The following is a 288,358-nucleotide window of genomic DNA, read 5'->3' on the forward strand; positions in this document are numbered from 1 at the left end:
GCAACAATGTACCCAAAATGCAGCACTTAATTCTTTCGGATATGAGTAAAAGGCAACTCACAACTAAAGTAGGAAGTAAAGTGGAATCACTTTCCAAAACAAAATGGTAAATCTGGGGTGGCATTTTGATGAGGACAATGTTATGTTGATGGTGCAATGAACTTGCATGTATGAGCAGTGCAAGTCCATCATAAATTGATATATGTGCATCAGCTCTGCCCTCTGTCTAAAGACCCCAGACATAAAAAATCAAATTGTGTTCTTAACTGCATAGCCCTGTTCTGGACAGCTTCTTGTTCATTGCTTTGGGAGAGTGGAGCAGGATGGAGAGAACTCATTTTTATATATTCAAATACTCAAAAGTCCGTGAAATTTCATGGGAAAGAGGGTCTGTTGAAACTAGGGGTGTCCTTGCCTTGTCTTACACCTCCCCAGATCTTCTACTCTCTATGCACCCCCTCCCAAACATTGTCACGACCCGCTATTATATTCCTCTTGCTTACCACTGAAATGTAAGGTGTCCCCCTCAAAATATCCTCTGCCATATTACATCATGCTCCTAGGAATGAATGCAAACATTCATTTATGGAGGAGAAAGTACAGTGGTACCTCAGGTTACATATGCTTTAGGTTACATACGCTTCAGGTTAAAGACTCCGCTAACCCAGAAATAGGTTAAGAACTTTGCTTCAGGATGAGAACAGAAATCGTGCAGCAGCGGCACAGTGGCAGCGGGAGGCCCCATTAGCTAAAATGGTGCTTCAGGTTAAGAACAGTTTCAGGTTAAGTACGGACCTCCGGAACGAATTAAGTACTTAACCTGAGGTACCACTGTAAAGGGATTCAAAGTGCAGGGGGATATTATGAGGGCAGCAACTAAATCTGTTCTTTCCCTTGGGGATCTCAACCATTAAAAAGTTAGTTTACTCCTAGCCGTCTAATCATAAACTGTTCTTTACGCCAGGTGACTCTAGTAATTAAGTATCAATTCAAAGTGCTGGTGTTGACCTTTAAAGCCCTAAACGGCCTCGGCCCAGTATACCTGAAGGAGTGTCTCCACCCCCATCGTTCTGCCCGGACACTGAGGTCCAGCGCTGAGGGCCTTCTGGCAGTTCCCTCATTACGAGAAGCAAAGCTACAGGGAACCAGGCAGAGGGCCTTCTCGGTAGTGGCGCCCGCCCTGTGGAACGCGCTCCCATCAGATGTCAAAACGATAAACAACTACCTGACATTCAGAAGACATCTTATTTTTTTTTTTATATAATATTTTTATTTTTTCCATATAAACACAACACAACAAACATAAACATACAAAGACAAAAACAGAACAAAAAACATGTATCATTTCATATCCTAATTTCATATACCTTTCTTCCCCGACTTCCTCATGCCTCCCCTTTCTGTATTCCAAATTCTTATCGATTGTTCAGCAAATCTTCCCTTATTTTAATTTAAATTTAGACTATTCTTCCTTATTCTCCTTGTCTTAACCATTGCTAATAGTAACCATTTACTTTCCAGTCCAACATCATTCTAACTTTCATTAACTTTGTAATATTTCTTTAAATAGTCCTTGATTTTTTCCATTCTTCTTGCGCTGCCTCTCTTCCCTGGTTTCGGATTCTGCTCGTCATTTCTGCCAAGCCCATGTAGTCCATTCAGAAGACATCTTAAGGCAGCCCTGTTCAGGGAAGTTTTTAATGTATGATATTTTAGTGTTTTTTGGTTTCTATGGAAGCCGCCCAAAGTGGCTGGGGAAACCCAGCCAGATGGGCGGGGTACAAATAATAAATTATTATTATTATTATTATTATTATTATTATTATTATTATTATTATTATCAGCACTGCTACTAGCTGCATAATGCTGAATTGTTTCTTGATCGCAGAACAGTGTTATGCCCCTAACAGACAGATGTGTGCATCTGTTGCAACTGGTACTTCCGTTAGACATGAAGAATTACAAACACTACCAAGACCTTCTAAAAAGAGTACCAAGAGCTCTCCTGCAAGGTAGAAAAGCTCAGCAAAATGGGGTGAAGAGTTCCAAAATGGAAAACAAGTGTTTTTGTCACAAATACTACAGAGAGCTATCCTAAAGAGGAAAGTTTCTTACAATCTCTTATAGGTTGTTGTGGTTTTGACATTATGCTGAAACCATAAGCTTCCCCCATAAGCAAGCCTCTCTATAGAACCGAGATACATGCCAGGTTGCAACCCATCACTTAAAAAGTACACCTGTGATGTGAAGTTTCTTTAGCTTCATGTCTGAAAAGCAATTTATTCAGGCAAATTGCTCCCTCTGCTGGATCAATGAAGCAAGCTATCAGACTAGTTTTGTATGTTGCGTGATACAATCCTCTACATTAAAATTAGTAATTCCTTCCTTCCTTCCTTCCATCTTTCCTTCGGTTCCCAGAATATATGTAAATCATAGATTAAAGGTAAAGGGACCCCTGACCGTTAGGTCCAGTCACAGACGACTCTGGGGTTGTGGCGCTCATCTTGCTTTATTGGCCGAGGGAGCCGGCGTACAGCTTCCGGGTCATGTGGCCAGCATGACTAATCCACTTCTGGTGAACCAGAGCAGCGCACAGAAATGCCATTTACCTTCCCACCTATTTATCTACTTGCATTGTGTGTTTTCGAACTGCTAGGTTGGCAGGAGCTGGGACCGAGCAACGGGAGCTCACCCCGTTGCGGGGATTTGAACCACCGACCTTCTGATCGGCAAGCCCTAGGCTCTGTGGTTTAACCCACAGCACCGACTGTGCTTACACCTCCTCAATTTAAGATGCATGTTGTTTACCAAACAACCTTGTATTTTTAAGCATACTACTTTGCAATTCCTATTAAAAGGCAATTTTTGTATGAGAAAAAGGAGAAAGCAACTATTACCAGTTCTAGAGACCTTACTTCCCAGTCTATCTTGTGTTCATGCAGAAAAATGATACATTTCTTATAGTTTTAGACTGGTTTTTGTCATAAGAGAATTAAAACTTCAATGCAACAACAACCAGAACCCTGATCTGTTCTTTCCCCTCAGACTCTTGACACTTTTTTAATCAGCCTGAGTTCCAAAAACAACAAGGAAATATAACTAAAGGGGCAAAGGCAAATTCTCAATATATGTAAAGCACTGACCAAGCACCACAGCTTGTCAGCAACAAACTATTAACTACCATAACAATAAGAACAAAAATAGTATTCATATGTAGCTGTAAATGAGTTTCAGTGCTACTCTCTAAAAATGGAATGTAGTGCCTTAATTTATCTAGAATGTCCATCTTTAGTGTTAACAAAATATATGAACTTCATTGGTTGCATTCCAAACTTCATTACAGATCCCAATCATTTCAAGGACTGGTTCATTAAAAAAACCAGGGTTCATCACCAATGGCTTATCCAGATGAGAAAACTGGAAGCTTCAAGCTAGTGAAAGGGAAACACGTCACATTTTGCAATCTCTTAAAAGTTTTCCAAAGGCCTTTTTCTTATGGTATATGCAACAAAATATTTTATCCTACTTGAAGCTAATAAATGAAACCGACATCTCAATTTGCAAAATACCATATCCAAAATAAGAACAGAAAATTACACAAGGAGCTCATGCAGCTGTTAATTTTATATGAACATAAATTGCAATCCAGTGTTGAACCTTGATAGAATTGAGTTCACATTGTGGTGTTCCTGGGGCAAATAACTCTCACAACCTTATCAACATCACAGGATTGTTGTGATGATGCAGCAATATAACCCTGTTTATCTTTTACTTTGATCAATCTTAGCAGGAACTTTCCTATATATTTCAATATCGGTCAGATAAATGTAATACATTCATATTTTGTTTCCCAGTTATGCTGTCTGAGCCAAAACAATGATTTGAAAGTTCAGCTGAATATGAGTGGAAAATATTTTATTTGGCTGGATTATAGATTCATTGCTGGTATCTAAGGACTGAACACATTTCTTGTAGCTTCTGCAGTACATTTAAAAAGTGGTGAGAGAAGTCAAATTCTGTAAATGGACGAAGGCAAATGGATGCTTAGAAAGAGGAAGACTCTGCAGGAGCTAAGATTTAGGCTTATTAAAAAGTAATGGTTATTTTATTTTTCCTTATTACATCTTTTCTTCTGAAGAACGTACTTTTAAATTCTTGATGTGCAATGCTAAATATTTATTTGTAAAAGACCTTTAACATTTTTTCTCTCAAGGTTTGGTACATACTCAATTCAGGCACATGATGTCAATGCAAGAGAGAATGGGTTCTAAAGGATTAATGGAACTCCAGAACTAATGGCTTCTACAAATACTGATTTGTAATTTGCTCTCTCAAACTCACCTCATGAGTAATAATCAAAGAACAGCAATTTTGTAAAATGTATTGCATCAAATTACCATGATGTAGATAAAAACCCTATTGATAATTAAGTAGCACATATACTTTGGCAAAGAAAAGTCTCCTGCTCCCCAATTGCATATTCCTAAAGAGAACTAAAACCTATTCCATAAATTCAAATTCTGCTCTTGAAAACATAATCAAGATAAGTTCACACTTTCTCCTTGACATATATCACATTAATACTGAAACCATTTATGTTGATGCCACAGTTAAAAAACATTCCAACAAGGGCCACCCGATTTTATTGTCATTTTTACAATGCATTCCTATTCTTCACAGAATGACATAGAAAATATATGCAAAGTCCAAGCAGTTTCCACATGATCGTATTATGCTATTTTACAGTTAGCATGTTCTTTACTTTAGGTATAAATTTCTTCTTCCAATTATTGTGGTTCTGTAGTTGCAGCCAAATTCTTGTTTCAGGTAGTGTTTTCTGTTTTTATCAGTTCTTTGATGATGTTCAAAATCTTATCATCTGGGGAACAGAATGACAGTAAGTACCGAAGAATGGAAAATTCAGCCATATTTCCCAACCCCATCAAGAATTATAATCATGTGTATTGTAGATTGCCACGCTGCACCCTGCCTGCTTAAAGCAGCACAAAATATCATGAGGGCTGAAATGATAAGGAAGTGAAGTTCAGCCTCTTCAGATCTGGGATATCAATGTACCTGAGGTAGCTTGAGTTTTCTCAAATTAGAACTGTGCACACAATTAAAGACATGGACCATAGAGTTCTCAGGTTATGGTTTAAAAACCCATAAATGCCCCTTCTTGTGTTTAAAAGAATAGGTTGGAATGTAATCCCGAGAGCTATCATGTTTTTATTTCTAACAGTGAGTTCATCTATTTAATTTTTCTAGCATCAATCACCAAATGCCGCATTTTAAATCCCACCACACACTGATTCACAACTTGATTCCTATGTTGAGGTATTTGCCTAAAGTAGTTGAGAGATAACCATCTGTAGCGACCAGCGCTAACAATTTTGTGCATTCAGATTGTTAAGCTATTGTTGTGGTTATTTAGTGTTTGCAATGATGTCCGATCTCCCTCAGTTTTTGCTCAGAAAGAAAGACATGCATAAAATTTAGAAAGCGTGCCAAGGAATTTGGACACATTAAGCTGTTGAACATGAAAGAAAGTGAACTGATGAGAGGCCTTGATATCTGAAGCCATGCTATGTACACACAATGCATTGTGTGTGTCTCATGCTAAAATAAACTCATTGTGACTAGGGCAAAATCAGAAATGGCACTCGTGTGCTTGTTACACTGGAAATTTGAGCTGCTAAGTCACTATTCTGCGTAATGAAGGTTTCTTTTTTTAAGGTTTATAGTTATCTTGTTTCAGTAAGAGTTTACCTTAATCAGTTTTGTATTTTATTTTGGTAACTTATCCACAGAGGACTACTCTACTCATGTTCAACGAAAGACACAATACCAAATGCAAAAATAGTAAAGGTAAAGGGACCCCTGACCATTAAGGTCCAGTCGTGGCCGACTCTGGGGTTGTAGCGCTCATCTCGCTTTATTGGCCAAGGGAGCCGGCATACAGCTTCCAGGTCATGTGGCCAGCATGACTAAGCTGCTTCTGGCGAAGCAGAGCAGCGCATGGAAACACCGTTTACCTTCCCGCCGGAGCGGTACCTATTTATCTACTTGCACTTTGATGTGCTTTCAAACTGCTAGGTTGGCAGGAGCTGGGACCGAGGAATGGGAGCTCACCCCATGGCAGGGATTCGAACCGCCGACCTTCTGATCGGCAAGTCCTAGGCTCTGTGGTTTAACCCACAGTGCCACCCGCGCCCAATAATGCAAAAATAAGTTCACACTAATGTTTAGCTGCATCTCTGTGGCATACAGGCTGCAACATATTTGTTTCAACAGATGGACCCTTTCTGAGCACACATTCCTTTGTGTGCATGAAAGATAGGTTCCTTTATTGAAATAAATGTAGGAATCCTTAAGTGTGGGAGAATTCCATGGATGTATGGGGACTCCTGTGTCAAACATAACTGAAATATTGCAACACACTAGCTTACACCAAGAAAGTGCTCACAGTTGAAGAAAGCTGTGCGAAATAGTGACCTTCCCACCCCCAGTGGTATATGATATTCATCCATCATACATAAAATCTAAGAGAATGACGCATATGTTTTGCTATTCCACAAATTTTACATATACTGAGTTCAATATTTTTATGGCTGTGCTGGGGTTGGGGAATTACCTTCAAGTGACATTTTAGGGTTTTCAAGTTTTTGCTTTAAAACAGACTCGATGAGTGCTCTCAGTTGCTTGAAAATCACTGCGATTTTGACAGGAGCCTGCAAAAATAGGAATATTCAATCTTACATTTCCCCTTCGGAACAGTTTGTTAATAACATATCAGATCTTAAAAACACATTTCCCACATACAAAAATACAAGTTATGTCAGATGTTGTCAGACATAAAACTGCTGTTCAAAACCAACCATGGTTTTTTGGAGTGAGAACATGTGATGGAACCTTCCCATCCCTCCTTCTTTTGCATGCCTAGCTTGAGAGAAAACTGATTTGCTATATCAATTTCCTGCCATATCCAAAATCAGGTAGATTTTATCTGATTTGTAAAGCAGGTTTACAAGAAACATTTAAACTGGTTTTCTGGTTCAGACGTAATGGGAAACTGTGTTTTAACAAACTGGAAGTCTTCAACCAAGCTGGGTGGATAAAAGGGGAACTAAACATACCTGAAAATGGATCCAGCCATCAACAGACAAAAGCCGTTCACGATGCAATACTTCTATGTCTCCACCGAAAAGTAAAATTGGGAAGGGGGAAATCAAAGTAGTTTCTTTCAAGTACACCTTGGCATATCTTATCTGCATGAAAAACACAAGCACAAATAATTATGTTACTTGACTCAACTGCTGCCTCTGATATAGCAGTATATCATTGTTCTGCCACAGGGAATTGTTACATACTGCCCTTTGAAATCATGTTGAACAATTACAGTGGTACCTTGGGTTACATATGCTTCAGGTTGCATACGCTTCAGGTTACAGACTCCGCTAACCCAGAAATAGTACCTCGGGTTAAGAACTTTGCTTCAGGATGAGAACAGAAATTGTGCTCCAGTGGCGCGGCGGCAGCAGGAGGCCCCATTATCTAAAGTGGTGCTTCAGGTTAAGAACAGTTTCAGGTTAAGAACAGACCTCCGGAACAAATTAAGTACTTAAACCAAGGTACCACTGTACGCCAAATGCCATGGGTCACAATGAAAATTTGACAGTGGCAGTTCCCAAACCTTTTCTCCCACGGATGATGTGAAAGTTGATGAAAGTCATGGGCAGACCACTTAATGATGGATGCTGTATGTTTTTTAATTGGTTTTTTATTGCTTCTTTTACTTCTGATAGTGTATTTTACTGTATTCAATTTGAATTCCATAAAATTCACACTGCAATAAAATAAGCAATAAAATACAAAATAAGCAATAAAAATACATTTAAAAATCAACACGAATATTTAATGCAGACATGCTGTGGACCACCTGAATGAAGCTTGCAGATCTCTAGTGGTCTGTGGACCATAGTTTGGAAACCACTGTTTTACAAAGTACCATAGATCTAAGATGTTGTAGGTCATGCCCACTAAAACCTAGGCTAGAAATCCTGGTCCTAAATAGCATATCGTTTTCCTAGCACTGCAAGACATCTAACTCAAGATTTGTCGCGCCATTCCCTCTGCTTGGCAGAATGTTGTTGATCTTACCTTTTCTTGATATATCAACCACCCATAGGTTTGCAGGTCCCTGTTCACAGAGGAAGGGTGCACTTGGGCTTTACCCTGAGCAGTCTCTGTTATGCATGCCAGCTTCTCGGTGATATCTACAGACTTGGTGTACATTATCTTCCCAACATTGTCATAAAGCCCAGCAGTCAGCACAGCTTTAAGGAGGACCATTTCTTGTAGCGAAAGGGCGTGTGTCCCTTCATGGTGACAGGAGGGCGCGGCAAATCCTGCTGCCCGCACCACCCTGATTAGCTCTTTTTTAACATCCTGAAATAGATGCAAATAGCAACATTTCAACAATTCAATCACTATTCAACAACAGCAGCCTATTTTCTTTTAGTTCATCAGGTAAACTACACTTGATTAATGAAGATACTAAACACATTTACATAAAAGGTGAGAAACTTGATTGCATTGCATTTTAGTTTCTAAATATATTATAAACAGATAATGAGATTTATGATTTCTGCATGCTGTTTCTATTATTAGTTTAGTTATTAGCCTATAAAGTTCAGGGCCCAAATATCACGCATTATGACAGCAATTTAGAGCCTCGATTGCAAAAGGGGTTCCACACCAATCAGAAAGAGACAATGGAGTTTAGCCCCATCTATTTTGCACTATTTGCATGGAAACAGACACCACTTTTTCCAATGACGTTTAGGGTTAACACTTGTTTTAGCTGCTAGATGAGAACATTAAGGCCCCACTCCACTTGAGCATGTGGCTTAAATGAAGATTTATGGGTAGGAAAGAGGCATGAGTGCATGAGCTCTGTCCCCACCCATAACATTTTAGAATACTGGAAACATGAGCAGCCCGAGTACATGCGTTTTCCCCTCTGTCACCCTCTAAGTTCCACAGGGTGAAGAGGAGGAGAAGACCTTGTTCCAACAGGCCTTTGGGAATTGACTGCTTTTAATGAAAGCGCTGGTGTTGTGCTGTTTTGATTTTAATTATTTGTATGTTTTAAACATATTTTTATATGTATATGGTTTTAATTATATTGATTTTTCATTGTTTTTTAATGGTTTTCTTGTCAATGGTTTTAGCAGTTCTAGTTTTCATCTGCAAGCTGCCTCGAGTCCTATCAGGGAAAAGGGCACGATGATAATAATGATAATGATAATGATAATGATAATGATAATGATAATGATAATGATAATGATAATGATAATGATAATTAATAATAATAATAATAATAATAATAATAATGTGTGTGGACATGTGGTGTTCTCCCCACCTTGTGTATTCATTTAAGCTGCTTATAAATCCCTAAATAAGGCTGAGGTGTTTTAAATGGCAAAATTGCTACTGGTACCTCCAGAGTTAATAGCGAAGTTCTGTTGAGGAAATTTCTCCTGCAGTAAGTCATTTCAGCACGGTATCCTCCTTCATGACGAGCTTTCTTCCATCTAGGCAAAAGAACAACAACCAGCTCTCCTAAATATTATAATATAAAAAACTCATGATGTAAGAACACAAAACAGTCACAGTCAAGGAATATGGGAAGTAGTGCTTCAGAACGGAGCATCCTTAGTCCTCGTGAGGCTGTTTTTGGGGTCCCCCCTTTCCCTTCCCCAAATGTTCTTGAAGCTCTGCAAACGTTTGTGCTTCCTTGATACCATCCCTCTTTTGTGGGGGTGTAGTATTATAGCACTGCTGCAGTTCCTTGGCTGGAACACCCCCTTCCCTAGGTTAGCACTATGGCAGCTGCATTTGCAACATAGACCATTTCTGTTGGCACTAAAGGCAGTTTCTTCTGAAACAGAAGACACAGTGAGCAGAGAATACGGCTGCCATAACACTGTATACTTCGTACTTCCCCAGTTTCAAAAGTGTAGCATAACACTATGACAGTAATGGGAGGGCAGACTAGTTAAGTTAACCCTAAGGACGTTGTAAACTACGCGGGTGGTGCTGTGGGTTAAACCACAGAGCCTAGGACTTGCCGATCAGAAGGTCAGCGGTTCGAATCCCCGCGACGGGGTGAGCTCCCATTGCTCGGTCCCTGCTCCTGCCAACCTAGCAGTTCGAAAGCACTTCAAAGTGCAAGTAGATAAATAGGTACCGCTCCGGCGGAAAAGTAAACGGCGTTTCCGTGCGGTGCTCTGGTTCGCCAGAAGCGGCTTAGTCATGCTGGCCACATGACCCGGAAGCTGTACGCCGGTTCCCTCGGCCAGTAAAGCGAGATGAGTGCCGCAACCCCAGAGTCGGTCATGACTGGACCTAATGGTCAGGGGCCCCTTTACCTTTTTAAGCACCTTGTATAGTCTGGATAATAAATAATAACGAAAGGTTTATCACAGAATGCATTCTTTTGATCAAAATGCTTTAGGAAAGAATACTTGAGTTACCCCAGATATGCCTGGTAAATTGTTAAGTGGTCTGAGTTTGCCAAAGCCAGAGATGATTTCGCAAGGTCTGCTTCATCTTTTCTTCCAATTGGTGTAGTAAACGGAGATTTTTCTGTCATTACTGCAGCAAGAGTGGCCTGCAGACCATAGTAAAATATGATACATTAAATCCAATAGCAATTACATCTTTATTCCCACCAGTATCTATTTCAATAAGCTTGCATGAAAACAATAACCAAAGTGATTACACTACCACAGAACTCTACTACACAATTCAAAGAATTCAAAGGGACCCTGAGGATCATCTAGTCCAACTCCTCCCCCCAGCAATGCAGGAATATGCAGCTGTCTCTTATGGGGATCAAGCTTGCAGCCTTGGTGCCATCAGCACCACACTCTAACCAGCTGAGCTATAATTCATCAGGAAAAATGAAAGCAAGGAGTTAGCATTATATGTGATCACAGATTTCTGAAAGATTTGGAAAGTGAAAGAAAATGGCACATAAAAGCTGCCCAGATCCATCTCGTTCAACCTTCTGTTTTTTAAAAAATGCCAAGTTGGAAATTTCTGAAATCTCCTAAGTAAGGCATGATGAAGACAGTTATTTTCTTTATCCTACCAGACTCTTAATTGAGCAATGTTTCAAATATATTATTGAAAAATACATCCTATTTGGGTATTGCTACAATTTTCACTCCAGTTTGCCCTGAAACAGCTAAAGTGGTGTGTACAGACAGGCAGATATAGAGATAGATATATGCCTTAAGACCATAACAGGTCCTCAATATTAACAATTATTTTGCAAGCACGGATACTGTCTAAAGTTTAGAAAATAGTCAATGTAATGGCAGTCAACTTACCACTGGTTCCAAGCAGCCAAAAATAGCACCAAATATCAACATTTTACCAATCTTTACATTGACTGGTAATGCTGCAAGATGTTGGCCTAAAGGAGTCAGTTTTGGCTCACTTAATTCACAAGCCCCAATCTTCCGCAGAACGTTCATGGCATTGCCAACTACTTGAGGCTGAGGTGGGTCTAAGGCCTTGGAGAGGAACTCTTCGGGAGATCCAAGATTACATTTCTGTAGATGACCCAAGAGCAAAGAAGAGATAAATGCATCTAATAGCATCCTATAATGCATTCTATAATAATAAAGTATAACTTTATGGATATATGTCTTCCACCAAAGTACACATTTACTCAAAAATATTCTACTTTACAGTACTTGCATTCATGTGCATGGCAATATTAAACTTTAACATCTGTTCCTGCCCTCTCCCTGCACGGCTCAAATAGGTGCTTAAGACATAAATAAACTTTTCAATTTTCCCCTGCAGCCTTCAGAAATCAAACCCAGCCTCTTATGCTTTCCCGATAAATCAGAAGTATTAATCATTGAAACAGAAAAGCTCATACCATGATGTGAAGGCACAGTTCTTCCAAGGGCACCCGCAATATTTCTGGAACAGAGTAGTCTGCAAAACTTTCAAATCTGCAAAAAACACAAAGGAGAGATGCAGTAAGATGTGGTTCATAATGCCAAATCTGCCATGTGATTATGTACACAGGCTTAACACAGTGTTAACTAAGCTGGCGGCCATTTCATTGAGTGAGGATATAGGAAAACACAACAATAGGGCAAGTTAGTTCTAATCAAGATCTGACTAGTTTGGGCTCTGCTAATTCTATCAAATGCCTGTCAATGTCCATTGTAAAACTCATTGTGGGTGAAAGGACCTTTTTCACTTAAGTACTATGCAGAGAAATATTTTGGGGGCAGAATACATGTAGTCATTTAACAGCCAAGTGAAGAACCATAACAGATTATTTGCAATCATTAGGCTTTAAATATATTTAAGTATTTTTATTATTATTTTTTATTTTCTTTGTAAAGAGCTTCAGGACTTTTGCTGTGGGAAAAGATGCATAAATTCAATAAACCTAAGCCAATCTCAGTGCTGCACTTTAAATAGATGGTACTACTTGCTTAGCGTCTAAATCTTGAAGCCCAAGACAGCCTTACCTATCTCTGGTGTACATTCGGAAGCAAAATCCATCCCTCACGCGACCAGCTCTCCCTTGACGTTGTAGTGCGCTAGCTTTACTGACAAACGTCTCTTCCAATGAGCTCATTTGACTGCTTTCGTGGTATCTGGGTTAAAGGTAATGAAACACAAATTTCCGTTAAAGCTTCTACATTAAAGCCACGTTAAGAACTTTCTCTGCAAGCAGATCTGCAAGCAGATTCTGCAAGGTCTGCTTCACCTTTTATTCTAAGTGGAAGATTTCTAGAGTCACATCAAAATAGTTGCAATTACAGATGCCTATTGAACTTCGTAGAATCTACCTCAAAACGGAGTATGGTGTTTTAAAATGCATGGTGTGATTTAATTTTCTGGGAAATAAACTCACGTTACTGTGAGAAATCAAAGTAGCTTAGAAACTTCTGCTCCTGTGAACAATGAAGATAAGAAGAGCATTGGTCTTTAATTGAAGAGTCCCAAGTGGAAAGATTTGAAACACAATATGATATAGGATGGATAAGCAGAGAGACCAGGCAAGCTGGATGGAGGCGGCAGCAGGGAGAGGAAATGTATTAATATATCTATTTTTAATGGGTCCAACGTAGCAAACTAGAATTTTAAAAATGGTCCTTAGTTCGGAAATACTTGATGATTGTCCTAGACAACCTCACACTATAGCTGCAATTGGGTTCAGAAGTACTGGCTGTGGACTCTAGTGTAGGAACATGGCAACTTGTTCAGAATCCTGCAACTTTTTCTTCTACAACCTTAGCATACAAATACAATACTCAGTATTAAAGAGAATAACTTGAAAAGAATTGAGGGATTGTATATATAAAAAAAATGAGCACATGCAAATATCTGTTATACATACTAGTTGTAGAATCTTGATTTTCTTGCAAAAGAGCTCCATATTTCTTACATACAATGCCATGCCATAGAATATGCAACCAGCAAAACAAAAACCACAGCATACTACTGCATGGTTCTGGTTACAGAAATCAAGTCTTGCCACGAAAATAATCGTGCATTTTCCAAGTTACCAATCACTTTTAATCAGATTTATTTATTTACTAAATTTCTAGACTGCCCTTCATCTAAGGATCACAGGGCATTTTAGAATACAAGAACGCAGAAATATATAACATAACAAGCAATAAAAACAATACCCTCCACAAATTTAAAAGGCCATACATTATTTAATTAGCCAAAGGCCTTGGAGAAGAGGAATGCTTTTGCTTGGTGCCTAAAGATATGCAACAAAGGCACCAAGTGAGTCTTTCTGGGGAGAGCATTCCACAAATGGAGAGCCACTGCAGAAAAGGCCCGTTCTTGTGTTGCCTCTCGAGGAATTAAGAGTTTCTTAGGTTAACTGGCACTTTATACTACTTGCTCACATAGTATTAGAAATTGAGATATGAAAGCTAGGAGCTAAATGGCACCTTTAACCTAGGTTATGGGTGCAACAATGGAATGGCTAGGCACACTTTTTTATAACAAGAATACAAAGCTGAAAATGAATAAACTGCAGCTAAAATATTATGTTCATTTTTCAAATGGTCTAGTCGTTCCCCTGCCCACCCCCCCCCCAATATTCTTAAGAGGGTCTCTTCTCTAGTCTTCAAAGAGTAGCTGGAAGTGGGTAGGCAGAAAAAGTTCCTCCTTTCCTTCCACTCTGTAGTTTTAATCTGAAATCTTAGACGCAGTACTGCACCCAGAGCTCAGAAACTGCTCACGCTAATGAAATTCCCTGTCGCAAAATGTGCCTAGAACAATGGGAGTTTTGAGCACTGCGCTCACATTACAAAAGCACTTCAATACCAATTGTCAACACTGAGTATTACCTATTTTCCTTTGTCCTTCCAGCGTCAATTACAAAAACAACATCAGGTATAGTAATACCTGTTTCAGCAATATTCGTGGCCAAAACAATCTGCAAAAGAAACAAAAAATTGTTACGTGTTTCATTGTTAGTGTGCTGCCAAAGTTTTCCATTGTTACATGTCCTGCTTTTTATATGTTGGATGGAATGTTAATATTTCACATGACTGTTTTGTCAGCACAACAGCTGATGGATTTATTATGATGCTTTCAAACTAGGGTCTAGGGACCAGCAAACCATCATGCTCTAGAATCTAGGTAAAGCCACTCTGTATTTCATCATGAATCAATATAGATCTTCTACATTCTCAGCAATGCAGTTTATTCATTTCTGAAGACTTTACTAAAAGCACTATGAACACCCACTTTCCTAGAGAAACATTACTTTGCCCAGCAACTATCATCCCTTACTTCTGAAAAGTTATGGATGCCAATTGCCATCAAAGTGTATGCATATTTATTCAGAACCAAGCTCCAGTTTGCTAAGAGGGACTTGGTTCCAAATAAAGGTGCAAAAGATTGCCACCTTTGAGAAAGTGATCTTGCTTATTACCCACACATTGTGCACAGGCAGACACGATTCTATAGCATAAAAGGGATGCGGGCAGCATATGTACAGTTTGGCAGCATCAATCATGTTTCAAAAGATGTGAAGTGAAGGCAGTCTGTTACGCCGATAAAGGCGGGAGGAAACATCAAACTGGAACGCAATATGAGACAGACATCACCAGAGTGTAGAGAGTTGTATAAACCATACCTTTCTAACACCAAACGGGGGCAACGTGAAGGCAGCTGCTTGGTCTTGGGTGGACAGAACAGAATGCAGTGCTATTAACTGGTGCCTGAAAGGATTGTGTAAAAAACAACAACACTGAATGACCCATTGTGTTTATTCCTAAGACTGCATGCATGCACATAAAAAGTAAACAGTGGTCATTATGCTGGTTCATATGTGGACCCATTTTAGCATTAAGACTCAAGAAAGGCTCACATGGCTGCATTTTAGAAAACACGGCTTGATTGCTGCCCCCCTCCAAGTGATGGCTTCTTAAAAGTTTGGGAAGGCAAAATCCCATGCACATACAGCTTACCGTATTTTCAGGCTTATATTTCTTTCAGGACCTTCAACCTTCCTCCAACACACAAAGCTAACTTACGAATCATTTCCCCGACTCATCCAGCACGGTCTGCAGCAGGTGGTGGGAACGTTTGGCCCTCCAGATATCGCTGAACCACAGCTCCTGTAAGCCCTAGCAAGCAAGGGCAACGGCCAGGGATGATGGGAGTTGTAGTTCAACAGCTGCAGCTCAATCTGGATGGCCAAGGGTTCCCCACACCAGAGGTGAACAATGGTTACATTAGCAGTTCCTTAAAAGTGTTGCAGAAACATGAATATTTTTGTCCATCAAATAAATGATACCAAAGGGGGCTTCTCTGGAGAGGGGAATTCTGGGTCCTGACTTTAATTTCTCCATTAAACAAGTGAGGCTCATATTTTCAGCTAGCAAATTCGTTTAGCCTTTCCATAATCTATTTAAAATTACAAACATACACACAGCACCTATTTCCCTTGCGAACTGATCAGTGTTTTCCCAAGAATAATTAGTTTACCTCTCCCTTAGATTAAACCTTCTGTCAGTTGAAATGAGGTCATGCAACTGTTGGATATGAGCAAGGCCTGGCAGAAAAATCAAGACAGCTCCTTCTACATTTTTGAACTGGGGAGTTCTGTCTATAGAGGAAACAAAACAGAAAACAATTCACATTCAGATTTGTGGTTTTTTAAAAAAGCCAATACTCCATTGCTAGACACCCACTGTTCTACCATTAAGGAAAGCAAACAATTTAACATCGTATTTATTTTATTTATTAAATTTATACCCCACCCTTCCCCACCAAAGGAGCCCAGGGTGGCCATTCATACACAGAACAATCTTCTGTATGTTAACTCAGAAGTCACATGGAGTTTAATGAGACTTATGTCCAGATGAGTTTACAGCAGGGGTAGGAGGTCCTTGTTTTTATCCTGGGGGCCACATGGCAATGGTGAGTGTGGTCAGAGGCAAACATTCCTTTTTATTTAAGAGAATTTGCATACTGCTAAATTGTCAGGACAGTTTACAAGAACCTCTAAGCAGTTTTATCTCTAAGTAAGTGGAGGGATGGATGTGGCTGTTCCCTTTGCACAGCAAGCTGTGTTCCTGCATTGCAAAGCCAAGGTTTGCACACACCCACACACACTCCTTACATCCAGGCAAAAAAGGCATTATGACAGGCAAGCATCTTCAAGGAGAGCTTGCTGCAGGGACAGTGAGGAAGTGTGACCAAGGTCCAGAGACATCTAGAGTACTGCATTTGACCAACGGGTGTGAGGTTCGCGAATGCTGATATATAGGATTCTGTCTCAAGAGACAATGGAATGCGCCTCAGGGAGTGAAGTCAAACCTGAGAATCGCAGCGCCTGCTGTGGCTGCAGACATCACTAACTTGTAACTGCCATTTTTGCTGCGTTAGCAGCACCTAAGTGACCCTTCTTAAGTACGGTAGTATGGAGGTCCTGGGATGCCCAGAGAACAAGACCTCCAGATTTGTGTAAGGTTTACTCCTTAGTCTCTCCCCGCCCTCAAAAATGTCCCACAAGGACATGTATAAAGGATAGCAGCCTTAATATATGGCATTAAACAAAACATTTTGGTCTGTAACTTTCTAACAGCTTTAAAAAGAATTCCAAAAACACATACCTAGGAATGCAAGCAACTCCAAGATGAGGTCAAAGTTTATCTTGTAGGGATTCATATAAAAAATGGCTTGACGGGTTCGACTGCTAAATTTTTGGTAGTAAGGTCCTAAATCAATACCTGGTGAAGACTGAACTGGAACATGTTCCTAAGAAAGGGAAGGGGGGTGAGAAAGAACACTGGAAATACAAGTTCTGAAATGGGTTAACAAAATGGGTATTTGTTTATAGCTTGTTTTATAATACTGCAACATGGATGGCAAAATCATAAACATAGTAATGAAAAAGCAGCATAATTAATGCTATATTAACTATGATTACAGTGGTACTGTTTTGGAGCCCCGTTCGCATCCTGAGTAGAACGTAACACGCGACTGCGTGGGTCGCGTTTCGCCACTTCCGCGCATGTGCGTGACATTATTTTGAGTGTCTGCGCATGCGGCGAAACCTGGAAGTAACGCGTTCCGTTACTTCTGGGTCGCCGTGGAGCGTAACCTGAAAATGCTAAACCTGAAGCATATTTAACCCGAGGTATGACTGTACTACATAAAACAAATACTTCAGCTAGAAACTGAGGTCAAATGACACTGTTCAAAGACATTATTTAATCTATGCTATATTTTGGAAAGTGGCTTGTCTGTTATCTATGCAATTGGATGCTTAGGATAATGCAACCAATTTTGCACAATGATTCCTAAGATCAGGGAGGTTTTGGTCTATGTTTGGATACAGTTGGATGCCATGTTGAATCACAATGGCAGACTGAATCTTTCAAAACTGCACTAATTTTTTTGGTTTCTTAGAATTCCCGAGCCATGCCAGGTATGATACTTCTGGTTAAAAACATTTGTGGTAAGTCAAAATGCACAACCTCCAAATTACTTTGATATTCAGGGGTCAGCAAGCTTTTTCAGCAGGGGGCTGGTCCACTGTCCCTCAGACCTTGTGGGGGAGGCCGGACTATGTTTTGAAAAAAAATATGAATGAATTCCTATGCCCCACAAATAACCCAGAGATGCTTTTTAAATAAAAGCAAACATTCTGCTCATGTAAAAACACCAGGCAGGACCCACAAATAACCTAGAGACGCATTTTAAATGAAAGGACACATTCTACTCATGTAAAAACATACTGATTCCCGGACCGTCTGCGGGCCGGATTTAGAAGGCGACTGGGCTGGATCCGGCCCCCGGGCCTTAGTTTGCCTACCCATGGTTTAACTCTTCTGATCTGCCTTGGCTTACACAGTGGGTGAAGGACCAACAGGCCATTCCACAGATACAATGTGACTGAAACCATTAGTGGTCCCAAAAGACACTTTATTATAAGGGTTTAGTAAGGGAGCCAGTGAGCCAGTGTTGAACAACTGATAGAATTTTGGACTTGAACTGCTGAAACCTGGATTCAGATCCCTGATGAGTCGTGAATCTCACTGGGTGACTTTGGGCCAATTACTATCCCTCAAATAACCTGCCACACAGGATCCTCATGAAGATAAATAGGGGGCAAACTCATGTATGTTTCCCTTTTAAAAGAATATGGGATGCAAGTGTATCAGTAGCATGGTTATCGTACACTCTCATCCTCTACGTAACAAGTTCAGAGAAGCACATTTTGGGGTTCTTAAAATGCATGTTCAGAATCCACTTTCTAACTGTTCTGCACTGGGTTTTCAGTACGATGTTGAAATACTGTTCATGAAAGGAAATTGAATCCCCTGCGGAGAAAATGTCTCACCTGGTATTTTGTAACTCCTCCTCCTTTGCTAGTAACATTTATTGTTATTTCCTCCTCTTCTTCCAAAAATTTCTGACAGTATTCAGAATCTTTCTCAAGGATAAAACCAGTTTCCTCTATCACATCTTCAACATGGAAAACCTAAAGTCGTGAAAAAATGAATTATGCTTTGAACGTTACTTTAAACAAACTTCAGCAGGGGTTTGAGTATTATGAAAGGAAGGGATCAACTTTTTTTGTTGTTGTTCAAATAGGTACCTATAAAGGCTGATCTGAAAAATGGATAATTTAAACTTTCGCACAAGGCTCCTCTGTCATGTTGTGCTGTGAAACTATACAAGAGCAGCTCATGTTAAACATTTTCTCCCCTCAAAACATGGGTTTAAGCAAAAATAAATCAAAAATACATTACTTGGTTCAGGTATAAGTTTAAAACGTTATATGGCATTTCACTGAAGGAATAAAAGAAATATGGACACATGGCTTCCTAAGAAGATTTCTTAAAGTGTCTTTTCAAATAAGGACTCAGGATTATAGCCTCTTGTTGCAACAATAGGCAAAATTGGATTTTAATAGCACACCCAAGATATGAGTGCAATTGTATATTTACCTCTACAGGATAACTTCTTCCTGAAATTCTTAGTATGGGACAGTGAGTGAAATAGCTGGAGAATTTCTCACTGTCCACCGTGGCACTCATCAAAATTAGATGCAGGTCTGAACGCTTGTGCAAGATCTCTCTTAGGATAATTAGCAAGAAATCTGATTGAACACTTCTTTCGTGGACCTTGAAAAAAACAGAATGGAAAGCGAGTTAATGAATGAGACAAAAGCAAGGGCTTTCTATAAAACATGTTGCTTTGCACTGTTCCAGTCTTCTGCAGGTAACTGTGAAAGTGTTGCTAACCTCATCTACTATAACATGAGACACGTTAGAAAGAAGAACATCTTCTTGCAGCTTTCGAAGAAGAACTCCTGTTGTACAGTAAAGCAATCTAGTGGCCTCGCCTGTTCGGGATTCCATACGGATTTGATAGCCACACATGGAATTCTTAATTTAAAAAGAAAAAAAAAACAGATTAGTATACAAAGGGTAAGCCTGTAGTAACTCATTATGAGCTGGATTTTGAATCAAAAGTCTTACTCCTGGAAAAAATTGTATGGATCTAGTTTTAAAACGATTGCTTTATATAGTCTACCTATCTGACAAAAACACAGCACTCTTGGGCTTAGTCTCCTTAAACAGTAAATAGCCAATGCAAGATGGTTTTTCAGTAGGGTTTGGTTTTTGGTTTACTGTGCAGACTCCCAGCTAGTCTCTCTGCAGTACTAATCATTTTTGCAAAAGAATACCAGAATATGAACAGTACAGTGGTACCTCGGGTTACATACGCTTCAGGTTACAGACTCCGCTAACCCAGAAATAGTGCTTCAGGTTAAGAACTTTGCTTCAGGATAAGAACAGAAATCGGGCTCTGGCGGCCCGGTGGCAGCAGGAGGCCCCATTAGCTAAAGTGGTGCTTCAGGTTAAGAACAGTTTCAGGTTAAGAACGGACCTCTGGAACGAATTAAGTACTTAACCCGAGGTACCACTGTATAGCAGTAGGCCAGTCATTAGGAGAGATGCCTCAAGTGAAATCCACAGCAAGGAGGTGCTCTACTTGAAATCCCTGTGATAAGAGGTCCCATTATAAACTGATAATTTGAAAAGGCCTGAGTCAGAGCACACGGCCACCCTCCCGCAGGCAACTTACTCTTCCTCCAGGTCCACTTTCGCAGCCCAGCTCTTCACATACTCTGGTTGCCAAACTCACTGCTGAGATCCTTCGGGGCTGGGTGCAAACAATATTGCACTTATTCAGATTTCGTTCGTTATGCAGCAAATCCTCCAACAAAAAATGTGGAACTTGGGTACTTTTGCCACTGCCTGTTTCGCCAGCCACAACCACAACTCGGTGCTTTTTAAGAGTCTCTATGAGGGCATGTCGGTACCTGAACACAGGTAACTGCTCCCTCTCCTTTAAAAGCCTCTGGTATCTAGGAGTATTCTGCAGTTTCTTAAAGAGGGTCCTAGCAGGTTCCAGGTCATCTGTAACTGGGCTGTCGAGAGAGAGACCACCAAAGTCCTCTTCAGAAACCAAGTTCTCCCAAGAGTCTTCTGCATCTTCCAATATTTGGGGCTTGCTTTCCAGGGGCTGCTGGGGCTGTTGCTGTTTCAGCTTGTTTAGCAGTTTAGCAATGAACTGGTCACGGGGTTTGTTGGTTTCCATCTTGTTTTCTTCTTCCTTTTTCTTTTCAGTGTCACTCCATTCTAGCCAAACCTCCCTGTATGTGGGAGGAAGTAACTGATGGACTGACTGTGGAAGAGACAAAAACAAAACAAAACAAAAAAAACTTTAACTAGGGAAAATATGCTCTGGACCTGGTAACAGGACGTTTACAGTGTGCATGTTTACTGATCCACCAGCCTCCAAAGGTTACATTGTTCATATACATGAGCTACCAAATGGTGAATTGGCAAGTATGAACCAACTCCTGTAAGGTGTACTTCCCTGGGTTCTTTTGGGAGGAAGGGCAGGATATAAATCTAGTAAATAATAATAAATACAACTGAATGATTTTAAATGTTGTCCGCACTAGGAACAGTTTTCAGAGTTCAATCATATACAAAACCTCACCTGTCCTTTGGTTAACTGGTAAAGTGCTAATGTAGCAGCCAGATGTTGAGCCTGCATGCTGTCCTCCGTAAGGATTGTTGGAATTGCTGTCATTGTTTCATCAGCCGACTTGATAACTCTCACCCTTAAGAAGTTAAATCAAAGTGTATAAATTCATTATAAGTCATGCAGCAATCATATCTGCTTTGAATAAAGGATGGCTTTCAACTGCAAGATTCGAAAAGTTAACCCTTCTACACATTTGGGATTGTAAGTGATACCACAGAGGTACAGTGGTACCTCAGTTTTTGAACGTCTCCATAGTCAAACGTTTTGGAACTTGAACACTGAAAACCTAGAAGTAAATGCCTCGATTTTCAAACATGCCTTGGAAGTCAAACAGGAAACGTGGCTTCCATTTTGAGTTTTCCATATTGAGGCTTCCGTTTTGAAGCTTCCGCCTTCAGTTTTCGGTTTTCAAACGTTATGGAACTCGAACAGACTTCCGGAATGGATTACGTTTGAAAACCGAGGTACCACAGTTACCCCTCATCCCACTTTATACTCCACATAGTCATGTGTTTGTTCTATTGTGTTTCAACAAACATCCTCATTTAAAAAATAATAATGGGGGGGCGGGGTTTCCACTTAGCAACTCCTTCCTAATAAAATCCTATGCTGATGGCTGAAGGTGGTGATGTTTAGAATGGTACACTGTTTGCCTCTTCACCTGCCTCCATCAGCAGAATTTCATGCAACTGTGAGAGGGCATATATGTGTTAATCCAGCCCATACTTAAGAGAGAGAAAACACCTCCATCAAACTACTTAATCTGTACCAAATGCTGACTGGCTGAGGATGGATAGGAATTAAAATTGAAACTGAAGGGAGGGTGGAATGAACATAGTACTTGGAACACTAACAGAAGCATTCTGTGCTATTTGCTAGGGACTGTGAAATGCTGCTCAGGATCACCTTTGTAAAAAAAAAAAAAGCATATGCAAAGACTTTGTTCCACACTATGGATTCACTATAGCCTCAGGCAAACAGTTTTGTCTCTGCCTCAGTTTTTCCAACTGGAAAAAAGCCTTTTCCAAATACTTATTGTATGAATGAGACCAGTGTTAAGTCCATCTGTTTTAAAGATGGGCATTTTAAATGCATTCAGTAGATATATAGCAAGTCATTAAGTATCCATTCATAACGATACTAAAATTAATGGGAAAGGAATTAAAAATTATCAAGCAATGTCAAAAGGAAAGTTAACATCAGTACATACCTACATTTCCAATATCTTCCTGCTGGAACTTTTTCAAAAGATGGGTTTGGGCACTTGGGATAATGTTTTCTGCACCAGTCAATCAAAAACTGTTTGGGAGATTTCCCAGTCCAGCTTCGAGCCGTATAATCAAAATTCCTCACATCCTGAGGTTCTTTCTTTTTCACTAACATCAATCAATAAACCATTCATTATTTTGCATGACAACATTACCAGAAGTAAAGGAAGTAAAGGATGAATGATTTAAACACAGAACTATGCGAGTCAGCATTGATTTATACTGCACAGAATTGATTGATTCTTGTGTTACCTGTTCAATCCTGACCACTAATTCAGTCTCCACACAGCTCTTACTGTGGTACGATTTCTATACAGCCCCCTGCTAAGCCTCTAAACACATGCATATAGAAGGATCTCCCTTAGCCCAAAGGAAAGGGTGTGGAGAAAGCTTGTACTTGCGGGACAATGCACAGTTAATTCTGAACACCAAACACAGTGATTACCTCCAGCACCACTTCTTAATAATCCTATTAACACCAGGATGCCACATTGTGCAAGAATCCAGATGAATATAAATTGTAGAATCCTGTCCTATATCACATTTATGAAAAACCAGGGCAATCAGTTAAATTAAAGCTAGTGACTAGCGTGTATTTAGGGTCTTGTGTGGGAAAGCCAGTGTGGTGTAGTGGTTAAGAGTGGTAGACTCGTAATCTGGTGAACGAGGTTCGCGTCCCTGCTCCTCCATATGCAGCTGCTGGGTGACCTTGGGCTAGTCACACTTCTCTGAAGTCTCTCAGCCTCACTCACCTCACAAAGTGTTTGTTGTGGGGGAGGAAGGGAAAGGAGATTGTTAGTCACTTTGAGACTCCTTAGGGTAGTGATAAAGTGGGATATCAAATCCAAACTCTTATTCTAGTTCCTCCCTTCCCAAAGAGGTCAGGACTTGTCTAACCACGTGGAGCTATTACCTAACCATATTGGCTTTTGCTTTACTTGAATGTGTGAATTCACATGGATTATTATAATGTGAAACCATATGCAACATGCCTTCCCAAGAAAGGTGCAGTTGTTTGAGTCCCATGTTGTTTGTCTTTCAGGAGCATATGAAAAGGCAAAGCAATGATGTGTTTTGAGACTAAGCCACTAGAGAAAGTGCTTCAGAATCTTACTACACACTCAAGATCAGGTCTGGTAATCCTTTGAGCACTTCAGATGCCGCCGAACTACAAGTTCTATCAACCCTGGCCATGGTTTTGAAAAGAGTTGCAGTTCAGCAAAATCTCGAGGCCTAAAAGTTTCCCAGATCTGCTCAAGGTAGTAAACCTACGTCAGACTAAATGACAAGTCTTGCAGATGTTGTAGACTCCTGTCCGAAAACCTGTTACCTAAGAAAATCACATCATACCATTTTAGGCATTCTCTTCCTTGCATTTCTACACAAGGATGGTAATTTATTCTAGATAATTATTGACAAAGGTTTTATATTGTTTTAAATAAACTGCTCCATACCTTTTTGTTCCTCAGGAGGAGCTTGAGGCTTTTCAAGCATGCGCAAATTCAATGCACCACCCATTTCAAGAGGCACAGGAACCTTTTTCTTGTCACTTGGTTGGTTTGTAACTTTTATTGCAGGATTAAACACGGGGTGTTCTTCCAGTCCTGCCATTTCTGCCAAGAAGGAAATGTAAGTTAGGTAAGACCTTGGCTACCATAGTGGGAAGGATAAAGAGAAGGGAGTGGATTGCATATCTTTAAATGGCTTGGGGGAATATCTTTTTGGGTTGAAGATCAGAAAATTCTCATTCTTATGTGTGTTAGTAATGTTTGAGAAGTGCCAAGTGGGCATGAGACACGGGTCTTGCCAGTCACATTCTTAAAACTTCCCTATGTGCCTTTGTGTAACACAGAAAGGCCAGGCTCTGGATTCTGAACCTGCAAGTATGAGGGAACTTATTTAGCTTTCCTTTGTACCAAGTGGAATGGGAGCAATTGCGCTTTTGCACACACAACTTGATCAATCTCATAATGGAAATAAAAAAGTCAATCATGTTTGTATAGCACCAACAATAAACATGCTTCTCCACATTCAGTACCAATAGTGTATTTTTCCCAACGTGCTACAGATAAATGAATTTTGAGTGCTCTTACCTTGTTGAATGCGCCTTATTTTCTCTTGCGCCACCTTCTGTCCTTGCTTGTTTTTGTCTTGCTTGGAAGAACTTGCTTGTTCTTTTGCTTCCACAAGTTTCCCAGCCAAGTGTAAATATCTTTCATTCTGTTCCAGATGAGCTACTTAGTTATTATGCAAGTGCAGATTAAATGGCACACAGTCTACAACAGGAGTGGGGGACAGTTTTGGCTCCATGAGCCAGACTGGCCTCATAGGGCTAAATCTAACAGGTGGTCTACCCATGGTGTCATTATAACAAGACATGATTGACAGCTGGGTGGGGATGCTCACCTGTCAAAATGACTTCCCCTCCAATCTCAAATGGGAAGAGGGAGAAGGCTTACAAAAGCATTTACAATCTCCACCCCCCTCCACAGCACACTAAGATCAGAGTCTCTTCGTGACAATCTCACTCTGATCTTTAATTTCTGCTCATCTCCACAACATCAGCTGAGAAGCGACTTTCCTTTTAGAGCTCTTTTAACTTACAAAGAGTGAAAGATGGTAAGCATATTGTACTGCATCAACTCAAGAAAGTTGCTCTTAAGCACTCACAGTAGAGTTCTAGAACTATGAAAAGCATTTTCAGTTTTCTTAGTCCTCTGATTATGTAAGGTTGCATTGAAATCAAGAAGTATTTAACCTAACATGGTGCCTGTTAAATTTGAAACTGCCCATGCTTTTCAGCGAACAAAGATCTATATAAAATGGCTTATAAACTTACCGGATCAAATTTTTCTTGCTCCGAATTTTTCACAGATTCGCTGTTCTCCTCGTCACTCTGTTGGTCTGCATACTGCAAGATCCATTCCTTCATGCTGATATCCTTGTGTTTTCCTGTGTTTACCTTTGGATAGTGTAAAAATAATTTGATAAGGAGGCTATACATGAATTGTTCACTCTCTATAATTAGCCGTTCTCGATACGAGACAGGTGCTGTCTATAAAGAGATAGTCCTACATTTTTTTATTCCCAATCTATCCATGAATGGAGAGATGTTTTCTTTACAGATCACGTGATACTGATACACCTGTTTCTACCACTTCAGTCAGCGAAAACAGACCATAGATTAGAGTGAAGCGGTGCAATCCTTTGCATATTTAATTAGAATGAAGTTCCACAGTGTCAAACGGGGATTATTTATTAGTGAGTTTAGGATTGCTAGCCTAAGGGTTTATTAAATTAAACTGTAAACAGGAACATGGCCTAGGAAAATATGAGATATCAACAAGTAATAATAAAACCTAAAATATTTTATTAGTTGTAAGGGAACCTCTTGATTTAATTCCTGCAAGATAATTTTTCCCATATATTATTTTAAAATATTCTCACACTACTATATAGGGCAAAAAAATCAACCATACAATAAAAAATGAAAATTGACAAGTAGTTTCCTTACTCATTAATTTTGTATTTTTTAAGGCTTCAAAAAACCCTTCATACGGTTTCTCCATATCCAACAAAGTACCTTTTTTTCATTGTCGTCTTCCTTCTTTTTATTGTTTGGTACCTGGGGAGTTTCACTTCGAGGCAAAGGAGAATGGAATTTTGCTCTAGTTTTCTGTTGTTCTTCCCCAAACTGCTGACTGAAACCTTCAGGCAATGCATCTTTAAAAGAAAAGTTGAAATTTAAATAATGCTTATGCACATGTTCTTTACATGTGCATACAATCACAATCACTTTTTCCCCCCATGATTGGGCAACTACTGCTATGCTCCAGTACAGAGAAAGGAGTTTAAACCCTCCCATTAATTATTTTCATTGAGTTCTACTCCAATAATAATTTCAACACTAATTGTTTGCTCCCAAAGTAAGTGCACTTAGTTCAAATATATATTCACTATTCTCCTCCTGCTCATCTCATGAAAATATAGGGCGTAGGTACAAAGGTTAACTATTTCAACTTAATGAGGGCAAATATATGTTGTCTGAATCTTGAAACTGCCTGTTCTAATATGTGTAACATCCACTTGATTTTTTATTTAGCAGTTAAACTCTGTGCAACCCAGTAAAGCAGGATTTCTCAACCTCGGCCCTCCAGATGTTTTAGGCCTACAACTCCCATGATCCCTAGCTAGCAGGACCAGTGGTCAGGGATGATGGGAATTGTAGTCTAGTCTCAAAACATCTGGAGGGCCGAGGTTGAGGAAGCCTGCAGTAAAGTACGGTAACTCCACATAGTAGTTCCAAGTAGTAAGCAAATTGTAAATTACTAGCATGAATGCAAGCTTCTATAACTTTAACTAATTGTAAAAGGAGTAATACATAAAGACAGGAAAAGGTCAATTTCAGTTTCAAGCAGCACTCTTAAACTTCAAAGCCAGATTTTTCCTTTATATTTACCATCAGAAAGGTTTAAGCACAGCCAGTCTAGTGCAGAATGCAGATCACCACCATACAAAATAGTATTTTTCATAGCTTCTTCAATATCTTCAGTCTTAAAAGAAAATCCTTGCAAAGCCATGTATACATCCTATAAAGAACAGTATGTTAAGGAATCAGAGGTTACTTGCCCCAGACTTTTTATCTTGGAAACACTTGAAAAAGCAATCTCCATTTACTGTTATTACATAGTTGTTTTATCCCATTGGAAGTGTAGAACTGTTCCCAATGCGTAGGGCATGAGGAATCCATACTCACTGGAAGCTACATGTGTCAAGAGTTCCTTGGGATCAGTCCCAAAAGTTTTGTATAATATACTATTAAGTTAACATTTCAAAGTGGTAGTCAGCCGGTATTGATATGTTACAGAGGGACCCAACGCTAGGCTTGCCATATTTCAAAAAGTAAAAATCGGGACACAAAAGTTTTTTTGCGGGGGGGCGGGGTTTGTTGAGCTCTTTTTTTTTAGTTTTGCCCAAAGCTGTTGAGCTTTGAAGTTTTGGGTCTATTTTTAAGGAAGTTCTCCAAAATCTAGACTTCTGTTGCCATGTGTCATGATTTTTCTGGATGTTTCAGCTATTTCCACCCAGAAACTGTTTCCAACTGCCGTATTCTAGCTATGTCTGGGAAATTCCAGATGTACGGAAACGCTACCCAAAGTTTTAATTATGGCATAGCGATTGGAGTGAACTGTGAGACCATGTACTCCTTCCCCCACCCATCTTCCCTCAACCACAAATTACCCATACCAGACTTAAGGGCAATGCCAACACTGAGAAACTATGGTTAACATTAACTGTGTTCCCTTCTCAAGCAAGGCCTGCTAGCCAGCTTCAAATTCTGATTTCAAGAACTGATTTAGAATCTTAGTTTGCATTGAACATGGTTAAGGTTGGTACAGTAAGGAAATGGTTTGGCAATGTATGCTTGAGAAAGAAACTTGAGTTCAACCACAATACGTTCTTTTATATATCTTTCAAAATAAAGCCATAGCTCAGTGCATGTAGGAAGTGCCAGGTTCCATGCTCAGCATCTCCAGGTAGGGCTGGGGGGGGGGGGGAATGTCTACCTAAAACCTGGAGAACTGCTGCCAGTTAATGTACAGAATACTGAACTAGATAGGGCAATGGCTAAGGCTGGTTTCCTTTCTTCCCTGTTTGCTGATGAACAGTAGACTAGTCAACAAAGCAGAATACAACAAATAAGTCTTCACTATCAATGTCAATATTTTTTTTAAAAAACACACACACATGAAATTATAAAAATCAAACTAACTTGAATTAAGATTAAACCTTTTCAGTGACTCCCCCGTTCCCAAACATTTGTTACTATATTTGTTTCTCATAATTCACCTGTAATTTCTTTGCTGTAAGTCTTCTAGAAATCATTCCCTGTTCACCACTTTGTTTCTTATGCTCATTGATTACACCAATAATTCTTTTTTCCAAGTTACTGTTAATCACTACCTGTGAAGGCAAAAAATAGTAACAACCAGAACAAGTTCTTGCAAACTGTTAGCTGCAAGTGCATTAATAGCCAAGCACAAATGCAAGCCCATTGAAACAGAATATACACCGAGGCATGAATTGTTCAGATTACCACATGAAAAGATTGATGCACTAAATATGCATCTATGTAAGGAAATTACTTAATAGCATGTGATGCTTTAAAGGTGAAGGAATGCTCAATATTACTTATGTACAATACTTTCACTTCAGATTAGTCTAACATAACAAAACATGTGTCTTTCCCTCCTAACAGATGCCCTTACCTTAAGAATAGATTTATCTGCATTTGCGGAAGCACCAGAGTCAGATGATGAACCAAAGCTGTAGGTTTTTGGACCTGTGTAGCCAAACAAAAATTATTTGAGTAATATCATACAGAGGCAAAACTGACAGTCAAAACACTGCTTTCCTGATATAAATAACTGGAATACTTGTTTATTATCAGTGTACGCCTTTTACACATACTAGACCATGCTGGAGTTAGAGCGCAAGCAAGCAATGGCATGGGCAGATATATCACTGACATCATGCCAACAACACATGAATAGTCTAGCATACATGAAGCTTAAACATATGGAAAGCTTACACGGGTAATTAATTATTATAATTATTATATATTTCTTTATACTCCAGCTTTTCCACGAATCATTAGAAAACATTAATATAAGTAAAACTAATATATATGATTAAAAACATACAGATAATTATAATAAAAACAGCAAAGCACCAACCCTTTTACTAAAAGCAGTCAGTTCCCCAAAGCCTGTTGGAATAGGAAGGTCTTCACCTGCTGGTGGAAGGATAACAGGGAGGGAGCCAGAATCTGGGAGCATCTACCAAGAAGGCCATCTTCCATTACCCTACCCTGCTTATGTGGGTGGTGGGACAGAGAAAAGGAACTTCCCTAAAGATCTCAAAACGTGGGCAGGTTTGTATGTGGGAATGTGGTATTTCAGATAGCACGGACCTCGGTGCTGTATAGGCACTGTGAACTGCGCCTGGAGTCAGACCCGTAGCTAGTGGTGCTGTTGTTAAGAAGGGAGCCACCTGCTCCCTAGGACCAGCCTGGGTCAACCCCCAACTCCTGTTCTTTGCGCCCTGATGAAGTTTCTGAGCACTTTTCAGTGGCAGCTCCCCCTACAAGCTCCTTGGGGAAGCCCTCAGGCGGAACTCAAGCCCCACAGCAATCTCCCCATTTGTGACTCCCAGCAACCAGCCTTCAGAGGCAGTGGAGGGAGAACAGTAGCCATCGCGGCTCGTCCCAACCTTCCTTGCAGCCTGGGGAGGCAGCAACGGAAAGCGCTTCACCTGTCGGATTTCTGCCTTAAACTAGCAGAGGGGAAGCTTAATGGATGCCCACTGGATTCCTACACGACACGCAACGCGGGAGTAAGTCCTATGGAGGCCGGTGGGGCTGGCTTCCGAGTAGGCGTGCGTGCGGAGATCCCTGCACCCTCTGAAGGCTGTCCCCCCGGCGGTACCTTGCTTCAGGCGCGGGTCCTTGCCAGCGGGGCTCGGGCGGGGCGCCGAGGTTCTTTTGCCGGCAGCTTCGCCGGCGGCTCCGGACTCGGTCGCGCCGGCGCCCACCGCTTTGGCCCGGGCTGCGGCTACGGCGGCAGGATGGACCGCCCCAGCCCCCGCGGCGCCGCTGCCGCCCTTGTGCTTTTTGTTCTTGCCGCCCATGCCCGACGCCCGCGCGCGCCCCTCTCCGCCGCGGAACCCGCACAAAGACCTCGCGCCGGCTCCGCTGGCATCCGGGCTCGGCAAGCCTCCCGCAGGGACAGCCGCTCTGATTGGGCCGCAGGCAGCTACGGGCACGTCCTAAGCTTTTGACTTGTGTTGACGGGCACTTCCGCCCAAAGGCGAACGCTACTTCCTGCCGTTTTCTAAGAGAACTTCCGGTTGCTCTCTTCCCCACCTCCCAGCTCCTCTTCCGCTTAAAAAAACAAAACACCAACAACGCTTTTCTGCCTCTACGCTCGCAGAGATATAAAAAGTGAAGAGTCGTTGAAAAGTGGTTCTCTGGTTCTCAGATGGTTTTTAACTGTTTTGTGCAACGTGTCGCAGTTCTTGTAACGTGGTTCTTATTGGGAGCCGTACCAGGATCCCTTTGGGGAAGAAAGGTGGACGTTAACTTTGACATAAAAAGAAGAAATATTCATAGCTGTCAACTTTCAGATTTGAAAATAAGGGATCAGCAGCCTTGAAAATAAGGGACCAGCAGCCTTGAAAATAAGAGATCAGCAGCCTTGAAAATAAGGGATCAGCAGCCTCACCTGTCCCGGGGACAGTCTACGGGATATCTAACAATCCGGGATAGCAGCGGGAAGCAGTGGGAAACGGCGCTGGAATAAGGGAATTTCCCGCAAAAAAAGGGAAGGTTGACAGCTATGGAAATACTGTAATATTTTTAAATGTCCCACGAGGCGGAATGGGAGAGCTGCTCGTAGAAATAAACGGAGACATTCTAAAGTAGTTGTGATCCTATCCCCACTGGATTTAAAGGTGGTTGTGATGTTAACAGAGAAGTGCAAGGAAAATGAATAAGGCTGAGCAACAACACCATACAATATATTCGAAGCCCGTTCTTTCGCTCAAAAGTATCTGCGTACTGTTGTTTGCTCCTCATAGAGCTGTAATTCTCAGCAACCCTTCACTTAATACAGTTCCCTGCCTCTCAGCTGCAGTGCCCATAATTCTTTCATGGGTTGTGTATAAAATGTACTTTAAAGGTATACTTTAGGCAACCCCAGGCAAGAAGGGCAGACGGTGACAGTTCAGCTAGAGATAAGAATGTGTGCAAATGTAGCCAAATAAAATAATAATAATATTTTTATTATTTATACCCTTTAGGTATAAATTAAAAGGCGTAAAAAAAACCCCTTTCTGTTGCTTTTGGTGTCACAGAATAACTCAGCTCCCTTCAAGTGGCCCTGCGTGTCTTATTTTTTTATCTCTGAGGATCAGAGGGGCCACTTCAACGTCCGCCGGAAGTTCAGCCTAAAAGGCCGCTCTAGGGCGCGCGACGCTATCGTCCTGCGCGCTGTGCGTGGCGGGAGTGTCTCTCGCGTGTGTTTGCCGGGGAGTGGGAAAGATGGCGGACGCCTTTGGGGACGAGCTGTTCAGCGTGTTCGAAGAAGACCCTGCCGCCGCTTCCGGCTCGAAGAAGGCGAAGGGGGCAGCTGAGGCGACTGCCGTTGCCGCTGCCGTAGGCAAGGCCGGGTGAGGACCCAGGGGAGAGCTTGAGAGGGAGAGGCGGAAGGGCGAAGTTCGACCGTCCCTATGGAGACGGCTGCAGTTTCGCGGGTTGTTGGACGCCCTCGAAGTGCCCTGAGAGACAGTTGGAGGAGGAGGCTGTAGTTCCCTGTTCCTGTTAAACGTTTCTCCGTGATAGGGGATCGCTAACTTTCTTTGCAAACTGGATAAAGTTTTGGGAGCACCGCACATCACCCCAAAGCGACTTACAAACAAACCCCACATCGATACATTACTGCTGGGGGGCGGGGGAAGAAATACATTAAAAATATCCCACAAATTTCTAAAAGGCCACAGGCCTGGTTATAGAGAGAAGCTTTTGCCTGGCACCTAAAGATATTATGATGGCGCCAGAGGAGCTTCCCACATGTGGAAGCCTTTCCCTTTCCCCCACAATAATCATCTCTGAAGCCTCAGTTGAAGCTTGACAGCTGCAGGGTTAGCTTCCCTGTCCCCACAGTATTTCAGACTGTGTTGCCTGCAGCAAATAACATCACATTTGGAATGAATTCTGCACATATTTGAAAGGTCCCCTCACCATGGGATAACAGATGAGACATTTCCTTCTGATAGAGATGATAACAGCTGGCCAAGTCCAGGGGAGGGGGGGGAATATGGAAAATTGATAGAGAAATATTGTTAGAGGATGTATACATAGAAAAACAAATAAAAATATTAAAAAACAACAACTGGCCCTGTTGCCTCTAGTAGTGTCAGATAAGTGATCGGCCCACAGCCAACCAACTTTGGAGATGCTGGGTTTTTGCTGCTTGTTCTGGGAGTAGTGCATGTAAACTCCACCAGGTCATGGCCTCACCTGGCAGCTTCCTTCCTTCCACATGATTTTTACCATTTGTGAAAGTCAGTGGTTATTACAGAGAGAAATTCATATCTGAATCTCAGCATGAAGCATCATTTAAAGAAATAGGAATGTTGCATTTCATATCCTGTTGGAAATCTGTTGAGCTTTGTTTAGATTTTGAGAGTTTACTAACGATGACCCTTTTTGTTGATTTGTATTTCAGGAAACAATCAGATGGCAAATCTGCAGCATCCTCTAAATTTCCAACAAAAACTAAACGAGATGCAGAGGTCGATAGCACAGACATTCCAGTTTTTGAAAAGAAGCCAAAGTTGGAAGATACCGCCACAGAAGATCTCAGGTAAGCATGTTAGAGGCTTGAATGGTTGCATGATAACTGGCCAGCAAAGATTACAACAAGCACCATAATTGAGCTTTCATAAGTGTTTTGTAAACATTTGCTTATATAACATTATTCTGCCATAAATAATCATATGAAGGAAAGCATGTTTGAAAACTTTGTGCCATGAATACTTGTCCTCTTGCTTAACCTAAAGGAAAGACACAGCTTGGAATTTTAGGACTTTGGAGTTGAAACTGCTTCTGTTGAGTACTGGGATATACTTTTTCTGTTGTGTTTTGTTGACTAACAAATTGAGATTTTATCTCTTGCATTTATATAATCACTTTCCTTGCAAACTTGTGATGGCATAAGTTCTCTGGTTGGGGCTTCTTTTGTCTTTGTTTAATATTTTGGCTAGGTACTCATGAATTAGTATTTGTTGCTGACACTCAAACGTGTCATTTACCCCACCCCCCCTTAAATGCCAAATAAATATAATTATTTTCTGATAAATTTGAGCTAAGTGAATGAATATATGATGTAGCCTCCTAATTATGAATAAATTGCATTAATAAATATTTAAGCGAGTTCTCCTGTCCTGGCTGATCTAAAGCAGACAAGCTACTTATGGTGCAGTCTTTACCACAACTAAATTTCCAGTCTCCCATGAGCCCCATGAATAATTATTGCATGGGCATTGCCCACTTCCCTTCTTGGATTTCCTCTTCCTCGAAATATCTTAGACTGTTACCCCAGTCCTTTAAAGATGAGAGGAATGTGAGTAAGACTCTGTACTGTTGTTTCCTTGAAGACCAGGACGATTAGTTTGCTTTATTCTGAACATTTTGATCTTCCTGCTGCTTTTAAAGATTTACTGTTTAAGTTTAAATGTTCTTAACATTATGTGATTAGCCTCTCTGATAAAATGCTTGAGGGTCAGGGTGTACATTGGAATAATTAACAAATGTTTACCCATCTTTAAAAGGCTAGGGCAGATAACTGGGATACTAGTATGATGATAGTGGGGGGTGGGAAGAGCAGAGAACATGCAGGCGTGTAGCACAGTTTTTTATGGTGCTTTGAGCCTAGGGCATTCATTACTTGCCCCAGGTGACAAGATGAGTAGCAAATTGTCTTGCAGTTTTTTAAGCTGGCTCCAGAATTGGCATTTTGTGGGAAATATGTAATAATGATTGTACTAGCTAAGGGATTGACAAACATTGTTTTTTCATAGTCCCTAGTCAGGATATCATGATAATTACTTAAACCAACAGCCTTCATAAATGTATGGGATATTTCGTTAATGATTGCTAGTATTAATTTGCCCTTTTCCTTTCAGTTTGGCAGACCTGATGCCAAAAATAAAGGTACAAGCAGTTGAAACTGTTGAAGGTTGTACACATGAGGTGAGTTTAATGTCGGTGGTTGTTATATTTTGTTGCATATGCTACTACTTGTTTGAATTTCCTGGCTCTTATAGTAGATACTTTAAAAACTCTGCTTAGTTACCGTATTTTTCGCTCTATAAGATGCACCAGACCACAAGACGCATCTAGTTTTTGGAGGAGGAAAACAAGAAAAAAAATATTCTAAATCTCAGAAGCCAGAACAGCAAGAGGGATCGCCCTTTTGCTGTTCGGGCTTCTGGGACAGATGTGCAGCCTGCATTCGCTCCATAAGACGCACACACATTTCCCCTTTCCTTTTAGGAGGGAAAAAGTGAGTCTTATAGAGCAAAAAATACGGTAATTATTATTTTTTAAATAGAAGAGGTATTGCACTGGCATTGGATAGAGCCAATTGCTAGTGGTAGCATTTATTGATGAAGAAATTGTTTGAGACAGGTTTGTTTCTGAAACAAAGGGTTGTATGCAACAAAGCTGTCCCATTAGCACAAGGACTTACACCTGCGCACTGGGACTTCATCTCTTCCTGTGCTTCTCCATTCTGTTTGGGAGGGGGGTGGGGAGAGAAGTTGGAGAGGAGTTCTCATTGCACTAAACAACTTTGTTGGATACAACCCAAAGGCATTGGGAGCTTTGTTACTGAGGGAGAATCTAACATACTTTCTGAGCAATGTTTTAGCAGTGTCTTCATTCAGTTCTTTGCTTTTTCTGCTAATTGTAAAATGTCTTAGAATATCGGTGGTGGGAGAGGAGTATAGGTTTGAAAGGTAGCTGCAAATGTGCAGGAAGTTAATAAATTTCATCTACTAGTGTAAATATTTAAAACATTTTTTCCTTAGGTTGCTCTTCCTGCAGATGAAGATTTTATAGCTCTGAAGCCAAGAACTGGAAAAGCTGCAAAGGTTTGTGTTTTGAATGTTACAGCACATGCAGGAGAGATATCTGGCTGGAACTGCTAGGTATATAAGTAGTTCAAGCAGGTTAACATTTAATAACATGACTGCACCCCAGATTTCCTGTGGGGATTACTTGTATGGCCTTAAACATATATTTGGTTTGATACTCTTTGAGTGTTGCAGAAAGATGATGCAATGAATCATTCTGTTTGCTCAAGACACTTTGGACAAAAGCATTATCCAGAGTTCTTTGTAAAGGTCCTTGTTTCAATCTCTGGCATCTGCAAATAGGGCTAAGAAACCCTGGAGAGCTGCTGCCAGTCAGAGTAGACAGTATGGCGTTAGATGGACCAGTGATCTTACTCTGTATAAGGCAGCTTCCTATGACTTTTCACTTGACCAGCCTTTTTGTTAAAATTGGTTGGAAAGCTCAGTTTAACATTGGAATGAGAATAGCAATAATATTAGCTGGGACTCTTGATCTCATTCTAGCATTGGGGTATTTCCTTTGCTTATAGGTTGAGTGAAGGTTTTTATTCACATTCTTGTTGTGTGTTTCTTCATTAACATGAAGTATAGTAAAATCTGTTAATGCAGATTCTTAGAAGAAGGTTAGCAGACAACAGAAGTCTCAGGATGGTGGTTTTTAGGCATCGATAATGAGTTTATTAAAAGTGCTCTATTTTGCAATTTGAGCTAGTCATAAATTCCATGTAGACAAGCTAGATGGCAAAGCTCTCTTCACAATGATCTTTTAAGTGTAATTTCCATCATAAATGGGGATATCAGTTTCCATAGTTTAGCAGATGCATTTCAGTATCCCAAGAGATGTACAGTGTTTATAATGTCAAGAAAGCTTGCAGAAATGTGCCAGATTGTGGGGATTAGTATCAGGGGTGCAGTTTCCTATGTTTTGGAGTTTGAAGTACATACATGAAAAGCCTTTTATAATAATAATAATAATAATAATAATAATAATAATAATAATAATAATAAGGCTCCACTCTGTAATGAATTCAGGAGAAACATTGGAGTGATTTATGATCAATTGTTCTAAAATTTTAATACAAAGTTACATTCCACGAAGATACTTGACAAAAATTAAGGTATATGTGTTGATTCTACCCCCCCCCCCCAGGAATATCCATTCATTCTCGATGCTTTTCAAAGAGAAGCTATTCTGTGTGTGGATAACAATCAGTCGGTGCTGGTGTCTGCTCATACATCAGCAGGGAAAACTGTGTGTGCAGAGTAAGTAATTCTGTGATAGATTTAAAAATAAATGCAAAAAGTATGTTTTTCCAAAATACTCAGTGGTGAAAGTAAAAAATCACTTGCAGGTAACCAGGTGATCTTGGGCTGCTTTTTAAATGTGTATATCACCTCTCCAGTTTTGTTGCTCACGGTATTGACAGTTGCATTCTTTCTCTACATGAACAGGTGTGGGAGAATTGGGATGTAGGAGAGAGTCTAGAGAGGTTGGGTGTTGGCCGTGTCTTGACTCTTTATTTGCATCACTAGTTTTGCTATATCACTTGGAAAAGCTTAATTCGGTTTTCCAAAAGATTTTTTCTTGGAAGGCTGCCAGTAGAAGGGAGGGGAAAGTGATTTTTGCCAGTCCCTAGTATCACCTCCCGGGTGACGCAGGTGGCGCTGTGGGTAAAACCTCAGTGCCTAGGGCTTGCCGATCGCATGGTCGGCAGTTCGAATCCCCGCAGCGGGATGCGCTCCCGTCGTTCAGTCCCAGCTCCTGCCCACCTAGCAGTTCGAAAGCACCCTTAAGTGCAAGTAGATAAATAGGTACCGCTTTATAGCGGGAAGGTAAACGGCGTTTCCGTGTGCTGCTCTGGTGCTGGTTTGCCAGAGCAGCTTCGTCACGCTGGCCACGTGACCCGGAAGTGTCTACAGACAGCGCTAGCCCCCGGCCTCTTAAGTGAGATGGGCGCACAACCCTAGAGTCGGACACGACTGGCCCGTACGGGCAGGGGTACCTTTACCTTTACCTTAGTATCTCCTCCCACACTGTTTTGGAGGGCTGAGGGGTGGCATTGGAGGTTGTAGAGGGAGGGGGAATCACAGAATTCCCCACCAGCACCAGCAGGATCCCTCTACTGGGTCAAAAGCTTTCTGTGGACAGAAGACGGCTTTCTGTTCAGGATGGTAAAGTCTGGATCTGATCCTTTGTGTCTCTTGTTTATTTTTATAGATCTGCAGTTCTTAGGCTGTTAAGTGTTTGGGGCAGATTGCTAGCAGGTTGTAGAAACACCAAAGAGTGTGGCATTGGAATGCTTGAGATTTTCTCATCCATTCTCCTGTTTTACGTTGACTGGACTACTATTTGCATTTATTGGATTTCAGCCTGTAGCTTGTTTCTAAATGTGTCTCCTTTACAAATTTATTGATAGATATAATAACAATGAAAAGTGTTTTGAAGTATCTTTGCTTTTAATGAATGCTCAATCACATATGCCCTGCAGGTATGCCATCGCTTTGGCTTTAAGGGAAAAACAGCGTGTGATATTTACTAGTCCCATCAAAGCTCTCAGTAACCAAAAATATCGTGAGATGTATGAAGAATTTCAAGATGTTGGTCTGATGACAGGGGATGTCACCATCAATCCAACAGCATCTTGTCTTGTAATGACAACGGAGGTAAGTTTGTCTAGGAGTTATCCTGTCCTGACACTGGTTTTCTCTGCTGGAGTGTTGGTGGCTCATATTTATGCTTACGGAGAAGTCAGTCCCACTGTGTTCAATGGGGCTTACTCTTTAGTAAGTGTGTTTAGGATTACTGTGTGCAGTACCCAATTTGTGTTATTGAAGATAAAACAAATAGTTGTCTATAGCAAAAATAACTACGAAAAGTCAGTATACTATGCAGAACCATTTTAACTTCCCTCTGTCATTGCACCTTTCCTTGTCTATAGTCTTAAGTGTTGAATGGTATCTTTAAATGTAAAGGTTCATCATTGTTCCACCCGATGTGTATGTCTTTAAGGGGCCAGAACAAGGGCCAGAGCAAGATAACGAGATCCAGCTTTACAGCTGTGAAACATAGCAGGTGCTGCTGAGTTGTATTGATTAAGCTGTGTCAGCAATTGGGTGTAGTATATAAGGAGCAGCACGTAGTTCTCCCATTACCCTGGGGGATGGGTTGGTGGTTGGGTCTGGTCTGTTGATGTATTTAGTGTAAATGGAGTTTTTGTTTTTCTTATTAAAACCTTATTTTTGAGTCCCTTTTTAATGCATGGTCTCCCCAGCAAGCTCTCTGCAGCGTTACTATACTGCAAATAGCCAACATTAAGTTCCCATATAGCAACTATTTTTTTATTATACAATGGAATCTTGGTTCTCGAACGTAATCTGTGACTCCCAAAATGTTCGAAAACCAAGGTGCAGCTTCCGATTGGCACAGGGACCTTGGAAACAATAGCCGACAGCCGCATCAGACATTCGGCTTCTGAAAAACTTTCAAAAACCGGAACACTTACTTCCAGGTTTTCGATGTTCGGGAGCCGATTTGTTCATCAACTAAGCCATTTGAGAACTAAGGTTCCACTGTAATAATTAATAATATAATTTTTAAAATTTATATCCTGCCCATCCGGCTGGGTTTCCCCAGCCACTCTGGGTGACTTACAACATATATAAAAATTCAACAAAACATAAAAAAGCGACAAACAAATCAGTAGAAACCAATAATAATAATAAAAATTAAATACATTATGAAGAGAGACTTTGTCTGTGTGGGCAACCCTGTGTGGAGGACCTGTGCCACTATTTATTGCAGTGCCTATAATATATAGAGCCAAAAGACTGATGCATAAAACCCCCGTTTCCGAATGGAACTCACTTGAATAGGGTGGTAAGTAAGGGTGAAATGGCTGCTGAGTGATACTGATGACTTTGTAACTTATAAAGTAGCACTTTATGCATTGGCACCTAAGAAGATCAGGAGGAAAGAACTAGATGAAATAGTGGTCAGCTGCAAAGGGGATTCGGATATTTAATTTGGCACATTTTACTGGAGAATATTCTGCTATTCTATTTTATGCAACAAACAATCTTAGTAGCTGTGACCGTAGTTTATATTATATGTGTGGTGCCTGATGATTTTCATGGTTATTGCTGTTTTTCCTTTTGTTATTTTTCTGAATGATGCCATGGCCTATGGCTAGTGCAATAAAAGTCGATGATGATAACAATAATAATAACAGTTTACAGTAATACCCAACTTAAAATAACCGTCAGCCCCAACTAAACATTTAAGCAACCCCAACCTGACAAAAACAAAACATAGGAACCAAAATTAGAACCGTTTAAAACATTGTAAACCTTTTTAGCCGGCTGCCCCAAGCCAAGAGTTGTTTCAGCAATGTCCCAGTGGCTGTGAGTCTGGGACCCGCCTCCTAGACCAGGTGGAAATGGGACTTGCAGGAGGGAGCAGGCTTCCTTCCAGCACTCACAGCAGTTGCAATCCTTTATAAGTAAAGGATTCATGAAATTTCACTTTAGATCCTGGGCCTTAAAGAAATCTTGCATCACAGTGTTATTTGTAAATAGGGCTTAGATTTTGGCCAATGTATTTATTCCTGTTTATAATGCATTATATGCATTGTTCTGTCGGCTGAAGGTGAATTATGGCAGTGGCCTTGTCACAGTCTTCTTTCCTAATTGAAATTTATTTTTCTTTTTAGATTTTGAGAAGTATGCTTTACAGAGGTTCTGAGGTCATGCGTGAAGTTGCTTGGGTTATATTTGATGAAATTCATTACATGAGGGATTCAGGTATTGCATTTTTGCTAATTGTGTATGGATTCATGCATGCAGAAATCAGATGGAAATAATGTGTCTTATAACGTTTCCTGTGGGTTTTCTGTTTCTAGAGCGTGGTGTAGTATGGGAGGAAACCATCATTTTACTCCCAGACAACGTTCACTATGTGTTCCTTTCTGCCACTATTCCAAATGCACGCCAGTTTGCTGAATGGATATGCCATCTTCACAAACAGGTAAAGTTCTATATGTGAAATAACTTTTGGAATCATACTGCATTAGAAGGCAGTGATTTCTAGAGAATGATGCCATAGAAGCTTCTAGTTAATTCAGTGACTTCGTTTGGATGTTAAACTGTGGTTTGGGCTATGTGAGTGAGCCCAACCTCCTCCTGGCTTGCATGCATCACCCCCTGCCCCCTTGGAGGAGTTCAGAAGCTTTTTATTTCACTTTTACTTAATGTCTGAACCAGGAGTTGTCCCTGGTACAAGTAATGGGCAGATCCTGTGACTGAGCTTGCCTTCACAGGAAGGGAGTCATTCATCTTGTTGAGAAGCCTGTATTGGTAACCTAGCTCAGCTGGTTGTAATATAGAAGTTGAACATGTCAAATACACTGTGTACTGCTTATAAAGGCGCTATAAATTTTGTAAATAATGGGTTTCTCTCTTCCAGCCTTGTCATGTGATTTACACAGATTATCGACCCACTCCGCTGCAACATTATATCTTCCCAGCAGGGGGAGATGGACTCCATCTTGTAGTTGATGAAAATGTAAGGAATTGTTCAATTGATTTTGGTGATGCCTGTACTTGTAACGTAAAATACAAAAATGAAAGATGTGGGGTGAAGAATAAGGGCCAGTAGGCACGTCCAAGGGTTTGTGAAAGCCATAAGCATAAACTTGTGCCATATGTGCATCTATGGCACATAAATCTTGTGTCATAGCAAAGTCTGCTTTTGAATACCCCTCCTAGTTTCCAAAATGATTTGCCATGCAGCATAGAAGAACAGAAAGCTGAAAATATTTTTGTGTTTTGAAAATCTTGAGATTCCTCCAGGCTTTCTATTAACTCCCTCTTCTGCCTGGTTGGTAGGGATCAGTGCTAGGAAAAGGACTTCCTCTGTTAGGATATAGAGAGAGTCTTTGGTTTAGTTTGGTGTTTTTTGTATCAAATAATCCTACAGTGTGGGGCTCCTTAAATATTAGATCATATTTTCTTATTTAGTCTAAATTCTTCGTTAAGGTTTTTTTTGTGTGTTTTTTTAAAGATAGTGTTTCAGTCTCTTGAGTGTATGCATTTTCATTGTAACTGCCCTAGGTCTCTGGGGCAACAGTTCCGAACCTTTTCACTATGGTGACCACAAGTCCAAATTTACTTGGAATAGTGACCCGTTGATTTATAATCACATGAATTTTGGAGCTAGGGTCTTTGACAACCATCAGTTTCATGTATTTTAATGACAAGCTTGCCTATTTTATAACCATTACTTGAGTAACACAAGCAAAACTTTACTTAGCACCCATATTAATGTGGAATTTTGTTGAAAGATTGATAGTACTTGCAAAGTCAATCACAGTTTTTATGGGGATGTAGGAACACCAATCATTGATTGTATCAGCTATTAAAATTTTATTCCAAAAACATAGTTTCACAAACAGCGTTAGTTATAACAAACTATGAATGGGCTATTTTGGCATGCATGAGTAGGGTGGCTGAGCTTGCATTTTGCCAATGAGTAGGTCAATACGGGGTTAGATGATTGTCAGACATAGCCTCAGATCATTATTAACACATAGCCTGCTACTGTGTTTCATCCTCATAGCAATCATTGCTAGAAACCCTGCCGTGCAAAGATATGCACTACCAAATGGCAGCATCACAGGTGTTGTTCCATCAGCAAGATCAGGGTATTCAGTAGTTTCGTTAACATGAAGCCAAAATTCAGATAATTCAGCTGCTCAGAGTGGCTGGGGAAACCCAGCCTGATGGCGCAGTATTATTTATTTTTTATTTATTTATTTATTTATTTATTTATTTATTTATTACCTCACATCTAAAAAAAATTAATTGAGGGTCCTATCACATGACAGCTCAATGAGTTGTTCTTTTTATAAAGACAACTTTGTAACATCAGTTGCAAATGGGTTTCACACCCACTCAAGCTTCTCCGCAGAAAAGCATTGGACCAATTTTGACTAAGCAAACTTCAAATCACCCTTGATTAAGCTGTTAACTAACTTGGTTTGCCACAAGGCCCTCGCACAGTGAGCTGTCACTGGATGTGCCGCCAGAGAGCAACTTTACAAGCGTCAACAGCACATTATAATGTGCCATCAAAACCAAGTTGTATCATCATGACATTTAAGGATATTAAGGACTAAAAGCAGTCATTATGTTGGATTTCCTTATAAAGCCTGAATCCTGCTTGCAGTCAATGACTCACAGGTTGGGGAACACTGCTCTAGGGAGCTGTGCTGTTGTGAAAGTTATGCTGTGATTTTTAAAATACAGGGTTTTCTAGTTTCTGTGGGATGAGGTTTTCCACCTTTCTCTCCAACAGCCTCTTGGGATACGGTGGCTACTGCACATGGTCAGTGCTCATTGGGCTGTTTTGGGTTGTTCCCCTGTTCGTGGGCTTTTTTCTGAGGTGGTTTTTTTTTTTTGTACTTCTGCAAACCTTGTGATTTCTCTGAACCTGGTGAAACCTTTCTTGCATTTGGATGGAGGTGTTTACATGTCAATAAAGTTCACTTTCCCTCCCCCAGGGTGATTTTAGAGAAGATAATTTTAACACGGCCATGCAAGTCCTTCGAGATGCAGGTGACTTAGCTAAAGGGGACCAAAAAGGCAGAAAAGGAGGAACAAAAGGTGGGTATTAACATTCCAGTGTAAAATGTGTTGTGAGATAAGCAGCTACTGCACTTACAGCAGTAAAAATTAATATATTCACCTCCCATCCTTCCACAACGCTTATACTTATTTCTGACTGTGCTGTCTTCGTAGGTCCATCAAATGTTTTTAAGATTGTAAAGATGATAATGGAAAGAAACTTTCAACCAGTAATTATATTCAGTTTCAGTAAGAAAGATTGTGAAGCATATGCTCTTCAAATGACAAAACTGGACTTCAATACAGGTGTGTACTAACGTCTTCCTGCATATACTTCTAATAGATGGTTTACTTAACAACGACCAAGATTTAAGCTGCTTATGGTTGTATTCAACTAAATTCCTCTTAGAATGGACTAATTAAAATGAATGTCTATTATAAACGTAAGTCCATTCATTTCAATAGGTCTCTTCTGAGTATAACTTAGTTGCACACAACACTTCGTCTCAAGTCAAGTGTTGTGTGCTAGCCCTTTTTATTTCAAAAACATGGCTTTTGAGACTTCCTCTGATTCAAAAGCAGTTTGCTTTGTAGAATATGGAACTGCTGTTTAAGACAGAAACTAGTCCCCTTGACTCACAGAGTTCAGATCATGTTACTGTGGATTTCGGCACGCAACGTGACAGTGTTTTTTGCAAGAATGCTGTGTCTGTTTTCACAGTAGTACAGTTTGCAAAATAAAATTGTCTTTTTAATTTCTGCACTTTACTCATAAAATTTTATTTAAATAAACTAATTACAGTTTGAATCTCTTTGTGTGCTTGGAGCATTGCAAGAGCACACTGCTGCTGAGCCCATTTTCCACAGTAAGAGTTATATGTGTCATGCTCCCCGGAGAGCTCTTTTGCCACCAAACGCTGGACTGCAGAAGACAAAAGTAATCTGCCAATTCTTTAACGATTTCTCCAACATTTCATTGTTTGACAGATGAAGAAAATAGTCGATCCCAGAATTTTTGTATGTTCTTGTTACGTATAATTAACATTTAATGAATTCTTATATAAACTTATTAAAAGTGCCAGAATCTGTCTTATTTATGTTGCCTGTATTTACAGTTCTATAATGGGTGTGGTGTAGAGGGTTCTTTAAAGAACCTAGAGCAGCCTCTGAGCTGTGTAATATGGCAAGAGAAACATCTTACCAATTTATCCCACATCCCCATTACTATTTATGAGTCAAGTTATTTTGTACATAAGACTTTTTTAGTGGGATTTTTGGTGGTACTTTTGTATCCTTTGGGTTTTTTATATATAGAACAAAAATGTTTATGCAGAGATTTTTCCTTTTTTCAGATGAAGAAAAAAGGATGGTTGAAGAAGTGTTTAATAATGCAATTGACTGTTTGTCTGATGAAGACAAAAAACTTCCTCAAGTGAGTGCTTAAGAATAATTAAGACTTCAGAATTCTCAGACTGTGCATTTTGTTCATTTTGTGCATTTTGAAAGTGAGTTTATGCTACATGGCCACCAAAAAGTAATGTCCAACACCTGTTTCCATCTTAACATTCATAAATGAGTTTAGAAAAATAAAGCGCTCTATCATGTTGAATGGCCTGACTGGAAGCCTAGGCAATGTAGACAAAACTTTGTTGCCTTGGAAAGCAAAGATCTGATGATGTGTTCAACAGATGTAAGAGTTGACTCTTAGATTTCTCTCTTTTAGACTTACAAGGAAATCCATGAATACATTTGCTCACTGAAATTGAATTTCATGTAGCCACACATGCCTAAATTAGTGATCTGTGGACTCAAAAAAATAGCCAGTCTTTGTAAACCCTCCTTTCAGTTAGCCTGGAGAAAATACTTACTTACAACAAGCAGTTAGGCAAGTGACTACTTACAAGCCTGATAAATCTGTGTAATTAGGTTTGATCCCTTCTTTTGTGAGTGAAATATGTGATCCATATTTGTTCTCAGGTTGAGCATGTTCTTCCACTTTTGAAGCGAGGCATTGGGATCCACCATGGGGGGTTGCTTCCTATTCTAAAGGAAACCATAGAAATACTTTTCTCTGAAGGATTGATCAAGGTATGTATTATTAGACATATATTGGTAATTTCCTTCACTTTATGAGTGTCATTACACATTGGATCTTTGTCACCACAGAATGCACCATGAAACACCAGATTATAAATTAAAAACCACAGCAAATTCCTTCATAAAATGCTTCTTAGGAGCTTTATAGCTGTTAATTGCTGGGTTTTGTGATGCAGTCATATGGACAGGGCATTTATCTCTGAACTAAACTAATGTGTGCAATATTGTAAGGTCCTACTCAGCAACAAATATTGCAAAGGGGCCAAAGGCATGAGTTGAGTGACAGCTGAAGGAACATTCTTGCTGACAAACACTGTAAGAATCAAGTGGTTTTTCTACAACTGCCTCCTTGACTTGAGGAGCAAGAGAATTTTTGACAGATCCTTTCACTTAATTTTTGCGACTTTCTCACATTCAAGCCAGCTGCTAACTAACAGACACCTCTACCTTTATTTGTTGCCCATGCTACAGAATAGCTTAAAGAGCCCTCTGCCTGTTACTGTTCTGATACAGAAGGGCATGGCTAATAAAGATATATCCTTGGGATCAGAGGCAGTACGTTGGTCAGATAGTAAACGTCTGGAAGCCAGATGCCCCTGAGCCTTCAGTTGCCTAGCTTTATTCTGAATTTGGGTTTTAGACCATCCAAATGTAGGGAAATTTAGTTCAGTCTTGTTCATCTCATGTTCCAAAACAGAGTTACTTTGTTCTTATTCATTGCTTTGCTTCCCTAGGCCTTATTTGCAACTGAGACTTTTGCTATGGGAATAAACATGCCGGCAAGAACAGTGCTGTTCACAAGTGCCCGAAAGTTTGATGGGAAGGATTTCCGATGGGTAAGCAGATACAACAAGCTGGATAAGCAAGATGCTGCAACACACAGTTGAAGTCACTTAAGTTTATGACCCATCAGTCTGAGTACAGAAAGCTGCCATTAGCATTCTGAGCTTAATTTCAGGGTTTCCTTTGTTGCTGCTTCTAAAGACATTGTCTCCAAACATTTACATATTGTTGCTTGGATTTTGCCTTCTGTTTATTTTTTTATACACACGCTTTGTTTCACCAGTTCTTTGTTACTTCGCAAACCTTAAGACTGCTGCTTCAGTTTTCTGTTGTTTTCTCCCTTCTCTCTGTTAGTAACCTTACTTTTGGAATACTGAAATACTGTTGGCGCAGTCACTTCCTATATGCAAAAAATGCTTAAAAATATAGCTTCTTACTCAGCCTTTGTATCCCCTCCTCCTGCCTCATCCCTCATGTACCTTCCCTCCCATTTGGACTGAGAGCCTTGACTTCTTTTTGCACGTATGCCTATTTGTCTAATTTTGTTATTCTTTCAGATCACCTCAGGTGAATATATTCAGATGTCTGGTCGTGCCGGACGTCGAGGCATGGATGATAGGGGAATAGTTATTCTGATGGTGGATGAAAAGATGAGCCCAACAATTGGAAAACAACTTCTTAAGGTATCTTGATCTCTGACAAGAATATTGCTAAAGATGTATAAAGAGCATAATGTGAAGTACTGCATTTCCCCTGTCCTTTGAATCCATGAGGTGCATTGCTTCTAAAGGCTTCGTGGCAGTGAGCACAGAAGGGGGTGGTTATGGGGGTAATTCCAAATTTGAACTACCGTATTTTTCCATGTATAAGACTAGGTTTTCCCCCTTAAAAATAATGTCCAATATTTGGGGGCATCTTATACATGGGGGCCATCTCCCCCCATTTTCTTAAATCGGAGTCCCCAAAATAGGGGGCATCTTATACATGGGGGCATCTTATAGACTGAAAAATACGGTACATTAAGTAAAATTGAGCAAGTTGTATGTGTATGCTGGTTTAGATAGCAAACTGTATTAAGGGCCAATACTTTATCCTATAGTACAACAAACGTTTATGGTTAATCTTAGTTGTGGCTAATGTATTCCAGATTGGGGGAAACAGAGCAGTATTATCTTACTTCCATTCAATTAACAGACTGTTTCAAGAAAGGTCAGCTGGAAAGCTTAATTTGCAATGCAGGTTTGAGTCCTAAGAAGTTTGGCAAAATGAAAGAAAGCCTGGATCTCTAAATTGCTCATTTTATAGACTGGGATCCCAAGAGGCCTGTGCCCGCCTGCCTGCAAAGCGTTTCCATGAAGGGTGGGAGATCCTGCTTTTCAGAAGGCCATGGTGCTTCGTGCCTCATTGAATAGTTCTCCCAAAAGTCCCCCCTAAGCTTGAGGAGTGATTTTTCAGGGGACACAAGTACGAAGAGCAGTCCTGAAGAGCTCTAGTACACATGCAGATGTCTGTACACTGCCTTGACTCCATGCTGTAATTGGTAAACCTTCCCATGGTTGGTTTTGTTTTTTGCAGGCTTTTCATTTGTAGCAGCTTAGTTTTATAAAATGACAATTAATTTGGAAATACAATTTACCTAGGCTGGAATCCTGAACATGTGTCTTTTTAATCTGTTGAAACCTGTGGGAGTTGAACATGATTCTGTGACCTCTTTGGCTCACAGCTAGTGGCACTTCCCACGCTTCGGTCTGCCAGATGCTCCCTCTTAAATAACTGGCTGCCCTTGTGAAGAACGCTGTGGATACTTCATGACAAAAGCACCTCTCAAACACAGGGTTACTAACCAGTTGTGAAACTACATATCTCACCGCCCTTGCTATTGGCTATTCTGGCAGTGGCTGGAGGGAGTTGGGAGTCCCACATCATCAGGAGGTTCACAGGTTAGCCACCCCTGCTGCTCTGTTGTATTCATTCCCATTCAGTTTTCCTTCATGTTATTTCTTACTGGAGGAGCCTATATTTTACAGTCGACCCCCAAAGCTAATCTCTTGTTGGAAATCGTCTCCTGATCTCTGTGTTTATGACAAGACAGAGACACAAACCTTCAAGCTGCTGCCAGTGGAATCTGTCCAGCTGTGTAGAGCCCATGTGTAAACATCAGCTGAACACACAGACTTAATTGCAGGCTTGTCTGGTTTTGCATCAAGCTCATTCGCATATGTTTCCAAGCATCTCCATGTGTGGGCAGGCTTTGAAAACTTAACTGACCTCAGTTTGCCAAGGGATGTGACCTGCCAGCCCAGAGCCTGGCATGGATGAATAGCCAGGGCAGTTCAGCAGCAGTCAGTATGTTCAATGCTTTGCTACTCAATTCAAACCCATTTTTAAACGTTTGTTCCAGGCAGGCTTATTTTACATTAGGCTTAAATCTACCAGGCAGCATATCACGGACTTGCATTTCAGGAAACTACAGTATCACGTCCTTAAATCTGTATGTACCGGTAGTTCCTCTATCTAGTAGAATTACATGCATTCTGACAATGGTATCTTATAGGTTGTTTTTCTTACCAAATTTTTACAATTATTTGCAATCAGGGTTGCCCCTAAAGAAACACATCAGGCAGTGTTGTTCACCTCAGACAGAAGAAGTTACAGCAGTTATTCAGTCCTTCTAGAACAGTGGTGGCAAAGGGTGGGCTGGATCTGCCATACTCCCCCCCCCCCCAATTTTGCTAATCGCAGTGGAATTGGCTGAGGTGCTAGAACCAGCATTACTAGAGCTGCTACCATTTGCACCTTCTGGGAAACAGCACCGAAAGAGGTTGCATCTGCCTTCTCTTACACACAAGCTGCAGTTAGGTGGTGTTGTGGTGATAACCAGCCGTTCCTGTAAGAGTTTGGAAGTAAAAGAGGGAGGGTGGGTAATAAATGCAGTTCTGGGCTTCAGAACAGTGACAACACTGTGCCCAGAGAACTTACGTCTGAGTAGGCCTGCTTAAGTGCACACATGTCCTTATGTCCTCTTCCACATTGAGGACTAGGACTGGGAGGCGGATGAAGCACATGTTGGCTCCAAGTCTTATAGAGAAGGTGGCTGCAGTGGGAGGAAATGTCTGGAACGCAGCACATGTGAGCAGTGGTGCCAGGGAACTTGAGGGGTGGCTATGCCAGCATCTGGTTTCCTGGGGTTTCTTCAGTATCTTCCCTGTATCCAAGCACTTCACATTACTCTCTTCCTGCTCATCAGATGCTAGGGTTGTGTGTGTTTGGAGTGGGTGATTTTCAGGGTGCAGAGGTTTCGACCATTGCCCAGCATCATGATGAGGACAAAGCAAATGGTCTGCTCATCAGGTCAGTCATGTGGTGAGTGGAGAGGGGGCAATAACCTCTCTGCCTCCATGTCAGAAGCTCTGCCTCCCCACTCAGAGGCAGTACGCTTCTGAATGCTAGTTGCTGGAAGCCACAGAAGGGGGGAGTGCTCTTGTGTTTGGACCCTGGTTGCAGGTTTGCCACAGGCATCTGGTTGGCCATTGTGAGATCTGGATGGCCCATTGGCCTGATCCAGCAGGCTCTTCTCACATGTCCCTGTGTACTATTCATACTCGGTTTTAATTGTATTTTATTGCTTCTTTTATTTATTACTGTATTTGAATTCCATCTGTCTTTTAAAAAGCACTGTAGCTTTTAGCACAGTTCATTACAGTTGCTGAACAACAGGCAGAATTAAGTTCCCTAGCAATTTTCAAGTGGTCAGTGGGGAGGAGGTTTGGTGTTCCTGAGCAATTCACTCTTCCCCTGAAAATTTAAAGCCCAGCAGCGAAATACAGGGATTCCTGTAAAGAAGAAGAAGAAACAGACCATGCAAGATAGACGTTGGTCCACCCTGTGTCATATAGTTTGAAGCCTGCATAGCTATGTTTGATGTGCTTTTCCATCTCTGGAAAATGTTGAGCTGTTAGTATTTCCCCTTTTTCTTTGCCCACTCTGCAGGTGCCAGATTGCTTTATTGCCCAAATTAAGTTACTTGGCAACTGCTTTGTGTTTGCCAAATTGGTCATAGTGCAGTATTTTATGGTGTGCTTTTCAGTTAAAAAAAGGAAAACAAAACTGGGTGGGAAGGATTTTAAAGTAAAAGTGTTAGTTAAATGTTTATTATTTTAGCCATTAAGGCCATAACAACAAGTAGTGTGTGCGAAAATGGGAAACTTCCTAGGAAGCTGTCATCAGGTTGGGGTGTAATGCAGTATGCACACATTGAATAAAACACATCTCACAGCCCTGAATTCAAGTCTTTATTTTTCTTCCTTCACTGACAGGTTCCTTGAAGTCACAAACTACACTTGGCAATCTGATTCTATCCATCTCCTGCAATTTGCAATAACCTTTTGTAATTGGCATCCTACAACCATACAAAGGGGGTGGGACAAGTGTTTTGATATAACTTTGGGCCAGTTCAGTCCTTATGGTAAACCTCCTGGTTTATCATGACAGAAACAAGTTGCAATGAGCCTTTGTGTCACCTGCCCGCAGCACAGTTGTGAGGAGAAGCTTTTGCTTCCATTTTTTATTAACTGCAATTTAGTGTTATATTTCAACCTTGGTTAATCTTGGCTATGGTTTGTTTCAAACAAACCAACTTCATAACCCATGAAATGAAACAAGTTGGACTTGTTTCAAACAAACCATAGTGACGTTTAACCACAGTTTTATGAGGTTGGAATGATTTCCATCTCATATCCACCCCAGAGGGAAGGAGTAAATACACAAACTTGAGGCTTCTTCCACCTCAGTCCCAACACAGCCACCCTTGACTTATGCCGTGAACCAGCTTTGTCTTTTGTTGAGTACCAGCAAATCTTTGACGTATGGTCCAACCTTCGTTGAATAGTTGGAGTATAGGACTGTGGGGATATAGGTTCAGATATCCTTGCTTGGCAATGGTGCTAGGTGACTTTGAGCCAGCCCTATACTCTCATTGTAAAGTACGTCATAGGCCTGCTATGAGGATAGACAGAAGAGAGAACAATGTGAACGTCTTGAGTGCCTTGAGGAAACATGGGATTTAATAAATAAATTGCCTCAAAATAAACACCCTTCTTAGAGCATTACAAAATAACTAGCTGACGGTGATTGGTATTCCATTCTACATCAATGGGAAGGTCTTTCACCCTCAAGGAAGAAAAGAACGACTTTTACCAATATTAAGCTGAGAGCTATCATAGACCCTCATCTTCTCCCCTCTTTCCAATGTGTGCTTAAGTTCATTGTTTCTATCATGGTTTGTTTAAACCACAGTTTCCCGTTAGTTCCAAATGTGTGAACTGTACTGTAATCTTGGTTTCTTAACTAGGATGTGAAACGACCATTTCTGCAGTACCAGACTTACAATTGGGAAGTTACAGATAACACAGAAAGGTCAAACTAGCTTATTGCATGCAAGACAGTGCAAGCAATGATAAAAGACCATTTCAGCAGCTCAGTACCCTGGGGCAGTTGAAGTTTGTAAGGGGATAGCTCTTCCCAGGCCTCTTTTGCTGATCACACCTGAGGAGCAGTGGGTTAAAGAACCCTTTGCCTGTGTCGGGGGTGGAGCCAATATTGCTAGCTCTTCCACACTTGATCCATTTACAATATGTCTCTTGGTAAAAATAATGCTGAGCAGAAGCTCACAATTTCTCCTTGTGACAGCAGCTTTCCATCATAAGGACTGGTTAGCTTCTCTGTACAGCTGCCATTATTGGAAGCAGAAATAAGCTTAATGTTTGCTCCTTCAAATCAAAAGTTGTTCTGAACCGGTCATTCATAATCTATAATAGCTGCTAAATTAGCCTTAACCTAGCTACTCAGATTTTCTTTTTATACTAATATAGCAAGCGTCTGTCATTGGTGGGTTAATTTTTAAATTTGTTTTGTTTTTTAAATCTTCCCTGGTTCGTAATCCTACATTCTTCTATTTTGTTGTCTCCTCCCTGTCTTCAAAAAATGAATACAGTCACTTAAAGTTGAAGCTATACATTCAACCTTTGCATTGTGTGTTTTTTTTAATTTCCTTAGAGATTATCCAGATTATTTATAATGGTTCCTTTCTGTTCTTTTAGTTGGATACATATCAAATATTTAAGTTGATATTTTAAGAGGGTGGAATCATAATTAAATAATGCAAGTGAAAAACTGAGTTCATATGTAGTTTTCTCTTTGTATGAGTTAGGATGACATTCTTACTTTTTGTGAGACTTTTCTCAGCTTTTCTTAGATGGATTGACATGATCTCTCAAGTGCGAAAGGAACACTGCAGCCATAGGCCCTAGTCCAGTAACTTTTCTTTGCACGTGAATTTCTCCCATTTCTGGGAATGGCAGCTGCTCCATAGGCAACACACTCCCTGCCATTCCCAGGTAAGCATTACAGAGATCCACTAGGTTTGTCTGTCTCTCTGTAAGGCTTACCTTGAAATACCATCCTGGAACACTTGCATGATTCTTGCAATATATAAATTGCATGTGAACGTACCATAAAGAATAATTTGGGAATTTGAAATGTCAGGCTTCCATTTGTATTCCCAAGATAAAATGTTTTAAACATGAATGCTGCCTGCTTTTGCTCATCTTATTTCTCTATTTTAGGGATCTGCTGACCCTCTAAACAGTGCTTTCCATTTGACATACAACATGGTATTAAATTTGCTGCGTGTGGAAGAAATTAACCCGGAATACATGTTAGAGAAATCTTTTTACCAATTCCAACATTACAGAGCTATTCCAGGAGTAGTTGAAAGTAAGTTATGTGAAATACTTAATTGTTTCATCAATTTGCCGACCGTGATTTATATTCCATGGGCTTACCTGCACAGTATTCGCCACAGAGCCAGTTGACCTGTTTCTAATGAATATGAACTTAGTTGACAAGAACCATTATTCGCCCCAGTTGCCAGGATCCTAGAAGCTTGGGAATGTTTCGTGGATTTTTCTGTCTTATTTTCTTTTAGTAACAGGTGCCCATGCCAAATCATAAGCTGCTTTTGCGAGTGACCTCCCTTCCAAAAGGAATTTGCCATCTTGCGTCTGGAGTGGGTGGAGGCAGGAGGTTGTTGTTGAAAGAACACAAGCCCAAAGTCTCCTTGGATATACAGGACTCATTGCCTGCTTGTCAGATCCCCAGCCACTGAGTATAGCTGAACGAAGGTTTCAGATGTTCAAATCTTGTAACAAACCAAGTGCTGAATGCTGCCAATGCAGCTTTCTGACAAGCATCCCTATACAGTGCATCTGTTTGCTGGCACAATTCTGTTGCATTCACACTTTGTGTATTATATTTTCTAGCATATCTTGAGTGTGCACTTAAATTGTAAAGAAGTCCTTGGAAGTCAGCATCGAATATTCTCCAACAAAATAATTGTTAATAGTAAGCCAGTGCCCTTCTCTGCATAGGTGCAACACCCAGAGGCAGCCTCATAGAGGATAGAAGAATGCTCTTTCACTGCCCCCCCCCAGTAGCCATGCTGGCACTGCACCAGGTTATTCCCTGTAACACCCTGGGGTGTTGAGCGCCCCTGCCAGGATGAGGAAGGAAATGGAGGGGAAACGAGAGGCTCTGGGGGGGATTCTTCTACATATGGATAGTGTGTTTCCTTGAGGAATACTCTTGCCATGGTTTGCTACAATATTGTGCGCTTCATATAATCTGTTTGTTTTACAATATTTATTTGCAGAGGTCAGTAAGTTGGAACAGCAGTACAATGAGATTGAAATTCCAAATGAGGAAAATGTGGTCATTTACTATAAAATCAGACAACAGCTGGCTAAACTGGGTAAAGAAATAGAAGAGTATATTCACAAGCCAAAGTACTGCTTGCCCTTTTTACAGCCAGGGAGGCTGGTAAAAGTAAGTTGTTTCCCTCCCCCACTTCTATATTTTTTGTAATGTGCATTATTCTGCTAAAGTAGAAACACAAGCATTTTACCATCCAGTTCTTCTACGAGGCTCCTATGCCATCATAATGTTGGGGTTTTGCACCTGTGGGTCTTAACACTCCATTAATGAGATGCACAAGGTACATTTATTAACAGTAAGTAATAGTAATAACTACTATATAATGAAACATTTCAGAAACAGTGCAGCATAATAAAATTATTAATAATATCAAAACATGTCATCATACCGAGAAAAATATCCACAGAAAAGAAGAGGTATCTCCGAAGTTCACATTGTAAATTTTGTATTTATTTGTGTTTTGTTTTGTTCTGTTCTGGTTTTATCTAGAGTTTCCTCCCCCCTCCCTCATTCATATAAATTGTATGTTTTGTTAGGAGTATGTTTCTGAGAGTTTTGCTTTATGTGTGGTATTTGCTTTATCTGTTTGTTTCAGGACATTTAGCATGATTAGGAAAAAAATATTATTTATAAATCTTAGTTCGTCATTTCCCCCCTGAAATTGGAAAAGTCAATTCTAGTCTTGTTTATAAAGAAATACCTTCCTACTGTCACCCATGCACAGCTAGCTCCATTAGGGGTCATATTGCTGCCTCTCTAATACTAGGCATTGCACTACATAGGAGATTAATGTGATATATCTTGAGAAGTGATAATGAAATGATCCCACCCAACTGCGCACTATTTGTGGGATTATCCTACCCCTCCACAGCCAAATGGGTTGTGGGGCAGAGATAAGAAACAGGGAAAGCCCTGTTGCAGTAGCTGACTTGCACTAACAGGACTGGTTACTTGAATCCAGCCCAAATGACCAGCATATTGCTGTTTGGCAGCTGTTTACACATGTAGCTGTTACATTTATTGATTGTTAATTTTCTTGGCTTGGATCCACATTTGCCACCCCACAGACAGAAGGGCTTCTGCTGGAGCGGGGAGAGGGGTGGGCATGTGCAATTTTCACTGGTTTCTCAGCTGTCCTTGAAGTGAACAATATAATTACCAGCTTTCTTTCCAAATTCACTTCTGGACTTGGTGATCGTTTGCAACCGTCTGTATTACAAATGATGTAATTTCCCTTAAGGTCAGAATATGTTATAAATTATTGTTTCAGATGCAGCTTTATATACAAGCTTGATTTTGATTTTAGGTGAAAAATGAAGATGATGACTTTGGCTGGGGCGTGGTGGTGAACTTCTCCAAGAAATCAAATGTGAAGGTAAAACAATATCCGATGGCCTTTTCTTCCACTGGTAGATAAATATATACCTGACTGGAAAAAAGCCATATTTTAAAATGACACTTCAGAGTTCATAACTAATATGCTACCATCTGCTCAAGGAATCCTGTATTTCCCTGTGCTTTTTTTTATTGCCAGTATTAGAACAACTTTTCATATTTAGATGCCATGTAAACTCTTTGTTACTTTAAAATAGGAATAATGTCCTCAGATTTCCCAGCGCTGCCTACTCTCACTTGCTGTTTTGATTAATTTTTAAGATACTGATGGGACCCAGATAATTTGGATATTTTTTTTAAATGGTGACAGGCTAACTTTGTATTGTTATTTTAACTTGCATCTTTCTCTTTTCCCCTGTGTAATGCACGCTGTATGTTACCAGCAGAATTTAAAAAAGACTCCCTTTTGGAGTTTTCTGCATGACATACTTGGCTACCTGTTTTAAAGTGCAGCCAGTACTGATGATGTAACCGGGTATTGGTTGTTTTGTGTGCCCTTAGAGTATTTTATGCATATGTCAGCCTGTTCCAAGTTTGAGTAAACAGCACATGTTTTAACATGTTGGCTTAAAGCTGCTTTTCCACATATGGGTTGCATTTTCAAATGCAGTTCAGATGACACAAGTAAACAGAGCTCTTTAAACCAAAATTAAAACAGCTGCTGTAAATATCTTTTGTACGAACTAGGATGGTATTATCCACAACTGTCTTTATGAATAAATACTTTGATTATTGGGTAATCTAATAGTGGAACAAATCATGTGTTTCTGTTTACAACTGGCCGTTTTAAAGCTATCTGTGATACAGTGTGAAATTCTTCCAATGTCTTCTGATAGTCCTCTTCACATGCTATGCCCTGTCAAGCAAAGCCTCTTTTCTTTTCTCAAAAGGAAGTGAGACGCAAATATCCATAGCATGCCGTGTGATGAGGTGAGGTGTTTCACTTCTTGCCCTCTGATTTGATCCTTTGCCAGCAGGCTTTTGCTGTATCTGTCTTTTATATATAAATACTTGAAACGCAGCCATTGGCAACTAAATTGTGGTCTAGGTGAGCAACAGTAACCACAGATCCCTTTCTGGCAAATACCGGCCCTTGGGTGCCCTCCCAGCATAAAGTGAAATTCCCCGCCTCTTCCAAGTTTTCTTTGCATCTGGGAGAACTCTGAATTGGCTTCACACTGTGCTGGTTGGGACTTGAGAGAGACAACAGTTGCCCATCTCTCAAGTTCTTAGGCTTAGAACTTGGCGGAAGGAGGAGGTCTTCCAAGAACCTCATGAGTGCCTCAAAATCAGTGTGGGAAGAGAGGCCAGGTCCTCTCTTGAGCCTTCTGCACATGCCAGTCAATATGGGGGGGGGGGCGGGGAAGCAAAAATCAGCAATTACCACAAATAATAGTTGGCCCAAATCTACAACTCAGGTCACTTTAGGAGAAGCAGCAATATTGCTACATATTAAGCTTGCTAAAACAATCTGCTTTACTGGATTTTGTCCTTCCTTATCCATAATTTTTGTTAGAAGTTAAGCAGTTTTGTATATTTAGAAACTCCTGGATGGGTAATATTTAGACCTGGTGATTTGTCAGTTTTAGGTTTGTCAATAAGGCTCTAGCTCTAGAACTTTAGCTCTTGTCACAAACTGCTATCCTCATTTCTTCAGATTCCCTTCTTGGGAAAAAACATTTTGGCACTTATATAATTTGCCCTCCATTTCCGCAGTGAAGAAGGATGCAAATAATTCATTAAGCTTTTATATGTTTTATGAAGGAAACCTTCTTGCCTCTAAGAGGTTCTTTGACTCTGTTCTTTAACTATGCTAGTATCCTTTTATACCATTTCATAATCTTCAATATACTAACTGAGCTTCTGTTGTGATTTTGAAAAATCCTCAAGCTTTCTGGAGTTTTGACCCTCTTCAGATTTCCTGTCAAATTATGGCAGAGAGCCATAGACTGAGTGATCTGTGTAGCTATGGATCGAAAGAGGCTCGCAAGCAAAAGCTAATAATTCTTAACGACCTGCCATAACATAGATTGACTTCATTTGATCAAGAACCTTATAGTCCACCTCAGCCAAGGAGTTATTGTGGATTTATATCAATATTCTCAGGTTTATGTAGAATAATAACATCATGTGGAGCTATATAGAACTTAACTAATGGAAACATTCTTGTTTCTCACGCTTCTTTTACTCGTGTTAAAGAATAACTCCTTATTCATACTAACTTGGTTTCTTACTACCACTGTAGCCTAACTCCGGTGAGTTGGACCCACTCTATGTTGCTGAAGTCCTCCTGCACTGCAGCAAAGAAAGCTTAAAAAATTCTGCAACTGAAGCTGCAAAACCAGCAAAACCCGATGAAAAAGGGGAGATGCAGGTGAGATTTCCGCCCATAAAGTAATTAAAACAACAATTGTATGGCTTTTCACTTTTTGAAATATGGCAACCCTAAGTATGGAAGAAAAGGATAGACATACATTGATAATAATAAGTAGGTCCCATGTCACTGCCTGGGGATAAGTGTGGTCTCAAATGTTTGCTGAAGAGTGGTTTGCTTCTCAGTGGAAATCACAGAAGTGGTTTTGATGTAAAAGATGGTGCAGTGGTCTATGGGTTGTGAAAGTCTAACTCGATGAAATTGCATCTTGCAGCATTCCCTGTTGGGTAGATGGGTGATCAAGTTATTCACATAGCTATAAGGAGCATCCCTAAAGTAGGAAGGAATAAATGTGTACAATAAATGCAATAGGTGTACAACCAAATGGAAAAAGATTAAGATAAACCCAGCTATTATCCACGAGGGTTGAGCTGCTCAGCCTGCTCTGAAAATATCCCAGCCGTCTTTCTAAAGAATGGCCCAAGGCCATGTGCAGTAAGTAGTAGACGTTAAAACAATGCTATAAAACAGCACAAAAATGTTGACAGACTCTTCTGATTCCAAATTCAGTCCCCCAACCCTCCAAGAGGCAGTTGGTAACTAGATTTGAGTTGATCATACAGTTCTGCAATGTAATGCATTGGTTTTTGTTTGGGATTTTAAAAACCCCCAAATAACTCCCTCCCCCCCAATCTTATATGCAATTCCTTGCCTGGCTAATAATACATTTAGCCAAGAAGGAATGAAAAACTGTTGCATTTTCATTTATTATTATTTTTCCATCATTTGGGGTTAACTTTCAAATGTACATAGCTATATTCACAAGTGATTTGTAAAAACGGGAAATGGCCTATAATTTATAGTCTGTATATTTTATCCCAAGACTTAGAAATATCGCATGAACTATTAGGTAGCTAGATGGATTCTTTTACATCCTTCCTTTTTCTGTGCCTTAACCATTCTCTGACAGCATAACAGTGAGTTTACATAGAACAGAGGATGCATAACAGTGATTTAGAACTCTTTGGCTAAAGCAACCATAGCAAAGTTACTTCAACCCCCCATCTCCCCCTGCCCTGAAAAAAAAAGATAATTCAAGCTTATAGCAGGCTTCAGTGGTAAATCCCAAGATCTGCCCCTTAATATTCTGTTGACTTTAAAAAAAAAAAAATTAGACGGGCTCTGAGAGTCTGTTAAACTATTTGTTGGCTTGACAGGAGAAAAGTTCCCTTTTTCATGCACCCATTAAACATTAAAGACATTTTCCCTTCACTTCATTCCAACACAGAGTTGACAATTTATTTTGTGGACTTTAAGAAGAAGAAAAAAGTGCCTTTGCCATAATGAAACTATTCCAGTTGGCTCCAAGCTAGGCACATTCTGTCACTGAGCATTGTTAGAAGATAATTGTAGTGACTCCATTTGGGTCAGTTGGAGACGTTCTCCTGTCAGGCAGAGTTGTAAATATAAAATCATCATTTTCCAATATATCTTAAAACAGAATTTATTATTTTTGGAGCTTGCCTCTCCCCCTCCCCTCTTCAGGAAAACTACTTGTGAAGCTAATTGAACAGACTACGTAGGAAATCAATGCTCAAATGAATGCTGTAGTTCTTAACACATGCAATAGGCACTATTTAAATGCACATGTGTAGCATGATCTTTGAAAACTCTACGTGTAGAGAAGTCTAGGCTATGCTCAATGTATGCTGTGCACAAAACAATATAACCGCTTAGCAATCTGAGATTAATGTGCATTTTTAGTTCATCCATCACCATATGTTTTAATAGGTTGTTCCTGTTTTGGTGCATCTTCTGTCAGCAATCAGCAGTGTTCGCCTATATATACCCAAAGACCTGAGGCCTCTTGATAACAGGCAGAGCGTACTGAAGTCAATACAGGTACTATAACTTTGAAAAGCTGAAACTGCATAGCACTTCTTTTCCAAAAACAAAGTACTTCACATTCATGATCTAGTTGTTACCCTTATTGTAAGATAAGTCAGTGTTGTTATTGCCCATATCAGATACCTAAGACCACTATAAGTTAATGGCACAGGTGAGATTCGAACTCAATCGTTCATTATTTGTAGCCCAGTCTGTTAACCAATACATGATATCAACTCTCAGAGATCTGAAAGCATCTTCTTTATGCCATGATGCAATAGAGACCATACTTTTAAACACTTAAAAAAAAGCACCAGATCCTAACATTTGCTTTTATCTGTCTTTTCTTTTAAGGAAGTGCAGAAACGGTTCCCTGACGGTGTTCCTTTGCTGGATCCTATTGATGACATGGGCATTAAAGATCCAGGTCTGAAGAAAGTAATCCAAAAAATAGAAGCCTTTGAGCACAGGATGTATTCTCACCCACTTCACAATGATTCTAATTTGGAAACTGTGTACAAACTTTGTGAGAGAAAAGCACAGGTAAGGAAAAGCTTTTCAAGTGCATCTTATTTTGGAGGGACAATAATTGGGTGATAAGAGTACCCATTTTGCATACAGGTGATCCCAGATTCAATCCCCAGCATCTCCAGTTTATAAAAGGTGGTGGGTGAAGAGAGAGACATCTGGCCAATCTGCTGACAGGTAGTAGATAATATTGCACTAGGTGGTCAAAGAATCTGTCCTCGTTATCGGTCCTGTCAATTATTCCATTAGCCTTAAAGCAATGGGCCACATAAGTACACAGGTAAATTGGTGGTAGTTCCAGATAATTTGAGGAAGGAATATCTCTCAGAAACACATTGCTGAAGCACTTTTGGAAATGGTAGATTTTCCTTTCATACCCAGAAGCTCAAGGCAGATTCACTGTGTAGTCTTACTCTAAAACGAGAGCAAAACATATGCATCTCATCTAATATGAAGGGTGCTCACATGTCTACACCACGACTTTTTCCTTCAAAATGCTTGCAGGCAGGGCGATGCCACCTCTGAGTAACATTAAAAGCAAAAGACACAATTTATGTCTGTGTGTATGTTTGTTAATTACAAGCATGTATGTGAATATTGCATTTGAGTACAAGAACCAGTTGTATAAACATTATCGTAAGAGCTGCTCTGAGAAATTGCTGTATTTGATATTCTTCCAGATCAGATTGGCATAAAGAATTGGGAAGGCTTAGGGTTTTTGGGCTGGTGGTGACTGTTTTTTCACTTTCCCACAAGGCCCACGACTTGGCTCTTGTCCTTGATGGAAGTGTGTCTGCAGGCATCTTGGTATAGTGCCTCATGTGGTCTGGATAGTGTCAATTAGTCTTTACAGGGCTAAGAATTCCCGCTGGGTTTGTTTGGTTTTTTCTCAAATCGTAGTCTTATACTTGAGCATACATCTCTTGCTCCATCCCATCAGAATTGAGAGAGGGGGTCGGGTGGACCAGTGCTTAGAAGCAGTGATGTGCTGGTTGTGAGCCAATAAGTAGAAGCTGAATCCTGTTACAACATGGGTGTTATGTGTCCTGAGTTCCCTGGTAGGTGGGGAGATGGCCTGTTCTGGACAGTGTTAAAAGGGACCTCTTGGGGGTACTACTGAATCCAGCATTATCACTGGAGGCTCAAGCAGCTATATGCCCCCTTTTCAACAGAAATGACTTGGTCACTCTGCTCCATGCTCTGGTAACTTCCAGGTTGGATTATTGCAACACATTCCACACAGGGTTCCCCTTGGAAACTTTTAACTGGTCCAAAATCATAATTTAGAACTCATATAACCCCTGCTTTAAAACAGCTGTGCTTGTTACCAGTTTATTTCAGGGACCAGTTCAGAGTGCTCACTTCAGCGTTCAAAGCCCTAAATAACTTAGGACCAAATATCTGAAAGACCACCGACTTTTTTACATACTCTGTCAGGGATTGAGATTGGCACATGGTGCCCTTTAGGTGGGGGGGGGGGGTTTGCCCAGGAGAAGACAGCCCCTAAGCTCTGAATTCCCTCCTCACAGAGTGGTGCCTGGCCCTTTTATTCTCTTGTTTTCATTATATGATGCTTAAGACCCACCTCTTTACTCTGACATTGACATCTGGGAAATATATTTCTAATACCCACTTTGTTTTGATTGTAAGCTGTTCTAACTGATTTTAATATTGTATTTTCACACTGTTTTAACCTGCCCTGGGATGTTATGGGGAAGGGTGGGCTAGAAATCTTACCAATAGTTACGATAGTAATGCATTATTGCCATAGAAAATTCTTAAATTTTTGTTTTCTTGCTCACAAATCTGTTTCTCCCTTTGCTTCGCAGATGTATGGGTGGATATGTGGCCTGTGGAGATTGAAGTTCTACATTCACAATAAAACTTTGGTTTTTTTTCCAGGAGGCAGGGTCAAAAGTGTCTTAATGCCTGATTTCTCGTAACACCTCTTTGCTTGTGTTTAACTTCAGATCGCTGTAGACATTAAAGCAGCAAAACGAGAACTGAAGAAAGCCAGGACTGTTTTACAAATGGATGAGCTCAAGTGTCGTAAACGTGTTTTGAGAAGGTTGGGTTTTGCAACCTCCTCGGACGTCATAGAGATGAAAGGCCGAGTCGCTTGTGAAATCAGCAGGTAACGTATGTTACTGTTGTAGAAAAGACAGGCAAACAGATGTTTGTATGCAATTTCCCTCTGTGTAATACAGTGGGACATTCTGACACTAAGGAGAAATCTCATGTTAAAACATATGGGTGGGCAGTATTGAAGTGATCCTAGGTTATTGAAAGTGAAACACACAGTAAATTTAAAGGACAGAAAAGCACAGTGAGGCTGGGATCCAGAGAACGCCATGAACCCAGCAGGGCTTTGGTTTGTGTTCTTCTAAACAGCAGCCCCCACATAGCCACTTAAGCAAACTACTTTGGAAATTGCAGGTCCTTTCAGAAGCAGTTTATTTGAAATACTTTTACCCCACCATTTATCAGGGTGGCACCGGGTATCTCCTGCTCAGAGGAAGTAAAGTCAAAAATTGTACTGGGTGGGCCCAGTTTGTGAGCATACCTCAAACCACTGTCTGGATCCCACTTTGAAATATGATGTCAAAGATACATGGTATCTACTCTTTAGATCCCTATATTAGTTTATAAAACAAATATTATGGTGTTTGTGTAAATCATCTAGGAGTGGCACTCACTCTCTGATAGCAACACCTTAACATATTTTGAATATTCAACACTATTAATTGGTAACAAAAAAGCTGCAAACCCAGAACAAGAATGTGAAATCTGGAACTTTATGCGACTTCTTTGTGTTCATTGTTTAGACTCTGCAGAGTGTTCCATTACAGGAGGTGGACTCTTCTTAAGATGAGCTTGGGTGTCCGTCTGTCATGGATGCTTTCACTGAGATTCCTACATTGCAGGGGGTGGGACTAGATGACCCTCTGGGTCCCCTCCAACTCTATCATCCTATGATTGTCTATTAACTTGCTAATGTTACATCTGAAAATCAGAGGTGTCTTGGTTTAGCTTGGCAGAATTAACCCAAAATATGTTGTGACTTTGTAATAGTAACCATTAGAGTATAGAAAATTATTTAGAAGCTTGATATATGGTCCTTTTTAAAATTTTGTTCTTTCTCTCCAAATAAACATGCTTATCCAAGTTTGTTTATTCCCTTCAGTCTCATAAAATACACTGGGCAGGATTCAGCTGGTGAGTTGTTAGTGGAGGCCCTGCACCAGGGCTTCTGCTCATGCACTGGCCACCTCCTGTTCCCCCAAACACCCCCAGACATTGGCTGCGGGGCTGGGTGAATCTCCAGAAGAGTGCATGGGAGGAGGCTAGCGGGGATAGATCCATCTGGCAAGCCAAAACCCTTACCCCCATAGTTTTGGCACCAAAGTGCAGTGTAGATTCTGTTCTGGCTTAATCTCCTCCAGCAAGTCCAGTTTCAGCTTCTGAACACTACATGACATGCTAATCCATCTTGGCCTTTGTTTCCAAATTTTGTTTCTCAGGACCCCTGTAGTTTTCTGGTATGCCATCTGTAAAAGTTATGACGACATCCAGATACTTCACTTGCTTGCTTGCTCCCCCTCTTTTTCTCCGTGGTAGTGGAAGGGCACTTTCTGGCTTAAATGTCTTTATTATTAATTATTCTGCCTTTTGAACAGAAGCTACTGATCAGTTTTCCAGAGAATTGCTTTCAAATGTATAAAAGGACGAAGAAATATCTAACCCTGTCGATTGCATCTCCTCTTCCAGTGCTGATGAGCTGTTGCTGACGGAAATGATGTTCAATGGACTTTTCAATGACTTATCTGCAGAACAAGCAACTGCTTTACTAAGCTGCTTTGTATTTCAAGAAAATGTAAGTTAAGTTTGCATAACCAGAAAAACCTAAATTTGATCAGCCGTAATTTATATCCAAATGAATGTTTTGTTCTACCTTGCTTTCTAGTCAGAAAAGGGGGCTAAAAAGCATTTGTAAAACTAATATACAATCCTAGATTCAAGGTTCATTAAGCTAAAAAAATGGGCATGGTACATGCAGGATCAGACACTACCGTGCAGGGAGGGCAGGAGAGTCCTGGACTTTCACTGGGTTGAGATTTTCTCCTGATAAGTAACACCAGAGGAAGCTGGAAACAGACAGTCAAGCAGACAGAACCAGAGCAGAGAAAAAAGGAGTTTAAATGGTACCCACAACAATCAAGACCTCTCCTACTGAGTTCCTTGTCTCAAAATGATTTTTTTAAAACTCAGTTTTTATTTTAATTTTCCTAGCTGTTTTTATTTTAATTTTCCTATATTATAAAGTGCATTCCAAAAGTGTCATTGGTCAGGATCCAGAAAGTTTCATGCATGAGAAGAAAGCAGTTCTGTACATTCACAAAGAAGTTTCTGGTTTCTGTTCTCCCCCCGCCCTACAGCTGTGTTGTCCTGCATTGCATCCCATATTGCTGCCAAAGGAGCCCCTGCCCCTCTGAAGAACATAAGCGGAAGTGGATGTGCACATGAAACACCCAAAGTTTATTGCATATATTCAGTAGAGAGGAAAAAGACATTTCTCTGAAAGGCGGAAATGAAAATGCCAAACAAATAAGTATCAGAAACTTAGGCGGAATCCACTGTTGTGCAGGTGGACTTCCTCTCAGTGTGTGACTTCGCTTTCCTCTCCTCTCACTCCAGCCCCCTATGCACCCCCCAGAATCTGCTCTGGAGGGGTTCCCTAATCATCTGGAGCAGGTACTGAGGGTATGTGGCAAGCTGCATAAAAGAGGAAGGTGAAGGCTGTTTTACTTTTGCATGGCCAGTGTTCAGTATTTCTTTCCCCTCATCATTCAGTTGCATTTTTCAATGATAAGTTATTTGTAATCACTGGCTCCTATGTCAAATATCTAAAGAGCATTTTTGAAATTCTGTGGTTCAGTGGTAATCTCAAAGTTTATTTTTGTTCCAAGTCTATGTGTTGTAATATATTGGCATTGGGATAATATTTCACTGAAAAGAAGTCCAGAGGCCCATATTCTGGACTGAAGTTTGGCACTACTCTTATTATTGGTCTATTTTCTATAAAAGAAGCTTTCTTAGGAGTGTTAAAGGATTGATGAGCGCAGTCCACCACGCATTTGATCCCACACGTTCTCTGCTTGTTTCAGACTTTGTGCACCAGCTACATAACTTGTGGTCTTTAGAGAAAAAATTATAAATTAATTTAAATAATGCCAAATGAATGGATATTGATGCTTTCTTCATCTTTTTTTCAGTCTAGTGAAATGCCCAAACTAACAGAACAGTTGGCAGGCCCCCTTCGCCAAATGCAGGTAAACTTCAGCAGATTTTTCTGGCATAGGAAATGCCGCATTCATTACTAAATGGTTTTACAAGCCATTAAAAGTCAATTACCTTCCCTTTCCTGCTCTGCAACCTAAACCATACTATATATTTGAGATATTGCACCGGCACAGCTCTTGATATGCCTACACATCGTGCTAGCTTGGTACATTTAAAAATTAAATTTTATGGGGTGTTTGGGATGATATAATCCAAAATCTTTCTTGATATCTTTTAAAGTTTGTCTTTAAATTTTAATACCATTAAGATAGCTTGAGGATGAGGTGAGGTGTTTTGGAATATTTTATCCAGTGAGGGTTTTTGTGTACTAGTGACTTATCCAATATGGTTTTTGCATACCAGTGAGCTACATGAGCCTGTTAAACTAGCATTTTCTTCTGTGTTTACTTATGAAGGCCCATGAAGACATCTGTCTGGCAGTCTCCACTTCCTCAATGGCTGCATTTAGATTAACAAACCAAGATACTGCTTTGTAAACTGCCTGGACATATTTAATCAGAAATCAATCTATAAATGTTGCAATTATCCCTCATACATCTCACACACAGCTGCTCTGCTCCTCTCATCAGGAGCCAGGAAAACTCCAGTCAACTAGTTTCCTATTACATCCAAACTGGAAGGTATGATAAATGAACAAACCAAGGTGGTTTAAATTTGTCTTAATGTCCTGACTTGTTTGGATGCCGCTAGTCATAGCTTCCTGGTTTAGATGTAAAGGAAAATGATCACTATCTGATGTGTTCCTGGCTTGCTCACTTGTTTGAAGGGAGGAGTGAAGCAGGTATGTATGAGGCAACACAATCAGTGTGCCAGTGTGGTGTAGTGGTTAAGAGCGGTAGTCTCGTAATCTGGGGAACCGGGTTCGCGTCTCCGCTCCTCCACATGCAGCTGCTGGGTGACCTTGGGCTAGTCATACTTCTCTGAAGTCTCTCAGCCCCACTCACCTCACAGAGTGTTTGTTGTGGGGGAGGAAGGGAAAGGAGAATGTTAGCCGCTTTGAGACTCCTTAAAGGGAGTGAAAGGCGGGATATCAAATCCAAACTCCTCCTCCTCCTCCTCCTTCTTCTTCTTCTTCTTCTTCTTATTTCCCTTCATGTACCTGCGTGGGCCTTAAGTTACTCGACGGAGACCTTGGTCTAGGTGGCCCTGGGAAATGAGGTGAAGTGGGTGGCTGCTGGGAAGTGTAGCTTCTTGCCCATGGCACCCTGACTGGGAAGTTGACTCCATGGAGCAGCTCTCCTGGCTCTGTGGTCTTTTTAGCACCAGACCTTTGTATTTCTCCAGGCTTTTTATACAACTAATGTGTCAACAGAGTCTTAGCTTTCTGTGCAAGTTGTTTTCTTTTTCAAATTGAGCTTCTTGTCAGTTGTATTTTCCCTTATCAGAAATGATGTTTTTAATCTTGTTTTTGAACATTGCATTTTCTTGTTCTTTTGTAAGCTACCTACGGAACAAGCGGGCCATATAAATCTAGCGCTGCTGCCACTGAAAATAATAATCTCAGCTTGTTAACAGTCAATTGGCTGGCGTGCATATTTCAGGAAGATAACTTTCATTTGGTTTGTCTCGAATTTTCAAAATCCTCTTTAAAGGAATGTGCAAAAAGAATCGCTAAAGTGTCGGCAGAAGCTAAATTGGAAATCGACGAGGAAAACTACCTGAATTCGTTTAGGCCGAACTTGATGGATGTCGTGCACACATGGGCCAATGGAGCAACGTTTGCTCACATATGCAAAATGACAGATGTCTTTGAAGGTACGTGCACTTGTATTACTACTAATGCATCCGAGGTGTGGGATGGTAGGATAGTACAGTTGTTTGCATGACAACAGTCCCCTCCACTGAGGCCTCCTAATCAGCAGCCTGTGGGAGAATCTTTCTCTTTTGTCTCTCCTCCCCATGGCATGCTTTCTGCTCCTATTCTTTTTTCTCTTTCTCCCCCGTGTGTCGCTTGTGTTCTGTATCTCTCAATGTGCACACATGTAGACAGCCTGATCCTTGGTTCCACTGAATTCAGTGAAGTCTACTCAAATGTTAACTATGCATAGGATCAAAACTGTCTTTTAACCTTGTGTGGTTGGTACAAGAGGGAGAATGAGAAGTTGTTGTTGCACCTTTTCTCAGGTGCTTCGATTGCTTCCCAGCTACTAGCCATTTCTGCTATCTTTGCAATGATGGCATGGATTGTGTGCTGTAGCAGTCATCACTTTGGACACAGCAGAAATGTTATTGGGGGTAAAGAATAAGAGAGGCTTGAAGTCACTTGTGTCATATACACAATTTATTTGGTTGCAGTGAAGCAGGCAATCAATTCTGTGGATGGTTGCATTTGCAAATGCCATATAAAAATCTCCCCCACCCTCCTTTCCCATGCAGATAGGTAGTAGCAGTAAGACTTGCCCAATAAGTGAACTTTTTGCTGCTAGCTGGAGACGGAGACTTGCTCGATGGGCCAAGTTTGACATGCAGCATCAGGCAGGGTGGGATAATTAAGCTTTGTAAGCTGCCCACAGTAGCAATTTTCATTGGTAGGGTAGAAATTATATAAAACACAGACAAGGCACTGACCATAGTAGCATAACCCCAAACCACCATCACACCCATTTTTGCAAACGCAGAGTAAATGGCACATTCTTGTTTCCATATGGCAGATAAGCAATCCCTTTAACAGAAGAAGGAGTAAATACTGAGAGAAAGGCACTTTTTCTCTTTGTCATGACAAAGTCCATCTTAAGTGAAATTTCAGTGGCCATGTACATCATGTTGTGGTTGAGAGACTGGAAAGTAGAAAGTTCATATAGTTCAGTATGTCTAGCAGAAAGGCAGATGGAGTATATTTAAATGTCCTTTACTCCATACACACATCCTCTGTTTTAACCATACAAAAATGCTTCTGTGGATGTAAAAGTGTTCTTGGTTGCATTTTCATAATGAGCCCTGTAAGAGAAGTCAGTCTATACAACCAAAGTGATGGTTTGCTCAGAATACAGCATGCAGCAAACCCTTGGAGGATATATCCCAGCTTCTTTTGGCTCAGACTTCTGTCTTTTTGGTAATTGACTCCAGGTGGCTTTTTACTAGAGTTGCTGGATCCGGAATCAAATGATTAAATTTAATCTCTTGCTGAGACTGGCTGATAAAACCTCGATTTCATTTCTTTTTAACTTACAAACTGAGAAGAACACACATTCCTAGCCTATAGATTTCCACACCTTATACCTGCTCCACCATGTATCTAAATGCATCCCATAGTCTTTGAAATGAAGCCATTCATTTCCTTCATGTACACACTACAAAAATATGCAGGAGGTTAGGAAGAAGGAAGCTTGGTACCCTGCTTCTTATGATGGGGTAGCCTGAGAGCTGCAATGAGAAGTCTGTGCAAGAAGAATAAGTTAAAAACCTTGCCTTAGGTTGACTTCTAGGTGATAACGTTAGTTGGAACCCATCTTTTCTGATAACACAAGTTAGGAAAATTAATACTCATGACCTTATGATTATCTGTTTGGGGGAAAACTATAGGACTGAGATGTTTCAGTCCTGCTTGAGTAGACAGCTTTACAACTACCTGGTAGAAAAGGATCTGCTATTCCTCATTAGAAAATGTCTGCTTTTACTGCAAGCCCTTTTTTGCTCATGCAGGGAGCATAATACGCTGTATGAGGCGGCTAGAAGAATTGCTTCGACAGATGTGTCAAGCAGCAAAGGCCATTGGAAACACAGAACTGGAAAACAAATTTGCAGAAGGTCTGTATGTTCAGCTTCTTATAAATGGCATGCATCTTGAAATGTAGAGTCTTTTCACAGGCAATTTTAAATTTCTTAAACAAGTCAGAGTGTCCCTAATGTATTAATGGGAGGTTCCATGTATCCTTTATCTGCTGTGATCCAATTCTTTATGGAGCAGATAACTGGAAAGCCCTTGATGTCTCCACAGCCCCCTCAAACTAGTTATACACGCATTTGAGATGGAAACTGGGGAAATGATACTCAATTTGAAATTGATACTGAGCTTCAACTCAGGCGCATTGTTAATATATCCCCTGTTTCTAGTATCAGCAATAGGTACAGCTACTCTTATGACATCATATTATTTTCTTCCCTTAACAGGCATTACCAAAATCAAGAGAGATATTGTATTTGCTGCAAGTCTTTACCTATAAGTATTGTCCTGGCACGGAGTTTGAACATCACCAATTATTCTTCAGAGGCAGAAGTGTAAAGTTAGCGACAGAATCTGCCAATCCTTCCCAAGCAGGAGAGATGCTTAACATTCTTGTATGTATTTCACCATAAGCCTCATGCTAGCAAGCATATTACATACCATTGCTGTTTGTACATAAGTGTTACCACATTATTTTTAATTAAAAAAAACAGCCAGAATACTGTGTGTTTAAAGCAAAAGCTTGAACCAATAGAGATTTAAAGTTTAGATACCTAAGTGTTACTATATACATGTAAAGTGAGCATCCAAGAAGTATAATAGCAGCAGCAGTCCCTTCAAGAGGCATTTAATTTATTTCTTTACATAGGTCAGAAATGCTTGATGTTTTCTTTTTATAGAAGGGGAGATTCCACAGGGTAATAGCTGTTGACTTTATCATGGCTGGTGATTACTGCCATAGTGATTTCCACTGGTAGGTGTCTCGTGTAAGGTTGTGTGTGAATCTTCTTCCTCCTTCTGTTTAAATGTACGACCTCTGTCTTTGAAGAAATCAGATACATACACAACCTGGATAAACAAATTGAACACATTAGGCAGTGAGACAGCTGTCAGAGAGAGACAGTACACCAAAATGATTCTTTAAATATGCCTAATAGGTCTGGGCAGTATACCAATAAATTGTCTGAAATCAGACTGCCATACCGGTTTCAGACATTTTGAGCTGGCAATACATTGTGGTGGTTGGGGATCTGAGGGCCACAGCACAATGGTAGCTTCACCTGGTGGTATATTGCAGGTGAAGCAGCCACTGCTCCAGAGTCCCTCTGCCACCATACAGCAGATAGTTTTTTTAAACTTCTCCACACTCCCACGAGCTGGAGGTGGACGGCTTATTCAGCTGAGAAGCAGGCTTCCTTAAACCATCCCCACAAGCCAGAGTGGGGGCTCAGCTGTGCACTCCCTCAGCAGAGGAGTTTAAAGAAGCTGTGCATCTGGACCACCTTTGCACAGGGGTGTGGGTGGGCTACCTCTTGCCAAGGCAAGTGTTCGCAGGGTGCCTTAGGACAGGTGGAGCCAGGACTCCTTCCTCCAGGCGTTGGAGGAGGAAGCGGTTTTTCCCACCCGACGCCGACAGGAAGAGGCAGAAACTGCACACCGTGACAATAATCGTCTCCATGGCCAGTAATTGCCTTCTTCCTCCCTGCCTCCTTTACAACATTGTAATATACCACTGTATCAGGAGGTTTAGTTGGTGGTATATTACAGTGTTGGAAAACAGGTATCGACTAGCTCAAATTGCCTGCCTTTCAGACAGAGAGGTAGACAGAGCTTGAGAAGGTGATTGCCTGCAACCTTCTCACACTTCATCTGCAGGGCTGCCTCTGGTTCATGTGAGCCGGAGGGCGAGTGCTTAATCGGCTGAGGGATGGGTGGGAGGCTACCCACCCCACAGCTGATCAAGCCTCCATACACGCAGAGGCACCCAGCACTCTAGGCAATGTATCTTGGTTGAGTGTTCATCCCCCAAGGTGGTGAGGAAGCAGCAGCTGAGATATGCTGATATATCATGATGTTGACAATATATCACGGTATTTAACTGCTGATATATCACAATGTTGAAAACCACATATTGCCCAGTCCTAATGCCTAACTTCTGCAGCGTGTTTATAGGCACTTCAGGCTTCTTTCATCTTTGTTGTCAGAAAGGGAAGTGGGGCAAGTGCCAATAATCTATGCATGCTAGTCCCAATTGGAAAGGCTTTCACTTTTGTAAATAGTTTTGGGAAGAGAGATGTACCCTAACCCACCTGTACATCATGGTTTCTAAAGGAGGAGTGGAAAAAGAAACGTTGACACTGGGCGTAGTGAATACACTACCTTTTCCCCATCTCACCACTGTCCCATGGAAACTACAGGAAGCCAGCACTGAACTCGTCAGGAGTGTGCAGGCATCCTCCCTCCACCCCGTTTCATCATCAAGTCAGCAAAAGTAGTTTTGACAGAAAGCTATATTGATCAAATGGTAGAGTAATTTTGCATGGACTTACAATAAGTATAGCTACCAGTGCTCCCTGGATAAGTCCGGTCAACACATCACTCCAATGATGTTTGTAATCAGAAATACGGGAGAGGCCCACGTAGATGGATGCTGCAATAAGACCGAACTGAGCCGTAGGACGCACAAGTCTTGCCCAATCGCCTTTCATTCTGGCCTGAAGATAAAGCTAAAAACCAAAGGGACAAAAGTTTAGAAGTACAGAAGTCTAGCTAGTTAACAGGGTGGGCAGAAATAGGGTGGGTCTTTTTTTAATACAGTAGTTCTAACTTGATATTGTTGATTTGCTAGGGACAACGTTAAGTGCAATACTTTTGTACCATAATGAACATTGTGCTGAGTTGTGGCCTAATTTTACACATGCCCTTTCTATTGAGCTTGCAAATTGGATCATATTGTGTATTGCATATTATCCACCTTTTGATTCAAGCTGCACAATGTTTCATAATATGTGAGGCATAGCACTAAAGGAACCACTCATTACTTCAATAGTAGCTGTGAGTAGGGAGATCCTTGCTAAACACAGGCAGGTATTCAAATGCCTAGATGGGAAATGAATTCAGATTTAAATAATTTGTATACTTTCCCTTCAATAAAAATGTTCAAGGTGGATTACAAATAAAAATACAAAGTAAAATACAGAATAAAATGAATGGCCTAAACCCCCAGCATAAACCCATACAGGTGAAATGGAGTTAAAAGGCTTGGAAAAATAAAAAAGTTCTTTGTCTACTGCCAAAGTGGTAGAATTGGTACAAGCTGATGCTCTCTCCAGAGAAAATTCCACAACCACAGTGCCTCCACTGAGAAGTCCCCTTGCCCCTCAAATCACCACTGCCTCATCTCCGATGGCCAAGACTCCTTCAGGAAAGCCTCCAAGAAAGATCTCAGAGACGCTGAGGGCAAGAATCAGCCCTCCTAAGGTGTGGGTAGAAATACACTGGGAGCCAGTACACTTGTTCAAGAACTTGCATTACCTTACCATTGCCTGCTGTCAGTCAGCAACAGAGCAGCTGAATTTGAACAGAAGTTTCCATAGTCTTAGAAAGCAACTCCACTTACAATGCATTCATCAAAAATGGAGGTTACTGGAGCGTAGATAACAATGGCCAAGCTGTCTGTCTGAGACAAGTCACGGCTGGCACACCAGCCTCCGCTAGTATGACAAAGCCGCTCAAGTTTAACCCCAAACTCAGCCTGCTCAAATCATTTCCCCAGGCAGACAAATGGTCCATCAGCACTGGGATCAACAGTATATCCCTCTGATCTGAAATGAGTTTTGTTTTTTATCCCTTACAGTCCATTACTAATGCCAGACACCAGTTTATTATTTCCAGAACCATCACAGGTTAGCATCTACCAAAGGGCTATAGTCTAGCAAGGAGCCCCCTGCCAAGAGCTCTGTAGACCTGCTCCTTCTGTTCACCTGCCTCTTGCTCTGGCCCGGAGAACAGAGGAGCAAATGCCACTGCCTGCTTCCTTTTTGGCTCCCTGTTTGGCAAGCAAGCAGGTGGCAGTGAGGTGGAAGAGGAGAAGCAGCTGTAGCTGGTGATGGTGGTGGTGAGGAGAAGGGCCGAGGTGTCTTCACATCACTCCTGACCACTGGCAAGGCTGGCTGCAGTTGATGGGAGTTAAGGAGAGGACATCTGAAGGACACCACACTGATGACACCTGCAGAACTACACCCTGGATTCAACTGGTCAATTCCTCCCTGCTTGATGTTATGAGCCACAATACAGACAGGAGGCTGCGCTTAGCCAAGTACCTTATCTATTGCCTCATGCTGCAGAAACTCAAAACAAATCCATGAAACCAGACTAGATCAAGCTTTGGATAGTCCACAGACCGACCTGTAACAAAGGCATAACCTTTTCTAAAACAGGCAGTAACTGGACTTGATGGGATGCAGGTTGTGGCTGGCACTCCCATAGACAACTTCAACCATTCCTTGTACCTGTTAGAACCGTTATGGTTGTGTAAATGAATATATACACAGAGCATGCTCTATGTGAGCAGTAGGTGCTACTTTCCAAAGTTAAATATTTGGGGAATGCCTAATCGGTTTTTCAAAGCAGCTATTACATCATAGTTTTGGCATCCAAATATTTCATTCTGCTGGTAAAAAAAAAGCTGAAAGTTTAAAGCTGCATGGAGCAATGTTTAGAAAACCAGATAAAGCTTTTTCCACAGACCAAAGTTGTATTCCAGCTATGTTTTGTTGACAGAAAACTGAAGTTTCTAAGACAGTCTGCAGGCATATTTTTCAAAAATGTATATATGTGTGTTCACTATCAACAGCAAAGGTAGGTAATTCCTGCTGCTGCTGAAGTCCAACATAGCAAAATTACACAGTACAGTTTCAAGGCTAATACTGTGCTTCCTCAAGGCTTGTTTTTGAGACTAACTTCTACAGCAATGTAAATCATTTAGTCCCAGTGAGAACTTGAGACAGCAGTCATGCTGGTGGTCTAAAAAGAGCAGGCTGGCAGTACAGAGCTGGCATACTTCCTTCTTTCCAGCTTACGAATTCCACTGAAGACATTGAAAAATGCATTCCTTTACTAATAAGGTTTTTCCACACGCAAGCAATTGCTGTAGTTGGCAGAGGAACATTATACACATAAGAGGGAAGGTGGTATATGTGGTTATGAGTGGGAGAGAAGGTGGGACCTAAGACAGTCCCTTAGAAGATTGTGGTCCATAAGCAAAGAGATTTGAGGGCCCGGGACACAAATCTAGGTGGTAGGATTTCGTGCTATTTGCCAAGCTGTCAAAACTGAACTGATGATTAAAATGCTGTCCCCAAAACAGAAATGTATCTACAAAACTAGGCTGAGATGGCAAAACAGGAAACTCGGATTTAATGTTTATTCATGGACTTTAGGAAAGTAGCTACTTGGGCCACAGCTATTTAAGATGTGGAGCTAGGCTGCAATGAGACAGGAGGCACAGGTTGGGCTGTTCATTCTACCAACAATAAAAGCAGCTGATGTACAAGTCCAAAAGAAAAAGAGGCTCCAAATGCTCATCTCTTCTGGACAATGCTGGTGACAGTCCAGATCAGTGGGTTTTCAAGTTGTATAAGCACCTCAGCCAACCTCAAGTGCTGTATGAAGCAGCTGGCTAAGAACTAGTAACTCTATACAGCCAGGAAGCAGTTTCTGCATATACTGTAGAGGAAAGTGAGGGGCAGATGGAGCCTGTCAACCTGGGAAGGTAGCCAATCGAGGAGAAGGAGACATCCTAAACCTCCACTGCCTTACGACTATACTCATTTGGGAGACTGGGAGTAAACCCTGAGAAAAAATCCATACCCACTGCCTTGCGGGACATCTTCAGAAGCCTACACAAATCTGGAGTGGAATCCCTAAGACGGTTGGATGGTGTCTTGTATTTGCTCTGCTTTCCTTTGGACCACATCAGCGAGGCTGAGAGAGGGTGTCTTGTTATCTGGGCAGCCCCAGAGAAATCACTTTGTTGCTGCTAATGCAATTACTGGTCTCTGCAGTCACAGCAGGTGCTGTGATTCTCCAGCAGTTTGACTTCACCCCCAGCAGCGCACCCCATTGTCTCTTGAGACAAACAAATGCCAACAAGAGCCTTCCAGAGTCGTCTACACCAAACACTGTCTCTTCAAATAACTTGACAACTTTACTTTAAGAGCAGCAGCTGCTGCTGTTTGTTGCATATGCATACTTTCATTTTACATGCCTGTTAGCTGATAGGACAGGTTAACTGCTAACTTCTCTGAATTTAGATAAACAGCTTGAGCTTGGCTGGCCCCTACCTTGTCATCACAAAGAGCAACAGCAGCCGCTCCCTCCCTGCAGTCTATGAAACAAACACCCGCTTATGCATGGAGGCTGACATGCACGCAACCAATTCATTAATTGGCAGCCCTTTTCTCCTATTATTGTTTACACAAGTGATCTGGCAGCTTCAAGTCATAAAGACAGCTGACTAGTTCTAGTTATGTGCCCATTTTGACACAACAACAAACAGTCCTGTAGCCTCCATTAAGTCACCCGTTTTGCCTCTCCCTGCCCCCTGGCAAGCTCTTCATTAAACCAACAGACTGAAGTTTCAGGATGGACACCACTTCAAGCAGTAAGTGCCCCAACATGAATAGGGCAACCTAGTCCCTAGGTTTGGAGATGAGAAAACCCATTCCCACAGTCCCAGAACAAACTGGTGGGGCATGTGTAAATATACTTGCTTTCCAGTAAGATAATAGCTACATTGCTTTGTTGTACTAAAAAAAGTATTTGTGTACTTCAACAGTAATGGTTTAAAACCCATGGGGCTTACTTCAGAGTAGGCCTGCAAAAAGATTGGGCCTTCTAATCTGAGGTTGCCATGGTGACAACTGAGCACAAAAATAAGGAACCCGCTGTATAACAACAGACACAAATAGAAAAAACGGGTCCAGGCCAGCATACAAAGACAATGCATGGCAAGCAAAGTACAATGGATTGTATTAGTCACAATGTACCCACTATTACAAGGCATGTAGTACATACAAGTGGCACTCCAGAATCATCAAAATAAGTACAATACTATAATTAATGATATATTTTTATATATCTTTGACGCAAGAAAATTCTTGGAAGTGGCAGAGCAGCTGTAGCAAACAGGACTGAAGCCCGGCGATCCCAGTTTCAAAGAGAAACTCCAGCCTGTGAAGTTAACAAGGTCCCACATTGGGTTGAGGCGCTTGCTGCGTGCTGGCTAGCAGAGCCTAAAAGGTCACCCACCCCTGGCCTAAGAAGTACTTGCATTACGAACTGAAGTAATAATGTGATGCATTTCTAGCCTGCTAGCAGAAAAGTGATGACAGAAATCACTACATGTGGAAAATGCTTACAGCAGTGCCTGCCATAGAGATGCAAATGCCAAGGCCCCTGTAACATGCAGCCTGGCCCTGAGCAAAGGGAGGAACATTCATAAATTAGCAGCATGGCAGTTGAATTTCTCCACTATCATTTTTGTCGTCCTCTGAAGGCTGCTGTTTCCTTAGGTATCAGATGCTTTTACCTTTGGTGGTCTCTGCTTAAAAGTGCCTTTAATTTGCTAAATTAGAATACCCCCACAGCTCCCTTCGAGATGTGTTTATAGAATGTGGTTAAGCTTTCACTCATAATGAAAACACAGCCTCTTCACCACATACATCCTGAGCACTGTGTTCCTCCCACTCTCTGGTGAAATGCTCCACTTCTGCCACATGCACCACCTTTTAGAAGAAGCCACAGACCCAAGTGGAAGCAGAGAATGAACTGCTTTTGGAAAGGCATTTACAAATGTTGCAGCAAGCAGAGGTTGCAGTCAAATGGATTTTGGGAGTCACTGTTAATACTCTAGAAGATCTGATCACAAGAGGAACAGTGGTAAGCAAGTAATTCTTTCCAGCCATGACAAGGGGAGTGTTATTTCTCCCTCCCCAAATGTTGTTTTGTCACAGTCTACATCATGCAACCCGAAGGAGGGCGATCAGTAATTTCATGTGGGTGACAAGCAGAGAAGAAATGGGGAAAGCTAGAAGGAGGAAGTGTTCAATAGCAAAGGAGGTGCCTTGCACCATTTTGGCTCCAACTCTGTCCACTGCCCTCAACAGACCTAACCCAATCCAACCCAACCCTGCCTTATAGCAAATTCTGGTGACTTGGCCTCCAGAGATTCCTTTGCTCTACATGTGTCTAATTCACAAAGGAAGTACCTTCTCTCCTGTGCTAGGGACCCTATTTTTCTAGCATCTCATCCAGTCTGATTGTACAGGAATAAAGTAAGCTAATCTATGGAATCTACAGGATGAAGGGTGGTATACAAATATTTTGAACAAACACTGATGAGATATGTTCTCATGAGTCTCTTACATGAAGGTAGGAAAGGGGGCAGTTTATCATCTGCTTATAAAACTGGATCTCAGTGTGAACTTAACATTTATAGCCTGTTTAGATTTTTCAGAACTCTTTTCTGATGGGGATTGAGTGAAAGGCAGAACTTTGGGGAGAAAATGAATGTGTGTAGGGGACTGGGCCCAGATTAAGGGGTGTACAAGATAATGTTTTAGCTTTCAAGCTTTTCTTAAGAATTAATCCAATGTGGTTTTAGGCCCTTCTCTATAGCACCATAGGGGTTACAAACAAACCAAAAGCAGAACTACTGGAGACAGTGCGTCAGACCATGCCTGCTGTTTACAGCCACGATTCTGGAGAACCATTAATCCTTTATATATTTTTTTAACTTGAAGAGGTCATATATTTTAGGGAAGCTTTTCATATCTGAAGGACTATTGTATTTTAATATTTTGTTGGAAGCTGCCAAGAGTGGCTGGGGAAACCCAGCCAGATGGGCGGGGTATAAATAATAAATTATTATTATTATTATTATTATTATTATTATTATTATTATTATTATTATTTGTTGTTGTTGTTGCTGTTGTTGCTGTTGTTATTTCATAAGCACATCTTTTGCAATGACAACCATGGCAGGTAATTTTACTTAAGTATAAATAGTGTTGAAATGAATAGGCATTGTGTGTACACAGTCACTGTCAGCCTGTATACCCAACTGCAGCTGCTGTAGCACTGCATATAGGCTGTAGTGTGCTAAAGAACTCATGGGGCACTCCAGGCAGAATGATAAAGATAATGCAAAGCCACTTCATGAATTAGGTCCAGAAACACACTTAGTGCAGAGCTGCATGTAAGAGCTTCATGCTATTGCTTTGAAGAGTAAGATGAGTATTCATTGTCAGTTACATATACTTCACCTCATTTTAGGACAAGGGTAGAAACCTATGGCCCACCAAAGGCTGTTGGACTACAATTCCCATCAGCCCCAGCCAGCATAAACAATGGTCAAGGATGATGGGATCTATAGGGCAGGTGAGTGAGTCTTTCACACACTGTTCTCTCGCTCTAATATAAAACATCCTACATTTACATGACATATTTATTTAGTTTATTTTACAATTTATATGCTTACGTGTAACAGTAACTCTTGGGGCAGCTAATAAAATATTAACATAATTGCTAAATGCTTTTATTAGGAAGCTGTGCAGATAGAGCAATTCAAATTATAATGTGGGCAATTGAGTAAAATAAAAGCTTGCCACTGCTATTTGGCCAAAGAAGAAGGAACCAAAAATGTTAGATGCTTTGTCTTTCCCAAAAGACAAAAGCTGCTGCTAGCAGGGTTGCAAAGGTATTTATAAGCGTGTTTTTTAAGAGTTTAAAATATTTAGGCCAAGATCCACCCATCCAAGAGAGCATATGCAACTGCTGCCCACTCTTCTCTATTTAAAATCAAAGATAGCTGCAATGACAGGTTATAATGGATTGTATTCAACTGACTTTTACTTGGAGTAGACAGATTTAGGAAAGGTGAGATATAAATGTAGTGAATAAATAACCACTGCTCCACCCACTTTTGCCTCTGGCCCACAGAAAGCTTCCCATGAGGGAATACAGCTCTGTGTTTGAAAAAGGTTCCCAACTTGCCTGAAAAGGAAAACATTCGGTTTTCATTCCCTCAGCTCTGAGTAGAAATAAATGCATGTGGGGTGCTGTTCCCTTAAACCGCAAAAATGACTGCAAGCGGTATTAAAAGTGGCCTTATGTTTCTTATTTGTAATTATTAACAGCAAGAAAGCTGTAGTTTTAAGAGCATTTTCTGCAAAGATGAAGAGGCTGTGTTTGTCAGACCACATAGTTCTTTGGGAGAGGGCTGGATATAGCACACCAAAATTGCTTTCAGTGACAATAATGCAACAAGTCAGCTCTCCACCTCCAGCACCAAGACTTCTAATTCCAGAAGAAAATAGGTTCATCCTATATTGACACAGGAAATCCAGAACTACAACAGTTATCCAGCCTCTGCTTGCAGACCTTGAGTGAGGGGCAGCCCAACAGCCCTCTAGGCAACTGGTTCCACTACTGAACGGCTCCTGTAGCTTAAGCCCAGGCATGGCCAAACTTGGCCCTCCAGCTGTTTTAGGACTACAACTCCCATCATCCCTAGCTAACAGAACCAGTGGTCAGGGATGATGGAAATTGTAGTCCCAAAACAGCTGGAGGGCCAAGTTTGGCCATGCCTGGCTTAAGCCTATTAGATCAAGTCCTGCCATCGGGGGCACCTATTCTATGTGACAACCCTTTGGGTCTTCTACAGCCCCACCCCATAGCCTTCTCAAGACAAAACATGCCCAGTTCCTTAAACATTTCCACACCCCTGAATATCTTTGTTGCATTTCCTGAACCTATTCCTAATTGAAATATCCCATTTTTAAAGTGCAGTGCCCAGAACTGGATACAGTACTCCAGAGGATGTCTGACTGATGCAGAATAAAGTAGAACTTCTACTTCCTGTGACTAGGAAACTATGGCCTTCAAGTTGAAACAAGGCAGACTCCTAAGGCACCATGGGAGAGCATCATAAGCTATTTTCTGCTAGGGAAAGTGCAAATGAGGAAAATGTAAAAGCTTTCCGTGCGCTGTCCATCAGTCACACATGAAAACAGATTATTATTACTATTATTAAGTTGTATACTACACTTTATCTGAAGATCACAAAGCAGATCACAACATAAAAATACAAGATGAGAACATAAAATATATAATCAAACACAAACCAATAACCCCCTTCCCACAAACACGTTTAAAAGGCCATAGAACATGGGTAGGCAAACTAAGGCCCGGGGGCCAGATCTGGCCCAATCGCCTTCTGAATCTGGCCCGCGGACAGTAAGGGAATCAGTGTCTTTTTACATGAGTAGAATGTGTGCTTTTATTTAAAATGCATCTCTGGGTTATTTGTGGGGCATAGGAATTCGTTCATTCCCACCCCCACAAAAAAAAATAGTCCGACCCCCCACAAGGTCTGAGGGACAGTGGACTGGCCCCCTGCTGAAAAAGTTTGCTGACCCCTGCCATAGAATATTCAATCAGCCAAAGGCCTGGCTATAGAAAACGTTTTTGCCTGGTGCTCACACAAAGAAAAGGATAACAAAAATGTTACATGTGCAGTTACATGCACAATTTGTACATGGTTTTCCTACACAAGTACTGTTTTAAAAAGTCATCATGCAGAAAACGAAGACCTAGAATATTTATGTACTCTTTATAAATCAGTGCAAAAACTAGGTCTTGTGTTGCTCAGTGATTGGCTTTGAACCAGCAATTAGACAGAACGTAACCACTGTGATATATTTTATGCATGTGGAAGTAGTAAATGATCATTATTCAGAGTTGCCTCCTCAAGCACTTCAAATAAGACTAAAACATGGTTTATAGGCTCTAAGAAGTAATGCTTATTACCATTAGACAAAGATTACAGTACGGAAATAGATACAGATCTCTGTTTCACTTAGGGCCAAAAGAGACATGACACGGCGGAGCCATGATTGCATCTCTCTCTTTTAAAGGAACACTTAAAAGCAGCTGCTTGGGGCTCAATTTTACTCAGAGAAGTTGTGCTTAGGGACGTGGTTTTCAGTTTTGTTTAAAATGCCCCACAAGCTACTGTTACATCTTACTTTTGAGCAGGATGGGGGAAATATATTCTTTCATTCAAGGAAAAAGAAATCTAGACAGCCTAGAGAGATGTGGCCATCTATCTCTTTGGCAATTCCCATGCCTTCAGGTTAATAGCAAACCTGTCGAGTCTTCGAACATCTAAATTGAAGGGGCAGCTAAAGATTGACAGAATTACACCAGAGCTGCTTCTGGGGTTGGGAGGAATCCCCATTAGCAAATAAGATGGCTTCTTTCTGCAAAAACTAGGGACACAATGGGTGCCTGGATTGCCAACATCATGTTAATATTTTGGCACATGTTACAAGCACAAAACCATAGATAAAGGTGTAAAATTCCAACGAATGCGTGGATTAAATTAAAGATTGCCACATCCTATATCAAAAATGTCATTTGCCTCTTGTGCAGATCAAATCCACTAACAGCTCATTTCAGCAAATGCTTCACCTCTGTTCCTCTTCAATATACTGGGAACAGTGAGGGAAAAGGCCACTTTCGATGCAGCTTGTGGCATTTTGTTGCATGTCCCACTTATATTGGGTTTGTGGGCAGCGTGTGAAAAAAAGGAAAGAAGCCACACAGTGTAACCTTATATACTTCCTTTTTAGCTCTCAGAGGAGAAGAGAGATTTCTCTACTCAGTCCTGCTTCTTCTTTCTAAGAACACTGATTTACATGCCATGGTGGGGGAGCAAACTGGGCTCCTTCACACAACTTTATCTACATGGTTCAAAAATGCTAAGTTTTTAAATTTACTAATATTCCAGTAGGAATCATTACACAACAGGAGATGAGGCACTGGTGCCCCATAGAGCTTATCCCCCCCCTCCCATGCGCAGGAAAAACAAAATTATTAAAATTCACCATGTATGTAAATTTGCATAATTTAGAGTTGCCATATTTCAAAAAGTGAAAATCCGGACACAAAGCTTGTTGAGCTTTTGTTTTAAAAAAGAGACTGCCCACATGGGTTGCCATACATCTGGATTTTCCTGGGCATTTTGCCGATTTATGCCTGGACACTGCTTCCGACTGCAGTATTCCAGGAAATTCTGGATGTATGGCAACCCTAAACAACTCACAAGCTATTTCTGATACAGCAAAAATGGAAATCCCAGGGGATTTCTCCTAGCAATCCCATGAAATTACACCTGCATGAGTCTAGAGCAACTATTTGGTGGAGGAGTAACAAAGAAAGAGCACAAAGACCCAGCATCCCATTTAACAGATACAGTGGTACCTCGGGTTGCATACGCTTCAGGTTACATACGCTTCAGGTTACAGACTCTGCTAGCCCAGAAATATTACCTTGGGTTAAGAACTTTGCTTCAGGATGAGAACAGCACGGCAGCAGCTGGAGGCCCCATTAGCTAAAGTGGTGCTTCAGGTTAAGAACAGTTTCAGGTTAAGAACGGACCTCCGGAACGAATTAAGTACTTAACCTGAGGTACCACTGTACTGGGAAATTAAACTTCATTGACTGGAGGCACAATGTAGGCCTGTCTTGCTTCCAATTTGCCAACTGCTTTGAGGTTGTTGTTGTTGTTTTTTACAATCAAGTAGTATGTAAATTTTATGAAATAAATAAAGTAATACAGTGGAAAGGGAGTCTTTATCAGGGCATATAATCCCAAAGACTTTGGCTGGTTTTATGCTCCCCAAAGATTTCAGCTCATGTCTTGTGTACGTGGTTGACAGGAGAGGACCTCAGTTTAGAGAAAACATGCATTGTTGAAAGCATTAGTACTGCTCCCTAGGCCCAAATGATGGATCAACCCCCAACCACAAATGTTTCGCTGGGTCAGACTGAAGACCTACCTGGTTCAACATTCTCTTGCCAGCATCAGCCAGCCAGATGCTTCTGTGTACTCAGCAAGTAGGACATAAAAGTGACAACCTTTTCCTAACATGTATCCTCCATGTTAACTCCCAAATTAACTTCAAGGATCTGTTTACAGAGTCCTGTTAGCAACAGAGAACAGATGTATCTGTCTGAAAAAAGATCGGACCTGGCTTGCAGCTTACTTATGGAGAGCAAGAATTGCTGCCAGTCAGGCAAAGGAGGGAGGTTTGGGTGGATAAGTATGGATAATGGGTTCTTTTTTTTCTTCTCCCCAGTTCCCCCATCCAGGCTGCTAACATACTGCAAATTACTTCATCAGTATGTATGTTAAGACTAGCTACAAAATATGGCATAGCAACCTTTGGACTAAAAGGTGCATGTATGGCCCAAATCTTCAAGACCCTAGCAAGACATGGGACAGCAACACATTTGCTCTGTCTTACTGGCTTCCATGGGCAGCTGGGAGATTTGCATCCCCTCCCCTTTCTTTTATTGCTTTATTTGTAAGTTAAGGGTTCATGGCAGCTCAGAGCAATGTTGTTTTGCTTATCTTAAGACATATATATAAACAATCTCAATGATAAAACAGGGTTATCTACCAACCTTCCTGATAACATGCTGCCATATAGAACCCATTGGGTGTGTAACAGGAGTATTTATTTAAATTGCTAGGCAACAAGTTTAAAGGAGACTTAAACATAGTTTAAGTCTGTAAGCAATTCTGTAGCAAAGGGATCATGTCAACACAATGCAAACGGCGCAGATTACGGTTAAGCCCCATGTAAATATCTGCTCCAAAACCCAGCAAACAGCTTATATGCAGACAACTGCCTGTGAACGTATTTGGTCCAACATGAGTCTCGTATTCCAGGTACAGTTTATTTGCTGACTGCTACCTTCTTCATGAACTATATAAGACCATGTAGCCCTGTCTCCTGGGATACCCCTACAAGGACAGCAAGTCATGAATCACCTCTATATAGGATTTTTATTTTTCCGCGCTTTGGCTGGGTTGGGGAAGGGATAGGCCATTTTCAATAAATGCAAATGCTAAAAGACACGACAACAGCTGCATTTTCATAGGCAAAGGACAAGTCCAATTTCCACGTCAAGTAAATCTTTCCACTCCTGAGTCAGTAAGATTCAGGGCAGCTGCCCAGCTAACCAGAAGTTAGATTCCAAACAAGAACGGGGAAGGGATCAAAATCCACATCATAAAACCAACTTTATTTACCTTAAAATCTTGCTAATGTTTCCCCTTTAAAAGCGTTTCTTCAGAAATTAGATTTTTAAAAAATCTTTTTTTTTTAAGGTCAATTTTGCATTTTATTCTTCAGTTGTTGCCCCCATTATACCAGTCAAAGAATAGACTACATTCTCTCAACTGTCCACAAGGGAATAAACATGAATCACTCCCTTCAGTCAGTTCTCTCTAAATAGATGCAACCCCTTGCCGTCAGCCACTTGTGCCCTGTAAGGAAGCAAAGGGGAGGGAAATGGACTATCATTAGCTCACTCCATTAAAGCAACCTTCACTCATTAGTTGTCAGCCTTCAGTATTCTCAAGGCATGTTAGCGTGCAATTTTATAAATTCTTTCCAGATAACTGATAACAGAATATCTGCGAACATTCAATAGTCAAAATAAAAACCAGCCCATAAGCGCCTTTGCTAGTTTCTTCACTTTGCCACTTAGCTCCTCACCAGTCTGCCAAACAGATTGACCTGGCTGAGAGTTGTGCAAGAGCTTACCCTTTCAAAATGACTCAAGTCCAAACCCTATGGAAGCGAGTTGAAAAGGAGAGGGTTGGTCTGAGTTCCCGCCGCTCCCCCGCCCCCCGGCCCACTTCCCAAGGATTACTTTGCACACGACTACGTAGCTACAAAAATGTCACTTTCATGTAGAAAGCAAGCGAATTTTGTTAGAATCATAGAATCAAAGAATTGTAGAGTTGGAAGGGACCCCAAGAGCCATCTAGTCCAATTCCCTGCAAAGCAGGAATGTTAGTAGTGAGTGACATGCGTGTATGTGAAAACTGACAGATGGGTAAACTCACTGCTGAAACCACAACACTGGAGCTATGGATATTGCTAGCCATGGATATTTGCACACACAATATATTATTAAGGTTACAAGTCTCAACTGAATTAACTGATTAATTAAGGGAGCATCCAAAGCATTTTAGAAAACGAATGGATTGACAGAAACACACAAGTACATCAGCTAAGCAAGCTGTGGCGTTGCTTGGTCACACATAAGTAACTCGGGATATGTCAGCCAACAGTGGAAGGGACTCAAGAGCAGAGGATTAAACAGCTCAGCCTCTCCAGACAGAGATTACTCCTAGTTGTGAGCACATTTATCCTAGCATGTCACCTCCCTTGAAAAGGGGACACAACAGATGAAACTTCTTCAGCTCAACTGACACATCTCCAGATATTTCTAATGAGTAGAAGTAAGTCAGCAAACATGCAAGGGAGATGTGTGGGTGCGTCCCCACTGTTGCTGTCAAAACCTATCACCCTAATGACCACCTCCAGGTATAAAAAAAAAAGGTCTTAAATGCTTTTCTAAGACCACAATTCAAATCTAAATTGCCTGTTACAGCAGCATCAGTGTTACTGGAAAGGGAGGGGCAAAAGGAATTAACACTCTGACACAGACTGTGGCCGTTACAATCCTGGGCTTGTGGTTCAGCAAGCTGATTTAAGTAACTGACAAACTGTGGGATCTACCTGAAGGCCAGAACAGACACTCCTGCAGAAAAGAAGCTGCAACTTACTGCAATCTGGAAGAAGTTAAGAGGTATAGTTTGAAGTGAATGGCAATGGGCTCAGGAGAGTCTGGGGAAACTCTATTGGTTCCTCCAGTCATCCTGACAGAGCTGTAATCTAGTTGCCAATGTGGTGGCTGTACTGGTTGGGTTTTGTTTTCTCCTCTCTCTCTCTCTCTCTCTCTCTCTCTCTCTCTCTCTCTCTCTGTGTGTGTGTGTGTGTGTGTGTGTGTAGTCAGTCACACTAACATAAGTCAGATTCCTCCAGCCCTCAGGAGGCTGAAATTTCAGGCGTCTGGTTATGATTAACCCAGGCTGTGAGTAATGCCACATGTTAGGAACTGGGGAGTCACGAGCAGCACACAACTGCAGCTGGAGTCAAGCATGTAAATGGCAAGTTGAAGCTGGGCAGAAAGTACTTTGGGGGAGGGGGGAGGTTATCAGATGCATAAGACTTGACATGGGGCCACTGGCAGAACTCTGTGTTGCCGCATGGAAAAGTTAGGAGCCGTGAAATGTCTACGTAGAGGGAAAGATGATCATATCTGTATCTTGTAAGCAGCAAATTGCAATAATAGGCAGAACCAGCCTTGGGGTAAGCCCTTTCTTATTGCACAAGACATAGCCACTAACTCATTAAGGATTGAGAGCATTCCAAACAGGGAGAAGTTCCATATAAATTCTCAAGGTTCTCTTTAGCTCATCCTGGTTAATACTCATAGGGTAGGAGAGACCCAATTACTACACCATCACTAGAATACATTATAAAGATGTCAAGGATTAGATTGGTCTGCTTGTAAAGGTAGCATTTCCCCCGCCAATGTGCCAAGGGCAACCTAAGATAAGACTTCTCTGTTATGCTGAACAACTAAACCAGTCTTCAAAATTGTCCAGCACATACCACACACAGCTTAGTACATCTCAATTCAACCTATTTTTCTGTAGAATGTTTTATGTGGCTAGTTGTGATCTGGGCATGCATGGAGGCATTCGCAAGACTAGCTCAGCACATCAAAGTCTCCTAAAAGTGAAGTCTGTTCACTTTGCCATGCAAAATTGAAAATGAGAGTCACTCATCCCTCTGATTTTGGGCTGACTCCTCAACTTACTAAGACTAAATAATAATACACCCTTGGATAGATATAAGCATTTGAAGCATCAATGTTCTTTGCATTGAAATGACAGTGTTGGAGCACATGCGTTGCACGCCTAAGGCTCTGGTTTCAGTACCAAACATCTCCAGCTGATGGATTTTTCAGTAGCAGTGCCAGAAAATTTCCCCGCAGCTGCCAGGCAGAGCAGCTGGACACAGGACAGTTCTATAGCATAGCTCAAATTGGTCAGAGCTAGCAGAGACTTTTAAGACACCACTGTCAGTAGTACTGCCACTGTCCATGACTGGATAATTTTATTCCATATACTGTAAAGAAGGTTGACTTGGAAGCCTACAATTTATAGGCTCCAAGAACAACAACAAAAATAAGAGGTCTGATTTCAGGAAAGAATCAGTCAATGCTTAACTATGGCTCCCAACCAAAAAGGAAAAAAAGGGGGGGAAAGGAGGCATTTTTATTAATGTCACTACAGGCTAGATGATCAGGCTTGTCATTCTGTTGGGAGGTGAAGCAGCTTTGAAATGCTTCAGAGAAATAATAAAACAAACACTGCAAATTAAGTGCTCTTAAAAAAAACACAAATATTTTCCTCCTGAGAACAATCCTACAGCAAGAAACCTTTCTACGCAAAATTCTAAAGCATTATTTTTAACAGTTTTAGTTTTTCAGGTTCTGATATCTACATGTCCACAGAGCCATGCTGGGAATAACTTGCAATATTCATTCCTACACACCCCACTGAAAAAGTGTGTACATTTTTTTGGTATTCATTTGTTTGCTTACATACACAGACATAAAGCTAAAGTCTCCATTTTGACTAGATTGTCCCATCTGCTTTGGTAGTTACTTGTCTCCTGGCCAAAAACAAAGAGCAACAAACAGCTAGAATGTAGCTTATCAAGACTGGGTGGCAGTCACAAATTAGTACAGTATTTATGTTGCTGAAGCCTGTAAAACATTTGATGGGCGGATTCCCATTCCCTGCTTCCTTCCTTGCTTTGTTTGCTTAAAGTAGAGACTGGTTGCGCTGGATAGACCATCATCTGCATCACACTCCTGCCTCATGCTAAGCCTACCCAAATCACCCAGAGCAAAACATGAAGTTACAAAAAGAATGCCTAGGACTCTCAGTTAGAAAGCGTCCTTACTGCTTCTTACAAGCTTAATTTGCCAGAGGTAGAAAGGGAAAAAGAGACTCTCCCCCTGCAAAGCGAGCCTGGCCATGCTGCTTACTGAAGTGCATAAGCTTCAGATAAATGGCGGTTGCTGCATTCTATGAGCTGCTCACTTTTCAGGATAGGCTCAGCCATACAGGCAGAGTAGACAGCTGCCTAGGGTGCCACACTTCAAAGGTGCCTTCCATTTCAGAAGCTGTGCATTAGTCCCGGGTCTTGAATCACTGCTGGTGTGGCTGATAGCTGACACTAACTGAAAGTGTCCAGGTACCCTCTGTAATGTCACAGGTGGTCCTGGGATGCACTTTCCGAGACTTCCACCTAGGGTAGCAAAAAAAAAAGCTTGAACTGGCCTTCACACAAAGACTCCGTGGACAATTTAGGGAGGAGCCTACCTAACATGCAGTGGCCAAATATTCCAACCGTCAAGTGAAAAGATCTCAGAGCAAACATCCACCCCACCCCAGTCTTTTTCATTTTAATGCTTCCTCTGCATAAACAGCCCAAATGAAATGCTGATGCAGCAAATGTTTCAGCTTCATGCTATGCAACATAAACAGATTTTTTTAAGCAAAACAAAAAAAAAAAAAACCCATCATAACTGGCTGCTAAAAAGTATACTTACTGCTAGGAACAGCAAGCAATACATGGAAAACGAAGAATGTCCAGAGTAAAACGACAGTCTGAAAAACAAGAGAATGCCCACATACTTATTACAATTTATACATACATCATTAAGATTTTGACACTCTGTAATTGTATAACAAAGTTCACCTTTGATTTGCAAAATAAAGCTTCAGCAAAGCTCACACAGGAAGCTCCTTTATACTGAGTTAGGGCACTAGTACATCGAGCTCAGTATGTCTGCACCAGTGATTCCCAAACTCCCCCCCCCCCCGCCCCCAACAGACCACTTGAAAATTGTTGAGGGTAATGGATGATGGTTTAATGATTTCTCTGCCTGTTGCATCAACCGAGGAACCATTTTAAAAGGGGTTTCAATGCAAGCCCTTTCCTGATCCTAGAGCAAGACATGCTCTCAATGCCCGTTAGGATAAACTGGTGGGCAGTGGGAGTGTGCCACTCTCCAGCAAAGGAATAGTCGGAAACTCACTCTTACTTCCTCCCCCTAAAATGTATATACTGTTTGACTGTTAAAAACAAAACACCTCAAGTCAATTTCCAAAAAGAATGACACAATCAGGTTATCAGTAAAAACAACTATTTAAAGCAGTTATTTCTCAAACTTGGGTCCTCAGGTGTTGTTGGACTACAACTCCCATCATCCCTAACCACTAGTGCTGCTAGCTAGGGATGATGGGAGTTATAGTTTGAGAAACACTGATTAAAGCATTGAAAAAAATAATTAAAATTAATGGCAGATTAAAAACACATGGAAATATTTTACACATCTGTGTAGGCTTTTAGAAAGGCTGGGTGGAAATGTTTTTAGCAGGCACAGAAAAGAGTTCAGTGAATGTGCCCACCTGGGAGCTCCAAAGTATGGTTCCTGTAACATGAAAATATCAATTTAAAGCTTCCAATTTTTCCTTTGAAGCCACGTTAGTACCTGTGCTACACATGAAGCCACATATGACATCAGGTGTGGAGCAGGTGGGTGTGGTTTCCTAGGAGTAGCCTGATGGGAGAAACTGGGACCCCTGGCTCGCCAAACTGGACCTGTGGTCTGGAGGTTCCCCACCTCTGTGGTAAGGCTTGGCCTTACTATTCTTGCAATACTGGTGGAGGGGTGGGGTGGGATTGACAGAGGGCAAACAGCTTGCCTAGGAAAATTCATGACAGAGCTAACCCTAAAATTGGGGACTATCTTGATTAGTTTTCTGTTCTTGGATACAAGTTTGCCACGACTGAGAAATGGCATTCTGCTTTATAAATATCCATGTGTTGACTACATTATAGGGGCTCCCGTGTTTGTGCTTCAGTTTATTCATATCACAAACACATCACGCTCATCCCGGCACACAGACTACTATGACCAAAACGATATCCCTCGGTGCAGCTTCAGCAAAAGTTACCTACTACGCCATCCAGATCCCAGCTGGAAATAGTATCTGTCACTTATTAACCTGTCAGCTGCACACACATTTGTTTTCTCTCTTCCCTCCTCCTGCCCCACAGTTTTAATACATTAAACAGAGAGAGGCAGAGGGATGGAGAAGCAGACAATAGAAAGGCCTGCTAAACATTCCTTTGCAGGCAGCTAACCCCCTTCTTCCAAAAGCAGCTCTGACTCGGAACATTCCGTCTCCCCTGCCAGCCAAGAGCCTGAACGTTCATTCCAGACTCCACTCCAGTGCTGGTGAGCGTAAACTCCCTTGGTCTCCACCCTGCCACCTTTCCCACCCACCAGTCCCCAACCCCACCACTGGATAAATAAGCATTCCCCAAAGTGAAAGTACCCCACTGGTGGAAACATCAAGCCCTTACTTTATTGTCTCTCTCCCCTCTCCTTCATCACATTCTTAAAAGACTTAAATCATCCCAGTAGCAGCCATACATCAGGCCTCCAGAGCTGTCAGGATGTATATTATTGTTTCATGACAACTGGCTTCACATATTTTTCTCTTGGAAGGGTTTATTTCAGCAAGTCAGAGAATACAAACCAAGAGTGCGTATTTTATTTTGACTTCTCACTCTGGCTCATTAAGTCTAATGTTGACACTTCTTTTTAGAATAAGCTATTTAGGGCTGTGAAGGAGCCTCTAACACAAGGATGACTTGCACCAAAACCTATTTGTGGGGCCACTAAGCAGGAAATAATCTAGCATGGATTCTTCCCATGCACATAAACATGTTGAAGAACATCTAATGGGATCCATCTGAAAAGCACCATCAAGACAGTGGGAAGTTGGGATTTTAATACCTTGACATAGTCTGCACACTGGATTTTGTAGTTCTGGGGTATGTCCGTTTTTACTGTAAAGCTCTGTATCCCCTGAAGAAGCTCTGCAGACATTTCATAAATGTCACGTGCTTTCTGTTTAAATAACCTGAGTTTGACAGCTTTACGTTCCACATAGTAATAATGTGACCCAATTATGTTAAGCATTTCAGCCTGTTACTACAAACTCACATTTCACACAATTAGAAGAGAGCAGAGGTTGAATCCAGGGCAGGGAGAAAGGGCATGAAAGTGAGAGGACTGGAACAGATGCAACAACATTAGAAACATTTTTGGTGGATCTTCCAAGCTGTTTCCAGAATAGTGAGATGGGGCAGGTGAGCAAGTGACCATCTGGCATATTATGCTGCAATAAATCTACGCTTGCCACAAATGAACATTCCATGTTGTCACAGTAGCCAAACAGATATATATGAGAAGTCCATAGGTAGGGCATGTGCACAACAGTTTTTATAGAATCATAGAGTTGGAAGGGACCCTAATCCAACCTCCTGCAGCAGTATGCAGCTGTCCCCTATGGGGATCGAACCTGCAACCTTGGGAGTTATCAGCACCACACTCTAACCAACTGAACTATCCAGTAATCTCCAACTCATGATCCCCAGAAACTGGTATTCAGAAGCAAGCTGCCTCTGATTCTGATGGTAGTACAGAGGCATCAAGATGAGCAGTTAATGACAGCCATCTCATCCACGATCTTGTCTGATCCACATTTAAAGCAATCTGGCAACCATTTCTACATCCTTATAATAGCAAAGTCCATTTACTGTGTGAATAAGTACTTCCTTTTATCCTGAATGTTCCAACTTCAATTGATAGCCCTCACTGCTAGTACCAGTTCCTACTCCACTTAATATTCTTGGATTTTATTCCACAGCCTGGTGCGGAGTGGGGGGGGGGATATGTAGAAATAAATCTGTGTATGTGTAATATTTCCCCATAGGGAATTTATGGGGTCCCTTGTTACCAGTCCTGTGTGGTACGTTTAAGATTAACCAATTCGGGCTGCAATCCTGTATATACTTACCAGGGGGGACTGAAACCCCATGGAATTCAAAGGGCCTTACCCTCTGAGTAATGTACAGTTATTGTGGCATGAATACACACGACAAATTGTGAAAGCAAGGACTCCTTCTGAAGACAGACCCTTAGTGCTAAGTATTCACAGAGTTGTAATGTTTAAGTTCCACTATTTCTTTGCAAAGGAGTAGGATAGGAAAAGAACCATAACAGGTGAAAAAGAACCTTAGTTTTTTTTTATCCCAGCAGAAAAGCAATTGTAGCAGCAGGCACCCCTTCTGAACGAAAACAAAACATTTTTTTCAGTTTTGTAAGGTGTTAGCTGTTTGTAAAATAGCCATGCTTAAATGTCTACTATAGTATCTTTACAAGAGAGGATGTTGGGGGAGAAAACCAGAACTTGGCCACAACCCTGTGACCTCTTAGTGGCCCCACCAGATCTAGTGGGCATCAGCTGCCATAACATACAGGCCAAACTGTAATCCTTCCTGAAACTTAGCCAACACAACTATTGTTTTGTTCACTGCTTACTGTGCCTCTTGGAATTACTGTTGTCCTTATGTTGAGACAGACTATCTCTGCAACTTACTGGAAGTATAGTACCACAGAATACAAGGAATAATTTGTTCAACAGGAATGGAGTATGAATTCCTTTTTAAAAAGCCAAACATGAAAGATGTGTGTTTCTTATTCTTTAGGTTTTCAGAGTCACAACATGATTTAAATAGTTATGCATTCTTAAAAAGAACACACTGCACAGCATATTCTTTTCTTAAATCATTAGGACAGGCCATCTTATGCTCAAAGTACAAGCGCAGATTCCTGAGAAGAGCTATAGCAACCACTCTCAATTCATGTCCTGTGTATTGACTTACATTTGTAAATAACCAGAGTATCACAGTGAGTTCAAGATTTGCAATTGCTGTTTGTGTACAAAAAAAGAGAGTGTTTCTCTATAACTGTATTCTAAGATCCATTAAGAGAAAACAATCACCCACTATCTCCTGATGTAGTGACTTTTATCAGAGCAATACATGATACAAGAGAAAACATTGCCAATTCTTTTCTGGGGTGGAAAATAGACTTCCCATCCTCCTCTGTGTCTTAATGCAGAAATGACTTTTCCAAGGACACAGAGACTACAATGAAGCAAAGGTTAGATAGAACACAATGGTCGTATCAAACATAAATGAGAAGTCAGCCTTTCTGGCTTATCATAGTTTACTGACATCAAGCAATGATCTTCCCTTGAGCAAAACAAGCAAACAAGCAAAAATCCCGGGAAGTTACATCTGAACCAGGATCATGGTTTGTTTCTCCCTAGCAAGTCAAGATTGCTAGCCAACGTGGAGCAATGGTTTGTTGTTGTGTTGCCGATTGAAGCTTGTTAGGGAACAACAAAATACAATCCCTGTTAGGAGGTAACATGAAGCCCATGAGTCCTAGTTTGTTTCTGCTCCTCACATTAAGGGAGGAGTGAAGGGGGAACAATTGTACTTGCATGCTCCTTGTTCTCAATAAATCATAACAAAGCAGAAAGTCTGGTTTAATGTCCTATGCAAACATGGCCAACAGAGTTTGTTTTCTTTCCATAAATAGCTTTCTAGCAGAGTTCCCCACCTCACCCTCAATGAGAAAAGGAAGAATATAGGTAACTGGATCCAGAAGACAGAATTCTTACAAAACTTACAGATTGCATTAACGGGACTGTTTATATGCAACATGGACTGTTAAAGCACAGTTTAAGTATTTGGTCACAGCATTTCAGAACATTTTGCTTCAGCAGTATGGAGCTCCTACAAATGCCCATCAGTGGGAAGTAGGCACCTGCTTTTAAAGGACATTTTAAGCAATTACTCCCCTTAAGATTCCTCTGTCAACCACATCCAGAAGCTGTGTTCAGCTGGTTGCCAGGGGTCTGCTGGACTGCAAATGCTAATTTTCTCAATAATGTGCTAACCTGCTAAGCATAAAGCTATTTTCGCATTTTCCCAGTAAAAGTAAGATTAATTGGTATTTTTAAGAACCCAAGGGGTTTATAATTCAGTGTACATCATGCACTCATTTTGGCACAACTGCCATTAGCTGCTAAAATAAAACGGAAGTACTGTGGCTTATCAACAATGGGACTACTAAATATAAGAAGTTTGTACTCTTTCCAAGGTTTACATTTGAACCACAGCTCATGTGGAATCTATTTTAAAATGACATTTCTGCTACAAAGAGCACCTCTGAGCATGTGCATGATAGATTAAAGAGTGCTTTTGCTCATAAGAAATGTACTACATGAATATTAGAGCAAGCCTGTAATTCTAACCCCAGAACTATAACCACAATCCAAGCTAACGGAAGACACAAAGTATGGATTCCCCCCCCCCAAAAAAAAGCATTCAGAAAGCTGACTTAAGTGAGCATTTTTCTGTTTCTGTTTTAAAGAGCCAGCATTAAACAACAGCTTGCTCTGAGTAATGACCATATCCGATGGATCAGCCCACAATCTATCTAGCCCAGCCCTCCTGTCTTCAGCAGACACTGTCAAATGGCCTATTATTTCTTAAAAGCCATCTACAATATATAGGGCATCACAACATTCCATATCACACTAATGACCATTGCAATGTCTTTTCAGTTTTAGGAAATGCAATCCAGCAACTGAAATTGGGCAGGGGGTAAAAAAGCATTTAGACCAGATGACCCTCAGGGTCCTTTCCAACTCTACAATTCTATGGTTTTATTATTCAGAATTGACTTTGACAATATTGCCACCCTCAATGGGAATGTTACTGGTGATCATTCAAAATTTCTTACTTGGGCCTCAAAGCAACAGGTATACAGCACTGGCTGCTTCCTGTAACCAATATGAGTTCTCCTCTATTAAAAACATCAGTTTCAAAAACTTGCGTTCCATTCCTGTCATTTGTGATCCCAGAAGAGCTGGAAGAAAACCACCCTTCATGCTTCTGAAGGCACCATTTCCTATGCAGCAAGTCCTCTGAAGTTACAGGCAAACCCCTTATCAAATTGAAATATTTGCAAAATGTTATGAGCTACCCACCAATTCATCTTCCTAGTCAAAACTGACCCAAACACCTGGTTAAACAACTCTGCAGAGCTATCTCTGGAGAAACTTTTTGATGCATGCTGCAATTAAGAGTCTGTCAGGCTGGATCAGGATTGTAAATTCCATTTTTATGCTTGATTGCCAAGTACTGCCTCAATTGCACTAAATGCAAAGAAGCCAATTAATCAAGCCTCCCACTACTCAGATTGTTTTGCTTTTGAACATATATTACCTAAAAACTGAAGCGATGTTTTCTGTTCTCCAACTTAAAGACAGCAAATTTGAAAACATCTGAAGATCTTATTGCAGTGCTCTGTATAAAGAGAAACTCTATCCCTATCCTGGCTTGCGCCTGAAAATAGTTTCCAAAATACAGAGATGTATTACCTCAATAGCAAAACCTTTGCAGGGTTCATTTGATGAGAAAGACAGAGCTCCCTTCTATTGTAGGCCGTGAAATTGTATCCTGCACAAACGATACTAACTTCCACCCATGGTATATATGAATATGCATCGCTCACCTCAAAGACTCCCATACACAAAATTCAACCATAAATCAGATCTGCAAGGTGCTGGTTGAAACCATTCCACAAGTTCAAGTGGAACTTTGGCATATTATAGGAGAGTGGGCGTCCAGCAATTCCTGCTGGTAGGTAGGAGCCAAGATTTCTGAGAAAATGTCAGCATGGATATCACTCTCATTCAAGACCACTACTAAAATCACAGACAATGTGGAGAACTCAAAGTAGCAGTTTTCTTTAAATAAAGTAATCCAAGACAGCCAGTGCAATGGAGTGGTTCAAGTGCCGGACTAAGAATTGGGGGACCAGGGTTCCAGTCCCCACCCAGTTATGAAGCTCACTGGGTGACCTTGGGCCAGTCATTGATTCTTAACTTAACCTACCGCACAAGGTTTGCTTTTGAATTGATGGATTGACAGTACACGATATTCAAAACAATTACAGTCTTTCTAAGTCTTAAATGGTTCTATTGAACAATATAAAAGGAAAGAAAAAAATAATAAAATTAAATAAGTTAACAAATCTTTATGCATCTTAGAAATCTGTGTCCTTTTTAACTCTTTCATCTTTTGAAAATATGTTGTTGTTTTTAAATATGTTGCACAGGATGTATTGCCACTATGAAGAGTGCTATATATTCACATACCCAGCTGGAATACTATTAGAGGAGAGAAATTTACTCTTCTGTTAGTTGAAAATAATAATCTTTTAAAGTTGCACTGTGTTTCCTTTTATCAAGTTCTTAAATTGGGAACTATATTGAGTTATATATAACATGTTTAGAAAAGTAGGTTATTTTTAAATTTGATATATTATTAAATAAATAAAGAAGACCTCAAGTGAGGTAGATACATTGTTGAACAAAGCTGGAAAAATAAATATCTGGGTGACGACAATTAAATTAGGGGAAGTGTATAAGGAAATGTATCATGACTCTACAGCCAACTTCAAAAATGCATTCTAGAAAAAAAAACAAAAAGTGGGGGGATGCTTTAATTGTAACTTGTCTGAAGTAGCAAAGCCTCCCTTTGGAGCACTTTTTCCATATATGCAACTACATGTTAATTTTATTTTGAATATGTACATTTTGTCTATGTTTAAAACTGGAACAGTCAGTTTAACAGTAATCACCCTAAATAAATAGAAACATCCAAATGAATTTAAGCTGAAATTTAGATTTAAAAGGTGGGACAACAGCAACAGCAATAATACACATAGGTAGAAGCATCTAATTACACACACACACACACACACACACACACACACACGTAGAAGCATCTATCTATCTATCTATAAATCAGTTAGCAAATTGTTACGAGTTCAGCTTTAATTTAAATAATCTCAAACTGTTCCTTTTAAATGGAGTTTTAGCCCATAAGTAATTACTAAAAGTAACATTAGTTGGAATTAAAAGCAAGAAAGACAGCTTTGAATGATTTGGGGGGAGGGGATTAGGCGAGACCTAAGAATAGTCAAACTAGCCAAAATGAGGCAAGAGACTTAATGGAAAAGGACATTTTCCTAACTCGATGAAGAGATGGATAATCAAACACATTTTCCCCTAGAAGAGACTTGGATTCAAACCAAAAGGAGAGTTAATCTCTTGTGCAGTTCAAGGAGGCTGGACAAGATCATCCCTCTTAAACAATGAAGTAGCAGAGGCATTTCGTGCAAGCAGCACAAGTGGTTCCAAGCTGGAAACCAAACTGCAGCATTAGCACACACTGGCGTGTAAGCAGCACACGAGCAAAGGTCATTGCAGAGATTGGCAATCAGGCTGGGGAGCAGAGCCAGAGAGAACATGGCTGAGCAATGAAACTCCTGGCTGACTCCAGCTGCCTGCTGAATGCTGGCCCCCACCCAGGCTTCCCAGCACAGCTCAGTTCCCTGGCTCCAAAGGACTCCCTGGCTGCCTAGTTTGATAGGGCCCTAGCCATACCCCAGCTTCATTTTCTGAAAACCTTCAGAATTACATTTTGAGTTATTCAGGTATATAAGACTCAGGAGAAGATTTTACACACACACACACACAGAGAGAGAGAGAGAGAGAGAGAGAGAGAGAGAGAGAGAGAGAGAGAGAGAGAGAGCATTCCATTCCTGCTATTTTTTCCTACTTGTCAAACCCCAGGATTTCTTCATTTCCCACTGCCCCAGCTCTCCTTCCACTTGAAACGTTCCTCCTCACTCACCCTATTCATCATGCTCTTCCTCTTTTCCAATAAACCTCTAACCTACCCCTCAATTTTCGTTAATCTTCTTCTCTCTCCTCTTCCTTCATATTCCTCTCCTATTTACACTCCTCCTTTAAATGTTAATGATACATATTATTCTATAATATACAGCATTTTATTTCAACAATACACACACACACACTCATGGACTGTAATAAAACCTCCAAGTAGTTTGCAAGAGATATTAAATTATCGTTTTAAAACAAGTAATTAAAAACATTTAAAAGATTAAATTAAATTAAATTAAAATTCACAGTAAAGAATTACAAGACGTCAACATGTATGTGTCTGGAGAGGCTTGCCTGATCAAAAATGTTTTAAGCAGGTGCTGAAAAAAGGTGTCTGCCTAGTCAATAGCTAAGGAAGTTTCAAAATGGTGCTGCTCCCACACTATAAGATCAATTTCTTACAACTGCAGAAGTCGTTTTATGTGGCACATGTGGCCCCTGTAACAGTGCCAGGTCCGCAGATCAAAGCAGTCAAATGAGAGAAGGTGATCCTGCAAGTAAACTGGTCCCTAGCTGTTAAGGGCCTGTGGGTTAGGTAGGACCAGAACAACTGTGGCATAGTGTGCCCAATTTCCAGAAGGATACCATGGTATTGAAATCTGCAGAGAGATCAAGAAGAAGCAGCAGCAGCTAGGCAACACACACCCTGTCTCACTCTCAGTCCCACGGCCAGGCCTGAAGACGGATTGGAATGGATTTAAATAAAAAGTTATTTGAGAATGGGTTACTGTGCCCAGACTATCTCCGTCCAACAGCAACCATAGCTGGGGATAAGCATGCCTCGCCACTGATGACACAAGGGTTTCAGTCAAAAGGTGGAATCTAGCCCCCAGGATATGCATGTTATTTCAGGCATAATGCAACCCTGTCAAGAACACTTAATTCCTGGACCCAGGATAACACAGCATCTGTATTATCAGGATTCAGTTTTGAATTTAGACACCCACGTCCAACTCATTGTAGTTACCAGACACTGGACCAGAATGTGCATGACCTCACCCGATTGAGATGACAAGAAATAGAGCAGGGTGTCATCAGTATAGTGGCAGCACCCAATATCCTACCAAATTTGGTAGCATATATGCGTGCCTGACAATTGTGACAGTTATTAACCTACCATTTCACTTCTGAGAACCGAGAGATAATCTATACCACTTTAACCGTCCATGACACCCAGAACAGGACACTGTAAGATACAGCAACTGACATTACCACTTGATTTACCGTAATCAAGTTACTCACTGTAACCTCAAGTCTGCATGGGTAAGTTATTAAATTTGTTGTAATATAATCCTTTGGAATCTCAGTGTTTCATCCTGCAAAAAGTTAAGTACATTTATCTAAGAGGATAGTTTTGAGATATGTTGCATAAAAGCCTTCCAAAATGCTAGAATCCCTGTGAAACTGTCAGCAAACATCATTTGTTACTGAAGAGTTAGCTGTGAAGTAGGAGAGTCCATAATTCACTGGTAGAACAGATACTTTGAATGCAGAAGGTCCCAGTTCAACCCTTGACTACTCCAGATAGGGCTTGGTAAAGACTCCAGTCTGAAAAACCATCCATGTAAACCAGAGATACAAGTAGTCAACACGATTGTGTCCAGATGTTATGGAACTACAAAAAATCCCCTTCCAGAACAGATCCTGCTCCTGTAATAAGAAAACACCAGATACAATACATCACATAATTTTGGATTGCCCTCTTCTTGACACCCTTTGCAGAGATCTCCTAGTGACTCCTGTACAGCTTAAAATGTTGATTTACAAAGAGTCTGTAATCCAATATTTGTTGAGGGATAATACTCCCGAAACTACCAAGATTGTATTTAGCTGAGATTTTTAAAGCTAAATCTAAAATTGCCTGATTTACTCAATTGTGGCTATGTAGTCTTTTATATATTGTATGTGTTTGGATTCTTAGTGTATTTGTATGATTTTATGATTTTGTTATTTAAATTTATGCCAATAAAGGCCAAATAACAACTACAACTCCCATCATTACTGGTCATAGCCATGTAGGCTGGGGCTGATGGGAGTTGAAGTCCACAACGTCTAGATTACAACCATGTTGGATACAACCATGTTGGCTACCCCTAGTGTAGACAAAACTGAAGTAGATGAACCAACTGCCTGACTCAGTATAAGGTAGATTCCTGTGTCCTTATGTGAAGGAATTGACATCTTTTAATGAAGGGTTTTTTGGGGGGAGGGGGCAGCAGGGGAAAGGAAAGGAAGGGGAAATGTTATTGGCACAGGCAGAATTCCATTGTGCAAATGGACTGACACACTTGAATGTCACCCAGTGATTTTTTGTTTGTTTCTTAGGAAGCACGTGCAACAAGATAAATAAGAAAAAAGTAGGGTAAATTTCAACTAGTGCCCCCTCACACAGAGCTCTTTTGTTTGCCAGCTGACTATTCATGGTAAAAACAAGTACACAAGGTCAAGTCTAGTGCTGCTGCTCTGCTTTCCTTCAGTGTTATAGTTACTATGCTGAGAAGTTGGATCAGCAAGTCAAGGAATGCTCATCTTAATACAGTATACCTGACCTTTCTACAAAAGAACTGGGGCATATCATTTTCCACTAGGAAAACGTATACAATTGGCAATACAAATCCCATATTAAATCCTAAAAATATTTTAAAGTGTATGTAGCACGTATGCCAGAGTTATTTTAGCTTCCTTCCAGTTTTGATGTTAGCACTCTAACCTCACCTACAAATAGAAAAGTTTTCCCCTGGTTAAACTTTTGTTGCTCTACCTCCTGTAATAACTTAAAAGACACATTATGAACAGATGGGCACCTTATGCTAAAAATATATGTTTATACCTGCATTTGCTTATGGCCATTTCACACATGACCCTTCCCTGCCATGGGTACAGAGAAAAAAGGGGGAAAGAAAGAAAAAGCACAGCCATCATGCACCACCAGTCCAAATGGGTGTATTGTGCTATGGCTAAAATAAGTGGCTGTTTTAGTGGTGCACCCTTATTAGTTATTTCAGCCATTTAAATATTTTAGTAAATTAACTATTTGGTGCTTTAATCTGAATATATGTTATATGCTGCCTCTCCTCCTGGAAAGCGACTTTGAGAAAACTAATGGCTTCTCTGAAATATAAGGCAGTATACGATTTAACAAATATTACCACACATTGCTTTAACATTGCCTTTCTCCAGTTTGAAAGTACAGCACATGCCCTATTAAAAAGTAACAAACCAAAATACTTTTTTTTTAAAAAAAGACAAGGCTATCAGTATAGTGGAAAATCCATTGAAGAGAGGCAAATATACAGTTCATCCAACCATTGTTGGATTCAGCCATCTGCTCTTACTGTTAGAAAGAAAGCAACTATAGTGCCACTTTGAATGACAAATTATTTTTTATTATATTGAGATACCAGCTTAATGGAACCTATCGCGGGGGAACAGGGAGTTAAATGCAGCTTGTGCACAGACAAAAACTAGACAACTTGTTCTGAATCTGAAGGTAGCAACACAGTTATTTTTCTTTAGATCAGGTAAACTGCAACCCTGGGAAAATGTTATTAACATGTAATCTATTTATATTTTACTGACACATTTGTTGAAGGCTGATTTCAAAATAACCTTACTTTGCTCCCTAGACGCTTTTTTTTTTAGTTTAAAAATACCAAGTGCCCTTCCTTAGGCCAGACAAAGGCAATTTAAATTTAGATGTGCATATTTATGTGCAGTTGTGGGAATCACTCTTTCAGTAAGGTTTAAAGTTGTATGTTAATTGCAGTAAGACAGCTCACATTAGCTCACAGCGACTTAAAAAAAAATATAGACCAATGATTTGAGTAAAATGAAAACTGACACCAACATTTAGTTGGTGTTATATGGACATATAAAAACAGCTTCTTACTTTAAGTAACAATTTTAAGATATTCTGGCCACTCAACGTGCTCATAAAGCTGCTGCTGAAACAGCACAAGCAAACAGCCCAAATAAAACTTCTCACTTTTACAGAGCAATCCAGCTTCTCCCATAGGAATCGTAACTCTGGACACAATCCAGCCAGTTAAGCACTCTCCGCATTGATTTCAGTGAACAAGAATTAAAAATGTGGTTGTAATCCTATGCACTTTCTAGAGAGTAAATTCTACTGAACAGGACTTAAGTGTTGGCCAAAGATGATTCAGACTATGCTGCAAATCTATCCTATTAACAGAAAACTGGACTTTAACTTAACTTTCGTTGGATAATGCTCTTTGAGGGAAACAGCTTTGAAAGTTGCATTAGGGACAAACTCAACTGTAAATAATGTGTAAATACAATCTTATAAAACACACATACACCACTTATGAACCAGAGTCTGTGAAGACCTAATGCAATCATTAAAATGCCAGCATCTGTTAAGTTTCATTTACCTGGACATCTGTGGGAATATCTACATGTTCACGGTAGCAGAGTGCCAGTGCTGGTCTTGGATATTTTGGCATCTGTTGCAAAACGTTAAAATCACACTTGCAAAGCCCTTAGCACCTTTCAATGAGCTTCTCACCAACAACAGATGTCAACCAGCTCTTGTTCACAGGACTTTAATGGGGAGCCAAGCCTGGAGGGGTGGAGGAGTAGAAGTATGTGGCACTGCAAAAACCCAGGTGCTTTGCTGTTTTCCCCCGCCTCCCATGTTTATGTGAAGCAACACAGGACAGACACTTCTAAAATTAACAGCTGCTGAGACTCACAGCGGCAAGTCACATATTTGTCTTAATTGGCATGGCATTTCAATTGCTAGCTGTACACCTGTACTGCTTTCAATATAAGTAAGATTTAGTCAAGATGCTCAGAATGGATGTGGCACCCACAGGGAAAGAATCCCCATTGCTTTCCCCCTTACACTTGGAAACCACCCATTTCCCCCATTTTGTTATTATTAAATGTTTATACATTACAAATAATGCTATGAACAATAGAAAAATCAAACAAAATGCAGATATAAGGTAATTGGATACACAAATATAACATCAAACAAAATTTACAGAACTGTATATGTGAATATTATCTCATTATTTATAAATGCTATTTTAGGTCACAGAAATATAAAGACCTTATTGGAACATGAGTAATAAAAGTTGTTTATGTATATTGTCAGCAAATATTGCTATATGTCCCCTACCATATACTTTGTACTTTGTTACTGGAGTAGAGGAAAAACAGACTCAGTTTTTCCCATTAATTTATAATATTTTTGTCTGCCTTTTCCTTAACCTTCTCAAATTTCTCTATGTGTCCATATAACCCAGGGAACAATGCTACACACACACACACACACACACACACACACACACAAAACAACAACAACTGTGCATGATAATTTTGCTATTATTGATCTTGGCTAGGAGAGGGGCAAAAGGTAGAATAATTTGAGGCGGGAAAAGAGAAAGAAAGAAAAAAACCCACAGCTCACTTCCTTCAGATAGTCAACCTATATATAGCAGGCACATGTTCTGAAGGGGACTCAAAGCAGTTACCAGCACCATGGGGCTTTTCTTGGTTTTGTCCTTCTCGGCGACTTATTTTCTCTTCAAAATTCAGACTGGTAAGTTAGTTCTACATCTGTTTTGTCTTCCCTCAGCAACACATTCAGTGTAAGGAAAACAGGGCTGGCTTCAGATTCATGGGATTTCTGATATCCCTCAATACCTGCATTCTACAAGACTTACCTCCCTCTTGTCAAGTTTGCAAAACTTGGCTGTCCAGCCATTCCCTATTTGAAGGAGTTACCACTGACTGATAATGGCAAGTAGGTAGAACCTGTGCTGCTGTTAAAAGATTTCAAATTCAGGCAGATAAGCTGGCATGTTGGTAAGTTCAGAACATGCATTGAAAGGGGCAAATATGGCCACAGAAAGTGTTGCAGCAGAGGCAATTCTACTGCAAACAGTGTGCTCCAAAAAGGGATGTCATGGCAGCTAGGCGAGAGCTAGGCAAGCCATGGATCCAGCTTCTGGAGAAGGGCTGATTTGGGCACCTCTGCATGGAGCTAGTACAGCAAAAAAAAAAAATTAAAAAATAAAAAAAAAAAATTGCAGAAGCTGTCCACCTTACACTGTGGCTGGCAAGAAGTACCTTCAAGCCACTAGTTAAGACTGCTCTGCCAGAGCAAAACTTTATTTTGCTTCTCTACATAATTTATATCCCACACTTGCAGCAGAAATGTATGTTTCCAGGGCAGCTAATGAAGTAGCATAATAAATGTGCAATACTTTTGAAAAATGAAATAAAGGATACAAAGGAAAACAGGAAGAGTCCATTCAATTAGACTGCAAACTCATAATTAATCTAAATTAAAATTTAGCAGTTCTTAAAGCCTAGGAAAATGGAATTTTTTTGCCTGGCACCTGTATTAAATTGACTATAATAAATTCAAGACAGAAGGGACAGAGCTACTTCCAATTGCTGGGGGATGGATGTTATCTGAAAAACCTACCCTGCAAGAAGAAAATAAGCACATCAGGCAGAGAGGTTTTAGCCTAGCACTACCTCTGTCATGCTAGCTTTCTACTTGCAGGGAGCTTTTGAAGTACAGTATGTCAGAGGGATTTTAAAAATGTGATCACCTCTTCCATCTGAAATGTTACAGATTATCCACTTTTCCCCACTTCATTCTGCTGCATCTGTAAAGCTAGACAAAAAGAGAACGAGAAAACAAGCAGACTGAAAAAGGTTTAAGCATATATAAATTCCTTGTAAACTATTGCTATTTAGGTACTTACTATTTACTAAATCTTTGTTATTTTAATGGGACTTGGGCCCACCCAACATTTTGTTTATAGCATCTGGAAAGTATAACACCACAGAAAAGAATTATCAGTTCTATGTCAATGTTCTATTTTCAATCATATGGCCAAAGTCCCATGTAGTTGGGATGAAAAATAAAACCCTTTTCCTTGCTGGGGTTTTTACTCAAGAGAAGATCCATTGAAATTAATGGCAATTAACTTCAGTCACTTAATCCCGATGGGTCTACCCTGAGTAACAGCTGGTTGACTACAATTGTGGGTCTCCCAATCCCACAGGGATTACTTCTGGGCCGCTGCATGGATGTGATGCAGGCTCATAAACGTTGCAGGCTATCTGTCATCAACTTTTGTGGGAACAGCATTTAAATGTTTGCATGCCCATGCAATCACACCATTGCAGTTTTGAGCAGCGACTATGCCAAAAGTGTTTGAATTAGGCTTCAGGAGCATTAACTGATGTCCTAATATCCAGCATGCCATTGAATCGACATAAAATTCCATTGATGTGCCTATCAGCATGTGCTTTAACACAATTACATTAACCTTTAATCTGAAGCACAGCATATATAACACAATTTGATTAGTGTGTCTTATTTCTACTTAGGTCAATCTACAGATATAATTGGGGGCAAAGAATCAGTTCCACACTCAAGACCTTATATGGCTGCCCTCATTATACGTGTTGAAGGTAACACATCCTTATGCGGAGGTACTTTGATTAAAAGGAACTGGGTGTTAACAGCAGCTCATTGTTTTCCGTAAGTATAGAGAAGTATGTCTATTCTTCAGAGTTCTTCCTGGTATAGTTTTGCATGGCCCTTTAGGCAAGCCCTTTAGTTGTTATTCTGTCAGGTCACAGCCTTTGCCTCCTAGTGTGAGCTGCTAGTAGCAGCTGCCTGCTGTAAGATCCAAGAAAATGAGAATGGCAAGAAAATCCAGTAGATCAGGGTTGGGTAACTTGTGGTACTCAAGACTAGATGTTGCAGGACTCCAACTTTCATCAGCCTCAGCCACCCTGGCCAGTATAGTCAGTAATGATGGGAGTTGTAATCCAGCAACATCCAAAAGGCCACAGGTCGTTAGCCACTCTGCAGTAAATCATGGATTCTTGACTTAAGTGCAATGTGATATTGCAGTGCGGGTTGAAAATCTGGGAAACATTTTGTTTTGTGGTCCCAAGTTCAAAGCAGTGCAGATTATTATGAAGTTAACACTTTTACAAAGGACACACAATTGCATGTCACTTGACTACTTAGTATTTGTGGCTGATTCACAAAGGCATGCACATAAATTTGATTTTCCAGTGCTTGAAGGATTAACTTGATAACTCACAGCTCAATGTGTACGCTTTATCCAGTGGCGTAGCGTGGGGGTGCAGGGGGGGCCGGCCGCACCGGGCGCAACATCTGGGGGTTAGGGTTAGGGGGCGCAAATCCACGGGTTAGGGGGCGCAAATTACTTGCCTTGCCCTGGGTGCTGACAACCCACGCTACGCCACTGGCTTTATCTGTGGTGTTTAATCTGTAATGGCTCACATCACATGTGCAAGTCAACACTTCATTATGATCGAAGATGAAGATGATTCCAGTAGGAATGTAACACACACCCGGTTATTGTACTAGTCAATATACTGAAACCTGTAGGTAATTTACTGGTACAAAGCTGTGGCAGTTATTTTACAAGAGAAGTGGTGAAGATGTTTTATCAGCTAGCAAACTCCTGCAAATAACTTCTCCAGAGTTCCTCGAGCTTGATTTCAAGGACGGGGGAACAGAACCTTTTATGGACCCACGTTCATAGTGTTAAAACAGTAGAGAAGATTTAATGAACTACTTTATAAAAATATTGAGTGAATGTAGCTGTTTTTAACTTCTAGAAGTCTTAACTTGATAGGTGTAGAGCAGTGTTTGCAAATGGGGGCCATATACTCCCCCAGGGGCCTCCAGGATATTCCAAGAGGGCCCCAGGTGAAAAATCTTTTCAGGTCAATTCAAAGGCCAAAGCTATTCAGTGGAGGAGTCAGATGCACCTCTGTTTGAGGGGGAATTCCACAGCTTAGGGCAGTGGTTCTCAACCAGTGTGCTGTGGCATCCTGGGGTGCCTTGAATGATGGCCAGGGGTGCTGTGGGCAATACTGGCTTCTGTCCCTCTTTCCTTCCCTTCCTCCTCTGATGCCCTCTTGCATCCCTGCCTCCCAAAGGCTTGCACAGCTGATCATTGCAGCAGTCCTGGCTACAAGCTCCCCCAGTGAATGATGCCTGTGGGGCTGGCCAGGGAGCGCTTCCCAGGCCCCTATGGGGCAGTGGCAGGGCGCAGCAACTAAGAGACCAGGGGCGGCAACTGTGGCTGCCCAGAGGACTCCCAAGGAGAGGGGAGGAGGAGGCTGAGGAAACACTCCACAAGGGAGTGTGTTTGAAAAAAGGGTGAGAGGCTGCCAGCTCTGCAGGCAAGGGTGACATAACTGGGCTCCTGAGCCCCACAGGGATGCCGCAGAAAGAATGTAGTTGGTCAAGGGAGCCGTGTACTCAAAAAGGTTGAAAACCTCTGGCTTAAGGTCTCCTACAGAGAATACCATCTTCTGGGCTACCATCTATTGAACTTCTAAGGGCAACAGCACTACCAAGAGGAATATCTACTGATCTTAACAGCCAAGAGCATCTGTTGGGAAGGAGGCAGTCTTTCAGATATTATGACGTATTCTGTATCAGGAAACAAATGCTGGCTTTCCATTCATACCTTTCTGTGCAATGCCCACAAGACTTTGGCTTCTCAACCACACAGTAAACAATGGGGTATTATATCCTGTACTACTTATATAGACGATTAAGTTCAAAATGGATAAAAAACAGCAAAATCTTACACGTTTATTCAGAAGGGCCATTGTGTCTAGTGGGGCTTACTCCTAAGTATGTTTCAGACTGCAGCCTAAGTATGCAGTATGCAGAGTGTGAAATGTACCGTATGACAACACAGACTCAAGAATATTGTGTAAAGCCACAGGAGAGTGCAAAACAAATATTAATGCACTTGCTGGAAGCAAATGTTGATCAAATCTTTGATCTTTTTTTATCTTTTCAGAAAAGAAAGGAAAAAATCAATTCCACAAGCAATAGTTTTTCTTGGTGCTCATTCACTAACTGGAAAACAACAACAACAGCGCATTAAAATTATTGGAAGATATGGTCACCCACAATATAATGAAAAGACAATGGAAAATGATATTATGCTTTTGAAGGTACTTTTAAATGGAATGTGAATATTCTGGGGGCAAAAATAAATTTTATACTTATCTTTCTAAATATCTTTCTTGTCAAGTGAATTGGATGCCTTAAATTTTAAATAGGCAACAGTGTAATCAATGCACATATCTACTCAGAGGTAAGCCCCACAGAGTTCAATGGGAAACATATTACAGCCTTAGTTGGTTATTCAACTAGAAAGCATAGGAAAGTGTTAGTGTTATTCTTTGGCAAAATTAGTGATCATCATCTGGCTGTTCTTATTCAGCCTGCTTAGTTATATGAGTTTTCCTGGGAGACTTGCCAAAGCCTGAGCTTAAGCAACTTCTACAAGAAGCATAAAGCAGAGCTTCCTCCTCTTTAGTCTCAATATTGCTCTTGTAGAACTCAGCAATAAGGACTGATCCAAAAATAGAATTAGTTGGCTCTGCTTGTCATTGGCTCCACCTACTGTTGGTCTCCCAGCCCTCAGCTCTACCAAGCCCAATGGGCGCCACTGACATGTCATTAGAGACTGATGTTTGGTTTCTCCTACAGATTATTTTTTTAAGTAGCTGAAGGCTGAATCATTTAGATAACTCATTATCATATAGTATAATAGTAATATTGTGCAGGTGCGGGTGTGTAGTTAAGCAGGTAGGGCTTTCTGATCTTGGAACTGTTAATTCCTGATTCTTTGATCATCTGTAGTAACGCTACCTGTTTGTCACTGAATCATTAGGAGAAACAAATGTACATTATATTACAAATATGTTATAGGTCTTACAATGTACTATAAAATAAAAGGAAGTCTAAAATGAGATTATTCAATTGTGCTCTGTTTATAAGTACTCTTTCCCTTTATTCTTCTTTTAAGATGGAGAAAAGTGCGAAGACTGACCAACATGTCAAATGCATTGAGCTTCCTAGCACTTCCAATGATGTTGAGGCAGGAACACAGTGTCTAGTAGCTGGGTGGGGAATTACTGATAACAAAAGCAGGAATATATCCACTATGCTTCGTGAAGTTAATGTCACTGTTATTCAGAGAAGTGTCTGCAATGATGAGAATCACTATAAGCATTCGATGTATGTGACAAGTAACATGTTGTGTGCAGGAGATGACAAGGGAGGAAAAGATGCTTGTGTGGTAAGAGTGTTTTTATTTACCCATTCTGTCTTCCTTAAAAAAGCTATCAACTGATTAAAGAACTTAACCATCTACCTATCCACTGTTTGACAGATAAATAAATTTGTATTTAATCAAAGTCACATGTGTGTCTATGAGATATTGAAAGAAGTGTACAATAAACTGCAGTGCAATCCACATGTTTACACGGAAATAGGTTCCAATATATTATGAGATGCTTACTTGTAGGAATGTATATTTAGGGTTGAAATTCTGAAAGTTAATGAACAAAAACTCGTGAATAGGAGGAAAGCAAAAAGCAGATCCCTACTCAAGAATTTCCAAACTAAATTTGAAGTTAGGCAAACAGTTTTGATTAAATATGCATGTGATTATTATGTCCTGCTGCACCCCTATCCACACTTACTAAGAGCCAGCCACACTAAATTCAGTGGAACTCACTTCAAGGAAAACATGGACATGATTATGTTGGATTACATTTTTTTACTTCTAACCGTTTCATAGAAGTCTTCTCATTTGTTTCAGACATTCAAAAATGTGAATGTTGAATGCATCACTACATATAACATTATGCTGAACTGAACTACTCTTTTAGACTCAATAAATGAAAGAGCTGGATTTTTCAAAATGGTAACATGTCTCCGTTTAATCTTTTCCCAGGGTGACTCTGGTGGTCCTTTGATATGCAATGGGAAGCAAAGAGGCATTGTCTCCTTTGGTGCTAAATCAGAATGTGGAAATCAACGCTACCCTGGTATCTATACTCTTCTCACAGAGGACTATCTTGCCTGGATAAGAGAAATCACAGAACCTTTTACAGGTTGAGCACTTGGTTTTATGATTCTCTTTCCAGATACTCATGAATTTGGGACATGTCTCCTATTGTACAGGAGCTGATGTCTGGGTATTCATTAAGAATTAACTGCATAGTTACTTACAGTGCAATGGTAAACATAGCTACTTCATAAATGTCTTTGTACAAGATGGCAGCCTAGCCTTTGGCTTAGGATTGGCGTTGGCAAAAACAGCGTTGTTAAGCCCTTAACTGCTGACTTCCTGTGGTAAACCTGAGGTTGCCCAGGGATGGGGGTGGAGAACAATGAATGCACTCTAATTTTGTTTTCTGCCAGTACATCCCTTCTCCACAATAGCAGCCATTGTGTGACTGGGGCACACAACACTCAAAATATATGTCCACTAGTCCAAAAAAGACCCAACATAATTATCTCCCAAATTAGGTAAGATTGAAGGTGACATAGAGCTTTTCCAGTTTTGACAAATCACCTTTTAAGCTGCTGTTAATAGGTGAGCTATCAGTTCAAAGTCCTCCTCTGGTATGATGCCTTTAAAATATAAAATATTGCTACAAAAGGTCACTTAGAAAGACAAGATTCTAAGGCTCATTACGTCTCTCAGTTCAGATTCCCAGAAAGTCTTAATTATAATGCACTCACATTAAATGAAATATATACAGGCAGCGTGCATCCAACTGACACACAACCACCAATGTGTGGGTTCTTTTGGACCCAGAAGAGGGCAGAACAGGACAGAATGTACTGGGGGCATAATAGGGCAGAATGAGATTATGCGTGTGGGGGCCAGGAACGGAACCCCTGCACAAAATGGTTGCAGCCAGTATGCATTAGGTGAAGCAGTGGACTCTGGGCTTTCAAACTTCACCAGTGGTATTCAGCACCCCCCCACACCCCTTGCCTTCTGTTCTAAGTCATTGCTGCAGTGCCCTCAAAACTTGGTGCCATGTGCAGGCAAACCAGTCATGCTCCCTTCAGTGTGTGTGTGTGTGTGTGTGTGTGTGTGACAGAGAGAGAGAGAGAGAGACTCTTAAAATTCAGACAGAGAGTTAAGTCAAATAATATTCTTCCAAATCCGAACTCAATTTTCTAACGGTACATGAGTACACATACCTTTCTAATCATATAGTTCCACTAATATAATTATATGTCTAACCTGAAGAAAACATTTAACACAATGATTAAGTTTTTACTACTTAAATGCCTTGGCTGCTGGCTGGGGTTTAACAGGAAACCAACAGTTCCCACAAGCGCAGCTATCCTGCAGGTTGCCAACCCCTTACTGAAGTGCTGCCACCATTTCAATTCAGTTTTATACCATGAAACCCTTGCCTGTTTTAGAATGAGCTTCATTTTACTGGCAAGCACAACAGCCAATATTTATTATTAAAAATTATGCTGATCTTTATTTACTAAGACATTACAGTTGTTGACTACATCCTCCTAAGGATCCAGAGACTTTTGGACTGCAAAGCCTTACTTAATGTGAACCAATGTTTTAAGTTAAGTCTATTGCTTTCAATAGGTCTACTTTAACTAATGGTGGAAATCTCCCATACAGTTGGAATGCACCTCAAAGATCACATACCCCTTTTGTTAATGCAGAAAAAACTGCTGCAAAGCATCACTCATAGGTGGCCTTCCAGCCTCTGCTTAAAAATTGCTAATGAACGAGTAGACACCACCTTCTGATGATTTTCCACAGTTAAACAGCTTTAGTCTTCCTGAGGCTTAGTCAAAATCCCCTTTCTACTCATTTGAGCCTGCTAAAGGAAAAAAAAGTTCCACAATCTACATGACACCTCTTCAAACATTTAAATATGGCTATTGTATCATTTGCTATCATATCACCTCCTAATTGTCCAGGTTAAATATAACCAACTACATTCTAGTTTCAAGAACTGTAATCCAAAGAAGTACTTTTGGCACAAATCTTCTGCCCAAACTTCTGTCCTCTCATTTTTCAAACTTGTTTTGCCGCAGCTTATCCTATACTTACCTGTGCCCTCCTGCTCTTGATGATGCCATTACATCAAAAGGGACAACTTGTGACCAAAATACTGATGCAAGCCTTAATAATGTTACAGAATTTGCTTCCCACTCTTTGTACAGCTGAGAGTGCTGCATCACTGAAATCTTAATATGTGGACTAACAGCAACTACAGCAGCTTGTAATTATTTGAAATCAATTAACATAATGAATTCAGGAAAATGCGTTTTTCGTTTATGGAAGCACTTACCTCAGCAATACATTCTGCGTGCTGACAGTAGACAAATATGAGTTCATACACTGAGCTATACTTCAAGTACATCATCACCACAAAACTCACTTCTGCTGGGATCAGTACCCCACTTAGAAAGTAGTTAGAATTTCCACTTCTTCCAGGAAATTTCATCATACAAGTCTTCATGCCAAAATATCTTAAATTAACAGACTCACCTCGCCTCATTAATCTTTGCTTTGTTTCCAAGGCATTTGAAGTTTTCAATGTAACCAGCACTGCAGTTGATCCGTGGCCAATCTGGTACACATATGTCCAGAAAGTGAGGCCTCAATCTACCTATAGAGTATTTGGCAATGTCCGTAAGAGACTGGCTAATAGCTGCGCCAAAAATGAATGTCCCAATGGCTTTGTAAAGAGCGGCAATATAGTTGTTCCGCACAAATGAATTGGAGTGCAAGCGGTTGTAATACACAGAAAGTGCCTCTCCTATGATTATCTGAAATAGAAAAAAAGAAACCAGAAAGACATGAGTTAAAGAAACACCATTAAAATGTTATATCTGATATAAAAGTTGCTCCGTACATGGGTAAATATGGCGGGGTTTCTTAGTTCATTTTATTGATTTTCAGGATAGGTAAATCTGATTTTTGACTATGTGAATTTTAAGTAATAATAAAAAGAACAAACAATTTCTGGAAATCATTTGGATGTCTCGAATGGCTGAGCCAAAAATCACTGAAGTAAACAAGAATCTCTGTTTTTTCCTCATTTGATTATGAAGCAAATGTTTAATGAATGAATGGAAGGCAACCCTTCACCTTTTTTTCCAGAGATAACAACCTTTCCCACACTACTTCACAAAAGACCCAGTAGTAGCACCACAGCACACAGCACATTTTATTCCTCATCAAGTTTCCACTCATTCTTAACCTTCTACTCAAAAGAAATAGTTTCTTTGCCAAGAACGTGATCATTCTGGAAACTCAGGAACCAAGTTAAAGGGTTAGACGAGAGCACAGTTGCCAGGGTTGCTAAAGGCCAGATTTTAACATGGGAACCTCCCATGTTTCAGCAAAATGGAATATTTTGAAAGAGCATCTTTCCTCCAGGATGTGAAGCTTTACTGAAACAATAATAAAAGTGCTAGATTTGGAAATCTACAGGAAGATACAGCTTTGTAACTTGACTGTTATGGGGGAGGTGATGTTCAAATTTAAGCAAGTTGGTTGCATGAGAAGCATTCATGCTTGTTGTTTCATAACTGGCACTAATTTTAGTTTCTCCTCTTAAAATAGAAGTCTGTGCACAACAGAATAGGAAACAATTCTAAACAGTAGTTGGTCCACAAGCAAGGTTAGAGAATCACAAGTGGGTAATTTCCAGTTAAGGCAGGGATGGGGAAACTGTGGGAATTCAACTGCAATTCCCAACAGCCCCAGCCAGTTTAGCCAGTGTCAGAGATTATGTGAATTGGAGGCTAACAACATACATGGACTATAAGTACTGTATTTTTCGTCCAAAAATGAAGGGGAAATGTGTGTGCGTCCTATGGGGCGAATGCAGGCTTTCGCTGAAGCCTGGAGAGCGAGGGGGGTCGGTGTGCACCGACCCCTCTCGCTCTCCAGGCTTCAGGAAGCTATCTGCTAGCCGTGGGAGACCCAGCTCTCCCAGGGCTAGCGGAGAGCTTGCCTGCACCCAGAAGCTTGGGGCACGCTGAGCTCAGCACGCCCCAAGCTTCGGGATTAGCGCAGCGCTCCACTAGCCGTGGGAGAGCCGCGCGAAGTTGCACGGCTCTCCCACGGCTAGCGGAGACCTTGCCAGCACCCAGAAGCTCAGCACGTGCTTGTGGCACCCTGAGCTCAGCACGCCCTAAGTTTCGGGCTTAGTGCAGAGCACCTGGGGGGGAATTAAATTTTTTCCCCTTTATTTCCCCCCCAAAAAACTAGGTGTGTCCTATGGGCCGGTGCGTCCTATGGGGCGAAAAATACGGTACCTGACTGAAGTTAAGGTGGTTAGATTTTCCCCTTAATGAAAATCTCTAGCCAAGGCTAAATGACAAAAATCTACTTCTACAAAAATGAATACAATTCCTACTGTGGCAATGTTGGATATGCACATTGGTTAGCCATCCGTCACTAACATATCAATATGCTGCAAGTGAATCAGTAGGGCATCATATACAATAGGATCACAAATGTTTACTAGGCCTTTAAGATATCCAAAAGCTTGCAGACAGCGTATGATTAAATAAATATTTAGGAGCCTGAAACAGAATATAGGGAACAGTGGGTTATACACCAACATCCAGAACGTTGTCCACATAGCACCTCTGTCCCATAGAATTTGATTTTAAGTATCAGGGGACACCACCACTGCCCAAGAATAACATTTATTGCATTTATAAGGGCATAAACGAGAAGATATGTTTTCCATTTGTACTTAAATCTCTGTGGATTCTAGCATTAACAAGAAGCCTTTCCACAAAACCCAATGGCTAAAAGATCTCTCCGAATTCACATTCAGTCATCAACATGGAGCATCCTACAGACCTTACATGTGTAACTAGGATCTGGATGAATACCATAGATTCTGTAAAGGCAGGGCTATTCACCAGTTTTGCTTTCCTTTCTTTCGGAGGGGTGGGTGGGCAATGGAAGCACTTATTCCAGGCCTCATACAAGAAGGTAACCACAACAACACTGAGAAAACTGACTGATGCAGTGAGAAAGCAGCCCCTCAGGCCTCCCAGAGTCTTTACAAAATAGTCAGGATCAGCATTCTCAGTGATAAATTTATGCAAAACATGGTGTGATATGCTATGTAACATGCCAGACAACCCACCTGAGAACAGTTATATATTTGAGCACGGCTGCTTTCTGTGTTTCCATCAGCCCCACAGGTGGTAACTCATTTGTATACAGACCTTCCAGTAACATGCATACCAGTCATCCGAGACAGAATTCTTGGAAGCTGGTTTAGGAGGTGCCCTAGGACATTTGCTCCAAGAAATTCCAATGTGATCTTGGGTGATGCCTCCTCTCAAACTGATGACATACAATGACCTCACTGACTTTAATGCAGCTGGCAAGGTGCTTGACCCGAGATTGGTTTCAGGTGCTTGGTCACATTTATTGGGTGTTGCTTGGTTACCACCTTGAGAGAGTTTCAGGGCAGGTGCTTATCTAATTGTTAACACCAGAGCCACTCCATTGTTTTGTAGCTGTATACATTATGCAGACTTATGGCAAGAGTTAAATCTCTACCCTTCCACATACTGTGGTCACCAATAGCTATTTTCAAATCTTAGGGGGCTTCTGAGCTTTGCCTCCTTACCAGGCAGATTCCCTAATATATTGGCTCATACCCTACTACAGTTCAGGTAAGTTAGTGGGTTTAAGGAAGCTAAAGTCATGGGCTGAAAACAAATCTCAAACCAGCAAATATTTGCTTGGTAAGGGCACATACCATGGTACTGGTACATTTCTCAACACAAAGTGTAGTAATGTCACCTTTGTTAAAGGAAAAAGGGGCTAGTCAAGAGATCTAGCTTTTCTAAAATAAATCCTAGTAAACACAGTGGTACCTCAAGTTACAAACACCTCAGGTTACAAACACCAAAAACCCGAAAGTAATTGCTTCCATTTTCGAACGCGCCTTGGAAGTTGAACAGCTTCCAAGGCAAATTTCTCAATTTTCTCCATTGAAATTGCCGATCATTTCGGAAGTCAAATGGTCTTCCAGAATGGATTATGTTCGACAACCAAGGTTCCATTGTATTTTTGCTGTCTCAGGGACTGGATGGCACCCCAACAAATTCCATATACAGAAAATAACTGGTGGTTGTTGAATTTTACTCCAACACTGATGATAATACTTGAGTGCAGCAGGTTAGCTTAGGCAACAGAAGACAATGAATGTGCCCCACACACCTGTCCTCCAACATCTCACCGCCACTCCCTGCCACCCCAGGCAGTGGCCTCATTCCACCCAATGGTAGGGTCAGCCCCAATGGCAAGCCTAATTATACTGGACTTAAAAGGCAACAAGTGATGCTAATGATAATGGTGGCTCTACAGAATTGGAGCCTCAGTTCTTAAAAGCTTCAAGATGCCAGGTGCCTTAATGTTTTCATGTTCTCAGTTTTTAATAGCAGGCTGTAAGATACTGGTTGCCAACTTTTTGTGCCAGTAAGCCCATTTGGAATTTTGATAAAGTGTCCTGGGCACCATTAAGAAAATGGCTGCTGAAGGGACAACACATAGGACAAAACAGCTGGTGGTATGTAATAAAATGTGTTTAAAAAGACATGTTCAATGCAGGAGAGACTGAGCAAGCACAAACAGGAACTGAATTAACAGTCATGCATTGTAAAGTGTTTGGGAGATATTTACGAAGACCTTTTGCAGGCATCACAGAAGGTACTGGCGAGCACACTGGCATTTGTAGGCATTACATTGGCAACCTCTGCTACAGGGATTATGTGAATAATAATAATAATTTATTATTTATACCCCGCCCATCTGAGCGGCTTCCAACAGAATATTAAAATGCAATATGGAGCTATGGAGCAATAGTCTATTAAATACTGAAAGCTTCCCTAAACAGGGCTGCCTTCAGGTGTCTTCTAAAAATGTGGTAGTTGTTTTTCTCTTTGACATCTGGTGGGAGGGCGTTCCACAGGGTGGGTGCCACTACCGAGAAGGCCCTCTTCCTGGTTCGACATTGAGTTCGACATTGAGCTCTAACCCATGTCCAGTCAGATTCAGAATGAGTTATCCGCCACCAGCGCTCTAGCCATCTCAGCAATTGTTTCATTGCCCTCAGATCTGTGGAAAACCACGGGGTTGTCCAGGCTCCATGCAATCGGAGAGACCGCTTCGGAGCCAAACAGTCAATAGCCCTGGTTAACTCCACATTCCAGCAGGCCACCAGGGAATCAGCTGAAAGGCCATCAACATGGGATAAAGCATCCCCTACCACTCTCTGGAAACCATTTGGATCCATTAAGTGGCAGGGGCAGACCATCCAAATCAGTCCCACCTCCCTGCAGAGGGGAAGGGTCACGGAGAAATCCACTTGCACCAGGAAGTGATCTGACCATGGCACTTCTTTAGTTTCGCTTTTATTTAGTGTCAGATCACCAACATCCATAGAGGTGAACACCAGGTCCAAGGCATGTCCGCGGCTATGAGTTGGGCCAGACCTATTCAGGGACAGCCCCATGGAGGCCATACTTTCCACAAAATCCCGAGCGGCCCCTTGTAAGGTCGTGTCGGCATGGATGTTAAAATCCCCTAGGACAACCAAACTAGGTGTCTCCAGGAGAACATCCGCCACAACCTGAAGCAGCTCAGGCAGGGAATCCTTGGTGCAGCGGGGAGGTCGGTACACCAAAAGGAATCCTGTACTGCCCCTATTGCCCAACTTTCAGAACATGCACTCAGAGAACTGGGTCTTCTCGATAGGATGCCTGGTGCAAACCAATGACTTCCTAAAAATCACTGCAACCCCCCCCTCCCCGCCCACAAGGCCTGGCTTGCTGTGCGTTAAGAGAAACCTGGTGGACAAGCAGTGGCAAAGAAAGGCCCATCTGCTTAATCCAACCAAGTCTCTGTTACATATGCCAGGTCAAGTCCTCCATCCACAATCAAGACATGTATGGCAGTGGACTTATGAATCATTGACCTGGCATTTCACAGCAGCACCTTCAGGTCATGTGGGTATCTCTTGCTGATTCCAGTATCCATCTGGTCAAGACCAGACCCAGAGGCAGGGCTAGTTCTCAAACAACGACTAAACCTGCCTGTGAAGTATACGCAAGCCCTAGAAGTTGTATCACTCATTCTAGAATACCTGAAAGATGCAGCCAACTGAATGAGTCAGAGCTACCTCATATTGTAACCAGAACAGAATTGGTGTAATATAATCCAAACGCTTGGCTCCCACATTCTGTGCTATTTCCAAACAGTATTCAAGAGTTCATTGCAGCAATCAAGCCTGGGCATTACCAAGACTTATATCACTGCGGTTAAATCCATGGATTTCACAGGTGCAGCACTAAGCTTGTAAGAAGTACCGTATTTTTCGCACCATAGGGCGCACCGGACCATAGGGCGCACCCAGTTTTTAGGGGGGAAAATCAAGAAAAAAAATATTTTCCCCCCCAGCCCCAAAGAGCAGCGTACAGGCTGCACACAGCCTCTCCCTGCCAGAGGGGTTGCGCGCAGCTATGGAACAAGTGAAGGCTTCCCCTTTAGCCCCGTGCAGCCTCTCCTTGCCGGGAGAGGCTGCGCAGGGCTAAAGAATCCATAGCCCCGTGCAGCCTCTCCTTGCCGGAGGGGTTGCGCGCAGCTATGGAAGAAGGCAAGGCAGCGAGTGGGATGGATCCTGCTTGCTGTTTTGGCTTCCCCTTTAGCCCCGTGCAGCCTCTCCTTGCCGGGAGATGCTGCGCAGGGCTAAAGAAGCCATAGCCCCGTGCAGCCTCTCCCTGCCGGAGGGGTTGCGTGCAGCTATGGCACAAGCCTGCATTCGCTCCATAGGACGCACACACATTTCCCCTCAATTTTTGGAGGGGGAAAACTGCATCCAATAGAGTGAAAAATACGGTACTTCTGGCCACCAATGTCACCTGTACTTTCTTAAACAGAAGGCAGTGAGTCTGGGAGAAGTCCCAGGTGGTGTACTTGACTCTTCAGGGGGAGTGTAGCTCTATCCAGAACCAGCTGCACACCTCCATCAAAAAATGATTTTGGCTATTATTTGCTTGGCTCTGTTATAGTGCTTTATGCAGATGTTTTAGGTTTTTAATTTTTCACCGGCTCTGAAATTGCTTGCAATGAAGAGCTGGGTAGAATATTCTCTCTCTCTCTCTCTCTCTCTTCTCACTCACTTTGGGTTATCTCCCTCCAACACATGTGGATCGAAACAAGTCATCAGGGCTTGACACATTTCAATGCTGCACTTTTAGAGTGTTAAGTACTCCCTGCATCTATGGCTTGCATGCACATTTCTGTTGTTGTTGTTGTTGTTGTAGTTGTTGTTTTGTTATAATAGCAGCATATTGAGAGTAACTGGCTTTCCATAAGATAAATGTAAAAACTTCCTCCCCGCCCCCCAAATGCTAGAAATATATCTGGTTTGTTTCTTTAATTGTCTAGCATAAGCAAGAAATAACCAGACACTGCCTTTACTCTTGATCATGCCCATGGAGCACTGAGGATCATCCTTGGCTGAAAAGTGTTGAAACTGCTTTTAGAACAGGGAGCATTAAAAATAACTAGACACACTGGAAGGAAATGAGTTCTCTGAACAAAGAAGGCTGCAGACAAGTTTATTTTTGCTTGAACTGAGGGGCAGGGAGAGAGAGGGAGAGAGAAAAATAAGAATTACAAACTCACCTTCTCATCTGTGTTGCAACCAAGTTAGCAATTTGTCAAAATAGCAACTTTGGCTCTACTTTTAAAAGTTAGCACTGACTGCTCAGTACACCTGAGCAAATGACCACATTCTAATTAACTATAGCACAATCAATTTCCCAGTAAAGGAAAAACTTCACTAGAAATAGCTTGGTCTATAGCAAACATATATGGCATGTAAAACATGTGATAAGATGTTTGTTTGTTTGTTTGTTTGTTTGTTTGTTTGTTTGTTTATTTATTTATTTATTTATTAATAAGGCGACCATGAGGACCCTGATGAATTGCTTGGGGGGGTGTTTAACCCTTCCTCTATGCCATTTTCCCTGAAATAAAATCACATGAACAGTATTAGCTTTACAGGGATGTAGAGAACACTAGTTGAAGTGCTGTCCCTGCATTTTTTCATCTGCAGTGGGAACAGCAGCTTTGGGTAGTGATTTAGATCAGGAAAGCAGCCTGTCAACAGAAGGCTTGACACCCCCAGCTGTGGGCAAACTGGCCTTTTGACTGGGGAACAGACCTTTGGGAGAGCATACAAGGTAAATCCATACCATGTAAAATTGAGGTGCCCCAGAAAGAAGGCACTTATATCATCTAGGTTCCTGCAGAAAGTCCACCTTATCTCAATTGTTTTACTGCTCTGTAGCCCTGAGCAAGATAGATAGAATCAAACTGCCTAAGGCAGTGGTGGCCAAACTTGGGTCTCCAGATGTTTTGTTTTTTTTCCTGTTTTTTTAAATATTTATTGAAATTTTACAAAAACATAAATTTACAAAATACAAAAAAGACAGAAAAAACATACAAAAATACATAAAAAATAAAAAATAAAAAGTACAAAAAACAAATAGATACAAAAGAGTTAAAAACAAACCCATTTTTTTAAATTTTAAACTCATTAGCTTGTTTCCTTGACTTCCTCACACCTCCCCTTTCTGTATTCCCATTTAAATAATCAAATCAGCAAATCCTTACCCTCTTTCGTTTATCTTAACTCTATATCTTAACATATTATAGCTCTATATTTTCATCCATTATCAACTCATTTTTGCATATTCTCATTAACTTTGTTGCTAGTGCCTCTTATTTTCAATCCAACATCATTTTTAACATTCATTAATTTTACAGTGTTTCTGAAGATAGTCTTTAAATTTCTTTACTGCTCTGTAGCCCTGAGCAAGATAGATAGAATCAAACTGCCTAAGGCAGTGGTGGCCAAACTTGGGTCTCCAGATGTTTTGGACTACAACTCCCATTATCCCTAGCTTACAGGACCAGTGGTCAGGGATGATGGGAATTGTAGTCGCAAAACAGCTGGAGGGCCAAGTTTGGCCACCACTGGCCTAAGGGCACCATCTAAAAACATAAAACTGTCTTTTAGTGACCATTAGGGGGCTTAAACTATTCTCCTCATGCCTGTGTGGAGCCATAGGAAGATAGGTTGGGATGGATATATTAGTTAATGGAAATGTTATGGAATTAGGGGCTGCATAGATAAAAAATGTTTGTATCAAGCTCAAGACTACCAATCAAATATTAAATAAAGAGCAAAATATTCAAGGTTCATTTTTGTTCTCTTTAGTTGGATCCAGTTTTAACATGTTCTTATCATGAGGTTGTTTTTGTTTCCCCAGATGTCTCAGAACTTTAGAACTTCTTCCCTTACCCATGCTTTGAAAACACAGCAGGATTATCCTATTTCAGCTGACTTTTAAGAGCAAGCAGTGGGTCCAGATTTTCAATTCTTCCATTTGGAGTCTAAAGAAAGTAGATAGTGTATGTATCTATATGTGAGTGGGTGCTTAAATATTGAATTAGCTGCTCTGAGGTTTTAGAATGGAGCAGGCTTTACATGCAAATGAGTAAGATAAAAAGCATTAATAAACATTGTTTTTCAATGTCTGAAGATGAATGTCAATCCACCTTAACATTAGGCAAATTTTTTCTAAATAAATGCTTAGCCATGGAGCAATGTCATTACAGTATTATTGCTCAGTTTCGCTTTCACTAAGAATTGAAACTTCTTTCTTCCAGGTCAGAAAGAGTGCTCTCCTTTGACATCATGTTATCCAATAGCAAACAAGGTATGACAACTTTTCAAAATGCAATGTAATGGAGGAAAATGAGATGGAAACTTACAACAATTAAATCCAAGGGAACAATTATCCCCGCTAATAATTCATATGAAATGGTGTCTTCTTTGTAAGGATACTGGATGGATTCATCATTACAGAACACTCCTCGTTTGAAGGGAGTATTCCTCGCAGTCAGAATTGCAAAAGGCAAGCCAACTAGCAAAAAGAATAAGATAATTATTTTACACACAGGGTATTTCAAAAAGGTTTAACCCCAAGCACTTTCCATCCAGAGCAGTAAGCAAGAGCGTGGAGACATGCAGCAAATAGTACCACTTCACCTTTACATGCTGATTTAATGGATGCATTAAAGGCTTTTAGCAGAATAAAATGTTTACAAAGGGAACAGGAAGAGCTTTCCAGCATCTCTCCACCCACACAAGTGTGGTGAGTGCACATTCAATTTGTAAAATTAGTGCTCTTCAATATAGTTTTATGGCAACTCCAGTGCCCTCAGTGTTAGCTTGTTGCCCATAAGCAGACCAGATTTGCAACTTCATCCCAAGACAACTTTTCTACACAGGGACACTTGTGAAATGGAATGATAAGTGATGCCAAAGCAGGAGGAGACAATGTAGAGGAACCTGGTATAACTTGGTCACTGCTTGTTCTGTAAAGCATCCAGCACTATCGCTGACTTCTGCCTCAAACTCTGCCTTCTACACACTCACCTTATATGAAATATCTTCATCATAAGCATCCATAAATATCCATCAATGAAAATAAAGCAGAATTTCTAAGCCTAAGCTAGAATACATTTTAATTTATTTTTAGTTGAGGCAGGCTCAAGACTGTCAAATGATGTAAGTAATGTAAGTAAGCAAACTCAGGTTTAAATCCAAACAACAGATCAGAAGACAATGATTGTAGGAATGATAAGCAAAAGAGATGTAGGAATGAAAAGGACACACAGGCTTCAACTCCTTCTAGTCCCTTAATCTTATAAACTTTGGGATGCTCTATACTTCATTGCTGCAGCTGGAATCTGAGGGAGGGGTAGTGACGAGAAGCACATTCTGACCTGCTCATCCTACAGATACTACCTCAGAGGTGATATAATTTGCCATGAAGCTGGCAGGTAAGACCACATAGTCAGTTATGTACATCTAGGCTTGCAATTTATTTCTAGATGAATGTAATGCGATGAGATTGGATAAAAGCAGTGCTTTTGGGGGGGGTGCAGGAGTACGCATAGCCCTAAACATTTTTTGAATCTAAGTTTGGCCTCATTGAGGGGCAGTATTTCAATATGAGTAGGAAAATGAGAGTACCCCTAAACTTTTTTTTCGAAAAAAAGCACTGGACAAAACTAATTCCAGAATTGGGAATGCTATGAGCAAATTAACATGTAAAGTTAGCAAACCTAAAGAACAGGAGATATACTGCAAGAAAAAGTGGTAGGTGTTCAGCTTATCAGCAAACTACAAGGAATCTATCTTAGCACCAAGTGCTCAGCATGAACATCAAAATTAAATCTGCTAAGAACTACACTTGTATTTTTCTTAGATAATAAAAAAATGACAAAATATGAAAATGGTGAACACTTAACTATAGAAGCCAGTTAATAACATAAACATTACTTCAAAGACATAACCCCATGGAACATTCTGCTTTACTGGAATCCAAGACTACGGAGTTCCACTTGTGATCCTTAAAATTTTGTTTGCACAAACATCAGGAAAACATTGGTTCATTGACCATGTAAGTAACCCAAATATTAGAATGTGCCCATTATGATAAACATGTCAAAAAGTAAAATTTTTGTAGAGAAGTAGGTGTCGTTCCATAATTAAGTGTCAGATCAGCCCTCAGAAACCCTCAATTGCAAAATTCTATGGTGGTCAGAAATATATAGGGATTAATATATGTCCTTTCAGGAATGCTGGAGGTTGTGGCTCCTATTCAACAGGACTTTTTAAACACCTCAGTAAAGAGGGTGGGGTAAATTGATAAAAAACGTCCTAATTAGTAGCTGAAACCTATTTTGTTCATCAACAAAAAAACAAACATTAAAAGGTTGCCAATGAAGGAAATCTGCCCAATATCAACTGTCCCTAGCAAACAAAGTACAGAGCTCAAATGTAAACAGATAAAACAATGAGCCGAGGTACATATATGTATTCTACAACAAAAATCTCTGCCATGGAAGCCTAACACTTTTAATCTACTTTAATCAATATATCAGGGAATCTTCCCATTTATAATGCTACTGGAGGATGGAGAGACAAGTAGGCACAGAAGACTAAACCTGCTGCCTCCCTTGCACACACCACTATATCAATCATAGCAGTTCAGCAAACAATGTACAGAGATTTCAAAACTGTTCCATGTTTCTTAAGATTATAATTTTTCTACACTTTTATAAAACTAAAACAGTCTCAGAAAGACAGCTCCATGTTGCATGCCAAACTCTGTGTGGTATGGCATGCACAAAGTCCAAGCAGTAAGTAAACTTCACTAATACAAATAGGAGCTCTGCAAATTTACATTGAGGAGCTTCGCAGTCTAAGAACCGTCTGCTCTTTTTGCTGTTATCTCTTTCTTGTCTCCTGTCATAATCTGCATATTTCAACTGAACGCCCAAGAACTTATCTCTTTCTTGTCTCCTGTCATAATCTGCATATTTCAACTGAACGCCCAAGAACTTGGGAACAAGGTCATTTGTTTCTAATTTCTCCAGGCATAGTCACACAAAGTTTTTAATCAGTATGCCTTTAAAAGAGATTTGCACCTTTCCAGTTCTAATCTAACACTGAAAATATTCCAGCATGGTACCAAATCTTCCAATAACTGTTATTTTACTCATGTTCCCTCTGTCCAAAATGCTGAAAGCTGGCCTGCCAATGAGGATGGGCAGAATTAATCAATCTACCCGGGGTAGGAATTTGTCAGTAACTTCTCAACAGCCATTACCCAGGAAGACCTTATGGAAGAACAAGGAGTTAGATGAGACTCTCCTCTCAGCTGGGACCAGCCTCTGTCCTTCTCTTCCCCATAATGCCTAAATTCAAGCCAATGCATGACATGGCAACATCCTATCAGACACTGTCCCACCAATCAATGAGACAGAGCAAGACACACAATGTCAAATTACATCCTATTTTTATTTATTTATGAATTTATTTATGGAATTTATATAGTGTCCTATACCCACAGGTCTCAGGGTGGTTCACAGTGTAAAATCAGAATATAAAACCACAAAATAAATAATCCTATCACATATGTTAATTCTATGTTGATAGATTTAGACATTATGAAGAACAGAAGGAAAGAGATGAAGTAATGTTAATTTCCTTGTATAGTTTTGCCCTAAGAGATGTCTGAGAATGCACAGCACCCACATACATACACACTGCACAATGAAAACTACTCATGAAATTCTCAGAAGCAGCTTTGTGATGCAGCCACGCATGGGGGTGGATAAGGAACAAAGTGCTATGCAAAACCTACCCATCCTGATCACTGCCAATCTTACAGAGACCACCTAGTTTAAAGTACATTATTCATACACTTTAAAACTTATCTTTCTTGTTTGTTTGTTTAAAATTAGAGTTTAGATTCTCATGCCAAACTTTGCACTCAATTACAAACTGATATTTTCTGTGATCTCTGCATAATTTTCCAGACCCTAGATATAGAAAACTTTATTGCATTCATCATGGGGGAGGGAGTAGCCGATAGCACAGAACAAAATAAACTAGTTCAGAAGTAGTACTGGAATACTCAGCATGGCAAATGTACCTCCAGCCTCTTTCAAATTCATTTTCTATTTGCACTTCAATGTTTTGTGCATGCTCCATCTTCAGTTCAGGCTGCAAGAAGCTCTATTTGAACAAGCCCTTTTGAGGATCAGGGCTGATCAAATCAGTAACTGAAATAGTTTGGCAAAGATTTTAAAGGGAGTTCAAACGTAAGGCTTAAGTCTGTTTGCATTAGTCTTTACTCCTTAATTAAGAAATGTTTTGACAGGAAATGTTAGGAGATTTATTTTTTGCATTTGCATTCCACTCTCTGCTCAAGGCAGTGTTTTAGCCTCACAAACAAGCCTATAGTGAAGGTTAGGCTTAATGATTGTAACTTACCTAAAGACACTCAAATATGGTCACTCATGAATGGGAGGCAGGAGTTTGAAGCTAGGTTTGTGTGCCACATGCAAACCCAACAATAACAAGTGCACAATACTGCCCATCTGGCTAACCACATTAATTATCTAAACTTCTCAAACTTGTTTTTCAACATTGCTGCCTAAACAAGTGTTTCAAGGCCTGCTTTGAGATCATTTATATAGCACTTTTAAAATGAAAAATAAATAAAGTGCCAAACACAATCTTGTCTGGACTATCCTTACAATAATAACAGCTTCGCACATTAAAGGCAAACGTGGGTTTGACACCTAGTGAGGGAGCTAAAGCCAATCCTTGCTTCCAGATGCATTAGTCATAGCTGAATAAGTTATTTAAATTTATTGACTGCAGTGGGTCTACTCCAAGTATAACTTAGTTGGATATCACCCATATGTACCGAATTCACACTTTGCAATCTGTGGAGCAGCCTTAAATCCTATTTGATACTTTAAAGATGTTAATACCTTTGGGGTGGGGGGAGATGGGGAGGAAAAGAAAGATACGTATTACTAATACAAGGCAGATTACAGCTAAGTTCAAATATGAACAAATATTTCAGATCCAAGACCATTATTCTATGCATTGGGCTACACTGCCTGCCACAAGCTCATTATGGTCAACAACAACAGGAAGTTACTCAAAGCAGTAGAAAATAGAGGTACCGTAATTTTTTTTTAAGCCAGTCATGTTACCAAGAGGTATCTTGTTTTCACCACTCCCACAAAACCTGCTCTTCACCTGTGAAACTCAGTCTACTTCCACTTGCAGTAATGTTTACATCCTGGCACAGCCCTGAAACAGGTTCTAAAGGCACAGCCTAAATTCCTTAGGAAAAGGCTGCACAAGGGAGGTTTGTAATGTGCACATTCAATTTTGTGAGCATACATCTTATATACAGGAATGAGAGTTCATAAATTAAAGCAAGTCCCAGAATAGTAGACATCTTTATTGCCACAGGCAGAGCAAATGTAATTACTCTTTAAGAGGGAGGGAGAGAAATCAATCACTGCTGAACCATGGGGGGAGGCAGCCCCCTTTTGAGTTTTTTCTAAAGATTTTTCGTACCTCTGCAAACCTTGGGGTTCACCCACGCATGTCAATGCCTCCCTCCTATTCATGGGTGATGCAATTTTGCCACATAAGGGCAGGCACTGTGGGAATGAGTTTATTTTTAGTATATACAAGTGCGGTCTTGCAACAAAACGTTGCAGTGTATCTGCGATGTGTGTGTTTCCTGAGCCTGTGGTTGAGGAGGTTGAGAAAACAAAAGTTAACAACAAACTCAGGCACTCTGCTCTAACTCAGATTCTACTTCATGTGCAAAAAAATTATTGTATTTTTCGTTTTGGGACATTGAAACTGCAATTAGTCTGCTTGTAAGTCATTGATGGGTGAGGCTTCTGCATACAACTGAGTGCTGGATTTGGCATGCTAGAAAATCTGAGAGGGCAATTTAAGTAGATTTGACTTGCAAACTGAGAGGCATGAGGGAGCTTTGACTGTGATTCTGAACCAGTGTTAGGCCCGCCCCTGATCTCCAGTATTAACTATGGAACACATTTGAGGGCTGCCGTAAGCTACTGTCACAGCACAGCCCAATGAGCAATAGCTGCATAACAGCAAACTACAATGCAGAGGGTTGCTCTATACCAGTCTTTGCCACCCTGGTGCCCTCCAAATGGTTTGGACTACAGCTCCCATAAGCCCCAGGCAGCACAGCCACGCTGGCAGGGGTTGATGAGAGTTGTAGTCCAAACCGTTGGGAGAATACCAGGTTAGTGAAGGCTGCTGTATACTACTCACTTGGCTCAGCCTCCAAAGGGGATAAAAGCAACAGATAACATTCCAGGGTTACCATAAGCTACTTTCCTAGTTTCAACCTGATCCTAGACCTGCAACAGTCAACATTCCTATGGGGGCGGGGGGAGGAATCAGGAGGGATGGGATGCCTGCTAAGGGAGAGGCACTCCTCTCATGGTGCAAACGTACACTCTATTACATTTTACTGCAGGCCACACGTGTACAAGTACTGTCCCTGGAATTAGTTATCTTAGCACTGAACATAGACAGCAACTAGACATGTTACTATGCTACCTGTGCGTAAGGAATTAACACAGGAAGGATTTAGGGGGCACTATTTATCTTAGGCAGGAAGAAGGATTAGGACCACAAGCGTGGGGCCCGGAGGGGAATAGCCCTTCCCAAACATACAGTCATTCCTCTGAAGCTGTTTTAGCCTCAGAACATAAAACCTTTCATTATACACAGATGAATAATAATGAACAAAATAAAGAACAAGACAGAATACACCCAATATACAGATTGCACCCATAAAGTTTTACAAAGGCCTTCTTTTTATGAAGTAACTTTAAAAAAAGAAGAAGAAGCAAAATGGTAGGATATTATGTTTGTTCAGTTTTGTTCTTGCCAGGTTGCTATAGGAAAAAATGCTACCTTTAATCATTTACACACACTATTGTGTGTCTGACGTAAAGGTTAGTTCAACATAAAGACATAGTTAGCTCAGGAGGGCGTTTACTCCACAGCATTCAAATAGGCTCATCTAGACATCAACATCAAGTTATACTGGCTCACAACATGCAATTTAATGCTCCATGTTTGTGCATTTTAAACAGATGGTTTCAGCTGTTCAAATTCTTAATGAATAATAGCAAAGTGACTCATTTTGAATTGTACAAGAGTCAAAAGAGGAGCAGCCCCAGGGAAATCACTGGTCCTTCCCTTCCCTTTCGCCATGCTCCCCCCCCCCTTTTTGCAGAATGTACTTTCATGTGCAGTGCATTCTAAACCCAGGCCTCAAGGTATTAGCTAAACAATAATCAAGAGCTTTCCAAGTTGTTCAGCACCAGAGATTCTGGTTCAGCAGCACCTGAGAATGGCCTTATAATCAAAGCTGGCAGAATAGTAAAAAAGACTGGCCAATGGCTCAATAGGCAGATGCCAAGTTTCTTGATTTAACACAGAGACTAATTTTGCTATTTGATCTTTATTCATTTCTAGCTTAATCAGGATACCCGATTGATATTTTTTCCACAAATATCCAATTCTGCAGCCCTATGCACACTTTCTAGGAATAACCCTCAATCAACACACCCGGACTGACCTCCCATTAAACTTGCAAAGAAACTGCCTACAAGTTGCATTGCTTGAGTGATAAACAAATATGGCTTAGAAGTGAATTATATAAAATCCCAGCTTATGTGCCTTCACATCCCAAGGTTTCATGAGGTCTCTGATGATGTCTCTCTTGCACAAAAGTCCAATCTTACACTTCAGGAAACATTTTTCAAATATTTGGGAATTCTGGTAACCAAAGACCTAGCCCAATTCTGAAGGAACAATTATGATCCTCTGTTGAAGCGTCTTAAGCAAGATGTTATCTCTTGGCATCCTTTACTACTCTCTTAGCTTGGTTGTGTGTCAGCTATTATTATTAAACCATGGCTACTGTGGTTTCATACACTTCCTATTATTCTCCCCGTCTCTCTATAGGTTTCTTTCACCGCGGGGAAAGATTATGTGTTCATAAACTTGTCTTTTAAAATAAAATAAAAGAAAGAAAGCTAAGAACTGAGGTATAGGGGTCCCCAATCTATGCCTGTATTGGGAACCTTGGCAACTGTTACCCATTATTAACTTTATCAAAGATGTCTCCTGAGTCAATGGACTACTCCCATGTGTCCCCAAGATTTTAAACCCTGCCCTTTGGTACCCTTTCTCAACTTGCCTTCCAAAGTCTTGAAAATCCCATTCTTCTTACTAGGCTGTATGTGTGGAGATGACAGCAGGCTTTAGCTCCGATGCTCTCCCCCCTACACCCCTACCTAGATTATCCAAAAATTTTCCTGCCCAAAGTGTTACGGTCACAGTGGGGTCTGGGAGGAGGCAGGGTTTGTTCATCTGCATGACTTATTTGTTAATGGAAAATTTAAAACACCTGTGCAGCTTCTTGCCTCACTGCCAGACTCTGAAAGGCAGTGGCTTCGGGCACTTAAAAGTACATAGCAAGCCTTGCTTTTAAAAAATTGAGTGCTGCTGCCGGTCTCTATCATTCATTTTGTTGTTGTTGTTTAGTCATTTAGTCTTGTCCGACTCTTCGTGACCCCATGGACCAGAGCATGCCAGCCACTCCTGTCATCCATTGCCTCCCGCAGTTTGGTCAAACTCATGCTGGTAGCTTCGAGAACACTATCCAACCATCTCGTCCTCTGTCGTCCCCTTCTCCTTGTGCCCTCCATCTTTCCCAGCATCAGGGTCTTTTTCAGGGAGTCTTCTCTTCTCATGAGGTGGCCAAAGTATTGGAGTCTCAGCTTCAGATCTGTCCTTCCAGTGAGCACTCAGGGCTGATTTCCTTAAGAATGGATAGGTTTGATCTTCTTGATCTTCATTCATTAAACAGCTGTTAATCTGAGTTAGAGCAGAGTGCCTGAGTTTGTTGTTAACTTTTGTTTTCTCAACCCCTCGACCACAGGCTCAGGAAACACAATCAGTGCAATATGGAAAATTTCAAAGTTTAAAAGCAGCCTGGGAAGCAGATATTGGTGAACCCATTGTAGACTCGATATGGTACTCTCTGTGGTCCTCCCCTCCCTTTAAAGCCATCTCAGCCACAGGACGGGAGGCAACATTAAAGATGGTGCACTACTGGTTTTTCACAGGAGGATTAAATTATATGAATCAAACTGTCTCCTAACTGCTGGAGCAGTTGCTCTGTTCAGGGCTCTTATGTTCATACATGGTAGCATTGTCTTCATGTAGCTTGGTTTTGGGATCCAAGATTTAATCACTTTCCTATATTCACGAATCACACTGTGCCTAGATATCCTTGTTTAGCCTTACTCTCCCTTTCCAAAGTGCTCTATAAAGACTTCATTATTCTTTTATTAGTAGCTGCCAGAATGACAGTAGCGGGAGGATGGAAAATGTCCCTGGCATTTACAGTAACTAACTGGTATGATCGTGTTTGGAAATTAGCCTTGATGGAAAACCTAACCCACAACGTCAGATGAGTTTAAAGATGATAAAGAAACAAAAATCCTGTGGCACCTTAAAGACTAACGCATTTCTTATGGCTCTTGACTCTTGTTTTTTGCTACAACAGACCAAGTTGGCTACCCTTTGGGAAAAGTTATTGGTGCTCTTGAACAAGGCAAAGTTATTAACCATGGGGTATATAGGCGAGTATCTGAAACATGTTGTGTTATCCAAGTCACTCATTGGTGTTGTTTTCTAAACTGAATTACTAAGAAACCATAACCACACATTCACAGACATTATTCTCCATTACCTTGGAAGAGGTGGGGGAATCTTATGTCACATTCACACCATACATTTAAAGCATTCATGTACTACTTTAACAGTCATAGCTTTCCCCCAAAGTAGCTAAGAGTGCTCAGAACTGCAGTTCTGTGAGGGGTAAACTGCAGTTCCCAGAGTCCTTTGGGGGAAGACATATCTGTTGAAGTGGTATAAGAATGCTTTAAATATATGGTTTGGATAATACCTTAGATTAGGTGAGGAGCTGAACGATATCGATTCTCATTCAGAAGTCACAGCAACTATAATGTAAACCACTGCAGAAAGCCTTCTGTTTCAGAGCTCAATCCTATCCAGAACCTAGGGACACTTATAATAAATAATAATAATAAATTTTATTTATATCCCGCCCTCCCCAGCCGAAGCCGGGCTCAGGGCAGCTAACAACAATAAAATAATACAATATTACTTGCTAATATTTTGAAGGAGGACAGCTGCTGATGTTTTTAGCTAAGTTTTATCTTCTCAGAATCCTTTAATTGCATAATTTATATCGATTTTCCATTACACTACATAATGTAGCAAATTTATCCATGGGGTCATTCCACATCAAATGAACGCAAAAAACAAGGGTTGTTTTTTTTTAAAAAAAACTTATAATAGCCAATATTATGTTAATTTTTATAATGAACAACTTGGTTTCATTAATTTTTTTCTATTACAGCTATGGGTTGTAGGAAAGTTGTACCCAGTAGCCATTTTTCCCCACAATGTCCAAAAAACATAAAATTTTCATTACAAGGAATAAAAAACCCATAAATTTCATTCATTGTCGAGAAAGAGCATGTTTCTGCAATAATTTTCAAAATCAAAAACTTGGGGTTCCATCATGCCCACAAGCTGAAAATTGAGGGTGTACACCAAGTTTCATCAAAATCCAAGATGGTGGGTGACATGACCGCGTTGACATGACGTGGAATGACCCATACATGACATTGCATAGTATTTCTCCTCACAGCGCATAATCCTTTCAGCGCATAATCTTGTTTTCCAAATATGCTGTACTGAAACTAAATGATATTTTCTATGTTCTTGACAAAGATGAAATAATTTTCTTACTTTCTAGGTTTACATACGACAAGAGGTGTGTATTTATACACAATAATGTTGGCAAGACTGCTCATTAATGTACAGTTTAAACCGAAGTGACTTTCTTTATACAAAAAAGCAAATGACATTCCTATATCCCAACAGCATTTTTCAGCTGAAGTAAACTATTTGGGCATTAAGTGTCAGCAGCATGTACAAGCTTAAGAGGCAAGAATTTTATTTGCTTTTAGAGAGATCTGGAGTATTAACACTGTAATGTTATGTGTCTGAAGTAAAGAGCAAACATATGAGCACTATTGACTTTGGGTAGTGTAGACTGAAAATGAAATATTACTTCCAAGAAGAGGTTTACTATAACAAATTAGTGTGATCTTAGCAGTTAGGCATATTTCAACTGCTCAAGGTATTTCAATGGTGGTCCTCATTTTATTTTAACAGCAAGACTCTTAAAACACACTTCGCTATATTTGCAAGAGCCTTTAATGAGCAATTCCAATAGATGTAGCTCAGTATTTCAACGATAAAAGGTTGTGCATGAGTGAAAAATGGATTTGGATCTCTCACAAACACCCCCATGATCCCAAGGATAAAATCCCATATACAATTATTTAGGAGTAAACACAACTTAATTCAGTGAATCTTATAACAAAGGGGTCATGCTAAACATCTTACATTTAAATTAAGGAAGTGTTGAGGCTCTCAAATGGTCATTTTAACTGAGCGTACCTCATACAGACATTCTTAATTCAGCATAATTTTAAATACAAAGACAAGCCTGCCTATTTAATTGAACACATTTTTCTAAACTCACTTCATTCATTCATTCACCCAGCAGTCCCTTCAACACCAAAGCAGAAATTCTTAATTGGTTCCAAGGTGAATTGCTTTAAATCAAGACAATTAAGATAAATTTAAATAATATAACCAATTTAAATTTCCCAACAATATTCAAATAAGCGATTAAAGTGGCTTCCCATTTTGAAATGCACACATTTCCCAAAGAAGCATACATATTAACAGTGCACACTAATTGTGACAACAATTATACTGGTTTACAACTAAATAGGGTGGCGCTGTGGGTTAAATCACAGAGCGTAGGACTTGCCGATCAGAAGGTCAGCGGTTTGAATCCCCGCGACGGGGTGAGCTCCCGTTGCTTGGTCCCTGCTCCTGCCAACCTAGCAGTTTGAAAGCACGTCAAAGTGCAAGTAGATAAATAGGTACTACTCCGGCGGGAAGGTAAACGGTGTTTCTGTGTGCTGCTCTGGTTCGCCAGAAGCGGCTTAGTCATGCTGGCCACATGACCCGGAAGCTATATGCCAGCTCCCTCGGCCAATAAAGCGAGAGGAGTGCGCAACCCCAGAGTCGGACACAACTGGACCTAATGGTCAGGGGTCCCTTTACCTTTACCTTACAACTAAATAGAGCAACTTCCCCAACCTGGTGTCCTTCAGAAGTTTTGGAATACAGCTCCAATCATCCCTGACTGGGGCTAATGAGAGTTGAAATGGGGCGATGGGGCAGGCTCACCATCCCTGCTTTATTAATGCGTTTCACAGAGGCTTCTCGTTCTGTTACTACAAATGTTTAGTCAGCCAAGTACATTTAAGCCAAGCCTTTTCCTTTTCTTTTCTCAAAGACTTGGTCAAATAATGAGCTCTCAGCACACACTTCAGACTCCCCCACACAGCTGCCAGCTACTTACAGAGGAAATGGGCAGTGTGAACCCCACTGCGTAGAGGACAGTGGATGTGATGGTACTGTCATGGAACGGATACTTGATGCTGTCATCATTACAGAAAAAGCCCCTCTGATACGGCTTTATTTTTGCCAAGTTTAGAACAGCAAGGGGTAAGCCAGCTGTTGGGGGAAGGGAAAAAAAGATACACAGTTAAATATTTATCTATACGTATTATCAAGCATGGACGAAACTACTAAGCAACATGCAAAACTCAAGAGTGTAGCGTATTCAGTATCATGCAGTGCACACAAACTGCCTAGACTTCAAAGCCCCATTTACCTATCTGTCCCACAGATACCAGCAACCAGGCCTGCCAACTGCAGAAGTGAGAATAGCGCAGAGTTCAGATACCAGAATGATGCTTTCCACATAAGGCAAGTTATGAGGCAAAATATTTAGCTGCTATGTTTATTTGGATTGATAACGTGGGAATGGAAATAAAAGGGAAAGAATTTGAAACTTGGACAGAATATAAATAAGAACTGGAACGACTGCAAGGAATGTAGGGCTTATTTTTATGAGACAATGTTTTTTGAAGCCAGGAAAAAAGGGAAGAATTTTCTGAAAGCTTGATGAAGAACACTGGTTATTAATGAAGTTACAGAGTAGAAGGACAATTTGAACTAACTGTGTCTATTGAATCACTGTAGTATCCTTGCCAGTTATCACACATGATGAGCACCCTGCATCGCAAGTATAGCAAGCTGGAAGGAAGAGGGAATCCTCTCTATAGTTGCACTACACCTTAGCGGTTCTCTGACATTCAGTATATATCAAGAGAAAAGACTCTTCCCTGCTAGAGGGGGCATAGGGTTTCATGGGTTCTTCTTATTTTTATTGCTTACTCCTTGACATCAGTAACTGCTACAACTAAAAAAACCAAAACAAAACATTGTTGTATCCCAGTGAAATATTTTACAGGGAGATACATTGTGGATTGTTTTTTCCCCTTCACTTTTCCATATTGAGATGGGACTCGTATATACTCTCCAATTTAAATATTACATTCATCCCAACATGCGTATTTCAATGCAGGAACAACCCTCAGCCCCAAGCACACACAGACTGTACACCTTCATGTCCACCTACATAAAGATTTTTATAATATGCTGAAATGCGGATTATGCTGGTTAGTACCCAAACTCCTCTGTAGTTTTAAATTTGCCTACCCTCAGTCTTTTTTGAAGAGCAAAAAAGAGGACACATTTGCTGACTTCTGCTTTTAACTATGGACTCTCATTTTACCTACCCATAAAAAGGGGACATGTGGCAACCTTAAATAAATTGTTGTTTTTAAATTGTCTGGATGGGGATGTAGTGTGAAAAATCTAGTCTTGAGGGATCAAGTGTTGGAAGATGGTACTCAGCTCTTCTGATAGTTTGCAGCCCTATGATCACTGATGTTTGAGTTGTAACTTTTAAGAAGAGGTAATTAGAGACCTATTTAAGGCCCCTATTTGGCCTATAGCTTTGACAATGAAAGGGTGGTCAAGGCTCCTCTCAGCAGTGACAGTAGCTGTGACTCTCAAGAAGGCAGAGCTGCAGGCACAGGAATAGAAGCATGGTGTCTGTGTCATTCTTGATATATTTGTCACACTAAGGAAGACTGCTTGGAGAAACCCAGACCTTGGTAGGCCCATTGCTCACCTCATTCCATGGCAGATTTGCCTGGTTAGTGAAGCTCAGCTTGAGAAGTTTAGCCCACTTCTTATCATTCATTACACTTTTTAGAATTTCCAGGTTAAAAACATGAAAGGGGGCCCTGTATTTGTTATGCTGAGTATTATTCCTCCCCCTCTCCCAGTATCTTTTTGTGCCATACCTTGTGGTATTCTAACTTCTAGCATCTCAGATGTACAGCGAGCCTCAGGATGTAGAGGCACTAATCCCCATGCCTTCCTGGCTCTCATAACTGAATGTATAAATGTCCTACACTGAGTTAGAGGATCAGCCTGTGCTGTTATGTGTTGTGTTCACGTCAGCCTCTGCTATTTATTATCCAAATGCAACTTAACATTTGATGTCTGCATTATCATCATTTGATGACTGCTTGAACCAGACTCTAATCTCAAGGTAAATTCCAAAATGAGAAAAAGAATTTACCAAAGGGCCCAAAGCAAAAAGAGATGCACAAAAAAGGTCTCCTCCAACTTTTTTTTAAAGTGAGGAATAACCCTAACCAACATTTAAAAAAAAAATTGTGAATAGTAGTGAGGTAAGTGAGGTAAAACCCTCTCTCCATAGGACATTACTTCTTCAGTCTCTTTGCTCCCCCCATCCCCCTTCCCCACAATCACAACCACACATTTACAGGATACCGCAGTGAAACCATCACTTCCGCAGCAAAGCTGCTTACCATTCATTATCCAGAGACAGAATCCCAGGATTAGCACTACTGCAAATGTCATACGAACCACAGAAATAAAAACCATTCTTGCTTTTTGGTTCAAGATTACGTCAAAAGCCTACATGACCCACAAAAGCCAGTGTGGTGCAGTGGTTAGAGTGCTGAACTAAGACCAGGGAGACCCAAGTTCTCCACACTCAGCCATGAAGCTCACTGAGTGACCTCGGGTTAGTCACCATATTTCATCTTTATTTACCTCACAGGGCTATTCTTAAAGGTAGAATTTGGGTGGAGAAACCACATACACTCCCTTGAAAGGAAAGGGTAAATAAATTCTCGCAGGCCTTCAGCACCTTGCCATGTAATATATGGGGAGTATTATTCCTAAGAGTAAAACTACTGATTACCCCTGATTATAATGAGATTAGATTATCCCTGGTTATAATTAGTTGGGCGGGCTACAGAATAGTAAGGAATACAGTGCGGGGTGTTGCACTAGCAGAAAGGGAATGGGGGTTATTGGGTTATTTTGGTTTTCAATTTTATTGTGCATTTGGTGTTTTATATTGTGATTTTATGTTGTAAACGCCCTGAGAACTGCGGGTAAAGGGCAGTATACAAATTTAATGAGTAAAAATAATAAAATAGCCTTCTGCTCATGCAACTGTACATTTTGATCGAAAAACCAACCTTTAAAAAATAATAATCCTAGATAACCATTTCTGCGAACAGAGTGGAGGGATAAGGGGTCTGAGAGTAAAAGAAACAGGTCAGGGTGCCAAAGCAGTGTGGATGAAATGAACAGAGGCAAACCTGCAGCTTATCAGAACTTTAAGAACGGAAAGTCGTGGATGTGGCAAACTCAAAGCAATTCTCATAACATTAACATGGAAAGCAGCCCATGTCAAGTCTTAAGCATAATGGTATCTCATTTTATCCAGCAACCTCTTTAGCAGTTTTTGAGGGGTGGAGAGAGAACCAAGTTAGTAAAAGAAATAATCTTACACAAGTGTTTGTTATTTTACCTTGCTTTAGAATATGAATCTTCACCTATACCAATTCCTGGATAGTTAAAAAAATAAAACGTTCTCTGTGTCCTTTCAAGCACTGGTTCAAAGCTACTCTAATTATAGCTGTAACTACCTAGAAGTACAGGATCTGGCAGCATGATTCACACTCTAATCCAAGCTTAGATTTAACACTATTTTTGCTGAATGACTTCTGCAGATTTACAACCTGAACCTGCTTATATTTACTCAGAAGGAGTTCCGACAGGGTTAGATGTGGCTTACTTCTCACGTGAACATAGGACTGCAGCCCCATGAATGCATACAGTGCCACTAACTTGGCTTATCTGCAAATGCTCCATTTTAATTGCCTTATGGGTTAGTATAGTCAGTGTTCATTCAGGGAAAAGTGAACAACCTGAATTTGCTATTTGATGGACATGCACATAAATTGTTACAGGTTTATTCAAAACACGGCACCGTTTTTTAATATGTATACTCAGCCTCTCACTATGCCAACTGCTCCACAGATGCCCCACATTTAATTTCCACAACACCCTTACCAGTCAACTCAAAGTTCTGTTGAATGATGTCCCAACACTCCTTGCCAAACTGCCCCTGCCAGGGTTCCTAGCTTTTCGCAACCATTTTTTCCACTGTCTTCCAAGGGCAAAAAAGTACTTTCTGCTACAACAGCAAAAACTCAGTACTGTAATGAGGATGTCTGGTTTCTATTAAGCATACATGGCAAGTTTAGAAATGTTAACAGTAGTCTATAAAATTAGATAGGGAGGAGAACTTGATTCCCCCAAGGCAATTCAGAAAAGAAATAATGCCAAGGTGACAAAGGAGGGACAAGACTCTGGCTACCATTCAAGTCTGTGCAAGATAACAATTCTAACTTGGGTAGTATTAAAACATTTTTGTTTTTACCACACTCACTCATTTTATGGTTAGCAGTAAGCCTTTATCAGGAGTATTTTGCCTTGCAATGTTCCTTCTCAAGGGTAACCCCTTCTCTTGTACTTTCATTTTTAGCAGCCTTGGAAAGTTCCCCCTTCATATTTGGCTAAATTACAGAATAGAAACCAGGGTCGTTGACAGTCACGGAGAAAGATTCACTCAGGAGAGAATAATTATACCAATTCTGTAAGTAGGATCCTGCATATGAAAACACACTGACAGATATATTAACTTGCAGAATTCACTGCCACGAGATGATGGCCACTAGCTTTAATGGCTATAAAACCATCAAAAGCAATTAACCATGACAGCTAAATGAAACCTTCATATAGGGAAACAGAATGCTTCTCTTTGCAATACTACATACTGGGTCAAAGAGAGTGCTGGTTATCGTCTTTGTGATCTCTATTTATTTAGCTGGCTCCCTAATGGAAACCAAATGATGACTGAAGGATATCTGATCCAGCTAGACTGTTCTTCTCAGGTGTAACAAAAGCTCTATTGAAGTCATTGGGTTCAAGTGTTTAACATTGTGCTTGTGTCCCATTAATTTCCATGGGACTCAGACACACCTTCAATTTTAACAGATTACTGCAAATATGTCAAGGCCAATGGGAATTGTTTAATTGTTTAAAAGATTTCTATACTACCCTTCAGCACAGCTTCCAGGGCAACACACAAAAAGAAAAGAAAATGCAAATAAAACATTGCCTCAAAACATACACCTCAAATAACTATTTGATCATGTTTTTCCTCCCCCCCCCCCCGGTAAATGGAAGGAGGAAACGTTGGGAGAAATATGAATAGCAGAGCCTCCAAATGTCCCTATTTTCCAGGGACATCCCTGATTTAGAGAAGCTGTCCCGGTTTCTGATTTGATCCCGGAATGTCCCAGTTTTCCTTAGGATGTCCCTATATTCTTTGGAGCAATGTTGGAGGGTATGGAGCTATCTGACCCCTGAGCTGTTTAAAGGCAATCCTGTATGGGGGAGTTTTAAAATGTTTTATTGTGGTTTTTATATATGTTGGAAGTTGCCCAGAGTGGCTGGGGCAACCCAGTAAGATATGTGTGGTATAAATAGTAAAATCATCATTATGGAGTGAGGTGTCCCTATTCTCATCAGAGAAATGTTGGAAGTTATAGAATAGTGTCCCCCTCAGGGTCTCAGGCAGTCTTTCCTGCCAATGCGGAGACTGAACCATGAAGATGGGAGTGAGCCTGGAGTGCTCAGCAGATAACAAATGAAAACAAACAAACAGGCCTAAACCATAGTTTACCTGCTGTAAATCTGCAAGTCCCTAACTGTTGGTTGCAAAACCATAGCTGGTGTGATGCGTGAACTGAAGAACTGCATATTGCAGCCTCTCTACATTACCTACTTAGCAGGCAACTAGTATTGTCATTTGCACCTCTACTGTTCCATGCCAGTTCAAAAACCTTAAAATATGAGTACACACTCCAATGATGGTGTGCACAAATGCCTTTTTAAAACACTGATAGGCTCAGTTGCTTTCCTTTTGCTGAACTTTCAGGGGTTTCCCAACATCTCCTCCTCTCCTTGTAAGCTCCTTTGATTACATTTTAACAGAAGGGCAAGACATAAATACATACCTGCAGAAGTGCTCTAAAGTGGCATGTATGACCTTAACGGCCTTAAGTAAGGCAACTCAACAGCTCTTTATATCCCTATGCTTAATTTTTTTTCTTCTTAGGTTGTCTCTAAAAAACCATGATTTTAAAAATTGTATTAGATTTTTTAAAGAAGTTAACAAAAAGTTTATGGACAAAATTAATTAACTTTAAGTTATAGATTGTTGGGGTACCATAAGAGCTAGTCCAACAGACTGAATGGTTGATCTGTGCAAGATGTAAAGTGGTATCCAACACTACCATTCCACTCATGTAACAGACTTCCACTTGCACAATGGAACTTTCTCCTCACCCCTAAAGCCCCGCACCCACCCTCAACAACTATTCCAGAGGGCTGAGGGATTATTCAGAGCAGATTTGGAGGGGGGAGTACAGTGAGGTGAAAAGGAAAGGGAAATCCTATGTGTACAGAGCTCCATTCAAACAGCAGGTGCAACTTCAAGTTTGAAACCCCAGCTTGCCCACATACTCTGTGATCTTGAGCAAGATAAAACAGACTAAATCAGAGGGGGGGGGGACTGTAAAATAGACTTCATATAACGTGTTGGAGCCAGAGCTGGATAAGTGAAACTCCATTAGCACAAGAGGACCTTGCTGACCTCTTCCACTACAAGCTGTGCGCCTCCCCAAATAGCCACTTCAGAAGCTTGAGGGACCATCTGGAACAGGGGTTGATGGGGCATGAAGAGCAATGGGATGGGGAATCAGGAGAATTCAGCAGGGCTGCTTTGTGCTTTGTGCACATGGAAGTGCCTTTCGACTATCAGAAAACATCTCTGGATGCAAGCCAATGAATTACTAGAAGGTGCGCCTTATTTGCCCCTCCTAAATTACCAAATAAAAAGCCTATCTTGCATTAGGAAAATAGAATTGCTAAAGGAGCTTGGTGAGACAGGTCCTATAAATTGAACATTGCTCACTTTCAACAATATGCAGCTAGAAGCAGCAGCAATTACAAACAAGTCATTGCAAGTTCTAGTGTGTCCTATATTAGCATTCATAACATTTCAGAAATATGAACTGGGAGTGGCTGTGGAGCTTTTAAAAATAAAGACCATATGAGGTACTGGAAACAAGAGAACACTGATCAGGGAGAGAATGAATCTTGACCTTGTTTACCATTTTAAAAAAAGGAAAGATACAATATCACTTAAGTGAAGAAAGGGGAACCTAATGTGGCCCTCCAGGCCTTTCTGTCTGGCCCTTTGGACTCTCCGCAGGCCACACTCCTTAAAGGAGGTTGTGGAGTTAGGCCTCTGAGTGTTTTTGTCTGGCTGGAATTTGTCCTTGAAGTGGTATTAAATCTTCTTTGCCTGGATATAAGATAGAGAGGGGTGTGAGACAGTGCGTAGAAATCAGCCTATTGTATGAAGGTAAAATTCACATCCACTTGTCTACCCACTATGCATGTGGCCTCTGGAAGGTTGCCAGTAAGGGAATGTAGTCCTCAGACTGAAAAAGGTTTCACACCCCTTACTTATGTGATACAGCAGGAAGCACTAATCATGGAAATCAGAGTTTTAAAAACATCAGCATTTGCCTCAAGCAGCCTTTATGAGGAGGGGGGCAAAAATACCACAATATTTTAAAATACACCAAATATTGTGTAGACATTCAGTATGGACAACTGTAGCTCTTGTCTGCGATTCACAGCTGCCATTCTATGACACAGCCACTAACGCTCATGAACAATCTCAACAGTGATGGAGGAGGCGGCAATTGTGTTGATTTCTCAGGAATGGAGGCACAACCTATAGGGGAGACGTCAATAATGCTCACAACCAAATTACAAGCATACAATCAGTTCTGAGACTAGAAGTCACAAGCCTTGAGGTACAGACCTAATCCTTGTGGTCTGATTAAACCTGACAAATAAAAGGACAAGGAAGCTGCTACCTATTTTCATCAGGCTCATGATCCATCTTGTCTAAACTAAGACAAGATTCCTATGATATGGCATACTTTCTGGATTCAAGAAGGTCTTCATCTTGTCATCCCCAACTCACAGGATAAGTAAACCCTAAACAACTGCTGTCAGTCAAAGCAGATTGGGTTAAAGTAGAGCTTTCCAAACTTTTCATGTTGGTGGCACAGTTTTTAGACATGCATCATTTTGTGAAACAAGTAATTCAGTTTTACTAGCAAACCAGAGGTTAAGCTAACCCCTTTCTAGCCCTGGGAGGCGTGCAGGAAGTGTTCATGCGACACACCTACACACTGTATTGCAACACACAGTTTGGAAGGCTCTGGGTTAAAGGGACTATACCCTGGCTATGTGGAGTGCTATATCTTAGCCACTCCAGCACTCAACAAGAGAGAAGAATCACAAATGCAAGATGCTGCACCAACTTTATCATTTTTCCTCCACAAAGCCAAAGAAACTATTTCTCCTCTCACTTACGTTAACAATATAATTATATTTAATTGGAATTGGTGGCTCTGTTCTATCAATGAATTTTAAGTCAGTTGGAGCTAAAATGAATTTAGGGATAAGGAATGAAGTGGGGGCAGGAAGAAGAGGCCACCATTTGGATTTTAAGGAGCAGAGGATGCTATGGCAATGTGAGAAGTAGACGTGGTAGATGAAAGGGAGCCAGATATCTGTGCTCCCTCTCCATTTTGTAGGCACCCAAATTTTAAGGTGCTTTTTGTGAATGTTAGCTCAACTAATGGGAAGTTGTTAATTTCTTGCTGCATTACTGAAACATGGCTGGAAAGCAAATGTGTGTCCAGACAGCTCTCAGTCTCTCTACATGGTGTCAAGGACTAGAGATAAGCCTTGGATTCTGCTGCTGTACCACCTGCCCTGCTGAGTAACAATCTCCTTGTCTGAGCTTTACAGAGGGAGCCTCAGAGGTGGTGCTGGCTGCTTTTCAGCTTGCGCCAGTTGGTGATGTGAGAGAGTTGAGAATTAAGGCCTATCATCTACCTATGGATCCTTACTCTACCTAATTATTTAAACCTGCCAGGTTAGGGCTTATCACCTTTACCTTGGTGGCAGTTCATGCTTCTCTGAAAGAAAGTGCAATGCTTACTGATCTCAGAGAAACAATGGTTAGACACCTGTTCCAAAAAATGCAAATGTGGACCCTCTGGTTATTAATAACTATTAGCCAGTTTCTCACGTTCCACTCTTCAATAAGATACTGGAAAGAGTGGTTTCATGGTTCCAGGCGTTTCTCTAAGATACTGATTGTTTAGTTCAATTCTAATCTGTTTTCCAGCCTAATTTGGGGGCATTTGCTATCCTCATTATGGAACTCCCTCCCACAGGAAGTGCTCTTTGCTCTTTCATTAGTGGCTTTTAAAGAAATTGGCTGCATTACATTCACTTTTAACCTATTTGAGGCTGGTCCAGGCTTTAAAAAGTAATTTATTCACTGCTGCTATATGGGGTGATCTATTTTCCTGCTGATTTTTAGCCTAAGTTATGTCTACATATTTGTGTTTTATTGTTTTATTAAGTGAACCACCCTGAGAGGGTCACACAGTCCTGAAAAGCCCTATAAAATACCTTAATATACATAAAAATTATCACAATCCTTTTCAAAGCACCAAATGACAAGATTAAAAATAAATTACAGAATTAAAACTTTTGGAATTATATCCAACACAAATGTGAACTTTCGGTCAATTAACACCAGTTTATCTAACCACAGCATTCGCTAGCCAAAAAGCCAAGCATTTCAGTTGGGAGAATTGGACACAATTGTCCTGGCTTAGAAGCCTTTAGGGAAGGAAACACAAGCAGGGCGGGGGAACCAAAAGGAAATCCTCAGTTCTGAAAGTTAAAGTCCACAGGAAAAGGAGTGCCAACATGTTAATATCCAAAGGTGAAAAATGTGCTTCCCTTGGCAAAAATATGCCTGGTTTTTTAATTAATCGGTTTACATTAGGAAAATATTCCAGCTAAGATTGAAGTTTTTATAAGCCCTGGAAAAGCACCACACACAGCAAAAATAGCCCAACCATGCCCGATTAGCATAACAAGATGTTCTGTTAACATAACATGATGTCCCTCAACGATCTCTTGCATATGCAGCAAATACAAAAGCCAACTTCATAGCTGAAACCACCACATTGATCCATGCTATATTTTTTCTGTCATGATACTGATTAACAGTTGGCATTTCAATGGTGAAATCAGCTCACATTTCCGCTTTTAACCACAGAGGAAAGTACAAAGGGTGCACAGGGAGTATTCCTGAATTTAAGAGAATTTGCATGCAGCTATGTGGCTTTCTAGCAGGAAGCTTGGTATCTTTTGCCATAGAAAAGAGCGACTGCAGAACACAGACAGAAGCCATAAATGCTATCTGGCAGGAACAGCACCAGGCTCTACCAATAGAGCCCCCTCCAACTTTGCTCACAGATTCAAGCATTTTCTTTTGTTTTAATAGATACAAAGAGAGCTTTGGTTTCAGAAATATTTTCCTGGTAAACAGTATTCTGTAGCTCAAATCACTAAAGGAAGCAAGAAGTTAGATTACAGCAGTAGCACAGCAGAGGCAATCAAAAACCAAACATAAGAAGGTTGTGAACAGATATTTTTCTAAAAAAAGGTGATCACAGCTAATTAATTGTTGGATTTAAATAAATTGCATATTGCAGCTTTCTTAATAAAGGGGTTTTTTTACATACTGAAGCATGCACACAGTAATGTTAATAAAGCCATCTTTCATATTTTCTTTCATTCTCAGATATAACACACCAGAAACAAAATAATCTCAAAAATAATAATCATGTGTGTTCTCAGTACCATCAATTAAAGCTATCCTTCACAAAATTTTAATTTTTAAGTGGTTAATTGCTTTATCTGTACGTTAAAATAGCAATCCTGAATTATGAGGTTTTATTACAATCACATGGTACATAAACACTGTGAAATAATAATAAATATACAATCTTAGCATTGTTTCCCAACTGCACAACAGGACTTCTCCCAAAATCTTGCATTTGCATGTATAAGGGCACTAAAATAAAAAGTAGTTTCACGATATTTCCACTAGTAGTAGTAGTTGGCAGAGACAATGGAGTACATCTCCAAGGGTGAAGTCAAACTGCTGTGTTAGCTGCACTGAAGTGACATCCCCAGGGCACAAGCCTGGGCAGTGTGTATAGAGGTCCTGGGCTGCCCCCGCTTGACCTCACTGATGTGGTCCAAGAAAAGCAGAGCAAGAAATTTGCCAAAGTTGCCAAAAGGAAGCATACAAGGCACCATCCAACCATCTTAGGGACTCCACTCCAGATTTGTCTAGGGTTTACTCCTTAGCACTTCTTCCAGCAGTAGAGGTTTCCTTCTCCTAGATAAGCTACCTTCCCAAGGTTGATGAGCCCTTTCCACTAGTGCAATTTTAATTATTCCACATTCTAATTTGATTGAATTACATGGTTCTTTGATTAAATATTTATTGGGTATCTCTGTAGGTTTCTTTGCAAACCACTTAGATTGCTTTTATTAAGTACTACAGTATATGCAACATAAATTAATCAAATCATTGGTTTCACCAGCAGACCTATTGTATTGGTTTATTTCTCAATGCTGTGCAACACAGGAATCCATCACTAGCATAAGGGCCTTTGAGTCAGCGGACTGACAGCATTGGGTACAACCCTTGGATTGGGCCCCAGTGCAAATAAATAAGTTACTACCTAAGTACTGTGCGAATAAAACAAGTATGGGGGACCTCTGGTCTTCCACATGTTGCTGAACTACACAACTCCCAACACCCTTGGCCACTGGCTATGTTTGCTGGGATTGACAGGAGTTGTAATACAGCAACAGTGCAATGCCAAAGGTTCCCCACACCTGGAACAGAAGTTTTTGCCTTCATAAAACATCAGACCACTAATCTATTCAGTCCAGTATTATCTACCATGCTTTGCAGCAGGTCTCAAAGTTCACAGAAAGCAACTCTTCCTTACTCTTCAACCAGATATCTTTTTCTTCAAGATGATAGATGTTGAACCTAGGACTTACATGTCAGCCCTGTCCAAGCCACCCTCTCAATGCAATAGCTCAGAGGGTCAGCCCACTTCCCCCCCTATTCCAACGATCACAGGTCTGTTTGCTTAAAATTACTTTGATCTTGTGTACTTTCACCATGGCTATTTAAAGTCTTATCAACTGTGCAAAGAAAATAAATAAAAGGGCAGGATAGTAAAACAAAGCTTCATAAGGCGGCTTCAGAGAAGGCTGCCTCTAGATTATATAGAACATTTTATGGCAGAACATCCCATGGCAGAAAAACCAATGCAAAAATCAGTTACAGAATTCCAGATACTGTGGAGTGGGTAAATATTTTTTACAAATACTGGAGAAGGAGAGCATCCCTTTACAAAGCACTTCAGAATCAGTCACACATCATGGTTTCATCTGGAGTACAGCTATAAATGAGGCCTTTTAAAAAGCACATTTCATTTTATGCTAGACAATTTAATCTTCACACTGGAAAGTTTAACGGATTGTCACTAGGTTTATTAAGCAAGACTTTATGTTGACAAGCAAGTATTAGGCATACTTTCTCACATGAGAAAGACTTCTTTTTATATAATCTAGTATTTTTCTATTCCATATAAAGCCTGTAAAATCAGCTAATTATTTAAAACATGTCTCCACCCTAAACTGGTGCACAGACACTGAATGAAAAAGAAAAAGAAACTGGTAGCTGTGCCAGTCCATCAGAGAAAATCCAAAGCAAACAGGAGTGTAGTATCTTTTAAAGCATCACAAAAATCACAAAATACTGAACAACTACTGAAAAGCTGAACTTGAAAGCTTGTGCACTACTTTGTAACATTTTGATGGTACCTAATGGAAAGTATTACACTACTGTCACTTTTGCGTAAGCAGAAGTAAAAGGGAGTGAATGACCATGAACTTTGTACACAACATCTGAGTTACAGGAAGAACATTCAAATACTTCTCCTTTCAATAGGCCTATGGGAGTGGGTAACTGGGGACAGACAAACTAATAGCCATTTCATAACCACATTATTGTACAGCATAAGCCAGAGTTGGCACAATACTGAACTAGACTAGACTATCACCTCATACTACATGAAGAGCACCGTGAAACAAAAGTACTAAACATAAAGCCCTTCTGGATATAATGGGAACCATCCCTTCCCTTGGCACACTGGAGTTTCCATAGCATGCAAGACTGGAAACATTTCCAGAACTTACTTTAAAACCATGTCATTTTTATATTGTGGGACATAAACCAAATTGCAATGTATGTTTTAAGTAGTAAAATATTTTAATAGAATATATATAGGTGCTCATATTTCTAAGGTAGCAAAGAGCTCCAATAATGGGCATCCTAAAATGTGTGTGTGTGTGTGTGTGTGTGTGTGTGTGTGTGTGTCACACGTTTTAACAAATGTGAAGGGCAGTTTGGGATTTTTCTTGGGTGGAAAACTAACCCTTCATCCTTTCCAGCAAAATGTGAGAATAACCATTATAAAATTTTCTTTTTTAAAAAAGCCACAGCTCTGGCCAAAGCAAATGCAAGGAACTCTTGAAGGGAGAACCATCTCCTGTAGAATAAAAATCTTTCTGTATTTTAAAGGACACGGCAATTCTCCTTGAGAAGCTTCATTTTTGAAGTTATGCTGTAAGTGTGAATATACGCTAAGCAATAAGTTCCTATGTAACAATCCAAACCATCATTTCATGGAGTATGGAAAATTCCCTAAAAAACATTTGACTATGCCAGTCAAAGTACCCTTTAATTTTTGCAACAAGTGTGGAAGATGGAGACTTTGTCCAGGTTTTCTCTTACTTTTCAAAAAGCCCATTCACAGGCCCACTCAGTGCACTGGATCTGGGCGTGCTGGGGATGCTCTTTCTCTCCCCCACCCCACACACCTGCTAACTGCAGGGTGGCTCCAAAGGTTTGATTATATATGATTTTCATGTATATGGAATTGGTCTTGATGCATAGATGAGGGATTACTGTCAATCTTTGCTGTCAGCTTATCTAACTGATCTAATCTAGTAGCAAATACTAGTGTAATCATAAGGACTCTGCTCAGGACAGTACAACTATATTTTATGAGAGTTAACTGCAGCCATTTGGCAACACATGTAGCTAAACTACTACAGGCCTGCTCATGCAGAAAATCCTATCAATTATAGGTCAATTAAAGAGTCAAGGGGCATTTTGGAGTTTTATTTTTTTCACAGTAATACCACCTTGAGACTCATTCAATCATTCCCAAGAAGAGACGCACCCACTAAATACAAAGATGACAAAAGCTGTTGCTTCCAAGGTAAAGTCAGGAGATTCCCAGATGGTCCAAGGATGGACTATCAGTATTACAAGAAAACATAACAGAAGCAATCAGTTTGTGAGGTCTTATTAGACACACGCGAATACAAAGCATGGCATTAGGCTTATCAGAGAACTATTTAAATCACAGTTTTCTCTAAACCATTGAAATTTGGAATAGGCACAAGTTATTTCTGATTTTATTCATATTTTAAGAGCATATACTAAGAAGACTATACAAAGCAGACAAAATTGTTCCATACAGTGTTTCTTTACTGTCTCCTAATTCACAGACCCAAACATACCACTTAACTGTCAAATGCCAGTTTAATTGCACTAAACTAAATCAACCAACATAAAGTGTTTTATCACACAATTCATCAGTTTGTCACATCACTTGATGGTCATTGTTTAAATTGGTTTAAAACGCCCATTTGGTTTTACTTGTAAACATACAACATTAGTTACTGGGTTTTAAATGTTCACTACATAGTCAAAGTTTATTCCACCAATATGTTCTGGCATCAAGAGTCATCCAGATTTGGTCCATATGGGAAAAATTGGGGGAAGGGGGAAAATATCATTGTTTTTGTTGCTATTTATTTATTGTTTTACACTTTTTAACACACGCGCAAATACAAAGAAAGTTTCATATGGTTGAAATAATTGCTGTCAAGAGAAAAATGCCAGACTGCATGATAACAGATTTGGGTATATAAAACTATGCAAGAGGCAAAGCAATTTCTATACTTCTCACATGGTCAAGCCAATTGAAAATATGTTCCTTAGTCAACCAATTGTAAAAGTGCTTCTCATCAACAACTCTGAGAACATGTTTCAGTTGCCCTTACCTCCAGCTCTTCTCCAAGCCATATTTTATGGGCTGTTTCTCCATAAAAGGGGCAAATTTGTCTATAGAACAACTGGACTGTCTAGCACAGCAATCTGAGTATCTACACAAAAAGCCAGAACAGAAGCACCAGTTGTTAAGTCCTTAACAATTTAATGCATGAGTTACAGATGGGAATAAAAGCTACAAGTCCCTCAAGTATAGTTGTACAACTTCCTATTAGAAAACTGTTATAATTAATTGGTGGTAAGATAGGCTTTGATGACTTCAGGCTAAACTGTCTTATTGCCCTGCTTTCAAAAGAAAACAACTAGTGTGATGCCCAAAACTAACTCTGGCTTAGTAAAACCATAGTTTGGTTTCTTTCACTTCCTCTGCAGCAAACAGAATTATGACGAAGGTTAACTGCCTCTGGGCCTGGGTATGGTATACTGCCATTACGCTACACAATGACAGCGCTCCCCAGTGCTGTTCTTGGCAGCAAGAGTATCACAGGCATGACCAACCACTGAGAAACTATGCCAGACCAAGGGGATTGTTTGCAATTTAAGCCTTTCTGCTTTGTTCCACAATAAAATGTGATCTTTTAATACCTTGGGGAACTTAGGGAATATTTACAACAATATTTTGAAAGTAAGCCTTTCCAATTTAAGATCACTCCCCATCTTTAAAAAACTGTACAACAATCATCAACACATTTACCAAGAAGCTTTCCCATTGACTTCAGTCCATTGAAAGCATGTTTATGATATCTTCTGTATCAAGAATGCATCCTACAAACAATGGCTGCCTAAAGCACTAGACAGCAGAAGAATGACAAGGCACATGGGCAACAGCACAATTAGTTTGCCACCTTTAATAGGCATGTAAAAAGGTAAAGGTAAAAGTACCCCTGCCTGTATGGGCCAGTCGTGTCCGACTCTAGGGTTGTGCGCCCATCTCACTTAAGAGGCTGGGGGCCAGCGCTGTCCGGAGACACTTCCGGGTCACGTGGCCAGCGTGACGAAGCTGCTCTGGCGAGCCGGCACCAGCGCAGCACACGGAAACGCCGTTTACCTTCCCGCTATAAAGCGGTACCTATTTATCTACTTGCACTTAGGGGTGCTTTCAAACTGCTAGGTGGGCAGGAGCTGGGACCGAAAGACGGGAGCTCACCCCGCTGCGGGGATTCGAACCGCCGACCATGCGATCGGCAAGCCCTAGGTGCAGAGGTTTTACCCACAGCGCCACCCGCGTCCCACTATTAGGCATGTACCTTATGTCTTAAGTGCTGTCGTTTTCCCCAGCATTTAAACGTAACATTTCTGTGTGTTACGTATCTGTTAGAAGAAACCCTGTCAGAAGAGAATGGCAATCTTTTATACGGTCCATTTATGCTCTGCTTTCTGACCCAAAAGAGAGAACTTCTTAGAAGCCTTAGGAACTGCTGGCAGTGCCATCAGCTTCTACACCTAGAAATCTAGAGTTCTACCACTAGACATCTAGAGTTCTGTCATCTGGTGTATCTATAAAGGCTCAGAGAGAAAAGAAAGCAACATTTTCTGCCTCAGAAGTCTATTATCCCTGTGATGGTATGATAAGTGGTATTACACAGAACCTTGGGACTCACAGTGAACAAGGAGAGTGGTAATACTCAAGCAATGCAGACTGGTCTACAGGCCCACAGAGAACTGGTCACGGTAAAAAGGTAAAGGGCCCCTGGACAGTTAAGTCCAGTCAAAAGCAGCTATGGGGTGTGGCACTCATCTTGTTCCAGGTCAAAGGAGTGGACATTTATCCGCAGACAGCTTTCTGGGTCATGTGGCCATCATGACTAAACCACTTCTGGCACAGTGGGACACCGTGATGAGTGCCAGAGTGCACGGAAACACCATTTACCTTCCCACCGCAGCAGTACCTATTTATCTACATGCACTGGTATGCTTTTGGACTGCTACATTGGCAGGAGCACAGAGAACTGGAGCAATCTCAGATCTGTATTGAAGCTGTAACCTTCTACCTGCAGAGAAAAGAAGTCAAATGACTGGAGGATCAAACTAACTAAAAGTAATGTTTATGTCAGAGACATAAACTACACATTGCTCTTGTTCAGATGAAGGAAGGAAATCACTTTTTGTTGCAGTGCTGGGGAGTGGAAATGCAGCAGAAAGTGGGGGCAACTAAATTTTGCTACCTCCTGTTTTTTTGCCACAATTTTAAATGGGAAGGGGCATACACACTTAACACACTATGGGAGAAGTTACGGGGGGGGAGGCAGAATAAGGGAAACAACTAGCTGGAAAAGGATTAGATGCCCCTCCCCACTGCTTCTCCTTTACTGTACCCCCTGAAAGGGTAATCAGGCAGCCGTAACACACATTTGATTACAACCTGTTTTTTGGGCACCATCAGCAGTATTCCACAATACAACACCAGACATGTCTACTCAGAAGTCCCATTGATCTCAGTATGACTTACTTCCAGGTGAATGGGTATAGGACCGCAGCCTTAGTCACCCTGCAGCAGCATTTTTACAGAAAGTAGGCAAGCAAACCTGAAGTGCAGGGGAACTTAAATTACTCACAGCTTTGGAAGCAAACATCATAATTAAAGCCAAATGTAAATTAAACACCAGAATTGTTTCATCAGCTGCATTAGTAAAGCAGTAATTTAGAGTCATTGACAGGAAATAGTAAAAATGTATTTCCTCATTGCACCTAGAGCCAAGTGTTTCTACAGGGTAGAACTATAGCCCCAATTGCTAAACATAGTGTGAGTCTGTGGGTTTTCTAGAAAATGGCACATAGGATTATTCTACTTGTATCTTTCAAAATCCTGGATTCATAACTTCCCTACTGAACAACATATGTAACATGGGACTTCAGCTACAAATAAATACGGTCTTTCAACAATAAATTAAGAGCTTATAATTCTTAGCATTTTGAATGTTCAAGACACTTCACACTGTTGTTGGCACCTGTCTGTCTTGAGAGACAATGGAGTGCATCTCCTCTGTGAAGCAGAGGCCTGGGCTCCGTGTACAGAAGTCCTAGGTTACCCAGACACCAAGATGCCCCCCTCTCTCAGCCTTGCTGATGTGGTCCTAAACAAAGCACCAGCTTGGCTATAGGAGTTGCCGGAAGGAGGCGTACAAGACATCCAACCGCCTTAAAAACTCTACTCTGGATTTCTGTAGTTTACTCTTAGCCTTTTCTTCTCCCAAAGATGTCCCACAAGGCAGCAGATAACACACTTTGCATGCACTTTGAATAATCCAAAGGGCCAGACTTCAAGGTCAAACAGCTTTCCTAACACATGGCCCTAATGGGTGATATCCACACAAATGTTATTAGCCACTTCCACATGTTCCAATTAAGAACATACCATTTAAAAACACAGAATAAGCAGCATCGATCAGAATAAGCAGCATCGATTTTTTTTACTCAGACCAGGGGTAATCAAAAGGCAGTTCAGCATGTACTGGTAGATCTAAGGGTTTCTGAGTCCCAGTATTATTTTTTATTAAAAAAACCACCCACAACAACTAAAAGGCTTTCCCCCATAAATATATTTCCACACACACAACACAACACAACACAACCCATTACCTAGCGCTTGGCTGTGGTTGGTGGATCTTGAAAGTTCTAGTAAAAACAAACAGACACAGAGACAAGAAAGACACAGACACAGCACATCCTGCAAAACTGAAATCTGCCAGTCCCTGACCCAGGGAACAAGCTCAAACAACTAAGGCATATTTGGGGGGAAATCTCCAGAAAGGAAAATATATTGTGATTGGGTGTTGGGTGACAGAATATGGACATGGAGCACAACCCACCAGAATATTTTTTGGCCAAAGGTCTCCTTTAACTTAGAACAACACAAAATAAAAGCAATCCTACCATAATCAGTTTTTAATTGGAGTAATTCCTGGTGGAGCCTGCCCTACATGACTTCTACTTACCAAAGGTAAGAGTACACTTAAAATCTGAGATTGCAATACAAAATATCATCAATGTTTAAAGACTGAGGCTAACACAAAAGTGAACTCCAAACCTGTAGAACGCAAAAATCCCTAAGTGATTTAACCAATCCTGTCTTTTAAAATCTTTCCTTTTGGACTGCTGTGCAAAGCACTCCAACAGAAACCAACCACAGATCTCCCACTGGTTTCACCCTATCAGATTCCTGCTGGCAGCAGCCAAAATATAAAGAGCCTGGCAGACAAGCAACAAGAATTTCATGCACACCTACAAGCTACTACATGAAAGCCATGCCACAGGGCGACTGGCAACTATGAGGACCAGGATGCAGGATGAGGTAGGTCTTTGGTCTGATTCAACGAACACTTATTATTATTATGCTCTTTGTCTCTTACCACTCTCTTGAATTAACATCATAACCACTCTTGTAAAAAACAACAACAAAAAAGCCTTCAGTATTCTTGAGCACACAGAAATAGGTATCCTGCTATTTCATGTCTCTGAAATTAAGTAATGTAAGAAGCAGGTCAGGTATTAGACCCATAGCTAGGCTATTTATATCCAGCCCTTAATCTGAATATCTCAGGGCAAGGTAACACCAAATTCAGCCAAATAACCCTATCAGCATCAATAAAATCACAAAAGAAGGTAAAAATTCAATTTTTAAAGATCAGAAATCCAAATATATCAGGTTTTAAGCTCAGACTGAAATAACAGCAGTGAATGTTTTAGCAAGATTTCATAAAGCAAAGAGATCCAAGGCAGGGGAACCACCTCAAGTCAGCTCAAGTTATAAAGCTCCCACAAGCAGGACGATAAGGAGAGCAACCCTGGTAAATTAGGACTATATAGGGAGAAGTTCTTTTTCAAGTATTTAGATACCAAACCATTCAGGGCTTTATGAGTCATCTGTAACACCTTAAAATTGAGACTGGGAATGTATTGGCAGCCTGTGCAAATCTTTTAAAAACAGATGTGGGAACTCCACTCAGAAGCCAAGCCACTTCATTTTGCACTACTTGGAGTTTCCAGGTCATCTTCAAGAACAGCCCCAAGTAGACAGCATTATAGTAATCCAAATGAGACATTATTAACAGCAGGGATTACTGTGGCCAGAGTATCCCTATGCAGAAACAGCCATAGCTGGGGGAAAGCATTCCATGCTGCTGCTACAATGTAGTGTCACATGGTAGAATCCAACAGTGCGCAAGCACACACACTCCCAACCTACACACTTGTTCTTTCAAGCAGAGAGCAGCACTGTCAAGAACAGGTCATTCACATAATTCCTGGAGCCAGGAACCACCAAACTAAAGCATCTGTATTATCAGGATTCTGTTTTAATTTATACACCCTCAACCAACCCATTACAATGATCAGAGACTACTAGTCCAGCACCTACATGACCTCACCTGATTCTGATGACAAGAAGAAATACAGCTGGGTGTCACCTGTATAGTGGTGCCACCCAATATGAGCTACCATTTCACTTCTTAAGACATGAGAGATAATCTACAGCACTTTAACCACCTGTGATGCTTGAAACAGAATGATGTAAGATACAACTGACATCACCGCTTGAGATATAATTATCAAATCACCCACCGTAACCTCAAGTATACATAGGTAAATTATTGATTTTGCTGCAATATAATCCCTTGGAATCTCAGGTTTGCAGCTTGCAAAGAATTACTGTATTACCTTCTGCCCACTCTTTGCTGCTGGGGCTTCTCTTTGGCTATACTTGGGGAAATGCAATCTTTGTTATTACAAACCCTGGTTCATGTACCCACTTTAAACCATGTTTTCCAGTTCTGGTTTGCTAGCTCATCAGAAGCCATTGCTTATGCCCTGCCAACAATTGTTCAACTTGCTTAAGCATGGTTTGACATATCTGAATTGAGCTTCTGGAAGTATTATCAACTATTTCATCCAAATGTTGAACACCACTGAACCTGAAGAAAACCACACATGAACTCTCCCTTTTTCAGTTAAATGGTCATCCATGAACTATACACTATATTCAAGTAAGGTGCATGTACTAAAAAAAAAAAAAAGATGCTGTATGCATCCTTTTGTTATTCAGATGCATTAGCTGGCAGATATAAAACCAGTTCCAGAAACTTTTCTCCATTGGGAGAAATGTATATTATTATTATTACTATTAATCATTTGTATAGCACTTAATTCAAGAAGCTTCACATATACATGATCTTGAAAGTATTACAGTAACCCTGTAAGGTAGGTCAATATAAAAAAGATGGAGATCTGAGATTGAATTTTTATTTAGAAGATTTATAAACCACTCCCTAAGCGGTGTACAAACTAGCCTTAACCAGCTACTGGGTTCATGGTAAAAACCAAGGCCTTTCAAATGCATAACCACTAGCAATATAATTTATTAGCAAAAGAAAGAAACCTGCATGGATTTTATAAGAGCATGCCACAAACAGGATACTAATTTCCTGTTCACTCCTCTTTGCAGGTTTTTCATTTACAGTATTCAGAGGTAGAGATTTTTCTCATATATTCTCCCATGCAGAAAAATGGTCACACTGAAATTGGCCTGTTGCCTCTTTGCTGCCTGCTGTCAGAATTGGAAAGGATTTCAAATAGATAAGGTAAGACATAGCTCAAGATCTTACATTAACCTTGACAGAAGACGATTGCACAGAAATTCCCTCATTCTTCCTATCTAAATGCCAGAATAGACACAGCAAGAAGTTCCCTCACTCACTCTTCTTGCATTGTGACAAATTTTCAACTACAGTAGTTTAATCTGTATGTTTAGCATTGGTCAAACTGCCAGTACTCATCGACTATAGATATCAGTCATCATTCCTAGTAATTAAATGATGAGTGTCTAGCAAACTAAGAGTACCACTCGCCAAGGAAAAGTCTCTAAACATTTAGCTATAAAGGCAATTGATCATTTAGTACCAAAATTACATTTAAGTCACAATCTTTATCATAACAAGGCTCTCTAAGGCCACACAACATAAAACTGCCTAGTACAAATTGGTAAGAAATCTTACCATTCTTGAGAAAAGAAAACCTGCACACTACTCACTTTTTCCAGTTAGCTCTCTAATGGATATTCATTTCCTCATTTGATCAGAAAAAGGGAAAATAATATTCAGAAAATAAAGCCAAGAAATGAGTGTTCACATCTTGTGACCGAAATGGAAAGACCTATTTCTTCACAGCTTGTAAGGATGACAAACAGCAGCTATAGACAAAGAATGCTGGACGAGGTTATCAAGGAAATCTGCATTTTTTTACATCAACAACCTGAACAACTGTTCACGGCTATTCCTTTTTTTAAAAAAAATACAAGCCTGTCCAGATAGGAGGGAAATGATATCATCAGTTTTCCAGTAAACTTCAGCTACATGACAACAAACCCTACCAGCGCTGTCCTACCTACTATCAGTGTACAGAGACAGGTTTCTTAATTTTCGGTGTACACCAGTGATTTTAACCAATTCTTACATCAGTCCACTCTACACAATCCTGCTATGGACAGAAGAAGCTGCAGTGACCAAGTTTCTTCAGGTGAGACAATTGGGGGTTAGGGTTGACCTGCGAATTTAGGTGAGTTTAGGTATGGAAGAAGCGCAGAGAAAAGAGCAGCGACAATAAAATGTGATGACAAGCGGGGAAGATGGCAGAGCATATGGGGGAAGCAAGTACGGTGTTTGCAGCCCACTGCCCCACCGCCCTCTTTTTCCAACCCTTCCTCACAGCCTTGGCGGCGGGAGGTGGGAAAAGCGAAGTTTAGCCCCTTGACATGCAGTGGAAGCCAAGCAGACCCGGACACACGTATCGCATATGTATGTATGTACACACGAACCCATATTCCAAGCGCGTATTAAACGCGAGTTTTTTCCCTACCGCATGTGAAACTCCACACACCGGATATCAATATAGGTACGGGATATATATGTACATATGCGAATGCTGCTCTCAGGCGTAGTTCGCGAAGCAGCTCGCAAAAAAGCAGCGCCCGCCCCGCGAAACAAGGGTGTTGTGTGAAGGGTGGGGGGACGGGAGAGGGAAAAGAAGCGCGTAGCGAAGGAGCATCCCCGGCGTCAAGCCTCCCTTTCCCCGCAGCCGCCTCCCTCCTCCCCCTTCCCCTCAGGGCGGCCGGCCGGCCGAGACGTACCCAGTATCAGGCACACCAAATCCAGCGCCACATAAGGGAGTCTCGTCTTGTCAAACATCGCGGCGGCGCCCGGGACTCCGTGTGGACCGCGCCGGGCTCACGAACAGCGGCAGGGGCGCGGAGGCTGGGAGCCCGAGCTCAGCCGCATCCAGCCACAGGGCCAGCTGAGGCGACGAGGGAGGAAACGAGGAGGAGGAGGGGGTGGCGGGTGTCGCGGAGCACGCTCCCTCTCTCTCCCCAACCGCACCACAAAGCGCCTCCTGAGGCGCCGCCACTATTATGCGGCCCTCGCGGAGGACGGGCTGGTGCTTTAAGGGAGGAGAGGGGAGCGACCAAGGGAGGGGAGGCGGGGTTCGCGCAGGCTCCGCCCACACCTCCGGCGTGCTCCGGCTCGCGACGCCGCCGCCGAGCGATTCTCTCCCACCCCCGTCATGCCCATCATCCTACCAATCTTTGCCCCGCCCAGTCGTTCTTGCCTTTCTTTTTCGTTGATTTCCGACGCGGCCAATCAGAGCTCTCTTTCCGACCTTTTCAGGTACGTTTCTCCAGGCCGCGCCGCCCACCAGGAGGCTGGCAATCGCCCTTCATTTCCCGCCCCCTACGCTCCTGATGGGTACGCGCGCGCGCGCACTTTTTCTCTTCACAGTTTGCCGGAAGCGGTCACGGGCATTTAAAGGAGGAGATGTGATTTTTGTTCTCTCACTCCCCCCGCCTCGCCCTGTCTGTCAATTCTTTAAAATACACTTGCATTAAATAAAAGTATGCAAGGGGGAGATTGGACACATGTTTTCCATTCCATTGCATACTTTTATTAAACTTAAACTACCCCCCTGAATTTTATTGTTATTTTTTTTAAAAAAATACTTCTTTCATTTGTATTTTTAAGAACTGCATTAAATAAAACCCAACACGTAAATGGGGAGTCCCAGCTGCAATGGATTGCGATGAGTCTTGGTCAGAAACGTTGACCTTGAATCACTGTACTGTAAAGCCCTGGAACTTACTAGCTGAACTTTTATCTCTCAACCTATATTGTAATAAGGTTTGTTGAGATATAAAATACATAAATTGCTCCGCTGACATATTGGGACAGCAGAAGAGTCTGAAATGAGTATGCAACTCTGAATATTTTTTTATATAACAAGAGGAATTATATTTCAAATGTACTTTCAAACTCCAGGAAGTGTTGGCTCTCTGATTTTATTGTCTAAAACCTTATTGGAAAAGTGCGTGGGATGTGGAAATAAGTTGATTACCCTTATTAAAATGTTTTGCAATCCATGCCTTGTCATCTTAATTATCTGTTTTGAATGCAAGAGATTGTAGTATGCAAATCAGTTATAAAACCAAGAGATCAGTGATTCAATCACTGATAATAACAGACCTAACACTGTACAATCTGGAAATACTGCATCTTAGCTGAAAGGAAGGCTGTTCCATACACACCAATTCAATGACCATATCGGGGGAACTATGTTTTTCCCTAAGGAAGGGTGTTGTCGCTGTGGTTGTTGTCAACATAAAAAAATGATATTTTGCCACAGAAATTTTACCCCCTTGCCCAGCTGAAACATCCACTGCAATTGTTATATAGAATATGGTTATGTAACATATAGAATTGACTGCATAACATCTGAATATGTATTTGTACTGGAAGACAACACTGTATTTGGTAACTGGTTTTAAAATTTTCAATAAAATTCTTAATAATAATAATCATCTCCTCAAATTTTTCCATTATTCTATATTTCTGAGTATGCATTTATTACAGGCATTTCAAAACTACCACTTAGTCCTTTGATGCTAAAACACGAGTCAGCAAACTTTTTCAGCAGGGGGCCGGTCCACTGTCCCTCAGACCTTGTGGGGGGGCTGGATTATATTTGGCGAGGGGGGGGGATGAACAAATTCCTATGCACACTATGCTCACCAGACACGCCCCACAAATAACCCACAGATGCATTTTAAAAGGACACATTCCATGCAAGAGCACCAGGCAGGCCAGACAGTATTGTAGATGATAAAAATTAAAAATATTTTTTTTCTTACCTGCACTGATGATAGTCATTGTTTGGATGGGGGGGGGGGTCCTTGCCTGGGTTTGGTGCTGTGTTGTGGCCTGCTGGGCCTCCTGCTTGCAGCACCTCTTCCACGCTTCGGGGGTGGGATGGGGGCCCTCCCGCCAGCAGTGGAGGCCAGATCGCCGCCACACAGCCTGTTCTCCCCACCCTCTCTCTTTTCCCTCCCCCCATAAATTTATCGCCTCCTCCCCCACCCTGGATGGTGCCTCTTTTCCCACCAGGGGCAACTCTGTCTCCTTTTCCTCCTCCTGCACCTCCTGAAGGAGGACTTTGCGCGAAAACGCGCATCAGCTTCGCTCTTTTTTGTCTTTTTTTCCAAGGAGCTCAGACAGCGGCCGGACCGAGTTAACGACCCTCGCGGGCCTGATCCAGCCCGCGGGCTGTACTTTGCTGACCCCTGTGCTACAACAAAACTAATCAATGCAACATTCTCAGCATTCAAGCATCACGTCCAAACTATTTCACCTTACAACCTCACCAACAATTACAAGAAATAGTTGAGCAATAGATTGTCAACCTACAAGGCAACAGAGCAATGTCAAACAGGATTTAGCAGACTGACAACTTCTCGAATTATAAACATTAAAGATTCCTTGTATTGTTTCCTGATCCTTCAAGTTCAGGTTCAGGACATTTTCCATAGTGTGTGATTAAGAATGCTTTTTAGTCTGGAATATGCTACTTGTTAATACTGTTAGCAAGGCATAGAAAGCAAAAACATTACATGACTGAAATTGCATTCTAGCAATAACCAGCATTTTGCAGTTGAATTATATGTGGGGGGAATCTGGTTTAAGTGAAAATGGCCTCATGCGCTGTGAAAATGGAGCTCAGTTGGCAAGGTGGTAAACTAGGATGACACAATAGAGACATGGGTTAACAGTAAAAAGAATTTAACAACAACTACAGGTCTCCATGCAAATAAATAAATAAATAAATAAATGCAAATAAAATTACAGAAATGATTGTTCAAGCACTTTCTACAAAGCCGAGTTTCTCTTCTGCCTCTCCTTATATGTGATATCTAAATGACTAGTCACTAGTGGGCCGTAGAACAAAATGTTGCAATGCGGAGTGCTCCTGCTCCTGCATCCAACTAAACCAGTCATTCCATTACCATTCCCCTCCACTTCTCCATTTTAATAAACCTGCTGACACTTCCACTCTTGTGCAAGGATGTTTTAGCTATACAGGCACTCAGATAATGAGTCAGTATCATGGCATACAATCTAGTGGACATTACAAGAATCACTTTGGATTGTAAAAAATAATAATTAAGAGGTTTGTGCAATGTGCATACTATTATGACAATAAGATCGCTGGAGTTAAACTATTAAGTGCTTGCAATCTTTATTTTGATTCATGAGTTCTGGGTAACTACACTTAGTTCCAGGTAGATTAGTCTAATCACACTTTAGTTATTTCTGACATTTATATCTCACCCTTCAAGGGCCACTTGACATTCCCAAGACTACTTACAAAAGAGTAAATAATACAAATATTACAAAACATGACTTTATTTATTTATTTTTAAAAGAATACAGGACAGTCTAACACTCTAATCAATTACAAGTTATCACAGATTCAAATAATTAAAAACTTTTAAAATTACAATGCTCACATGTCTGGGGAAATGAAAACTTCTTCATTTGATACTAATATACTAATAATGAGTCATTTGATGCTAAATGGGATATGCATTCCTATGCAGAAACAGTAGTTGTTACATATGACTAGAACAGAGGTTTAGAGCCAATGTTTTCCCCCCTATGGAGTAACCAATATGGCACCCTCCAGATGTTGAGGACAACAACCCCATCAGCCCCAACTAGCATGGCCAAAGATCACAGGAGTTATAGTCCTCAACATCTGGAGGGCGCTGTATTGGCTACCCCAATACATTTTTACTCATGCTAGCCATTTTCAGTAACCTCCTTATCACCTGCCCTACGCCTCAAGTCAAATATGATGTGGAGTTTCGGGCAGGAATGATAGGGCTCATCTAAAAGTATGTTTGCAGCTGATTGACAGTGCCCTTTCATAAGGCAGAACAAGAAATCACTTTGAGAGGGGCTTCTAAACCTGCATAAAAGATAGGTCTAAACTCTAGACACAGATCCTTGAGTGGTAAGAGTAGCGAGGGAGAAGCAAAAATGTGTTCTGAAATGGTGATGTGTTTTAAAAAATGGCTCCAGTAAGTAGGCTTATGATGCTTCTTGCAGTGATGTCAGAGGCACTGCCTAATAGGAGGCTATGACACAAGTGGATTTGGATTTGATATCCCGCTTTATCACTACCCAAAGGAGTCTCAAAGCAGCTAACATTCTCCTTTCCCTTCCTCCCCCACAACAAACACTCTGTGAGGTGAGTGAGGCTGAGAGACTTCAGAGAAGTGTGACTAGCCCAAGGTCACCCAGCAGCTGCATGTGGAGGAGCGGAGACGCGAACCCGGTTCCCCAGATTATGAGACTACCGCTCTTAACCACTACACCACACTGGCTCTTCCACTGCTATTCCACTGCTTCAATACTCACAATTTTGTTGTGTTTCCCATAGCAAGAATCTGTAGGTGAGATTCAATGTCGCAGTATTGCATCTGCTCCACCAGCGCAAGTATTTCCACAATCTCGCTTTTCCTCCTCCCTGACACTGCTCTGGGGGAATCTCCCAACCCCACAGAGATGATGGGGGAGGGTGTACCTGGGAGAAGGAGAGCAAGAAAGCGCCAGTTGCTCTAGCAGAACTTCTTGCACAGGCTCCCACTAGCAAAACTGTATAGTTGAATATGGTCCATTGTTTCCCGCAAACATTTGGTGCTGGGAAACTGCCATTCTCCTGGAGTGGAAATATTTATGGAGAGGATGACATCTGGATTACACTCACTGAATTAGCATATGTATATCTGCAAAACAAATGCAACCCAGCATCTGTAAGGTCCTAGAGAACTGCAACAAGTACGGATGAAGCATATACTATGCTTTGATAAATACAGCCTTAAAATTTATGAGAAGCATCTCTGTAGGGCAGGTTTTTCAGAGCTTCTAATAATACTATTCATCTGTGCTCACAGAGGTCAGCAAGGCTTTGTGTTGAGCCATAAACATAAGAATATTTTTTTTCCATTGCCAGCTGTACCAAGGGAACTCATTAGTTCACAACCGTTTTCATTTTAAAACACTAATAAAAGTCCATTGGACCAAACTCAAACTTCTCATATGTGGACATACAACTCCCAGCACTTGCTGAATTTTGTTACAATATCAAAATAATAATTGACGTCACGGGATGCAGTGGGGGAGGAAACCCACAAGATTAAGTTAAAAACAGACTTCACAATGTGATTCTCACAGTCCTCTGCTGGATCAGCCACTGTGGTTTGTTCGGAAACTACTTTAAGGGTCACATGCCAAAGCATTTACATAAAAAAAGGCGCAAATCCAATTTCAGCCAAATGTAGTTATTGTGGGAACCAGCCTACACAATCACACTGAGGATGTGAATCACCAAGCATATGAAGCTCCTCTTGGAATCAGGAACTTCCCCCACTGGGACTTAGATAGAAGTTGGAGGGTGCCTTGTGGGTCACCTAACCCAACCTCCCACTCATATGCAAAGTGAGAGCACTCCAAAACAGGTAGCAGGCTATGGAGTGGGGCAGAGATGTCTTCATGACACCAAAGTGACTGCAGCTTACATAGGTGGGGCAGGGCAGGACGTCAGAGCTGAGTGGGTGCGTCGGCTGAGACAATCTGATACTCCCTTCGGTGCACCCATTCATCAGCCTTGTTCTACCCTGCCACATCGCCATCCAGACAAGTCGCAGCATTGCCAGTGTGAGAAGGGCAGCTCTGCCCCATCGCAAGGATGCTACTGTCCCCATCAGATGGCCATCCAGCCTCTTCCTGAAGACCTCAAGTGAAGGAGGGCCCACCACTCCTCTAGGCAGTGTTCTTTTTCTTTTATCTTGGGACCCCAGGTGTTGGACTAGAACTCCTATACTTCCTAGTCAGTTTAGCCAATGATCAAAGATGATGAGAGTTGTTGTTAAACCACCTCTTTATTATTAATTATTATTCTTATTATTTTGAGTTTCATGCATTTCAATAATGTTACAATCAATTTAACATTTAAAAACTCGACTTCCTTCCCCCTCTTCCCGCAGTTCCTTAAATTTATTTTTAATATTTTCTGCATATCCAAATTAACTTAATTTGCTCATTTATTCATCTACTTTAAATATATACTCTTATAAAACTGCAGGTTATTACAATAATCCTGCTAATATTCTTATCTGTTTACAGTGTATTTGTAAGTATTCAATAAACCATTTCCATGTTGTAGTTTGTTAAGGGTTGCTGAGAATTGTACTACAATGAACCAGAATTCTCAGGATGTGGGTGTGAAATGTGCTGTCACTGATAAAAACACTTCAGACTATTGTGCTTCCTCCATGTTGATGAACCACCATTAATAAGCACTCTTAAAAAGAGAGAGAGATAAGATTCATCTGTCAAGATTTCTTCTTAACAAATCCATGCCGACTCCTGCTAATCACTCCACTAATAAGATGCTTACAAATTGACTCCTTTGTCATCTGTTCCTAGTATCTTCCTTGTTTTCAGAGACAAACTGACTGGTCTCAAGTTCCCTGGGATCACCTTTTCCTGAAGATTGAGACATCTGTCTGTCTCCAGCTCTGTAACACCTTATCTGCTTTCTAAGATTTCTCAAAAGGTTCTGATAGCAAGATATTTTTGTTGTTGTTGTTGTTGCCTAGGAAGTAATTCAGCAGTTAATGTAGCTAATCATTTCCTGATGGATTCCTCATTAATCTTGAGCTGCAATCTTTACTTCCTTGCCAGTTGCACTACATATACAATGTTGCATAAGATGGCACAGAAATATTACATTTGCCTTGCAATTACTTGATCTCTTTTTTGCATCCTTTGGCAATAAGGATGAATGCTTAAGCCATTTCTGTAAATCAGTTTTGCAAATTGCCTTTTGAATTGGTCCTGAAAGCTCAGCTACCCATAGTCTGCACTGCAGTACTTGTCTTTATATTACATTCAGCATAACTGATACAAACCTGATGAGCTGAGAAGTGGGGGAAATCCTGGCTGTATTGCTGTACTGGATTTTCTGGCTAATTGGGAGCAGAACTATACTGAAGATGTTAGCATACTTTATGTTATCGTGAAAGCATGTGAAGTTCAAAACCTAAACAAAAGAAGCAAAGGACAGTACTGTACTTTAGTTCTTACAGAACATAAAAATATAAGAAGAATCCTGCTGGATCAAGCAAATGGACCATCTAGTCCAGGCATCCTGTTCTCACCCATGATAAGCCTGCAAGTAGGATCTGAGCACAACAGCACTCTCCTTTCCTGTGATTTTCATCAACTTGGAATTCAGAAGCATAGATACTGTCTCCGACTGTGAAGGCAGAATATACAGTAGTCAATGCAGCTAGTAGCTACATACTGTACAGCCTTACCATTATTTGGTTTAGTCATCTTTTAAGCCTCTTGATGACTCACACCCGTTTATTTTTGTGAAACTCCATAAAATACCCTACATCTAATAGGCCTAAGAATCACAACATTCTCAGGAATGAATTATGACAGCCCTAGCTAGCAAGAGATTGAAATGGCACACATGACAGCACATTGATGCTATATAAAATGGTGTTACATTGGTCAGAAGAAATGTTGCCATTAAACACATTTCAGGTAACATCACATTTTCTTAATGCTAAGAACATCAAAGAGAACGAAGTTAAAAATATATAGATTTTTCATTTGTGTGTGGTTTGTGACCAATGTTACATAATCAGCCAATGTGAGCTCATCTGATTTTGTTCCTAACATATTTTGTCAGTTCATCAAATGTGAAAGCAAAACGATCAATGCAACAAAAAGTCATTAACCTTTTGTCTATTTTTTGGAGAGGTCATTAACAGAACTTTAGTGGGGTGGGAAATACAGAAATTCTGAATCATCTTGCATGTCATGCTTTTGGTCTAAAATTCCATTTTGAAAAACTGTTGCCAGATCACATAACGTTGAAAAATTATCTTTAAAATGACGTAAAACAGGTTAACTATATATATATATGAAAATGAAAAATAGATCTGTAGGTTGACAAATTCATGGAATTACTCAAACATGTCCTCTGTCACTCAGCTACAGCCCTTCACCTAAGAGAGGGGATGAGGAACCTGTGGCCTTTCAGACGTTGTTTGGCTCTGTTTGACACCAGCATAAAATTAATGAATAATAATAATTTTAAAAAGCTCTATTCGGCCTCTCCATGCTGGGTGTGGGGGGAAACAGTCCATGTTGAATTCTTTCCTGTCCATGCAGCTGTTCAAAGGCACAGAAACCTTGCCAGAAAAATAAAAAAGGTGGCAACCCTAACACTAGCTCATTGAATTTTTTTGCCTTAGCCTCATGTTCTTAACACCTCCACTCAACTAATCCAAGTTCACCATGAAAAAGTCATTGCTGGACTTGCTCCCAAACGCTACATGTCACCTTTCAGCAGCCAAGTTCCTTGCTTTCCACACTGAACTCCCTTTAGCAGAAGACAGGAATCATCAGCTGCTGCTTTGCATTATTGCTTAGACAAAATCCCTTGGCCAGAGGTCCGTTTCCACCTGGAACTACAGATCAGGGGCAGACTTTGGTCTTCCAAATTTTTGTGGCACCCTCCGCAAGGCCAAAATTTGGTGCCCCCCCCCCCGCCTCTGGCATTCCGTTCTGTTCAATTCACTATGCCATAGTTGTGATGCCCTGCAGCGCCCCCTAGGCTCGGCACCCAGTGAGGCAGAACCGGTTGTTGTTGTTGTTTAGTCGTGTCCGACTCTTCGTGACCCCATGGACCAGAGCACGCCAGGCACTCCTGTCTTCCACTGCCTCCCACAGTTTGGTCAAACTCATGCTGGTGGCTTTGAGAACACTGTCCAACCATTTCGTCCTCTGCTGTCCCCTTCTCCTTGTGCCCTCCATCTTTCCCAACATCAGGGTCTTTTCCAGGGAGTCTTCTCTTCTCATGAGGTGCCCAAAGTATTGGAGCCTCAGCTTCAGAATATGTCCTTCCAGTGAGCACTCAGGGCTGATTTTCTTAAGAATGGATAGGTTTGATCTTCTTGCAGTCCATGGGGCTCTCAAGAGTCTCCTCCAGCACCATAATTCAAAAGGCAGAACCAGTAGCACTGCCCTAAATCTGCCTCTGATTAGATGCTGGATTGTGTGCCTTCTGTATAGCATTCCCAGGTGCAAAAGAGAACTGTGCTCCTGTACCTTTAAGTGCTGTGTAGAAGAAAGAATTTCAGCAGACATTGCATGCAGGACTTTGCCTTTCCTCCACTTACCAAGTGTTGAGCCTGAGAAGGCGGATGTTTCAACAAGAGTGTAGCTTGGCCCTGAGAGCCTTCCACACATGACAGCCAGTTCCTATGTCATAACGCCTCCACGTAGAAAAGACCCCTTGTGTTCATCTATGCTAGTTTTAACAGGCAGCTGTTGTTGCTGCATTGTTTTTAGCATGGATAAGAGGCACCCTATGGGGAGTTTGCTTGTGGGAGAATGAAACGTACAGTCTGAAGTGCAATGGAAGTAAGATGCAAAAGGTTAGAGGGTCCCTGCACCTTTATCAGCAGGTGACACTTGCCATCTACAGATTCTGAAATCCTCTCTTCTACACAACTCTTAAAAGTACAGGAGCCGTGCTCTCGTTTGCATCTGGCCACCTTAGAAGTTGCAAAGATAGGAAATCTATACCTTACGAATCTTGGCTGCAAAATGAGTTTTTGGCATGCATTTTTTTCTGCTTTTGAAATTACAGCCTGATCCAACACAGATGTACTCAGAAGGAAGCCCTGCTGAATGCAACAGAACACAAAGCTGGTGTACGTGCTACCCTTGCCCAAAGCAGGATCCTTGTGGAGATTTCCTCACCTCTGAAAAAGCCGTAACATTCAGATGCTCTTACCTCATGTAGCAAGTAGCTATGTCCTCACCGTATGTGCCTGACTGCTGTTGGCAACAGCGGACAATGTGAAGGGCTATTAAATGGCACCTTTGCAAGTGTGTTAGAGAAACTAGTTGGTGATGCCCTTTCCTGTAGCATCTGTGTGGCGATTTCCTACCTTGCTGCCCTAGAAACAGTAGATTGTAACCAAGCCATTTGCATGTCTGCAACATATAACATATAATATATATATATATATATATATATATATATATATATATATATACACACACACACACACACACACACACACACACACACAAAATCTGAGAAAATCCTCTTCCAAAGGATTTACAGAGTGCTCAGATTCCTGAAGATGATTGTCTAGAGGGATTGGCTGTTCCTTTTGGCTCACCTGGTTATTTTGATGTTGGGAATGGTCCTGCGAATTCAACTCAGGCATGTCTGTTTCCTCCCCACCTGTCAAGTTTTTTTGTAATGTCATTACTTCCATTGGAGATCCAGGCTTTGGACCCCTCTGAAGCACCAGTCCTCATCTTACATAAGGGTGCAACAATAGAATTGCGAAATACCCGGGTTGGAAAAACTCCTCTGCTTGACAATCTGAATTTTAGCTTGTGAATCAGTGAGGGCAGTCTAATAGAGGAAAAAGTTAACATAATTTTTTGGATTTGATTTGTGGTATTCAAGGGTTCAGTCCTAACTTAAGTCGATCTCGGTAAGTCCAAGGCCAAGTAAGTCTGATAAATGTCGTTTGGAACGCTGGGCACCTTTCCAGTTAGGAGTTTGATCTGGCCTGCCACAAATTCTCATGCAGATCTTTTTTGGTTGGAAGATTAAATAAGAAGAGTTTGTTTTAAGAGCCTCTGCATGTTCTATGTCGAGCTTAGGGGTCTGCTCTGGTTGTCGCCAATCCACTTTGGTACTATGGTGTTCTGTTAATGCCTGCTTGTGATTAACTGATAAACTGTGGACCTCTTTGGATAATTGGGTTATTTGAGAGGCAATACCTCTAATTTGTTGGAAGATATGCTCAACTGTTCTTGCAATTAGAGTTAATTAGAGTTAATAGAGTCCCTACTTGTTATTCCTTTCTCTCTTAGCGGCACAGGATCAATGTGCCCCATTGCTGGATCCAGTTCCACACTCTCACCTTGAATACTCTCCCCACACTCACAATCATCTTCAAGGGGAGAAAACCGTTTTTTTGTTGGAACTATAAAAGCAGATTTGTTTAAAAAGTCCTCTATTTTAGATTGTTTGGAAACCGGTGAGAGAGCTACATCCTCTGGGTTCCTGTAGCATTTACTAGCAGGCATAGCGTCACCGTGGGGAGTAAACTAGGAGAGGTTTCCCCAACCGAAAAAGAGAGAAAAGGCTTGCAATTTATTATTGGATAGCTGTGTATTCCAAGATGCCGTTTCTGAATAAATCAATCCCAGATTTTTAAACCTATTTACTTGGTTTATGATGTGTTCATCCAGGTGCCAAACATGCTTTTTAGGGCGCTTCCCAAATACAATGACCTGCGTCTTATCGTAGTTTATAGATAAAGCATTCCTTGTGCAATATGAACTTAATTTTGCAAGCAGCCATCTCAGGCCCACCTGTGCCTCATGAGAATTACAAAGCCATAAAGAATGGTGGTTGCTGCTGGTTACATCTGAAGAAGTTTCCTAAAAACTCAAACTAGGGATTTTAAGCCTTTATATATAGTCTGGCTAGAGCAGCAGCAGTTGTGGATGCAGGAAGGATCTTGGCTCAGTGGGACCGACTCCTTGCAAAGCCAATTTTCTCTCTCTTGGAACTAGTGCTGGATTGTGTATGTCGCTAACTGTCAAACTATCCCCCCCCCCTTCATGCAATCCAAGTATTCCAACAATTTTTCCAAATCCTCATTATGATCCCAAGTGCCTGTGTTGCCTTGGGACTTTTGTGTGAGTAGATAAATGTTCAACAACACATCCCTCTCCCATCTGTCTAGCAGGCTCCACATCTGTGGCTCTTGGAGAAAGAAACGGTTCCATGTCCACATGGTCCTTGGCCTCCCAACATTGCTTCCAAGGCTTACAGCACTTCATGCTGGCTTCAGATGTTGCATCTTTGGTCGACAGAAGCAACATATATAGCATATTTAAAGAATCACTTATTTTCTCCCTTGCTTTTCTGTAAATGGTTGCAGCTTATAGAAGGGAAACTAGGAACAGTGTGTGACATTTGATGCTGCCTGGAAGGTGGGGGAAGAGATGAAACACCAAGAATAAAAACTAGGGGGAAAGGAGATCTAGTTGCTTTTGAGCCAATTTACAATTAATCAGCTTGTGATTTCTCCTTCTTCAGGATGGGTGCCGATCATGGGCTTATGCCAATAAATTTAAGGCCATTACACATTTTAAATTGCTCATTGACTAGTATTAAGGGATTGTCCTAACGGAAACGCAAAACAGATAGTAGCAAAACAAAAACAAAACATCTTGACAATTAGCCAGCTGGCCATCGAGGGGATATTTGCATATGGATTAACTTATGCCAAGAATTAAAAGAAAAAAAGAGCCCAAATGCTTTTATGCATCCGATTTGATTGTGCAAACTGCTTCCGCATGAACTAAGCCTGTATCACCATCACTAGTCCTGGGACTGCTAGCAGATGACATCAGTCAGCCTAACTCCAGGCCAGGGCCAGAAAGCAGAGTCTAGCAGTTTCAGGTGGGTTTGGGTTGTCAAGCCCAGTTCAGAAGCTACAGTCTCTACAGTATATACAGCTTTAAGAAAATGAAATGGCTGGAAAATGAGAACTCAGCCTTACATTTCTGAAAACTGGCCTAAACGAAACCAGTCCAAGCTCCAGGGTCTTCTGGTTAAATGGCAATCCTTACTCCTCCCCGTCATACAACTCAAAGATGGGGGATAAGCCAGTGAGAGTACAAAAATGCTCCTGGGTGCCCTTATTTCAGCTCTGGCCATGAGAGAGGAGTATCTTTTGTATGCTGTAAAAGTGAATAGCAGCAAACTGCCTGCCTCTCTAGAGAGGCTGATATGCCTGTAAAAAGGAGGAATTAGCTCACTTACATGCAGGATCACTTACCCTTAGGACAGAAGCAGAGGTGGTCTTCTCTTAAGGGTGTATTATTGACGGCATTTTTCCTTTCCTTGGCTTTCCAACTGTGTTTGGATCCATTTCCTCTTCCTTCGCTCTGGGCTTTACAAGGCTGGTATTTATTATTATTATTATGAAAAATCTAGCACTAGTCACCTAGTTTGCAGCCCATTGTATTAATAATAAACTGGCAGAGAGTTTATTAATTGCTGGAACTACTTGTTCTTCCCAAAAGCTGTAAATTGTTTTTTTTTTAAATCATAAAAGGACATAGCAGTCCAGGGAATAACTTGAACGTTAGGCACATGTCCCTTATTTTACTATGATATCCTTGATCCTAGAACTTTACCCTTCACCAAACTGGTGACCTCCAGGTGTTTTAGATTACACAACTCCTATCAGCCCTAGTCAGCATGGCCATGTCAACATCTGGAGAGCACCTGGTTGGCAAAGCAAGTTCAGAGTTTCACCAAATATCATGGTTGTTTTGTATTTCAGATACTACAGCTTCAAAATACACCCGATTCTGGATATTTTGATCAGGCAAAATAAGATTTGGCAAGAGGATTGGCGGGGGGGGGGGGGGACACAGACAATAAAGGATTAAATCCCATCTCTTGTTCCAAACCAAAACCATAGCTGAATCACATGTATTGCTTTCAGGCCCACTGCTTGAAACATTTTAAATTTGTCCACATCGTTGCGACTGCAATAAATTAGTTATAAATGTGTTTCGCAACAGCTGTCTGCTTTTAACTCTGTGAAATCCGTAATAATCATCTGTTGCAAAGTGGATGGATGCATGGTTTGAGCCTGTTGTTGAAGGGCATACGGTGGCCAAGTTATGGTCAAGAAGGCACTTAACCTGGACATTGCTTTTAAGAGTTTAAAATCATTTTTTAAAGAATGGTTGCAAAACCTGAAGTTTACTGTTGCTGAAATCCAAAGCTCTCACCTGTCAGCCAGTATATCCCACTCAGAAATGGAGGTACAGAAAACCTGTATTGGCAGCTCTTCTCCCTGCTCCAACAATATGAAATGACGGAATGTGTCTTATTGTACTGGGCTGCTGGCACAGGGCTTATGTTAAACTGCAAGGATGCTGCTTTGCTTGGTCTGCTGCTCTCTGTAATTTTTTAAAATACATTTTTACATGTACGTCCTATTGGTGTGCATAGCTCTTGCCTATTTTATCTTCACAACAAGCCTATGAGGTAGGTTAGGCTGAGGTGGTGTGTGACTGGCCGAATATTATACAGTGAACTTTATGAATGCATTGGGATTTGGTCTCTCTGCCCATAACTCAACACACAAACAGCTACGTGCACCGTCCCGAAATCATGCTTAATTAGTCTATACTCAAGAGAACTGTGTGCAAGCCAGGCTGCTAAGGTGTGCAATAAGTACAGTAAGTCCTGCACCAGCAGCTGGTATTTCTAGGAGGCTGGGGGAGAGATTGACCATCATTCTCCAATGAGTGGGCACATTGCCTCTCATTTACCCCTTTGATATAGGGAGAATGCAAATTCTCACTGCTTTATCAAGTATAAACTGTTTTCTATCCTAGAACAATCAGCTCTGAAACATACACATTTGAAGACCTTGTGATAGGTTTTATGTTAATTATCTAAACCTGGTCACCTTGATCCAGTTATGCATATGTGTTGCAGGTCACGGCGTTCAAAAATTAGAGCATTGTTGAGTCAGGCACTGGCTCCATCTCTTTGGGACTGGTGGGTTGAGGGAACTATAGGCAGTTTAAGCCAAGGTGCTACGAACACCACAATCCAGGTGCTTCCAGGTTTAAAGAATCAACTGATTCCCCAAACCAACCCTGTGTCACTACCTGTTTAAAAAATTCCCAGCTGTCCTGCACTCTCTCAGACATGGAGGTTTGTTGCTGAGGGAGATACCGCTGGCTGTAGACTTTCCATGGGTATCTGGAAGAAACTGCAAAAATAAAGGGACAGGTTTGTTTATGCACCCCTTTAGGGCCTGTCAAATTAAAAAACAGACAGCAGTGTTACTTAAACCTCTTCATTGCAGCAGCTGTCTCAAAGCTTTTCTTGAGCAAACTGAGCAATCTGTTACACATTTTTATTTTACTGAATTAGGCCATTGTGTGTATGATGTGTATGCTTTTTTCCCTGTGCATAGCCAAGAAGTAACATAAAGATATAAATAAGAAATAACATGCAGATATAAATACCTCACTACAGACATTTTCTGTTTAACTATTAGCACTTTGAAGGCTTCTGACATGGCAAGAAGCAGGAGCTCTCTGCCAAGAAAGCTTCTAATCACCACCATTTTCTTAATTATGCCAAACCCCACTTACAATGAAAATGTCACATCAGCTCTGGGCCCATTCTTGTTCTGTTTGTTTTCATAAGGCCAAAGTAACCTGCATTAGTTAGCAGGCGTTTGCATCTGATGGGAGCATTCGGTTGCCCTGTATGCATATGATTTTCAAGATATTTTCTTTTTTTTCAGTGCAAGCGCTCTACTTTTTCTGTAGGCTTATGTTTAAAAATAAGGCAGTAATTTGGTTCTCGGGGGAAAAACACCCTCCAACTAAATAACCCGTGTGACATGTTGCTAGAAGACAAGCTGGGACACGATCCACTGGAGTTGCCCAAGGAAAAGTTAAGTTCAGGAAAAGAAAGGAAGAAAATGGGCTTCGGTGAAGCTGGAGTAAGGCTAAGGAAACTAACAATGCTGATTAGCAGATAAGCCATCATTCATCAAGGAACTTTTAAACTAAAGGTTGTCATATACTATGATAACTCACCTCTCTCCCCAGAAAAAAGGAGTATAACATGCAGCTGCTTTGCAAGGCTGGCATCGCTCACGTTCTCTCAGACACAGTCCTGATCCTGCAATATTGGTGCCAGGAGGGGGTCAGCAATAAATCACACGGAGCAAGTGAACTCTTTATTAGAAGAAACAAGACTGCTCGGTAGTGCCAGGCCTAAGAAGCACAGGTCTTGCTCCTATGACAGTTGGAACTGAAGGTTCCCAGCTTCCTACAGCTGCCTAAGCCTTCTTATCTCCCGTGTCCTTCTCAAGCAATATGAGACTCTGCCGGTGTAGTTGTCTCTGCTCCTCCCACTTCACATCTCTCTCTTACGTACCTACTACATAGGATCTGACAACGGTACAACGTAAATGGATCCTTTGTGCCTTTACTGCAGCCAAAAGACTGGTATTAATGCACTGGAAAGATAAATCTATGGCCCTCTTCAGTCAACAGATTGAAGATACGACAACACTTGCAACTTATGAACAGATTGCTTACAGTCGTAGACTCAACAGTTGAGAAGTATGATGATACAGTCGTACCTCGGATCTCAAACGTCTTGGCTCCCAAACAAATTGGATCCCAAACGATCAAAACCCGGAAGTGTTCAGGTTTTTTAACGTTCTTTTGGATGCCAAATGTCCAATGGGGCTTCTGCGGCCAGAAGCTGCGTTTTGGTTTCCGAACGTTTTGGAGGTCGAACTGACATCCAGAACGGATTTCATTTTGTTCGACTTCCAAGGTACGACTATATTTGGAATGTGATTTTTTTTTTTAAAGTAGGTTATAAATAACCATATATGTATTGGGATGATAATAACACTTGTATAACCATATACTAGACAAACATATATGGAATTGCATTTGTTTGTGATATAATAAACCTAGGGTTTTTAATACTTTTTTCTCTTTATGCACTTTTGATTTACTTTATTTTGTTCAATTGATATATATATATATATATATATACACACATATATATATATGCACTCAAATCTATCATATATGCCTACAATAATGACCAGAGGGACAGACCCCACCCCTGAAAGACCAGATGCATTGCTTCTCCAGCATACCTAAGGAATTCCCAATCCTGGCTGCAAATTTTGTTATGATACTATATACGTGTGCACACATACAGCATAAGAAGCAAACAGCATTATGCTTCAGTTTTTAGTTAGCCAGCAGCATTGTGTACAACACTGACCAGCAATTTTAAGAAACCAACAAAATGCAGTGCAGTTTTGAAGGACTCAGTTTGCCATCTTGATTCGAAGTGGCATCCAACGTTAACCAAACAGACAAAAACCTGCTCTTCAGTCTTGGGAGGAGCCATTCTCGCTTGGTTACAATTATCTTAAGAGGTCTCCAGATGTATAGTGAACAACTTCCCCAAATATACAGTAGATCGCCTTCTCCCACATTCATGTATTTGTCAGTCAAATTTTGAGGAAACACCGGTCATTGAGAGAATCAGAAAAGGGCACAAAAGACACATGATTTTAGCAGCAGATGGAACCTCTTAAACAAAACAGGCAGTAGATCATATTCTTAAGCCCAAAGTACAACTGATTTGGTTATCCCAGTCAAATTAAGATGCAAAGCATTTAGCTCTATCACAAAGAAGCTGCAGTAAAAGGACTGGCTGGAATAGCATCAATGGTGTTTTTTTTGCTCAGCTTGCTTACATCTATAACCTAGAGGTTGCTGTTTAATTACTTGCAATAAATGCCCCTTTCAAGGAATTATAATAGGGTAATTATTAGAGCTTTGGGTGGGAGACAAAGGCAAAGTTTGAGGGCATTTCCCCCTCCCACTAAAATGACTCAGCAGCCGTTAACTTAAATGGAAAGAGCATCCTCCAAAATCTGATAACCTTTAATTATGGTTTGTCCCAGCTGTGCTGAGACTTCAGTACAGTTCTCAAGAGACAGAACCTCATTATTAATTTTTGTAGCTTAGCAAACCAAGCTTCTCAAAACGCACATGCGTAAAACGTGTTCCAACAATGGCAAAGTACACATGACCACCCAGGTATTCTTATCTTTTGCTGGCACATGTAACAACAGGGTGCAAGTTATCCATCTTCCATTCTACATGACAAAAATCAAAACTGTATTCTGCACACAAGATAAAAGTACACTTTTAAACCATTAAAATAGCACAGGTTTATTTTATTGTCTGTTTCTTTACAGTTTCTCATATTCTTGTTTCATGTCATTTCTTTGAAGAGACATCAATGCCAAACCAAGGAACCAAATGGCAGTGGCACTAGGGCAGGCATCCCCAAACTTGGCCCTCCAGCTGTTTTGGGACTACAACTCCCATCATCCTAGCTAATAGGACCAGTGGTCAGGGATGATGGGAATTGTAGTCCCAAAACAGCTGGGGGGGGCAGAGTTTGGGGGTGCCTGCACTAGGGAGTTTGACCCTATCTGCTGGCACTGCCTAAGAATCCTGGATTAGTGCATACAAGGCTATGCAATAATCTGGCTAATTTGCTCCCTGCTTCAATTGAAGGCCTCCTTGAGGACTAGAGGAAAATCAGGTCCCAGGTTGCAGCAACTGCCTCCTGAGCGCAGCACAGCAGATTGTGCCAGCAAAAAAACAACAACTGGCACTTGTTCAGATACCTTCTGTCCCTAGTTTCCACCTACGTATATGTGAGTTCTATTACGTTTAAATAGAGTGCATAGATAGAGGATAGAGTGGTGACAAAAGCAGTTTCCCAACTTTAGGGAATTTCCTGATCTAGGAAATCTTGGAACTTTTCCAGGATGTGCATCAATGCTATCATGTCACAACAAGTGTCCAACATAAGCACACTTTAAAAAGTCCGGATCTTATGAAAAAAATAATCACATTGACATTTACTCTAGAAGACAGGCATGTGGACCCTGAAAACATGACACTGGTGTAGTCTCTATTGAAACTAACAAGGCCTCCGCCAGCAGAGTCCTTTAAATAATGGATTTTGTGAAAGAGGAATCTAGATATGAAGTATAACTGCAGCCAACTCTTGTTACTTTGAGCATACCTTGCTGCTGTTAAGAGTATAAGATAATCATAAACAGAGTCGTTGGATCAGAACCAAAAGATCAGCAGCATTCTGTTCCCCAATTTGGCCACATCAGGGGCCTCTTGGAACCCCATGAGCAGAACATGACTCCAACAGTTCTCTCCTGCTCCTACCCTCCAGCAGTTAACCTGAAAGTTGAATGTAGTCATCATGACAAAGAACCCCTCTCTCTCCATTAATTTGTATCCCTTCCTAAAGCGATCTGTCGTTAGTGGCCTTCATCAACATCTCTTCTTGGCAGTGAAGGTTGTGTGTCGGCTGCCAGCCATTCTGCCCCACAGCAGAGGAACAGAGAGAAAAGTACAAGGTCCTTTCCGGTTGGTTGCCAGGCACAACTACCCCTCCCCTCTCACAGTCTGTCAATATAGAAGAGCCTCATACAGATAGAGGGGGGAAGAGACCCTATTTAGGATGCAATTCACCCTGGCATCAGCTGGTCTCATACTGGGACTTGGGGAGGGCAGGGAACTTGATGGGCTATCGGGGTAGAGACTCTCTCATTCCCCAAACTTCGTATGAAGAGGAAGAGTCCTGCTGGGATGTTACCTGGCATGGCTTTCCTATTCAGCCATCATGTGTTGAGAGTGGATTAGTCACATGGCTTGCTGAGGGTGGGCTAGAAAGGCTGGTTGGCCCATCTAGGAGCAGGCTATTGGCTCATGCAACACTCTTGGTGATTGGTTGAGATACGGTAGGCTAGGCCTTTTCCCCCTTCCTAGAATGGGGTTGTCTCCAAGCAGGGGTTGGTTAGATTGGCCCCCACCGAGGGTGCAGGTCTAGGAGGTGCAAAAAAAGTGCCTCTTTGCTCTGGCTCCTAGGAGCCTGCCCACCTCTCTGTGAGCTCCCTGGGCTGATCATCTGCTGCCCTGGACAGCAGGGAAAGGTGCATAAGCTTCTTGGGGCACTTTGGCAGAGGAATCCAGTAGCTGGACTGTGCAGCAGCTGTGTGGGGCTCCCTCGCCATTAGCCACTATTAGAAGGGTGAGCTCCCTGGGCTGATCATCTGCTGCCCTGGACAGCAAGGCAAGGTGCATAAGCTTCTCAGGGCACTTCGGTAGACGAATCCAGTAGCTGGACTGTGCAGCAGCTGTGTGGGGCTCCCTCCCCATTAGCCACTATTAGAAGGGTGAGCGGAGTGCCCAGCTCCTTGCACAACAGCTCCCTCTCTTTTGCCCCTGACATTTGCTTTGGTTCTCCCCCCACCCCAGGTGTGCAAGAGGTGAACAGGGGAATGTCAGCTCCTGTTGAGGCTCAAACCCCCATCTCCTGCTTCCCAAACCCATGCCTTAGGCAATGAGTCACTAGGGCTACTGGAGTAGATGCCTTCTGGTGTTGAGTGCTGTGATGCTGGGAGGCAGGCTGATGGCATCCACCCTGATCACTGCAGGTTCTTTGTATAGAGTATAGCCTCTGAGTATAGACAGCATGCAAGTGGTGGTGTAGGCTGCAGTTAGGCTTCTGGGATTGGTACAGCTGTGTATGCCACTCTCCATTGTTTTCATATAGATTCTTCTTCTGTATTTACTTCCTCCCCTACTGGGCTGAGCAAACTGGGGGTGCCGTGGCCATTCTGCCAGCAGATCTCTTGATTCAGTGTATGGTAACTATTGGGTTGCACAGGTTTTTAAAAAGTCAAATCAGTACTCTGGAAATGTATGAAGAGCATTGTGACCAATCTTTGTGCATGCATACATGCCAATCTTACCGTCCCCTCCCAGATTTCGGCTCAAAAAGGTCAATTTTCCTAGAAACGGCCTTCAAGTACTAATCACAAACACTAGAGAGTTTTACAAATAATCCCTTCCACGTTGGAAAGGTAAAACGTTATTTCTACTTGCCTTGAAACATCAAAAAAAGAATTCTTATGCATATCCAGGTATAGTACAGCAACAGTCCATTTTCAAGAACCATGTACATTACATTTTCTAAAAGGCAACAATTACAGCTTTTAAAAAAGTTATGTTCTTCAATTTGATCTGTGCTACATTTCACTTGCAAACTTGTTTCAACATATAATACTGATGTCACCACTGTGTGAAATATGATATAGAATTTTTAAGATCAGCAGAGTCCCTTAATTCTATTATGCTGCAAGAAAAGTCAACCAACCGTTTCTATATATAAAGTTTATCATGTGCCTTTTTCCCTTTGAAAAAAATATATGCATTTACCTAAGAACTTAAGCTTAATTAATCCCAATTGCACTTCTACTTGATGTTTCAGCAGAAATTCACTGGGGCTGTTCAGTTTGCCACGCTGTACTATGTGTTCCAATGTATACCATCCATTTCTTGAAGAGACGTTTTGTTTTAAAGTACAGCTTTTCTTTGGAAGAATTTGGCCTCAACAGATAGGCAGTCCACAGTTTTTACAATCCTCAAGGTAACCTATTGAATCTTCTCTTGAAAAAGAAACTGACCTTAAGATTTATGTTCACATTAGGAACTGTGCAATTAAGTTAGCCACTCCCAGAAGGATTATCGTACTATGGACAACTATAGCCAACCACGTCAGTCGATTTTCCCGATGCAAAGAGATCATGTATATGAGTGATGGATACACAAATACAAAGGCCAGGCCGCAAGCTGCTCCAGAATACCTGAAGGGGGGGAAACCAAAAGTTTGATCTTAACATTTTTACAGTGCAACCCTTTAGATGTCCCCCCCGCCCAGTTTACGGGGGTTTAGTCCCATGTAAGTGGGCATAGGATTTCTGCCTTAGAAATTTTATTGTAGGGGGGAAACCCCAGCACTCAGTCCACAATGAGAGGAGAAGCAGTTGAAGTATGGCTAAATATTAAATGGCTGCTATGGGCAGAACAATATAGCAAAATCCTTTCAGTTTCCTCTTCTCAGCTGCCCCTCTCTTCCCTTGCAGCAGGGGTGCGGAACGTTTTTCAGACAGAGGGCCACATTCACTCCTGTGAAATCATCCGAGGGCCAGATGCCAGTGGTGGGCCAAGCCAGAGCCAAAAATGGGTGGGACAATAAATGTAAAATTGTACCTTTGTACGATAGGCTAGTTTCGACACAGCCCATTCCAACTAGGAAGAGGCATTATCAGAGTTAAGGGACACATTCCAGCCAGGCAAAAACACTCAGGGAGGGAGTGCTGAGCAGGGTCAGTGAGGGGTGTGGTCTAGGGAGAGCATAGGGCAGGCAGAGGCCTACAGCAGGAGTGGAGGAAGGGGTGTGTGGTGGGGGCGGTCCGCCCCGGGTGTCACCACTGAGGGGGGGTGACAAAATGCCGGGTAGCACTCACCACAGGGCCTGCAGCACACTCGAGCCACGCGGCTCTTCTGGGAGTGACGAGGTGGCTTGGGCGCCCACAGGCTCCGCGCTGCCCCAAACAGTCCGTCCGCTGCCTCCCCCTCAGCTGTAGGGTGGCTGAGTGGGAGGAGGCAGGCAGACTCCTCTGAGGCCCCGCAGAGCGTCCTGTCCCGGCCGGCCCTGCCCCAGGTGCCCTATCAGCTTGCTCTGCCACTGGCCTAGAAGATTGCATTTGTCTCCAAGGCCTGCAGTTCCCCACCCCTGCCTTATGCAATTGGGAAAATGTGAAAAAGGCCGCTGGTTTTGAACTGTAACGCTACTCGTGTGAACTCCATTTTATTCAATAGTGATTCTGTAAGGGCTTGGCCAAGATCCAAGGAAATAAGCTACGAAGAACAGGAAGCCCGCAATATGTGCACATGTAACTTGTGTGCATTCAGTTTAGGCACCATCCCCGGAACACAATCCCCACATATGTTGCAGGCTTACTGTACTAATTTTTGGGAGACTCTCCTCACCTACTCACCTATTGATGCTAGTGTGCCAATGGGCCGCTCCAGTTACATGCAGACTACCATTTCATCACACATCCTACCATATATTTTACTATACAGCTGAAGCAGATGTGTGGCAAAAGCCACCTGGCCACTTGGGAGGATGATGCAGCTGACCAAACCATACCAGGGCAAAAGAGTTTCCCTGCTCCAGCTAGTATGGTTGTCTTTATGGGCTTCACGGTAAATCTCTTCTATGTGATGGTTGCAATGTGATGCTTCGTCTATGCATGCAGCTGAATTAGGGAGGAATGAGAAAATGGAGTTCTGAGGTGACAGAATGGTCTGTACCATGAGTAGGCAAACTAAGGCCCAGGGGCCGGATTTGGCCCAATTGCCTTTTAAATCCGGCCTGTGGGCTGTCCGGGAATCAGCATGTTTTATTTAAAATGCATCTCTGGATTATTGGTGGGGCATAGGAATTCGTTCATTTCCCCCCCTCAAAATCAGTCCCCACAAGGTCTGAGGGACAGTGGACCGGCCCCCTGCTGAAAAAGTTTGCTGACCCCTGGACTCTGTATCATGTCTGACTGCAGGCAGCCGAATCAGGCTTTTGAAAATTACTGCATGTGGAAAGCTCCTTGCAAGTAGAAAATTAGCACAACCGGGAGTTGGCAAGGACAGAAGCTTCATCCCTCCCTGACTCTCTAATGCACTATTTATTTCATGATAGGGAGCATTAAAAGTGGCACCCCCACCCCCCAATGGACTGAAATTGTACAGTTTACTCTAGTACTTGAAAATTCTGCCTTCTCGTTCTACTGCGTTTGTCGACAGGACATGATGATTCTTTGTTTTCTTAGGCTTCCCTGAACAAATGCTGACTTTGCCTGCTGCTATTACAAACTTACAATCTGCACTTTGAACAACAGTCTGTACCTGCCTTCAGGAAGCCATTTGTATGGCATAATGACCAAACGCAAAATACAGGAGTACCTTATGATTCCTCCTATGTTTGGGTAAAACACAGCCATCGCGACTCCAACTCCTACCATGGCTATATTCAAAACCAGCACGTGTAGGAAACTGCAAGAGAAGAGGAAAATCAAGTCATCTACATTGTGTGTTGCTGCAAGAACAACATTCTTTACTCGCTTCAGTAAGCTTGTGAAAGTCTTTCCATTTCTATGACTCATATGCTAAAGGCAATTAATTTTACCCGCAACAAGCCTGACATCTACTGAAGCCACCGAGTGCCAGATCCTAAAAAGTTCTCTTGAATGCTTGGACTTGCCAGCTCATTCCCAAATAGGGTATGTATGATTTGGCAATTCTTCTGAAAACAATGTAGCTTGTGGAGTATGCAGCACCCCAAGGGTTCGGTGGTGGGGTTTTTGTTTTGTTTTTTTTTGAACGCAGGTTTTTTTATATTAAAAAAAAGCAAAACATGAAAACAATCCCTGAAACTACTCCAAACCCAAAGACTCTAGAACAGAACTCCCACATGAAAAGCGGTGCTTTCGATCCAGGAAATGATTTGAGCTGAGCAAGCAGACTAATGAGGACCAGAGGAAGAATCTTCGGAAGAGTGGAAAGCATTACACTAAATGCATCTACACAAGCAGATCTTGAGCATTTTTTCTTAGATTAAATAAATGTTTGGCTTTTCAAGGTTCATGACTAGGAACAATGTTCATTAAACTAGATCTCTTATGGGAAGGTTTATTGTACTCCTCTGAATTCTCTAACTGGAAAGATATATTTTTTCCTAACTAGAAAGAATTTTCACATTCTCAAAAAGACCAATCTCTGAATGCAAGCAAAGCAATGAACTTGTTTGAAATACTGATTCAGAAACTTCTAGGAAACCTAGAATGACATGTGCTTAAAAATGGTATGTTTTGATATTTATATATACAATCTACTAGGTTGCTTCGTAAGTCTCTGCAAATTCAGAACATGAGAAACATATCCTTTAAAAAAATTTCCTCCCAAGGTGCTAATTTCACTTTTTTGGAATATTGCAATGTATTAAGACTTAGAAAGAATCAGACTCCCTCCCCTGTTCCCATCTTAAAATGCAAAGGTAGTCTCTGGTTCTTGGGAGGTGGTGTGGGGTGAGCGCAGAGGGAGAGGGGGACATCCTATTGCACTAGCCCTAATCCTTGCAGTAGCACAACTATTTAGATAAATAATGCCCCTACACTCCAACCATAGCACCACATCATAGACTGTGACTGCCTCGAGCAATGGATATTTGGTGCCATGTAGGGGTAGCTAATTATGAGTTACTTATTACGCTACAGTAGGGAACTGGGGCACCTTTAGGATGCCTGGTTATAAGCATACACTAGGTAGACCTTAGCATTTAGGTTAGGACATAGAGGAGGAAAAACTGAGCCCAAGCCATTAAAGCCTCCATACCCATTAGTCTAAGTTGAGTCTGAAGACCATTACGATGCCTGTATGGATGCCAAAACATGGGTGTAATATACTCCAGTTATCCCATCCCCATCAGGAAGTACACGCTTATATTTGGCATCCGATAAAGCTGAAACTTTTGGACAGTTGACAGACCCCACTTAGGAATCAGACCAGGAACAATGTGTTTCTAAACAAAACTAAGTTGTCAGTAATGTGTTACTGAGCAGTGGATAAACTGCTTAATTCTTCCTTAGATATAACTAAGATGGGTTCTGAACTTATTGCCAAATAGGGGTAGTTAAAAAACGGCATTTTCACTCCAAAATTGTAGCTATCTGGTTTTTATACATCTTTTCTGGAGTTCTGTTGCCAGGAGCTATAAAACAGCAGTTTCCGCATTTGCAAGTTCTGGGACTTAAAAGAAAACGTTGGTTCTGAATTGCAAAGACTATGAAAATCAGGGCAGACTGTCCTGCAGGATGTATGCTGGAGTTCAAAGATGAAGATAGGAAAATGTACTATGGAGTCCATTGCATGACATAACATTGAAGGCAAGCAAATGAAGTCTGAAGATGGGTGCATCGTTTTAAAACAGACTTGACAGACGGGGTAGGGTAGGACCAAGGACTGTCCCACGCTGAACAGCTTCAGTCTTTGAAAGAGGGAACTGCATCTTATTGTACCAGGAAGGCTTAGATGCCAGTCACTTGACACTCTTAAAGTGTCTGAAAGGTGGCTCAAAAGCAGCCATTGATAATGTTAAATAGGTACCGGATTACCTCTTTTCAATTCCTGCATAACATGATGCAGCTCCTGGGCTGCAGAAGGATTTCAAGTAGGAAGCTACTATTAGGTAAAGGTAAAGGGACCCCTGAGCGTTAGGTCCAGTCGCAGACGACTCTGGGGTTGCGGCGCTCATCTCGCTTTACTGGCCGAGGGAGCTTCCGGGTCATGTGGCCAGCATGACTAAGCTGCTTCTGGCAAACCAGAGCAGAGTTTACCTTCCCGCCTGAGTGGTACCTATTTATCTACTTGCACTTCATGCTTTCGAACTGCTAGGTTGGCAGGAGCAGGGACCAAGCAACCAAGCAATGGAAGCTCACCCCGTTGCGGGGATTCAAACTGCTGACCTTCTGATCAGCAAGCCCTAGGCTCTGTGGTTTAACCCACAGCGCCACCCGCATCCTGGGCTGCAGAAGGATTTCAAGTAGGAAGCTACTATTACTCGATACCAAATGACTGCCTGGACGGATGCAAGTGAGAAGCAGCGATGTGTCCAGGAACGGCAGTGATCGTGGTCAGGCAGAAGGCAGATGCATGCAAAAAGAGCTGTCTTTACCTCGGGTAAACATTTCCAAAGAGGTGTCCAAATAGCTGAACTCGTGCCAAGTATCCAAGCAGTGGATACACAGTCACCATCTGGAACAGCAGGAATATTCTTGCCAGAAATGACATGATGTCATTACTGGGGAAGTTGTCTAAAAAATTCTGACAGAAGAAATGGCTAATGAGATAGCAACAATGACAGTTATAGTGTGTACCTTCTTCTGCTTCCACAATTATGCACATGCGGATTTTCTAAATCAACAGTAGTAATTCTCATGTATACAATTTGTACAGGCTACGCTACAATCGTCATCCATATTTGTTAGGTTTCCTGTACTGGAGATGCTTATGCCCCAGCTAAAACCCTCTCTCTCAAACAGAACTCACATACACCCCAAACATAACCCAATTAGTCACAGTAGTTTAGTTCCCTGAATTTAAAAAGTGAATATAAAAAGGTAAAGGTACCCCTGACCATTAGGTCCAGTCGTGGCCGACTCTGGGGTTGCGCGCTCATCTCGCTCTATAGGCCGAGGGAGCCGGTGTTTGTCCGCAGACAGCTTCTGGGTCATGTGGCCAGAATGACTAAGCCGCTTCTGGTGGACCAGAGCAGCACACGGAAACGCCGTTTACCTTCCCGCTGGAGCGGTACCTATTTATCTACTTGCACTTTGACGTGCTTTTGAACTGCTAGGTGGGCAGGAGCTGGGACCGAACAACGGGAGCTCACCCCGTCGCAGGGATTCGAACCGCAACCTTCTGATCGGCAAGCCCTAGGCTCTGTGGTTTAACCCACAGCGCCACCTGCGTCCCTACACATACACATACACCCCAAACATAACCCAATTAGTCACAGTAGTTTAGTTCCCTGAATTTAAAAAGTGAATATAGAGCCCATATATAAGAAGGTCATAATATCCAGTTACTACCTGGGGCAAATTCTTATACTCCGAGGCCCATAGATGTCCTAGTGGTGTATCATACGCTATGCTAGCAGTACATATGTACTTTTTTTTAAAAAGTAAAGGACCCCTGGATGGTTAAGTCCAGTCAAAGGCAATTATGGGGTGCGGCACTCATCTTGCTTTTCAGGCCGAAGGAGCTGGCATCTGTCCAGTTTTCTGGGTCATGTGGCTGGCATGACTAAACTGCTAAAGAGGCATATGTAGTGCACTTAGATATGTGGTGGTGTTGCCATTTTAGCTCCCAATACACAAATCAGGATCGAATTAGAAACAGCATATATACATTGACAAAACCATTCCAATGTATCTTCTTGCATCTTCTCTATACATGCATCGCAACTTCATATGAATAAAAACAAAGTGAAAATTGCCGCTTTATTTTTTTTCTAGATGGCAGGGGAATTCAAATAAATAGCTATTTTGGGGACCATTTGTTTGGCACCGCAAGTGTTAGTGAGAATAGGCTGTTCTAACTCAAAACAAGAGGCAAGATCCTTATCTATTGCCTGCTTTGAAATTTCTTGTAAATGTAGTACAAGCCAGAAAGTCATGGTCTTGCTTACACAACAGCAGCCATGCCAAAGCAAACCAACCATTCTTGACCACCTCAGATATTTGTTTGAAGCCATACCTATGGATATGGCTAGACCAGTCTTCCGCAACCCTAGATCAGTTTACCATTCAAACATTTTGGACTACAAGTACCATCATCCTTGGCCACTGGCCATGATGGCTGGGGCTAAAGGGAGCTGGAGTCCAACAATGTCTGGCTAGATTATGCTAAATCCATGCATGTGAATTTTGGTCTCTTTATTTTCTGCAGGCTGCAGACTTCAGGTCTTACACTTGATTTAGAGGAAGGAAGAGGGATTTTCTTGGCTGAGGCAAATCACATAGTGACTAGCAATAGTCCTCCTATTTTGAACTTCCCCTTAATATTCCCTCTGTTGACTTTTTCATTTTCAGAGACAGTATTGTTTTGGATTCCTGCATTGCGGGCGGTTGGACTAGACAACCCTTGTGGTACCTACCAATTCTATGATTATTTGATTTGTTCCTGGATATGCAGCTGCAGGTGCCCATATAAAACTCGACCTACTGCTAGGAACTCTTGTCTCACCTGAACAGGCAGAGACATGTAATGAATATTTTGCCCATGCTTGCCTCCCCTTCCCATGAGCCACAATTAAACCAAAGGGTTGAATGTGCCATGCTGTCCCATTTCATCTGAACTGGGAACTTAAACAAACTTCAGACTGTGGTTTAAGTCCCTGGCTTGCCTAGAATGTGGGCTATAATCTGGATTTTTGGCAGGCTAATCAGAGTAAAATATTGAATGTCTGTTCTGAAGTTTGTTTTTGTTGTTTAAAAACCAAAGAAAAAAATAACTAAAAAAAGATTTTAAAAGATTGTGGCTTCTCTGAAGATGGTAACTAACCGCACGCCAGGAAAAGGCTTGTTCATATATCAGCTTCTTAAGCCAAGATGTAATCACCAGAATCAGTTCACAGTTAAAGAAACTAACCCAGTGTTGTTTCCGCACTAACGTGTTTTCCCACCAAATCAGTGCAGCCTTAGCTAGACAAACCCAGTGTTGCTTTATGTGTGCCCTTGTCCACAGTTCTGCCTTAGTGCCATCAAATGTGTGCAGTGTTTATGCTAAGGAGATCGGAATCAATTGAAAAGGTAAAGGTAAAGGTACCCCTGCCCGTACGGGCCAGTCGTGTCCGACTCTAGGGTTGTGCGCCCATCTCACTTAAGAGGCCGGGGGCCAGCGCTGTCCAGAGACACTTCCTGGTCACGTGGCCAGCGTGACGAAGCTGCTCTGGCGAGCCAGCACCAGCGCAGCGCACGGAAACGCCGTGCACCTTCCTGCTATAAAGCGGTACCTATTTATCTACTTCCACTTGAGGGTGCTTTCAAACTGCTAGGTGGGCAGGAGCTGGGACCGAAAGACGGGAGCTCACCCCGCCGTGGGGATTCGAACCGCCGACCATACGATCGGCAAGTCCTAGGCACTGAGGTTTTACCCACAGCGCCACCGGCGTCCCTCTCAATTGAAAAGAGAGGGAACTAAAAAGAACAAGGAAAGCAGCAATATCCATTCTATGCAGCTTACAACACTGTCAGTATACAATAAAGTTCCTCCTTACCTGTTCTATGCATTCTTTAGATAATGGTGGAGATGGAAAGGCAGCAAAGATTAATATCCCAACATAGAGATAAGTTAAACCCACCAGAAAATAGGCAATGGAAAGATCTCTGACCTGCAGTTAAAAAAAAAAACAAGCAGGGGGTGAAATCAGCCATAACAAAACTGCGTAATTTGGCAGAACTTTAGTCATATGAAGCTCCTTTCTCAAATTAACTATCCCCACCACCACCAAAGTTAATGAAAGCATATGATTTGAATATCCCCATTTCCATTCGGGTAAATGAGACCAGAACTTATTGTTTTCCATCTTAATTTTAAGTATTATGAGGATACAATGCAATGACGGTACTTTGAGAAAAGAACATTTTCCAGTAATATGTAGAATAGGAACACAGCTCCACAAGAAATGGTAAATATTAACAGAATAATTAAATCATGATGGGAGGAGTTGTATTGAAAGTAAAAAAGAAAAAAAAAGGCTGTACTTTTATATTAAACCTATTGGAAGCGGCTTCTGACTCTAAAATGCACAGAGAGAGAGCTCCGCAGTTGTACAAGGAGCACAAGAGAGTTGCTGTGTAGGAAACAAAACAAAACAAGTTAAAAGCACCCACAACACAAACAGATCTTGCCACAAAAACCTCTTTGGATGGAGTCAAATAGTGCATTTTAATCATTTTTTTAAAAAACTACCCTCACAGCAGCAAATGTGCTTATTTTACATTTGCTAGAGATGGATACATTCAGAGGCCACAATCCCATGCATGTTTAATTGGAAGTCCTGTCCAACTGTATTCAATGCTTCATTTATTGTGGATTTTGTTATTGTAGCAATGAGCAGGGTAGTAGCAAGAGAAGACGCAGATCAGTAATGGGGAAGAGGAGTATACAGTTAGGAAAAACTGATTAGTGGCTGTGAGCAAGGAACAAACATATACAGCCACAGATGGCATACATCCCCAAAACCCCAAACAGAAATGCCTTTTTAAACATCACCTACGTGTTTTTAAATATACCTCTGCAATGGTGAGGGCTAGAAACTAAACAAAAGATCAAACAAGATAGCAGGGTCTGTTAGTGTCTGGTAAAAGCTGTCAAATTCTGTCGAAGTTCACCCTCAGACACATTTTCAGTTAGCAGCCCTGACTATGTAAGCATGTTTATGGACGTAAGTGAAGCGGGCTTAGACCAAGTCCATATAGCCTTATATTGTCCATTCGGTAATTGATCCTGGGTCATTCTGAGTCCTGATACCCAAATTCCTTTAACTAGAGACACCAGGGATTCAACCCTCAGTCCTTCTGAATGCAGAGCTGAAGCTATGGGCCTGCACTCTTGACAAGACAATCACAGCACATTTCCTGCTTAGTGAGTATATTTTCAGAGGTATGATTGCCTACCACCAGCTCTACTAAATATTATTCCTACTATTCATTGGATTTCTTATCCACCCTTCACTCATATAGTGAAGGGCTGGTCCTAGGGCTGGTCAAAACAATGCAAAAATACAATATTAAAATTAGCTAAAAAAGAATTTGCCATCAAAAGAATAGGATGGGTCATAAAACATTTGTTTTACCAGAATTTACAAAATATTTAAAACACCCATTAAATAGTTAATAAAGGTCAAGGCTAAAATAAGTTTTTTGTTGTTGTTTTTTTTAAAAGTATGAATAAGATCAACAGTAAGAAAATATATACATTATAAACTGAAATTGTTTTTTTAAAAAAATAAAATCTGCACATATCTAATCTCAGAGCATTCTTTTCCTCTCTTGATGTTAAGAACATAACAAGATCAGGCCAATGACCTATTTAGTCCAGCATCCTGTTCGTACAGTGACCACTTAGCTGCCTATGGGAAACCCTCAAAAGCGAGATCTGAGTGCAAGAGCACTCTTCCCTCTTGTGGTTTCCAGCAACTGGTATTCAGAAGCATTACAGTGGTACCTCGGGTTACAAACACCTCGGGTTAAGAACTTTGCCCCAGGAGGAGAATAGAAATCACGAGGCGGCAGGGGGAGCCCCCATTCGCTAAAGTGGTACCTTAGGTTAAGAACGGTTTCAGGTTAAGAACGGAACTCAGGAACGAATTAAGTTCGTAACCAGAGGTACCACTGTACTGCCTCTGATCAAGCATCACCATTGGGGCTAGCAGCCATTGATCGCCCTTATCCTCCATGAATTTGTCCAAACCTCTCTTGAAGCCACCCAAGCGTTTCCAGCTGAACAGTGGGAGAAACAAGAAGGAAATGCAGGTGGGAAAAGTGGGGCAGGGTGGAGAAAGCAAGAGCGCCTGTGCCTTGTTGCCTGGAGGCCGTTGTTCTTCGCCACAGGCAACTGTTTAAAATTACAAGGCTGATGGAGGATACAGGAGTCAACCTGCCGAGTGACCAGACCTTGACTGTTGTTATTACAATGTATTGTGTCACCGTCTAGAACGCCAGACACAGATCAGCAGCCCACCATGCAAAGAACTGTACAAACACATCATAAAACGCTGGCTTTGGCCCAAGACATTGTGTAAGATTCCTTGGGAGATGGAATCAAGGGAAGAAAGGGAAGGGGGAAGAGAATAAAAATGTGAAGAATACATAGGCAGCCTTAAAACGCAGGATTCCCACTTAATCCCTGCAGTGGATATGGAACACATTCTCCTAATGCCTTACCCACAAACAGGGCTCTTGGGCCTGGCAGGAAGAGGGAGCGTGAAGGTATTGTCTTGATATAAGATGGAGAATATATTATCAAGGAAGGAGGAGGAGGAGGAGAAATAAGTAGCTGGTAAAGGTCTGTGAGTCACTGTTTGTAATCCCCTTGACAAGTACAACTGAGGGAAATTGGCATGAGCCACACAGGTTTTCCTCAGAGGTGGACGCAGTCGGAAACTCTGACCAGGATAGCTTCACAGACTAGATGTAAACCAACGACTTCCAGGATTTGGCCAAAATCACTAAAGAGTATGAAAGAATGTAAGGAACAGACAGAGGAAACAGGCTTGGGCCTGTCTGCTTGTTTATTACATTTATGAACTCCATGGAGGGAAGGCAGGAGAGGCTGGAATATATGGCATGCTCCTATCTAATTTAATCTTCAAAACAACCCTTTGAAGTGGATTACACCAAGTCACCCAGAACGCTTCATCAAGGTCACCCAGTAATCTTCACTGCGGGATCTAAACCTGGGTCTCACTAGTCTTATTCCAAAACTCTCACCATTGTCCCACACTAGCTTAATTGGAACCGTGTCACAGATGAAGAACTGTGTCATTTGATTGTTAGTATTAGTTTACGAAAATGTTAGAAGAGCCAGTGTGGTCAAAGGATGGAGAAGTTGGAACTGGCGGCATATAAATCTCATTTGGTGCCTTTTAATTCTAGTATGAAGCAAAGCAAAGAAAAAAAGAAAAAAAACCCCAAACTCATTCATTCCCTATTTATCCATTTCAACCCATTTGTGGGTTTATAATGCTTCTATCAAATCCCTTCTTAGTCATTCATTTTCTAAGTTCAAGGACCCCAGTGGTTTTTTGCTTCTCCACGTATGGAAGGCATTCTATACTCCTGCTTATTTTTGTTGCTCAGTTCAATCATTTTTCCAGTTCCAGTCCTCAAGAGGCATTATGATGTCATAGAAACTGGCACAGAGCAAAATCATTGTTATAAAATCCTCTTGTACGAAACAGTATAAAAGTGCAACCTCAGAGCACAACTATGATTTTCACAATAGAACTTATCAAACCTGCAGCATATTAACGGGATACTCTTCTGGTTGTTATATTGATGAATCTTTCCCCACTCACCCCACACAGAGAAGGATGATGAAGAAGGGCTATCTTATGGCTCAGTTTGCTAAATAAACCCTCCATACAAGACCTTGGATAACATGGTATAGATTTTATCTGTGTCAAAGACATGGTTTAAACATGTTACCAGGGGCGTGGGGCGTGGAATGGACAGACCTGGAGCATCTAACAGCCTAGTTCTTGCAAACAATAGAATAAGTGATCCGACTTTACCACTTAAGACTTCAGGTGAGGACTCATGCAATTGAGTACTCCTTCATACAACTAAAAAAATATAATTCTTACACAAAGATGTCCAGGAGAAGAAACCTAGCCATTTCCCCAACATGCTAATTTTTGTTGGGAAACTGAACTGGGCATTACCAAAAACAAATGGAACCAGAGTCATAATTAACTTATCAGAACAGGTGCTGGCTCAGAATATAAATAATAAAAACCAAACATACTTCATCACAGGCGAAAAAGAACCCTGCCTGATCAGTAAATGCTCCACAGTTATCTCAGCTAATATCTTTTGCTGCCTTCATAACAACCTCAAGCTAGCTTAGAGTTGTAATGACAAATACGCTTGAAGTATGGAAAAGGCCAGCGCAGTAAAGCCCCATTTCCTAATGCTTTTTTCAACTCTTTGGCTGTTTATATCAGCTTATCTTTAGAAGTGATACTAACTTTCCCAGACTTGAGGGTGATAATTTCAGAATGAGAAGACTGCACACGCATTAGGGGAGATTAGTTATCTAGCATGCCCAGGAAAAGGATATGCAGGATGTCTTTGTTTCATGCAAATGAACAAATTAAGAGAAGCCCTCAGAGCAAAATAAGTCGGCCACCCATGTTAAACCCTGGCAAAGGTTTGCAACCCATTTTAGTTCATGCATTTTAGTTTGGGGGCTGCCATTTTGTCTATTCGAGAGAACATGCGAAAAGAAAACACGTTCCATCTACGTTTCAAATTCTTTTGAGGCATTCCATTCACCTACATAATATGCATGCTGCTACTCCCTGTCTTATGGCTCCTAACTTCAGGATTCAGATGTGGATCTAACCCCAACAGTAGCCAATTGCTGTATGCACAGGTTGTTCCTGCATGTACCTCCCCACCAATTCACCCAGCCAACAGTTAAGATATGCACAAGCGATGCAACATACAGGAGCAGGGAGCAGGGCAGAATCTTGGGGAAAGGACCAAGAATGCGAGTTCTTTTATATCTGCGCACATCACATCTAGTATGCAAAAAGCAGCTCAGACAAGAGTGGATCATTATATGTAGATACAAATCCCTTGTGCTGTACTTACATTGCTTTCCTGGTTCTTGTTGTTCTTAAGCAGTGTAATTACACAATTATGAATAAAGAAGGCCAGAGTCAGCACCCCTGTAAGCTGAGGAAACAGAGTCCTGAACTCTGGAGAAACAAAAATAAATTTTAATTAACAAAATGGCTGCCAACACCACTATAATAGGTACCACTGCTCTCCCAACTTTACTGATTCCTGGGCCTGGTTCTGTGGCCAATTTTAAGGCTCCAGCTGGGCCATATAGGAAAAACATCAATAATTTCTTGAAGGGGGAAGCATGGTAAAAGGAAGAGGAACGGTAGTAGCCAAACACATATCAAACAAGCAGCTTTACAAATTGCTTTAACAAATTTGAGCAAACCACCCATTTGCTGAGTGCTGATGCAGCTCATTGGCAGAAATGAATACAGTGTAAACTTAGAAGCCAGACGCCTGTACGTCTTGAACGTTTTGGCTCCTGAACGACAGAAAACCGGAAGTGATTGTGCCAGTTTTCAAACGATTTTCAGAAGCCACACATCCGGCGCAGCTTCCGATTGGCTGCAGGAGTGTCCTGCAGCCAATCGGAAGCCACGCCTTGGAAGTTGACCGTTTGGAAGTTGAATGGACTTCTGGAACGGATTCCGTTCAACTTCCAAGGTACGTCTGTACTTTAATTATTTTAGGGGTAGGGAAGGAAGCATTAAGGCTGAAAACAAACCCTGTTTTGTTGTTGCGTCTGAGCAAGGCCTGAATCTGCTCTGACTGTCAAGAAAATCTAAAATAAAGTTATCTATAGTGAAAAATGAAACACCGAATTCAGTAGCGCAGGAAGTAAATAAGGAATTATTGAAGCAGGGATTAAAGCACTTCTTTTCAATGTAACTTGAAAGCTTATTGTCAGGTCTCACAAAATTTTATGAATGGTGTGTGTGTGTGTGTGTGTGTGTGTGTGTGTAGTATAGCACATGTGCAATACCAATGCTCCAACGTGACTGTTTTTCTTGGATATATTGCTCAGATGTTACAAAAAAGAAGCAGCAAAGTCTTGAAAGCGTTCTAATTTTTAGAATGTACTGTTCAAAACTTATTTCAGGAATTGCAACAAAGGCTTGAAGGATGTCAGAAAACTGAATTCTTTAATCCTGTGCCACGAGATCAAGAATGGTCCTTGGGTACACATGTTTTCTCATATGTCCTTCTGAATATTGAAACCACTAGAGAAAAGTGATTTGATATCCTGGGTTACTTTCAAAAACTCTGGGAAACACTTCTGTATGTTATAAAGGGAACATGAATGAGGAGAATGCATTGAACCAACATCAATTCCTGATCTTGGGCAGAAACATCAAACTGATAGCATAGTCGGTACAACATGAGACTTTTAATCTCAGGGTCGGGGGTTTGAGTCCCACATTGTGCAAAAGATTGTTGCATTGAAGGGGGCTGGACTAGAAGACCCTTGTGGTCCCTTCCAGCTCTACAATTCTATGATTCTATGAAATTAGTGACGGGAAACGGGAAATTATGGACCTGACACCTTGTATATTTTAAATATAAAGCCTGTATTCCTTTCATTAGCAGAATGTCTAACTTACATTCTTCCTCCAATATGGAGGTCCAAGGCAGCATTTTTTAAAAAAGCATATATTCAGTATAACCCCCTTTAACTGTCTCTGTTCTATTTACCACACTGAACACACCGTTCAATCTACATGATGGAACAAATGGGTTCAGGGTGGGATATAATCAGTTTTGGCAAATGGGAGAGGAGTCAGAGAGATGCCTTCCAATAAGCATTTGTGCTCTATATTGGATTAGCTTGCTGCTTTTGATGTCAGCTGCAGAAGGTCATTTGTTTCAGAGTTCCTGCTGTTTCTCTGCCCTTGCTCAAATGCGATAAAGCTCTGTCCTGGCACTTATTACTGTAAGGAGATGGCTCCTCTTAAGACAATACAATGCACATCTGTCTCCAGGATACTGTATTCCTAATTGCCCTTGGAAGTTTTCCATTCTTCTTGATTACCAGCAAACACATGCATGGGAAAAACAAGTTTCATTTAGCCTACTTTAAATTCAACTTTTCTGTCCTAAAAGTAAGAATCATCCAAATGGATTCGTAACCGCTCATTACGGTCTGCGTCGTATTATTCGTCCCCACTCCACCGCCTGCAAAATGACACTAATTCAGGCATGGGAATTTTGAAGTTCAGAAATTGGTAGGCAACAGCGAAACACTAACCCTGAGTGTAAGGGTCTCTATGGAGGATGGGGGGAACAAAAATATTATGTAGTTGCTGCACAATTCTTTTTTCTTTTTTTAACAAAGCACTTCTATCACAAGGAAATAGCTTTCCCCCAGGAGAACCCAGTTTGCATGTTAGGAAAATATGATTCCATCCCCGCAAGAGTGTTCTGCTATGGTTATGGTTGTTATTTGAAATTTGACTGCATTAGTGTCAGGCATAGTGGTTAGTGACAGCCAATGCAAGCTTTGAGAGGGGGATGCTGATCAATGGAGAAAAGATAACAGGTTTACTAAACTTTAAGCCATGCGTAGGCAAACTAAGGCCCAGGGGCCGAATCCAGCCCAATCACCTTCTAAATCCGGTCTGCAGAGATTCCGGGAATCAGGGTGTTTTTACATGAGTAGAATGTGTCCTTTTATTTAAAATGCATCTCTGGGTTATTTGTGGGGCATAGGAATTCGTTCACTCCCCGCCCCCCCAAAAAATATAGTCCACAACTCCACAAGGTCTGATGGACAGTGGATCGTCTCCCTGCTGAAAAAGTTTGACTCCTGCTTTAAACACTTGAACAGCCACAAATTTATCAACTTTTTTTAAAAAAAGTTTGCACATGTATTTTTACATAAGGATTTTTAACGTTCAGAAGTTCTGTTTCATGTTTTAATCATCAATAATCTTAATCCCCCTGTTTTTTGTGCTTTTTGGTGAGTGCCACCTTTCCATTTCTCATTTAACAGCCAAAAACACCAACTAGTTTCTTCTTCTCACTACCCAATTCATATTATGTACCTTTTAAAAATTAGGTTTTTTACTGCTGAGTAACAGAAATATAATTTTGCGGCTAAACGTTTCCTTGCTGTACCAGTTGGGCGCTGAAGTGCTCATCTAGCTCCTTCAACAAATGCCACAACCATTTTGCAGACTTGGTTTTTGTAGGTGGCAGGGGGAGTGTTATTACATCTGGCAAAGCATTTTGGCAGAAATACTAACTAAACAAGCCCAAGCTTTGAGAATGGCTCAATATGAGGACGATTTTGCAGCTCATTGGTATACTTTTATTCAACGGACAAGGTGGTTGTAGGATTCCACCATCCACCCATAGGACTCTGTGGACTGATCCTGCTGGGATAATTAAGAGGCGTTGTTTTTCTACTCATGAAATGAACCAAGATAGCTCTCCCCCTCCATTTGTATTGTGAAAATGATGTACCATGGATTACAGGGTTATTTAAATAAATAAATGGTTTAATACATTTTTTTATTTAAAAAAACCCAGAAAAATGATTTTTAAAAGACTGCCCGACAAAATGCCTGTATTTTGGAAAACAACAACAACAACAACCTAGGAAATTTATGCAGAATAATGCACCAATCTGCCACCAAGACTACTCTTCGAACCACCCTTTTCTTTTTACTGTTGCCCTAGCCTAGTGGCTGTGCAGATTGTGTCCAGTGTGCTCTTTCTGTTTCATAAAAATGGGTAGAAACATGGGGTAACTGCCCTGCCTGCTTCAGATTCAGGGATGGCTGTTGAAAGATGAGCCACCTTGCCCACCCACGATCTAACAGAATGCCAGGGGTGAACTTGCAAAGTTTGTAGGACTGGTCTGATTAAAGTTAAAAAAATCTGGATTCACCAAAATGCAGTTTGCTTGGCTTGACATCTGTTCCAATTCACAAACAATTCATCAAAGCCGCATCATTCTCCAGCCCTCTTCCCTCCACCCGCTACCCTGCTCTGTTTGGATAACCATGCAGACTATAAACATTCACAGATTAAGTGTGCCAGTAAACAGCAAAATCTGAGCAGTGTTTTCTGACGAAGGACATCTGGAGGGCTGTCAGGGAACAGCTCTGTGCTGCATGCTAAATCAAGCTAAGCTGAAATCGATGCAACTGCAGTCGCAGGTAAAATGAACTCTCTCAGGTATGAATATGCATATGGCACAAACTGGACCATCTCCATGGAGTTTGCATGCCAGAGAGAACTGTGGCCCGCACAAGCTATTTGTCTGCGACTGTTCTTGTTATCTGTTTTGTCCCTGAGGCATCTTTTCTATTTGGATCTTTACCAAAGAGGACTAAGAGGAGTGCGCATCTCTCTAGCAGCGCAAATGGTTTTTCCTATCCCTGCTGTCAAACTAAAGCTCAATCACTCCATATTTCATTGTTTGGATGGGAAATGATGTTTACCGCAAAGGTCAGCCATTGACTAGGAAACCTTTTTAGCGCCATTATTTACACTATTATAGGGGATGGGAGAAGAGGGGAGAAACATTTTCCAAACCGCAAATCCGGAATCTCGGTGTGGACTCCTTACAAATTCGTCAAAGTTACATATGTTTTGCATTATAGCAAGCAGCAACTCTTTTTTCTTTTAATGAGAAATGACCTTAGTTTTATGAATTTTGTCCATTGCCTATAAAAAATATACAAAAAGAAAAGGAATACAGAACCATTTTAGGTTCTGCCATCTGTCTTGAAGCACTTAAAGCTGAGGCACTCACTGTTATATGGGGCAGTAATAAATCTGGCCCAGTTTTGTAATACTCTATTTCTCTAAATGGTCGTATGTTACAAAATTGTATAACTTAAATTATAAAACAGGACATGACTGACAAAAAAAATGGGTCACTGTAACTCCTTTTTTTCTACATAGTAAGCTCAACAAATCAGTATTCCAAGTTTCTCCTGAAAAGGAGAAAGTATTTTTGACAGGTTAATTTATGCTGCACCCTGAGCTTTGCAAAGGGGGGGGGGAAGCAGTTTATCATAAACTGGAAGTTTAACTTTCCATTTCACTGGGAGGGGCTGAAAGAGAGCAAGTTGCTTAGCGAGTTCATAGCATTTGAGCTGGGAGCTCACATTATGTGGTCACTAAATTACATCAGCTCTTGCAAGTGCACAGCCTAACAGACAACGATTGTGACAGACAACGGCACAAGCCAGCTTTCTTGCATTTCAACGCTGCCTCCCTATCAACTGAAACCACAAAAAGGAGGTGGTTGTATTGGTGGGATAATAAATGTCACATATTTAACCTTGCTATGTGCACACGGTTGCCTCTGAATTGGCCACCATGGGGGCAACTGCCTGCATGAAGACTGCCCCTTAGCATTCCTTCCTATATTGAGACACACAAAGAGAAAAAGGCGGGAAACAAGAATACTGAAAGTAGATTAGAGAAAGCATTTGTTAAATAGTATTTTAACTGCGCTAAAGTTTATACATAATAGAAGAAAGGCATGCAGTGCTTCCTCTCTCTCCTCAACAGCTGCAGCCCCGTGGCCTTCAGGGAGTTGGGCCAGTCTGCTTCTGTCCTGGCTCGCTCTCCAAGTAAACTGAGTGGGAGGACTCCAGAAAAATAACTTGTGGAACATGTTCATATACTAATTTCTACCCTCTTTAGAACACTGAAATAAATTAATAATAAAATAATAATAATAATAATTAATAATTAATAATAATAATAATGTATATGTGTGAGAGAGATAAGAGAAATCAACCTGGGAATATAAGAGAATTATTTCCCTCACATACTCCGTCCCATCACAGAATGGGTTGAGGGGGAAAAGGGCTTTTCTTCTATCCACTTCCTGCCAATGTTATTATGGGGCAAGCCAGCTGAGAGACCCAGCATAGTATACCGGCTAGATTGGGCAGAGTAATGGATTATAGGACCAGAGGAAACAACTTCAAATTCCCACTCAGCCATGAAGCCTACCGGGCGAGCATGGGCCAGTCATCATCTCTCAGACTAACCCACCTTGCAGGTTTGTTTTGAGGATAAAAAGGCATTTGGGGGGGGGTGGAGGGGGGAACCATATATGCCACCCTGAGTTCCTTGGTAGAAGAGTAGGACAGAAATGTAAATTAATGAATGACTACAAGCAGGTAGGAGGAGGAGATAGCTGATGGATAGGTACAGTCTGCTATCTCTAGACTAGATTTCATGTGGTGTTTTGTGTGGGGCTCACACTTAAGAAGATGAGAAAGAAACTTTCCTTGCTCACAGCCAGCCGCACATACAGTCTGGTTTCCCTGAGTGGCCCCGTTTAAAACATTTCTTCCTGTAATACCTTTCAATTTAACCTCCCTTCCTTAGAGGAACTCTGCTATTTACCTCATAAAATTTTTATACTGCTGATTGTAAGGGAGGGAAACCCCTCAAATCTGTAGAAATGCACCCCCCTCAACCAAACACATAATCTAACCCATGACTTGATATCCTGCTGGTAGTTCCTTAAGTGAAATCTCAGGATCAACTGCCCATCAGATGGTCTTCTTAGCAAGAGCACCCCAGTTGTGGTATGCCCTTCCTCTGAAGACTAGAAGGGCACCAGCTTCCTCAAACCAAGGCAGATGACTGGTCCATGTAGCTTAGTAATGTCTACACTAGGCTTCCTCAACCTCGGCCCTCCAGATGTTTTTGGCATACAACTCCCATGATCCATAGCTAGCAGGACCAGTGGTCAGGGATGCTGGGAATTGTAGTCTCAAAACATCTGGAGGGCCGAGGTTGAGGAAGCCTGGTCTACACTGACTAGCAGCAGCTTTCCAGGGTTTCAGATAGGGGACATCCCTATCCCTACCTGGAAATGCCATGGACTCAACCAGGGACCTTCTGCATTCGACGCAGATGCTCTCTCTCACTGAGCTATGGCCCTTCCCTTCACTGTGACTTGGCGCACCATACGCAGCATAGCTTTTGGCGCTCCCTGAAGACCTGCTTTTTGTACAGGCTTTTAAGACCGCAATATTAGCCTCTGCAGTGAAAAGACAACCTATGTGATGCTTTATTATTATTGTGCTTTATGTATGTATTTGCAGCAGGTGTTCTGGGGTTTTCTGACAGAGGTACAGGATGAAAGTTTTACAGATAAACTTATGACAATGGCATTTGTGGGAAGACACTGTTGGAATAGAATTAGTTCCATTCACTAGAACATGGACAGGGACTTCTTATACAGTGGTACCTCAGGTTACACACATTTCAGGTTACAGACGCTTCAGGTTACAGACTCCGCTAACCCAGAAATAGTACCTTGGGTTAAGAACTTTGCTTCAGGATGAGAACAGAAATCGTGCTCCAGCGGTGCAGCGGCAGCAGGAGGCCCCATTAGCTAAAGTGGTGTCTCAGGTTAAGAATGGACCTCCAGAACCAATTAAGTATGTAACCAGAGGTACCACTGTACAATATTTTCCACACGTGTTCTTCTGTGGAGGAAAGCTATGTTGGGAACAGTCGCCAGAAGTTCTCTTTGGGTTTATGACGACTGATCTATTGTGACTTGGAGAACAGCTGAACTGTTCTCTAAAGCAAACGTATTACCAGGGTATGGTGGGGCTGAACCCCTCTGAAATTCACTGGGGAGTGGGCAGAAAGGGTTTTCTACTTCCCCCAGCAAGAATTAATTAAATGTTAGCAACTGACATAACGATTCCCCGGGCGAAAAGAGTACCTAATTCTAATCAGACACCACATGAAGAAAGCAAGTTTTTCAGAGCTCTCTTTTTTTGGCAGCAGAATGAGACTCCTAGTGAAGGTCCCTGATGCCTCATTACAAGCCTTTTGGAGGAAGAAAAAGAGGCTAATGGCCTCAAGAGCATTTTGACTAGTGCCAATGCAAGCTCCAGGTGCTAGCAAGCTGGAAAAGTCAACCCACCAACAGCCTCTGGCCAGAAAACCCAACCTTCATGCAGTGCTGAAATCACTCTGGAATTGTCAGGCCTGGGTGTGCTTCTTATGCAACCATTTCCCCACATCGGAGTAGATTCAGCTGCATGGGGGAGACCCTGAAAGTGTTGCCAAGTCTTAGATGGAGCTCTTCTCCTTCCTCCCCCCCCAATGATCATCCTAGGCATCACTATGGGCAAGAAGGTTAATAGGGCTAGTTGGGACCACACAGCTAGAGGCCTGATCACAGAAAAGAGGGGAGAGGACAGCCCTTGTTCCACCTGATGCCCTTCCTGAATTGAGACTGTGTCAAATGAGGAAAGGAATTCTCTACCCATTCAAATACTGTAGTCAATCCCTCTCCCCTCCATCTCCTTTGGCAGAACTGAGAAGCTGAAGGAGAGGAAAAGCCATATACGGATGCAGGTGTGAGAGCAAAGCAGATGGGGCCCTGGTGTGTGTGGGAGTTCTGGTGGCCTGATGTTTTCAGGGCTGGTGAAAGCAAAGTGCTTAAGAGCATAAATGAAAGAGCACTTGATGGCGGAAGGGGAAATCTGTTCAGTCATGAAACTTGCTTGGTGGCCTTAGTCAAACCTCAATTGCTTACACTAAAATTATTGCACCTGTAATAGGGGGTGATCATACCAGCCCACCTAACAGGCTTGTTGTAAGGATTATGCAATGAGAATTGCACTAGGTACTGATAGTACTACTGTTTGTCTTGAGATCAGCCATCACAGAATGATATTGGGTCCAATAAATTATAATCAGGGATGAGAAAGCTGTGGTCCCCTAGCTACTGCTGCACTCCAGTTCCCATCAGCTCCAGCCACTATGGCCAAGGGCCTGGGTGTTGGGAGTTGGAGTCCGACAACACCCAGAGAATCCCCATTTTCTTTAAAGGCCTCATTTAAAATATTTAAACTGCATGGCATGCTTGAGCATTTGCTCCTTGGCTAATGGCTCTTATAAATTGCAAATGACCAGTGCATAAATGGTCACCTACACCCTATTGTTCCAACTCAATCTACGCTTCTTGCAATTAATTCCAATAGTGATATAGCAGCCTGCACTGTACTGGTAACCAATTCAAAAGGAATTATATACAGGGGCTGAAGAATACATTCGAAACCACTTTCATCTTATCAAATGATTAAAATGGAGTGTTTTAAAGTCAATACTGATGGCTGTTTTATATATAAAAAAGGTTTACCTGGTACAAAATATGTGGTTGATTTAAACCAGTCAAATTCTAAATGGAATCCCAAGAGAGCAGCTTTCACAGTAACGAGGATAACTAGGTAGATGACTGAAACGGTACCTGCAATAAGGGAAGGGGGGAAACCACAAGTCACTCAGATACATTTAATTTAAGTAGGAGCAGAAGTGTTGTTTTTCGATCTCTAGCTTGGACCAACCCAAAACAGCTCCCCTGCCTTCAATCCTTCCCTCTTCACTTGCCCTTTTCTGTGTTTGGTTTTTCATTTGCAAATCAGCTTTGAGTTTAATGCAACCGAGATAAAATTATTTTGCATCTTATTCAGCCAGGTTCAAACAAGAGAACACATGGAGCGGGGGGTCAGAAAATCATGTTAATGCAAGTTTACTTGATGTCAAAGAAAACAACATCTACCAGACTTTTAGAAGACATCTGAAGGCAGCCCTGTTTAGGGAAGCTTTTAATGTTTGATGCATTACTGTATTTTGTTGGAAGCTGCCCAGAGTGGCTGGGGAAGCCCAGCCAGATGGGCGGGGTATAAATAAATTTATTATTATTATTATTATTATTATTATTATTATTATTATTATTATTAATATTGGCTGCTCTAAATCTAAGAAATTTGTAAAAGGTGGGAGAAAGAGGGAGAGAAAATAACAGAATTCCTGAATGAAATTTATAAACCCTGAAGTTCTGGGAAATGAATTTCCTGAAGAGCAAAGGATAAATAAAAAGAACTGGTTGCCTTTAAACACAAGCTTCTTGCATTAAAAAGGTACTGGAAGAGCGATGTGCCCATCTTCTAGCCTATTTAGCAGGGCAGGTCGAAGAGAAAGAGTGACTCCGCCTACTTTTGGCACTGGCTCTGCCCACTGCTGGCTTCAGTCTTGCCCACCATGAGTATGCAATCCCTGACAGAAAGCAGCCCTCAACAGAAAAAAGACTGCCCACCCACGTTTTAAGCTTTACAAAAGACATTGGGAGAGCTGTGATCACAGATCTGTTGTGTAAAGTGTAGTCTGGCCCTGAGTTCAGGGAAAATGATGCAATATTGACTAACCGATTAACTGAAAACAGTGGATATCCAATGGGGAAACATTTCAGGTCTTGTGGTAACTGTGAGGCATTCTGCCCCAACACATACTGTACATTCTCCAGTCAAATCATGGCCTACCTAAGACGTTGAATTTGGCAAAGAAAGAGGGAGACTTGAAATTCAATAGCAGAACAAGGATGCCCAAGTAAAGAGGGACCGTTTTCGATTTGCTCCATAGCCGTTCAAATTCCTCAAATCCTGAATCACCGGTAGAAGAAAGCATCCAGGTTCTGTTTCCTGGTACTTCCTTGCCTGCATCACCTGGGCAGATTACTGTAGAACCAAAAGGGAAACAAGCAGTGGTTTACTTCAAGGAAAGCATAACAAGGAGGGGAAACCAGAGCCTAAACATAAAAATGAGTAAGATGCCTACTGTGGTGTGACTTAGGGATAAACAGAGCAATCCACTTGGGTTCTCCATTTAAGGCAGCCAGTGGCTCTCCAGATCTTGGACTGCAGTTCCCATCATCCCAGACCACTGGTTATGCTACCTGGGGCTGATGGGAACTTGAGTCCAACAGGATTTAGAGAGTCAGATTCCACATCCATAATTTAGGGAAACAGCTGGCTGTTTTGGCTGCTGAATACCTGTATGTTGTCTCTTCACACTCACCCACAACCCTCACCACTTTGCAGAAAACAATATAAGGAATATCTATGGAATTTGCTTCTCTTAAGAAGACAGAGGAAAGTCTGCTCTTCTGCAGGGGCCAGCCATTTTGCATTAAACCAGTGGCATGCAGTGAATTTTTTCATAAGGGAACAGTTAGGGCCAGAGGTGCCAACTTGAGATGGCAATGGGGGTGGGGCGACATCACACGTGTGACATTGCGACATTCCAAAGTTGAGCATGCGAGCATCGCATCTGCCTCCCTAAGCCAGGAGAAGCTACCTGGGGCTTTGAGAACAAGGCTTTAATACTCTGATTCATGGGTAGGCAAACTAAGGCCCGGGGGCCGGATCCGGCCCAATGCCTTCTAAATCCAGCCCGCAGACAGTCCGGGAAGTGGCGTGTTTTCACGAGTAGAATGCGCCCTTTTATTTAAAATGCATCTCTGGGTTATTTGTGGGGCCTGCCTGGTGTTTTTACATGAGTAGAATGTGCCCTTTTATTTAAAATGCATCTCTGGGTGATTTGTGGGGCATAGGAATTTGTTCATTTTTATTTTTATTTCAAAATATAGTCCAGCCCCGCACAAGGTCTGAGGGACAGTGGACCAGCCCCCTGCTGAAAGAGCTTGCTGACCCCTGCTCTAATTTATCAGGAACATTTAAGGAAATAGCCTGGTCCCCCTCGTCCACTGACCACATGCTACTGCATTAAGCTACACCCCTGACATCAGCCAGTCTCAAAATTCCACGTGTGCCCCTGGACCCAAAAAAGCTGGCAACTATTGGTATACCGCGTTCACATGTCAGTGTAATTTCTTCCTGGACTATGTATTGCTGACATGAGAACATGCCAAACAAAGCAGCCAACACACAGTTTAAGGGCCTTTTTTTTAATTAAGATGCTGGCCCAACAGATACCCTGAACAGGTTGTGTTTTATGTGAGGCTATGCTCAGGGAGGTCACATCAGTGCTGCTAATGCAGCGGTTTGACTTCTCCCCCAGAGGCACACCCCTCTCTTTAAACAGAAGGGTGCCAACAATAGAGAGGTAAACAGCAAGGAGGGATTTCAGTACGGCTCACCTGCACATTCCTTTTACTCATTCAATTTTTCCCCACCCACTTTAGATGTGATTGATTCAGATTCAGGTTAAAGCACTCTAACTTGCTATTGTCATGTGACCTTAGTCAGTGATCTGTGAAGTACAAGATTACCATTTCTGGGGTCTGAGGCAAGCAGCTGTCATTAGTAAACAGCTGTGATTTATGTGCAGAGCGTGGTCTAACTAAGTATTCTGTGGAATTTTCCTAGAGCAAATCTTTTCATCCCACACTGGCTGCACGCCAAGCCGGTTACAATGCCCTTAAGCACAAAGCAGTTGGTCATGTTTCAGAAAAGCCAATGGACACGACCGAGTCATCAGCATTATTTTTGCAAGTCTGTTTACTCTCCATTGTCTGCATAATAGTTGCTGTTTTGAGAGAAAGTTGACAGTACTGCTGTATTTCACATGAAACTCTTTTCTGGATTGAGGGGGAAGGGAGTGACAAACTGATTATTATTTTTCACACAGGTTTTGACGCGAACACAGAACCCTACAAATTATGTTTTTGGAAGTTACTATTTGCAATCAGGATTGTTATTAATGTGGTTTTTAAATAAGTCTGGGAAAGAAACTTCTGCAATATTTTACTATATTCAGCCAATTTTATTTTTGGTTAATGTTAGTCATTCAGGATAGACCTAACTACTGCATAAAATCTCTTGGAGATGCATCCCTTTGATTCTAAAAGTATTTTATTGTATTTTAACTATCACTTTTAAGCCGTTTGCTTTCATTACTTTATATTCTAAAATAATGTTTTTTAAATATTGAAAGATGCTTTGAATCTCAGTGTAAATACTATTTATTGAAAGAGAGAGAGAGAATTAGGGGAGGGGGATTGGAAACTTACCTTTAGTGCTCCCATTTGTACCAGGAACAATATCCGTTACATTAATATGATGAGCATAATCTAAAGAGGGAAAGGAAGACAAACAACTTAGGAACATCTCAGCCCTGCAGCTAGTTTCTTCCGAGGTGTATTTTGGAACAAACAGGATGCATGCTGAAAGCAACATGCAGAGGACTACTATTTCTGAAGCTGCAGTGTCGTTTTAGGTTTTAACAACAAAAAACAGCCTTCCCACAGTTCTGATCTACTCCTCCAGATGTTGTTAAACTCCCAACTCCCATCAAGCCCAATCAATTCAACAACATCTGGAGGGCACCGGGTTCCCCATTCCTGATCTACAGCACTGAATTTGTGCCAATGTTCACTACCACTGGACCTTGTTTACAATGCCCTTGGGCATATGAAGTGAGAGGTTCACATGCACAGCAATTCCCCCTTGCTTCTGAGTAAGCACAACGAAATAACTGGGAGAGGTAGCTTCCAGGTCAGGAAAAAGGGCACCCAGGTTAGACCTGGGATTGCAAGCCAGTGGGGTGGAGTGATGAAAAGCAAACAAAACTCACTGCAGTCCACTGAAGGCAACCAACCATGCCCTGGGCCTCTCCAACCTCTCTCAATGCCAATGGAAACTACCATATTTTTCGCTCTATAAGATGCACTTTTCCCCCTCCAAAAATTAAGGGGAAATGTGTGTGCATCTTATGGAGCGAATGCAGGCTCCATGGTTTCAGTGAAAACAACGCGAAGACTCCGGAGTGCAGCGGGAACTCCCGCTGTGCTCCAGAGGCTTCACGTTGCTTTCACTGAAGCCAGGAGAGCAAGAGGGATTGGTGCGCACCGATCCCCCTTGCTCTCCTGGCTTCGCTTCGCTGGAGAGGCGCTGCGCAGCTTTCCCTCTCTGCGCAGCGCCCTTTCAGCGAAGCGGGGCGAGAAATGGAAGGGGCTCCGCTTGTCCTGCCGCTTAGCTGAAGGGGCGCTGCGCAGAGAGGGAGAGTTTTTTCCCCCCTTGTTCTCCCCCTCTAAAACTAGGTGCGTCTTATGGTCGGGTGCTTCCTATAGAACGAAAAATACGGTATAATAGGGCAATTATTAGAGCTTTGTAAGTTTACTACCCCTCCTTCTCTCTCCCCACCTCTTCTCCCTTAACTTTATACTGTAATACCAGATTAAAGTCTCACATCAAATACAACTTTTAAATTATAAACTAGCCAAAGAATTAATGCTTACAAGCACTCTGAAAATACCAGATCCAGAAATTTTGCAGAGTAAAATTCTGTCCAGGCAATGAGCCTCTTTCCCCGTAAGAATATGTCATTTGCATCAGTTCCATTGTCCTCAATTCATCCTTCCTTGCTTGTCTCCCAAGTTTCAGGAAAGCTGTAAGGAATTTCTATCAGGTTTGCACTAGATCAGTGGACCCTGGACAGGAGCCTGATCTTGCTGCAGTGCTGGCTCTGCTTATGTCTAGACCTCTGCTCACTTGCAAGCTTATTCCAAACCCTTTTGTGTTTTTGTCATTACTTTGTCGAATATATCCCTGCGATCATTAGGCAGCAAGAACTTTTAAAAAACAACAACAGCGTAATCTATTTAAAGATATTTACAAGAGTCCAAGGAGCATTTAAAAAAAAACAAAAAACCTGTGGTTCTGCAACTTAGCCTGCGCTAACTTTTCTTTCTATAAGTGAACTACATTGCCATCTGCTGGATAAATAGCTTAAAACACCTGCGGTTACCGCAATGAAGAAAGACTGTGGCCCACTTTAAAACATAGGCCAATTATGCCTACTCTGATTTACTAAAAGCCAAATTAAGACTTGCTTACATGTTTAGGATTAGTGCAAACACCAAACCAATTTAAACAGCCTTCTTAAAAAATACTCCTCTGATGCATCTGAGATAGTATGGAAACATATTTAAGATGTCTATAAAAGCATATATGTAAGATATAGTTGAATTAAAATGTTAACATTGAACAGCCTCCCCAAACTGGTGCTCTTCAGATGTTATGGACTGTAACCCAAGTCAGCCTGTAACCCAAAACATCTGGAGAGCACTAGGTGGGGGAAGGTCACCCGAGAATGATGCTCAGAACTCAAAAGTTGGGCAAAAAATATAAGGACCTGCATGTTTTCATAACATTTAAATTAGTTTCAGGGCACCACAATGTGCAATGTTGAAGAGCTTCCTAGGAATCAGCATCCTTAATAAAGAGCACTACTATAACAATTTATTTCAAATATTGCGCATTTGTTTATACAGAGAAAAGTTTTTTTTCTCAGAGATCTTAGTACGCACACTGTAATAGTCTATTCAGTGTGATATTTGAGTTTTATAAGCAGGTTTTCTAAGGGGCAAATTTACTTAGAGTATTTTTATAGTGCCCTTTGAGTATATTCTCAGGATGATTATAAAAATGAACAACGATGGTTTGGTTTGCACGTCGTTTTAAACCACAGTTAACCTTAACTATGATTTAAAGGTGAATGCACAGCATTCTGGGGCACAGGAAAACAATTGCAGCTACTTCATTTGTCGTGATGACATGCTAGGTAAAGGGTAAAGGGACCCCTGACCATTAGGTCCAGTCGCGGATGACTCTGGGGTTGCGGCGCTCATCTTGCTTTATTAGCCGAGGGAGCTGGCGTACAGCTTCCGGGTCATGTGGCCAGCATGACTAAGCCACTTCTGGCGAACCAGAGCAGCGCACGGAAACGCCATTTTTACCTTCACGCCGGAGCGGTACCTATTTATCTACTTGCACTTTGACGTGCTTTTGAACTGCTAGGTTGGCAGGAGCAGGGACTGAGCAACGGGAGCTCACCCCGTCGTGGGGATTCGAACTGCCGACCTTCTGATCAGCAAGTCCTAGGCTCTGTGGTTTAACCCACAGCGCCACCCATGTCCCATGATGACATGCTACTTCGAGCGTTACAGCCAAACCTGGGCTCATGGTTTGTCTCTCTTCAGACAAACCGTGAGCTACAACCAGATTATGTTCTTGGCCCACTCATGCTTTGTTTGAAGAGAGACAAAGCACAAGTCTGGTTTCAGATACAACACTGAGCCAAATCATAGCCGAGCACCTGGCAATGTGGCAGCTGTTGTTCAAAGCGACGCGCAAGCAAGGCCAGTACAAAAAATAATAATAACAAAACTTATAAGGAGTCTTCCTCCTGAGAAGACATGTGCGGGATTACACTACAAGTTATTTTATGTATATGCCACTTTTCTACGGCAGACGGTGTCCAAAGTGGCTTGCAATAAACACTCACATAATTACACACACTGAAACATAGACCAAAACAGAATTTAACAGATGCAGCCATGGGTTTTGCTATGAACTATTACATCTTATTTGCCAGGTAGGAAAAACCAAGGCCCAGCTGCAAGGAATTAAAAGAAAAGTTCACACTTACTATAAATAAATATCCCCGTGTTGTAAAGGAAATTGGACATGAGGACCCAGTAAACCACCATGGCTCCAATAAGGGATACCAACGAAAACAAAAGGCTAGACCATTGACCGAATGATCCAAAGTAATACTTGCAAACATCTGGGAATTCCCAAGTTGAGGTATCTATTAAAGCTGGGGGGACACATAAGCACAGAGTTAATACTAAAATTCAATAATCTAATCATTACTGCTTACACATACTTTGCATTCTGAAGATTCCTAAACATTAAGATACCACATATTCTCAACAACTGATGCTGAACATCCTAACAAAGTGAAATAAAAGCCTATTGCTTTTAAAGTTATTTGCAAAAATAAAGGTAGCTTACGTTTTTAAAATAGCAACAAAAATATCTAAAATACAATTATAGCATTTAAAGCAACCACCAAGCAGCAAACAGAAGAAGGGTTGCTGACGTATTAGAAGGCATGTTTTCACTTGCCTTCTAAAAACAAGGGAGATGAGTAATGTCCCTCCCAGTACCAGCTGCTGGAAATCGCAGGTGGGCAGTGCACTGCTGTGCTCATGGTCAGTTTGCAGGCTTCCCACAAGCATCTGTTTGCCCATGGTGAGAACTAGACTAGATGTTTATTGTTCTTAATGGGTTCCTCTGGTGGGAGAATTTTGCCCGGAAAAAGCCCCAGAAAAGGCACAGCACTGAACTGAACTTTGTGTATAGATGGGATTTATAAATTTGATTTTAAGATATTGGGTGGACTGGACTGCGCACAGGATTGCCAAGTGAAGGTTGCAGGAATGGCACAGAAAAACATGAAGTCAGATTTCTGCTAATTATTAAACGCCAGAGACCTAGTAAACACTGCATTAAGTTAAAGCTATGTATCAATAGCAAACTCGATGAGTGTAACCAACTGAAGAGCAGGCATAGTACTGGAATTAATGGACCTAAGTTACTCATGGATACAACCCTAATTCTCTGACTGGGGATCCTTTTGTAGTAAAAACGGTGCACCCACACACAAAGGGAGGCGATACCTTTAAAAAGTAACAGTAAGGAACTAACAGTAATATGGGGGCCAGATACAACAGTGAGATCAGTTGTGGCTTTTCCTGTCACTGTGGTATGTGACAAGAAAAGGGAAACTAAAAACCTTTGGCCAGCGTTACAGGAAATGTGACTCTGCGTAGGTCTACGAAAGCACAATTGGGGAACCTGTGGGCTTCCAAACATTGCTGGACTACAATTCCCATCAACCCTAGCCACTGACAATGCTGGCTGGTGTTGATGGGAATTAGAGTCCAGCAACACCTAGAGCGCCAAAGGTTCCTCACTGCTGCATTAGACTCCTATGTCCCTGCCACACAGCCTACTCACATGCAGTAGCCCTTATTCATTGCCATTTATAGCAAAAGGTTAATAAGCTTGCTTTCAGAACAAAGTGGCATTGCACAGAGCAAGTATTCCATTATCAAGCAGATTCAGCTCGAACTGCTCCTGATGAAAAGGAGTTCTCAGTAATCTCTGTCTGATGGAACCCATTCTACAACAGGCAGGAACAGCTTAGGGTCACTATTTTCTAAATATAATTTTTTTATACCCCGCCCTTCCTGGTTTAAAAACTGGGCTCAGGGCAGCTAACAGCAAATATAAAACATTGATTAAAATGCAACTTAGAAACAACATAAAACAGCAGAAAATACAACAAAAAACGCAGCATCAATATCAATAAAATTCAAAAATTCAGGGGTCATTTGGGGGGACGGGGACCGGTCAGTAGACATCAAATGATCACCAGGGCTAACTAATGATCCTACTAGGGCCAGCAAGGAGACCAGGGAAGAATTTAAATGTGGGGCCCCAGAAAGGGTTTCTTCATAGAAGTGGAAAGGGAAAAGGGAATAGAGGATCAGGCTAATTCAAATTGAAGGCGGAATAGCTCTGCCTTACAGGCCCTGCAGAAGGAAATCAAGTCCTGCAGGGCCCTAGTCTTGTGGGACAGAGCATTCCACCAGGTTAGAGCCGTCACTGAAAAAGCCCTGCCCCTGGTGGAGGATAGTTTGGCTTCCTTAGGGACCGGGACCTTTAAGCTATTATTATTCAATGATCCTAGGGTCATCTGCGGGACATACCAGGAGAGGCGGTCCCATAAGTACAAGTATTGTAGCACTACAATGTTCTCAACTCCTGGACGCAGCAATACATTAAGATGGTGGCTCCCAGAGAGGATACCAAGGGCAGGTTCTAGTGAATTGATGGTGGGCCCTGCTGAGAAGCCAGCAGCTGCCCAAGAGGGTCATATGCCTATGCCAAGCCTGTTTAAGAGCTACTCCAGGATATCAGGAATGTTTTCCTTATTGAAAGAGCACTAGAAGCAGTGAGCAGTCTTCCCCGGCTGTGTACAGCCACAATGGAATTGGGTGTTTTAATACACAGTTTCAGATATACACACCTAGGTGAAATAGCTCTAGGATCGGTGTAAGAGAACTGAGCATGCGCTATAGAACATGTCCCACTGCCTACACTGCAAAAGTCAATGTGGAAATAAGTCCCTGTAGCAGAACACCACAATCACACAAATAAATACTACTGAAACTCATACTTACGTATCATTGTCCTCGATTTCACAACTCTGTAGCAACAGTAAAGTGTCAATACTCCCATTAACAAAATAATAACAATTCCAGAGGTAAATCCAGCCTGTTTTTTAAAATGAAAAAAAAAAGAAAGCATTGGCAAATTGTGACATTGATGCAAATTAAATTATACCCACACACTGCTGCATTAAGATTGACCTTGACACACCTGTAAGTTGCCTTACCTGTTTTATTCCCCAGGGAATACTTAATATAGATGTACCCATCATTGTATTCCAGATCATAAATCTGAGGGGAGAAAACATGCACACGTAAAAATATGAGAAACTAAAACTGATTGCGGAAGCTTTTTCTACGTATTATGAATTTGTGACAAATAATGTACTTCATATCTAGCATGCTTGGAAAGCATTTCACATACATAGTTACTATGCTTGAGTTTTTGCCGTAACCATCCGTACAGCCATCTATTTTGTAAGCCGTTCCTAATGGACTATACACGTAGATTTCTTCTGGAGCAGGAAGTACGTGATCAGGAGCCACCTAACAAAAGATGAGAACACAAGGTCTTAGTGACAGTGTAAGTCTCTGGTGTTGCAATACAGTACTCCTGCTTTCGCAGAAGAATTCAAGAAGGCACTCCAATCCCAGTATTAAGCAAGTTCTGCCCATTGAGTTCAACAGACATTACTTGAAATGTGCAAATGTTATTTAATATTTGAGCTTATATGTTGTGTGGGAGGGGAGCTTTTAAAAACTGAAAGGGGAAAAAACCTGGCAGAAGTAAAAGAATGAAAAAAAGAGAAATGTTAAGTGCCCATGTCTGCAGTCCAACACTTACAATCCTAAAAGTACTGTAAATCCAAATGAATTAAATGGAGTTTACTCCTAGTTGTGCGTCCATAATATGGTAGCCCAAGCTATAACATTTAATAAGACAATTGACTCATTCCCATATTATACAATTAAGGCACATGGTTTCTCCTAAAGCAGCTTGGGTACTGTAGTTTACCCCCTCACAGAACTACAATTCACAGCAGTCTTGAACTACAGTCCCCATAATTATTTTTGGGGGATGACGCCATGTGCTTTGAATGGATGGTGTTAATCAGCCCAGTGATAAGCCAAACCATGGTTAAGTGTGAATGAGTAAGTGGGCTGATGTACAGTTACAAAAGCTGCTGCCTCTTTGCTTCTCTCCCCATCCTGCTGCACTGCTAGGGACTAAGTACTGGGACTTAATCCAGCTTAGTATTTTATGTGAACCTGAACTTGGGGCTTGTCTTGGCCAAACAAGCCATGAGTGGTAAGCCCGGCAAATCTTGGTTACACCTCATAGTTTGTTTGGCGCTCCCACACATGGGAGTTTTGCAATAACTTGTCTTTTGCATACCAGTGCTCTATCTGAGGGCGACGCAAGCCTGCTGTAGTAATGAATCCGCTTATTCATTGCTGAAGCTTCATCTGTAATTCTCTGCGTATCATCATTCACAGTAACAATATTTGTAGGTTCTATATGGAATGGCCTGGAATAGAAATAAAAAACGTAATAGTCTTTAAAGCCATAATCAACAGAAGACTAACATTAGAGGTTGATAATGGAACAAAAGAGTCCAGCATTTGGTTCCCACAATGTCCAACCAGATCCTTATCAAAAGCCTATGAGTCAGACATGAGTAAAGTAGCATTTTCTTGCTCATGTCCCCCAGTACACTGCCTTTAATACTGGAAGCACAATTTAGGTGTCATCACAAAGAAAGCTCAGGCTGATGCCATGAGGCTGAAGATCTCAATTTGTGAGCAGGTCTGTTTGGGAGAGTAGTTGCTTAAAGCTGAATAGAGCCTTTTAGGTTAACAAAAACACCTTGAATTTTGCTTGCCAGCACACAGGCAGCCCCATCAAAATTGATGTTGTATGATCATGAAACACTCTCCTACTGCAAATTCTCTCTGCTCAGCAATCTAGCTGCCACATTCTGCACTAGCTGCAACTTCCAAAGCAGCTTTGAGGGCAGCCCCTCATACAGCACACTGCAGTAATCCAATGCATGAGTCATTATAGCCAGATTATCCATGGACTGGAATGACTACATCTGGTGTACCAGCTAAAGAAGAAGAAGAGTTTGGATTTGATATCCCGCTTTATCACTACCCTAAGGAGTCTCAAAGCGGCTAACATTCTCCTTTCCCTTCCTCCCCCACAACAAACACTCTGTGAGGTGAGTGGGGCTGAGAGACTTCAAAGAAGTGTGACTAGCCCAAGGTCACCCAGCAGCTGCATGTGGAGGAGCGGGGACGCGAACCTGGTTCACCAGATTACGAGTCTACTGCTCTTAACCACTACACCACACTGGCTCTCAAGTGTAAAAGCTAGTAAAAGACACTCTTAGCTGCAGGGGTCATTTACACCTCCAGCAGCAATGCTGGATCCAGGTGGACTCTCAGCCACCTGCTTATTTAGAGGGAATGCAGATGGGGTTCACATGGCTGAATATTCCCTTCATACAAATATAATAGAGTTCTGTAGCACCTAACAAATTTACCTTTAAGCTTTCACAGGCTCTGTTTGAAAAGATTTCCTCTACACAGAAAAATGTCAGGGAGGTGGCTAGGCTTGAAGCCTGCCTAAAAGATAGCAACACTGACTGAAAACCTCAACATTGCGTACAAATCAAATTCAAAATCATAATAGTTTTTTAAAAGACACAAACAGTACAAGAGTTGACTCATATCTTTATAAATCAGTTAGCCTATTTGAAAAGATACAATCTCACTTGCTCTGTATCATTTGTTGCATGGAACCACATCAAAACCACAAAGATGGTGATCAATTATGGAAGGAAAGAACCACAAAAACCAAACACTTTTTTTTCTTTTAGCCACAACAGTGTCACTCCAGCTAACTAAATACCAATGAAACTGTCCCCCAAACTAGCAATTTACATATACTCAAGCAGCTTCTTCTTAAGGAAACCAAGGGAACAGTATCAACATTTGAACAATATGGATTAAACATTACCTCGAAGACCTCCCAAACTGAGACAGCGCTAAGTGGCTCCCAAGCGGATTTCTATTACCCACCCACCTCCCTTGACTGTATGCTCTTTTAACGTATAGCAAATTACCCCCCAAGCACACATCAATCTAAGGCTACAAGAACAAGTATTCTCAAAAAGTATCAGCTGGTGGGCCACAAGCTTCCTAACTTTCCAAAAACACACTGCTAATTATAACTGCAAAATTATATTCCCCAGCTCTGTTGCTTTTTAGAGCTGATTCACACACATAATTTATCAGGTCTTGTGACAAGCTACACCTGCCTAAATTCCCTCTTCTGCGTAACGATTAAAGGTGCAGGAGCACTGCCTTCTCTTTGCATCAAGCCACCCCAAATCACAGCTGATCACAAAGTCTTCTTTGTGGAGCTTGATATTGCACTTTGCAAATTGCATCTGCAAGCTGTGATTGGAACAGAACACAATACTACTTAACTTAAAGGCATGTTCAATGCTCCTAAGCTTTAGGTGTGTTTGTCTGACTCTGTGTAAGGGGGTTGGGGGTGGGGGTGGGGTCATGCATGCAAGCCCCATCCCCTGACCTTGTCTGTGTTGAGCAATAAAGGTCTGTGGGGGAGTTTGCTTGAATGTGAGTAGATCAGGGGAGCCTGCTTTGTCAGGATCACTGATAACGCAAAGGGTTTTACTCATGTTCAGGTGAATGAGAGTAAAAAAAAAACCTGTAGACCTCTCCTGGTCAAAGTACTCCTGCCCGACTGAGCAGTCAGGAAACATATACCAGGAAAACGATCTCTTTCAGCTTCCGCCTTCTGGAAGAAGGTACAGGGTTATAAAGACTAGGACTAGCCGCCTGACAAACAGTTTCTATCCAAATGTGATTTTGGTTTTAAACGCAGTGTAAGGTAGTCTCTATGGGAGTATATTGTATTTAATTATGGGGTATCAGAGTTTTTAGGGGGCTAACCAGGCTGGGATAGCTGGGATATCAGGCTTGTTGTTTTTTGAATGTCTGATATAGATTTTTTTCAATTTCATTGTTCTGTATGGGACAGTGACAATAAAGTTTATTGTAATGGGAGATGGAGCTTGCCCCCGTCTCTATGGACAAGTTTAGCATTTGTGTCTTCAGGCAAATACTCAAACATGCCTTTCGACTTTTTCCCAATCAATGCTACTGCTACGGCATGTGGGAAACTCAGGAACTCCTTTAGATTCCAGGGGACAGCAGCAAGACACCTATTCAGTTCAAATCATAATACATTGTACCTAAACCCAGCAGATATCCTGATGCAACACAACTGTTATAGCCATTCTACAAGTAACATTCAAGTTAAGAGGTTACTGAGCTGGAGGATAAATTGCCGGAACTAGCATCAAAATGAAGAAAATGTGAAGCCAGACCAAAAATACTAATGAATAGCAGTAAAAGAGATCTTAAGTATTTATTTCCTCTCACCTTTTGTACTTAAAGTCTTCTGGGTTAAACTGAATATTGAGGGCCCCAATGTCATTTTCATCACCTCCAACAGGGACCAGAAGAGGACTAGTATCTTTTTCCATATCTGGAGAATGATCTTCTACCAAATGCAGTAAATTATTATAACCTTAAAGAAAGTGAAATAAGTAAGTTATTGCAAGTGAGCATCACTACATTTCCTCAAAATATTATTTCTTCAGGAAGACAGGACCTTCCTTAAGTTTATTAAGCTCTGAGTCTAAAATTGCCTCACTGTAGCATAGATAACCTTTCAATACGCATCTAAGATTTATGTTTTGACATTTCTTTGGCAAAATGGTTTAAATCAGGGGTGGAGAAACTGTGGTCCACCAGAAGGTGTTCGATTACAAACCCCATTATCCCGACCATTGGCTAGGCTGATGTAAACTGGAAGTCCAGCAACAACTAGAAGGCCTGAGATTCCCTATGCCTGCTTTAAAAGAACAATTTACAGTGTATGATTATTCCCCATTGGCAGGGCTTTAAAATACACTGGTTTATTTTTCATTCAAAAACTAAACAACAGGAGTTCTGGACGAACAATGCTGTGCATGATTACACAGAAGTAGGTCACACGGAGATCAATGGCACCCAGGTAAGAGTGCACAGGATTGTAGCCTAAGCAGTAAAATGTTCAAGTGGGACAAATGAGTCCTAATGACTGAAAAACAGTGGGGGAAATTTAACATACTGTCAGGAGAGGTTAGGTGTCAGTGTATTGTTTTTACAGGAGAAGTGGAAGACTGGAAATAGAAATCCATATTCCAGAGAAGGTCCAGGATGTTTTTAACTGATAAGAAACCCCTCCCCCAGAAACTAGCTGATTCAATGAGTAGAAAAGTCAGAGTCATGGGAGTTAAAAGATAACAATGCAAATACTGGTCTGATGTTTACCAGTCACAGAATTTAGGAAGCTACATGATCTTGAGCTGATTGTATAAAGCTATAAAAATGTATAGTAGTAGTTTTTTTCTGGGAAATCTCATTGAGAGGAGGCGTAGAGTTATTTTGAGTTGCAAGTTCAAAGCTTGTTAGCTGCAATATCCTGTGGGTCTGTTTTTGATTACACCCCTTCCTGATTTGCATTTAATAATGTTCACTTTGAATACATTCTAATCCTCTGTCAACTACTATGTTAAGTATACACAATAGTATCTGAAAGTTTAACTGACATAATCCATATAACTGAGGTCAACATCTGAGTTGGAAAAATCTCAAAATCTCTGTTGTTTCAAATAAAGAGGAAGTTGCTGCTTGGTTCAACACCGGATGTGTGTAAGCAATCTGAATAAACACGTTTGCAAATATCTGCTCTTCAAAATAAGCTTTGGAACACCCTAAATCACAGGCAGGCGACCCTGATTCCATCTAAAACTGCCCCATGCATCCCACCCCATCTAAGTCTTGCCTGTCTGTTTTCCCTGTAATTTTATACTTAACAGTGCTTTCGCTCTCTTTCTATATAGCTGCAGAACAACTGGAAACAACAGTATTTTATTTGATTAAAATATTTTTTAAACACTCTTTCCGTAGTTGTATGGCTATGGGAGAAATATCCCTCCAAACCAATAGGTGTCTGAAAACAAATTGGTAGGCTTCTGTAAATTTTAAATTACCTTGGTGCCCCCTTCTGGAGTGAAAGGTGATTCATAATTATTTTCATAAATGAATAATTTGTATGTGCAACACACTAAAGACAACATGGAATAATTTTTACTTGATTTCCAGAATAGTAGCTGCTCTGCTTTTTTGTATATATTTTAAACAAAATTCTCTGTGTACTTGAGGGTAACCTCATCAAGCACAATAGGGCTCAATTCTGAGCAAACCTGCATAGAATCAGAAATTCTAATCTGTGGGAGCCAGATTACTCTTGATATAATGTAGCCTTTGACCAAAAACAAATGCTCACCCCTACCCAGATCATATACAGTGTTACCTCGGGTTAAGTACTTAATTCATTCCGGAGGTCCGTTCTTAACCTGAAACTGTCCTTAACCTGAAGCACCACTTTAGCTAATGGGGCCTCCTGCTGCTGCCGCGCCGCCGGAGCACGATTTCTGTTCTCATCCTGAAGCAAAGTTCTTAACCTGAAGCACTATTTCTGGGTTAGCGGAGTCTGTAACCTGAAGCGTATGTAACCTGAAGCGTATGTAACCAGAGATACCACTGTATTCCCTTGGCTGGAAGACTGTCCCTAAAAGATCTCCCAGCTTTTTGGGGGGTGGGGCAGAGGGAAACTTTTACCCTGTGCCACCAAGCCAGCTCATAGGAATTAAGCCTTTACACCCCAAGATAAGGCCTGGCCCACACAAATCATACACTTCTGCTACCCCTTCCAGAATTCTACCATCTGCCCCAAAGCTTCCTTTTTGCCTATCCTTGTCTATCCACTTACAAATAAGGAAATGGGCTCTTGGCCACCCCACAACCCACCCGTTTTGAGCTACTTCAAACCATATCCTACTGACAGAGGGAGATGCTGTAATGCTGTCTGAACATGCATGTCAAAGCTTTTAAAACCTATTCCTTTCCTTACAATGCATTTCAGGCATGAAGACCCTCATACGGAGTTTTGTTCCCCAAAACATGCAGAGCGGCAGCAGTTGAAGATCTGGGGGTGCCCAAAGCTTATTTCTGGGTACAAAGACCCTGCAGTCCATAGAGCTGCGCGCCCATAGAGCTAAGCCAGCTAGGCAGTGGGGTAAAGCAGCTAAGGAACTGGCAGCGATAAGAATCAAACCAGCCTTGTTAAGTTCCATTTATTTCAATGGGGCATTGTGGGATATATTTAACATTCTCCCGAAATTAGTGGGACTTAAAGATTCTTTACTTCTGGCTACACCATAGGCAGAGTTTTCAGTTCCCTTGATAAATCTTTAAAGCTCATCAGCACGAACAGGCTGACGTTGTCGCTATTGTGGAGCATTTACCACAAACAGAACTTGAGATTTCAAACTTGGATTCTTTTCCTTCACCCACACAAATAAAGGAGCGCTTTTTAAAAAAAAACCTCTGTTGCGCTACCAAAATCCCGCAGATCTCTTTCAACTTGAGATCTGAGGAGAGAGCAAGAAAGAGATGGACTCCTGTTTTCTCTAGCTAAATAAGCCGTTGCCTTCTTCTAACAACCGATAACACATTTATTTGCAAATGTCTGCTATATTAGAGCAGGCACTTGACCACACGAGCAACTGACCCCTTCGCGCTCTTACTCAGTAGCAAGTCTCGCTGAGTTCCGCGGACCTTGCTCCTAGGTAAGGATGCACAGGGACTGCAGTCTAAAAGCTGGTGATCGGTGTGTGTGTGTGTGTGTGTGTGTGTGATTATTATATATATATTTAACGCAAGTTTAAATGAAATCTGATGCAGATTCTGTACCTGGACTCCGCTCCGCCTGATCTCAGTCTGCCACCATTCACCGGTACGAGGCTGCTGCCTCGCTTGAGTCATTTCCAGTCGAAAGCTGTAAACAGGAAGAACTTTTGCTGCTCTCAGCACCGATAGAGCGGACTCCCTCAGTCCTCCATCGGCACATCCGCCATCCAAACGAACGGGATCCGAAGCATGGGATCCACCATAGAGATGTCGACATAGAGCGGCTCCCACGCTGCGCCCATAGAGCTAAGCCAGCTAGACAGCCAGCCGCAGAGATATAACATCTCAAGAGTGACACACGCCGGCTTCCCTTTTCGAGTTTAAGGTCTCGTTATTTCCCACTGCTAAGAGGGGTGGAAGCGCAGGACGGCGCGCCTGTGTAAGGAGCGAAGCGGGTGCAACCCGTTCATTTTGAGAGGCAGATGGCAGATACAGTGATTAGCATTTTCCAGTCCTTTCCTCACAAAGGTGACTTGCCAGATGTGCCATCTGGAGTTGTTTTGGAACAGAATCTCTTCTGACATTAATAGACAGGCAATATTATGTTAAGAACATGATAAAATGCCAGCAGTTTCATAATGGCACCAGCCAAATTGCAATTTCTGCTTCAGAAATTGGTCATTTATTCTACCTGGTCCGTTCCTATATTCAAGTTAATGAAGTTTAATATACTGTAAAATTGAATGTATTCTATCCTTTTTCAACCAGCAAAAAATAAAAAAAAATCAAAAAAATCTCTTCTGACGTGTTCTCTGGTTTAAATGCATGTACCGCCTGTGCGGTGATTTCAGGAGACAGGGGCGAAGCTAGGCTTTATTTCACCCGGATCAAAGACCCAAGGTTGGCACACACACACACACACGCACGCAATGCGCATTTGCGGACATACACACACATGTTGGGACATCACCACGGAAGTGGCCTGCGATATCCTTGAAAGCTTGCGCAAGGAAATCTGTTAGGTGCCACAAGGCTCCCAAATGAATCTACAGCTCTGAAAGAAATCCTGATAACGTGGGAAATGTGCAAGGTTGTACTGAAGACCGGTTTCGGAGATGTATTTCACCTATAAAGGTCAGACATTTCTGAAAAGACTCCCCCTCACCCCGAGTTGTCAGCTTATCAACTTCAGCCCCCCCCAATACTAGATGGTTGCATCTCCTCTCCCAATCTTCACTAAGATATTAAAAACTCTCTTACATTAACAGGTATTTAATGTAAGCAGCTGTCAGTGCCCCTACCATCTTAGAAATTAAGATAGAAACTGGAATATTTCAAGGCTATTCTTATGTGACACAGCCTCCACCCCATTCAGCTTGCAATAAGGAGATGACAATGCCAAAACTATGTTGCAGGGTTTTTATATGCCACTGTTAATTCCCACACTTGCGATATAGGCATAATATTGTTATAGGAATTCTAAGGTCTCATATGTAAGTATATAAACCATGTGTCTGAAATAGTGCAGGAAAACAACCCTGAAGCCATTTTGACTCTCCCAAATTGACCTCAAATATTTCTCTGCAAGGAGGAAGGAAATGGGAAAAGCTTTCCAATTGTCTTTGGATTGTAGGGGCTTACACCTCCCTGTAAATACAGTCTGGCAAGTATCTGTTAAGCTGAGCACACTATCAATATGCGTAAGGGATTCAGGAACTAAGTATTTACCATCTCAAAGGAATGGCCAGGATGCCCAGGTAAAAGCAATCAGTGACCATTATTAGGTATCATGGCAGACAGGTTTTCTGCTGTAGACCTCAGTGATGTATGTATGTTTTGGGGGGTGGTCTTGAGCTACAGGGGAGGCAGTTTTCAAATGTTTATATAAGAACTTTCATACCATTGTTTTAGGTTCCTCTCCTCCCTCCCTGAGCAGGGGACCCTGTTGCAACAGTTTAATAAAGATTATGTTTACTAGCTGCTTTGCTTATCAATATTCTCTGGTGGCCTCTGTTATTTTCTCCTACTAATAAAGAACCTACTTACGGACTCTATATGGTCGGCCACGACTAGACTCAATGGTCAGGGGTACCTGCGGGAGAGGAGGTTAGTGGTTGTTGTTGTTTTAATTCTTGTTTTTATCGTGTATTTTGTATTTTTATATTGCCAGCTACCCTGAGATCTGTAGATAAAGGGCAGTGTACAAATTTAATAAATCAATAAATTATGCAGCACAAAAACTCATACACATATATGTTTTTTATATACTAACCGCCACCATTCAGCTGAGCTGACACTTGAATATACTAAAAGTACACACTCTAGTATATACTTCAGATTTAAGAGCTGAAAAGCAAACTTGCACATTGCTTTTGCTTCTTGTGGAGAATTGCCATGGTGAATCTGTTATGCAACCAATGATTTTTTCAAGTGAAGCACAATCCTTACTGGTGAAGAGCACTTTTAGCTGCGTGCAAGAAGCAGTCATGTGGTTTTTTTGCTGGGTTCCACATACAAATATGCTTCCAATGTAAGTAGAAGAGAGTGAGGCAGAAAGGTAAAGACAATACAGTGTCAGGGTCTGCTTTAGTTGAGCTGTTGCACCCTCAGCCCCAGGCTATATTTACACATGTTTTGTTTTAGTACAAAACTGTACATCGCCTTGGCAGAAAGTTGGTATATAAATGCAATAAATAATAACACCCCCATATGAGTATCTGATTTTATTGTTGTAAACTGCTTAGAAGCCATTTTGGCATATAAGCAGTGGATGTTTATGTATACATCATCATCATAATCATCATTATCTCCAGGCTTAAGTTTTGCATGACTGGCAGAAATTCAACAGTGCATGCTTTCTCATCACAGTACTGCTACCTTGGCCAGTTGAATTGTTTCCTGCCAATCAGCTGGCAAAAGGAGCCAGTCAGAACCAAAAGCGAGTAAAAGCAGCAGATGGCCAGAGACAAAGTAGTAAAAGAGAGTATTGAACTGCTGAAGAGATCCATACCACACATATATACAGCCACTCCTGCAAAGCCGGAGACATTTTTAAAGCATTTTATAAAGAACAGATTTGTCAAATATCAGAACTGAATAGTTTACCTTGGGTCATTTAATAGGTCTTATATTTAATTTGAGCTGCCTAAACTGCTTTGTAAAATTGTGCTTTGAATTCTATGGCAGTCATCAACTTCTGCTGTCTGGCTGAAACCAACTATAATCAGGATGGTGATGATTAAGACTGCATATTAGTAGCTTAAACCACAAAATTTAGTGTAAAAATATGAATAAAAATCATATAGCATCAAGCACAGCACATTACAACATACAGGAAAATATCATGAAATAGTCTGCCAAAACTCTCAACAATTTTCAAGTGTGTGGGGTGGGGGTGGAGTTTGATAACCACTGATCTGGGCCACTTGGCAGACCACCAAACAGTTTTCTCTTTGTAGCAATTGTAATTCAATGGGCTAGATCAGGCATAGGCAAACTCTGTCCCTCCAGATGTTTTGGAACTACAATTCCCATCATCCCTAGCTAACAGGACCAGTGGTCAGGGATGATGGGAATTGTAGTCTCAAAACATCTGGAGGGCCAGAGTTTGCCTATATATGCCTGTGCTAGATGCACTATGATTTTAATTGCTTCTTTTATTTTTATTTTTAATTGCATTTTATTGTATTATACTTTGAATTCCATATAATTCAAAATTGTAAATGTTATTTACAGATCACCTGATTGAAGCTCACAAACCATGGTTCCCAGACCAGTTTGGGAACTGCTGTTCTAGGCTCTAGGACTCTACTTGCTAGAGTCTGCAATACTAACTATAGTTCTGAACATGTTTTTGTGATTAGGAGGAAGTTACATCCATGTCAGCAATTCTTTTTCCCCCTTTTTTGCCATTGTGTCTTTTATTAATGAAATTAATGAAATAAAAGACATGGGTCAGCAATTCTCAAATGTGTCATGTGTTACAGTAAAAGACTCGATAACACTGCAAAATTATTTTCCGCAATCTTTTGCAACATCAGTCCAGGGACATTATCATGACACATATCCTCCCTCAATATACGAACTCTCACATGTTTGACAAAGGTTGATTGAGGCTATAACCACAGGCACCCCACCCATTTTACCCCTAGGCTTACCAATCTTTTTATTGGCAGGATTCTCACCCCTTCAAGTGGCAGTCTGTGAGGTGAAGCTTTTCCTGCCGAAGAACTTAACTAGAAAATGCTTCCTTGGAGTCCAGCTTGAAAAGCTGTCATCTCAATAGGCATAGAGGGGATTGTCACATTTTCCTGGAATTATTCATATGCCTTTGAACATGTACTAAAAGTAAAATAAATGCTTAACCAGCAGAACTTTTTATACGAAGTAGTTTGAATTTCTGCATCCAATCTGTTAAATGCTCTCCTACCTGAAGAAGGTGGCACTCCTAACAGGAAATGCTCTAGGCATACTTTCACCCCTGTATTATTTATTTATTAAATTTATTAGTATTATTATTAATTTTATTTAATTAATTAATTTACATGCCACCCTTCATCACAAGATTTCAGGGTGGTTCACAGAAGTTTATACAAACTTCTTTAAACTGAGTTCTTAGAACTTATAGAAGACAAACCTTCCCAAAATATAACTTACTCATCTTCCTTAGCAAAGCAGTTGCAGTTTCAAGGCACATGCTCAGTCTGCCAACAAAAGTGGCCAGCGCCACATTACTGGCAAAATATGGCCCTGCAGTGCATCTGGCTTTTGTGTCAGACAGGTAAAAATTCCTTAGCAAGGGGGTGGAGGAGAATCAAAAGGAGTTGTGCTAGTCCAGTAGAAATAATTAAAAAACCATTGTAAAGCAATACCTTCATTAGGTTCAACCAAAGTATCACAAAATAGCAAGCTTTTGAATGCTCCAGACCTCCTATCTACCTACATTATAGGTAAATCAAAGAGGGAGGAGATGGAAACCTGGGCATGATGTCAAAGTTCCAACATTTATAGTTTGTATTATTAATGGAGTGCTGGCAGCTGTCTGGCAGCCTTAGGCCCAGCCCCCAAACTATTTCAGGTTGCGCCGAGGGTTGCTAGGACAAAGGAACATCTAATTTTTGCACCTAGTAGCAAGTCTTATCTTGTTCCCTTCACCAGAAGTTGTGTTTATTGGCATAGTGAGTTTACACGTCCGCAGCGAGCCTTCACAGAGCAGGAAGCAGTGGTGTACAAGCACACTAATGAGCCTTCCCTGTTATACAGTAGATCAGATCTTGCACATTAGTCCTTTTTATATTTTCACTCTTTTCACGTTTGCTCCCGCTGTTTCCTCTGCCTCTGCTTTAAACTGCGGTTTTAGTGTGTTATAAGGAAAAACTGCTCCTTTATCCCTTATGGGTATCCAAGAGCCCGAATAGAGTCCTTATGTAGATTTTCTATCAGTAGGAGAAAATAACAGGCCAACCAGAGAATATTGAGAAGCATAGCAGCTAGTAAGCATTATCTTTATAAAACTGAGACAGGATCCCCCAGTCTTATATAGACTTTTGAAATTGCCTACTCTGTAGCTTAAGACCATTCCCCAAAACATCATACATACATCACAGGAAGAGGTGGTCCCCAGCAGGAAAGAGTGTAGCTTCTTTCCTGTCTGCCAGGATACCTGATAATGCCTTATCTGATTGCCTTTTCTGGACATCCTGGCCATTCCTTTGAGATGGTAAATACTTAGTTCCTGAATCTGTTAAGCATATTGATAGTGTGCTCAGCTTAACAGATACTTACCAGACTATTTACAGGGAGGTGTAAGGTAAAAGTAAAGGTACCCCTGCCCGTATGGGCCAGTCTTGCCAGACTCTAGGATTGTGCGCTCATCTCACTCTATAGGCCGGGAGCCAGCGCTGTCCGCAGACACTTCCGGGTCACGTGGCCAGCGTGACAAGCTGCATCTGGCGAGCCAGCGCAGCACACGGAACACCGTTTACCTTCCCGCTAGTAAGCGGTCCCTATTTATCTACTTGCACCCGAGGGTGCTTTCGAACTGCTAGATTGGCAGGCGCTGGGACCGAACGGCGGGAGTGCACCCCGCCGCGGGGATTCGAACCGCCAACCAGGCGATCGCCAAGTCCTAGGCGCTGAGGTTTTACCCACAGCGCCACCCGCCACAGGGAGGTGTAAGCCCCTACAATTCAAATATAATCGGAAAGCTTTTCCAATTTCCTTCCTCCTTGCAGAGAAATATTTGGTCAATTTGGGAGAGTCAAAATGGCTTCAGGATTGTTCTCCTGTACTATTTCTGTACTATGGTTTATATACTTATGTATGTGTTTGCCTTGTACATTTATGAACATTTATTTTATATATATAAATAATGTGCCTTTCACAATTTTGGGGCCGATTTGGGAATACTGTACCAGATGTAGCTGAGCCCAGCTTGTCTTCAATAGCACACTATGTCTCCCACTTCACTTCTCAGCAGGTCTTTTCTTGCTGAAGCTACCATCCTGTGCGTAACTTGGGAGCAACTCAAGAGGGGCTTCCTTCTGAGGAGACGTCGACTGATACCACCTGGCAGGTTCCAAAAATTAAAACAAACAAGCCCTATTGTGGCAGCAGGTTTGGGGTTTATTTTTTTTTTAAGGTAACGTAGAACTGAAGCCAAGAAAGTTGGAACTTTTCAGAGTCCTAGAAATAATTAACTAGCACCAAGCTGTCCCCTCCTGTTGCCTCAGACGGCCACGCACGCCCTTCCTGCAATGGGGCGGAATGAACTCCAGAACCAGAAGCCTGTGGGGAGTAACGAAGTAACGAAACTTCAGACACAGCGAGACTTTCGTTTTTCCAGGAATAAAAGAAACGAAACCAAAACCACCAGCAGTAGCAGGAAAGCTGGCAAAAGTACAAAGGCTTTGCCGTGCTATGGACACTTAACTAAGAGCGGGTGCACCAAGTCCCGCTTAAATCGACGGGGCTTGATTTCCAAATAAAGCACACGCGTGTTTGATCGTCCCGAGAACGCTTTGCGTCCTAGGCAAGCAAACAAAGTTTGCTAGGAAACACCCTGAGGGCAAAGTCTTCCTCTTTTTTTCCACTGAATGCGCGCGCGCGCGCGGCGGCGGCGGCGACAAACCGCAACTCTCGCAGGAAAGAAAAAAAGGAACGGGGGTGAGGTGCGCTACGTCAGAAGCGCAGGCTGGGAGCTCCTTTTTTTTTTTACGCTACTGCCCTAACCTCCCCTCTCCCGCGCCTTGAGCAGCTCTCCTAAGCCCCAGCGGCCCTGCTATTGGCGGGGGTGTTGCGGGGAGGTGAGGAAGGCAGCGAAGGCGAAAGCGACACGTGACCGAAGCCCCGGCAAGGGGCTGGAGCAGCGGCGAGGGCGAGTGCGCGCGCACGGAGGGGGGAGGGGCTGAGGAGGGTAAGCAGCAATAGCGGCGAGAGCCGCGGCGGCGTCGGCGGCAGCTGCGGCACGTGCTGCCTGGTTGGTAGGTGACGAGGTGTTCCGTTCGCGTCAGGGGAGGCGTTAATAGAGCCGTCGCGCGGGCCGGCGCTCGCTGGGCGGGGTTAACGGTCCGGCCTCCCTTCTCCCCTTCCTTCGGGGAGAAGACGGGGTAGCGGTAGTGGGTGAGCCGCGCTTTGGGCGGGAACAGGTCCGTTGCCCGGGCGGCGCCTCGTGGCGGGCTGCTTGAAGCCGGAGTGAGAAGGCAGAGAAAAGGGGCGTTGGCCTGGGACAGGTGTGGGGAGGAGAACTGCGGGGTGGGGCAGGCTTTGGACGGGGTGGGTATGGGCGTAGCAGGACCGATGTAATTGGTTAATTAAGTATTCCGGGGGGCACTTGCCCCCCTTGACTACGCCCATGGGGGGGGGGGAAATTGCAGCCAGTAGTTCAGTCTGAGGTGATGCGAACGTGGCGTTGGGGTTCAAGAGAGGCCGCTTCTTCCGCTGTTCTTGTTTCACGTGTTCTTGGTCCCCCCCCCCTCTCCCAAATCACAGGGCCGATTCGGAGTAGGTTATATCTGAGGGTACCACTATGGAGGAGGAAGACTGGGACGAGGAGATCACAGATGACAACAGGAGCAGTACCACGGGCGGAGGTGGCAGGACTGCTTTGCCCCACTTTCAGCCCAGCTTCGAAAAGCTGGTGGGTTGCCCAGGGAATCCACAAATCAGGATGAGTGAAGAGGTTCCTCCTCGTCTCTGGCCAACATACCCATTGCGTTGTAGTCCTGTAAATGTGTCTCTTTGGGTGTGAGTGGGTTGGTGGGAAAAGTGGGAGGGGAGATTCCAGTGGGTTGCCATATTTCAAAAAGTGAAAATCCAGATGGAAAAGTTTTTGAGCTTTTTATTTTATTTTTTGAAGTTTTTGAGAGATTTTAAATTTTAAAGAAAAATTGCCAAAAATGACACTGTCGACATTGGTTATCATACATGCAGATTTTCCCAGAAGTTTCAGTGAATTGTGCCCGGACACTGCTTCCAACAGCCGATTGCTGGCTATTTCTGGGAAATTCTGGATGCATGGCAACTTTATTGATTGAGCTCCAGGACTTTTTAAGACCCACTTGAGAGTGCCGTGTTTTTATTTATTGGCTTTGTTTTGATAACATTTAGATACTGCTTGACTGTAATATGAACTGATCTCCCCTGGAAGTAAACTAGTGTACATTAAGGAGAGATATTCTGGCCTAGTCATCTTCTTATTAGCTGGAAAGGGTTTTTTTTGAAGTGGCACAGGCTATTCTACTTTTGTATTTCAGTCCTACTTCATGCTACACATATGTAGACAAAGCCTAATTCTTAGGTACTCTCGCTTTGCTTTTTTGAGCAATAATCACGATTGGAAGCTGCTCTTTGGATGCAGCTTTAGGATGCACTTCTATACAGAGTTAACTTAAGAATGCGACACTTTTATTTGATTTTGACTTCGTTAGAAGCAAGCATGCAGAGGATTGAGCTATTGCCTTATTTTGTCTCTGAACTTTGCTGTCACCTTGATTTATTTTCTCCCTCTTCTCTCTCCCCCTGCCCCAAGCATCTGTTATGTGGATGGTGGCTTGAACGTTCATGGAATAGAAGGGGATATTTTTTCATGGATTATTTGATCCAGTACTATACTATCCATGTGAGCAGCTCTTCTATGTTTATATGCTGAGCATGCAGGAAGAGGCCTCATTTTTCTACATGTGCAGTGTAGAAGTGCAGTGGAGAAATGATGTGATTCGTGTCTCTGCTGCAGGTCATTCTGCTTGTACTTGGGCTGGATGTGCAGGGGGCTGCTGTGCCTTGCATGCTTCTAGCATAGATACTTAGGTTGGTGTCAAATGCACAGATGGCTTTGCCCCATCTTTACTAGCATGCCTTGTTTTTCTGCTATTCATGCAGAAGGTTTGCCTGCTGGATGCTTATGAGGAGTCTTACCACTTCGGACTCCATTAGGAGGAAGAGTGGGATATCAATTGATTAAAGAAATATAAAAATATAAAAACACAATAGACAGCTGGAGGCATCAAATGCTCCATCCCTTTCTACAGAAGTTTTCCTTCGCTGCTATATTAAGCAGAGAGTAGGAAAAGTGTCTTTCTCCATGCCAAACATAGACACATTGTGGGTTGCTTGAGTAAGGCTTGGACACTCCATCCTTCTACCAATTTTTAAAAAAATGTGACTCTGAAATCCTCTGGCGACCAGTTGAGTGGTTAAAAGCAAGGCTCTAGTAGACTATACTTGGGGCAGGGGCGAATGGTTGGTATAGTAGTTCCAGCATGGTCTTAACTCTTCACGCAACCCAGTCAAATGGGCGAGGTACAAATAATAAAATTATTTTTATTTTATTGTAGGGCAGCTTGTCTACAGGAGCAAATGAAACCTCATGCAATTTCAATCAGAATGCAACCCCCCCAGGTATGTGATAAGGACTTTAAAAAGGAATATTCTGTCTAGAAAAAAGCTGGTACCAAAAACTTTGTAGTCAAGTGTTCCTAACAGTTGAAGCCTGTTAAATTGGGTTGACTATGAAATCTTGTATGAGATCAGTTATGAGTTTAATTATGGTATGGTTGAAATTAAGTTCACCTGAGGGGTTTGAAAGCCCTACAGCTGGGCTGTAGGGTGAATTGGGCTAAATATAAGTTGTTGATCCTTTTTAATTGGTCTGCATAAATTTGCAATTGAATAAAACAGTATTGGTGAAGAAAAGAATTTTTACTTTTTAAAGAGAGAAAACGTATTTGCAGCAAGAAATATATCGGAGGCAATTTTCCTGCTGTGAGAAAGGGAAAATAAATTCCTCTTCTACAGTACCAAGTCTGCTACCTCTATTACTTTAAATGCTTCTATTAAGAAGAAAAATAGTAATTAAAAACTACTGTCTGATTAATCTGGAACACTCTGGCCAGCTACCTACAATCAGTGCTACCATCTAGACCAGGCAAAGGCAAACTCCGGCCCTCCAGATGTTTGGGACTACAATTCCCATCATCCCTGACCACTGGTCCTGTTAGCTAGGGATACTGGGAATTGTAGTTCTAAAACATCTGGAGGGCTGGAGTTTGCCTATGCCTGATCTAGATTGATGAAACTTATGTTTGCTTCTTAAAAAGATCATACTTGTGAAACTCAGTTTTCTCCCTCTGTGTTCTGTAAGAAGTGAGTTATTATTTATTTAGTACCCTATTTGCATGATGTTACATGAATCGGCACTTTTTAACATTGTAGAGATAGTTTGTGGACTTGCGCTATAGTCCGAAGCTTCATTGAACACTTCTAAGGAAACACGTATAGAAGTGTGCTGCATACTGAGTTAGATTGCACCTGGAGAACAAACGGACTTTGTGAAGTAGTCTGCACATTGCTTTGATTTTTTGTTTGTCCTAAAAAGTCCATTCATCTAGGATTTTTTCCTTGAATGGCTAGAGCCAGATATTTATACCTTTTGTCGAGAATGCTGAGTAATTCTTAAGGATTCCTTCCTTCCCCCATTATGGCAGTTTATGGATAATTACTAGTGTTTATTGCAACCAATGTGCGTTTAGTTCCTAAGATGTTTAATTGCATGAATATTTAAATATTTAATATTTAAATACTCAGCACAATAGAAGAATACAGGCAATAGCTAAATTAAGCCCCCAAGAATATTGGCAAAGTGGTTAAAGGTAAATAGAGGTTTTGTTGGGTATTTATGCTTTAAGATAACTTAGTATGTGAAGCCAGAAGGTTCTACCATCAGTATAATTTATTATGTTGTGTCATTTGAAAGTTTGTGCATTGAACCACTGCCAGCTTGTTAATAGTTTTATGCTTACCTTTTCATAAGTATCTGAGTTTTCAGCAGATCTGTTAATATTTAACTGTACTTCTGAACATGTACCTTATGAACATCTTCAAAATGTCCAACGTAATAACTTCTTTTTAGGACGTGGTTCCACCGAAAATGCAGCTCCTTGGGGTCGTACGTTTGGAGGTATATATTTCTATATATTCCCATTTGTGTTCTAGGAAGTATAAATCATATCAGGCTCTCTAAATATGTCTCTTAATGTTGTGCATGAACACCTTTTGCTTTTCACTGGGCACAGTAATGTAACTTAATGTTGGTATGTGTCTTCACTGCATGCATGGTGGTTTTGGAAAACAGTTGTGGCCATGAGTGATGCTATGCTACTTCCCTGAACACCTTAAAATTAAAAATTCTTTTTGCCTTTTGGAGGGCTGGGGAGCCTTTTTCAGCCTGAAGGCTGCATTCCCCAATGACCAGCTTTCTGGGGGCCATATGCCAGTGGTGGCATGGTCTAAATTAACATGGGTGGGGCCACCCTACATTGTGTTACATATGCAAACACACATAGCATGCATGCACACATCCAGTATTGCACATTAATCTCCCTTTTCTGCTACAATTAGGCTAGGAAAAGGTGTTCTTATTGGAGCCAATACGAGCTTATCAGGGGTGCCTATTTTTGGGAGACGGAAGTCACAGTACAGGGTAAAAGAAGGTTAACCTTTTCATCCATCACCATCTCAACTGTGACCCTTCCACTGAAATGGCTGCCCATGCAGTGTTTAGTTTAGAAAAAAGCCTCTGATAAGCTGTACTAGGTGAGTTTTATGAAGCCTAATTTTGGCTGTAGCGAGAATGACTGCTGGCCAGATGGGGAGATGAGATCCCTTTGGTATGTGGGTCAGAGCATTTACATAGACGGCTTTGTATGGGAAAGGGCATAGGAGATACTTAGTAAATAGTAAGTAAGTAAATTTTTATTTATACCCCACCCTCCCAGGCCAAGACCGGGCTCAGGGCGGCTAACATCACTTAGTGAGTTCTTTCATTGTGTTGTGAGACAGGTGTGCACACATATACCTTTGAACAACTGCACGTATGAGCCAAGAAGTCATTAGTTAATTTGGAAGCTCACTATTCCTTACTTCAAAAAAGCAAGAATATAAAGCCAGTTTTAGGCTCTGGCTTCATAGTTTGGCTTGTTTGGAAGCCATTCATCATAGTTTGAAGGGAAACCTGGGCTGCCATCCTAGCTCCATATACCTGTGGGTAAGCCCCATTGCATTCAGTAGGCATTCTGAGTAGGCAAAGATTAGGATTGCAGTGTTAGCTGTAAAAACAATTCCTGGGTTATGTAGAGGGAAGAGAAAAATGCCTGTATTAAGTCAAGATAAGGCCTAACTAAATACAGCCATTGACTGCGTTCAGAAATAACATTAAATAATTGTCAGAAGTACAAGCAAGTTTCCCACTAAGCAAAGGATGGAAGTATTTGGGCAGTGCAAGGGTAGACAGACACACAAGTTGGGTGCTAATCTCTGCTATTAGTACTAGATCAAAGTTTAGCAATATGCTGTAATAAGGAAGCATTGCAGTGAGGTGAGTACGGTAATTGTTTTGCATCAGTGTTTGAACTGAGCCATAGAGCAGGCTTGCAACACACAGTAGGCCAAACTATTCCTTGTTGAGGCCACACCAATGTCTGGACTCTCATAGGAGATTGTAGCAGCGTTGCTCTTCACTAGTCCTTACTGCTGCGCTGTGCTGAGCTAAAGCTAGAGTTCATAGTTCTCTTCTTGCTGACCACAAGCTGTAGACCTTTTCTTAGTTCAGTTCAACACAGCTTGACAGTGAAAAGACAACTGAAGAGCAAAGTGACTGCAGGGCCTTCTGGGAGCCTGCACATTGGCATACCATCTTATGCAAACTAGTTCATACTGAACAGTCTTCAGTACAGTGGTACCTTGGTCTACAAACTTAATCCAATCCAGAAGTCCGTTCTTAAACCGAAACCGTTCTTAAACCTAGGTGCGCTTTCCCTAATAAGGCCTCCTGCCGCCAGTGCCCTTCCACCATTCGGCTTCCGTTCTTAGACTGAGGTAAAGTTTGCAAACCGGGACACTACTTCCGGTTTTGCGGAGTTCATAAACCAAATAGTTCGTAAACAGGGCTGTTCTTAAACCAAGGTACCACTGTATATCTAAACAAAGTAAAGAAAGTAATCATCTGTGGTAAACAAATCTTTTAACATTTGTCAGGTGTTGGTGGAAAACCAAATGGAGAAGACAAACCAACAGGTGGATTTGGAAGTGGAAGGACTTTTGGAAACCGAGGTAGATTGTTTGGTCAAACTTGTGTTTATCACATGCAGGTGCTGGTTGTTGCTGGCATCTGCTATTTTATCTTAATCCTAACCACGCTTTTAAATGTTGAACTAACTTGGTCAAATAGTTCTAACTGCTTCAGTAACTTTGAAAAAGCTCTAGTGTGCATAAAGTTATTTGATAAAAATTAAGGCATTTCGTGAGAGAGCTGATAGTGTAATTTGATAAAAATATATTCTTAATGGTAAATGTAAATCATGATAATTGAAATCAGTGTAATGTTTAATATGAGGATGCTTCGAGTATTCATTCTGGTTCAACTGAAACGTGTGTCTCTATATCTTTTACCTATGGTTCCAAACCTTTCCCTCTAAGGAGTGCTGGAAAATTGCTGAGGGTCTTGTTGAACCACTTAATGATTTTTCTGCCAGTTGTAGCAACTGTAATAAATTGTGTCAAATTAATTGCATTTAATTTAATTTTTATTACTGCTTTTATTTCTTGTAATGCAATAAAAACAAAGATACAGTTAAAATCAGCATAAATATTTAATGCCAGCATACTGCAGATCACCAGGATGAAGCTCGTAGACCTCTAGTGGTCTTATGCACCACATTTTGGGAACCGTTGCCTTGCATTGTAGGGTCTTTTTTGCAGGGGAGGGGGAGCGAAATATCAATTTGAGGTTATAGCCCTATGGACATTTACCTGGGAGTTGCCCCACTGAATCCAGTAGGCTTTACTTCTAAGTTGATGTGCATTGGATTGTGCTAAAAATGTATCAAAAAGGAGAAAATAAACAGCTTACTTTCAGCATGCAATATAGTCATGTGACTTTAGCTGTTTCTCTGCCATATTAAATATGTATTAATTATAGGCGGCCAGTGCAGACAATGGGCCAAGAAGAGGGAAGGACAGGCACTAGTGAGGGATAGAAATTCTGGGAATAAATGCTAATGTTCCTCAGGGCTACTTAAAATGTTCATGTGTGCTTTGAAATGTGAGTGAATGGAATTGTAGAACACTTGCCTTTCTCTTGTTTTCTACAGCTACATCTGGAAATAGATTTGAAGAAAGGAAGTTTTCAAGCTTTGAGAGAGGTACAGTTGCAAACCTCCCCAGAGTCCTCTATCTGTTGATATACTTTAAAATCTCATTAAAATATATTTTCTAGACTATATACAAAGCAAGACAGTTATAATGTACTGTATAGCCCCTGTTTTACCATGAAAATGGCCTTGGTTGCCTGGTATGATTACCTCTGTTGGGAGAGGGACAGGAGGAGTGCATCCCTGTTATTTCTCCTTGAGTTTTCAGTAACTTTTGATAAAATTGACCATGATAATTTTCTAGATGGCTAAGCTCTGGAAACCTAGGTTGGATTACTGGAGTGTGGTAATTATTTTATTTATTTATTTATTTATTTATTTATACATACATACATACATACATACATACATACCTTGCCCTCCCCAGCCAAGGCCGGGCTCAGGGCAGCTAATAATAAAAACAAGTTGAATGAATACAACTTAAAAACAAGATTAAAATACAACATTAAAATATTGAAACATTAAAATATTAAAATGCAGCCTCAATGTACAGTATTATACATGGGGTTGCCCTTGAAGATGGTTTGAAAAATGCAGATTTTGGCCAGATTGTTGATTGTGGCAGGACGGTCTGAACATAAAATAGCAATTCTGACATGACTGCTTGCCTATCAGTTTCCAGGCTCAGTTCAAATTGCTAGTTTTGACCATATAGCATTATACAGCTCAGGACCTCAGCGTGCTGTCGCTTTTGTGAGGAAATATATAACCCCAGCAATAGTACAATAATATTTGCACATGTTTGGTATAGAGAAATAAGTTGTGATTGTCTGATGATTGTCTGGTGGTGTACAAATTTAATAATAATAATAAACACCTGTTTTTTAATAAATTGAAAGATAAATGTGAGCTTTGCTTACATCCTTAAGATAACTTTTAAGTATCTGCAGAACTGAGAATTTTTTATTGCTTATTTTATTTTTGTCATAGAAGTAGTTGATGATGATCAAGAAAGCCAGTCAAACAGAGAAGCTCCTAGGAGAGGAGGTAAAGCCCTAAAAACAACAAAGCTTAGAATTCCCATGCTTGCTTTTTCTTCCTTGCTGGTTTTGGAACATAAGTTCTGTTAAGATCAGAAAATTATTGATCAAATACTGTTGTGTTTTTGTTCTCAAGGAATGATTGCTGGTGGCAATAGGGGTGGAAGAGGATCTGGCAGAGGAGGATTTGGGCGATTTGGAAGTAAGCTCTATAGTTTTTAATTGTGTTAGTAACCAAGTAAAATGTAATTACTCAGTCTAGCCTGGAGAGTCTAGAAATGAAAATATGTCAGATGGGTTTTGTGGTTAAGATTTTGTTTTTGATACCTTAACACAAATACTCTTATTTGGGGAGGAAAAAAACCTTTACATGGACTCACTGTCTTGAAGAGTCATTAGTTACCAACAGATTAAGACCAATATTTGTTTTTATCCCAGATGTATATAAACTTTTTAAATTGTAATGTTGGACCAGAAGAAGATAAGGATTACATGGTGAAATGAGCATAAGATATAGGGGGAAATATCTCAGTGCACATCTAGGAGAGAACTCACATACAAATGAGTGGTATGAAGAAAATGTGGCAGTGTTTCTTAATAACTTAACCCCATGCATTTTATAAGAATAAAAGAAAAGAACCACAGTACAAGTTTATTTCAAATTGATCTATCCCTGGTAATTAATGTAAGGTGAACTATGAACTCAACACATTCAAAAATACACTTTTTCAGTATTTGAGTGAATTAGGTATGATTTAAGTTTTTATTCATTTAATATCAGTCTGTATTATAATTCTTTTACTTGGTAAGATGTATTTTTAAATGCTAATACAGTAGTTGTTTCTTAAATACTAGTAGTTCATGTGGGCTGGAGAGTGCTATTTTAGAAAAGTTGCTTTTAACATTTAAAATATTTATATTATACCATTGCATGAAAACCTTATGTTTGGGTTCAATTATAACAGATGATGAAACTGAGAAACAAGATAGAAGACAGACTTTTGGTGGATTTGGTTCCAAAAGAGGAGGGTTTGGTGCTTCAACTGGTAAGAATTAAAAGTGAAATTTGATATATATAGTTGGCTTTATTCCCTTTGTCTCTGTGGTGGTATTGATTTGATTTGGTATTGATTTGAAAATTGCATGGAATTGTTGGCAGTTGATGTGACTAAAATGGTAGATTATAGACATGCACAATCTAGAAACCAGTAAATTGACTGGTGATTGGTTTTACATTGCGCTTCATTTGTAACCACATTCTTCCACATTTGCTTTTTAGGGGACTCTGAAAACAGAGGCAGAGGAGGCAGAGGTAAGAATCCATTGTTCACATAAAACATTTCTATTTTGACTTTTTTTGTCTCTAAGCATAACTATTTTGTTTATTACTAACCTTGGTGCCTGACAATCTGTCTCAATCCGGCCAAGTCCCATATCTTTTCACTTTGAATTCCTAGCATAAGGATCTGCAATATAATTGCCGGATCCTTTCTAATTGTATTGTTAAAACTGCTTTTATCTTTTAACAGTTCCTTTCAACATTTTAAACAGGTGGCTACAAAGGAAGCAATGAAGAAGTAATTGGAGGGTTTGGAAGAGGTATGTGAGTGGTGCGATTGAGTTTTGGATATATATTTGGGTGTGTCAAGTGTAGCATTGTTGGTGTGTGTGGTTGGGTGTTCACAGGCTGGGAGTCTGGATTGGGATATACCTGGGCAAGGAGAGCAGGGGGAGAATGGGTATGATGTCCCTGTTACAGTCACCATGGGCAAAAAAAATATGGTGCTTGAAGGAGGTCACTGTAAGTGTAGAGGGTATACATGTGTGCAGGCCATTCCCTCTTCTGGCTCTCCTATTAGGTTCCTGATTCCTTAGCTACTGGATCCTCTACTTTTGATTGATTTCTCTGCAGCTTTTGATACCTTCAGCCATGGTATCGTCCATGACTGACTTTGTGATAATGGGGTGTTGGAGTCACTGTGCTGTATTAGTGGTTCCTCTCCTTCTTGCTTGTTGGGTTCCAGAAAGTAATATTGGGGGGGGGACAAGATACTACATTGTCTCTTATACTATTTAGCATCTATATAAAGTCATTGAAAGTGAATCTGAGGAGATTTGAGGCACCAGTAGGCTAATGACACACAGCTCTATTTCTCTATCACATCTGAGTTTAGAGGAGCCATACTGGTACCTGGATGAGGGCCAATAAACTCAAAGGGAATCCTGATAAGATGGAGACCCTACGAGCAAGTGGGGAACTTGTTTGTTTTGGATGAGAAAGAAGAGAGGGGCCTGCATTCTAGGGGTGGTCCTTGCGCCATCATTGTCACTAGAGGCCCAGGTGACCTCAGTAACTAGGAGCACCTACTGGTTTTGATCACTGTGCCCAGTTACTGAACAGAAATAGCTTGATCCATGGATTGGTAACTGGATGATTCGACTAGTGTAATGTATTGTGTGGGATTTCCTTTTAACAGGTTCAGCTCAGGACTAGGTTATTCAAATTACTTTTTCCCATCTGGTCACTAAGGTCTATGGAGATGGCCTGTTGGCTGTGCTATGACCTGCTTTATATCAGCAGGAATTCCCTGTGGCAGCAACTACCTATTCCCTGTGGAGAGGTGGCAACAAACTGTTACTTGCTTTCACTAACAAAGACTCTTCGCTGTGGTATTTTCCTAGCTGCTAATGCTAGTTCTTCAGTTTTGAATTTAGTGAATTTCTGGAATATTGTTTGTGTTGTACTTTTTAATTGTTGTGTAAAGTGTCCTGTATTCTCTGAATGAAAAGCAGTATGCACATTGCAACAATAAATAATTATTTAGATATAAGCAACTTTAAAAAATATCTGGCTGTTTCCTTCCTCCACCTTCGCCGCATTAAGCAGTTGGTCCCTTACCTCTCCCGCCCCAATCTGGCCACAGTGATCCATGCGATGGCCACCTCCAGGCTTGACTACTGTAATTCACTCTACGCGGGGCTGCCCTTGAAACTGTCCCAGAAACTCCAGCGGGTGCAGAATGCTGCAGCGAGGCTCCTCACGGGGTCCCTGCCATGGGAGCATATTCACCCAGTGCTTTACCAGTTGCACTGTCTCTCAGTGGAGTATCGGGTCAGGTTTAAAGTGCTGGTTTTGACCTTTAAAGCCCTTTGTGGCTTAGGGCCCTCGTATTTACGGGACCACCTCTTTTGGTATGCCCTGCAGAGGACCTTAAGGTCCATGAATAATAGTTTAGAGGTCCCGGGCCCTAAGGAAGTCAGATTATCCTCCACCAGGGCCAGGGCCTTCTCAGTGATGGCTCTGACCTGGTGGAATGCTCTGTCCCATGAGACCAGTGCCCTGCAGGATTTAACTTCCTTCCGCAGGGCCTGTAAGACAGAGCTATTCCACATGGCTTTCAATTTTAACTTGGCCTGATCTTTTATTCTCCCCCCCCCCCCTTTATGAAGATTACCTGCTCTGGGATCCCATAGCTAATTCTCCCCTGGTCTCCTCGTTAGTCATCTAATGTTTATTGGATGGATTTCCCCCCTAAATTGATTTTTGAATCCTGAATTTATTGTTATTCACGTTTTATACTGTATTTTATGCTTTTTTTTGTTGCATCAGTTAAGTGTTTTAAATTTGTTGTTAGCCGTCCTGAGCCCGGTTTTCTGAACCAGGAAGGGTGGGGTATAAATAAAAATGTATTATTATTATTATTATTATTATTATTATTATTATTATTATTATTACTGATAGTGTTTTCTTCCAAACATTCATTTCGCTTAAGGTATGTGGAAATCGGATGGTGATTCAGAAGCAGGTGATGGTGCTGGTACGTTAAATTAGAGCAAATTAAGTGGCAAGAGATATTAAGAAAATCGATCGATTACTGATGTTCACAAACATAAAGGCAGCTCCCGCTTTTAACTTTTAAAATACCTAATGGCACATTATGACTGAAATATCTAGAGCGTTTCTACCTACCTTTTGGGAATAAAAATTAAATGGCTACGATTACATTCAGATGTCACACTTTCAGGTGGCTATTTCTTTTCTTGCTTTTTCACAGAAAAAGGTTTTAAATATAATAGTACTTTCAAAAATGATAAGTAATATATTTAATTACTTAGTTGCGTGAGTCGATTCTCAAATCACCAATTATTCCCACTCTTTCCTGATTAGTTTTACTATTACGGCCAGTATTCAATACTGTTTCCTTGTCATGCATACATTTAAAATAGTGCATATAATTGGAGATGTATATATTATAAAAGGAAGAAGACTAGAGTGTACTAGTACATGTTATTATCCATATTGTTTCTTGCCAGAAGCTCATAGGATTCAAGGAATCCACTAGCTATTTTATTTTAGAAAAAAACACAATTTTGATTTTGTCACTAAATTTTTTAGTGAGGAAAAAAAATTAATGCAAGTAAAACAATCTGAAAAGCATTGTCACGAATTGATTGTGGTGGTTGTGAAAATGAAGATATGGTTGTGTTGTACCCAAAATGTATGTTACTAGAAATTCTGTGCTCAGATGGTGGCATCCAACTTAATGCTTGTAAACATGTACTGGCACAGTGGGGCTTATCCTTCATCTCCTATCTCCCTGCAGCTCATAATGTGCCCCCAAAATCTGTTTCAGAGTTTGGGAGACACTCTAGAGCAGAGTATGGGGGTTGAAGGGGGAGAATTGAAACTGGAAGTTGCATTCTGCAAGCAGATTTCCAGTGCACCAAGCAAGCAGACATTGGTGAATGTTGCCCAAAACATAACGAAATGGAGAAATTTTATATAGCTAGCACACTTGCTTCTTAAGGATTAAATTTAATATGTCCTCTTGTGTTTGCAGGTCCAAAGGTGACATACGTACCACCACCACCACCAGAAGAAGAAGAAGCCATCTTTGCACATTACCAGACAGGGATAAACTTTGACAAATATGATAACATTCTTGTGGAAGTTTCAGGACATGACCCCCCACCAGCAATACTGGTTAGTGCTGCTGCTTTAAATATTTCTAACAAGTAACTTTGTTAGTCTCAAGAGACTGAACAGTTGTGCAGTCACCAAAGTTTTGGGTTATTTGATACCCATCTACTTAAAATATTGGACTATAGTCATAGGCTCACTTGCTGCTTTGCCTTCTAAAAAACTCCTCAATTCAACTTGACTTTTGCTTTTTCTTGATCTTAAAAAAGTTAGAAGGTCAAGATTTTCTTCTTGAACTCCTTTAGAACAGTAATCCTTTCACCTCATATTAATGTGGAGAAAGTCCATTGTAAGGTACCTTTCAGACTGAATGCTGTTGATTGGTATCAGCTGTACTCGCAGTTGATTTTATGTTACAAGGTTAAAAGAAAGAAGTGGTAACTACTAGTGTGTCCTGTGCTGTATTTACAGTTTTCTGTCATGTCATTTTTAAATGCCCAGCGATGCCATATAAAGAAACCACTAGGTGTGTACAGTGCTCTTTTTGCCAAACTCTGCAGATTTGAAGAGAAATTTCATGTACCAGAAACCTGTTTTCTCCTTTGCTGATTTGAGAAATAAAGTGAAATAATTGATTTTGTTTTATTTTTAAAAAGTGGATCTGTGCCCTACTCTGCCCAGCCCCACTTCATCCTATAAAAATAGCTATACAAAAAAGAATCTGTAAGACCTAAAGTGTTAAAATTAGTTCCTGTAACTGATTAGTTCAACCTACATTTATATTGCTCTCTGGACTGCGTAGATACAAAAAATGCTTAGGGAAGCTCTCAATAACACGCTTTTATTTTGTTTTATTTATGAATTAAATACTATGAAATACTTCAAAACATCTGAACAATAAAAACATAAACAATAAGACATATGTAAACCATTTCAAAGCTAATACAGACTGGGATATACCTTTTCACTGAAAAGGCATGTTGGAAAAGGGAGGTCTTCAGTAGGCATTGAGACTGCAGCTGTTGGGTGTAACAGGAAGGAGTTCCAAAGAGTTTATGCTGCCCTGCTAAAGTTCTGTTTCCTACATAATACAGAATGGACCACCTGGTGAGATGCTATCTGCAGGAGGCCCCCTGTCTTGCAAACTGCAGTGAATGGTTACAGTTTACAAATGCTTGCTATTTTAAGAAAGAGAATGGATTCATCCAAAAGTCCTTGGTTTAGAGGTATCATTAAGTCTGGCCACCTGCTCAGTTTTGAGGTTGCAGGTTGTGCTAAAAAAATAAGAGCACATAAGGAGAGCTAGTGGTAACCCCTAGGTTATGGTACTCTTTCTCCTAGAAAAGATGTTTTTTAGCCTCTGCCTTGCTATTCCAGAGACAGAGCAAAACTTTTGAATTGCCTTTTTATTTTAAAAATATTTCTGTACTTCAAGGACAGTACTTAAGGACCTACTGATTCACTTAATTTCTACTCATTTGTTGCTAGGGATAACAAGAAAATGCTACTTTATGTTCTTTTTGTGCTTTTTTGATGCTAGTATTGATTTGCTTAGCTTTCTCAATTTTATTTGCTTTTAACATGTCCATTCTGTTCTTAGACCTTTGAAGAAGCTAATCTATGTCCAACATTAATGAAGAACATTGCTAGAACTGGATATCTTAAACTTACTCCAGTGCAGAAATACAGTATTCCTATTATAATGGCGGGGCGTGATTTAATGGCATGTGCCCAGACAGGATCTGGAAAAACAGTAAGTATAAAATGATGGATTCTGCTATTTGAGATGGAGGATTTGGGGCCGCAATAATAATCTGACACTTGGTTTTTAAGCATTTAATTTCCGGGTTATTTACTTTGCCCAGTGGCACTTCAATCCATTCCCAAGATGGATTTGAAGCGGTGATTTCTGAATCACTGGTAGGGATCCATTAATGAACTGTGAGAGTCTTAAATGGTGGGTCAACAAAAATAAGTTCTCTGTGAATGTTATGTTTGGGTCCCAACCAAAATCCCATTTTGGTTTTGTCTTTGAAAAACATATTTTTGAAGTGCCTATAACTCATCTTAATTTATATTATGAAAACCTATTAGAAAAAAGTTCGCTTCATACAAACACAAGAAAATAAGTGTCACTTTCTAGAAATACTAGAAACTATATTCATTGTGAAGAGAGTTGCTTTCACTTAAAAAACACTTTATCAGGCTAAATTGGGTTTTTCCTACTTTAAGCAGGGTACAGATAGCATTGAAAAATACATAATGGACAGTATTCAGTTGTGGTGCCTTGCTTGGGCACATAGCAGTTACTGGTACTCTTACCATCTGCTTCCCTCCCAAAATCTGTTCTGGAGCATTAGGAGAAGGAAAATAAGGGGGAATCCTGTCATGTCCACTGGTGCAATGGTTCATATTTCCCAGTACAGGTGCTCTGTGAATATCTTAATTTGTTGTCAAAATGTGCATATTTGGTATACTGGTTGAATATTTTAATACAGCTCCTTTGCTGCTGCTGCCTTTAGGTCTATACTTTAGTTTCATCTGAAGTGAATAAACAGCCTCATCTTTTGGCGTATTAGTGTATTGTGCTTTGATCTACTCATTATGGGACTTGGAACAAAGATTCAAGCAAGAATTATTCCAAGTTTGCCTCCCAGAAATGTATTTATTTATTGATAGGAAGGAGGGAAAAGAAAGATGATGGACCATAGTCACCTAGTTATTTTTGAACATGTTCTGCTAATTTTCCTTTCTGTGGGCTTCTTTACACTGAGATTAGAGAACACATCCTGGGTTTTCCTTTTTTGGGGCGTGAGAAACTTGTCAACTATAATATATTTGCCCTTTAGGCAGCTTTTCTTATACCAATTTTGGCTCATATGATGCGTGATGGAGTTACTGCCACTCAATTTGAACAACAGCAACAACCAGAATGTATAATTGTAGCTCCAACTAGAGAACTGATAAACCAGATCTTTCTGGAATCAAGAAAATTTGCACATGGGTAAGTGTTTGAACAAGCTAAATCTCAAAGATAGTAGTGTGTGTTTAGTAAGTGAATTTTGGTTGTAAAAGTGCTGTTTGTGTAATTAAGGAACCCCTGCAAAGTTGGTGTGGTGAAATGTGAACCTGTTTGGTGAAGCAAATTGCCAAATGTATTCTGACTTTTATTACTCTGACATGAGCAAAATGCTTGCTTCATAAATACGTATATTGTACTGAAAAGGGGAATTTGATGATAAACATGTGAGGGCAAAAACTAGAGGGGGAGGTAGGTGGGCCGGTTGTCATAGGCCCATGATTTTGAGGAGGCCTACTCCCGAGTACCCCTGGTAGAGGCAATGGGGTGGGGGGCTTTGGTTAAATGGGACCTACATTTCCCATTTAGCCTGGGCCTATTACCAGCTTTGCATGACTCTGAATATGTTCTTGAAGATTAAACATCATAGTGAATAGCTTCCACAAGCTGCATGTTAAATGATGGATCTGACCCTATAAGGGCCTGTTTGCATTGGTCTATGGAAGGCAATGTAAACACCTGAAACTTCCCATCAGAAATAAAGTAGTATTGAAAGCATTGAGGCATGATCTGTAAGAAAGTCGTGGTCTGTTTTATTGCAGATATATGCTGATGCATACTGCTCATTCGTGGAACCCTCCTCTGGTATTTCATAAGAGAAAAACAAAGCAGAGCATTGGCTTAGCATTGATGTGCACACCAGAGCTTGTGGTTTGTTTCTCCCAAACAAACCACAGGTGACCCCACAGCAGCTACATCATACTGATGTGTAAAAGTAATAACCATTCAGGAACTCTTAATTCATACCTTCAGGGAATTGAGTTGGAGAGAAGTATACTGACTCCAGTATAAATTAATATTGGATATCTTTAGATATCCCAGATTCAATTCCTATATAGCCGAACCCCTGTTCTATAAGCAGTACTTAAAATGGTTAACATCTTATTAGAGTGACAGTGTTATCTTTACCATGCAATATATCTTAATGCTCTTCTGGAATTCAGTCTTGAGGGAACAGCTAATGTGTTGTATTTTCTTATATTTATTTGTTTTTTCAGAAATGATTCAACAGTCTCTGTTAAAATTGAATAGTGTTCAAATATTGATAGCTGTGTTTTTAAGAGTAAATAGCCTACTTGATTCCAAAATCAGATTAGCAAAATGCTTTTTGCAAATTCAGGAAGAGTTTAAAATGTGATCATGTAACTTTGGGTTCAATCCATCAAACACTCCTGCAGTACAGTCTCCATGCATTTTCAGTGAGTTTTCCTCATCATGTTGAATTGAAGCCCTGTTAAAATGCACAAAGGGCATGTGGTTGTTCAGTGGATTTTATATTTGATAGATTAAATTTGTAGTACAGGAGGTAACAATTAATATAAAATAAAAAGAAGATAATGCAGCTTTGTTAAGGCCACGGTGTTATGTCAATATGTAACTGGGTATTGAGACATTGAAATGTGTTCACTATTATCACTAAATGAGAAATGCAATATATTTTCTTGTGCCTAGAACTTGTATAAGACCAGTTGTGACTTATGGAGGAACACAAACAGGTCATTCACTTCGTCAGATAATGCAAGGTTGTAATATATTGTGTGCTACCCCTGGAAGGCTTTTGGATTTCATAGGCAGAGAAAAGGTGAGAACCGTGTGCTAATTTTTTCCCCATAAATTGAAGTGTTTTCTCATTATAACAAATATTGATAATCCACTATATAATTAAAAAAACCAAGTGGTTTATAGTAATATTTAGAACAAAACACGGAAAATTTAAAATTGGAGACTCATCAACTAAGTATTATGGAAATACATTTTAATTGCCTTTATGGCACTGGTTTACTACAAGCGGTCAGACATACAGACACAAAACAAATAGAAAATATTTTGTTAAGGATGGCCTAGCACTGACCTAGGCAGAAGAACAAGTGCTGTTCTCTTACTGTATTACATTACTAAATTATCTATGTTGGCAATGTACAGTATACAGATGCTGTTTGCAACTCAGTTTCCTGTGATAAAATAAAATGCTTACCAAGGTTACTGCTGAAATGTGCATGTGTTAGCTGTAATCTCTTGAGTCAATATGCTCTTGCAGAAGCACCTGCTATCATAGAACTCTAGTGGAGTAACTAGTGGAGTTTTCTGTGGGTAACACTGATGTAGCTGTACTGTGTGCGAAGTGAATCAGTTCCTGCCTAAATGTAGCAGCCTGACAACTGGAACCTACTGCTGCCACTAGGTGGCAACCATGTTGTAGAAGTTAATGTATACTTTCATCTGGAGTTTAATTATGCTGAGCATTAGATCGAAGGGAGTAGGATGAAAAGCGTTGCAGATACATTTTTTTAATACTTTACCATGTTAAGTTTGTATAGCTGTCACATACAATGGAAGTCAGTTTTCTTCATTTTTGGGTTAACTTTAAATTTCTTTAGATTGGGCTGAGGAAACTACAATATTTGGTGTTGGATGAAGCAGATCGTATGCTGGATATGGGATTTGGCCCAGATATGAAGAAATTAATTTTATCTCCAGGCATGCCACCAAAGGAAAAACGCCAAACACTAATGTTTAGTGCCACTTTCCCTGAAGAAATCCAGAGGTATGTTCAGTGGCAGAGCTTCATGCTCCAGCACTGGGGGGTGGGGAACCCAGCGCTGGCGGTGGGGGGAGCCGCAATGGCACCCTACTGGGACCACGCTGCTAGGGGTGGTGCGCTCCCCCCGCACTCCTCTTCCTCCGCCAGTGGGTATGTTCATTTTAAAAACATGAATCCTAAATTTTAAATCACTAGTAAGAGTGAGAACATTTCAACATGAGTTTTACCGAAAGGTCAACACCTGCACATTTAATACGAGAGGCATTTATTTATCTGACTGTTACTCATATGAAGAGTCCCCGTCAATTGTGCAAGTTGGTTATGTTTCAGAACACAGTATTGGAAAATGCATTTTCATGCAGGACTATGTATAATATGAACATATGTGTTTTGTAGAACTAGCTGACTGATAGTTAACTTTTGCTTTCTTGCATATACACTAGAACAACACCTTACTATCCAAGCTATTTCTCTGATTCTCCTCCACTTAGCTGTTACTTCCAAGTTAACTTGATTTATTTGTTCATTTTAAAGGCTAGCTGGAGAATTCTTGAAGGCAGAGTACTTATTTGTTGTTGTTGGGCAAGTAGGTGGAGCCTGCAGTGATGTTCAGCAGACAATACTTAAAGTGAATCAGTATGACAAGAGAGAGAAGCTTGTTGAGATTCTCAATGGCACAGGTAACTACCATGTAACGGGTCTCTTAGAAAGATAATGAAATGTAACCAATCGACACAGAATATGTGGAATGTGTAGATGAGATCATTAGAGAGATAAGGATAGCCTGCTTGTTGGTCAAACCAAACCTTTTTGGACCAGTGTGAAATCAGGGCTAAAAGTATAAATTTTCCTATTCATCAGTAAAATAACTCTTTTTTTTTTATTTGGAATAGATTTGTGCAACTTGTATCCTTCTCCCTAAACTACTTAGGAATCTGAAATGCTGGGTATGGAAAACTATTAATTGTTGCCAGCCAAGTTGGCCCATGACCTTCAATGGGTATATTCTAACTTCAGTGGGCCTATTTGGAGTATGTCTAATGTTGGATACAACTCTGAGAGCAGAACCATGCTATATACCTTTATTTATGGATTGTAGTTTAAAAAAAAAGTGCAATGTTGCTTAATCCAGATTGCTGTATTTAGGAAGTTAATGAGAGAGGTGTTTTAATTTTCAGATGGGCCTTGGGTTTTAGGGTTTCGCAACACCTCAATCTCAGACAAAAATATTGTCCTTTCCTTAAATACTGTCAGTCATTCTAATATCAATTGTCTGTTTGTCTAGCAATTAACAGAATTAATTGGAAGTGCAATTTGGAATTTTATATTTTTTCTATGCTTTTATTTGACTTTATACTGGTTAACGTTTAAGATTGTTGCTGTGTGTCCCTTAAAACCTATTTGTATAGGCTACAAGTCTTACTTTTGCATCTTACCATGACTAGTAATTACTGTCTGAAGATTTCAGAGGCAGCATGCTTCTCAGTACCAGTTGCTGGGGAGCCAGAACAGGAGAGAGTGAGAGTGTATGTGCCTTCATGGATTGCTTGGCTTCCCAGAGTAATCTGGTTGGCCTCTGTGAGATGCTGGACTAGATGGACCCTTAACCAGATCCAGCTGGACTTTCCTTAATATAGTATGGTGGGAATTACTAGAAACTACTGGCTTCATTCCAAGCATGTAGCTGTACTCTGTGCTAAATGGTAGAAAGTTATATGGTGAAGTACTATTAATAACTATTACTCATAAAATGCCTAAAATTACTAAACATTCTCCAGAAAGCTAAAAATAAAGCAGTCCTCTCAATCTAAAGCTAAAGATGATATTTTAAGGAGGGTTACTTGAGAAAAGCCGGGATGAGTAAATGTCTGGTAGCTTAACGGAAAATACTGAAAAGCAAAGAAACTAGATTTTTAACAATCTTACTAATATGGGCATCAGAATTACTACTGGCACTTGAAAACTATTGATTTACTATTTTATATGAATAGATATATCTTAACATTATGTCTGCCTTTGTAAAGGTGATAAGCGAACCATGGTGTTTGTGGAAACTAAGAAAAAAGCAGACTTTATTGCAACATTTCTTTGCCAAGAAAACATAGCAACAACAAGTATTCATGGGTAAGTATATATTCATAGTAAATCATGATTCAGTTACTTTTAAAGCACCCTATAAGCTGGTGATATTCAAATAGCTAACTGCATTGATTTTTTTAAAAAGAGAGACAGGGAGAGAGAAAAGTTCTTTCCTTCCATGGGGGCAAGATGGTTCTTTACTTGCTCCATTATATGTTATGTCTGTTCTTATTTATCCTAACCATCAATTTGCCCTTTTCACTGCCTGCAGTGTATATTACTTTGCCCTTATTTTCAATCTATTCTACCATTCTTTAGTAAGTTCAGTATAGCCTCAGCACACTATATAAAAGTATTGGTTTCAGAAGTATGCTGTCTTAATAAAGTAGCAGCATGTCTTTATTGCACTTGAGGTAGCTTTTTTATGTTCAGGAGGAGCTTTGTAAGGTATGAGACTGGTGGCTTCTGCTTATTTGGAATAGTGTTCTTTCTCAGCTTCAGGGTAAACATACGGGGATATATTTATCAGTACAACTAGTGTGCTATTCCATACAATAAAAAAGTATCCTGACATATCATTTCTAAAGTGTCAATTCTAAAGTGGTCTTTTTCAAACACAGAAAAAACATTCAGGCATTGTTTCAAACTTCTGGGCTTGCATAACTTGGTAAGTGCACCATTCTACAGTAGAATGCAATGCAGAATTTTCTGTGTATCCAGATGACTTGAAAACTGCATTTGCACCTTGTACCATACCATGATTTATTGGGAGTGTGCTCATCTCAAAACACTGAGCAAAAAAAGTCTGACGTGCATACTCCCACTTCCTCCCATACTGTAAGGAGAAGGGCTTCTGATATTATTTTTACTTTTTAAGTAATTTAGCTTAGAATTATGCTCCCATCAGAGGTGCTTGTTTAAAACAAGCTTCATGCCATGAGTTATGGAACTGTCGTCTGTGGTTTGAACATAACACTGAGATGAGTTTCTTTAAAGTGAAACTTATTTCAGCAGTATGCCACCTCCTGGTTGTAGAAGGGGAGGGAAGCTAGTTAAGGCTCATCCATATAGCACCATATCATAAGTCATTGGTACATGTGACATGGATAGAATGCCTCACCTAATCAAATATTGTTGGAGTGGATGTCACACTGTGGGTACAATTCTCCTTTTCTCCTATGTGAAAGACTTGCTCTGAGGAGGTTTTGCTTCCCCTCACCCGCAAAAAATGAATATAGAGTAGACACAGGTTGCAAAAGCAAACCCAAGAACAAACCCTGAATGTTTGCCAAGAGTGTTGGCCAAATTTCTATGGGTATTATGTACCAAACCAGCCCAGAGACGCAAAGGAAATCTTTTCAACAGTACGTAGGCTAGAGCACATGACACAAGCAACTTACACAAGGTATCTTCTTTACAACTGTTTGTTTTCCTGTTTCTCTCCCTATTGCTTTCAACATTTTAGATTGCAGTCGGATCTGGACTTTTAACTCTATGGTCTTTATACTAATCCAAACCTACGTTCTCAGTTGGTTTCATTTCTTTCTTCCTGAATTTACTTCCTGTTTTATTTTGGATGTATGGCTACTTCCCATGCATAAAGGTTGGTAGCAAAAGACTTGTTAAACAGTTGTGCATGCCTGTTTTTCTTGTAAGGCAACATTGCCACAAGTGGACAAGCAACAGTGGTTTATGCTGTATCTGAGCAGAAACTCAAAAGCGTGGCACGATACTGGACTTCAGCTGCTTTTTTACAATGTACTCTTTGCTCCCAGCTTGGTACATGAAGCAAAATCACCAGCAGGTTACATGCATATTAATACACATTTACCACTTTCAAACCTAGTGGAGGTTCATACACTTTTGAGCTTGGAAAAGGGTAGGTGTGTATGTGTCCCCCCCCCCCCGATAATGTTTTTAGCTTCTCCAAAATTCTAAAAGTAGTGAGGTTCTTGCTGCCCTGAATATTTCCAGTTGTTGACAGCTTGACAGGAGTGCCACAGCTCCCCACCCAGTTTGAAGCTAGTGAAGAGTCTGGAGGATTGCTCTTGTACTCAAAGACCTCCAAAGCATCAGAGAATGCATAGGGATGTTTGGTGTATAAATCTTGGCTGGTCTCTGAATTGAAGTGATTATGATCTTCTAAATGGTTTTAACTTTTATTATTTGTGTATTTTGATACAAAGTCAATAAAACATTGTTTTTTGAAAGATGAGATATGCTTTTGTTTAATTAAATAACTATTGTACATTACTGTCAATATGTTTATGGTAACTACAGCTGAAGAGTAAGTTTTGTGTACTTGTTTCCCAGCCTCTTACAAGCTGGAACTTACCATTTAGGGGATTCTAAAAGTTGGAATAAATATTCCATGGAATGACTTTTGAAGTAGTCATGATAGGAGCTGATAGACACTCTTTAGATTTTTCCTCTTTTCATATACTGCTTTATTTCTCTGAGCTCTGTAGAAACACACAACTATTTGAGACAAGAATTATACTTTATGATAAACAGTAAGAAATGCCTCCCCAAAAGCCATTAGCTGTAAAGTTTTGTAATAATAAAATTGTAATAGAATATACATTAACTTATGCTCAGAACAAATGTAATGTGTTTTTGCCATGCCGTATATGCTGCTAACTTTGAATGACCCTAAATATCTGCAAAGTTGGCCTCTCCTGCCATTTAACACTACATATTAGCTTTTAGTTACATGTTTAACTTGGCAAATATGCATTTGAATAAGAATATTGCTGGTGTTGTTTGCTTGTGTATTAGAATCGCTGAACTTCACTCACGTTTGTAAAGAGATGTAATTATTTTTCTATTTACAGTGATCGGGAACAGAGAGAGCGAGAAGAAGCTCTTTATTATTTTCGTTCTGGAAAATGCCCTGTTCTTGTTGCTACATCAGTGGCAGCAAGAGGTCTGGATATTGAAAATGTTCAACATGTCATAAATTTTGATCTACCTTCCACAATTGATGAATATGTTCATAGGATTGGACGAACTGGGCGTTGTGGTAATATTGGCAAAGCAACTTCTTTCTTTGATGCTAATTCAGACAGTCCTATTGCACAGCCTCTAGTCAAAGTGCTTGCAGATGTAAGTTTTTTTGTTCTGGAAATTTGCTTTTATTATTAACTACTAAACTGAAAGTCACAAAAGTCACAAAACAAATGACACACTATCACGTTTCTTTGAAGGCTCAGCAAGAAGTGCCAGTGTGGCTAGAAGAGATTGCTTGTACTTCTGGTGGAATTGGTTTTAGCAGTCCAAGGGGAAATATGTTTGCATCCGTTGACTCTCGAAAGGTAAATCTTAAGCAGAACCACTGAAAACTTTATTTTGGATAATGGGTAATCTTGAAAGTTTTTGGAGCCTTGAGGAACACTTTTAAACAAGCTGCTCTCTGAAGCACCTCAGCCCCCTCTGCCCATTTTAACATCTCACTCCAGGAAGCTATAATAAAAGGGGGGGGGGGAGTGCTTCAGGGAGCAGTTTACCCAGCCACTCTCTGCAGCACCACCTTTGTTAAAGGTAGCCCAGGGAGGTTTGATGGTGAGTGGGAGGTGCATCAGAGAGCCAAACTGCTCTCTGAAGGGCCCCTCTGTTAAAGGTTGCTTCAGCTGCTGCACAAGTAAGTGGTGCTTCCTAGAAAAGGGAAAACAGGAAAGCTCATCCTTTCAAAAACTTGCTTTTTTATCCCCTGTGAGAGCTGCATTCAGCAAACCTGAGCCAAGTTTAACCCCTGCTCAGCATGTGCTTCCAGGGGGAGGGGGGAAATAACCCATTTTCCAAGGATCAGCCTTCCTTAAGCGATTCTTCTACCCGGGGATGCAGGGAAAAAAGACATCTGTTTGCTTTCTCTGCAGACACCTCTTCCCAGGGAATATGCATATGCAGCAAAAGCAAGCAGACAGTGCTTTTCTGCTGTTTCCTGTGAGGTTAGAAGCAATCCACTGTTACCACTTCAGGTTCTAGATCAGGGGTGGGTGGGAGCTCATCACATTTGCCAGAGTGGGGCAGGGGCTCAGGGGTTTTCTGTATACAGATGCTATTTTCTCATGGCTCTGGTTTAATAATGTAAGTTTAAACAAGGTGCTCGCTTGCGTAGAGATGCTAAAACTACCAGTGGGAACGGGAATTAACTCCCTTTAATGTGGTGTTAAAAACTAGTTTTGCGTTAAGATTTCTCTGTGGCAGCTACCGCAGAAAGCCTGAGTTGCCAGTTTTCAGTCTCTCAGCAGTAATGTAATATCTTGAGTGGAGCATAGAGAGCCTTCATATTGTTACAGGACTCTCTTGGTGATATGATATGAGCACTCTGTGCAATGGCAACAGTCCATAGGTTCAGGTTATCTATAGACATAAACATGCTGCAGTTACATCAATCAAGAGGGTAACAAGTATTTGCAAGTATAGTAAGTAAATTTGTATCTGACAACTTACCAAATGAAAGTATCAATGGCATTGGTATTGGTTGAGTTGTGGTATAGTTTGTCATTTTCTTAGGGCTATTGTGCACAAGACCAGTTTATAATGTAGTCTATTTCTGAATACAGATTAAACAGATAAATTGTGAACATCATCATAAATAATAATTTATTATTATTTATACCACGCCCATCTGGCTGAGTTTCCCCAGCCACTCTGGCCGGCTCCCAATCAAGTGTTAAAAACCAATACAGCATTAAATATTATAAACTTCCCTAAACAGGGCGGCCTTCAGATGTCTTTTAAAAATAGGATAGCCGCTTATTTCCTTGACATCTGATGGGAGGACGTTCCACAGAGCGGGCGCCACTACCAAGAAGGCCCTCTTTCTGGTTCCCTGTAACCTCACTTCTCTCAATGAGGGAACCGCCAGAAGGCCCTCGGCGTTGGATCTCAGTGTCCGGGCTGAACGATGGGGATGGAGACTCTCCTTCAGGTATACAGGGCCAAGACCGTTTAAGGCTTTAAAGGTCAGCACCAGCACTTTGAATTGTGCTTGGAAACGTACTGGGAGCCAATGCAGATCTCTCAGGACCGGTGTTATATGGCCCCGGCGGTCACTCCCAGTCACCAGTCTAGCTGCCACATTCTGGATTAATTGCAGGTTCCGGGTCACCTTCAAAGGTAGCCCCACGTAGAGCGCATTGCAGTAGTCCAAGCGGGAGATAACTAGAGCATGCACCACTCTGGCAAGACAGTCTGCAGGCAGGTAGGATCTCAGCCTGCGTCCCAGAAGGAGCTGGTAGACAGCCACCCTGGACACAGAATTAACCTGCGCCTCCATGGATGCAAGTCCAAAATGACTCCCAGGCTGCCCACCTGGTCCTTCAGACCACAAATGTGGAAGTGAACTATAGAGCTCATTTATTTCAGAATATTTGGTGTTCATTACTGATGGCTATAAGTTTTGTGATCTCTGGGCAGCCAGAATCTGGCAGGTACTTCAAGAAGAAAAGTAATCATGTTGCATACCTTCTCATTGCAATATATAGTTTTGAAAATCTGCTCAACTTTGATTTAATGTAGGTTTACCATGGCAAAGAGAATCACCACAGCGGAGGAGGTGGAGGATTTACAGCATCAAATATAAGTGCACCTGATGAGTCATGGGATTGAGGCTACCATCTGTCATGGAACAACGTTCTTAATTTACCATGCTAAATCTTCTGAACAAGATGGTTATGTGTGAAACTGGCTGGTTTCTAAACACATTTATTTTATTAAATCCCTGTGATTTCAGTGCGACTTGCTTCTAAGTAAATGTGCTTAGGATTGTGACTTTAAAATGTTCAAGAAATTGTTAATGTTGTTCAGGAAAGGTGATTGGGATAAACATACAGGAGTTTTAATTTGTTTTTGAATTACTTATTTTACTGATCTGTTCAATGGTTGTGTGAAATAACACCAGTTTGCCACAAGGAACTGTTGTAAATTATTGTAAAAACACTAAATAAAAACTTAGGATCATGTTCTGTGCAGTACATAATAATCACACCACCCTCTGCTTTTTGACATGCAGGTATTAAGGCAAAGAGAAAGCTTAACACTTCCTGCTTTTCCCTAATTCCCTCAAACGTTTCAAAAAAATAGTACCATCATGGCTTGTATGATGGTTACAAATTGACTGCAAACAATATTCATGATCAAAGTGGACTTTTGTACATTGGTGTCAATGTTGGCAATACACCCTGTATTTTCTGTTCTCCCCTGCTGCACAGTGTTCTTTTCCCCCTCTTACATTGAAAGTACATTGGAATTAAAACTTTGATCTAGTACTGTACACAACTGCAGCTGCTACTGTGCAGGCGTTTCCTTTTGATGACATTGCAAATACACATCACCCTGTTTCCTTAGCAGATTGAGCTGGTGCCCAGGACAAAAGTTTCACAAAACTTGTATGGTTTTGTCACACTTGGATGTGAGAACATATAGGTGAGCTTGACAAAGATTTTGACATTTTCAGTAATTGTATCTAATGAAAAATACGTAAGTACAGCCTGAAAGTGCATTGGTGACACTTTCAGCAGCAAACACTCTGACCATGATTGAGGATGTCAAAAAAGAAACTTGCTTGAAATTCAGTAATGGTCAGAGTGGCTATAAGCTGAAGTTAAGTTCCGTTCTTGATGTTCACCCATTTTTCTTTGATACTCATAAAACTACTTACACAAATAAAGCGGAATGATGTGTCAATAGTTGCATTTTGCAGTAACCCACTCAAAATGAATGAGTTGCAACTGTTGCTATAATAATAGATTGGATTAAGTACAACTTTGATCTCCCTTTTTTAACATTTGGAAGAATCCCTAGGACTAGCATGTAGCATTTAGACAAATTGTTTTTCTTCCTCTGTTGGTCACTCACCGCTCCACGTATGGGTCCCTGGAAAGTTTCTCAGTTCCTGCCATGGAAAAGCAGCCCTTTTCTCCAGAGATAATGTGATAGCCAAGATTTATGGCTTGGCTATCATTAATCACCACATAATTATCTCTGCTGATGAGCTGTCAACAGGGAACTTCTAGCCCGCCATGATTCCTCCCCAGACGGCTGTTGGTATTTCTTGGCCCAAATCATTTCCCCACTTCAATTTACAGGGGAGCAGGTGCTGTTCAAGTGCCTTCAGAGAGCAGCACCAAACACTCCTACTCAACCACCTGGCCTTTCCTATAGTCTTTAAATGAACTCTAGAATTCTGCTTGGTTGCATGTAGTCATGTCTAGGACCTTTCCCTGAAATTATGCAGTTTAGTTGGTATCTTGGGGAAACATTTTTACCATCCAAGGTTCTTCTAGGAAACACTGCAAGCTAAGGTACGATTGCTCATTTTAAAAATACAGAAGCAAACAAATGAATTCCTTCTGTTTTTCCTTGCTCTCAAGGAAATACAGCTTGCTTTCCTGAATTGCAGCAAAGCATCCATACAATTAACACAGTCAACACTGAAGTTTTCCTGAGCGCAAATCTCGGTGGAATGAACAAATGTTAACCTCATGTAAGATGCTTGTGCAAGCCTGTAAATTGCATAGCAACTTACTTCATATCTATTAGTCATTTTATGCACCCCAATACTATTGTGAGGGCCATTATGAAAGTTGTAAGAACTACCTAAAATAGCCCTTCAGAACCTATTCAGAAAGTACTAAAATCAGAGAAAACCAACAAAGTAACCATAGGGGGGCCGAGGTCCCTTCACCCCAGCTGAAATATGTGAGGGGGCCACCAGCCAAAAGTTGATAGGCATTGCCATTCAGATGGGGTTCATGTGCCATGTCTTGTGCTTGATTACGTGGGGTGGGCCTCCCCCCCCCCAATATTTTATTCAAGTTGGCATTCCGGAATATAAATTTCTCACACAATAATATATTTTAAGTTCTTGGTTGAGCAGTGCCCGGTCTCTGAAAAGCATCTCTTTATAAAGAAATGAGCTGCTCTCTGCTCTAAAAAAATGGGCAGATATGGCTCTTCACACTTATTATTATTTCAGGCTGGTGCAAAAGACAACTGTCTTTCCCCTCATAGTAAAAATACAATAATAACTAAGAATCTGAGGTCCTTTCATGTGTCCTGTGGTTGCCTCGCTCGGCCTAATAGTAAGGCTAGCCCTTGGGATTTTCACAAGAAGGACTTTCAGGACTGTTTTCACAAGAAGCAACGTAGCAATTTTGTTATGGATGAATTTCTCTCTCTGAAAGAACATGCCAGAAAAAAGCTGTAAATTACGCCTCAGTCGCATCGTTCACCTCTTTAGACGACAGTTTATTAGGGGGAAAGTCTTCACAGCATATTTAAAAATAGACATATAATTCATTTTTAATGCTTTTCAATCATTTCAGCAGAGCTCCGCGTGGGTTAGAACTGGAAGTCTCCACAACTATTCTCCCAGTTTAGAGGCCTCTGAGGCCCGCCTAGAGGGAAAGAAGGAACATGGTGGGTGGAGAAGACATATAAAGCTCGGCCTCAGCCTCTGGCAGAGACCACGTGGCAGGCTGCTGTAGCTTGAGGAGGTAGGGGAGCCCCAGGAGCAGTGAGTGGACTGTGCCCCGAGGTTTCCCCCTCTTCACACACTCCTTTCCCTGGCTCGACAGACCCTTCCCCGCCTTGCTTCTAGGCAGTTGTTGAAACCGAAAAGATGCTCCTCTCGCTTCCCTTTCTTCCTTTCCTGCATCTTTTATTGCGCAATGGCAGCTTCTTACTCAACTTACGCCATCAAGAGTCCTTTGGCTTCGAGCGCCACATTTGCTTTTTCATTCTCCCACTCCCCGTCATTGTACATTCTTCCCACCCCCGCCTCCTGCACTCCCCAGATTTCTTTCTTTCTTTCTTTCTTTCTTTCTTTCTTTCTTTCTTTCTTTCTTTCTTTCAAAGGCTATTTTCACAGTGCCCAAACTCAGCGGGGGTTTTTTGTTTGCTTTGTGCTGTTGATATTAAGAGTTCCAGTGGAGGACTTGAAAGATCCATTGGGTAGAGAACATAGCTGTCAACTTTTCCTTTTTCTTGCGAGGAATCCTATTAAGGGAATTTCCCTTAAAAAAGGGGAAACGTTAACAGCTATGGTAGAGAAGACGCTTCGATTCGTTCTTCACAACTTCGGATTCCTGACCCCAGACCCTCAAAACAGGACATAAATTATCTTTTAAGAACTTTTGGACAGGTGTGGCTTTAAAGGGCTTTGGTCTGACCCACGTGCGCATGTTGTTTATCTTTCAATAACTCTCAACTTGATGTGCAATACCTTTAAAGTACATTTGAAGAACATACTTCCCACCTAAGAATTTTGGGTACTGAAGTTTATCTCAGTTCCCGGCAACCCTTAAAAAAGCAAAGTTGCCTTTGGGTGGGGGGGATGTGTAGGCAGCCTGTTCCGCACTGGAATTTGGCTTCTACCAGGAGTAGGCAGATAGTAGGTCAAGTTCTACTGGGAAGTCTGTCGAAGCTTTACAGTAGGTGAAGTGTTTCTGACTCCTGATTTTTTAACAACAGCAACAAAAGGATGCCTTTCACCACCTCGTGATTGTCATGATCAAAGCTTGGAGTAACTAAAAGTAAGCTTCATTCAGTTTTTAATCCTGGATTGGGAACTCTTTAATTCTAAGGGGTTGGGTTTTTTTGCATTAGATAGTATAAAAGAAAAGAAAAATGTAAATCCCACAAGTTACAAGAAAGGAGATTTTGACAAAACTTCAGGAAAAGCTTTCTAACAGTAAGAGTTGTTCAACTTTGGAGCAGTCTCCCTCAGAAGGTTGTGGACTCTCCTTCCTTGGAGGTTCTTAAGCAGAGCTTGGATGGCCATTTTAGCTGAGATTCCTGCATTGCAAGGGATTGGACTAGATGAATCTACAATGAATCAACTCTACAATTCTATGATTCCATTATTCCTACAAATAGTGAACATCATAGAATGGAAGCAATTGACTCATGAATTAACAGTGAGCTGAAAAAAAAATTATTATTATTTATTGAATTTATATACTGCCTTATACTCGGAGGTAGCAACCTGATTTTTCCATTCCCCACAATGGATTTAACAAATCTGGAGTGGAGTCCTTAAGGATGGCATGTTGTATGCCTCCTCCTGGCAACTCCTGCATCCATGCTGGTGCCAAATGTAGGGCAGTGTTGGCAGAGGAGACTTTTTTCTTGCCCCGGTGCTTCCCGAGGGAGCAAAAAGAAAGCTTATTTTAAACTGTAATGTTATGTTCAGACAGGAACTTTGTGGGAATCTTTTGCCCAACGTGGGGCTCAAACCCATGACTCTGAGATTCAGAGTCTCAACTTCTACCAACTGAGCTATATCCTGGAAAGAGACTCGGAAAGAAGTGTGCATCATTTGTCAAGAACTACATTTCATAGTAGATCCTACTAACGTAGTCTAATATAGGCAGGAGGGGCCAATGGAATGTCGTAGTTAAATAGCAACAGGTGAGGAGACAATGATTATAACCACTAAGATCCTAGGGACTAGACTATACTATACTATACATACATGCATTACTGTTGAAACACTGGCTAGGAGCACTGGGATTGCAGGGAGTGGCAATGGTGGCAATACTACTTTCTGGTTTGCAGGTTTTTTCTAAATCATTTGACCCCCAATAAATAGGAAGCCCGCTTCACAAGTTCTGTGTTACAGCAATAGGACTCTCAAAAAACAAAAGAGCAAAAAAATTCAGCTCTGAAATCTATTTTCAGGAGTCAACTCTGAAATGTGTGAAGTAATAGTAGAATGATGGTTTCTGGTTCCTTTGGAAATGTAGCTGAGGGAAGATATGTCAAACAATTTTATTTTCATTATAAACTATACTGTTTGCTCACCAGATAGAAATATATACTATATAATACAGGAGCATTTCTGACCTTGTTGGAGAAGAAAAATCTTAATTTCACTACAGCGTATCCATGCATATCCCACCCACCACTTATGCAAGGGTTACATTCCGGGGCCCCACGTGCATAAGTGAAATCACATAAAGTGGGGGGGCACTTTTAAAAAAAGCCCCTAAATGCCTATTCCCCCCTGTTCTCCAGGCTCTCTCCCCCACCCTCTCTCCAATCCAGACCAAAATATCTAGAGTCTCTGGCTGGAGGCTGCTGACTGCTGGCTGGTAGCCTAAACAAAGCCCTCAGTGCACCTTGGGTCTTTTCAAGGCTTCCTCCCAACCATACTGGTGCTTCTTTGGGCTCTGGGGAGGGTCTTCTTGTAAACCACAAGGACTCTCCAGCTCTCTCCTGCCATTTCCTGGTATGGATCTATCTATCATCTATCTTTTCTTTCTTTCTTTCTTTTTCTTTCTTTCTTTCCACGGTGCAGACTCGTGGTCATGCGCGAGTGCAACATGTGTAAGTGGGGGGGGGGTGATGCCTGTTCTCTTATAATACAGGAGTGCTCCTGACCTGAATGGAGAAAACAATCTTAATTTTGTTACAGCGTTTTCTGCCCCCACACAATGATTCTAAATAAAACCTTCCAAGCCTCACTTTGGATCTTAATCATGCCTTGTGGATTCTGTTCCCTAGGTAAGTTGAACCTTTTCTGTACTTATCATTAGATTGCAATCCTAAACCCACAGACGTTTTTTTAAATTGAAATCAATAGTATCAACTTCCTCCTGCTGACTTGAGTGAAGGCGGGCGATCTATATACACTATAAACAGTTTAAAGCATCTAATTTAACTGGACTAAATCCCAAATAAGAGAACTTCCTCCTAGGGCGAAAGAGGTGGTTTTGGCCAGCTGTTGATACCACAGTTTGGGGGTGGAAAAGTTAAACCCGCGTTCCTTGTGTGCTGCAGTTCAAAACCATATCTGCTTTTCGGAAAGCAAACACACGCTGACTTGTTTAGTGCTGAGTCTAGTTTGGCCCTGAGTGGCACAAAGAAAGCTGTCAAATGTATGAAGTCTAAACTGGCTCCACAGTAATTGTATAATGGCAAAAAGTCCAAGATGCGATATTATGAAAAACTATGTGGGGAATTAAAACATGTTATCCAGTTGATGCTGACACAAAACCCCACACATACACTATAATAAAATAATATAAATTTCACCATCACCCCTCCCCCCCCACTTCTTCCCCGACCTTATACTGTACTCAACACTAATGTCCCATAACAAATGTAACTGATCTGTAGAAAAGACTTTACAACCTGAAAAAAGAGACAATGCACGTACTTTTGTAAACCAAGAAAATCTTTAATAAGAATTACTTTTTAAAGAAAAAATGTGTATGTCAAGTCTGAGGGGTGGTAGACAACACATGAATCTGTTAAAGGGACGAGGAAGAACCCTTCTTTGTTCATTTTTCCATCACTACTGTGTTGTTTTGTGTTTTGCTGTTATTATATCTGATCTAAATGATTTTTCTTTAAAAATAGATGAAGATGATACTTGAAATTTTTTGACAATATTTACGCAGAATGGGATCCTTGTGGGTGTAATATTTTAAAAGATATAAATTGTAAGATTTTAATGATGCCAAATAGTTTAAAGTCTTTTTACCAAACGAAACTGGTCATTCAAATGCCTGAGAAATCTGTTGTTTTTCCTTTCTTGCTCGCAGCTCCTCCACAGCCTCCTGAAATTATTGTCTGCTTATTTTATTACAAACGTGACTCAACTCTTACTTGCGTGTGGACATATGAAAGGGACCCTGAAACAGTCTATACTCTCACTAAACAGTAAGTGCTAAGAGTTTGGCTACTAATATTATATAAAGAGGTGTGGGTACCAGTCATGAAGTGGTTGCTGTGGGTATGCTGTGGCACAGTACAAAATGGCTTCCATGGGGTCTGTGGCAGAACACAAAATGCATTTTATCCAAAAATGAATTCCAGGGTTGTTAAATTTTCAGAAATACAGTGAGATTAAGAGGAATAAAGCCATACAACCTGCTAATAAATAACTCTACAACAGCTATCTATATATAGCTGGAAGTTTCGGTGGGGACTGCCCTAAACCCTAAAAATGGTAGGATTTTGATTATTTGGGATATGAATGAAAATACAAGCTGCAGAAGTGTGTCAGACAAAGAATTCCTATGCTGGTTTATGCAATCAGCCTGGCCAAGCTAGTGAAGAGCAAATCTGTTAACATGGCAAAGTGTTGACTGCCCATCTAAGAGGAATCCTTGGGCTGGGCAGACAAAGGTTGCCAGCGTAACTGTGTGTGAGAGAGGTGACAGGAAAAGTGTGCTGGGAAGAAGAAGGGTGAGAAAAAAAGACTGAGATCCATCTTGGGCAGGTTGGCTGAAAGCAGGGTGGGAGAGGTGCCTTGGACTCAAGTGCTGCACAGCTGAGGGAAACAAACCCTTCTTGAGATGACCATGCTGTAAGATCTGGACTCCTTCCTTCCAAATTCTGGTGTAAATATGTGAACAGATCATATTTCTTAAAGCTATGACAGTCTCTGCTACATCTTCAATTCTCCAAAGGAGCACAGACCATGGTTGAGGACCAAGACCCTTAGAATCCCATGCACAAGCTTGGCAGGGCTTGGGGGTGGCCTGTACCATAAAGTTTTACTTTCTGCCCCTCTTTGCACTCATATGTGTCATATATCTATCCATTTATGTCTATTAAATTCAATGGGTCTGTAATTATAACAAAGGTTGGATACAGCCCACAAAAAGTCTTCACCCATGTGCATTCACTGTATGCCATCTTATTTTCAATATCTATTCACTGCAATAACATTTTTTTCAGAGTAGAAAAGAAATAATTTTGTTCCATGTGTATCTCAAAGACAGCTTTTGTTCTGAGGTTTGTTTGTTTTTAATAATGCTTCCAAAAACGGCCATATGTGCTTGACAAATGACAATGGTGGTACAGCCTTAACTAATATCTATAGGAAAAGGAATTGTGCTTCTCTCTTTGCCACCTGTACTGCTTATAAAAACCCTTGACTATATCCAGCCTAGAACTTTATTACTATCCATAGTGTTTCCACACTGACAATGCAAATAATAATTTTTGTTTTTAATTGGGGATATGTGGTCAGGAAGATGCAGTAAGAGGCAATACTCAGCTCCAGCTGCTAAGCACAAGGTACCTCCATGTCCTTAGCAGGGTGAGTGGTAGGGACGTTGGGTTTTCTGGCTGGTATACAGCTGGGCACTTTTATGGTGGTGACCCAGGCCTAACGAGACTTCAGACGATACATGGGGCATCTGTGATGTAGATCTCCCATAGGGTTGTTTTCTTTTTCTTTTTTAGCACGCCCTCTCTCAGGTTAGCAGCCTTAGATGGCTACTGTGAGAGCAAGTTTATCATTTTCTCCTTTGCCCTTTCTTTGATCTAAATTAACTCCCACCCATGTCTGATTTTTCACCTGTAGAACTAATAGCTCTGTGGGAGAGGGGTAAGAGAGGAAAAAGTTTAACTTACTGTCCCAGAACACTTTTTTTTAATCTTCAAAGTAGCTGTGTGTGGTTACCAATGCATACAAAGATATTTTTAAAAATAAAATAAAATAAATACGCATGTAAGATCTTAATCAAGAATCTCGTATTGCATCTAGGTTGGCTGCAGGATATTTTCATCCTATTAATTTCTATGGGAGGGAAAACCCATGCTTTAAATTTCTTCTGTTGAAATCTGTGGCACTTGAATGTTCTCAACTTTTGGTTGTCATTATTAAAAGCATAATTCACCTTTTACTGTTCTTTCCTAAATTGTGCTCAACATATTTCAGTCCTGGATTTGATTCTAAAGTGAGCTTCTTAACCACTTCTTCCCAAAAAAATATTTACTAATTTTCTTCTTCTTCCCACTGCCTGCATTTTTCACAAACAGGATGTTAGAACCGAATGAGGAAGAAAACTGCTCAATGAAAGGGGCTTCGACATTAGACGATGAGATACTAAGCTGCTCAACCAAAAGTGCTTTGTGTACATTATTCAATCAACCAATTTCTGCCCGGGAATATCGTGTCCGGGTGACGGCAAGAAATAGCTTGGGGGAAGCAACCTCAGAGCCTGTTTGCATAATTTCTACAACAATTTGTAAGTTCATAAGCAATTTAAAATATGAGAAACATAGATTGTGTTTGAGCAACCAGTTCTTATGCAATACATCTTTTGCTACTGCAGAGATAAAAGAATTCCAGTGGCATGCAGTGAACATTTTCGTAGGATAACATTTAGCGCCAAAGGTGCCAGCTTCCAAGTGTGACTGGGACAGGACAACGCCATGCGCATGAACATTGTGCCTCCCTTTCTAAGCTGGGAAGAAGCTTCCCGGGCTTTGGGAAGGAGTTGCCAGGCCTCTGACAGGATACTGGAGCCCTGCTGCCTCCTTACCAAAGCCGAGTGGGCTTAGGGAAGATGGTAGAAGGGCTCTTGGACCCCCTTGGAGCATTGCACCTCCCTCCATAAGCAGAGCAGAAGCTTCCTAGGCTTTGAGAAGGAGGCAGCAGACATTAATACTTTAATATTCTTAAGTTACCAGGAACATTTAGGGTACCAGCCCAGTCTCTCTGGTACACTGACAGCACCCTGCTGAAGAATTCTATTTTGCATAAATCTACATTCCTAGATTCCCAAGCTTCATCTCTTGGAAACCTTTCCATGCTTTCATTTATACGCATTACCTACAAATCCAGCTTTTTGTTTCTAAGTGGTCCATAGTTTCCTGCAATATGGCTCATAAGCAGTGCCATAATATAATGCATAGCTACATTTCCACATTATCTCGCTTCTTCCCTTAGCAGTACAAATCAGTTGCCTTTTGAAGGAGACAAGCCTACCTGTCACTTTCATGTCTACTTGGCGTGGTTATTTTTTTCCTGAATTAAACAACTGTTTTGTAGTCCAGCTCTGATGTGTGCATAAGGCCTTTCAAACAGCTCTTAAAACTGCTAGAGGGTAGGATACAAGGAGGGAGGCTGAAGGTAGAAGGGCACAGAAAACTAATGAGGTTTTCTGCTACGCAATCAAGGTGTCAAGCCAATTCCAACCCCCCAACTTGAATGAGTGGGAAATTCCAACATTCATAGAATCTTAGAGTTGGAAGGGACCCAAGGGTTATCTAGTCCAACCCCCTGCAATGCAGGAATCTCAGCTAAAGCATCCATGACAGATGGCTGAGATCTCTGTGACTGGACAGCCTCAGAACTCATGGTGACTGCAATACCTGTATGGCTGTTAGGATTAGGGGTTCAATATGCACTCTGGCTTTGGTTAGTGACGTTTTGTGATGGCACATCTTACACTAGAGTATCAGCTTGTTGAAGGTCAAATGGTTTTGTCTTGAAAAGTCAGTAGATTGGTGACAGAGTACATATTTGGTATGCAGGTCCCAGGCTTGATCCTTCAGATCTCCTGTAGAAGGATCAGGTAGCAAATGATGTAGAAGACCTTTGCCTCAGACCCTAGAGAGGCAATATTTGTATTAGATGTACAAGCAACGCCCCATTTGTGTGTGATCTATCTTTGTGTGACCGCACACACACATGGTGCCAGGAACCCAGAAGTGGGGAGCACTCTGGAGAGTCCTCCTGGCTCACAAGTAGACCCTCCCCAGAGCCAGAGGAGAGTCTCCTTGCAAGCCACTAGGACTCTCCATTTATGTGCATTTTGCTGACGGATGCAGAGGCCCAGAACGTAAACCCCACATAAATGAGGTGTGGCCTACATTAGCTACAGTTCAGTGCTTACAACATTTAAAACTGCTTAAAACCACAACAAATAGAGAACACCGTAATCTTAATAGCAAAGGTAAAAACACTTCCAATCCCCCTGCTTCATTTTATTCACTTCAATATATTACAATATATTACAGCTAATCAGCTATAAGACTGCCTGTTGAACCTCTCCGCAAGCAAAAAACCTTTAATGAAAACACTAGTGTTGCATCACATTGATCTGGTTCATCAGTCCCCCTCCATCGAAAATAAGTAAATTAATTATCATTTTATAGCTGTGCTTAGAAATGAAATATAAATTTTGCAATGGGGTTCAAGTGTGCAGCCTACCCCACTCTCCATTCCAGCAGAATCTCTCTTGCTGCTGCCGGTAGGATTGGTTGTAAAATCATTAGCATTGAAAGCATGAGAGCTTTCTTTCTCAATTCCAGTGAAGTCTGATCCTCCTCAGATAACTAAAATAGAAACAGTTCCAGGGATGCCGCCAAAGCTAAGAGTTCATTGGAAAAAATCTCGAATGCCTCCAAGTGCCGAGAACAATACGAGGTGCCAAATTCGTTATAAATCCATAAAGGAAAATGGCATGGTAAGTTGAATTGTAAGTGAGTAGCAATTTTTCCAGCTCATATAACTACAGGCAGTGGGCAAGACCTCTAATGAATCTTTTTATGTATTCTATCATAAAATTGTTTGCCTCATTCTGCACACACAGTTAGAACACTTCCCACACTTATCTCAAAAACAGCATGGAAGGCCGCCACGCAGGGGTTATTGTTGTTGTCCATGTTGGCCTCATCTTCTCAGTCTGATCCTCGTAGTATCAGCTAGTAGTTTACCAAGGTAGTGGAAGGTAGATGCTCATCCTTATCTGGGTGACATTCTGACTGTATTCTTAACCTGTCAATTGTGCCCCTATTTTGTCTGGTGTCTCGCAGCTTCAAAGTCAGTCAAGGGCATGGCTGCCACATCTCCAGGTCCTTTGTGACATTTTGTTATTCTGATTCCTGGTGAATAAGTCCTTCTTGGAGTTCCAGGTGAAAGGCAGATAAGTCAGTTTTTGTGAGAAGAGTAAGAATAGCTAAGAACATGAGAGGGGCTCTGCTGGATGAGGCCAAAGGGGCCCATCCAGTCCAGTATCCTCCTTCTCAGAGTAGTCCGTCAACCAGAAGCCTATGGGAAGTCCCAAAACAGAACTTGAATGCCACACTACCCTCCCTACTTGTGAATCACAGCAACAGATATTCTGAGACATACTGCCTGTAGCAGCGAGTTCCATAGTTCCTACCCTTCCCTTCCCTTCCCTTCCCATCCCTTCCCTTCCCTTCCCTTCCCTCCCCTCCCCTCCCCTCCCCTCCCCTATCCCTATCCCTTTCCCTTTCCTTTTCTCTGTCTTGAATCTTCCAACTTTTGGCTGGAACATTCACTTTCATCACACCTCTTCTTACTTGCCTTTTCTCTAAACTAAGAAGTGCCAAATGCTTTAACTTTTCCTCAAAGGAGAGTTTCTCCATCCACTTAATAAATTGGGTTGCCCTTTTCTGAACCTTTTCCATTTCCACATTCTCCATTCTCCATGTATTTGCCATAAGTGTGTGTGTGTGTGTGTGTGTGTGCGCGCGCGCGCTGTCTTTTGGTAAGCAGTTATTTTATTGAAGGAGCCAAGAATGCATGCCAATTTTGGGCAAGCAGAATTTACCATCTGAGCCACACTTGGGGTGTGGGGTGAGGAATGTAAGAATATGGATGCAAGTGATAGCAAGAGAGACCACAGTATTTATATTTTGCCACCTATGATTTTTGCTGTGTTCTTTGAAGGAAAACTGTTATTCTGTCCAATTTCCAGAAAGATTACTTCATGGAAGAAGACAGCGCAACAATTGAACTCACTAATCTGTGGGATTGTACAACCTATACTGTTGACGTTCGGTGCGCTCATAATGACTCGAAGTTTTGGAGTGAGTGGAGTACCAAAAAAATGGGAACAACGAAAGAACAAGGCGAGCAAAAATGCTGATACAGTTTGATGCTTCTGTTTTAAATTGGCAGATCTAAAAAACAACAAAAAATAATTCATGTTAATAGTTTGTTTTTCTAAATTATATAACCAAGACTCATTCCATCTCTAGGGGATCCACAATGAATGCTTACAGTGTGTATGTCTTACATTTCACAATCCAGTGCCTACCCTATTTAAGTGTGATGAGTGAAAACCATATTCATTTAGGATGAATGGAAGACCTAGGTGGCAGTTCTGGAGAAGTGACCCAACTTTTTATCTTCTATGAAACTTCCTACAGGGAGGTTGTGGCATTCTCTTCTATGAGGTTGGGCGGACACCATCTAGTAATATCTTGTGCATAACTATTAGTCCTTCAACCAAGGTCCAGCTGAACTGAGTGGAATTACTAAATAATTACTGGGATTTGGGAATGGCACAGATGTTCATTCACATCTCATGTGACTTGTACTGAGAAGAGAAAAATTGTACTATTTCTCAGGAGAGGCTATCTCACACTGCTATACATTTATCTACTAGCTATATCATTCAGTATTGCAATATAACCGATGGATATTGTTCTGAACCACAGGCCCAAACGAGGGTTCGTGGGAGTGGTTTTGTGTAGGGATACCAAAGAAGGATGTCAAAAACATTGGAATGATCAGTTCTAATGCTTTATTAAAGAAAAGTGTAGACTTACAGTAAAGCAGCCTGGCAGGTTTCCTAGCCTTTGCATATGTGGGATGAACACCATACCAAAGAGATGGCTTTTTTACAAACAAGCAAGTGTCTTTATACACAAAGCAGCATATGTCACTTTGTCTAGGACAAATACAGTGGTACCTCAGGTTAAGTACTTAATTCGTTCCAGAGGTCCGTACTTAACCTGAAACTGTTCTTAACCTGAAGCACCACTTTAGCTAATGGGGCCTCCCGCTGCTACCGCAGCGCCGGAGCCCGATTTCTGTTTTCATCCTGAAGCAAAGTTCTTAACCTGAAGCACTATTTCTGGGTTAGCGGAGTCTGTAACCTGAAGCGTATGTAACCTGAGGTACCACTGTACCCAGGTCTTACAGATAGTTGGATGGATATAGTCAGTAGAGGAAGCTTAGGACCATGATAACTGCGACTGCCACAATCCTCTCGGGTGGCAGCCTATTAATCAGCAAACTGATATCAGTTAGGCACAATTCTGGGCACATCTTCGCCTTGCACCAACATTGTACTAGTAGCTGTCCCAGCCAGGCTCAGCACTTCAGCTGCCTGCAGTTAGCTAGAGGGCTCCTGTCACCAAACAGAAGCTCCTTTTGAGCCAAACCCTTTGTTTTCCTGTAGGGTTAGGGTCTCTCTGTTCAACTGACACTGTAGGCAGTTTTCTCCAGCTGAACCAACCTTTCCCCTGCTTGGTAGGGTAATTCCCACAGGGCCTGAAGGATCATTTTTACTTCTCCTTGGTAGTCGGAGTCTATCACAACCCTGAGTACTTGCAACTCGTTCCAGGGTCCATCCAGATCTTGGGGCTATTTATCCATAAGTGTCAGTAGGAGTAGGAGCTGTGCCTATCACTCCTTCACTCAAGGCACATCAATCCATCCCTATAGAACCTTTTGAGCCTTGTGTAGGCAACTATGCAGCAGGGTGCACTTTTCACACTCAAAGAACTGGAGAAGCACCCATTATCCCGCCTTTTGCTCTCCCACAGGGAATCCCTTTCCAGTCTGCCTGTTGTTTGGCAACTGGAATGCATCTTCCATCAGAGGGGTCCTGTGGGATTTGGGTGACTCACAATTTGGATTTACTATTCCAGTAATCCATTAATGCATTTTGTGGCTTCAGTGCATGATACGCAACACCTGGCTGCTATCCTGCAGGTATTGGTTCCTTCAAAGAGCTGTGTACTTTTTACCTGACCATATCACGCCTAGAAACCTCAACTTCTATTGCCTGTCATTGAACTTTGGCAGGATTTACTGCCCAGCCATTTGGCACTGCAGATAGCAAATCTTGAACACACTACTCCAAAGAAGATAAAGTACCAGAAATTAATATGATATTCATTCAATTGAATACAATAAGAAAAAAAACACCAAGAAAAAAAACATTGAGTTTAGTACATCCCTTGTGTCCCCTGCCAAGAAAAATAAAATTGGTCTTGTGACTCAAGGGCAATATTTAATATTTTAAAAGACATTAGCTAATTAATCTACACTTTGGGAAATGTCACCTTGCCCCTCTGGCAACTGATACTGCTGGTTGCTACAACACAAGTGTGAGCAATTACACTTCCCGCAAAACAGCTTTACTGCTCATGCCTTAATGCTGGATACAGCTTCTTAGTGAAAAAGCTGGGACATCACCCCCCTCTTCAGTGGGGAGGGGAGCAGAAGGCACAGGGTCTTTGTAGCATACTGCTTCTCTCTGAGCAAGTTTTTCCACAATTTTAACCAGAGCACATTAGCCATAGCCTTTCCCTTAGTGCTAGCACTAAGCAAGTCACACACCACATTCACTTTCAGGAAACCTCCTGGAGGGCATTCCCGCTACTCCCCCCCCCCCCGGACACAGCTCAAACTTTGCTGTCCTCAATCTCCATCTCAGCTATCTTCCCCCAAACATCAGGCAAGCTGCTATCAACCACTCGAGCAATGAATGATTCCCTTGCATTCCTCAAGCTCCATGAAGCCTCTGCCATAAAGCTGGGTGTGCTGCTACACTACTTATATTCATAGAATCTTAGAGTTGGAAGGGACCCTGGGGGTCATATAATTCAACTCCCTGAAATGCAGGAATCTCAAGTAAAGCATCCATGACAGATGGCCATCCAACCTCTGTTTACAAACCTCCAAGGAAGGAGAATCCACCACCTCTCATGGGAGTCTGTTCCACTGCCAAACAGCTCTTACTGTTATAAAGTTTTTATGAACGTTCAGTTGGAATCTCCTTTCTTGTAAGTTGAAGCCACTTGTTCGAGTTCCACCCTCCAGAGCAGGATAAAACAAGCGTGCTCCCTTCTTCCATGTGATGGCCCTTAAGATATCTGAAGATGGCTATCATATCTCCTCTCAGTCTCCTCTTTTCCAGGCAAAACATACCCAGCTCCTTCAAGTGCTCCTCGTAAGGCTTAGTTTCCAGACTCTTGATCATCTTGGTTGTCTCCCTCTGCACACGTTCCAGCTTGTCAACATCCTTCTGGACACAGAACTGGACACAGTATTCCAGGTGTGGTTTGATCAAGGCAGAATAGAATGGGACTATTACTTCCCTTAGGGACGCGGGTGGCGCTGTGGGTTAAACCACAGAGCCTAGGACTTGCCGATCAGAAGGTCAGTGGTTCGAATCCCCACAAAGGGGTGAGCTCCCGTTGCTCGGTCCCTGCTTCTGCCAACCTAGCAGTTCAAAAGCACGTCAAAGTGCAAGTAGATAAATAGGTACCGCTCCGGTGGGAAGGTAAACAGCGTTTCCGTGCACTGCTCTGGTTCGCCAGAAGCAGCTTAGTCATGCTGGCCACATGACCCGGAAGCTGTATGCCGGCTCTCTCGGCCAATAAAGCAAGATGAGTGCCGCAACCCCAGAGTCGGCCACGACTGGACCTAATGGTCAGGGGTCTCTTTACCTTTACCTTTATTACTTCCCTTGATCTGGACACTATACTTCTGGACACTATACACTATGTCCACAGCATTTTCCTGATCCTTCAAGTTTGTAATTCCATAAAACAAAGAAATCAGATTGGTCTGGCATGACTTATTTTTTGAGAAACCCATGCTAGGTCTTAGTAATCACATTATCCTTTTCTAAATGCTCACAGACCAACTGTTGAATTATCTGTTCTAGCACCTTCCCTGGTATCAATGTCAAGCTCACCAGTTGGTAGTTACCTGGGCATGGGTAGCCAAGGGGGGGGGCAAGGGGCAGCTGACCACCCAATTCAATCAAAAACCAAAACAAATCTGGTTCTGCCCTCCCAACAAAAGCCTGCCCCCCATAACAAAAATTCTGGCCAAGCCCATGTACATGGGTCTTCCTGTTTCCTACTTTTGAAGATGGGGAACAACATTTGCATGCCTCCAGTCTGTAGGGACCTCACTTGTTCTCCAAGATTTTTTCAAATATCATAGACAAAGGTTCTGAAATTACATCTGTTAGCTCATTTAGAACCCTTGGATGCAGCTCATCAGGCCCTGGAGATCTGAATTCATTTAAAGTAGCTAGGTGTTCCCTTACTACCTCTTTCCCTATATTGGGGCTGCAGCTCCCTCCTTGTATCATTTATTCTGTTATCACCAGGTTGGGCTTTCCTTTTGGGTGAAGACAAAGATTTTCTCCACCTCCTTGGGAGAAAGACTCAAAGCCATCAGCACCCTCATCCCTCAAACTCATTCAAGCCAACAGAGATTCAAGAGGCTGCTGGTGAAACTTTTTAATTGGCTCCATCAGTTTACTAGGTGTGAACTTACCCAATACAGTCTTATTTCAGCTTTGAACCCCTGCTTTCAGTGGCCAAAGAGAGGTACATCTCAACTGTCAAACCACCATTAAGTAAGGCTATTGAAACATTTTCAGCCTTAAGACTCTATTTTCAATTTTGTCGTTTAGCTTTTTCATTTTGTGTTATCATTGTGGTTTTTTGTTTTGCTGAGCTTGGCGGTGAAAAAGAGAGAGAACTGGGTGTGATCAGCATTCTAATGGCACCACACTTTAAATTCCCAAATGATATTCCCCACTGGTTTCATGGAAATGTTAAGAAGCATGGTGGACAAGAAACCCTGATTCACAGTTTGCGTGCTTTATTCATCCTAAATGGAAAAACAACTTATCTCCTACTGAAGTTTCTCTCTGTTAATTATGGTGTTCTGTTATAGAATGATAAAGAAACAGTAACAGGAAGGAAGTATTGCGATTTTGTCCTGCTCTATAGCAGGGAGGCAGACCCTAAATTGGAATATATCTTGCACAGGCTCAAACTATGACTTTTATAGTGTAGTTTGTTTTCTTAAAAAAGCTTGTGTGGGAGGTCCTAAGCCAGATTGAGACCATGGCATGAGAGACTTTAACCTGCATTTCTTAGCAAATTATTTATTAATCTCATTTTTTCATATATCCGTGTTGCATTATGCCCATGCATAAGCAGTGAGTGGAATGACTTCAAATCTTTGCTCTAATTTAGAACATAATTTTAAAGCTTGGGCAAAGGGATATTATATTTTGTTCCCTGCATTGTAATTAGGATAATGGAACAGACCAAAAACAATGTAAATGGATATAAGTGCTCATTTTTAAATGGAAGTCTATTTAGTAGAAATGCATATCTGGCTCACCACACCATTTATCCAAGACTCCATATATACTTTCCTGAAGTCCTTTCAGCTACCCTTTCATTGCCCTAATGTATGCTTCCAAATGCTGCACGGAAAATTGAAGTGCAGTCCTGTTGAATAAACCCCTTTACCATTTAATGTTCTCATTTTGCTAGCAATGATAATTCCAACTGTTTGGCATATATCCCAAATAGAATTGGTATACCCGCCAGCTTGTAGCAGTTGAATAAAAGTAAAATACCACTTAAATACAGTGGTACCTCGGGTTACATACGCTTCAGGTTACATACGCTTCAGGTTACAAACTCTGCTAACCCAGAAATAGTACCTCGGGTTAAGAACTTTGCTTCAGGATGAGAACAGAAATCGTACTCCGGCAGCGTGGTGGCAGCGGGAGGCTCCATTAGCTAAAGTGGTGCTTCAGGTTAAGAACAGTTTCAGGTTAAGAACGGACCTCTGGAATGAATTAAGCACTTAACCCAAGGTACCACTGTAACAGTTTTCCTTAAGAATAACGCTCACAGTATTTTGAGGTACGTTTAACTATCTCCATCTCCGGATGCTGTTGCCGTTTCTTGGCCCGAAACATTTTCCCACTTTAAAATTATTTGGCTTTTCTGTCTCTGTACATGTTGGATGGTTGGAGCTCTGAAGCAAAGGCTGGGTTAAGGGGAGCAGGTGCTGTTCAAGTGCCTTCAGAGAGCAGCACCAAACACTCCCATCCCCTCCCCTGGCTTTTCCTATAGTTGTTTTTAAGTGAACTCTAGAATTCTGCTGGGTTGCATACAGTCATGTCTAGGACCTTTCCCTGAAATTATGCCGTTTACTTGGTATCTTGGGGAAACACATTTTTATCATCCAAGATTCATACAGGAAACTCTGCAAGCTAAGATATGAGTGTTCATCTGAAGAAAAAAAAAACATATAGAAGACTGGGTTCATTCTGTTTTTCCCTGCCCCCAAGGAAAGACAGCAATAAACAGAGAAATTAATTAAAACATGGGTAGGCAAACTAAGGCCCGGGGGCTGCATCCGGCCCAATCGCCTTCTAAATCTGGCCCACAGACAGTCTGGGAATCAGCATGTTTTTTCATGAGCAGAATGTGTCCTTTTATTTAAAATGCATCTCTGGGTTATTTGTGGGGCATACGAATTCGTTCATCCCCCCCCCAAAAAATATAGTCCGGTCCCCCACAAGGTCTGAGAGACAGTGGACCAGCCCCCTGCTGAAAAAGTTTGCTGACCCCAGGATTAAAATAGTAAGTTTTTGAATTTTGCTTTGTGGCAAATTATTTGCTTTCTTGAATTGCAACAAAGAACCCATACAATTAGCAACTGTCAACTGTGAAAATGTCTTCAGCAAATCTCAGATGAACAAAAGCTAGGCAATGTCCCTTCAAGTGTGGGCCTTTAAATTGCATAGCATCCTACTTCATATCAATTTCAGTCATTTTATGCACCCCAATACTATTGTGAGGGCCATTATGAAAGTTGCAAGAACTACAAAATGTAAATTAGCTCTTCAGAACCCACTCCTCCCCTTTAAGAAAGTAAATGTTCCATACAGACATGCACTTACTTCCTTGGAGGTGTTTCACGCAAATCCTGGGCACATGTGACTGCTTTACATTGTTAGTATGTTAGGTAAAGGGACCCCTGACTGTTAGGTCCAGTCGTGGCTGACTCTGGGGTTGCGGTGCTCATTTCGCTTTATTGGCCAAGGGAGCCGGTGTACAGCTTCCGGGTCATGTGGCCAGCATGACTAAGCCGCTTCTGGCAAACCAGAGCAGCGCACGGAAACGCTGTTTACCTTCCCGCCGGAGCGGTACCTATTTATCTACTTGCACTTTGACGTGCTTTCGAACTGCTAGGTTGGCAGGAGCAGGGACCGAGCAACGGGAGCTCACCCCGTCGTGGGGATTCAAACCGCCGACCTTCTGATCGGCAAGTCCTAGGCTCTGTGGTTTAACCCACAGTGCCACCTGTGTCCCTCGTTAGTATGTTAGTAGGTTTCCAAACTTGTTGGGTGTTGGTCATATGTAGTGTTTAGGTTATTTGTAGTGTTGTGTAGCTTTAACTTGCTTGAAGCAATTGAATGGGTAAATTGTTGGCACACACCATGATTTAAAGCAGCAGCCACAGTGTCAATTTAGGGTAGTGATGGATTCTACGTGACAGGACGACAGCCTATATTGGCTCACTATTATTAAAGCTCCATATCTTAGCTCTGCTCCTAAGTAATCCTTTTTAAGCCAGCAATGTCAGGAGCTGAACTTGGGACTTTCCACATGCAATACATGTACTCTTCCATGGAGATGTGGCCCGTCTCCAGCAAGCCCGTCTCCAGCAAGCACCATTCACTGAAAATGAATGAAAAAAGGATTGCAAACCGCTTTCCAAAAAATAAAACATCGATAAGCAAATCCTCTTTCTGCCTGTTTTGCCATACAAATGTGAAGATGGTTGCAATATTTTCCATCTTAAAAGACTGAAAGCCTCTTAAGCACAGACTTACAACATAGCCTTAGATATGTTTATGTTAGGAGTATGTCCCATAGAGTTCGTTGGAATTTCCCCCACAGTAAGTGGAGATAGGATTGGAGCATTAGGGACAAAGAATATGTGACTGTTGGGTTTCCTGATTGGGACTTCCCATGTCTTTTTCTTTTGTTGGATTGGGATGTGGTGTAGACGATGTGGCAGATGTTTTCTTAAGCCTTCACACACAATTTTCCAGGTGAATTCCCTAGCAGCGCTTTGTTCCAGAAACGGGAAGTTAAGAGGGAGGGAGGTTGAACAGGGAAACTGAAGAGGTGAAAGTTTATGCCCTCAACCAAATTGCTCTCCTGACTTTTTTTGTAAAATAAAAAGACTTCAGGGGTGTTGATGCAGATAAGGGTCATCTGGGCAGTGCCCTCAAGGCAGGCTTGTCCCTTGACAAGTGCTTAAATCTTGGAAAGAAGACACATCCGAATATGAGCACTAATGAAGTCATGCCAACCTTTTTCCAAGTAGCCTGAGTCTGAGAGTTGTTTTGGTCACTTAGTCCTTGAGGGGGAAGTCAAGACTACACATATTTAGAGACAGTCTTTTTTATGATTGTGATCCTAAGGTATTAGTCACATTTTTGCACTCAAGTGCCTCAAAATGATTTATACAGTAAAACTAAAATAAAAAAGGTATCAAAATCAGATAAAAACAGCAATAAAATACTCATATAATATACTGTATTTAAAAGGAACAAGTCTGAACCCCATCTCCCTTAAAGGATGAGTGCAACAAAGGATACAGTCATTATCTAACTACCTTCCCAATTAAAAAAAAAACATAAACCTGCATAAATAAAAATGTTTCTGCTTGGTTCCTGCAAAAGACAGTAGTGTGCTTCCACAGACGGGAAGCCACCACTGAAAAGGCCTGTTCTTATGTGACTATCCTCTACACCTCCCTTGGAGAGGGAGTAAAGTCTTAACCTAAGGCATGTAAATCTAGTTGAAAGTCTGAGTCTGGTCTGGTCAGTGTGTGGACTGGAAACCATATGCCATCTTGGGTTCCTTGATGGAAGGAAAAAACCTCACATGTGCCATGCACAGTAGATAATGGAAAGAAGGTCTTAGCTGAGCAGTGCCCTGCCTCTGAAGAGCACCTCTCTCTCTCTTTTTAAAGAAATGAACTGCTTTCCGCTCTTAAAAAAGGAAGATATGGTTCTTCACATTTTTTAACATTACAGGTTGGTGTAAAAGACAGTTTTGCTACCCTCATTACAAAGCCAATAGTAGCTAGCCAAGTTATTTTGGCACCAGGAGGAGAACATCCCACAAACGTTTCTTCCCTTGCAGTAAAAATACAACAATAACTAAAAAGTTGCTGTTATTTCATGACAGGCAAAATTGGGCTTCCTGCGGCTGCCTTGCTTGGCCTAACCGTAAGGACTCAGGACTCTTACACAATAAGTAGCATAGTGACTTGTTCTGGACTGATCTCTCTCTCTCTGAAAGAGAGAAAAGCAGCAAATTATGCTTCAGTTGCACGTTTCACCTCTTAAAATTATTATATTCCTTAATTGTTTGTTGGGGGAAAGGTTTCCACAGCATATTTAAAACATACATATAATACAATAGATTCACATTCACGGAAAAATAAAAACACCCGTGAAATTATTATTATTATTTAAACCCCCCCCCAAAAAAAGTCCTCACAAAACAACCCCCATGACAGCCTTGGCCACACACTGACCCCAAGGCAACGTCCACCAAGGTAAAAGAGCTCAGGCGACATTGCCTCAAATAAGCACCAGGGGCCTTCCACCCTATTTCGTCAGATCTTGTTTATTTCATTTTTATTTGTAACTAAAATGATGTCACAGGCCTGGGCATGTGGTATCCCTCCCTCTCGCCTCTCCCTCCCTTAAGTGGCTTCACTTTTAGTCGGAATATACTCTTAGCCTTGGCCTCGAGCCCAGCCCTGCCCGTAACCGCCGGGTTCAAACTGGGAATCCCTTCACGGGTTCTCCCAAATAGTTTAGCGGGACAGGAACATGATGGGCGGCGCCAGGGAACACGCGGGTGGGTCCGGAGAAGGCGAGGCCTCGTCGGCCGAGAGAGAGGCTGCTCTAGTTTGAGGAGGTACGGAGGAGCCCCAGGAACCAGCGAGGCAGTTGTGGGGCTGAACCCCGAGCTTTTCTCTCACTCCACGCTGCTTTCTCCCCGCCTCGCTAAGCGGCCTCCTTTCCCTGCTTCGCTTGGCACTTCCCGCCCTCCCCGCTTTGCTTCCTGGCAGTTTCAACCGAAAAGCCGCTCCTCTCGCTTCCCTTTCTTTCCCCGGTTTCCTTTCCTTCGTTTTTCTTGCGCAAAGGCAGTTTCTTACTCAGCTATTCCCTCGACAGTCATTTGGCTTCGAGCACCGTATTTTACTTTTCATTTTCCCGTCTCCCGTCATCGGTATACGCTTCTCACCCACCCCGCCCGCCTTCTTCGCTTCCCAGGATTATTATTATTTTTTAAAGCTGTGTCCAAACTCAGTGGGGTTTTTTCCTTCTGTTTTTTGTATTGTTGTTTTTAATAGCTAGAATCGAGGCGTTTATTCGACTACTTGAAAGATCCGCCGGGTAGAGAACGACGTCGAGTTTCGCAACTTCGCATTTCTGGTAACCAACTCCAAAGCGGCTTGAATGCTGCTGTCGGCTGCAGTTTGCAAGCGTTGGGTTCCTGGACCCTCAAACCGAGGACGTAAATTCTCTTTAAGGACTTTTGGACAGGTGAGACTTTAAAGGGCTTTATTCAGGGCCACCTGTGCATGTTGTTCATCCTTAAATGTCTCTCAGCTCCATGTGCAATGCTTTTAAAGTACATTTGAAGTGCATACTCCTCCTCTTAGAATTTAGGGCACTGTAGTTTACCCCAGTTCCTTGCAACCCTTAACAAAACAAAGTTGCCATATGTATATGAGAGAGAGAGAGAAATGTGATTTGAATGTGCTTCAAAGGTATAGTGTGTGGACAGTCTGGTATAGTGTGTGGTCAGTCTGTTCTGCACTGAAATTTGGCTTCTAGCAGGAGTAAGCAGATAGTAAGTCAAGTTCTACTGGTAGTTCTGTAGAAGTTTGCAGTAGCTAAAGCATTTCTGACTCCTGATTTTTTTAACCACAACAGCAGCTAAAGGACACCTTCCACCACCACAATCCGTAGTAATGTAGGCAAGTCCGAAAGGGCTAAAAAGAGAGGGAGAGAGAGAGACATGCTGGGGGAGAAGGAGAAAGAAAGTGAAAGGGATGAAGTGGGGTGGGGAAGAGAGAGAATTGCTTCTCATCAATATCAGCTCTTCAGTACAGGTGCTGGTGGGGAAACCGAGGCTGGGGAGGGGCTGGTTGGCTAAGCAGCGAGGAAGGGGAGGCGCAATTCTTGGAAGAAACAGGGTGAAGGCAAAGTTTCCCACTTGCTTATGTCTTCCCGTGGAATCTGGAGCCCCCATTCCTTAGTTTCATGGTCCCTCTGCCCCTCCCGAGCCCTGGACAAAACATCCATCACAGAGGATTCTGCAACCAGAGACGGCCCTGATGTTCGGTGGCGTGTTTTGTTACCAGATTCGGGGTATCCTTTATTATTAAAAGAGATCATTGCATAATTATCAGGAAGCCTAAGCTTTGGCGGAGTCAGTGGCACACACACATTGCCGTTTTGCCTTGCCTTTTCTACCTGCGGCCCCCTGTTACTTTGGCTGTACTCCATATGCTCAGCTTTGCTCAGCTCTGTCAGTAGATATTTTTTTCTGTTAGACGCAAGGATTTCACATTTTGAGAATACAGGAGAAGCAGCAGGAGAGGCTGCAATCTAACACCTGCTTACTTGGGAGCAAGTCCAGTTGAACACAGTGGGGCCTACTTCTGAGTAGACATGCTTGACATTGCACTGTCAGTTTATTAACATTACACTGGAAAAATAAGCTGTCAATTAATAGAGTACTTTCCATCCTTTTAAGTACAGCATCTTAAACAATTTAAGATCAATGGCGCATAGACAGGTTTGGGGAAACGTAAGACCTGCCTATAGGGCAAAATCCTAGGGGAAACATAACAAAATGAAGATTCTAAGTTAATCATGTTCACACAATTAATGTCATGTCTAGCTTGACCCCATTTTTGTTTCTTTTTTATCATTGATACCCCGCATTCTTTCTCAAAAGGTTTACTCAAGGTGGCTTCCATCCTTCAACAAATGCGAAGTATCCTTACAGAAATGTGATATATGTATAGCTCAGGTAGAACACGATTTCCGGTCCCTTTAAAACAAAGCCTTCAACAGGTAGGATCTGTCTATAATAGTAGTGCCAAACCCACTGTGGGAGAGAGAGTTATAGCTCCTACCCCTAGAATTATAGTATTGCAGAGTTGGAAGGGACCCTGTTGAGGATCATCTAGTCCAACCCTCTGCAATGCAGGAATATGCAGCTGTCCCATCCTTTTTTACATTTGCTGTCAGCCCTCATTTGTCCTCCTGCTTTGTAAATTTACATATATATCTCCCTCCCCCCCAATCTCTCACACAGGTTGCCTTGGATGCTAGTCCTACTCAGAGTAGACTCACTGAAATGAATTAAAAATCCAAACATTAATTTCAAAGAGTCTGCCCTAGGTAGGATTTAGCTGGATGTATCCTGTTATTATGACCAAAGTATCTTACCCCAAAAGATCTGCACAAACCAGTTTATCTGAGTGCATTATTCTCAGGGTGGGGGGACTCATTTATTTATAATTGCTTGATCATATGGGACTAAATTGCATCATGTTGTAAGGACCTTTTATTAAATCTTAGAATTGTAAAGTTGGAAGGGACCCAAGGGTCATCTAGTCCAACCGACAGTGCCTATTTTAAACCATAATGTTATCTGCAAAGTGGAACTATGTGGGCTTGTAGTTTGAGAGTCAGAAAGAAGTGTGTCGTACTATGTGGCATTCTTTCTCAAGAACTACAAGTTTCACAGTAGATCCTACTAACGTTTTCTAACATAGGCAGGAGGGTCCAATGGGATGTGGCAGCTAAATAGCAACAGGTGAGGGGACAACCATTATAACTGCTAAGATCCCAGGGACTGTGGAAGCCAGTGCTGCTGATAATGAGTTAGATCTATTTTCAGGAGTTCTAAATGAGTTAGCTCTCTTTTCAGGAGTGTGTAGAAGAATAAGCACATACTCTTGGGGACAGGAGAGCATCTGATGAGCACTTGTCAGTTTTTTATAATTGCTATATGTACATGGAGTACTCTTGAAAAACTACCCATGAGCACTGTGGGCAGGGGGAGCCCAAAATGCTACATAACTCCAATGGTAGTAATACTGCTTTGTGGTTTGCAGGTTTTTCTAAATTGTTTGACCTCAAAAAATAGGAAGCCCATTTCAAAAGCTTTGTGATTGCAATAACATTGTCAAAAGCAAAGAGTTAAAAGTTCAGATCTGGAACCTGTTTTCAGGATTCAACTCTGAAATGTGTGAAGTAATAGTAGAGTGATGATTTCTGGTTCCTTTGGAAATTTAGCTGAGGGAAGATATGTAGAACAATTTTATTTTCATTATTAACTGTAATGGTATGCTCACCAGATAGAAATATATACTATATAATACAGCAGCATTACTGACTTTGTTGGAGAAAAAAAATCTTAATTTTGTTACAGTGTTTCCTGCCTACGCACAATGATTCTAAATAAAATTTTATATACTGTGCTTGGGATCTTAACCATGCATTGCAACTTCTGTTTAGCGGGTAAGTTGAACCTTTTCTGTACTTATTGTTGGAGTGCAAACTAGCTTAGAAGAAAATTCCAATTAAGCATTTAGTTAGGATGGGCAGTAGGGAAATCTGCTGCTTTCTTGAATGAAGGTGGGTGATCCATATACAGTCAAACCTCGGTTGGTAATCTGTTCCAGAAGCCTGAGAGGCTTCCGAAATATTTGACAACCAAGGTGCGGCTTCCGATTGGTTGCAGGAGCTTCTTGCACTCAGCAAAAGCTGCATTGGACACCCAGCTTCCGAAAACTGGAGCATTTACTTCCGGGTTTTCAGCGTTCAGGAACCGAAATGTTCTGAAACGGAGGTGTTCGGGAGCCGAGGTTTGATTGTATAAACAGTTTAAAGCTTTTAAATTAACTGGACTAAATCCCAAATAAGGTGGTGATGGTCAATTGCTAATACCACCGTGGGGGAGGAAATCCCACTTATGTGTGCTATAGTCCCAAACCATATCTGCTATTCAAAAAGCACACACTGATATTACTTGTTTATGCTGTGTCTAGTTTGGCCCTGGATGACACAAAGAAGTTTGGCAAATGTGTGAAGTCTAAACTGGCTCCTAAGTCTTTGTATGATGGCGAAAAGTCCAATATGCCCTATTATGAAAAACTACACGGGGAATTAAAGCATGTGTATCCCGAGCATGAGGGGTAGTATTGAATAGCTGAGTCTCTTAAAGGGACGAGGTAGAACTGTATATACATGAATAGTGTCTTCTTTGTTCATTTTTCTGTCACTGCTGTGTTGCTTTGTGTTTTGCTTTAGTATAACTGATCTGAGTGATTTTTCTTTGAAAATAGATGGAGATGCTGTGGCTCACATCTTTCCTTCATCCCCTTTAATTGAAAGTGGTTCTACCTTGAAAGTTTTTTGTAGACTGGGCAAAAAACTTTTTCCTTATAAAAATGCAAGTCATATCATCTGGACACTGAACGATGTTGTGATTGCAGAAGAAAACTACCAAATTATCAATGATTCTGTCTCTGGAGTAGTTATTCATAATTTCACTTATGGAAGAGCTCACGTTAAATGTTTTGTTGATTCTCCGGTTAAAAAGCAACACCTGGCTCACTCTGAAGTTAGATCAGGGTGTAAGTAAGCTTAAAAGTCTTGAACTGAAAATGGGTGATTTAAGCACTTTAACAATACTTAAAAACCTTTGAGAATATTTATGTAGAATGGGATCCTGGTGGGTGTAATATTTTAAAAGATGTAAATTGTAAGATTTTACTGATGCCAAGTAGTTTAAAGTCTTTTTACCAAACGAAACTGGTCATTCAAATGCCTGAGAAATCTATTGTTTTTCCTTTCTTGCTTGCAGTTCCTCCAAGGCCTCCTGAAATTATTGTCTGCTTATTTTATTACAAAAGTGGCTCAACTCTTACTTGCACATGGACATATGAGAGGAACCCTGAAACAGTCTATACTCTCACTAAACAGTAAGTGCTAAGTGGTTGGCTGCTAATGTTATGCAAAGCGTCTGGCATGTGAGTTAGATAATTGCATTTCCTCCCTTTAATCAAATGTTTAGTTCAACTGCTTTTGGATTACCCCAGTAATCTTAAATAGCTATTCATCACAAACAGGGCAGCCAACGAGATGCAAACACAGTGGCAAACTCAGAGGCCAACTCTGTCTCTATATCTGCTTGGGCAGTGCTGCTCCATGGCCTCAACCATAACCTCCAGGGTTCATTCAGCTGGTCATCTTTCAATGATACATGGAGTTGCCAAGATTTTTGGGGTCCATGGGCACACCTGGAATTCTGAAAACATGTTGTGGCCATCAGTCATGAAGTGGTTGCTGTGAGTGTGGTGTGGCATAGTACAAATGGCTGCCATTTTTTTAATCTTCAAAGCAGCTGTGTGTGGTTACCAATACATACAAAGATCTTTAAAAATAAAAATAAAAATACCCATGTAAATACACATTTTCACCCTTTTAATTTCTGTGGGAGGGAAAAACACATGCTTTAAATTTCTTCTGTTGAATGATACAAGTTCTTCTGTTGAGAACTTGAATGTTCTCAACTTTTGGTTGTCATTAAAAGCATAATTCACCTTTTACTGTTCTTTTCTAAATTGTGCTCAACATATTTCAGTCCTGGATTTGATTCTAAATGTGAGCTTCTTAACTACTTCTTCCACCAAAAATATTTACTAATTTTCTTCTTCTCACCGCCTGCATTTTTCACAAACAGGATGTTAGAACCGAATGAGGAAGAAAACTGCTCAATGAAAAGGGCTTCAACATTAGTAGGCGATGAGATACAAAGCTGCTCAACCCAAAATGATTCATGTACAATATTCAATCAACCAATTTCTGCTCGGGAATATCGTGTCCAGGTGACAGCAAGAAATAGCTTGGGGGAAGCAACGTCAGAGCCTGTTTGCATAATTTCTACAAAAATTTGTAAGTTTATAAACAATTTAAAATATGAGAACAATAGACTGTGTTTGAGCAACCAGTTTTTATGCAATACATTTGTTGCTACTGCAGAGATTAAAGAATTCCATTGGTGTGGAGTGAACATTTTCGTAGGATAACATTTAGGGCCAGAGGTGCCAGCTTGCAAGAGTGATTGGGGCAAGGCAACGTCATGCACATGAACATTGTGCCTCCGTCCCTGAGCTGGGAAGAAGCTTCCCGCGTTTTGGGAAGGAGATGCCAGGCCTCTGACAGAATACTAGAGCCCTGCTGCCTCCTTCAGAGTACATTGCCTCCTGCAATCAAGGTGCCGAGCCCATTTGACAGGTGTCGACCTTTGCCTCAGACCCTAGAGAGGCAATATTTGTATTAGATGTACAAGCAACGCCCATTTGTGTGTGCTCTCTCTTTGTGTGACACATGGTGCCAGGAACCCAGCAGTGGGGAGCACTCTGGAGAGTCCTCCTGGCTCTCAAGTAGACCCTCCCCAGAGCCAGAGGATAGTCTCATTGGAAGCCACTAGGACTCTCCATTTATGTGCATTCTGCTGACGGATGCAGAGGCCCAGAACATAAACCCCACATAAATGAGGTGTTGCCTATATTAGCCACAGTTCAGTGCTTACAACTTTTAAAACTGCTTAAAACCATAACAAATAGAGAACACCGTAATCTTAATAGCAAAGGTAAAAACATTTCCAATCCCCCTGCTTCATTTTATTTATTTCAATTTATTACAGCTAATCAGCTATAAGACTGCCTGTTGAACCTCTCCACAAGCAATATGCATACAAACGTTCAATGAAAACAGTGCCTGCCTAAATAATACCAAAGGGCAAGCTGCTTGTATATCTTGGAAAGGGAAGTTCCATAATAACAGTTGTACCTTTAAGAAGGTCCTGTCCCTCATACCTGCCAGCTCTTCTGAAAGCCAGTGTAGCGTAATGGTTCATGTGTTGGACTAGGACCTGGGAGAGCAAGATTTGGATCCCTACTCAGCCATGAAGCTCACTGAGTGACCTTGGGCCAGTCACCATCTCTTAGTCTATCCTACCTCAAAGGGTTGTTGTGAGGATGAAATGGGGAGGAGGAGAACCATGTACACCACCTGAGATCCTTGGAAGATAAAGGTGGTTTATAAATTGAAATACAGTGGACCCTCGAGTTATGTACCTCTCTGGATATATAATCTTCGGATTGCGAAAGCAGCAAACCCAGAAGTATTTTTCCGGGTTTCGCCACATGCGCAGAAGCGCTCTATTGCGCTGTCAGCATGCGCAGAAGCAGCGCCTCTGGTTATGGATTTTTTGGGGTGAGCATGGACCCCTGGAATGAATTAAATCTGTATCCAGAGGGTCTACTGTAATAACAGCAACAACAATCTGCCTCTACTTCCACCCCAACTGGGTTTAATTCCAAGTGTGGCAGTGGTGTTGCATCACATTGATCGGGTTCATCAGTCCCCCTCCAGCGAACAGAAGTAATTTAATTATCTTTTTATAGCTGTGCTTAAAAATGAAATATAAATTCTGCAATGGGGTTCAAGTGTGCAGCCTACCCCACTCTCCATTCCAGCAGACTCTCTCTTGCTGCTGCCGGTAGGACTGATTGTAAAATCGTTAGCATTGAAAGCATGAGAGCTTTCTTTCTCAATTCCAGTGAAGCCTGATCCTCCTCAGATAACCGAAATAGAAACAGTTCCAGGGATGAAGCAAATGCTAAGAGTTCATTGGGTTAAACCTCGGTATATGCCTCGAAGTGCCGAGAACAATACGAGGTGCCAAATTCGATATAAATCCATAAAGGAAAATGGCATGGTAAGTTGAATTGTAAGTGAGTAGCAATTTTTCCAGCTCATATCACTACAGGCATGTAGCCCATGTTGGCCTCATCTTCTCAGTCTTCTCCTCCTAGCATTATTTTATGCAGTTTCATCACGTCTCTTCTTACTTGCCTTTTCTCTAAACTATAAATTGCCAAATGCTTTAACTTTTCCTGAAAGGAGAGTTTCCCCATTCGCTTAATCAGTTTGGTTGCCCTTTTCTGAACTTTTCCCTACACACACACACACGTGTGCTGTCTTTTGGTAAACAGTTATTTTAGCCAAGAATGCATGCCAGTTTTTGGCAAGCAGAATTTTCCATCTGAGCCACACTTGGGGGTGGGGGGTAAGGAATGTAAGAATACAGATGCAAGTGATAGCAAGATGGCATTTATATTTTGCCACCTATGATTTTTGCTGTGTTCTTTGAAGGAAAACTTATTCTGCCCAATTTCTAGAAAGATTACTTCATGGAAGAAGACAGCGCAACAATTGAGCTTACTAATTTGTGGGATTGTACAAACTATACTGTTGACATTCGGTGTGCTCATAATGACTCGAAGTTTTGGAGTGAGTGGAGTACCAAAAAAATGGGAACAACAGAAGAACAAGGTAAGCAAAATGCTGATACAGTTTGATGCTGTTGTTAAGTTTTATATTTACAGATCTTAAAAAAAATCAGTTTATGTTAATTCAGTTTATTATTGTTGTTGTTGTTGTTGTTATATATCCAAGACTAATTCCATCTCTAGGGAATCCACAGTGAATGTTTATACTGTACTGTATATGTTAAATAGGATAGGCAGTGAAGGGGTATCTGTCAGGCAGGGCTATCTCACGCTGTTATATTGGTTATATCATTCATTGTTGTTGTTGGTATTCTGTTGGGAGCTGCCCAGGGTGGCTGGGGGAACCCAGTCAGATAGGCGAGGTAATAATAATAATAATAATAATAATAATAATAATAATAATAGTAATAATAGTAATAATAATAATTCTTCAGTATTAGTATTGGATATTGCTGCTGCTTCCAGTCATTTACTCTTGAATATGGTTAGAGCTGTGCTTCCCAACATGGGGGACATGCCCCACAGGGGGGCAATTTCATTTTTAAGGGGGGCAAATGAATAGACTTTTAGGTTTCCTCCACATGAATAGGAGTTCACTTTTTGAATAATAAGAACTATATGTCATGGGGGGGGGCAGGATTTTAGAGATGCTTAGGTGGGGCATGGCAAAAAAACCACACGTTTGGGAACCACTGGTCTAGAGGGAAAGTGTATGTGTTTAGTGTTGCCAGCTTGTCATGGTGTTCCAGCACCCAGTTGCTAGGGGAGTTGTTCATAGACAGCCTCCCCAGTTTTGGATAACAACAAAGAACTAGTTGTTATGTGTTCTACTCTTGTGCTATTCTTGAATATCCACTTGCTGCAGGATGAGAATATGATACTAACTAGCTTTTTAGCATCATAGAAGTGGCTATCTTGGTGGGCTATAGGAGTAGTTTGTTCATGCCTTTTATTTCTATATTTTTAATTATGATGTATTAATTTTCATAGCTCCCTTGAAAGTAGACTTGTGGCGAGTACTTGAATCGCATCAGCCCACTGGAAGAAGAACTGTGCACCTTTTGTGGAAGGTAAAAAAAAATGGACACTTTGAGATTCTGAGGGTTTTTTTGGTTTAGTATTTGAATGGTGAATGTGCTGTCAGGTTTGACTGACATTATTTCTGATACAGCTCAGCAGCCTATATACTATGTTAATTGGTATTTTTCATGTTTGAGATGAGTCACTACATACTTTGTATCACTCTAACTCATATGCATATACACGCCATTACACTGGCAAACACCTCTGTCATTTTGATTACTCTGATTTCTGAATAGCTTTTCCCAGTAATGCTTTGTTTTTCGCAGTAAACATCTCTCAGAAAAAAAAAACCTGTTTTATTGAATTCTGTGAAGGAATTATTTGTTTTCATGAATAAAGTTGGATTATCTATGGTGGTGTCCATATTAGTTTACCAGGATACTATTCAGGAGAGACTGGCATAGGAAATGTATGTGTGTGTATGAACTTTTTAAAATCAGGTGTTGGAAAAATATGGTCCATACTTTGGTTCATGAGATTCTTCAGTGTGGCTTGCAATATCATACAGAAGTCTTAAGAATCCTGGCTGGTGGTGTTTTGTTTTTTTTAATGGTTGCATAAGTGTTTGGGAGAATAATTGCCAAAAGCAGAAGCAAGTGGCAGAATGGTGGTGAGGACTCAAAATCAGTTGGTCTTATACACCCTGCTACTTCCTACAATAGTTTATGGGAGTTCACACATGTTGTAGTGGTGTTGCAACTCTGCAGAGATTGTGTGAAGCCCCAGATTGTACAAAGCAGTACATCCGTGTGAGGCCATTGCGCTGCTCCAAGTGTCCCCAGCTTTGGAGTTGGGAAAGGTGGCTACTGGAGGACAAGCCTGTGATTCTACTGCTTGGATTGTGGTGCCCTGACCTTGGAGCATTATTGCAAAATTAATGTCAATCTGATGAAGTAGATATGCAATGATTGGATTGGAGATCATTAAGCTGAGAAACATCAGCTTGCCCTTGCTTCCTGAGAGTAATGGAAATAAGAACAGTAAATAAATTTGTAATGATTTGCTGACCTATCGCTGGTATTAAGTGAATCAAGACCGCAAGGTACGGTGCAAAAGCACTTGCTGTAAAACTTCCTGTAAGCAAAAATGGAAATAAATTTCAAGACCAGATTTAACAGTGCAATCCTTTACAGGACATGTAAACTCAAGTGTGTATGGACTGCAAACTTATTGGATAACCAACTTTTCAAAACTGGTTGGCATATTTCAAAGCTTTCTGATTCCATGAGAAGTATATGTGTATATGTATAGAGGGAGAGAGAGGATCCCATCTCTGTCCTTTTCCGTGTGTGTATGTGTGACTTGCATTTTAGTTTTTATGCAATGTTTGTGATCCTATACATGTTTGCTCAGAAGTCCCATTGTGTTCAGCACTGCTTTCTCAGGTAAATGCACACAAGTCTTAAGAGTCTTATCTTCTTTGATTGCTATGCTGTCCTATTTTGCTTTGTTTTTTAACAGAAACATGGAGAATTCCCATCTTCTGGAAGAATAGATAGCTACAGAATAAAGTATTTTACAAAAACCAATCCTCCTTTTGAAAAAACTGTCAACGCTAAAAATAATTCCAGTAATTTCAGATTGACAGGGGAAGCCTATTCGATCAGTGTTGTTGCTCATAATGTAGCTGGAGATTCTCCTGAGGCTGTTTTGAAAATTCCATCAATACATGAAGAAAGCATGAGTGAGTTTATGTGATCAAAATGTATGATTTTTTAAAATGTAGTAATAGGTCACTGTGGTTCGGGTGTTGATATGTGTCATTGTGTTTGTAAATGTGTACTGTATCCACTTTCAGATCTTCTTTAAGATACAATTACATGGTTGCAGCATTTGCTTGCAAAAAGAGCAAAACAGCAAATACTTAGTTATGGAGCATACATCTAAAACAAAAATGTCTTAAATAGTCACCTAAATATCAAGACTTATCTGATACTGAGTAAGCAGTATTACTTTAGTGCAGGTAGAATTAAGAAATGGGACTTCTAATCCAAGACGTCTCTTTGTACTTGAATCCCTGTCTGCAAGGATATTGCTATGCAGTCTCACTGCTTATTCATTGTGTATTTATTTTTGCATCCTATACTGTATTGATAAAATGTAGAATATACTTTTCTTAGGAAGGATTGCTATTGCTACATACCCTTCTGCTTCCTTCTGTCTTCTATTCTGAAATATTTTATTAATCACAATAATATTCAGTTGAATTGCTTAAGTCAACATTCCTGCTAATGTCAGCAATCATTCTCTTAGATCTCCAAAGGATTCTTAGCTTGAATACTTCTGCTTTAAAGGAGCACTTGTTTTTGGAATGGGAAACTTCCGAGTTAGAAATAAATGAATACATTATAGAATGGTATAATGAATTGGAGACAGATCCATACAACAGATCTTGGGAATACATAACAAATGTCACAAACTGGACATTTCCAAAAGGTAAGGGTTCTGGAGACTATCTTTTAAACCCAATGTATTTATTTCTGTATCTTCACTCCCCATTTTTCTATCTAAAGATGTACATTATAATAATAATAATATAATAATAATTTATTATTTCTACCCCGCCCACCTAGCTGAGTTTCCCCAGCCACTCTGGGTGGCTCCCAGTCAAGTGTTAAAACAATACGGCATTATGTTGAGACAGTTTCCAGTTGGGTATTTATTTATGTACTTTTGCATTTGGTTGCATGTTAGCAAATATCTCTTGAGTGGTAAGCACATGGGTGCAATGCTGTTCTTCACTGCTAAAGTCCTCTAGAATAGTCCATGCTGACTATTGAGCTATTTCAGATTATTGGTTTTGAAAATTTGGACTATTCTGATAGGGACAGACAGAAGGGAGTGGATTTCTGTCACATGAAGGTCTTTATACTACTGTGCAGCCTTATTTGCTTGGCTGCAAGCAATACATAATATCTATTGGAGAAAAACTCCACAAGTTGGAAACACATTTATTTACTTCTAGTGTTTATATCCCATCTAGTGATGGTGTTTTGTTTTAATGTAAACTCCTCAAAACAGTCTAGTTCCATTTCTGTATTGGCATAAAAAGTCTGGTTATCAGCTGTTCCAGGAGTCGTTTTTCAGAAAGAAGAAGTCTAAAAATAGCTATTGCTGCATTTATATTGGTTTTATCCTACATAAAAATTGGGCCTTGCAGGTTTCTCAGTCTATACTGCTTTTCAATATAGCAAGGAAAATATGTCATAAAGGAAAGGTCCTAAGTTTGTAAAGTCCTGATTCTGGCATGTGGCTTTTCTGTTGTGGCTGTGTGAGTGAATGTTATGTTTTATGTTCTGTTCTGTTATGTTATGTTATGTGTAATTAAAAGTCTTGCTGCACATCTTGAAAGAGCAGTAATATTCTGTGCATCTTGTTTCCCCTCCCCCCCAGGAACCTTCAATCCCTATATATGTTACAACATTTCAGTGTATCCCTTACATAAAGGTGAAG

At 41.2% G+C, this 288,358-nt stretch overlaps 8 protein-coding genes and 2 long non-coding RNA genes across 46 annotated transcripts in view; 5 read left to right on the forward strand and 5 right to left on the reverse strand.

Annotated features, from left to right (window-relative positions):
* Positions 1–3,900: 3,900 nt before the first annotated feature.
* Positions 3,901–30,780, reverse strand: DHX29 (DExH-box helicase 29). Of its 2 annotated transcripts, XM_083576013.1 has the most exons (27): positions 30,404–30,780; positions 29,186–29,259; positions 28,767–28,880; positions 27,376–27,505; positions 26,500–26,639; positions 25,756–25,878; positions 25,010–25,136; positions 24,371–24,529; positions 22,859–23,024; positions 21,601–21,724; positions 20,677–21,279; positions 19,830–19,973; positions 19,533–19,709; positions 18,923–19,063; positions 17,190–17,334; positions 16,060–16,180; positions 15,206–15,290; positions 14,412–14,500; positions 12,567–12,695; positions 11,960–12,035; positions 11,400–11,624; positions 10,539–10,675; positions 9,503–9,596; positions 8,161–8,448; positions 7,137–7,268; positions 6,635–6,731; positions 3,901–4,879 (listed from the first exon to the last, which is right to left on the reverse strand). In XM_083576013.1, the coding sequence occupies exons 1-27, from the start codon at positions 30,603–30,605 to the stop codon at positions 4,824–4,826; spliced, it is 4,098 nt and encodes a 1,365-aa protein (XP_083432139.1). In that variant the 5' UTR covers positions 30,606–30,780; the 3' UTR covers positions 3,901–4,823. The 2 variants fall into 2 exon arrangements, with proteins under 2 accessions (XP_083432139.1, XP_083432140.1); XM_083576014.1 differs by lacking the exons at positions 29,186–29,259; positions 30,404–30,780 and having other exon boundaries at positions 22,863–23,024; positions 28,767–28,818.
* A 1,157-nt stretch (positions 30,781–31,937) lies between these two features.
* Positions 31,938–69,810, forward strand: MTREX (Mtr4 exosome RNA helicase). Its single transcript, XM_083576042.1, has 27 exons — positions 31,938–32,144; positions 33,203–33,340; positions 34,662–34,728; positions 35,568–35,630; positions 36,763–36,875; positions 38,102–38,276; positions 40,322–40,412; positions 40,511–40,635; positions 41,074–41,172; positions 43,169–43,271; positions 43,407–43,538; positions 44,585–44,664; positions 45,210–45,320; positions 46,064–46,165; positions 46,670–46,795; positions 52,736–52,886; positions 53,821–53,993; positions 55,189–55,257; positions 57,523–57,651; positions 59,443–59,553; positions 59,893–60,081; positions 62,037–62,200; positions 63,835–63,940; positions 65,340–65,396; positions 67,020–67,182; positions 69,070–69,174; positions 69,538–69,810. Exons 1-27 carry the CDS (start codon positions 32,017–32,019, stop codon positions 69,588–69,590), a joined length of 3,123 nt encoding a protein of 1,040 aa, XP_083432168.1. The 5' UTR covers positions 31,938–32,016; the 3' UTR covers positions 69,591–69,810.
* On the reverse strand, positions 67,687–157,546 carry PLPP1 (phospholipid phosphatase 1). 2 transcript variants are annotated; one of them, XM_083576273.1, is made up of 6 exons: positions 157,046–157,546; positions 133,792–133,946; positions 112,241–112,521; positions 88,709–88,766; positions 71,641–71,817; positions 67,687–70,159 (listed from the first exon to the last, which is right to left on the reverse strand). In XM_083576273.1, exons 1-6 carry the CDS (start codon positions 157,101–157,103, stop codon positions 70,028–70,030), a joined length of 861 nt encoding a protein of 286 aa, XP_083432399.1. In that variant the 5' UTR covers positions 157,104–157,546; the 3' UTR covers positions 67,687–70,027. The 2 variants fall into 2 exon arrangements, with proteins under 2 accessions (XP_083432399.1, XP_083432400.1); XM_083576274.1 differs by lacking the exon at positions 133,792–133,946 and adding an exon at positions 121,580–121,731 and having other exon boundaries at positions 157,046–157,352.
* On the forward strand, positions 98,132–121,572 carry LOC310744660 (granzyme A-like). The gene is made up of 6 exons (XM_083576303.1): positions 98,132–99,110; positions 105,225–105,378; positions 107,699–107,855; positions 108,716–108,988; positions 109,649–109,808; positions 121,075–121,572. The coding sequence occupies exons 1-6, from the start codon at positions 99,107–99,109 to the stop codon at positions 121,089–121,091; spliced, it is 765 nt and encodes a 254-aa protein (XP_083432429.1). The 5' UTR covers positions 98,132–99,106; the 3' UTR covers positions 121,092–121,572.
* Positions 157,547–161,640: 4,094 nt separating the features above from the next.
* LOC310744718 lies at positions 161,641–171,323 on the reverse strand. Its single transcript, XR_014539700.1, has 3 exons — positions 171,174–171,323; positions 170,207–170,330; positions 161,641–164,346 (listed from the first exon to the last, which is right to left on the reverse strand). It is a non-coding gene; the product is annotated as an uncharacterized lncRNA (long non-coding RNA).
* A 3,557-nt stretch (positions 171,324–174,880) lies between these two features.
* SLC38A9 (solute carrier family 38 member 9) lies at positions 174,881–218,777 on the reverse strand. 3 transcript variants are annotated; one of them, XR_014539639.1, is made up of 16 exons: positions 218,532–218,771; positions 215,109–215,256; positions 212,029–212,161; positions 211,057–211,178; positions 210,860–210,923; positions 210,645–210,738; positions 208,040–208,210; positions 204,621–204,680; positions 202,132–202,326; positions 200,952–201,059; positions 191,834–191,940; positions 186,730–186,843; positions 183,625–183,773; positions 180,858–180,947; positions 177,214–178,696; positions 174,881–177,067 (listed from the first exon to the last, which is right to left on the reverse strand). XR_014539639.1 is itself a non-coding variant. In XM_083576188.1 (15 exons), the coding sequence occupies exons 2-15, from the start codon at positions 215,210–215,212 to the stop codon at positions 178,531–178,533; spliced, it is 1,677 nt and encodes a 558-aa protein (XP_083432314.1). In that variant the 5' UTR covers positions 215,213–215,256; positions 218,532–218,771; the 3' UTR covers positions 174,881–178,530. The 3 variants fall into 3 exon arrangements, 2 of the variants coding, with proteins under 2 accessions (XP_083432314.1, XP_083432315.1); XM_083576188.1 differs by having other exon boundaries at positions 174,881–178,696; XM_083576189.1 differs by lacking the exon at positions 183,625–183,773 and having other exon boundaries at positions 174,881–178,696; positions 218,532–218,777.
* On the reverse strand, positions 174,881–222,049 carry LOC310744732. Its single transcript, XR_014539715.1, has 2 exons — positions 221,991–222,049; positions 174,881–175,333 (listed from the first exon to the last, which is right to left on the reverse strand). It is a non-coding gene; the product is annotated as an uncharacterized lncRNA (long non-coding RNA).
* A 3,153-nt stretch (positions 222,050–225,202) lies between these two features.
* DDX4 (DEAD-box helicase 4) lies at positions 225,203–252,738 on the forward strand. 16 transcript variants are annotated; one of them, XM_083576129.1, is made up of 22 exons: positions 225,203–225,949; positions 226,458–226,605; positions 228,302–228,365; positions 229,876–229,923; positions 231,999–232,073; positions 233,114–233,164; positions 234,104–234,160; positions 234,290–234,355; positions 235,119–235,199; positions 235,433–235,465; positions 235,705–235,752; positions 237,927–237,971; positions 238,995–239,137; positions 240,675–240,827; positions 241,924–242,078; positions 243,606–243,735; positions 244,532–244,698; positions 245,230–245,375; positions 246,720–246,819; positions 249,609–249,879; positions 249,981–250,088; positions 252,298–252,738. In XM_083576129.1, exons 2-22 carry the CDS (start codon positions 226,495–226,497, stop codon positions 252,385–252,387), a joined length of 2,142 nt encoding a protein of 713 aa, XP_083432255.1. In that variant the 5' UTR covers positions 225,203–225,949; positions 226,458–226,494; the 3' UTR covers positions 252,388–252,738. The 16 variants fall into 16 exon arrangements, with proteins under 16 accessions (XP_083432255.1, XP_083432263.1, XP_083432258.1 ...); XM_083576137.1 differs by having other exon boundaries at positions 225,207–225,949; positions 226,458–226,647; XM_083576132.1 differs by having other exon boundaries at positions 225,349–225,772.
* Positions 252,739–255,090: 2,352 nt separating this feature from the next.
* On the forward strand, positions 255,091–265,476 carry LOC310744663 (interleukin-31 receptor subunit alpha-like). Of its 3 annotated transcripts, none has more exons than XM_083576308.1 (6): positions 255,091–255,275; positions 258,197–258,285; positions 259,329–259,446; positions 261,559–261,767; positions 263,839–263,993; positions 265,251–265,476. In XM_083576308.1, the coding sequence occupies exons 2-6, from the start codon at positions 258,216–258,218 to the stop codon at positions 265,419–265,421; spliced, it is 723 nt and encodes a 240-aa protein (XP_083432434.1). In that variant the 5' UTR covers positions 255,091–255,275; positions 258,197–258,215; the 3' UTR covers positions 265,422–265,476. The 3 variants fall into 3 exon arrangements, with proteins under 3 accessions (XP_083432434.1, XP_083432433.1, XP_083432432.1); XM_083576307.1 differs by lacking the exon at positions 255,091–255,275 and adding an exon at positions 255,910–256,313; XM_083576306.1 differs by lacking the exon at positions 255,091–255,275 and having other exon boundaries at positions 258,146–258,285.
* Positions 265,477–274,923: 9,447 nt separating this feature from the next.
* The window catches only part of LOC310744573 (interleukin-31 receptor subunit alpha-like), a 19,148-nt gene continuing 5,713 nt past the window's right edge, over positions 274,924–288,358 (forward strand). Inside the window, exons 1-14 of one of the 16 annotated variants that reach the window (XM_083576090.1) lie at positions 274,924–275,383; positions 275,789–275,981; positions 277,405–277,479; positions 277,768–277,949; positions 278,890–278,978; positions 279,806–280,096; positions 280,327–280,444; positions 281,206–281,417; positions 283,091–283,248; positions 283,712–283,865; positions 284,813–284,892; positions 286,367–286,589; positions 287,159–287,341; positions 288,299–288,358. The exon at positions 288,299–288,358 is cut by the window's right edge and continues 42 nt beyond it. In XM_083576090.1, coding sequence (XP_083432216.1) covers positions 278,909–278,978; positions 279,806–280,096; positions 280,327–280,444; positions 281,206–281,417; positions 283,091–283,248; positions 283,712–283,865; positions 284,813–284,892; positions 286,367–286,589; positions 287,159–287,341; positions 288,299–288,358 — 1,549 coding nt within the window. In that variant the 5' untranslated portion in view covers positions 274,924–275,383; positions 275,789–275,981; positions 277,405–277,479; positions 277,768–277,949; positions 278,890–278,908. Of the gene's footprint in view, positions 275,665–275,788; positions 275,982–277,404; positions 277,524–277,767; positions 277,950–278,889; positions 278,979–279,805; positions 280,097–280,326; positions 280,445–281,205; positions 281,418–283,090; positions 283,249–283,711; positions 283,866–284,812; positions 284,893–286,366; positions 286,590–287,158; positions 287,342–288,298 lie in introns of those variants that run through there. The other 15 variants (XM_083576089.1, XM_083576088.1, XM_083576083.1 and 12 more) reach the window with 15 other exon arrangements.

The sequence above is a fragment of the Podarcis filfolensis genome (genome assembly GCF_964270895.1).
Source record: "Podarcis filfolensis genome assembly, chromosome: 11".
Lineage (NCBI taxonomy): Eukaryota > Metazoa > Chordata > Lepidosauria > Squamata > Lacertidae > Podarcis > Podarcis filfolensis.

Bases quoted from the DNA above. Each gene is read 5' to 3' on its own strand.
- DHX29 (XM_083576013.1), bottom strand. From the start codon at position 30,605: ATGGGCGGCAAGAACAAAAAGCACAAGGGCGGCAGCGGCGCCGCGGGG. The intron at 24,530-25,009 runs GTAAGAGCACTC...CCTTCTTGGCAG, and splicing joins AATAAGGCGCATTCAACAAG to AAATGGCAGGACTGGAAGAA. The intron at 12,036-12,566 runs GTAAGGCTGTCT...TGTTTTTTGCAG, and splicing joins CGAATGTACACCAGAGATAG to ATTTGAAAGTTTTGCAGACT.
- MTREX (XM_083576042.1), top strand. From the start codon at position 32,017: ATGGCGGACGCCTTTGGGGACGAGCTGTTCAGCGTGTTCGAAGAAGAC. The intron at 40,413-40,510 runs GTATTGCATTTT...TTCTGTTTCTAG, and splicing joins TCATTACATGAGGGATTCAG to AGCGTGGTGTAGTATGGGAG. The intron at 41,173-43,168 runs GTAAGGAATTGT...TCCCTCCCCCAG, and splicing joins ATCTTGTAGTTGATGAAAAT to GGTGATTTTAGAGAAGATAA.
- LOC310744660 (XM_083576303.1), top strand. The intron at 105,379-107,698 runs GTAAGTATAGAG...TTATCTTTTCAG, and splicing joins ACAGCAGCTCATTGTTTTCC to AAAAGAAAGGAAAAAATCAA. The intron at 108,989-109,648 runs GTAAGAGTGTTT...ATCTTTTCCCAG, and splicing joins GAGGAAAAGATGCTTGTGTG to GGTGACTCTGGTGGTCCTTT.
- PLPP1 (XM_083576273.1), bottom strand. From the start codon at position 157,103: ATGTTTGACAAGACGAGACTCCCTTATGTGGCGCTGGATTTGGTGTGC. The intron at 71,818-88,708 runs GTAAGTATACTT...TTTGGTTTTTAG, and splicing joins ATTGCTTGCTGTTCCTAGCA to CTTTATCTTCAGGCCAGAAT. The intron at 70,160-71,640 runs GTAAGTCCATGC...TTGTTTATCCAG, and splicing joins CACTGGTAGCTATACTTATT to GTTGTGTATGTATCTGATTT.
- SLC38A9 (XM_083576188.1), bottom strand. From the start codon at position 215,212: ATGGAAAAAGATACTAGTCCTCTTCTGGTCCCTGTTGGAGGTGATGAA. The intron at 208,211-210,644 runs GTAAGTATGAGT...GTGTCCCCCCAG, and splicing joins GAAATCGAGGACAATGATAC to CTTTAATAGATACCTCAACT. The intron at 201,060-202,131 runs GTAGGCCATGAT...CCCTTATTGCAG, and splicing joins TGCCAAATTCAACGTCTTAG to GTACCGTTTCAGTCATCTAC.
- DDX4 (XM_083576137.1), top strand. From the start codon at position 226,495: ATGGAGGAGGAAGACTGGGACGAGGAGATCACAGATGACAACAGGAGC. The intron at 237,972-238,994 runs GTACGTTAAATT...TTGTGTTTGCAG, and splicing joins AGAAGCAGGTGATGGTGCTG to GTCCAAAGGTGACATACGTA. The intron at 242,079-243,605 runs GTAAGTGTTTGA...TCTTGTGCCTAG, and splicing joins TCAAGAAAATTTGCACATGG to AACTTGTATAAGACCAGTTG.
- LOC310744663 (XM_083576308.1), top strand. From the start codon at position 258,216: ATGATTCTAAATAAAACCTTCCAAGCCTCACTTTGGATCTTAATCATG. The intron at 258,286-259,328 runs GTAAGTTGAACC...TCTTGCTCGCAG, and splicing joins TTGTGGATTCTGTTCCCTAG to CTCCTCCACAGCCTCCTGAA. The intron at 259,447-261,558 runs GTAAGTGCTAAG...TTTCACAAACAG, and splicing joins GTCTATACTCTCACTAAACA to GATGTTAGAACCGAATGAGG.